Source organism: Triticum urartu, chromosome 5A (genome assembly GCF_056163025.1).
Source record: "Triticum urartu cultivar PI428250 chromosome 5A, HENAU_Tu73, whole genome shotgun sequence".
Taxonomy (NCBI): Eukaryota; Viridiplantae; Streptophyta; class Magnoliopsida; order Poales; family Poaceae; genus Triticum; species Triticum urartu.
The window spans coordinates 498,941,866-499,230,223 of record NC_141877.1 but is presented as its reverse complement, the minus strand read 5'-3'; the positions used below and the strand labels follow the sequence as shown (position 1 = coordinate 499,230,223).

Here is a 288,358-nt window from a genome sequence, read left to right as displayed (position 1 = left end):
TGCAGGTAGGTATCCGTGCCACAGAGACAAACTGCACATGTCCCATCTCACATTCCAGTAGGCCAGCCACTCTATATCTTTGACGTGGGCACACACAAATTCGATGGCACTCATTATCGATCACGCGTGTGCGCACACACACACACATCATCCCTCTCTTTGATTCTATAGACACCTCAAGCCGATGATACCTCCACTCTCTTCTCGTGGATCGCCCCCTCTATATATATGTTATATCCAGGACTCTATTTCACACACATTGCATATGTTAAATTTTTTGATTGACCCCCCCCCCCAAAACTCTCAAGAACCCACACACTATATCTCTCTAGGTTTGTATCTCTCTCACACAACCCCACGTAGGTTTTGTACGTATACAAGAAGAGAATAGGTGCACCGTGCACGTACTCACGCTTCGTGCCCAGCCACAACCGCGCGGGTACACGGTGGAGCTCATTTCTTTACGAAATGGCAGCCCACGTGCTAATTTGAACGTCTATTGCTAGAGGGAATAATGCGTACACACATGCATGCAGTGCTTCCACCTCGGGTACACACATGCATGCACTCCGTAGTAGTGCAATACATGGAGAGAAAATTGTGGACTTGATTGTGGTTACCACGCCCTAATTAATTGAGCATTAAACCAAACGCATCTAAAGTCTCTCTGGTGGTGGAAATGCATTGAGAGAAATGCATCATAATGAAGCGCGCCCTATAAACTATGACGGAGGGTGGAGTAGTATGAAGGTGCAAAACCAAGTACGCGTACTAGTACTGTGCTTGGCTCTTCACCCCTTCGTGAAGTCGAATAATGATGGTACTCCGCATGTTGGGTACTACAGTGTATGCCTCTGACAATCTGACACCGAATGGACTGATGCATGTCCACCGAGGGTAGGTTGCATTAGTCAAAAGGCGTAAGCGAGCTTCACCTTGTCCTGCAAGCTTCTCCTCGTTCTGCGAGTTGACGGGACACACCAAAAAGTAGTGCTAGTCCATACTCCCTCCTTTCCGGTTAATATGGCTTAATCTTTTTTGCAGGTAAATGAGAGAGATTTATTCATATATAAGCATTCTTAGGACGATCAGCCAAGAAACTGGTCACTAGGAAGCCAAAAAAAGAAGTAGGGAGCGAGGTGTTTCATCAAGCCAGCTCTCAGCCACATTCAAAGTGCAGCAAGCACGGTTCGCATGAAGATGTGCCGCAAGGTTTGCTGACCTGTTTCCATGCTGAATAACAAAAAAAAAGAGGAAATATTACTGAGCGCTACTATTTGTAACAGGATATGAGCCAGAATTAAGCGAGAATTGTGGCGAGTGTTCCATGCAATCAACTTCCATTATCACATGTGAGAACCCTCGAAGAGATCCAACTGTGTTGAAGATTGCTTTATCACATTTTAAATTTATAATAAGAGTGCAGACGCTCCTCCATCCGGTTCGTAGTAGTATAGTGTAGTATGCTTCTAGCAATCTGACACCGAAGTAACTGTTGCACATCCACCTCCTGAGCGAGGGAGAGCTTGCATTAGTCAAAAGTTTCTCCTTGTCCTACGAGCCACCGCGCGCAAGCTTCTCCCGTCCTGCAACCTTCTCCTCATTCGGCAAGTTGACGGGACACATCAAAGTAATGCTAGTCCATGCTGCCTCCTCTCCGGTTAACATGGCTTAATTTCAAACGAGATAAATACACTGTCTGTCACTGTATATTTGTAAAAATACGGTCAGTGGACTTCATAATACGCACATTGCGCTCAATATATATATTTTCCGGTGTTCATACGGTCAATAGCTCACCCTGACTGAGTATGTGTGTGCATGCACGTGTAGGTTGAGCACCTGAGCGTCACCGTGTGTGTTCCGTCGTGTGCTCGGACATGCATGCATTAGGCCGTCGCGCGCGTTTTTGCGTCCATGTGTACGTGTGAATGTTGCATACACGTAGGGGGAGTATGTGTTGGGGCCATTAAGGAGCAGTCAAATCACACAGTAAGTTAGTCGGAAGAAGCAACCATCATTTCACTCTTGAATGACACGTACGCAATATAAAATGGTTGATATGGAGAGAAAAAGAAAACCACTATACTCCCTCCTTTCCAGTTTATAAGGCTCAATTCAAAATTCTCACCAACCAAGGTAGATGGTGAGTGGTGGAATACTTTTTGTAGTTTGCAAAAGCACCCAATTAATGCTCTTGTTTTCCTCAAAAAAGTATGTTTACCAATGCATTAATTGCAATGCATGCATGCATAAATTACATGCATTGGTCAATTTTCTCTTAGTACTTGCATGCAATGATTTAATGCACCTTGGAATCTGAAGATGTGATGGAAAACAACCAAATTGAGCCTTATGAAATGGAAAGACTAAAATTTTGAGATAAGCTCTATAAACCGGAAAGGAGGGAGTATATACACTAGCAGGGTGCGTGTGAGAGACGGGTAAGGAGGTGAATGACGCGTGGCCCCAGGGGGTAGCTGGCCCACCTATCATACAGCTAAAGGCAGGTGCAGTAGAGGGCCAAGGAGTAGTACGAAATCCTACGCACCTACGCACGCTAACCAAGGGCTGAGTGATCACTCGAATCGCAAGATCAGTTGACTAGAAGCTACGCTAGACCCATGGAGGAGATGAGCGCGAGCATCAGCCGGCTGTGCCAGATGGTCCACGACGCCGCCTGCGGCCCGGCAGGTAGTATTACTTGAGGCCTCCAAGGCGAGGGGCCGCTTGGACGATAGCTTCGCATCCTTGTTCGACGAGGTCCTCGTCGGTTTCCTCGACAAGTTCACCGTCGTCAAGAAGCTTGCGGACGACTTTGACGTAAGCCTCCAGCCGATACGCCCAGGCTCTACGATGCCCGCCACCCTCAATGGCCACGATGGTAACAACCACTTCGACACACTGGTGGCCCTGCGACTACCCGCCGTCGCGTCGGAGAATGTCCACCTTGAGGTCGCGCTCGCCGCGCAACGCCTGGCGCAGCAAGACACCATCGACATAATCACCCACGTCTACGCGCAAATCGTCCACAAGGACTAGTACATGAAGAGGAGGACGATAGGATGCTGGCCTTCTTGGAGCGCAGGGCAACCTTGGACGGCATTGTTCAAAAGCACGTTGAGCTCGCCGCCAACGCCACTGCTCCTCGCACGTCGGATGGTGACCCGGCGCACTAGGGCGTGAGGATGTCATTGAACGTTGATGGATCCGTATGTAGTTTTATCCTTCTGTCAAATCCATGTAGTAGTGTATGATACTACATTAATTATCTTACCATTCGCATCAACTTCATAATTTTCGTACGTACTCCATGCATGAACGGCGCCAGAAGCAAACTTCTCATTACTCTAGGCAAAATCGTTATTTTCTATCTATCGGTCACGCCATGGAGCAGAACCAAATTTTACAAGTTACGAGTTCAAAAGGAAAAGCCTGCCATGTTCGTGTCGCACCCCCACACGGTTGGTCCGGCACGCCGCTCAAGCGAGAATGCATGCGGTGTTGCATTTTCACTTACAAGTGGGACCGTAGTTGAGCAAACCGACTATCGGCAAACCCCACCCTGCCCACCGCGCGATGGCTGAGAAAAGAGGATAGGAGGGAGAAGATATGGCTATAGCACAGACTCCAAGAAAATTGGTGTCGGATGGGACTCGTGTGGGTGTCGTCTGTCGTACTGCTAGATGCCTATATCAAGCCTATATCAAGGTACGTAGAACAAATTTCCTGCAGTTCGTGCTCAGCCCTCCTCTATCTCTCTTCTCAGCCAGCCAGCGGACGCGCGGAGCCCATCGTCTGTTTGCTCACATGCGGCCCCACATGTCAGTGAAAACGCAAGAGGACCCACTGAACTTGCACATCTTTCACCTCGACGTGCTGGTGATGAAAAACAAATCCAATAAAGATCTTCGGTGGCCGCTTTTGGAGTTACTCAAGAGTAGTGAGATTCTATTTATAGTTTAACCCAAGATGCACATCCCGTGGCTTCAACTACCACTCTATTTTCTTTGGTGACACGACCTGGATGCTGGATGTCCCACGTGTCGGCAAATGGAGGAAGAACCTGACCAAATCTTTGGTTCTGCTCTCGAATTGGACTAGTTGTGCTAAATTAAAATTTTATTGTGTACTCCCTCCGTTCCAAAATACTTGACTTCCATTTGTCAAAAAATGGATGTACCTATATACTAAGACATGTCTAGATACATATATATTTTGCCAAATAGAAGGCATGTAGTATTGCGCAACGGAGGGAGTAGAATGGATGCAAGTTTTTGTATTGGGAAGAAGAGTACATCCATATATTGATAGACCGCAATTTAGTAGATGTTCTATCACTTTTAGCTAGTATAGAATAGAGGCTAGACATGTGAATAGATACGAGGAAGCAACGTCTACTTCTTTACACTCGAAGAAGAAAGAATGCATCAAGAAGGCACTAATCCAACTTACTACAGGAGTAGTCAAAATTATCGTTGGAGTTCGTGCAAAACGGAGGTCCGTTTGGGGTCGTGCGTTGGAGTTGGCCTTACAAGTGGGACTGCAGTTAAGGAAACCGACTATCGGCAAACCCCCACCTCGCCCGTCGTGCAATGGTTGAAGTTAGAGAAACGACGAGGTTGAAGAGATTGCTCTAGCACGGACTCCAAGAAATAATATGGTGTCAGATGGATGTTGTGGTGGTGGCGTGTGCCGTACTCCTAGACGTGAATGCTTGTTCTGGCCCATGCCACCCTACTACTCCTACTACTTACTCCTACTATATACTATACTACTAGTATATCGAGGATTCCAGGTGCTGGTTACGTACAACGAACACATTAACATATGGCTACAGTAAAAACACCCGCCCGACGCGCGAAGCATGTGAAGCTAGTACAAATAGTGTACTACTATTGTTGATTGGCCTCATCCGATAACCTGTTGCAATGCACGTACAATTATGTATTCGGAAAATATTTTTTTGCCTCGTCGCACCACTCACTCAGAGAAGCGACTCGAAAGCCATTCATAAATTTAGTAAGTTTATCACAGGCATATCATTTTATTACATAGTACAATAGGTCATCAACACACATCGACAATAAGGATACATTATAAATACTAAAGTTTTCACCACACGACAAATAACAAGCCATGAAATGAACTTCAACTCAACCATTCCGCGGCGTTGGAAACGCTTGCTTTGAACCACAAGTGATTCTCTGGGACGGGCCATCCGTTGTCGATCTGGAGACCAACACAGGACTGATCATCCAGGCTGAATTGGCCTACTATATCAGTACCAGGGTAGGGAACCACCCAAATGTCCGAGGTATAGACACAGTTGCTTCTCATAAATGTGTCAACAGCAGTTGGATCGCCTTTCACCATCATCGGATAGTTTTGTCCATGGAAGAGCGAGTTTTCTCCAAGACTATCAATTCTGTGCCAGGGAGAAGGAGTTGGTGCTAGCACCCTAGTATCCATCCCGAATACCATGCAACGGGTGTTGGAATAGGTCCGGAGAGTGCGACCATGGGAGACTACACCTGCTTCCTTAGCAGTAACATCATCAGTGGGCTGTATACACACAAGAAGAGGTGATCCATCGGAATTAGTTGCCAGGCGCCACAGAGTATATCTGCGCTGCTCGTCCTCATGCTCGTGATCATCACCATCGTCATCTCCCCCTTGGTTATAAAAATCTTCAAGTATAGGTGGTGGGATGTTCATAGGACCTTGGAAACACAAGAAGAAGGTTAATTAGTAAAGGGAAACTTGCTAACCCGCATGCATGTGTTTGAAACAATTATAATTATGATGGAAGACAAACGTACCGAAACAACGAGGATGCCATGCAAAAATAGTGCCACGAGTGGTGGCAGCAAACACAAGGCCCTCGTATTCAATTGCATCATAGTACTCATCCATGTATAGAAACTGATTTTTGAGCAATATCCATCGAGTGAAACCATCAAGGATGGCAACAAGCCTGTCAAAGATAGCAACAACATCATAGTTTTTGTAATTCCAAGAGTGGTTGGGAACTCAACAAATTGCTATCTTCCGTAGACGACAGTTACCATGATCATATTTGAACGTGCGTACATTGCCAGTGTGCTCAACGTCTGGGCAATGTGCTGAGATTTTTGGAAGTGGAACCCGGTGACGAGTGTACACATTCACAAGTTCCCACTCGCAGTTGGACCCAATGTAAACAACCCAATCTCCATTTGCGCCCGCCCAAGCCTTGCCCTCAAGCGATGGCATCTTAACATCACACGTATCATTATCAAGTGGCATCAACTTGCACAGGGCGAGGCCTCCGTCGTGCCGGCGCCAGTCATCAGGGTCACGGCGAAGAAGATAGGCGAGAACAAACCACTCCTTGACCCTTGGGTTCCTTGCAATGATGTTATTAGTTGAGTCGAGAATGGGCTGGAACGAACCTGCCATGCTAGCCGAGGTGATGACATCACATCGATCAATGAGTTCCTCCACCACGTCATCTTTGAGATCGTGGCAAGAATAACAAGGTCGTTTCCGGCCTGTTCCCTCCATGGAGAAGACGATCGAACAATGGCAGAAGAAAGGGTGAAGGGCTGAAGGAAAACGGAGGAGGGAGAGGAAGAGCGTGCGATAGCAGTTCCAAATCGAGAGGGAAAGGCGAAGAGTTGGTGGATGGTTGCGAGTTTGCCACGGTTCACGAAGAGGCGCCCCGGCCTACACGTCCATTCGGAAATACTCCTACTACTCGCCGTCTTCTCACTGATATGTTGGAACGGGACCACATGTCAATGAAACATGGTGTGTAATTTCTCGTGCAAAATGTGATCTGGCCACGTTGGCCCGAGGTGCCGCATTAGTTATTGACCTTTATTTTTTTAATGGCGTGCCGATCAGTTTTAAAGAACGACTAACTGGTACTGTACGCAGAGAAAATATAAACTACTCTAGCACTCCCCCACCTCCAGTACTAGTAGTATAAAAAAGATATATATATATATATATATATAGGCTGGAGCTTCAGCGCTTTCTTGCTAAGGGCTTCCCACTTGCTTCTCACACTACCACCCTCTCTCCAGATCTAAAAAAGACGGCCCCACTCTCCCTCCTCACCGGTGGTCACAGATCCACCGGGGAAGAGAAGGACGTGCAGCGTTGACGCACTCGTCGTCGGCGAATGAGGTCACGCACTGACGACAAGGCCGTCCTCTCAGACATAGCGCCCGCGCGGGATGGCCTCCGTCCCCAAGCTCGCTGCCGTAGTGTGTGCGGAGGATGACGACCACGAGCGAAGCCACTTCCCGCCGACCCTCAGGTATGCTACCTCTTTTCAAGCCATAACCTTGTTCTATTGCCCCATCTGCTACGTCGTTGCATGTGGATCTTTTTGCACTCCACCATCTTCCCAATTTGCTATCCTCTACTTTGCTGGCCACGCAGACGAAAACCATAATTTGCACTATTAAAGGAAACCCTACTTCGTGCAGACTAATCCATGTCTGGGTTGAATAAGGAAAGGAAGGGAGACTGTACTGTCCAAGAGAGTAGACATCAAACCCGCATCTTGGTTGAAAAGGGGAAAATCAGTAGCTAAGGAACGAGTCTCGTGTCTCTTGGTTGAAGAAGGGTAGAAAGGCATGACAACGCAATAGAGAATGACCAGGTCGATCGGTTTGTTGTCCTCGCATAGGAAAAAGGTGGCTAAAGAGAATAAAAATGGGACCGTAATCCACATATGCTGCCTGGATATTTGTTGCTCTGGGCAACCATACCTCCCTCACCACTCTGCGTCCGTGGAGGTACATCGTACTGGTGCCTCCCATGGTCTTATTGCCACTTTTTTTGCTGTTAGTATAACGCCAGCAGTCAAGTCAAGAAATGCTACTGCTAAAGTGATGCCACATTTAACTAATGCTGCTCTCAGTCTAATGCCACCCATAAATTTAAGCAATGCCATTTAATGTCACTGGATTATTTCAGGGTTAGCTGTTGATTGTGGATGTATTAAAGATTTTTCAGCTATAAGGCATTCTAATGCTGTTACACAACCAGTATACCAACGATGAAACTTGTTACTCCCGTCAGATTTTTGCACTGTTAATGCCTATAGATTACATACCTCACTTTCATGAGATAAGTTAATTTTTTTGTAAAGTGTCACCAAATGCCAAGGCGCTGATGTCATTTTATTTTGGTTAAACTACACAGACAATTATGAAGACAAGAGGAAAGGTCAAGAGTGGGCAGCTCCTCCTCCGGTTGTTCTCTTGAGGAGGTTTGTATGTTTGTCTCTAATGCCTGTCGACTACATACCTGACATCATGATGTAATGTTAAGTCATTTCCTTTTGTACAGTGTCACTGAATTGTCAAGGCGGTGATGGAATTTTATTTTAGTAGAACTCCACAAAATTTGCTTAAAAGAAGAGGAAAGGTCAGGAATGGCTCACTTTTCCAGAAAAAACTATGTATGCCTTCCTCACATCAGCCGCTGTTGCTTTATTTATTTCTTCAAACAGGTGGTTAGAAACAGTTTTGCTACCTTTTCCCATTAAGAAATTGGAATGCTTATATATGTGAGTCTATGCTTCAACTAGTGCCACTTTTAGAGTAATCACACTTTCAATATCTATGCAAACAGGGATGCTCGATTTTAGTGGAACTGCACAAAAAGTCCAACTGGTTCAACATTAGGAGCATGTTTTTTCCCAACCTTTATATCCAATTGGTGGCACTATGAGCTGTTCATTACGAAGGTACATGGTTTGCTACTATCTTGCTACTCTTTTTGTACTGTCATTAGATAGTAATAATAGTGGTTTGCATGTGAATTTATTGGCAGGGTGGACATACATTGGAGGTGCAGGACATGATTCAATGATTGGATGCCCAATTTTGGTTGTATCGATTTCACCTCTTCCATCACTGCGAACATAGATATCCTTGGTCTGATGAAGAATAGGCGCTATATTTCTGCTCTGAACCAGCAAATCAATTCAGTATGAAATTGTCCAGGGCAAAACATAACTGTATCAGATTGTCCAGTGCAGAACATGACAGATGCTAAGCGGAAGAGACATGTTTAAACCGAAAATACAAGGTGTGGTATATGTTTACTAGCTGCTTGATATTTGTGCAGACAGAGATGTCTGCCCGTTGCTATTTGGCAAACCAACAAAGTGCCCGCAATTTTGGTTGAACTGCACAAGAGAATAGTATAGTCATTGCATGCAGTGCCATTTGAAAATAGACACAGAAAGATTGGATAGTCACTTCATGGACTGCAGAAAAGTAGTACTGTACTATTTATTGGCCAACACTAGGTGCTTCATTTCTTTGGTCTGATTATACAATGGACATCATTTGGCCAAAGTTAAAGTTTGTATTCCAAAAATAGTCTCGCAGTGTGATCGAGGGAAGACCAAATCATATTGCAGTGCATGTTCCTCCATCACGTCTTGTTCATTCTCATGGTTCCAGATGTTGGTGAAACCACTTATGTTTGCAAGAGGAATTGTAGACTTCACAAAAAAATTTGTGTATCAGTCTATATTGAATGTTGGCCAATAGAAGCATCCATGTTAGTAGGAAGAACAGATGTTTTTTCTAGATCTTTGCTTTTGGAGCTACATATTTGTATATGATCTGTGATTCATTGAGATGCATTGACATGTTGATCTTATGTATGGGAATCGTACTAGTTAGTTTTACTTGCGATGCAAGATTCGAAGTGGCTGATGTTTGCTTTTGGAGCTACATATTTGTATATGATCTGTGAATCATTGAGATGCATTAACAGTTACTTATTTCTATTCACTCAGTGTTTACAAGTTACTGATCGATCACAAGCTAGCCTACAAATGCGCTCTTGGCAGTTTTATTTGCGACGCAAGATGCGAAGTGGCAGTTTTTTGAATAAAAATGCCTACCTCTGAAGAAACTGACAAGCTCGTACGCAAGCAAGTGCCTCCTTATTTCAAGCCAATAGAAAAAATGGCTCCTCCTAGTGGATTTCTGACATCTGGGTCCCATGCCATTGTCAACATAGTCAATAAACGAGAGAATTGCACAACGAGCGGCTGACACCAGGGACCCAGCAGCTCGCCCAGTTATTTTTGTTTTGGGTTAATTTGATAAATGCCACTCCAAATCTGGTGTATCCGAGAAATGCCACTGCAATTTCCAAACTTTGAAAAATGCCATTTCATGCCATTTCTAGTGGCATTTTTCGAAGTCTGGAGTGGCGTTTTTCAAAGTTTGCAAACTGCAGTGGCGTTTTTCAAAGTTTGCAAAAATTGCAGTGGCATTTTTCATAGTTTGGAAATTGCAGTGGCATTTTTATGAATCGCCATAATTGGAGTGGCATTTATCTAATTTTTTTTGAGACGGAAGCAGGGTGTCAACTGGGCTGTGCGGGACACTCTGGCCTGTCTAGACAGCCTTTTCTTTTATGTTTAGCACAGACCATCCCAGTAGTTTTTTTCCTTTCTGAAAATGGCTAGCCCAGTTTTTTTGTGATTTGTCAAGTAAGTCGCTTTATCAGGCCTGTTGGGCTGCAAATCTTTCAAGACGAGGAGAGCTTCATTCGGCTGGCCGAGAAAATGGCCTATCAGTAATGAGAAATGGGTTGTACATTTTTAAAACACATCAAACCGGCAATTATTTTCAAATATCTTTTTTTCATTTCGAGATTTTAAATTGCATTGAATTTTATGCGTGGACAATTTATTGGATTTTATATTGATATACATTTATTTTTAAAATCAGTTTGAATGTGACTCGAAATTTCGGGATTAAAAACAGTTCAGACCGCACCAACATATGCAAAATTTCGTATAATTTTTTAACCGTGAGCACAATATGGGCTGTAATGCTAACATAAAGAATATGGGCTCCAAAAAACCCGTAAGAATTAGCAAATGGGCTGTAAATTATTTGAAATAATGGCAAATGGGCTGTAAGCTGTTTGCCACAGATTTGAGGCTTTCCACAGATGGCATGTATACTGTTGGATGTCCATCCAACGGCCGTCGTGCTTCTTCAATCTCTGCTCTTCCTGCTCCAGCCGCTCAAACAAGCGCCGGCGGGACTGCCTGCTCCCTCCTCCCCACGGCCGACTGTGCTGCCGTGCAGGCCTCACTGCCCCACCGTACTCCCATCGCTGGCCCAGCCATCCCTCTACTCACCCACACCTGCTATTATTCTCCGGCGACGGCAGACGAACTAGTAAACCCTCGTATAGTCGTACTCCCCTCCGCATGGGAAACAAAAACAACGGCCGAGTCTTCCCTGCCCCCGTGTCGTTCCCTTCCTAGGCCTCGCCATCGTCCACCGCCCTGGTGCTCTCGGCATGGCGTGGTCTGCGTGGTTAACGACCGACATGCATCTGAAGTGGACTGTACATGGAGAGGCTGACAGCTGGGTCCACGGACGCACGCAAGGAAATGCCTCCTTATTATGCGCAAAATAATGATTTCCTCCACCTGACATCTGGGACCCACCGAAACAGCCTCTGTATTTCACGAAGAAAATGTTACCGCCGCTGACAGCTCAGACCCACCAGCTATATCTTCGCACGCAAGGAAGTGCCTCATTATTACGCACAAAAACTGAATACTCCCACTGCTAGCTAGGACCCAGTATAGTGGGTCTACTAAGTTGACGGGGACGAAGGGCTTTGTAAACTTAGTCAATATGCACGATTCTAGCTCGACTGACCGTACGATGTCCATCCAACGACCGTAGTGCTTCTTCAACCTCTGGTCTTCTTGCTCCAGCCGCCCAAACCAGCGCCGGTCCTGCCGCCTGCTCCTGCCTCCCGTGGCCGGCTCTGCTGTCGCGGAGGCCTCACCGCCCCCATACTACTCCCACCACTGGCCAGGCCATCCCTCCACTCCACTCACCCACACCCCTTGTTATTCTGCGGCGACGGCAGCGCAGCCGAACCAGTGAACCCTCGCACTCCTCTCCGTGTGGGCATCCACTGCCGCGTCTTCCCCGGCTCCGCGTCGTCCCCTTCCTAGGCCTCGCCGTCGTCCACCGCCGTGGTGCTGTCGGCGCGCCGTGGTCAATGTGGTCAACGGACGAATTCCATCGGAAGAATACTGTACGTGGAGAGGCTGACAGCTGGGTCCACGGTAGCCGCAAGGAATTGCCTCCTTAATACGCGGAAAATAATTATTCCTCCACCTGACAGCAGAGACCCACCGGACGTGCCACCGGTATTTTGCGAAAAAAATTGTTTCCCCCTGACTGCTGGGACCCACCGTACGGGCCACCGTATTTCACAAAAAAAACGTTCCCCCCGCTGTCAGCTCGGACCCACCGGAACTGCCTCCTTATTACGCACAAAAATATGAATACTCCCCCGGCTAGCTGGGACCCACCTTGCTGGGAGGCTGACTTGTGGGCCTACTAAGTTGACGGAGATGGAGGGCTTTGTAAACTTAGTCAATATGCACGATTCTAGCTCCAGTGACTGTACGATGTCCATCCAACGGCCGTAGTGCTTCTTCAACCTCTGGTCTTCTTGCTCCAGCCGCCCAAACCAGCGCTGGTCGTGCCTCGTGCTCCTACCCCCCGTGGCCGGCTGCGATGCGGCGGAGGCCTCACCGCCCCCTACTACTCCCACCGCTGTCCAGGCCATCCCTCTACTCACCCACACCCCCTGTTATTCTGCTGCGACGACAGCCTCACACCGCAGCGAACCAATGAACCCTCGTACTCCTCTACGCGTGGGCATCCACTGCCGCGTCTTCCCCGGCTCCACGTCGTCCCCTTCCTAGACCTCGCCGTCGTCCACCGCCCTGGTGCTCTCGGGGCGGTGTGGTCAACGTGGTCAAGGAACGACTTCCATCGGACGTGAACAGTATGTGGAGAGGCTGACAGCTGGATCCACGACCACAGCAAGGAAGTGCCTCTTTATTACATGCAAAATAATTATTCCTCCACCTGACAGCGGGGACCCACCGGACGGGCCACCGTATTTCGCACCCCTGACTGCTGGGACCCACCAGCTACATCTTCGCAGGCAAGGAAGTGCCTGACAGTCGGGACCCACCTGGTCGAAGCGTACGTAGCGTTGTCATTCTGCTCGCGAAACGTGTACGTACATATATACTGGTGGATGTAGAGGCGCGCACGTGTCGTAGTAGAGGCGCGCACGTAGCATGTACACGTACGAACAGCGGCCAGGTTGCAAGAAAGAAAATATGGCCACGTATGTGTACATACGGGCGGGGTCTCGAACGCCTACTCGCGCATACGTACGGCGAGGGCTCGTGTACATGGCTGGGTCGGAACGGAGAAACAGCGTCATTGTTTTGTTCATGGGTCGGAACGGAATGCGTGGTCATGTTCATTAGGAGGGCTTGGACGGAAGAGGCGATGGAAACGAGGCCTGGCGTACCGCACAACGGAGGAAATGGACCTCCTACGGTCAAAACGGGGGTCCTGTTGATCGAGAGGGGTGTGGCGTACCGCAAAACGGAGGAAACAGACCTCCTACGGTGGAAACAGGGGTCCTGTTGATCGGGAGGGGTGTGGCGTACCGCAAAACGGAGGTAACAGACCTCCTACGGTCGAAACGGGGGTCCTGTTGATTGGGAGGGGTGTGGCGTACCGCAAAATGGAGGAAACAGACTTGTGTTGGAGCGCTACGGTCGAAACGGGGGTCCTGTTCATCGGGAGGGGTGTGGCGTACCGCAAAACGGGACTCCACGAGATACTGTTCATCTCCACTGTCGACCCCCTCCAGCCTCCACGAGCTACTGTTCATCCACCGTCGACCTCCTCCAGCATCCACGGGCTCCTGTTCATCCAGCCTCCACCGCGCGCTACTCCACCGGCTACTGTTCAACCACCCCTCCACCGTCTACTGTTCATCCAGCCCTCCACACCACGGGGTCCTATTCAACCACCCCTCCACGGGCACCCCTCCACCGTCTATTGTTCATCCTGCCCTCCACACCACGGGGTCCTGTTCATCCACCCCTCCACGGGCACCCCTCCACCGTCTACTGTTCATCCAGCCCTCCACCACACCACGGGGTCCTGTTCATCCAGAGGCAACACCACCGCTCACTGTTCATCCAACCCCCACCCCCCCCCCCCCCCGCAACGCTCACTGTTCATCCCATCGATCGGCTTTAGTTAGCAGCGGTAGCCAAGGAATCGCTCAATTGGGTTCAGTTAATAGCCATCGATCGATCGCTCGGGTTCAGTAACGCGTAGCCTGAAGTGCAATCGCTCGGGTTCAGTTAGAGCCCAACGCCCCGCTCGGGTTCAGTTAGAGCCAATGCCTCGCACACACACACACGTACGTGTACGAGAGAAACGCGCATCGCTCGGCCCCCGACCTCCCACCGTAACCGGGAACTCCCCGAAATTTTCATCCCCCTCGCTTCTACCACGGTTTTTTCCGTCATGGATGGCCCAAAGAATGTCATGCAGCTGCGTCTCCGGCCCGCCCAGGATGAAAAGCCCATTTTCTTGCATGATTTTTTGTCATAGAAGTAGGAGCCCACCACATCTATGATGATACCGGGTTTTGTCAGAATTACCATCATAGGAGTGTCATATGTATGACAGAAAAAAATTTCGTTCGGCCCAAAATGTCACAGATCTGTCTTTTTTTGTAGTGGATCCAGTGTTAGTGTTATGCCTCTCTCTTTATATCGTAGACTTGATTTGAATAAGTTGACACCTACTGAAATATCTTTGCAAATGGCTGATAAATCAACTGCTATACCTATCGGTATTTGTGAGGATGTGCCTGTTGTGGTTGCAAACGTTACTATTTTAACGGACTTTGTTATTCTTGATATTCCCAAGGACGATAGTATGTCGATTATCCTTGGAAGACCCTTCTTGAATACTGCAGGGGTTGTTATTGAATGCAACAAAGGCAATGTCACTTTTCATGTTAATGGTAATGAGCATACGCTACACTTTCCGAGGAAACAACCTCAAGTCCACAGTATCAATTCTATTGGAAAAATTTCAACACTCACTATTGGAGGTTTTGAATTTCCTCTTCCTACTATCAAGAAGAAATATGATATTCTTATTGTTGGGGATGTCACTAGTAGAAAACGGGCCATTAGCACCGGTTTGTAAGGGCCTTTAGTGCCGGTTATGGAACCGGCACTAACGTTTCGGCACTAAAGCCCCCCCCCCTTAGTACCGGTTCAGCACGAACCGGTGCTAAAGGGGAACCACGTGGCACGAGCCAGCTCCGGGGGCCGGGAGCCCTTTAGTACCGGTTGGTAACACCAACCGATACTAAATGGTTGTGGGTTTTTGTTTTATTTTGTATTTTTCAATTAAATTTGTGTTATCAATTTAATTTAGGATTGTTTTACGTTATAATAAGTTGTAGTCGTCATCATCATCATCATCGTCGCATATTAATAAATAAATAAACTCTAGCTAGCTAAAAATCATCATAGTCGTCTAATTACCACTATTTAATCATCATAGTCATTACTGCGCTAGCTATCTAATCATCATCAACGCTGGCTAGCTTAAAGAGGAAACATTCACTTTGTAACAGAAGCAAAGATATCATCAAGTTCAACATAATCGTCACCAAGATCGAAGTTCAGGACACGGACATGAGACAAGTACTAATTAAGAGCATGAACTAGTAGCTACTGATCCTGCTGCTCCCTCTCAGGTAGAATAGCATAGAACATGTATAGCTCTCCTGATTCATCATAGTGGAGCATGCAGATGAATCTGTCTCCTAATCTTGGGTTGCGCTTCACCTTACTGCCCCCTAGTACTTCTCTGCGATCATTAAAATTTTTGCTCCAATCTTTCACTATTAAGCATTCTTCGCTTTCAGAAATCCTGAATGCACTCATGTGCAATGTAGGAAATCTTGGTCGTAAGCTAACCCTTGACATGCGACCTTTTGTCTCGATCCACTAAGGCACAACTTTCATCGGAAGTCCCTGTTGAACAACATCGTATAGTAATTAATATACTAAGCAATGAAAGTTTAGCTTCAAAAATAATGTATGCAAAAGATGCACTAATTAAGGACAAATATTTAAAATCTTACCATCTTTTGATTATAGATGTGACCGTAGTTCAATACGATCACCATTGGTCGCACGTTTTGAGTACTAACATTTCTAGGTTTAGGAAAAAAATTGTCTTGACAGTATTAAGATCCTCAAGCCATGAAACATAATGACTTATCTCCTCGCAGTTTAGTTGAGCCCCGAGGCAGTAGTAGGTCCTGTCTACCAAGTGCCGGACATGTTTGCTTGAACCGAAATAAGCTAACAATACAAATTAGTTGTCAACTATTTTTGAATAAACTGTATGAAAAAGACATAAACATATGCATGCATGGTTGAGAAAAACTCACCAAATGGTAGAACTGGAGGCGTTTGCACATCGACCCAGATGTCTATATTACCTTCAATATCATCTTCCGGACGAATATCAAAGGTGATAACCATATCAGGCTCAAATGCATAAGCCTTGCATAGTGCTTGCCAAGTTTTGCATTCAAAATGGGTGTATGTGTCTCCATTATATAATTTGACGTTGAAAGTATACCCATGCTCCGTCTTCAAGTAAACTCTCTTTACCTCCATATCATCTATAGCACTAAAACCTATCTTATCCAAGACAAAAATTCTTGCATGGCAGGGGATGCGCTAGTAGAATAGTGAAAATTTAAAATTATAAGTTGAAGCAAATGAAGCATAAGTTTTGCATTCAAATAATAATTGACAAAGTGACTTACTGTATCAACTTCGAATGTCTCATCCATCTTGATGCTGAAGCGCCTACCATCAACAAGGAAATTTTGGTCGCACAGGCCGCGCTGGTCTTCACAGTGTTCGCACAAAATAAAATCTTTTTCGTCGTCAGATGACATTTCCTATGTTCATATAGGTGAAACATTAAACACCTATATCTAGCCAAATATATACTCATCTAACATTTGACATTAATATATCTAATTATATATTCAATTGACATTACTATATATTTAACTTATCTATCTAATTCATCTAACATTCAACATTAATCTAACATTTATATAAACTCAAAATATATAAAAAATTAAATAAACAGAAAAACTCATTGACAAATAATATTTTAATTAGATCATCAAATCTCATATACCTAAATTTTTCTTACTAAAATAAACTAGTTATATTAATTATTCAACTAGTTCTAATCTCATATACCTAAATTTTCTTACTAAAAATAAACTAGTTATATTAATTATTCCACTAGTTCTACTCTCATATACCTAAATTTTCTTACTAAAAATAAACTAGTTATATTAATTATTCAACTAGTTCTAATCTCTAGTTCGACAATTTTTCTATCTAGCTAGCTAATTCATCTAACATTCGACATTAATCTAACATTCGATCATCTAATTAACTTTTCTAAAAAACAGAAAATAAGTAAAAAAATATGTGTGTGTGTATGTGTGTGTGTATGCATGTGTGTGTGTGTATACGTATATGTGTGTACGTATGTGTGTATGTGTGTGTACGCGTGTGTGTGTGGTATATGTGTGTGTGTGTGTGTGCGGCCCCGTACGCCGCCGCCCCGTACAAACGAGCGGGGGCGCCGGCGTACGGGGCAGGGGCGCCGGTGTGTGTGTGTGTGTATGTATGTGTGTGTATGTGTGTGCGGGAGCGAGAGAGAGACGTACGGCCGCGGCGATGGCGACGGACGGCGGCGGCGTTCGGGGCGGCAGCGCGAGACGACAACGACGACGGGCGGCGGCGGGGACAGCGACGATGACGACGGGCGACGGGCGGCGACGACGGGATCGAGCGGCGCGCGCGGCGGAGGTTGGAGACGAAGTGGGGATGAAACTAAAATTTTCGTAAGAGCTATATATATAGGATGGGCCTGTAGTACCGGTTGGTGGCTCCAACCGGTACTAGAGGCCTATTTTCGCCAGGCCAAGCGGCGGGAAACGAAGGCTTTTAGTACCGGTTGGAGCCACCAACCGGTACTAAAGGGGGGGCCTTTAGTACCGGTTGGAGCCACCAACCGGTACTAAAGGCCTTGCGCTGCCACCCCAAAGTTTAGTCCCACCTCGCCCGGCGAAGGGCAGCCGCACTGGTTTATAAACCCAACCGCGGCTACCTCTTCGAACTCCTCTATATAGCAGGCTTCTGGGGCTAATTAATTATGCCACGCTGCCCTGTGAGTCTGCTGGCCCTTCTGGGCCTGCATTTGCACACCCTAGGTCTGGTAGACCCACAGGTCAGTGTGCCAACAAATTTGTTATATAGTTTTTTCTTTTCTGCATTACTTATTTTCTTTTATTTATTTTTGAGTAGTTTTTATATAGTTTTTTCTTTTCTGCATTATTTATTTTCTTCTATTTATTTTTGAGTAATTTTTTTGTATAGATTTTTTATTTTCTGCATTATTTATTTTTGTATAGTCCGAAACCCTGATACTCGGAAAGAGTTTGTCCAATTTGTACACGAAGTGCGTCCAGTTTTTGCCGTGACCCTCTCTACTCTTTCGCGCATGCTATGCGGGTGATATGATGATACCATGCCAAGTTTCAACATTTTCAGGATTCATTTTGTAGTGATTTTCAATTTCAAGGTCATTTAGCTCTCTAAACAATTAGGTAAATGACCGAAAAACAAAAAATGATGTCAGAACATCTTGGAAATTGATGACGCCGCTTTAAATGCTGCATACTGAACACAAAAGAAGTCCAAAGTTTAAATAAGTTATTAAAATAAAAAATAGGTGCAATGCTGGTTAATTTGCTTCAAGCCATTCGGAATAGTGTAGACTGCACTGCACATAGCTCAGTGCAATCTATGCTATTCCACAAGGCTTGAAGCTAATCAACATGTAGGTGAGCATTGCAACTCTTCGTCATTGTTTGTGCACTCACGGCTTATAAACCGCTCATACTGCCTCTCTCTTGGCGAAGATCACAAGATAGTTTGGTTAAATTGCATTACTTGTATAAGTCCAGTTAACATGGATGCTTATGATGCAAGAGCAACAGCAAAAGTGAAAATTTGGCACAAATAGGTAGTTGTGTAACTAAAATAGGTAGGAGGAGAGATAGCTCTTATGTCACCAAAAAGAAGTTGTATCAAACCTTTTATGTCGGATCTAGAACAAACCAATCGGTATCGCCATCATACAGCCCAACCGTGGCTCGTGATGCATATATATGCATATCAAATGCACGGTTGGACGTATGATGGCGAATCCGAATGATTTGTATTCAGTCGATGAACTGGTAGATGTATGCAGTCGATGAACTGGTAGATGTATGTAGTCGATGAACTGAAAGACTTATGCAGGGAAGGCGAGAGGTGGGCTAGCTATATATAGGGTCATCTGGCTCACAAAGTGATTGTGGTAGTTTCGATCCAACGACTCACATGAGCTAGGAAGAAACACACCCTTGATCCAACGACTCGCAAGAGCTAGAAAGAAACACACGATCCGTGTGATTCTTCCTGATTGGTGGGATCGATGCACATTAGTACCCACTCCGGACTCCGAAACCCTGATACTCGGAAAGAGTTTGTCCAGTTTGTACACGAAGTGCGTCCAGTTTTTGCCGTGACCCTCTCTACTCTTTCACGCATGCTATGCGGGTGATATGATGATACCATGCCAAGTTTCAACATTTTCAAGATTCATTTTGTAGAGATTTTCAATTTCACGGTCATTTAGCTCTCTAAACAATTAGGTAAATGACCGAAAAACAACAAATGATGTCAGAACATGTTGGAAATTGATGACGTCGCTTTAAATGCTGCATACTGAACACAAAAGAAGTCCGGAGTTTAAATAAGTTATTAAAAATAAAAAAGAGGTGCAATGCTGGTTAATTTGCTTCAAGCCATTCGGAATAGTATAGATTGCACTAAGCCACTGCAAATAGCTCAGTGCAATCTATGCTATTCCGCAAGGGTTGAAGCTAATCAACATGTAGGTGAGCATTGCAACTCTTCGTCATTGTCTGTGCACTCACGGCTTATAAACCACTCATACTGCCTCTCTCTTGGCGAGGTGGGACTAAAAACAGCTTGCCGTAACCTCATTAGTACCGGTTCGTGGTACGAACCGGCACTAAATGGTGATGGTGGGGCCATAGCCTGACCGCAGGCTGACACAGCCTCTTTAGTACCGGTTCGTGGCATGAACCGGTACTAAAGGTTCGCCACGAACCGGTACTATTTATCGCCGCCACGAACCGGCACTAATGTACACATTAGTGCCGGCTCTAATTCAAACCGGCACTAATGTGCTTCACGTTTAACCCTTTTTCTACTAGTGTGGTCATATCCCCGTTGAGGTAACCTAGTGTTATTCGAAATTTCTCCGGTTTCGTGTTATTCAAAATGAGTTTGTTAACAAGACCTGATCAACCTTGTTTGTGGATTCCTTTTGATGAGCATGAGATGGATGAAGTTAGAAAGCACAACATTCTATACCCTCCTTATACTTTTTGTTATTTATATTAAATAAAGTAAAAATAGTATTTTCTGTCTGTTTTTCTGAATTATCCTTGCAATAAAAAATACCCCAAAAATAAAAGTTCTCCAAATGTCCTGAAAATTTAATATGATTTTTTCCAGAATATTTAATAATTATTGGCATCGATAACACACCAGGGGGACCCACCATGTGCCCACGAGGGTGGGGGGCGCGCCCACCCCCCGTAGGCGTGCCCCCTGCCTCGTGGACCCCACATGGGTCCCCTCCACTTATCCTTGCACCCACACACTTCTACTTGCTCCAGAAAAAATCATCCACCAGCTCAAACCTGAGTTCTTGCTCATCTTGCTGCCATTTTCGATCTCCTTGCTCAAAGCTCCATTCACAAAACTGCTTTGGGGGATTGTTCTTCGGTATGTGACACCTCCAATGGTCCAATTAGTTTTTGTTCTAGTGCTTTATTTATTGCAAAAAAATTCTGCTTAGGTGACCCTGTTCATGAGATTGCATGTCAAATTTATGTGGTCAAAAGTAGTTTTAATGCATGATATAGCATCTAGACACTTGTAGGAGTAGTTGCTATCAATCTTGTTGAGCTTGGTTCACTTTTGTTTTAAGTTACTAAAAATTTCAGAAATTTTTCAGAGGAAGAAATATGTTTAGGAAAATGTACCAAGGTGGTTCCTCAAGGAAGCAAGGACCGAGGCCCGTGATACGCGAGTCGGACCATGAACTACCAAGAGAAGCTCAAGTGCGGCCTTGTGAGTGGCCGTCAGAAAATTTCATGGTTCAGGCAGGAATTAAGGAGGAATTTGAAGTGTATGTGCGTAATGCTGAACTTGAGGGCTTCGTGGTAGATAAGTGCCCTCGGTACTACTACCTCACTGATTCCTTTGTGAGAAGATTTAAATTTACATCATCAGGCAATTCTCAAACTGCCCTGTTTGATCTTTATGATAAATCTTATACCATGGACTTAGAATATTTTAATACTGCTTGTAAACTTCCACAGTGGGGTAATGTTAGTGAATCTTGCAAATCTGAATATAAAGATTTTCTTGCTAGTATCACTGTGGGGGAAATTAGAGAAATAACACAAGCTACCATAGGGAGCATTCATTTTCCTGCCATACATTATTTTGCTCTCTTTATAGGTAGATGCATCAATTGTAAGGATGAAGCATTACACATGTGTGTTCCCGACCTAAGTGTTCTCAAGAGTGCTGTATTAGGAGATAGACAATATAACATGGGGGCCATTGTTACACGTAGGTTGCATAATAATAGTATTAATGGAGATTTCTTCAGTGGAATTTATGCAACCCGTTTAGCTGATTTTCTTGAGATACCCATACGCGGAGATGATATTTAGGTGCCTCCTGCTTATTTAGATTCTAATGCTATGTTTCGCCATCAGTTTGTTGAGAGGAACGATCAGTCCCTCCAATACTGACTAATCTTTGACAGATGATGCACCTATCACATCGCTCTCCCTGCTCCTACTTTCTCTGACTTTCAGGCAAAAAGGAGATATGTTATAACCAGGGAGGAGGCGAACGAGTATGAGAGGAGGACATAGGCAGCTCACCTCCAAGCTGCAGCTCTTCAGGCAGTAGATGATGCATCTCAGTATGACCCCAGCTTCAAATTCGGATATCCACCAGGCCATCCATGGGCATAGACCAACTTAGGACAAAAGCCTAAGCTTGGGGGAGTACGTATCTCTCACTGACCTTACATTCATGTTCACGCACTCATGCCAATTGTCGGTGCTCATACTTTTTCATTGTATCATCCATGCTAGTTTATTTTCTTTTTAAGCTTTCTTCTTGTGCGTTTGAAAAACCCTTAAGAAAAACCAAAAAAATTAGTTGTAGCTTTTAGCTAGTTTACTTTTCATGCATGTAGTAGTAGTAATTCAAAAGAAAAACCAAAAAGATTTCTCGTTCTTCTTCTACTTGTTGGGAGCTTCCCCGTGTAAATAGTTTTGTTCCTTTCTTTCCTTTGGGGAGTCGAGAGGAGAAGACCACGATGAAAATGTTGAATGGATCTTATATGCATTATTGTTGATCTAACAAAGAGCCCATATTACCTTGTCTTCTCCCTTGAATTGGATGCTTGCAGATTCCATCTTAGTCCAATGCACGTGCACTATTATTATTATCCACACTATTCGGTCGTGCAAGTGAAAGGCAATAATGACGATATATGATGAACTGATTGAGATGAGGAAAGCTGGTATGAACTCGACCTCTCTTGTTTTTGTAAATATGATTAGTCCATCATTCTTGATTCAGCCTATTATGAATGAAATATGTTTGCAATGACAATTAGAGATTATAGTTGCTTATGCCATGCTTAATTTTATAGGAGTTTATAATGGTTTACCTTGTGTGCCAACATGCTATTAAAATGGTTGCGATGTGGTGTGATAGGGTGGTATCCTCCTTTGAACGATTCGAGTGGCTTGACTTGGCACATGTTCACGCATGTAGTTGAAACAAAATCAACATAGCCTCTATGATATTTATGTTCATGGTGAATTATATCCTACTCATGCTTGCATTCGGTGTTGATTAATTTTAATGCATGTTCATGACTGTTATCGCTCTCTAGCTGGTCGCTTCCCAGTCTCTTTCTAGCCTTCACTTGTACTAAGCGGGAATACTGCTTGTGCATCCAAATCCATAAACCCCAAAGTTATTTCATATGAGTCCACCATACCTTCCTATATACATTATCTAGCTGTCGTTCCAAATAAATTTGTATGTTCCAAACTCTAAACCATCAAATAAACATTCTATTTTGTATGCTCGAATAGCTAATGTATCAACTAGGGTTGTCTGTAACCTCCATGCTAGATGGGTTATTCTCAAGAGGAGTGGACTCCGCTCCTCACTCACGAGAAAATGGTTGGTCACCAGGATGCCCAGTCTCATGCTCAAGTCAAATCAAAATAATTGCAAACAAAACTCCCCCAGGATTGTTGTTAGTTGGAGGCACCCGTTGTTTTGGGCAAGCCATGGATTGATGCTTCTTGGTGGTGGGGGAGTATAAACTTTACCATTCTGTTTGGGAACTGATGACCCACAAGTGTAGGGGATCTATCGTATCCTTTTCGATAAGTAAGAGTGTCGAAACCAACGAGGAGTAGAAGGAAATGATAAGCAGTTTTCAGTAAGGTATTCTCTACAAGCACTGAAATTATCAGTAACAGATAGTTTTGTGATAACGTAATTTGTAACGAGTAGCAAGTAATAAAAGTAAATAAGGTGCAGCAAGAGGGCCCAATCCTTTTTTAGCAAAGGACAAGCCTGGACAAACTCTTATATGAAGTAAAGCGCTCCCGAGGACACATGGGAATTATCGTCAAGCTAGTTTCCATCATGTTCATATGATTCGCGTTCGATACTTTGATAATTTGATATGTGGGTGGACTGGTGCTTGGGTACTGTCCTTACTTGGACAAGCATCCCACTTATAATTAACCCCCATTGCAAGCATCCGCAACTACAACAGAAGTATTAAGGTAAACCTAACCATAGCATGAAACATATGGACCCAAATCAGCCCCTTACGAAGCAACACATAAACTAGGGTTTAAGCTTCTATCACTCTAGCAACCCATAATCTACTTATTACTTCGCAATGCCTCCCTCTAGGCCCAAACAATAGTGAAGTGTCATGTAGTCGACGTTCACATAACACTACTAGAGGGATGACAACATACATCTCATCAAACTATCAAACGAATACCAAATTCACATGACTACATATAGCAAGACTTCTCCCATGTCCTCAGGAACAAACGTAACTACTCACAAAGCATATTCATGTTCATAATCAGAGGGGTATTAATATTCATAATGGATCTGAACATATGATCTTCCACCAAGTAAACCAACTAGCATCAACTACAAGGAGTAATCAACACTACTATCAACCCACAGGTACCAATATAAGGTTTGGATACAAAGATTGGATACAAGAGATGAACTAGGGTTTGAGATGAGATGGTGCTGGTGAAGATGTTGATAGAGATGGATCCCCTCCCGATGAGAGGATCGTTGGTGATGACGATGGTGATGATTTCCCCCTCCCGGAGGGAAGTTTCCTCGGTAGAATAGCTCCGCCGGAGCTCTAGATTGGTTCCGCCAAGGTTTCACCTCGTGGCGGCGGAGTTTCGTCCCATGAGCTTGCTTATGATTTTTTCTCGGACGAAAGACCTCATAGAGCAGAAGATGGGCATCAGAGGGCCACTAGGGGGCCCACGAGGCAGAGGGGCGCCCCCCACCCTCGTGGCTAGGGTGTGGGCCCCCTCTGGCGGATTCTTTCTCCAGTATTTTTTATTAATTCCAAAACTGACTTCCGTGAATTTTTCAGGACTTCTGGAGCTGTGCAGAATAGGTCTCTAATATTTCCTCCTTTTCCAGCCCAGAATTCCAGCTGCCAGCATTCTCCCTCTTCATGTAAACCTTGTAAAATAAGAGAGAATAGGCATAAGTATTGTGACATAATGTGTAATAACATCCCATAATGCAATAAATATCGATATAAAAGCATGATGCAAAATGGACGTATCAACTCCCCCAAGCTTAGACCTCTCTTGTCCTTAAGAGAAAGCCGAAATGGAAAAATATGTCCACATGTTTGGAGATAAAGGTGTCGATAAAATAAAATACGGACATGAGATCATCATGATCATTCTTAGAACAGAAACACACACACACACACACACACACACATATATATATATATTGTCATATGATCTCTTATGCTAAAGTAATAATTCAATGACAAACTCTAATCTCAGTCATTGAGGCAATTGCAATTTATCATAACATAGGAAAGAGTCAACATAAGAGCTTTTCATCAAGTCCACATACTCAACTATCATTTAGTCTTTCACAATTGCTAACACTCACGCAATACTTATGGGTATGGAGTTTTAATCGGACACAGAGAAAGATAGGGGCTTATAGTGTTGCCTCCCAACTTTTTACCTCAAGGGTAATGTCAACAGTAATAGTTCATGCAAACCCACATCCAATTAGCCATATATATCAGGATCTTTCCCAACACATTGTGCTTGCCAAAGGATAAAATTTAAAAAGGAAAGGTGAAGATCACCATGACTCTTATATCAGGTACAGGATAAAAGTAAAAGATAGGCCCTTCGCAGAGGGAAGCAGAGGTTGTCATGCGCTTTTATGGTTGGATGCACAAAATCTTAATGCAAAAGTACGTCACTTTATATTGCCACTTGTGATATGGACCTTTATTATGAAGTCCGTCGCTGTTACTTCTTCCACATCACAAGATGGTATAAAGCTTATTTTCCCCACATTAATAGATCATACATATTTAGAGAGTAATTTTTATTGCGTGCACCGATGACAACTTACTTGATGGATCTTAATCAATCCATAGGTAGGTATGGTGGACTCTCATGGCAAAACTGGGTTTAGGGATATTTGGAAGCACAAGTAGGATCTCTACTTGGTGCAAACAAATTGGCTAGCATGGGAGGGAAAGGCAAGCTCAACGTGTTGGACGATCCATGACAATATAATTTATCTCAGATGTAAGAAAACATAACCCATTACGCTGTCTTCCTTGTCCAACGTCAACTCTTTAGCATATCATACTTTTATGAGTGGTCACAATTATAAAAGGTGTCCAAGATAGTATATTTATATGTGAAAACCTCTCTTTCTTTATTAGTTCCTATTAATTGCAACAATGACCAAAACTATGTTTGTCAACTCTCAACAACTTTTATTCATCATACTCTTTATATGTGAGCTTATTACTCTCCATAAGATCCCTATGATCCATTTATTTCTTTTTATTCTTTCTCTTTTTATTTCCGCAAGATCATGGCAAAATAATCAGGCCCATGACTCAACACTAATCTTTATTATATATAGCTCACGGACTCGATTACATAGAAGGATCATAAAGCAAAACTCACAACTAGATCATACTAAAACTTTATTCTACTAGATCAAGATATTATCAAAAGGATCGAACTAAGAAAAACGGTAAAGATAAAAGGTGTGATGGTGATACGATACCGGGGCACTCCCCAAGCTTGGCAGTTTCCAAGGGGAGTGCCCATACCCATGTGTTTATGTTTCCTTCCTCGGAGGTGGTGATGAAGGAGTTTTTGATGATGTAGGATTTTCATCCATCTTCCAAGGCATAGGCTGACCATCATAGAAGGATGATCGAGTCTCTGGGATCCTCAAATCTGCAGCCAAACTCATCCTCTTGAATCTATATTCATACTCACAGTTTTGGTTTTGCAGGTCATACATCTGGGCTTGGAGGTGCTCGATTTTCTCGTGAATCTTGAAGATGGCCTCCCCAATGTCCTTGGTGTCTAGCTTGTGGTTGTTGGTGAACTCCGTGATCATTATGTGATTGGAGTCGAGTCCACGCTCCACCATCTCCTGACACTTGAAAACTTGTTGCTCCAATGCCTCGAGCCTTGTCTCCGTGCTTTCGGTCCTCCTTGGTCCCTCAACATCGCGATGTGCAACAACCCCTCATGCATCTCAATGGTTTGAGGGTGTTGTAGCACCTCCGCGAGGTAGGGGTTGATGACCTTCTCGAAGAACTTGTCCTTGGGGGCACTTGAAGACGACATGGCGACCTAGATCTGTCAGAAAAACAGCTTGAAACAAAGACAGGAGATATTTGCGTGATACGGTGGTCAAAACCTTCGGGAGATTATATAGTGAATTTTTATCGACCAAAAGAAGTATCGTGCAAGAAAACGGAGTCCGTAGAGCGCACGAGGTGCCCACGAGGCAGGTGGCGCCCAGGGGGTAGGGCCCGCCCTCCACCCTCGTGGAAGCCTCGTGTCCTTTTTGGTATGCTTCTTATTTTCCTATTTTCTTAAATATTACAAAACGGAGAAAAATGCCATTAGAACTTTTTTGGAGTCGGTTTACTTACCGTACCACATACCTATTCCTTTTCGAAGTCTGAAACATTCTGGAAAGTGTCACTTATGTATTCCTCCGGGGTTACGGTTTCAATAACATTGGTTTCAACATTTATAGGATTACCTGAGATATAATGTTTGATTCTTTGACCGTTCACCACCTTCGGATTTGTGCCTTCAAAGTTGTTGATTTTTATGGCACCGGAACGATAGACCTCCTCAATGACGTAAGGACCTTCCCATTTAGAGAAGTTTGCCTGCAAAAAATCTTAAACGAGAGTTGTATAGCAATACATAATCACCTACATTAAACTCACATTTTTGTATTCTTTTATCATGCCATCTTTTAACTTTTTATTTAAACAGCTTGGCATTTTCATAGGCCTGAGTTCTCCATTCATCAAGTGAGCTAATGTCAAATAACCTCTTCTCACCGGCAAGTTTGAAGTCATAGTTGAGCTCTTTAATGGCCCAATATGCCTTATGTTCTAATTTGAGATGTAAGTGACATGCTTTTACATAAACCATTTTATATGGAGACATACCCATAGGATTTTTATTTGAAGTTCTATAAGCCCATAATGCATCATCAAGTTTCTTGGACCAATTCTTTCTAGATATATTAACAGTATTTTGCAAAATTAATTTAAGCTCTCTATTGCTAAGTTCTACTTGACCACTAGACTATGGATGATATGGAGATGCAATCCTATGATTAACATCATACTTAGCAAGCATTTTACGAAAGGTACCATGAATAAAATGTGAACCACCATCAGTCATTAAGTATCTAGGGACTCCAAACCTCGGAAAAATAACATCTTTAAGCATCTTAATAGAGGTGTTATGATCAGCACTACTAGTTGGAATAACTTCTACCCACTTAGTAACGTAATGAACGAGAACTAAAATATGTGTATACCCATTAGAGGAAGGAAAAGGTCCCATATAATCAAAGCCCCAAACATCAAATGGTTCAATAACAAGTGAATAATTCATAGGCATTTCTTGACGTCTACTAATCTTTACCTAATAATAAAGCAAATTGATTTTCTTTCGTCCGTCATGGCGTTTTTCAGAAAATTCCCTCTATTTCAGAGAATTCAACCCGCAGTCTTGTTTTAAGTTAAAACGAATTGTTATTTTCGTATTTTACACAAAAGTCCCTGTCTTTTCTTGAAATCAACCCGCCGTCCGAATTTAAGTCACACCCGAACCGTTATTTTAAATTTTTTGAAACCCCCTGATGTTTTAGGTAATTCATCCGCGGATCATATTTAAGTCAAACAAATGCTTTTTAAAATCATCCATATCTATTAAACCGTAACTCCGATTTGAACATGTTATATATGAAATTTGATTAGAAAAATATGTAGAATATGAATATGAGATTATTTTTACCTGTTAAGTATTTTTAAATATTATTTTGGAATATATTTGAGTCAAACCAAATGATTTTCTAAATTATCTGTATCTTTTAAACCGTAACTTCGATTTTAACATATTATATATGAAATTTTATTAGAAAAATGTGTGGAATCTAAATATGATGTTAATTTTACCTGTTAAATATTTTTAAAATATTGTTATGGAAGCAAACTTAAAATTTATAGCGCAAGATCCATTTTTTTCATACCGGCGGCGATCCAGATTGCAAATAAACACCCCACTATAACCATATAGGGAAAAGAAAACATCGATAAATACACATGCATACCTCTGAAAAATGTCGCAGGGGAAAACAACAGATTTCTCATCGCAAGAGTGAGAGAGAGAGGGAGAGGGAGAGGGGGAGGGAGGAGAGAGGGAGAGAGAGAAGCCTTAGGATTAACCATATTCAACACACGTTTGTTGTTGTTTTGTGTGAACATTGAGGCCATCGCCGGCGAGGGTGAGAAGGAGGATAAGTGGCAACACTAATATGATGCCTCGAAAAAATAAAGGAGATGGACCTATTGTGGTCTTGAGTGATGGTTGTTGAGTTAAGAGCGTGTGTTATGTTTTCTCTCCCGTTGCAACGCACGGGCTCTTTTGCTAGTATTACCAATTATTTGACATTCATCACAAGACAAAACAAACTTACGCGCATCCTTGAAGAGAGTAGGCCAATAAAAACCGGATTGCAATACCTTATGTGTAGTTCTATCTCCAGCATGCTGTCCTCCATAAGCTTTGAAGTGACACTTGCGTAGGATATGTTCATCTTCATGCTCGGGTACACAATGTCTAATAACACCATCTACTCCTTTATAAAGATGAGGTTCATCCCAGAAGTAATGTCTTAATTCATAGAAAAACTTTTTCTTTTGCTGGTATGTGAAACTAGGTGGTATAAATTTAGCAACAATCTAATTAGCATAATCAGCATACCATGGAGCAGTACGAGAAGCATTTATGACAGCTAATTGTTCATCAGGAAAGCTATCATCAATAGGTAGTGGGTCATCAAGAACATTCTCTAACCTAGACAAGTTGTCTGCAACGGGATTCTCAGCTCCCTTTCTATCAATAATATGCAAATCAAATTCTTGTAGCAGGAGAACCCATCTAATAAGTCTTGGTTTAGCATCTTTCTTTTCCATAACATATTTAATAGCAGCATGATCAGTGTGAATAGTTACTTTAGAATCAACAATATAAGGTCTGAACTTATCACGAGAAAATACAACTGCTAAGAATTCCTTTTCAGTAGTAGCATAATTTCTCTAGGCATTGTCTAGAGTTTTACTAGCATATTAAATAACATTTAATTTTTTATCAACTCTTTGTCCTGGAACAGCACCTACAACATAGTCATTAGCATCACACATTATTTCAAAGGGTAAATTCCAATCAGGTGGTTGAACAATAGGTGCAGAAATCAAGGCTTTCTTAAGCATTTGAAATGCTTCTACACAATCATCATCAAAGACAAAAGGAATATCTTTTTTGTAATAGGTTAGTCAGAGGCCGAGAAATTTTTGAGAAGTCCTTAATGAACCTCGTATAAAAACGGCATGACCAAGGAAACTTATTATACCTTTGATGTCCTTGGGACATGGCATCTTTTCAATAGCATCAACTTTAGCTTTGTCAACTTCAATACCTCTTTCAGAAATTTTATGCCCCAAGACAATACCTTCATTAACCATAAAGTGGCACTTCTCCCAATTCAAGACAAGGTTAGTTTCTTCACATCTCTACAAAACTCGATCAAGGTTGCTCAAGCAATCATCAAAAGAGGATCTATAAACAAAGAAATCATCCATGAAAACTTCACAAATCCTTTCACAAAAGTCAGAGAATATAGCCATCATGCATCTTTGAAAAGTAGGAGGTGCATTACATAGACCAAAAGGCATACGTCTATAAGCAAAGGTACCGAAAGGGCAAGTAAAAGTAGTCCTTTCTTGATCATCAGCTGACACGCGTATTTCAGAGAAACCAGAGTAACCATCTAGAAAGCAAAAATGTGTATGTTTGGATAATATTTCTAGCATTTGATCAATGAAAGGCAAAGGGTAATGATCTTTTTTAGTAGCTTTATTTAATTTTCGGAAATCAATCACAATCCTATAACCTGTAATAATTCTTTGCGGAATCAATTCATCTTTATCATTAGGAATGACAGTAATACCTCCCTTATTACGGAAACAATGGACATGACTTACCCACTGACTATCAGCAATGGGATAAATTATACCTGCTTCAAGGAGCTTTAATATTTCCTTTCATACCACTTCTTTCATCTTAGGATTTAGCCGTCGTTGGTGATCAATAACTGGTTTGGCGTCTTTATCCAATTTTATTTTGTGTTGACGTAGAGTGGGACTAATGCCCTTAAGATCATCAAGAGTATATCCAATAGCAGCACAATGCTTCTTCAGAGTTATCAATAATTTTTCTTCTTCATGCTCTGAAAGGTTAGCACTAATAATAACATGATATATCTTCTTTTCATCAAGATAAGCATATTTTAGAGTATTAGGCAATGGTTTAAGCTCAAAGACGGGATCACCCTTAGGTGGAGGAGGATCCCCTAGGATTTCAACAGGCAAGTTGTGTTTCAGAATAGGACCCTATTTAAATAATACTTCATCTATTTCCCTTCTTTCATTCATAAACAAATCATTTTCATGGAATAAAAATATTGTTCTAAAGGATCAGTAGGAGGCACGGCAATAGAAGCAAGACCAATAATTTCATCTTTACTAGGCAATTCCTCATCACGGGGTTGTCTACTAAATTTAGCAAAATTAAACTCATGAAACATATCCCCTAAACCAACAGAAACTGTATCCTTATTGCAGTCTATCTTAGCATTAACAGTATTCAAGAAGGGTCTACCAAATATAATGGGACAAAAGTCATCTTGTGGGGAACCAAGAACAATAAAATCAGTAGGATATTTAATTTTCCCACACAAGACTTCAACATCTCTAACAATCCCAACTGGTGAAATAGTATCTCTATTGGCAAGCTTAATTGTGACATCAATCTCTTCTATCTCAGCAGGTGCAATATCATGCATAATTTCTTTGTATAAGGAATGAGGTATTGCACTTGCACTAGCACCCATATCACATAAGTCATGCTAACAATGATCTCCTATTTTAACGGAAATAACAGGTGAGGGAGTCCTGGATTAGGGGGTCTCCGGACAGCCGGACTATATCCTTTGGCTGGACTATTGGACTATGAAGATACAAGATTGAAGACTTCGTCCCATGTCCGGATGGGACTCTCCTTGGCGTGGAAGGCAAGCTTGGTAATACAGATATGTAGATCTCCTCTCTTGTAACCGACTTTGTGTAACCCTAGCACCCTCCGGTGTCTATATAAACCGGAGGGTTTAGTCCGTAGGACAAGATACAGTCATACCATAGGCTAGCTTCTAGGGTTTAGCCTCTACGATCTCGTGGTAGATCAACTCTTGTAATACTCATATCATCAAGATCAATCAAGCGGGACGTAGGGTATTACCTCCATCAAGAGGGCCCGTACCTGGGTAAACATCGTGTCCCTGCTTCATGTTACCATCCGCCTTAGACGCACAGTTCGGTACCCCCTACCCGAGATCCGCCCGCTCGGCCGCTGCGCCGACGATGACTTCTCGGGTCATCGAAAAAAGCCTCCACATCGGGTCGAAATTCACCGAGCAGATGGATCCAATGGAGCTCTCCTCTTTCAACGAGCTCTTGGATCGCATCGCCGCTCTGGGAGTCGCTACGGACTACGATCAGATTGGGCTTAAACCCGACCAAAGGGAGATTAATTAACTCTCCGCCAGTCACCCATCAGATAGCGGTGGTGGAGGAGCAATGTGGCGATTCTCCCTCTATCCTGAGGACGAACTATGTCCGGATTCCCGAGCTCTCCGAGCTGGATACCCGCCCACGGGAGGACATTTCCCTAACCCTGAACCTAGAATCAGGCTGCATACCGAACCTGCGGGACAACATCCCGGAACCCGAACTTCCAAGATCGGAAACTCCCCCGCCTCGGGGTCTCAGATTGGGTCAAGGTCTGGACTTAAATCCACCCATCCACCCAGATACAAATGATCTTTCCCACATTAGGCAAGAGCCCCAAGAGATAGTACATCACTATTGGGCCAGATTACTCCTTGTAATGAACAAGCTCAAGGAATGTCGCGAGGAAGACGCAATTTCATTCTTTTGCAACAATTGCATGGACAAGGGAATCCTCAACGCCATAAGTCGCCATGACATAGAACACTTCGCTGACTTGGCGGCCATAGTATGGAAGTACTGTGCGATGGAAAGCGCCTGGAAAACCCAAACAAAATTTTGGGATAATCCGGCTCTAACAAGACCCCCAGTCCGAACTAAAAGGGTGCACTCTCATAAGTCGCCCGACTCAATTACAAAGAAGCAAAATCCCACTACAGGGTGTGGAACCGTATTGGAGGGATGGCTTAACGGGCCCTGCAAAATTCATAGTATAGCGGATACCATACCAACACACAGCCTTAGAGCATGTTGGGTATTCCGGCAGGTGGCCAAGAGCGGTGAGGATCTCCTCATCCAAAACACCTCGGAGCACCATCCCGTGGGTAACAATATAGTATTGACAGTCTTCGAGACCTTCACCTCAAATAATAGGCGTAAGTGAGCACTCCGTAGCCTTGCCGAAGTCTTCCACGTGGCAGCAATAACTCCATGGAGCGACACGGCTATCACCTTCAACGCCAGTGACGAACCTAAATTCCGGACAGCCCGAGCACCAGCCGCCTTGGTCCTCAGTCCAATTGTGGATGGCTTTCGGCTCACTAAAGTCCTCATGGACGGCGGCAGCGGACTAAACCTCATTTCTGAGGATGCTCTTCAAAAAATGGAAATAGACAGAAACCGTATTAAGCAAAGCAGCACGACCTTCCAAGGAATCATCCCTAGTCGGGAGGCACGTTGTGCTGGGAAAATCACACTAGATGTGGTATTTGGCACTCCGGAGAATTACAGGTCCGAAGAAATTACATTCCAAGTGGCCCCATTCAGTAGTGGATACCACACCCTTCTAGGGCGGGAGGCATTCACGATTTTCCAAGCCATAACCCATTACGGGTACATGAAGCTCAAAATGCCCGGGCCCAATGGAATCATCGCTCTAGCTAGTGATCCGGACATAGCACTCGGCGCCGAGAACAAAACAGCCGCACTGGCCCTCAAGGCATTATCTGAAGCCCTTGTGGTGGAGGAATTAACGATGCTGCGCTCCAAAGTGGACAGGGATGACGTGATACTAGACAAAAGATCCAAGTCCACCTCTTTTAAACCAGTGGATGAAATAGTCAAATTCCAAGTCCATCCAACGGACCCCACAAAAACGGCATCCATCGGGGCATAGTTAAACCCCGCTGTAGACGCCACACTACGGGAGTTCCTGCGCGAGAATTGGGACATATTCGCCTGGCATCCTTCAGACATGCCAGGAATCCCACGCAGGCTGGCCGAGCATAGCCTTAACATTCTAAAGGGATTCAAGCCGGTCAAGCAGACTCTTTGGTGTTTCTCCGAACCTAAGCGACAAGCCATGGGAGAGGAGCTAGCCAAGTTACTGGAGGCCGGATTCATTAGAGAAATAAAGCATCCGGACTAGCTAGCAAACCTGGTGATGGTACCAAAGAAGGACAAATCCTGGTGCCTATGAGTCGACTTCAAGGACCTTAATAAGGCTTGCCCAAAGGATCCCATCCCCCTACATTGCATCGCTCAAATTATCGACGCTACCACAGGACACGACTCATTGTGCTTCCTCGACACATACTCCGGTTACCACCAAATTAAGATGGCGGAGTCCGATCAAGCTACAACGGCATTTATCACTCCATACGACCCCTTCTATTTTAACACAATGCCCTTCGGGCTTAAAAACACCGGCGCAACATTTCAGCGCATGATTCAGACATGTCCGGAAAAGCAAATCGGCAAAACAGTGGAGGCATATGTCGACGATGTGGTCGTTAAAACTAGACACGTCAACTCCTTAATAGATGACTTGAGGCTCACGTTCGACAATCTCCGAACATACGACATTAAGCTCAATCCGGAAAAATGCGTTTTCGGCATACCCGTCGGAAAGCTCCTGGGCTTTATCGTCTCCAGTAGAGGAATTGAAGCAAATCCGGCTAAGATCCGGGCTCTGTCACAGTTGGCTATCCCAACTGACCTCAAGCAAATCCAGAAGTTAACTGGATTTGTGGCGGCCTTAAGCCGCTTTATCTCCCGATTAGGAGAAAAGGCGCTCCCCCTCTATCGCTATCTTCGGCGCACCGAACACTTCGAGTGGACGGATGCAGCCACAGCCGGATTGGAAGAAATAAAAGCCATCTTGGCCACCAACCCAATATTGGCCGCGCCAGATGTCGGCGAACCAATGTTGTTACATATAGCGGCAACTCACCAAGTTGTAAGCGCAGTGCTCGTCGTCGAACGAGAAATGGACGAACATAAATTCCCCCTTCAAAAGCTGGTATATTATGTATCCACTGTCCTCACTCCATGCAAATCACGATACCCACATTATCAAAAGATAGCATACGCGGTATTCATGGCATCCCGGAAATTATGACACTACTTTCAAGAGTGTTCAATTATGGTGGCCTCAGAAGTACCACTCAATGACATAATAAACAAGCGTGATGCCACAGGCCGGATTGCCAAATGGGCTATCGAGCTCCTCCCGTTCGACATAACATATAGACCACGGCGATCCATTAAGTCACAAGTACTGGCCGATTTCGTCGCCGAATGGACAGAAGCCGAACTCCCTAAAGAGTACAGCGCATACTCCAATTGGATCATGCACTTCGACGGCTCTAAAATGCTGGCTGGTCTGGGGGCTGGCGTTGTTGTGACGTCCCCCACTAGAGATACAGTGCAATACGTACTCCAAATACTATACACAGACTCCAATAACGTAGCCGAATATGAGGCCCTATTACACGGTCTCCGGATGGCAGTTTCCATGGGCATACAACGCCTGGATGTGCGTGGGGACTCGAACCTCGCAGTATCTCAAATAAATAGAGACTTCAATGCCAAGGATCCGAAAATGGCGGCATATCGCAATGCCGTCCACAAAATGTCAGCCCGATTCAAGGGGCTTGAATTCCACAATGTGGCTCGGGAAAACAATCAGGCGGCGGATATCCTCACCCGTATCGGCGCTAAGCGCGACCCTGTCTCACCTAACATCTTCCTGGAAAAACTGTTTAAGCCATCCGTGGTATGGGAAGGGGACACCGGTAACAATAGTCCGGACCTGGCCACAACATCAGATACCGAACACTCTGATACAATCGGAGGCTCTGCCATTGAAATAACACCTTCAGCCCACGTGATAATGGTCGTCATCGCCCCGTGGACAGAACCATTCCTGGCCTATACCTAACCAGACAGGAACTACCCAAGGACCAAAATGAGGCACGCTGCATAGTGCGGCGATCTAAAGCCTACAAGGTCCACGAGGGAGAGCTTTATAAGAAAAGCACTACCGGAGTCCTTCAAAGGTGCATCTCTGAAGATGAAGGGCTGAAGATTTTGGCAGAAATCCATGCTGGACTCGGCAGCCATCATGCCGCAGCCTGGGCGCTTGTAAGCAAGGCCTTCTGTACAGGTTTCTATTGGCCAACGGCCCGAGCAGATGCACAACATCTGGTCCAACATTGCGTCGGTTGCCAGCTTTTTGCAAACCAAAGCCATATGCCGCCTACCACTCTCCAAACAATCCCCATTACTTGGCCCGTTGCGGTCTGGGGGCTTGATATGGTCGGACACCTTAAAGGGGGAACCCATAAGAAAAAATACTTACTGATCATGGTGGATAAATTCACCAAATGGATAGAAGCCAAACCTGTCAAAATGGCTGAATCCGGACCGGTGATAGACTTCATAGCTGGGGCTGTACACCATTATGGCATCCCTCACAGCATCATCACTGACAACGACACAAACTTTTGAGCCGACGAGGTGAAACTTTGGTGCAGCAAAATGGGCATCAAGCTCAATTATGCTTATGTCTATCACCCGCAAACTAACAGTCAAGTCGAGCGAGCAAATGCTCTTATCATGAGCGGCATCAAACCCAGATTAGTGCGGTCCTTAAAGGAATCAAACATGCACTGGGTAGAGGAGCTCGACTCCGTACTATGGGGGTTGCGGACCACGCCGAATCGCACTACCGGATACACACCGTTTTTATGGTGTACGGCGCAGAGGCGGTTCTACCTTGCGACATAATCCATGACTCACCTCGAGTGCGCATGTATGAAGAAAAAGAGGCCGAGCTCGATCGGCAGGATAGTTTGGACGCCCTGGAGGAGGAGCGCGATGTGGCAAAAGCATGTTCCGCATTCTATCAGCAACAGGCTCGAAGGTATCAAAGCAGAGAAGTACGGGCCAAAACATATAACGTTGGCGAACTAGTTCTATGCATGCCAGAGAAGAAAAAGAACAAGCTCAAGCCCAAATGGGAATGTCCCTTCATTATTGACCAGGTTCTGACCGGTGGAGCGTACCTTCTGCAGGATGCATCGGATAATAGACTCGAGCCAAACCCATGGAACACAGCCAGACACCGAAGATTCTACACCTAGTGCCGGTCTCTATGTTCGTCTCCTTACCTCCGTCAATTTTTTGCATATCAATTATCTGTCTTTTCTCTCTTTCTCTCTTTTTATTCTCCTTATTGCCTTAAAAGGCCAAACTTGTGTCTTGGTTACACAATCTTGACGCGCTAACCGCGCTCATTATACCTGGGGGCTTCTTATACAGAAGCTTAATATAACTATTTTTCTAGGCTTTATGCCCCGCACATGTGTTATTATTCCACATGTACCTTTTTCACCATTATATGCATTGATATGACTTAAGTTTTGGCCAAACTAGGTTGCCTGGCTCTTGTATTTATGCCCTACGTTCCCGTTAATTCGGTTAGGGCATAAGGGGAGCACCTCTGCGATTATTACTGCCGGGTCAGCCGGATGTGTACCTCAGACTTGGTGAAGCCAAAAGCTAGCGTTCTTAAGGGAATATTTGGTCGGCGAACAAAAGATGATTGTTATTTATTTTCCATATATGCCCCCAGATTTTTTTCCTGCGTCTCCGCTCGCAGTCCGGACATGCACTTTAGGGCATGCGTACCCAGGGAAAGGAACCCCTAACGGAACTATTCTCCCTGGAAGATGTTTCTTACTATCCATGTAATATAACATATCTAGTTGGGTACTTGTCTGTTCAAGCACTTATGACCCCTACGCCTAGTTTCCATGCATCCCCGGTTTTTTACATAACCGAGAGGGTATTCGGATACACTCCGGACTATCGGGTCCAAAGGTCGAAGCGAAAAGGTCTGCCATGACAAATGATTTACAATCCGGCTAGGGACATTATATATGTCACTTGAAGTACACAGTCACTAAGACTGATTAAATTCTTCTTCTATACCATCCAACAGGCTGTCTAGCCTACAATCCTATTGGGAATACTTTGCGGCTAATTCTACTTGGTCATACACCAAACTGACGGGGATCTCTTTCCCATCGGGCCCCATAGGTCCGACCTCGGCCATGTGGTTTTGGTCAGCTTTGGTATACCGCGTCTTCACCATAGCCCAGGCTTCCCTTGCACCTTGTGGGCAGGCCGATATCTTCCATAACCGGAAGCGCCTCCGCACTCCCTTGAGCTTCGCTATAAGCTCCCCCATGCCTCCTGGCAGGGACGCGGATGGCCACAAGGCTTAGGCAATTCCCTGCATCACCTGCCGAACTTGTTCGTGCAGTTGTGAGAGCTCTGGTAGAAGATCACCTGCAGACCTGGGCATCTCCTCCGCGGGACGACCCGTCAGCATACCTGCAGACATAACTCTGTTAGCCGGTTTCTTCGCCGAACTCCTTCCAAAGTTCGTTCAAAGAACTTACTGAAAATGCCGCGTCGAAGCCGCTTATTCTCCATCACCGAGTTCGCAAGCTGGGCTCGGACATCTTTTAGTTCCATGCCCAGCTGGATATTGGCGTCCTGGAGATTATTTTTCTCCTACCTGACTCGCGTAAGCACGCGCTTGCCAGCATTTAGCTATCGATCAGCACGTTCCGCATTCTCCGGGACGGCCTCCGGATTCACTCCGGGGTCATCTAAAAGATCTATTGTTAGTTTTGCATGCATGCTGCATACTATATGCTACCTGTATTCTTTGCAATGGAAACAAGTGTTACCAGTAGGGCCCTTCTCGGACTCCTTCAACGCGGCAATAGCGGCCCCTAGCTGGGCCTTGCACTCTTCCAGCTCTTTAGACAATTGGGAATTCTTCTCTGTGAGAACCTGCACAAATAATGATCCTTAAATCAGTTGCGTCAACTGATACAAGTCTCAGGGGCTACTGATATATATATATATATATATATATAATCGTCAGATTTTCTTACCCGTATATCCCTTACATACTGGTCCGTGGTTCTGGCTAGACCATTTTGAACAGCACGGATGTACGCGTCTCCTGAGTTGAAGGCATCAAACGCCTCTTGGGAGAAACAAGCGTCATGGAGTACGGCCCGGCAACGCCTGTGATTCATGGCGCTCTCCACTTCGGAATTAGTAGCGGATAGTCTGTTCGCATCCTCTGTAGGAGGAGCATTCGGCGTTCGCCCCGTGTTAGCTTCCACCTCTATGTCCGGCCCTGGAGCCTGACTGGTGGAGGCGTGATCAGCAACCTCTCCGGACATATTCCGGCGAGCATTTTTTCTACTAGGAAACATGGACGTCATTATATTTTAAGAAAGACGACAACCACAAAGCAATGTTTTTTATCATACCTCTGCGACGGCGTCTCAGTCCTGACCGCCTTCCTTTTTGGCCTACCCGGCTTCGGTGCCCCTTGTCGGCGAGTCACTGCGGGTTCGGCATGGCGTCCCAAAGGTCTTCCCTGTAAAACACCATATGTGTACGGTAGGTGAAGTGCATAAAAGGGGATCCTTCTCGGAAGTTGGGACTCTAGTTTTTTCTTACATGCGATGCAGGGAGTAGCCCAGGATAGTCGGCCATGATGGCCACCATGGCGTCATCGCAGCTCAATTGATAGAATGTCCTGTCTATCAGCTCCACAAATATGTCCAGATCCTCTTCGAGTCTAGGATTGAGGGCCCGGTCAGGGTCCTCCGGTTGTGGAGGTGGGATGTTGACCTCTCTTACAGCTTTTCGCAGTTCCTGCCGTGAAACGGCAAGGTGAGTATTTATGATGAAGAATGCAGGAAGGTTGGGAGTAAGGAGTGACAGCTCACCCAGCTTGGAGGGTTGTACATGGAGAATCCATCCCGTGGCTTAATACGGATGAACCCCTCTTCCTCTCCCTTGAACAACTCAGACAGAATTTTTGCTAGAGCAGCAGCGGAGTCCGGTCCCTTACGCCCGCAGCGGGTGGCATCATCTTCCTTGTTGAAGCACCACAGGGGGTGCCCTTGATATTGAAGTGGGTGCACCCCCCGCATTATGCATATTGACATAACCTCGATTATTGTCAATCCTGATTGAGCCAACACTTTAATCCGGTCCATCAGGTAAAGGACTTCTCCGTTGTCTTCCTCCTGGGGGCTCCGTGGGCGCCAGCTTCGGCGTTTCTTCAGAGGAGCATTGTTGAACTTGGGAAGACCCCTCCAAATAGGATCTGGAAGGGGGACGTCATCCATGTAAAACCACTCCGAAGGCCGGTCTTCGGACGTCTTCTTCGGGGTACCGGACAGGTAGCCGGTCCCAGCGATGCGCCATATTTCGGCTCCACACACTTGATATAGTGACCCCTCCTGTGTACGGGGCACAAGGCAGAATAGCCTCTTCCACAGCTCGAAATGAGCCTCGCAGCCCGGAAACAGCTCAGAAAGGGCAACATAACCAGCAATGTGTAATATGGAAGCGGGGGTGAAATTATGCAACTAGAGGCCGTAAAACTCCAGGAGCCCACGGAGGAATGGGTGGATTGGAAATCCAAGTCCCCTTAGTAAATAAGGGACAAGGCATACTCGCTCCCCCTTGGAGGGATTGGGGAAGCTCTCCGCTTGCTCCCCGCCATAATAGGTGGCGAGCCCGGCTCGAACGGGGACCATATATGCTGGAGGAAAAATCCCTGGGTCTGCAACTCTACTAATTGGCTGTGCGGGACGAAACACTTCTCCCAGTCACCAGGCTTAGGGCTATGGGAGCGGGCGGAGGATCTGCGATGGCCGGCCATGTGGGAATGGATTTTTCCGAGCGCGCTCCGATGGATACTCATTGTGGGAGGATGATGTGGTTTGGATCTAAGAATCCCCGTCCCTTTAATAGACAGTTTATTTACATGGCTAGGGTGGCGAATGTAAAAATGCCCTGGCTCCTCGCATTCGCTCAACACGTGGAAGATAGCCCTTATTGGGCGCAGAAGCCAAGAAGTGCAACATTTATGGGGAGTCGGACACTACTCAGCAGATATTCAGAATTTGGAGAAGAACCAGCCTTGCAATGCCGAAGACAATCTGCGCGCTGGACTCATCGTCATTGAAGCCTGGTTCGGAGGCTACTGAGGGAGTCCTGGATTAGGGGGTCTCCGGACAGCCGGACTATATCCTTTGACCGAGCTGTTGGACTGTGAAGATACAAGATTGAAGACTTCGCCCCGTGTCCGGATGGGACTCTCCTTGGCGTGGAAGGCAAGCTTAGTAATACGGATATGTAGATCTCCTCCCATGTAACCGACTTTGTGTAACCCTAGCCCCCTCCGGTGTCTATATAAACTGGAGGGTTTAGTCCGTAGGACAAGATACAATCATACCATAGGCTAGCTTCTAGGGTTTGGCCTCTACGATCTCGTGGTAGATCAAATCTTGTAATACTCATATCATGAAGATCAATCAAGCAGGACGTAGGGTATTACCTCCATCAAGAGGGCCCGAACCTGGGTAAACATCGTGTCCCCTGCCTCCTGTTACGATCCGCCTTAGATGCACAGTTTGGGACCCCCTACCCGACATCCGCCGGTTTGGACACCGACAACAGGCATGCCTACAACAGGTCTATGTTTATTTTTAGCATCAGGTCTAGCAATTCTAGCAGCTTCGTTGGAGAAGTAAATAACATGCCCATCAATATTATCGGCCAAGAGATATTTAACCATAGCTATTTTAGGTTCAACTTTAATTTGCTCAGGGGGTTTAGGTGTCTTAATGTTACTTTTGTTGACTACAGTTGAAGCTTTAGCATGATCCTTTATTCTAACAGGGAAAGGTGGCTTCTCGATATAAGCAGCTGGATCAATAGGATCATCATAAATGATAGTCTTTTCTTCAACTTTAATAGGTGCAACTACTTTTACTTCAGTGGGAGGATTATATTTAAACCACTTCTCCTTTGGGAGATCAACATGAGTAAGAAAGGATTCACAGAAAGAATCTACTATCTCAGAGTCAAGTCCATATTTAGTGCTAAATTCACGGAAAGCATCGGTATCCATAAAAGATTTAACATAATCACACTTAGGTGTTATACCTGACTCCTTACCTTCGTCGAGGTCCTAATCTTCAGACTTGTGTTTAATTCCTTCCAATAAATCCCATTTGAAGTCAATAGTCTTCATCATAAAAGATACAGTACAAGAAGTATCCAGCATGGAGCGATTACTGAGAGAAAGCCGAGCATAAAAATTTTGAATAATCATTTCTCTTGAGAGCTCATGATTGGGGCATGAATATAACATTGACTTAAGCCTCCCCCAAGCTTGAGCGATGCTTTCTCCTTCGCGAGGCCAAAAATTATATATATAATTACGATCACGATGAACAAGATGCATAGGATAAAACTTTTGATGAAATTCCAGTTTCAATCACTTGTAGTCCCATGATCCCATATCATCACATAGCCTATACCATGTCAATGCCTCTCCCTTCAAAGATAAAGGGAAGACCTTATTCTTGATAACATCATCGGGCATACCTGCAAGCTTAAATAATCCGCAAGCTTCATCCACATAGATTAGGTGCAAATCGGGATGTAATGTTCCATCACCTGTGAAAGGATTAGCTAGAAGTTTCTCTATCATAGCCGAAGGAATTTCAAGGTAAAAATTTTCAGTAGGTTCAGTAGGTTGAGGAGCAACTCTTTGCTCTACTGGTCAGGGTAAAGATACCCCGAACAAGCCCCTCAAAGGATTATGTTCCATAGTAACAAGTGACAGTAAATTTCAGCACACTATATAAATTTTTCCTTACCAAATTCCACCTACCAAAGGCGCTTCACTCCCTGGCAACGGCACCAAAGAGTCTTGATGACCCACAAGTATAGGGGATCTATAGTAGCCTTTTCGATAAGTAAGAGTGTCGAACCCAACGAGGAGCAGAAGGAAATGATAAGCAGTTTTCAGTAAGGTATTCTCTACAAGCACTTAAATTATCGGTAACAGATAGTTTTGTGATAAGGTAATTTGTAACGAGTAGAAAGTAATAAAAGTAAACAAGGTGCAGCAGGAGGGCCCAATCCTTTTCGTAGCAAACGACAAGCCTGGACAAACTCTTATATGAAGTAAAGTACTCCCGAGGACACATGGGAATTATCGTCAAGCTAGTTTTCATCATGTTCATATGATTCGCGTTCGGTACTTTGATAATTTGATATGTGGGTGGACCGGTGCTTGGGTACTGTCCTTACTTGGACAAGCATCCCACTTATGATTAACCCCCATTGCAAGCATCCGCAACTACAACAGAAGTATTAAGGTAAAGCTAACCATAGCATGAAACATATGGATCCAAATCAGCCCCTTACGAAGCAACGCATAAACTAGGGTTTAAGCTTCTTTCACTCTAGCAACCCATCATCTACTTATTACTTCCCAATACCTCCCTCTAGGCCCAAACAATGGTGAAGTGTCATGTAGTCGACGTTCACATAACACCACTAGAGGGATGACAACATACATCTCATCAAAATATCGAACGAATACCAAATTCACATGACTACTTATAGCAAGACTTCTCCCATGTCCTCAGGAACAAACATAACTACTCACAAAGCATATTCATGTTCACAATCAGAGGGGTATTAATATGCATAATGGATCTGAACATATGATCTTCCACCAAGTAAAACAACTAGCATCAACTACAAGGAGTAATCAACACTACTAGCAACCCACAGGTACCAATATGAGGTTTGGATACAAAGATTGGATACAAGAGATGAACTTTCGTTTGAGATGAGATGGTGCTGGTGAAAATGTTGATGGAGATTGACCCACTCCCGATGAGAGTATCGTTGGTGATGACGATGGTGATGATTTCCCCCTCCCGGTGGGAAGTTTCCCCGACAGAACAGCTCCCTCGGAGACCTATGTTGGTTCCGCCAAGGTTCCGCCTCGTGGCGGCGGAGTTTCATCCCATGAGCTTGCTTATGATTTTTTTCTCGGATGAAAGACCTCATATAGCAGAAGATGGGCATCAGAGGGCCACCAGGGGGCCCACGAAGCAGGGGGCGCGCCCAGGGGGGTAGGGCGTTCCCCCACCCTCGTGGCCAGAGTGTGGGCCCCCTCTGGTGGATTATTTCTCCAGTTTTGTTTATTAATTCCAAAAATGACTTCCGTGAAGTTTCAGGACTTTTGGAGCTGTGCAGAATAGGTCTCTAATATTTGCTCCTTTTCCAGCGCAGAATTCCTGCTATCGGCATTCTCCTCTTCATGTAAACCTTGTAAAATAAGAGAGAATAGGCATAAGTACTGTGACATAATGTGTAATAACAGCCCATAATACAATAAATATCGATATAAAAGCATGATGCAAAATGGACGTATCAGGAACCGCCTATAATGTGTGTAGCCTGGAAGATATCGAGATCTGTCGGTTGTTATGTTGACAATGAAAGTATATCGCTCAAAATATTATTCATCTCTTTTTCAAAATCGAGCTCTCGTACCTCTACAAATCCCTGCTTCCCTCTGGGAAGGGCCTATCCATTTACTTTTATGTTGAGTCATGATCCTCTTATTAAAAAGCACCAGTTGGGGAGCAGCATTGTCATTTGCATGTATTATCGTTAGTTTACATTGAGTATGACTTGACTGGATCTCTTTTACCATGAATTACAATGTCTAGTTAGTCCTTGATCTTTAAAGGTGCTCTGCATTTATGTTTTGCAGTCTCAGAAAGGGCTAGCGAGATACCATCTTGTTATATCATATTATGATTGTTTTGAGAAAGTGTTGTCATCCAAGATTTATTATTATTGCTCGCTAGTTGATTATGCCATTGATATGAGTAAACATGAGACCTAAATGTTATTGTGAATATGGTTAGTTCATAATCTTTGCTGAAAACTTGAATGTTGGCTTTACATATTTATAACAACAAGAGCAAATAGAGTTTGTAAAAGTTTTTCTTTATCACTTTCAGTTTATCAACTTAATTGCTTGAGGACAAGCAAAGGTTTAAGCTTGGGGGAGTTGATACGTCTCTGTCGTATCTACTTTTACAAACACCTTTGCCCTTGTTTTGGACTCTAACTTGCATGATTTCAATGGAACTAACCCTGACAGACGATGTTTTCAGCAGAATTGCCATAGTGTTATTTTTGTGCAGAAATAAAAGTTCTCAGAATGACCAGAAAATTTACGGAGATTATTGTTGGAATATATAAAAATACTGGCGAAAGAACACCCTGTCCACGAGGGTGGGGGCGCGCCCCCCTGCCTCGTGGGCCCCCTGGTGCTCGTCCAACCTCAACTCCAGCTCTATATATTCATATTCGAGGAGAAAAAAAATCAGAGAGAAGGTATCATCGCGTTTTACGATACATAGCAGCCGCCAAGCCCTAATCTCTCTTGGGAAGGCTGATCTGGAGTCTGTTCGGGGCTCCGGAGAGGGGAATCCATCACCATCGTCATCATCAACCTTCCTCCATCACCAATTTCATGATGCTCACCGTCGTGCGTGAGTAATTCCATCGTAGGCTTGCTGGACGGTGATGGGTTGGATGAGATTTTTCATGTAATCAAGTTAGTTTTGTTAGGGTTTGATCCCTAGTATCCACTATGTTCTGAGATTGATGTTGCTATGACTTTGCTATGCTTAATGCTTGTCACTAGGGCCCGAGTGCCATGATTTCAGATCTGAACCTATTATGTTTTCATGAATATATGTGAGTTCTTGATCCTATCTTGCAAGTCTATAGTCACCTATTATGTGTTATGATCCGTTAACCCCGAAGTGACAATAGTCGGGATACTTACCGGTGATGACCATAGTTTTAGGAGTTCATGTATTCACTATGTGTTAATGCTTTGGTCTGGTACTCTATTAAAAGCAGGCCTTAATATCCCTTAGTTTCCAAAAGGACCCCGCTGCCACGGGAGGGTAGGACAAAATATGTCATGCAAGTTCTTTTCCATAAGCACGTATGACTATATTCAGAATACATGCCTACATTACATTGATGAACTGGAGCTACTTCTGTGTCACCCTATGTTATAACTATTGCATGATTGATCGCATCCGACAAAATTATCCATCACTGATCCATTGCCTATGAGCTTTTCATATATTGTTCTTCGCTTATTTAATTTTCCGTTGCTACTGTTACAATCACTATAAAACCAAAAATATTACTTTTGCTACCGTTACCACTACTATCATATTACTTTGCTACTAAACACTTTGCTGCAGATATTAAGTTTCCAGGTGTGGTTGAATTGACAACTCAGGTGCTAATACTTGAGAATATTCTTTGGCTCCCCGTGTGTCGAATCAATAAATTTGGGTTGAATACTCTACCCTCGAAAAATGTTGTGATCTCCTATACTTGTGGGTTATTATGTATCATTATTTTCTCACCTTCATAGATGATTTGAGCAGATATGGGTATATCTACTTAATGAAACATAAGTCTGAAACATTTGAAAACTTCAAAGAATTTCAGAGTGAAGTGGAAAATCATTGTAACAAGAAAATCAAGTTTCTACGATCTGATCGTGGAGGTGAATATTTTAGTTATGAGTTTGGACTTCATTTGAAACAATGCGGAATAGTTTCGCAACTCAACCCACCTGGAACACCACAACATAATGGTGTGTCCGAACGTCGTAACCGCACTTTATTAGATATGGTGCGATCTATGATGTCTCTCACTGAATTACCGCTATCGTTTTGGGGTTATGGTTTAGAGACGGATGCATTCACGTTAAATAGGCCACCATCTAAATCTATTGAGATGGCACCTTATGAACTATGGTTTGGCAAGAAACCCAAGTTGTCGTTTCTTAAAGTTTGGGGCTGCGATGCTCATGTGAAGAAGCTTCAACCTGATAAACTTGAACCCAAATCGGAGAAATGTGTCTTCATAGGATACCCAAAGGAGACTGTTGGGTACACCTTCTATCACAGATCCGAAGGCAAGATATTCGTTGCTAAGAATGGATCCTTTCTAGAGAAGGAGTTTCTCTCAAAAGAAGTGAGTGGGAGGAAAGTAGAACTTGATGAGGTAATTGTACCTTCTGCCTTATTGGAAAGTAGTTCATCACTAAAATCAGTTCCAGTGATTCCTACACCAGTAAGTGCGGAAGCTAATGATGATGGTCATGAAACTTCTGATCAAGTTACTACCGAACCATGTAGGTCAACCAGAGTAAGATCTGCACTAGAGTGGTATGGTAATCCTGTTCCGGAAGTCATGTTACTTGACCATGACGAACCTACGAACTATGAGGAAGCGATGATGAGCCCAGATTCCGCAAAATGGCTTGAGGCCATGAAATCTGAGATGGGATCCATGTATGAAAACAAAGTGTTGACTTTGGTTGACTTGCCCGATGATCGGCAGGCCATAGAGAATAAATGGATCTTCAAGAAGAAGACTGACGCTGATGGTAATATTACTGTCTACAAAGCTCGACTTGTTGCAAAAGGTTTTCGACAAGTTCAAGGAGTTGACCATGATGAGACCTTCTCACCCGTAGAGATGCTTAAGTCCGTCCAAATCATGTTAGCAATTGCCGCATTTTATGATTATGAAATTTGGCAAATGGATGTCAAAACTGCATTCCTTAATGGTTACCTTAAAGAAGAGTTGTATATGATGCAACCAGAAGGTTTTGTCGATCCAAAAGAAGCTAGCAAAGTGTGCAAGCTCCAGCGATCCATTTATGGACTGGTGCAAGCCTCTCAGAGTTTGAATATACGCTTTGATAGCGTGATCAAAGCATATGGTTTTATACAGACTTTTGGAGAAGCATGTATTTACAAGAAAGTGAGTGGGAGCTCCGTAGCATTTCTGATATTATATGTAGTTGACATATTATTGATCGGAAATGATATTGAATTTTTGAATAGCATAAAAGGATACTTGAATAAGAATTTTTCAATGAAAGACCTCGGTGAAGCTGCTTATATATTGGGCATCAAGATCTATAGAGATAGATCAAGACGCTTAATTGGACTTTCACAAAGCACATACCTTGATAAAGTTTCGAAGAAGTTCAAAATGGATCAGGTAAAGAAAGGGTTCTTTCCTATATTACAAGGTGTGAAGTTGAGTCAGACTCAATGCCCAACCACTACAGAAGATAGAGAGAAAATGAAAGGTGTTCCCTATGGTTCAGCCATAGGCTCTATCATGTATGCAATACTGTGTACCAGACCTGATGTGTGCCTTGCTATCAGTTTAGCAAGGAGGTACCAACGTAATCCAGGAGTGGATCACTAGACAGCGGTCAAGAACACGTATCCTAAAATACTTGAAAAGGACTAAGGATATGTTTCTCGTATATGGAGGTGACAAAGAGCTCGTTGTAAACAGTTACGTCGATGCAAGCTTTGACACTGATCTAGATGACTCTAAGTCACAAACTAGATAAGTATTTTTATTAAATGGTGGAGCTGTCAGTTGGTGCAGTTCCAAGGAGAGCGTCGTGGCAGGATCTACGTGTTAAGCGGAATACATAGCTGCTTCGGAAGCAGCAAATGAAGGAGTCTGTATGAAGGAGTTCATATCTGATCTAGGTTTCATACCTAGCGCATCGGGTCCAATGAAAATCTTTTGTGGCAATACTGGTGCAATTGCCATGGCAAAGGAATCCAGATTTCACAAGAGAACTAAGCACATCAAGAGACACTTCAATTCCATCCGTGATCAAGTTAAGGAGGGAGACATAGAGATTTGCAAAATACATACGGATCTAAATGTTGCAGACCCGTTGACTAAGCCTCCCTCACGAGCAAAACATGATCAGCACCAAGACTCCATGGGTGTAAGAATCATTATAATGTAATCTAGATTATTGACTCTAGTGCAAGTGGGAGACTGAAGGAAATATGCCCTAGAGGCAATAATAAATTTGTTATTTATATTTCCTTATATCATGATAAATGTTTATTATTCATGCCAGAATTGTATTAACCGGAAACTTAGTACATGTGTGAATACATAGACAAACAGAGTGTCACTAGTTTGCCTCTACTTGACTAGCTCATTGAATCAATGATGGTTATGTTTCCTAACCATAGACATGATGTGATTGACTTGACCCATCCGTTAGCTTAGCACGATGGTTGTTTAGTTTGCTGCTATTGCTTTCTCCATAACTTATACATGTTCCTATGACTACGAGATCATGCAACTCCCGAATACCGGAGGAACACTTGTGTGCTACCAAATGTCACAACGTAACTGGGTGATTATAAAGGTGCTCTACAGGTGTCTCCGATGGTGATTCTTGAGTTGGCATAGATCAAGATTAGGATTTGTCACTTCGATTGTCGGAGAGGTATCTCTGGGCCCTCTCGGTAATGTACATCACTATAAGCCTTGCAGGCAATGTAGCTAATGAGTTAGTTACGAGATGTAGCATTATGGAACGAGTAAAGAGACTTGCCGATAACAAGATTGAACTAGGTATTGAGATACCAACGATCGAATCTTGGGCAAGTAACATACCGATGACAAAGGGAACAACGTATGTTGTTATGCGGTTTGACCGATAAAGACCTTCGTAGAATATGTAGGAGCCAATATGAGCATCCAGGTTCCGTTATTGGTTATTGACCGGAGACGTATCTCGGTCATGTCTACATAGTTCTCGAACCAGTAGGGTCTGCATGCTTAACGTTCGATGATGATCGGTATTATGAGTTTATGTGTTTTGATGTACCGAAAATAGTTTGGAGTCCCGGATATGATCACGGACATGACGAAGAGTCTCGAAATGGTCGAGACATAAAGATTGATGTATTGGACGGCAATATTCGGACATCGGAAGTGTTTCGGCTAATTTTAGAGAAAACCGGAGTGTCGGAGGGGTTACCAGAACCCCCCGGGGAAGTATTGGGCCTTAGTGGGCCTTAGGGGAGAGAGAGGGCAGAAGCCCAGGAGGTGCCCCCTCAAGGGGAGTCCGAATAGGACTAGGGGAGGGGGCGCGGCCCCTCTTTCCCTCTCCCTCTCCCTCTCTTTCCTTCCCCCTTCCCCCTTCCTAGCAGGACTAGGAAAGGATGAATCCAACTGCTACTAGGAGGAGGATTCCTCCTCTCCTTGGGCGCCACTAGGGCCGGCCGGCCTCCGCCCTTGCTCCTTTATATACAGGGGCAGGGGCACCCTAGAACACACAAGTTGATTGTTCCAAGCTGTGTGCGGTGCCCCCCTCCACCATATTCCACCTTGGTCATATCGTTGCAGTGATTAGACGAAGCCCTGCGCCGGTAACTTCATCATCACCGTCATCACGCCGTCATGCTGACGAAGCTATCCCTCGAAGCTTTACTAGATTGTGAGTTCGTGGGACATCACCGAGCCGAACGTGTGCAGATCGCGGAGGTGTCGTACGTTTGGTACTAGGATCGGTCGATCGTGAAGACGTACGACTACATCAACCGCGTTGTCGTAACACTTCCACTTACGGTCTATGAGGGTACATGGACAACACTCTCCCCTCTCATTGCTATGCATCACCATGATCTTGCGTGTGCATAGGATTTTTTTTGAAATTACTACGTTTCACAACAGAAGGATCTATGAAAATATAACCTCTATGTGAATATGGACCAAGATAAACCATTACGTTGTCTTCCTTGTCCAACATCAACAATTTTGGCATATAATATTTTGATGGGGACTCACAATCACAAAATATTTCCAAGATAGTGTATTTGTTTGTGAAAGTTCTCTCCCTTATACTAATTATTCGTGAATTGCTTCTATGACCGATATTGTGATTGTCAAGCCTCAAAATATTTCACTTTCTAAACCCAATGTGAAGCTACCACTAGGCATGATATGATTTACTCATAGGATATAAGTGAAGCACAAGAGTAAATGACATAGAAAAGAGCTTCGTTGACGGGATGTGAATGCCGCTTACTTAGCCTCCTTGGCAACTATTTGAGGACTATATTTTATTTAAAACTTTCAGATCTAAGTATTTTATTAAATCAGCAGGCAAAATGAAAATAAAATGGAATTCCAAGAATAGCAGTCATCATGTGAAGAAGCAAAAACTTAGGCTCAACTGAAACTAATCGATAATTGTTGAAGAAGAAAGGTGGGATGCCTACCGGGGCATCCCCAAGCTTAGATGCTTGAGACTTCTTGAAATATTATCTTGGGATGCCTTGGGAATTACCAAGCTTGAGCTTTTGTGTCTCCATAATTCCTCTCATATTACGGTTTTCCGAAATCTCAAAAGCTTCGTCCACACAAAACTCAACAAGAACTCGTGAGATAAGTTAGTATAAACTAATGCAAAAACCTTATCATTCTGTACTATTGAAAATCACTAAAATTATTATTCAACATTGCATACTAAATGCCTCTTCATATTTAATACTCCTATCATCAAATAGAATCATTAAACAAGCAAACATGTGCAAACAATGCAAACATAACAACAATCTCCCAAAACAGTATAGTCTGTAAAGAATGCAAGAGTATTAATACTTATTCAACTACAAACATTATGAAATTCTACCACACTATAGAAAATTTATCAGATCTTATTATGCAAAAAATCAACATTTTATCACATTCTGACTTTCCTCGGGAATTTTTGCAACATCAATAAACTTTCTGTTTTCAAACAGCAACATGTATACTTGCAAGATAAGCATAGCAAAGTCTATCAATGCCACTTTTATTGAAATAAAAGATGCAAAACACTATTATAAATAAAATAAATAAAATTCTAACAAAATTAAATGAAGCTCCAAGTAAAACTCATATAATTTGACGAATGGAAACATAGCTCCATGTGAGGTTACCGGTAATGTTGAAGACGAAAGAGGGGATGCCTTCCGGGGCATCCCCAAGCTTAGTTGCTTGGATCTTACTTGAATATTACCCTGGGGTTACTTGGGAATATCCAAGCTTAGGGTCTTGTCACTCCTTATTCTCCCCATATCAATATCTCACCCAAAACTTGAAAACTTCAATCACACAAAACTTAACGGAACTTCGTGAGATAGGTTAGTATGATAAAGAGCAAACCATTTCACTTTGGTACTGTAAAAGACAAGATTCATAATTGTTTTCAGACAATTCTTACTGTAGCATATCATTTACACAATTTATATTGAGCAATATAAGCCATAGAAACAAGAAAGCAAGAAAACTATGCATTGGAAACAGAATCTGTCAAAAACAGAACAGTCTGTAATGATCTGGATAACTACCATACTTACGCTAATCTAAAAATTATGAAAAAACTATGACCACGTGAGAAATTTTTATATTAAACTTCTGAAAAAAGAATCAACTCAATAACACTCTTCTGTTAAAAATGAGACCTATTTTCATGAGCGCAAAAGTTTTTGTTTTTCAGCAAAGTCAAATCAACTATCACCCAACATGATCCCAAAGGCTTTACTTGGCACTTTATTGAAACAAAAGCTATAAAACATGATCAATACAGTTGAATAATCATGTGAACATGCAAAAACAGTAGGTGAAAGTGTTGGGTTGCCTCCCAGCAAGCGCTTCTATTTAATGCCTTTTAAGCTAGGCATGATGATTTCAATGATGCTCGCATAAAAGGTAAGAATTGAAACATAACAAGAGCATCATGAATCACATGGCAAACACATTTAAGCCTAACATACTTCCTATGCATAGGGATTTTATGAGCAAACAAATTATGGGGGCAAGAATCAACTAGCATAGGAAGGTAAGAATCATGTGTCAGCAGGATCTTCTGCGCTCCCTATAGCTACTGTCCCACGTACACGTCTACAAAAGGGGTAATTAAACCTGTTAATTACAAACAACTTGTGAAGTTTGGTTTGGCATGTTCCACAGGTGAACCTAGCACTCCTGAGGAGGCATTCAGCGATACACGGTGGAAGAAGGCCATGGAAGAAGAATACATGGCACTCCGCAAAAATCAAACATGGCATTTGGTTCCCCCATGGCGAGGTAAAAATTTGATTGATTGCAAATGGGGTTTCATAATAAAGAGAAAATATGATGGAACCATAGATCGCTACAAGGCCAGACTTGTTGCAAAGGACTTTCAATAACGGTATGGCATAGACTATGAGGACACCTTTAGTCCCGTTGTTAAAGCTGCCACTATTCGCCTTGTATTGTCTATTGCTGTTTCCAGGGGATGGTGCCTTAGACAGCTAGATGTACAGAACGCGTTCCTCCATGGTGTTCTAGAAGAGGAAGTATATATGAAGAAACCTCCTGGGTTTGAAAGTAAAAGCAAACCATCCTATGTATGCAAGCTTGACAAAGCTCTATATGGACTGAAACAGGCTCCCAGGGCGTGGTACTCATGACTGAGTTAGAAACTGCAGGCACTTGGTTTTCTTCCTTCAAATTCTGACACATCCTTGTTCATTTACAATAAGTCAAATACCTCCATATTTTTTCTTATTTACATTAATGATATCATTGTCACAAGTTCATATGATGAAGCTGTGTCAGGTCTGCTAAAGGATTTGAGTGCTGAGTTTTCTCTTAAGGGTCTAGGAGATCTACACTTCTTTCTAGGAATTGAAATAAAAAGACATGGACACCGTCTTCATCTCTCTCAGGAAAAGTATGCTACTAATCTGGTAAGGAGTTAGGTTGCAAGGATGTAAGCCTTCACCAACACCACTATCTAGCACAGAAAAACTGTCACTCACTAAGGGAAAACCCTTGAGTACCAGATACAAAAGCTTAGTGGGAGCTTATGTCTACTACGCAACTTTATTCTTGTAGACACGTGTTGGGCCTCCAAGCGCAGAGTTTTGTAGGACTTCAGCAATTTTCCCTCAAGTGGATGATCTAAGGTTTATCAATCCATGAGAGGTGTAGGATGAAGATGGTCTCTCTCAAACGACCCTGCAACCAAATACAAGCAATCTCTTGTGTCCCCAACAGACCCAATACAATGGCAAATTGTATAGGTGCACTAGTTCGACGAAGAGATGGTGATAAAAGTGTAATATGGATGGTATATATTGGTTTTTGTAATCTGAAATTATAAAAACAGCAAGGTCACTAATAGTAAAAGGGCACAAAAACGGTGTTGCAATGCTTAAAAATGAGGCCTAGGGTCCGTACTTTCGTGAGTGCAATTTCTCAACAGTGCTAATTTAGTTGGATCATATGATTATCCCTCAAAGTGTAATAAAGAATCACTCCCGAGTTCCTATTAGCAGAGAACAAAAGATAGATATTGTTTGTACGGTACGAGACTACCTCAAAGCTATTCTTCCCGTTTGATCTATCCTAGAGTTCTTACTAGAATAACACCAAAGCAAATTCATATTCATAATACTCAATCTACACAAGGAATTACAAAGAGACCCCAAAGTTTCTACTGGAGAAAAACATGCATCAACCCCTATGCATAGATTGCCCCAATATCACCGCGGGAATCTGCGAGTTGAATGCCATAACATATGTCATGTGAATCAATAAGATACCCCAATTGTCACCTCAGTAGTCATACCACAAGACATATATCATGTGTTCTCATCTCTGAATATTCAATCCGACAAGACAAAACTTCAAAGGGTAAAGATTCAATTCTTCATAATAAGAGTATAGAGGGTAGAAACATAATATGATCTGACTATATTAACAAATCCCATGATATCAATCATGAGAGAGAGAGATTAAACACATAGCTACTGGTACAAACCCACAGCCCCGAGGGTGGACTACTCCCTCCTCATCGTGGTGGCTGCCGGGATGATGAAGATGGCCACCGAAGATGATTCCCCCCTCAAGAAGGGTGTCGGAATGGGTCTAGATTGGTTTTCGGTGGCTACGGAGCCCTGCGGCGGCGGAACTTTTGATCTAGGTTAACCCTGAGGGGTTTTGGAATATTTGGGAATTTATAGTGCAAATAAGGGGTATCAGAGGCCACCGATGTGGGCACAACCCACCTGGGCGCGCCATGTGGGCCTGGCGCACCCTGATGGGTTGTGCCCCCCTCGGGGCACCCCCAGGTGCTGCTCTGGCCCATTGGGTTCCTTTTGATCCATAAAAATCCACAAAAAGGTTTCGCGGTGTTTGAACTCCATTTGATATTGATTTTCTGCGGCGTAAAAAAAAGCAAAAACACCAACTGGCACTGGGCACTCGGTCAATAGGTTAGTCCCAAAAAATGATATAAAGTTGCTATAAAATTATTTTAAAACACCCAAGAATGATGAAATATCAGCATGAATACTTCATAAATTATAGATACGTTGGAGAAGTATCAGAGCTCTTCAGTACTTAACTTCAACAAGGCCTGACATTTCCTTTGTTGTTAACAAAGTATGTCAGTTTCTTCACGCTCCTACCACAACTCATTGGACTGCTGCCAAGCGCATAGTGAGATATGTAAAAGATACTATGAACCTTGGTCATACCTTCAGCAAGTCCTCTTCAACTCTTGTTAGTGCTTTTTATGATTCTGACTGGGCAGGATGTCCAGATGGCAGAAGCTCCACTGGTGGTTTTGCTATATTCTTTGGCCCAAATTTAATATCTTGGTGTGCAAAGAAACAAGCCATAGTGTCACGATCAAGTATAGAAGCTGAGTATAAAGTGTCATGGGAACGATTCCGACAATAAAAAGGGATAGGGTAAAGGAGCATGATCTATCGAGATGCAAATGGGTGACACGGTGGTTTTAGCGAGTTCGGGCCTCTCACGGTGGAGATAACAACCCTACGTCTCGTGCTCCGGAGAGGCTTTGTTTTATCTGAGTATGTATCCGGAGATTACAATGTGTGTGAGAGAGAGAGGAACAGATCGCCATGCCTGAGCTAAGTCCTTAGACTAGTGACGAGAGAGAGAGAGAGAGAGAGCTAGGAGGAGAAGAATGAGGGCATGTCCAAAGTCTAGTGGTGGCGTGGCTTATATAGAGTGCGCTACCCCTTCACCTCCTATGTTACAAAGTGGGGCATTGATGTCATAACGTCAGATGATGCTTCGACTGCCTTGTCGACTGTTGGTCTTCGCATATCCGAGTGAGCCATAAACTGTCGTTCAAGTGAACCATACGACCGAGTGGTTAACTGTCTTCCGAGTGGGAAGTTCGTCAATATGTCCGAGTGGAGAGTATGTGTGTATGAGATTTATCTGGACCCACATGATGTGTGGACCCCATGCTTTATGATATTTTGACCCTTCGTAGGCCTACCTGTTATGTGTGTCCCCAACATTAGCCCCCGAATCGGTTTTGATTTTGCAGAACGAGTTTGTGAAAGACACAATTTGGCCGGAGTGATTACAGAAATACTCAATACCCGTCATTGTGCTTTCAGACAACCAAGGTTTGAACAAAATCTCAATTGATTCTGGCACTGCGCTTGCCGACTGATATGGAGTAAGTGCCTGTGAGGAGTAACTTGGTGATGTTCGTTCATCTCTCTGAAGAGGTTAACTCATGATCACAGTATGGGTGTGTCATTAAATTCGGACAACAAGATTGACACATGGACTACTCTCTTGGAGAGATGCCATTCTTATCCCGGAGGAACATCAATATGAGTCGGTTCTATATCCAAACTTGTGAGTTTCACGCTTTGAGTCCTAGAAGAAGAAGGCTCAAAACAGGTCCATGGAGGAGCATTAAACTCACCTTATAGGACTTTTTGTTCTTAGACGATGGGAGTCTTGAAACTTGTTTTTTTGTTGTTCGTCACTCCGACTGGTCAGGCCATACCGAGTGGAGATTACTCCAGTGGGGGCACGTTGAGTTCACCCACTGGGTGTAGTCCCCGAGACCGCCGTCGACTGCGGGCAGTCGTCGGGGGTCTGACTGAACTTGTTTGTTCCTCCTCGACTCAGAAGTCGAGTAGTACTTGAGCGAGCTAGAGCTAGTCTTGATCGAGCAAAATGTTTCTTTCTGAGTTCACTTCTAGTGGGGGCACGCTGAGTGCACCCACTAGGTGTAGTCCCTGAGCCTCTGTCGGACAAGACGAGTTGGGCAGAGGGTTTAAGTCTCCTGGTAAACCTCCATGCAGTCGGCACGGCAAATATCTTTTAGCCTAAAATTGAGTCAATCGGATGGATCTTCAGGCACTTGGCATGGTAAATAACCTCAGCCTGGACCTGATTCAGTCGGACTGATCTTCATGTACTTGGCACGGTAAATAAATTCAACCTGGAACTGGATCAATCAAGCGAATCTTTGTGCACTTGGCACGACGAACGAATTTGGCCTTGAAACTGCCGGCTGTAGAAAAAAGCTGGACACTCCAGCGAGTACTCCTTACATTAACCGTTAGCTTTTGCATGAAAGGGGTATTTGTAAGAGTACATTGTATCCGTAGAGGAGCTTCTTTTTCACCCTTTTGCATGAAAGGGGTATTTGTCCGAGTGGATGTGCTTCCCGACTGATCAGGGTATGTTGACTGCAAGGAAAAACTTGGTGGCACTCGTATGTCTCCCGGAGGAGATAGACTAGTGGTCTGACGTGGACGTGCCATGAAACCCGAGTGACGAGTGCTAGTGTGTGGGCTAACTCTCCGAAGAGAGGGCACTCATTATCCCGGGGGAACACCCGCACATGCCATCTCTGAGTCCAAGTTTGTGAAACTGATGCCTTGGAGCCTAGAATAAGGGTCAAGTGTATCCATACAAGAGTGTTGTTTTCAGCCTTTTGCAGTCCTGAAGATGACTCCAGGTAATGATTTGGGCGATCATCTAAGTGGATGGTGCTACCCTTACAGATCTTCGGTGGACCAAGCATGTATGGTCAGAAAAATATTCCTGATGTGATCAACAGGTTGATCAAATGGGCATAACCCTTGAAGGCGGCATGGCCAACGGCTGTGCGCAGCCCCCGAGTGATGCTCGAAAGAGGTAAGCTTGCTATAGTAGTGCGATATGAGATTTGATCATATGAGTAACTTAGTCGTTCCTGTGTTGGGGGTGTAGTGGTGAAGACATGTCCAATTGATGGTGACACTTGGGGCGGCTGAGGGGAGAGGATGTGTACAACCGAGTGACGATGTGCGGGGCGGCCAAGTGGTGAACACGTGCACAACCGAGTGGCGACACGCAGGGCGGCCGAGTGATGAAGATGTGCACAACCGAGTGGCGACGCTCGGGGCGGCTGATACGTCTCCAACGAATCTATAATTTTTGATTGTTCCATGGTATTATATTATCTATTTTGGATGTTAATGGGCTTATTTATACACTTGTATATTATTTTTGGGACTAACCTACTAACCCAAGGCCGAGTGCAAATTGTTGTTTTTGCCTATTTTAGTGTTTCGCAAAAAAGGAATATCAAACGGAATCCAAACGGAATGAAACCTTTGGGAGAGTTATTTTTGGAACAAACTTGATCCAGGGGACTTGGAGTAGACGTCAAGAAATCAACAAGGAGCCCACGAGGCAGGGAGGCGCGCCCCCACCCTCTCGGGCCCCTCGTAGCTCCACCAACCTACTTCTTCCTCCTATATATTTCCATATACCCCGAAAACATCCAGGAGCACCACGAAACCCTATTTCCACCGCCGCAACCTTCTGTACCCAAGAGATCCCATCTTGGGGCCTTTTCCGAAGTTCCGCCGCAGGGGCAATCGATCACGGAGGGCTTCTACATCAACACCATAGCCTCTCCAATGATGTGTGAGTAGTTTACCATAGACCTTCGGGTCCATAGTTATTACCTAGATGGCTTCTTCTCTCTCTTTGGATCTCAATACAATGTTCTCCTCGATCTTCTTGGAGATCTATTTGATGTAACTCTTTTTGCGGTGTGTTTGTCGAGATTCGATGAATTGTGGGTTTATGATCAAGTTTATCTATGAACAATATTTGATTCTTCTCTGCAATCTTTTATGTATGATTGGTTATCTTTGCAAGTCTCTTCGAATTATCAGTTTGGTTTGGCCTACTAGATTTATCTTTCTTTCAATGGGAGAAGTGGTTGACTTTGGGTTCAATCTTGCGGTGTCCTTTCCCAGTGACAGCAGGGGCAGCAAGGCACGTATTGTATTGTTGCCATCGAGGATAAAAAGATGGGGTTTATATCATATTTCTTGAGTTTATCCCTCTACATCATGTCATCTTGCCTAATGTGTTACTCTGTTCTTATGAACTTAATACTCAAGATGCATGCTAGATAGCGGTCGATGTGTGGAGTAATAGTAGTAGATGCAGGCACTACTAGAAAAAGGGCTATAGATGAATTTGACACTAATGGCGCACCAGACATGTGGTGCGCCACTACTATATACTAATGGCGCACCATGTGTTGGTGTGCCATTAGTGTCCAAATACTAATGGCGCACCACATACACGGTGCGCCATTAGTAACAAGATTTTTTTTTAAACTAGTAATGGCGCCCCAGGGGATAGTGCGCCATTACTAGTTAAACTAGTAATGGCGCACCACATCCACAGTGCGCCGTTAGTAAAAAAATTCAATTTTTTTTCATTTTTTTTTCAAAACTAGTAATGGCGCACCAGGGGATAGTGCGCCATTACTAGTTAAACTAGTAATGACGCACCACATCCACAGTGCGCCACTAGTAATTTTTTTCATTTTTTTCAATTTTTTTTATATTTTTTGAAAACTAGTAATGGCGCACCGTGGGAGTGGTGCGCCATTACTAGTTCAACTAGTAATGGCGGACTACTCCCATGATGCGCCATTACTAACTTGGCCCAAAATTTCCCTCGCATGCACCCCCCCCTCCCGTGGACCGCCTTTTCAGTTTAAAAAAATAAAAGAAAATGATGAAAATGTTAAAAAAAATAAAAGAAAATAAGTTTCCCATGTGATATGTGGTCTAGTTGTTGGGAAAATTTACAAATATGAATTTCGACTTTATTTGCAAAATCTCTCTGGAATTTGTAAAATGGGCATAACTTTTGCATACGAACTCGGATTAAAAAGTTTTCTATATGAAAAATCATGTACTCGAAAAGTTACATCCAAATTTAACAAAGGGAACCCCGTTAAACATTTTCAAAATCCTCAAAAACCTAACAGAAAAAAAGTTACGGGGCTTTTAAGATCTAGAGGCAAAAAATTCAAAAAAAAATTCAAACTTACTAGTGGCGCACCGTATGCTAGGTGCGCCACTAGTAACAGAAAAAAATTAGTTTCAATTTTTTTTCAGGTAATTTTTTTCAAAATATGATACATAATATGAACGGAAGTTTGAAATATTTTTTTAAAATTTCATCACACTAATGAACACGAACAAAGTCCTAAACATCAACAAGGTTTAATAGGATTGATATGATAGATATATCAACAAGTGCCTGTGAAGTGAGCTGGTGCTGGGGTTGGATAGAACTCTGAAGTTAAGCGTGCTTAGGCTGGAGTAGTGTGAGGATGGGTGACCTTTCGGGAAGTTCGACAACGGAGTGCGATTTGACTTGAGATTAAGCATATTGACCTCAGATTAAGCCATAGTGACCCGAGATTAAGAAAAAAATAAAAAAATTGAAAAAAATTATTACTAATGGCGCACTTGGCGCACTACAGGTGCGCCATTAGTATCTGGTATACTAATGGCACATCAGTAGTGGTGTGGTACTAGTGGTGCACCAGTAGTGCGCCATTAGTAGGCAAAACTGGTGCGCCACTAGTAGGCCTTTTCCTAGTAGTGAGAATCGTTTCGGTCTACTTGTCGCGGACGTGATGCCTATATACATGATCATGCCTAGATATTCTCATAATTATGCACTTTTCTATCAATTGCTCGACAGTAATTTGATCACCCACCGTAATACTTATGCTATCTTGAGAGAAGCCACTAGTGAAACCTATGACCCCCAGGTCTATCTTTTATCATATAAGTTTCCAATCTATTTTATTTTGCAATCTTTATTTTCCTATCAATATCATAAAAATACCAAAAATATTTATCTTATTATTATTATCTCTATCAGATCTCACTCTCGTAAGTGACCGTGAAGGGATTGACAACCCCTTTTATTGTGTTGGTTGCGAGGTTCTTTTTTGTTTGTGTAGGTACGAGGGACTTGTGTGTAGTCTCCTACTGGATTGATACCTTGGTTGTCAAAAATTGAGGGAAATACTTACGCTACTTTGCTGCATCACCCTTTCCTCTTCAAGGGAAAACCAACGCAGTGCTCAAGACGTAGCAAGAAGGATTTCTGGCGCCGTTGCCAGGGAGGTTGCGCCAAGTCAAGTCAAGATTTGATCTCCCTTCCATAAGCCATTTCTGGCGCCGTTGCCGGGGAGATCTACTCACAAGTCAGGACATACCAAGTACCTATCATAAACTCTTATCCTTCTCATTACATTATTTGCCATTTGCCTCTCGTTTTCCTCTCCCCCACATCACCCTTGCTGTTTTATTCGCCCTCTTTTTCCGTCCGCCTCTTTTTTTACTTGTTTCTTGTGTGCTTGTATGTTGGATTGTTTGCCGCAATGGCTTTACCAAAAATTGTTGATCTTCACCTTAAAAGGATGGAAGAAATTGAATACAACGTTAGAAGTTTTATGTCCTTGCAATTTTAGCATAATAATTTCTTCAGAAACGAGCTTAAAGAACAAAAAAGTTTTATGGGGTACATGAATAAAGAGCTTGATGATATGTCTAAAGAATTTTATGGTCTGAAATGTCAGTTCGCTCATCTTGAAAGTGATTGATGTGTCTCCTATTTTATTGCCCAAAATTCGGATAAGCAGGCCACCTTTGTTAATAAGACGGCCGCCAAACCGGAAGAACTAGATGATAATAAGGATGAAGATCTAAAAGTGATTGATGTGTCTCCTATTAAATCTTTGTTTTGCAATATGAATCTTGATAATGATGGGACTGGAGATGAGTCAACTTCAGTTAAAAGGCGTCCCAATGATTCAAAAAATTTAGATCTTGATGCAAAAATTGGTAAAAGTGGGATTGGAGAGGTCAAAACTTTACATAGCAATGAACCCACTATTTTGGATTTCAAGGAATTTAATTGTGATAGTTGCTCTTTGATAGATTGTATTTCCTTGTTGCAATCCGTGCTAAATTCTCTGCATGCTTATAGTCAAAATAAAGCTTTTACCAAACATATCATTGATGCTTTAATGCAATCTTATGAAGAAAAGCTTGAATTAGAAGTTTCTAGCCCTAGAAAACTTCATTATGAGTGGGAACCTACTATTAAAATTAAAATTAAATATCATGAATGCTATGCTTTATGCGATTTGGGTGCTAGTGTTTCCACGATTCCAAAAACTTTGTGTGATGTGTTAGGTTTCCGTGAATTTGATGATTGTTCTTTAAATTTGCATCTTGCGGATTCCACTTTTAAGAAACCTATGGGAAGGATTAATGATGTTCTTATTGCTGAAAATAGGAATTATGTGCCCGTAGATTTCATTGTTCTTGATATTGATTGCAATCCTACATGTCCCATTATTCTTGGTAGACCTTTCCTTAGAACGATTGGTGCAATTATTGATATGAAAGAAGGGAATATTAGATTCCAATTTCCATTAAGGAAAGGCATGGATCACTTTCCTAGAAATTAAATTAAATTATGAATCTATTATTAGAGCCACTTATGAATTGCATACCGAAGATGATAATACCTAGATCTATTCTTGCTTTTATGCCTAGCTAGGGGCGTTAAATGAGAGCGCTTGTTGGGAGGCAACCCAATTTTATTTTTGTTACTTGCTTTTTAGTTCTGTTTAGTAATAAATAATTCATCAAGCCTCTGTTCATCTGTGGTTTTATGCTTTTAATTACTGTTTGTGCCAAGAAGAACCTTTGGGAAGACTTGGGGAAAGTCTTTGCGATCTTGGTGTAAAAAACAGAAACTTTAGCGCTCACAAGATTTGCTGCCATTTTTTACTAAGAGTGCAATTAGGTTGATTATTTCTTAATATGATTAATAGATAAATTTCTCATGTCCAGAAATTTATTTCAGAATTTTTGGGGTTACAGAAATATTCGAAACCTACAGATTACTACAGACTGTTCTGTTTTTGACAGATTCTATTTTTCGTGTGTTGTTTGCTTATTTTGATGAATCTATGCCTAGTATCGGAGGGTATGAACCATAGAGAAGGTGGAATACAGTAGGTTTGACACCAATATAAATAAATAATGAGTTCATTACAGTACCTTAAGTGGTGATTTTTTTTCTTATACTAACGGAGCTCATGAGATTTTCTGTTGTGAAGTTTTCAAGTTTTGGGTGAAGATTTGATGGATTATGGAATAAGGAGTGGCAAGAGCCTAAGATTGGGGATTCCCAAGGCACCCCAAGGTAAAATTCAAGGACAAACAAAAGCCTAAGCTTGGGGATGCCCCAGAAGGCATCCCCTCTTTCGTCTTCTTCCATCGGTAACTTTACTTGAGGCTATATTTTTATTCACCACATGATGTGTGTTTTGCTTGGAGCGTCTTGTATGATTTGAGTCTTTTCTTTTTATTTTTCCACAATCATCCTTTCTGTACACACCTTTTGGGAGAGACACACATGAATTGGGATTTATTAGAATACTTTGTGTGCTTCACTTATATCTTTTGAGCTAGATAATTTTGCTCTAGTGCTTCACTTATATTAGATGGTTTTGTTTTATAGAAATTATTGATCTCTCATGCTTCACTTATATTATTTTGAGAGTCTTTTAGAACAGCATGGTAATTTTCTTTGGTTATAAAATTAGTCCTAATATTATAGGCATCCAAGATGGGTATAATAAAAACTATCATAAAAAGTGCATTGGATACTATGAGAAGTTTGATACTTGATGATTGTTTTGAGATATGAAGATGGTGATATTAGAGTCATGATAGTTGCGTCATTGTGAATTTGAGAAATACTTGTTCTAAATTTTGTGATTCCCGTAGCATGCATCGTTGTGAACCGTTATATGATGAAGTCGGAGCATGATTTATTTATTGATTGTCTTCCTTATGAGTGGCGATGGGGGACGAGCGGTGGTCTTTTCATACCAATCTATCCCCCTAGGAGCATGCGTGTAGTACTTTGTTTCAATAACTAATAAATTTTTGCAATAAGTTTGTGAGTTCTTTATGACTAATGGTGAGTCCATGGATTATACGCACTCTCACCCTTCCACCATTGCTAGCCTCTCTAGTACCGCGCAACTTTCGCCGGTACCATAAACCCACCATATACCTTCCTCAAAACAACCACCATACCTACCTACTATGGCATTTCTATAGCCATTCCGATATATACTGCCATGCAACTTTCCATCGTTCCATTTATTATGACACGCTTCATCATTGTCATATTGCTTTGCATGATCATGTAGTTGACATCGTACTTGTGGAAAGCCACCTTTATAATTATTTCATACATGTCACTCATGAGTCATTGCACATCCCGGTACACCGCCGGAGGCATTCAAGTAGAGTCATATTTTGTTCTAAGAATTGAGTTGTAATTTTTGAGTTGTAAGTAAATAAAGTGTGATGATCATCATTATTAGAGCATTGTCCCATGTGAGGAAAGGATGATGGAGACTATGATTCCCCCACAAGTCGGGATGAGACTCCAGACGAAAAATAAATAAATAAAAGAAAGAAAAAAAAGAGGCCATAAAAAAAGAGGACATGCCCAAATAAAAAAATGAGAGAAAAAGAGAGAAGGGACAATGTTACTATCCTTTTACCACACTTGTGCTCTTCAAAGTAGCACCATGATCTTCATGATAGAGAATCTCCTATGTTGTCACTTTCATATACTAGTGGGAATTTTACATTATAGAACTCGGCTTGTATATTCCAATGATGGGCTTCCTCAAAATGCCCTAGGTCTTCGTGAGCAAGCAAGTTGAATGCACACCCACTTAGTTTCTTTTGTTGAGATTTCATACACTTATAGCTCTAGTGCATCTGTTGCATGGCAATCCCTACTGACTCACATTGATATCTATTGATGGTTATCTCCATAGCCCGTTGATACGCCTAGTTAATGAGAGACTATCTTCTCCTTTTTTGTCTTCTCCACAACCACCATTCTATTCCACCTATAGTGCTATGCCCATGGCTCACGCTCATATATTGTGTGAAGATTGAAAAAGTTTGAGAACATCAAAAGTATGAAACAATTGCTTGGCTTGTCATCGGGGTTGTGAATGATTTAAATATTTTGTGTGGTGAAGATAGAGCATAGCCAGACTATATGATTTTGTAGGGATAACTTTCTTTGTCCATGTTATTTTGAGAAGACATAATTGCTTAGTTAGTATGCTTGAAGTATTCTTATTTTTATGTCAATATTAAACTTTTGTCTTGAATCTTTCGAATCTGAACATTCATGCCACAATAAAGAAAATTACATATAGAATTATGCTAGGTAGCATTCCGCATCAAAAATTCTGTTTTTATCATTTACCTACTCGAGGACAAGCAGGAATTAAGCTTGGGGATGCTTGATACGTGATAACCCACAAGTATAGGGGATCACAAAATTTTTCGATAAGTAAGAGTGTCGAACCCAACAAGGAGCTAAAGGCAGAACAAATATTCCCTCAAGTTCTATCGAACTCCGATACAACTCTACGCATGCTTGACGTTCGCTTTACCTAGAACAAGTATGAAACTAGAAGTACTTTGTAGGTGTTGTTGCATAGGTTTGCAAGGTAATAAAGAGCGTGTAAATAAAAGCTAGGGGCTGTTTAGATAAAGACACAACTAAATTAGTTTTAGTAAAGAGTGTTCTGTTACGAGAAAGTTATTTGTCCCTAGGCAATCGATAATTAGACCGGTAATCATTATTGCAATTTTATATATGAGAGAGACATAAGCTAACATACTTTCTCTACTTGGATCATATGCACTTATGATTGGAACTCTAGAAAGCATCCGCAACTACTAAAGATCATTAAGGTAAAACCCAACCATAGCATTAAAGCATCAAGACCTCTTTATCCCATATGCAATAACCCCCTTACTCGGGTTTGTGTTTCAGTCACTCACGCAACCCACTATAAGAAAATCATGAACATATTGCAACACCCTACAGTGGGGATCCCTCACACTTGCGCGACACAGAGAGCACCATAGGACAGCACCAATAATAAAACATGCAACTCAAACCAATCACGGTCATCAAATAACCCATAGGACAAAACAGATCTACTCAAACATCATAGGATAGACATACATCATTGGGAAATAATATATAGCGTTGAGCACCATGTTTAAGTAGAGATTACAGCGGGTAAGAGAGAGGTTACACCGCTGCATAGAGAGGGGAAGAGTTGGTGATGATGGCGGTGAATTTGTTGGTGAAGATTGCGGTGATGATGATGGCCCCCGGTGGCACTCCGGTGCCACCGGAAGCGAGGGGGAAAGTGCCCCCATCCTTCTTCTTCTTCCTTGACCTCCTCCCTAGATGGGAGAAGGGTTTCCCCTCTGGTCCATGGCCTCCATGGCGTGGGAGGGGCGAGAGCACCTCCGAGATTGGATCTGTCTCTCTGTCTCTCTCTGTTTCTGCATTCTCAGATTCTTCCCTTTCACCGTTTCTTATATTCCCGGAGATCCGTAACTCCAATTGGGCTGAAATTTTAACACGATCTCTATCCGGATATTGGCTTTCTTGTGGCGAAAGAAGGGCATCAACTGTTTTACGGGGTGGCCACGAGGGTCAGGGGCGCGCCCCCTGCCTCATGGGCCCCTCGAGGATCGTCTCGTGTGAATTTTTCTTCCCAAAAATCATATATATTCCAAAAAAATCTCCGTCAGTTTATAACCCGTTTGAACTCCGTTTGATATGGATATTCTGCGAAACAAAAAAAATGCAACAAACAGGAACTGGCACTGGGCATTGGATCAATCTGTTTGTCCCAAGAATAGTATAAGAAGTTGCCAAAAGTATATAAAAGTTATAGAATATTGGCATGGAACAATCAAAAAATATAGATACGACGGAGACGTATCAGCATCCCCAAGCTTAATTCCTGCTTGTCCTCGAGTAGGTAAATGATAAAAAAGATAATTTTTGATGTGGAATGCTACCTAGCATAATCTTGATCACATATGTAATCATGGCATGAATATTAAGATACGAGTGATTCAAAGCAATAGTCTATCATTTGACATAAAAACAATAATACTTCAAGCCCACTAATAAAGCAATCATGTCTCTTCAAAATAACAAGGCCAAAGAAAGTTATCCCTACAAAATCATATAGTCTGGCTATGCTCCATCTTCACCACATAAAATATTCACATCATGCACAACCCCGACGACAAGCCAAGCAATTGTTTCATACTTTTGACGTTCTCTAACCTTTTCAACTTTCACGCAATACATGAGCGTGAGCCATGGACATAGCACTATAGGTGGAAGAGAATGCTGGTTGTGGGGAAGACAAAAAAGTAGAAGATAGTCTCACATCAACTAGGCGTATCAACGGGCTATGGAGATGCCCATCAATAGATATCAATGTGAGTGAGTAAGGATTGCCATGCAACGGGTGCACTAGAGCTATAAGTGTATGAAAGCTCAAACTGAAACTAAGTGGGTGTGCATCCAACTTGCTTGCTCATGAAGACCTCGGGCGTTTGAGGAAGCCCATTATCGGAATATACAAGCCAAGTTCTATAATGAAAATTCCCACTAGTATATGAAAGTGATAACTCAAGAGTCTCTCTATATGAAGAACATGGTGCTACATTGAAGCACAAGTGTGGTAAAAGGATAGTAACATTGCCCCTTCTCTCTTTTTCTCTCATTTTTTTGTTTGTTTTGTTTGTTTTTTTTGTTTTTTTGGTGGGCTTCTTTAGCCTCTATTTTTATTTGGGCTTCCTTGGCCTCTTTTATTTATTTTTAAAGTCCGGAGTCTCATCCCGACTTGTGGGGGAATCATAGTCTCCATCATCCTTTCCTCACTGGGGCAATGCTCTAAAAATGATGATCATCACACTTTTATTCACTTACAACTCAATATTACAACTCGATATCTAGAACAAAGATATGACTCTATGTGAATGCCTCCGGCAGTGTACCGGGATGTGCAATGATCTAGCATAGCAATGACATCAAAAAACGGTCAATCCATGAAAACATCATGCTAGCTATCTTACGATCATGCAAAAAATATGACAATGAATGCTCAAGTCATGTATATGATGATGATGGAAGTTGCATGGAAATATATCTCGGAATGGCTATGGAAATGCCATGATAGGCAGGTATGGTGGCTGTTGTGAGGAAGGTATATGGTGGGTTTAAGGTACCGGCGAAAGTTGTGCGATACTAGAGAGGCTAGCAATGGTGGAAGGGTGAGAGTGCGTATAATCCATGGACTCAACATTAGTCATGAAGAACTCACATACTTATTGCAAAAATCTATTATTCATCGAAACAAAGTACTACGCGCATGCTCCTAGGGGGATAGATTGGTAGGAAAAGACCATCGCTCGTCCCCGGCCGCCACTCATAAGGAAGACAATCAATAAATAAATCATGCTCTGACTTCATCACATAACGGTTCACCATACGTGCATGCTACGGGAATCACAAACCTCAACAGAAGTATTTCTACTAATCCACAACTACCCACTAGCATGACTCTAATATCACCATATTTATATCGCAAAACTATTGCAAGGAATCAAACATATCATATTCAGTGATCTACAAGTTTTATGTAGGATTTTATGACTAACCATGTGAATGACCAATTCCTGTCAACTCTCTAAATAGATATAAGTGAAGAAAGAGAGTTTAATTCTTTCTACAAAAGATATGCCCATGCTCTAACAAATATAAGTGAAGCAAAACAGCATTCTACAAATGGCGGTTTTCTATATAAAGAGAAACAGGCAATCCAAACTTCAAATGATATAAGCGAAGCACATGAAGAATTCTATAAAGACATACTCAAAAGATATAAGTGAAGTGCAATGAGCATTCTATATATCAAACAAGGACTATCTCATACCAGCATGGTGCATAAAAGAAAAATGAAACTAAATGGAAAAGACGCTCCAAGATTGCACATATCACATGAACGAAACGAATCCGAGAACATACCGATACTTGTTGAAGAAAGAGGGGATGCCTTCTGGGGCATCCCCAGGCTTAGACGCTTTAGTATCCTTGAATATTTAGTTGGGGTGCCTCGGGAATCCCCAAGCTTGAGCTCTTGTCTCTCTTCCTTCTTCTCACATCAAGACCTTCTCGATCATCGAACACTTCATCCACACAAAACTTCAACAGAAAACTCGGTAAGACCCGTTAGTATAATAAAGCAAATCACTACTCTAATTACTGTTGCAAACCAATTCATATTTTTTTTGCATTGTGTCTACTGTAAAATAACTTTTCCATGGCTTAATCCACTGATATAAATTCATAGTTTCATCAAAACAAGCAAACTATGCATCAAAAACAGAATCTGTCTAAAACAGAACAGTCTGTAATAATTAGAACATTCACCATAATTCTGATACTTCAAAAATTCTTACAAAATTAGGAAAAATAAAACATTTGTATATAAATACAGTGCAAAAAGAATCAGAACCATTTCACTTTCCAGCTAAAAATGTAAAATCGCTCACTACAGCCAAAGTTTCTGTCCTGCACCGTACAAACCATCAAGCAAATGTAAACATCCTAAAGGCAAACCTTGGCACATTATTTTTATAATACAATGGAATTATACAAGGGGATAATTATTTTTGTTGGAAATTTTATGTAATCAAGATTCACAAAGTTGCCGTGAGCATGAACAAAGTTCAAGGAGTTCTCCCACTTCAACAATGCTTGTCTTTCTCACTTTCACTTTCCTTTTTGAAAAAGTTTTAGGTTCCCCTCTTTATTTTTGTTGTTTTTAAACTATATGAAAGAACTCAACAGAAATAAATGACTCTTTAAAACTTCCGAGTTGTCTCCCTGGCAGCGCTTTCTTTAAAGCCATTAAGCTAGGCATATAGTGCTCAAGTAATGAATCCACCTGGATCCCAAGGTATATCAAAGCCAATTTTAATTAACATTGATTTGTAATTTAGTAGTGAGCACAAAGTAATATATATATCATGTAACAACGAAGTCTAACTCTCTTCCTATGCATCGGCATGTCTTAACAGAACAATTCATGCACACATAGTAAAGGCCAATGCATAGCATAAGCAGTTTCTTGCAATTTTATCATATTGGAAACATAGAGAGGTGGAGATATAGTTCCTCTCTCATAATAATTGCATGTAGGTGCAGCAAGAACATGCATATTATATTCATCAAAATCATCATGTGCAACGGTAAAAGTCAACCCATCAATATAATCCTTAATAAGTGCAAACTTCTCCGATATAGTGTAGTCGGGAGAATTCAAAAAGATAATAGGACTATCGTGTGTGGGTGCAATAGCAACAATTTCATGTTTAGCATAAGGAACTATAGCAAGTTCATCTCCATAAGCATAATTCATATTGGCATCTTAGCCACAAGCATAGCAAGCATCATCAAAAAGGGATATTTCAAGAGAATCAACGGGATCATAACAATCATCATAGCAATCATCCTTCGGTAAGCACAAAGCGAAATTAAACAATGTATGAGTTGAAGAGTTACTCTCATTAGAAGGTGGGCACAGGTAGCTAATACGCTCTTCCTCCTTTTGTTCTTCGCTCTCCTCCTCATCTTTTTCATCCAATGATCTCACAGTTTCATCAATTTCTTCCTCCATAGACTCCTGCAAAATATTAGGCTCTTCTTGGACAGTGGGGTAGTCCTCAATATATAGTTCAACATAGGCATTAGAAGCATAATTATCATAGCAATATTTAAGTATGTCAAAAAATTTAGATTTGTAAAGAGTAGCATCATATGTTTCAATCAAATAAGCAATTTCATAAGCACCCTTAAAAGCAACAAATTCTTCAATTTGTTGAACATCATAGTAACTATACACACCCTTAGCATACAAAGATACGATTCCATTATCACTAAACTCACATTGAAAGGGAAGGTGTTTCTTAGGGTTTTCAGAACAACAAGTAATATCATATATTTCGCATAAATTCCAAGCATAGCATTGCAAATGATGAATTTGACCCAGTAAAATTTTCCCTTTTTCAGATATTCGGTGTCGTACATAACAAGCATGCTCATCTAAAGATTTGCCCTCAACTAAGCTAGTTGGGGTTTCAGCACGAGCACATAGGGATCGAAGATGATCCAAGTAATAAGCTTCAGCAGTGTGATAGATTTTGAGTGGTTCTTCAACCATTGGTTTAGTAGGTACAACTATTTTTTTTTGGTATTTTGCATTTCCTACCCATAACTAAAGATAGAAAACAACTAAGAACAGCAAATAAAAATTACTTAGTGATAAAGCAAACAAGCACACACGAGAATATTCACCCCACACTATTGCTCCCCGGCAATGGCGCCAGAAAAAGGTCTTGATAACCCACAAGTATAGGGGATCGCAACAGTTTTCGATAAGTAAGAGTGTCGAACCCAATGAGGAGCTAAAGGCAGAACAAATATTCCCTCAAATTCTATCGACCACCGATACAACTCTGCGCATGCTTGACGTTCGCTTTACCTAGAACAAGTATGAAACTAGAAGTACTTTGTAGGTGTTGTTGGATAGGTTTGCAAGGTAATAAAGAGCACGTAAATAAAAGCTAGGAGCTGTTTAGGTAAAGACACAACTAAATTAGTTTTAGAAAAGAGTGTTTTGTTACGAGAAAGTTATTTGTCCCTAGGAAATCGATAACTAGACCAGTAATCATTATTTTAACTTCATATGAGGGAGAGGCATAAGCTAACATACTTTCTCTACTTGGATCATATGCACTTATGATTGGAACTCTAGCAAGCATCCGCAACTACTAAAGATCATTAAGGTAAAACCCAACCATAACATTAAAGCATCATGTCCTCTTTATCCCATACGCAATAAGCCCCTTACTCGGGTTTGTGTTTCAGTCACTCACGCAACCCACTATAAGTGAATCATGAACGTATTGCAACACCCTACAGCGGGGATCCCTCACGCTTGCGCGACACGAAGAGCACCATAGGACGGCACCAATAATAAAACATGCAACTCAAACCAATCACGATCATCAAATAATCCATAGGACAAAACGGATCTACTCAAACATCATAGGATAGCCATACATCATTGGGAAATAATATATAGCGTTGAGCACCATGTTTAAGTAGAGATTACAGCGGGCAAGAGAGAGGTTACACCGCTGCATAGAGGGGGGAGAGTTGGTGATGATGGCGATGAAGTTGTTGGTGAAGATTGCGGTGATGATGATGGCCCCCGGTGGCACTCCGGTGCCACCGGAAGCGAGGGGGAGAGAGCCCCCCTCCTTATTCTTCCTTGACCTCCTCACTAGATGGGAGAAGGGTTTCCCCTCTGGTCCATGGCCTCCATGGCGTGGGAGGGGCGAGAGCCCCTCCGAGATTGGATTTGTCTCTCTGTCTCTCTCTGTTTTTGCGTTCTCAGATTCTTCCCTTTCACCGTTTGTTATATTCCCGGAGATCCGTAACTCCGATTCGGCTGAAATTTTAACACGATCTCTATCCGGATATTGGTTTCTTGCGGCGAAAGAAGGGCACCAACCGCCTTACGGGGTCACCACGCGGGTCAGGGGCGCGTCCCCTGCCTCGTGGGCCCCTCGAGCATCGTCTCGCGTGGATTTTTCTTCCCAAAATTCATATATGTTCCAAAAAAATCTCCGTCTTTTTATCCCGTTTGGACTCCGTTTGATGTGGATATTCTGCGAAACAAAAAAAAACATGTAACAAACAGGAACTGGCACTGGTCCCTAGATCAATATGTTAGTCCCAAAAATAGTGTAAAAAGTTGCCAAAAGTATATAAAAGTTGTAGAATATTGGCATGGAACAATCAAAAATCATATATACGACGGAGACGTATCAATACGTCTCCAACATATCAATATTTTTTTATTGTTCCATGCTATTATATTATCTGTTTTGGATGTGAATTGGCTTATTTATTCACTTTTATATTATTTTTGGGACTAACCTACTAACCCAAGGCCCAGCGCAAATTGCTGTTTTTTGCCTATTTCTGTGTTTCGGGAATATCAAACGGAATGAAACCTTCGGGAGAGATATTTTTGGAACAAACGTGATCCAGGGGACTTGGAGTAGACGTCAAGAAATCAACGAGGAGGCCACGAGGCAGGGAGGCGCGCTTGCCCCCCTGGGCGCGCCCCCATCCTCATCGGCCCCTCGTAGCTCCACCGACCTACTTCTTCCTCCTATATATGTCCATATACCCCGAAAACATCCAGGAGCACCACGAAACCCTATTTCCACCGCCGCAACCTTCTGTACCCAAGAAATCCCATCTTGGGGCCTTTTCCAGAGCTCCGCCGGAGGGGGAATCGATCACGGAGGGCTTCTACATCAACACCATAGCCTCTCCGATTTGTGTGAGTAGTTTACCACATACCTTCGGGTCTATAGTTATTAGCTAGATGGCTTGTTCTCTCTCTTTGGATCTCAATACAATGTTCTCCTCGATCTCCTTGGAGATCTATTCAATGTAACTCTTTTTGCGGTGTGTTTGTCGAGATCCGATGAATTGTGGGTTTATGATCAAGTTTATCTGTGAACAATATTTGATTCTTCCCTGAAATCTTTATGTATGATTGCTTATCTTTGCAAGTCTCTTCAAATTATCAGTTTGGTTTGGCCTACTAGATTGATCTTTCTTGTAATGGGAGAAGTGCTTAGCTTTGGGTTCAATCTTGCGGTGTCCTTTCCAAGTGACAGCAGGGGCAGCAAGGCACGTATTGTAGTGTTGCCATCGAGGATAAAAAGATGGGGTTTATATCATATTGCTTGAGTTTATCCATCTACATCATGTCATCTTCCCTAATGCGTTACTCTGTTCTTATGAACTTAATACTCTAGATGCATGCTGGATAGCGGTTGATGTGTGGAGTAATAGTAGTAGATGCGGAATCATTTCGTTCTACTTGTCGTGGGCGTGATGCCTATATACATGATCATGCCTAGATATTCTCATAATTATGCACTTTTCCATCAATTGCTCGACAGTAATTTGTTCACCCACCGTAATACTTATGCTACCTTGAGAGAAGCCACTAGTGAAACCTATGGCCCCTGGATCTATCTTTTATCATATAAGTTTCCAATCTATTTTACTTTGCAATCTTTATTTTCCTATCTATATCATAAAAATACCAAAAATATTTATCTTATTATTATTATCTCTATCAGATCTCACTCTCGTAAGTGACCGTGAAGGGATTGACAACCCCTTTATTGCGTTGGTTGTGAGGTTCTTATTTGTTTGTGTAGGTACGAGGGACTTGCGTGTAGTCTCCTACTGAATTGATACCTTGGTTCTGAAAAACTGAGGGAAATACTTTTGCTACTTTGCTGCATCACCCTTTCCTCTTCAAGGGAAAACCAACGCAGTGCTCAAGAGGTAGTAGCAGCCGAGTGAAGGACTACGTGTCCAACCAAGTGGCAAAAATGGTCCTCGAAGGAGTTAGCCAGATGCTTTCAAAACTGATGCAGTGACAAGGTCGGTGTAGTGTGGCTGCGACGCAACAAGACCAGCACGGCAACTGAGTGTGAGTAGGAATGAAGATGGCGCGTAGAGTGTTTGGGTGATTATGAAACTTGTCAAAGTGGCGGATCTAGTGCACTTGTTCAAGTGAAGGGTCTGATTGGTGATAAAGTACTCGGCCACTCAGGTGAGTGTCATTCCAAATGAGCTGCAGCCCCCAAGTGCGGCGTAGCCCCCGAGCGTACTATAGGCTTCGACAACAGACATGCCGGAATACGAGAAATATAGTTTTGAATGGATAATTTGTAACTCATCGAGTCATACTCGGTTAAAGATGAGGAGAAGCTTCCGGGTGATGCTCGAAAGAGGCAAACTCGCAAAGGAGTGAAGTGTGCAGTTTAATTATAAAAGGGACTTATCAGTCTCATGCGTGACGAGGTCTATGTTATTCATATGATGAAGAGGATTCCTCTGAGGGGTCGGTCGGATGTGTTTGAAGTCAACAGAGCGACAAGGTCGGTGTTGTGGAGCGCTAGGACCGGTCTGGTGACCGAGTCTGAGCAGCGACGAAGTTGACGCATAGGGCCGTCGAGTGATTTGGTAACTTGTGTAAAAAATGGCACAAGCCAACTGAGGGAGTCCTGGATAAGGGGGTCTCCGGACAGCCGGGCTATCTCCATTGGCCGGACTATTAGACTATGAAGATACAAGATTGAAGACTTTGTCTCATGTTCGGATGGGACTCTACTTGGTGTGGAAGGCTAGCTAGGCAACACGGATATGGATATCTCACCCTTTGTAACCGATCTTGTGTAACCCTAACCCTCTCCGATGTATATATAAACCGAAGGGTTTTAGTCCGTAGGACAACAACCATAACTACAATCATACCATAGGCTAGCTTCTAGGGTTTAGCCTCTCTGATCTCGTGGTAGATCTACTCTTGTACTACCCATATCATCAATATTAATCAAGAAGGACATAGGGTTTTACCTCAATCAAGAGGGCCCGAACCTGGGTAAAACATCGTGTCCCCTGCCTCCTGTTACCATCCGGCCTAGACGCACAGTTCGGGACCCCCTACCCGAGATCCGCCGGTTTTGACACCGACATTGGTGCTTTCATTGAGAGTTCCTCTGTGTCGTCGCCATTAGGCTTGATGGCTCCTACTATCATCGATAGCGATGCATTCCAGGGTGAGACTTTTCTCCCCGGACAGATCTTCGTATTCGGCGGCTTTGCATTGCGGGCTAATTCGCTTCGCCATTTGGAGCAGATTGAAAGCTACACCCCTGGCCGTCAGGTCAGATTTGGAAGTTTGAACTACACGGCCGACATCCTCGGAGACTTGATCTTCGACGGATTCGAGCCACAGCCGGGCGCGCCGCACTGTCGCGATGGGTATGACCTAGCTCTATCGGCGAACAGTACCCCTGAGAGGGTGCCCGCATCCGCTCCGACCCATAGCTCGGAGCCAACTGCGCCAATCGAGGACGGGTGGTTAGACACCACCTCAGGGGCTGCAGTCTCAACGGTGATCAAGCCGAACACCAGCCTAAACCTCTGCGCAGCCCGTGACTCCAAGGTGCCGCACTCTTTTCCGAACTCCGAACCATCCGCGCCCCTGCCAATCGAATCCGATTGGGCGCCGATCATGGAATTCACTGCCGTGGATATCTTTCAGCACTCGCCCTTCGGCGACATTCTGAATTCACTAAGGTCTCTCTCTTTGTCAGGAGAGCCCTGGCCAGATTATGGCCAACAGGATTGGGATGCGAACGACGAAGAAATTCGACGCCCACCCAACACCCACTTCGTAGCCATTGTCGATGATTTAACCGACATGCTCGACTTCGACTCCGAAGACATCGACGGTATGGACGACGATGTAGGAGACGAACATGAACCAGCACCTATAGGGCATTGGAAAGCCACCTCATCATATGACATATACATGGTGGATACACCCAAAGAAGGCAATGGTGACGGGATAGCGGAGGATGACCCCTCCAAGAAGCAACCCAAACGCCGATGACAGCGGCGTCGCTCTAAGTCCCGCCAAAGCAAAAGTGGTGATACTAGCACAGGAGATAATAACACTTCGGATAGTGCTGAAGAAAACAACAAACCACTCCAGCAAGATTTAGAGCAGGAGGATGGAGGAGCCAGCTCTCCTGAGAGAGCGGTAGATGGAGAGGAGGAGGATGACAATCACATGCCCCCCTTCGAAGACGAGGCAAGCCTCGGCGACGATGAATTCGCCGTACCAGAGGATCCCATCGCACAAGAGTGCTTCAAGCGCCAGCTTATGGCCACGGCAAATAGCCTGAAGAAAAAGCAGCAGCAGCTTCAAGCTGATCAAGATCTGCTAGCTGACAAATGGACTGAAGTCCTCGCGGCCGAGGAATATAAACTCGAGCGCCCCTCCAAGAGTTACCCAAGGCGCAGGTTACTACCCCGACTGGAGGAAGAAGCGTATGATACGGCTGATCGGCCACCTCGTGGCCGCGATAGAGAGGCATTCCAGCCAAAAGCTCAGCCTCCACCCCAATGCCATTCAAATAAAAAGGCATGGGGAGATATGCCAGACCTGCGAGACATATTGGAGGACAAGGCAAAGCATTCAAGATCGATCTACGGATCATGAGGGCGCACCACTCTGCGAGACGACAGAAGTCAAACCGGATATAATGAAAGCAAATCCGGCGGGCCGAACACAGCGGGCAAGACCCATTCGAGCTGCGTCGCAATATAGTCCAATACAGAGGCGCCGCACACCCCTTATGCTTCACAGACGAAGTAATGGAACATCAATTCCCAAAAGGTTTCAAACCTGTAAATATTGAATCATACGAAGGAACAACAGATCCCGCGGTATGGATTGAGGACTTCCTCCTCCATATCCACATGGCCCGCGGTGATGACTTACATGCCATCAAATACCTCCCACTAAAGCTCAAAGGACCAGCGCGGCATTGGCTTAACAGCTTGCCAGCGGACTCCATTAGCTGTTGGGAAGATCTGGAAGCCGCATTCTTCGACAACTTTCAGGGCACTTATGTGCGACCACCAGACGCCGATGATTTGAGCCACATAATTTAGCAGCCAGAAGAGTCGGCCAGGCAATTCTGGACTCGGTTCCTTACAAAGAAAAATCAAATCGTCGACTGTCCGGATGCGGAGGCCTTAGCGGCTTTCAAACACAACATCCGAGACGAGTGGCTAGCCCGGCACCTTGGTCAGGAAAAGCCGAAATCAATGGCAGCTCTCACGACGCTCATGACCTGCTTTTGTGCGGGAGAAGACAGCTGGCTGGCTCGCAGTAATAACATATCAAAGAACCATGGTACCTCAGATACCAAGGACGGCAATAGCAGGTCACGTCACAACAAGCATAAGCGCCGCATTAACAGTGAAAATACTGAGGATACGGCAGTCAATGCCGGATTCAAAGGCTCTAAACCCGGACAGCAGAAAAAGCCATTCAAACAAAGTAGGCCGGGTCCGTCCAGCTTAGACCGTATACTCGATCGCTCATGTCAAATACACGGCACCCCAGACAAGCCAGCCAATCACACAAACAGGGATTGTTGGGTGTTCAAGCAGGCTGGCAAGTTAATTGCCGAAAACAAGGACAAGGGGCCACATAGCGATGACGAGGAGGAGCCCCGGCAGCCGCACACTGGAGGACAGAAGAGGTTTCCCCCGCAAGTGCGGACCGTGAACATGATATACGCAACCCACATCCCCAAGAGGGAGCAGAAGCGTGCGCTAAGGGACGTATATGCGTTGGAGCTAGTCGCCCCAAAGTTCAACCCTTGGTCCTCCTGTCCGATCACCTTCGATCACAGGGACCACCCCACTAGTATCCGTCATGGCGGATTCGCCGCAATAGTCCTAGACCCAATCATCGACGGATTTCACCTCACTCGAGTCCTTATGGACGGCGGCAGCAGCCTGAACCTGCTTTATTAGGACACAGTGCGCAAAATGGGTATAGACCCCTCAAGCATCAAACCCACAAAAACGACCTTTAAGGGCGTCATTCCAGGTGTAGAGGCCCATTGCATAGGCTCAATTAAACTGGAAGTGGTCTTCGGATCCCTGGATAACTTCCGAAGCGAAGATTTAATCTTCGATATAGTCCCGTTCCGCAGTGGTTATCACGCCCTGCTCGGGCGAACCACATTTGCTAGATTCAATGCAGTACCGCATTATGCATACCTCAATCTCAAGATGCCAGGACCTCACGGAGTTATTATAGTCAATGGAAACACATAGCGCTCTCTCCGAACAGAGGAGCACACCGCAGCCCTCGCAGCAGAAACGCAAAGCAGCCTCTCAAGGCAATCAACCAGTTCGGGGCTTCATATCCCGGACACCTTCAAGCGCGCTCGGGGCAATTGGCAAATAGACCGCCTGGCGCGATCTGAGCTCACGTAGCAATACGGCGGCCACCCCAATCCCAGCCCAGCGGCGAAACTCGTGCCGCGTGTACATAATTACACATTAAAAATACCATGGGCACATGTGGGGAGGGGGGCACAACTACGGTACGCCCCAAGACGCGGCCTAAACCGCACTAGTGGCTTCCCGTTCGGTTTTTTTTCTTTTTCTTTTAGGACCTTAATATCTAGAAACACTGTCCGGCAGCACTATTGCCGAACACATGATGCAGCAACCAAGGAGGCAAAAAGCTACGTTATACCACGGAATTCCCAGGTTGATTATAGTAACGAGTGAAATATTCAATTTAATATCATTCCTCAGCTAGCCCTTGGAAGGGACATAGTCCTACTCTTTGCTTATCGCACTATCTGTATCACTCTGCTTTAACGCAATTTTTTAATAGACAATGCATGACATTAGGACTATTATTGCATTCTTGTTATATATGTATCTATGTGTTCATTAATGACGCCTTGCAACCGTACACTATGGTACGGCCAATACACCAGGGGCTTACGTACCCCACAATACGGTGTGAAAAGTCCGAACACTTTCAGAAGTGCAGCACCCCAAACTTATAGCATTATATGCATCAGCTGCGAATCATGTCTTTGGTCAAATGTTGGGTTTGCCCGGCTCCTATGTTTTGGTACCTTACGTTCCGCTCTATCGGCTAAGGTAGCGCTAGGAGAACTACTGCGATTGTGCCCCGGTTCTACCGGGCTTAGCACCTCAGTAGAGAAAGCTAAAACTGGCTGTCATGATAAGGCGAGACGGGTCGCTGTTCAGCGAGGTTTTTTGAGTCCATAAAGACTTATGCCGCTTAGGGCGAGGGGCCGACCCTGTCCGGCTTACAGGCGTGTATCGCGCCCCGAATTCGGCCTTCCGAATACCAGAGGCTTCGCCGAAATTTAAAATTATAGAATTCTATGGCTAAGTGAGAGTGATAAAGCATTATTAGTCATGTTGCCTTGTTCATTGTGCTGAGCACCTCCCTCGAAGGACCCAAATATGGGAACAAGAGTGCTCAGGTTTATCCCGAACACCCCAGCACTCGTGGCATGGGGGCAGAAGCCGAGGACTAGCCATCTCTCAGATTGGTTAAACGGCCAAACAGAAGGTAATATTTTAAATTCACACAAGCATTGCATAGCGCATATGAAACCAGTTTTCATCATACAGGATCACATGAGCAAGTCTCATTCAAATATTAGATCTTTTGAACACTCGTCCGCTATGAGACGGGAACCCGACAGAACACCCTCGTAGTACATCTCGGGGTGGCAGTGCTCCTTGCCCTCTGGCGGCCCCTCCTTGATCAGCTTCACGGCGTCTAGCTTGACCCACTGCAATTTCACGCGGGCGAAAGCCCGGCGTGCACCTTTAATGCAGACAGATCGCTTGACGACCTCAAGCCGTAGGCATGCATCCATGAGCCGCCTCACCAGGCCGAAGAAGCTGTTCAGAAGGGCGTCGCCAGGCCACAACCGGACAATAAAGCTCTTCATGGCATGATCAGCCACCTTATGTAGCTCGACCATCTGCTTCAGCTGGTCGCTCATGGGCACCGGATGTTCGGCCTCAGCATACTGAGACCAGAACAACTTCTCCGTTGAGCTTCCGTCCTCGACCTGGTAAAATTGTGCGGCATCGGACACACTGCGGGGCAAATCTGCGAATGCTCCTGACGAGCTCCGGATCCGGGTAAGGAATCGGTAATTTACTTTTACATGCTTGCTTTGCATATAGAAAGGCTTACCTGCCGCTATCTTCTTCATCACATCAATCTCTTGGAGGTCCTTTTGGGCTTCGGCCCTGGCACTTTTTACACTCTCAAGGGCTGCAGCAAGCTCAGACTCCCGCGTCTTTGAGTCAAGCTCCAACGCCTCGTGCTTCTCCACAAGAGCCTGGAGCTCTTGCTGCACCTCGCCCACCCGAGCCGCGTGCTTCTCTCGCTCGGTGCGCTCGTTGGCCGCTTTATCTTCGGCCTTGGTTAGCGCTTGCTTCAAGGTCGCCACCTCGGTCGTGGCCCCTGGCAAACATACAATGATCCTGTCATTTTGCAACCGCGTCCTTTTTTATATATACATTTCTATAGAGAGGGTATTACTTACCCTTGTTCTCCTCGAGCTGCCTCTTGGCAAGGCCGAGCTCTTTCCTGGACCCCTCGAGGTCCTGCTTCAGTACGGCGACCTCCGCAGTCAGTGCGGCGGACGCCGGCAGCGAAGCCTGCATACGCATATTGACATACTTATATTAGACTCCTCGATATTATTTGATCCTCTGTTCGGCTTTTCTTTGTGAACACTGAACAAAGCATCAGGGGCTACTGTCTATGCGGTAATATTTCTACTACATTTTAAAAAACTTACCTCAAAGCCTGTTAGAAGGCTGGCACAGGCTTCAGTCAATCCGCTCTTGGCAGACTGAATCTTCTGGATCACCGCACTCATGATAGTGCGGTGCTCCTCATCGATGGAAGTGCTGCGAAGCACTTCCAGCAGATTGTCCGGTGCCTCTGGATTGATAGAAGTCACCGGCACAGGCGTCTTGCCCCTCTTAGAAGGAGGCCGCCTGGCCGAGCCCGGAACCGCTGGAGGGTCCGGCGCGGTGTTCGGCTGAGGGCCGAACTCGGAGCTCTCCGGGGCCCCGTCCCTACGACTCCCGGACTCCGGAAGGTCGCCTTGAGGCGCCTCCAGGACTGTTTCCCCTCGACCCAGTGCCTCTTGAGACAGCACCTTGGCGTCGACAGCAGGATGAGGGGAGGTGACGGTCGGGACTGGATCGCTATCCATGTCCGACAAGCCCAGGGAGTCGTCCGATGATACATCGATACTGGCTCGTGGCGAACTGCATAATTGCGTTCGGCGTTAGGGAAAGCAGTGCGACAAAGGAATCCTATGAGTTACTCTGGTATCCGAATACTTACGATCTCCCCGAGGGCTTGACCCTGGGAAACCACTCGTCTTCGCCTTCGTCGGCGGCGGTGGAACTGTCCGGAAGGAGAGTCCTTCCCTTCTTGGACCCTCCGGCCTCCCCGGTTGGGGCGGCCTTCCTTTTCTTGCCTCCCCCAGTTGGTGGGGGAGCATCTTCTTCTTCTTCTTACTCGTCTTCGGGGGAAGAGTGCGCCGCAGAGTCATCGGACGGTGAGTCCGACGACGCCTGGCGTCGGGAACTCTTTCGAGTTCCCTTGGCCTTCTTGGTCTTCTCTGGGACCGTATAAGGGGCCGGAGTCAACATCTTCGCCAGAAGAGGGTCTACGGGGCCTTCAGGCAAAGGAGCCGGACAGTCGATCTGTCCGGCCATCTTCTGCCAGTCCTGTCAAAGGTACGGGAGTTTAGATCCCACATAGAGTCAATCTATATGAAAAAATAAGTATCCTGTGAAAGGTAAAGCAGCTTACCGCACTGGCTTGGCGCTTCGTGCTGAATCTGCGATCCTCCGTAATATGGGGGGGACCTCGGCACTTTTGAACAGCACCCTCTAGGCGTCTTCATGAGTCGTGTCGAAGAGCCTGTTCAGAGTTCGGTGCTGCGCCGGATTGAACTCCCACAAGTTGAACTCCCGTTGTTGGCACGGGAGTATCCGGCGGATGAGCATAACTTGGACTATGTTGACAAGCTTGAGCTTCTTGTCCACTATGTTTTGAATACATGTTTGGAGTCCGGTCAGCTCTTTCGAACTACCCCAGGACAGGCCCTTCTCTTTCCGGGAGGTGAGCCGCATGGGGATGCCAGATCGGAACTCGGGGGCCGCTGCCCATGCAGCGTCGCGCGGCTCGGTGATATAGAACTACCCCAATTTCCACCCCTTTATGGTTTCCACAAAGGAGCCCTCGAGCCATGTTATGTTGGGCATCTTGCCGACCATGGCGCCTCCGCACTCCGCCTGGTGGCCGCCCACCACCTTCGGCTTGACATTGAAGGTCTTCAGCCATAAGCCGAAGTGGGGCTTGATGCGGAGTAAGGCCTCGCACATGACGATAAACGCCGAGATGTTGAGGACGAAGTTCGCGGCCAGATCATGGAAATCCAGGCCATAATAGAACATGAGCCCCCAGACGAATGGATGGAGAGGGAATCCCAGTCCATGGAGGAAATGGGTGAGGAATACTACCCTCTCATGGGGCCTGGGGGTGGGGATGAGCTGCCCCTCATCTGGGAGCCGGTGCGCGATGTCATCAGGCAGGTATTCGGCTCTCCTCAGTTTCTTGATGTCTCCCTCCATGACGGAGGAGACCATCCACTTGCCTCCCACTCCAGACATGATTGGAGAAGGTCGAGGTGGGAAGTGCGGACTTGGGCGCTAGAGCTCGGGTGTGCGAAAACGGATGGGTAAGGGAGAAAGAAGGCATGGATAGAAAGGTGAATCATTATCCCTTTATATGGGTGGATGAAACTAAGCGTCCCCACTTGCTTGGTAAAACTCTCTTATCCCCCAAGTGCCGCAATTGATGGCGCGGTTGGGTTACCCACGCCCGTATTGATGAGAATCCCGTAATAAGGGGACACGATCTCTTCTTTGACAAGACGTGTCGAAAAACTGCCTCGCGTTATGTGTGGGGCTGGTTAAAAGAAACGGTTCGAATAATCACCGGGCCATGACGTAACGTCATACTGCCAAAACAAGCCAGCAAATTAGATCTGCGAAAATATCATTCTCTCTACGGTGGAATGTGGAACTTATTTTGCAGGGTCGGACACTATCCTCGTATTCAAATTCTCCTGTGATGTATTCGGAGAAGGAACCCGCCTTGCAATGCCGAAGACAATACTACGCGTCGGACTCATCGTCATTGAAGCCTGTTTCAGAGGCTACTGAGGGAGTCCTAGATAAGGGGGTCTCCGGACAGCCGGAGTATCTCCACTGGCCAGACTGTTAGACTATGAAGATACAAGATTGACGACTTCGTCTCGTGTCCGGATGGGACTCTACTTGGTGTGGAAGGCAAGCTAGGCAATACAGATATGGATATCTCCCCCTTTGTAACCGACCTTGTTTAACCCTAACCCTCTCCGGTGTCTATATAAATTGAAGGGTTTTAGTCCGTAGGACAACAACCATAACATACAATCATACCATAGGCTAGCTTCTAGGGTGTAGCCTCTCTGATCTCGTGGTAGATCTACTCTTGTACTACCCATATCATCAATATTAATCAAGCAGGACGTAGGGTTTTACCTCCATCAAGAGGGCCCAAACCTGGGTAAAACATCGTGCCCCCTGCCTCCTATTACCATCCGGCCTAGACGCACAGTTCGGGACCCCCTACCCAAGATCCGCTGGTTTTGACAGCGACACCAACGAAATAATTTCTCGAGGAAATTTGATGTCTGCTGAAATGATTTTTGTAAATAACACCCATAGACACCCACTAGGAGTGCAAGGGGCTTGCTGATTCAAAACAATGAAGGATCTAGTCGAACTTGATGAAGTGAAGGATCTAGTCGAACTTGATGAGGTGAAGGATCCAACTGGACATGTTGGAGTGCCCGTTCAAATAAAATGGAGGTGCAATGTTCTGACTGAGTTGCAGCCCTCGAGGACCGATGCAAACTCGAAATGAAGAACACATGACTGTAACATCCCAAATTTTCAATTTGGAATGTTATACATAGGTCATCATATGCATATCATAGTTTATTTGCATCTTGTTTGCGATCCTAGAAATCCTAAGCAACTCAAGGACCCACGGAGAGAATTGGGGATTTCACTATTTTCATATTTGAATTTTTCTCAAATGGGAAAAGAGATCACTTTTGTTTTCATATTTTTCTCTCCGAAATATTTTCATATTTCAAACGGAGAGAATTCGGACTCGTCGCCGCCTGCCCCCTCCAGCAAGCCACCGCCCCGAGGCCTTTATATAGCCAGTCGCCGCCTCCTCCCTCCGATCCCTAGTCAACCCCGCCGCTGTAGCCGCACCGCCGCCGCTAACTGTCGCCGCGCCACCGTCGCCTGCCCGCGCCACGCCGCCGCTGCTGCTCGCTGCCATGCGCCGCCACTCCATCGCGTCACCGCGCCGCCGCCGCCCGCTGTCGTCGCCGCCGTTCGTGTCACAGCCCCAGTTCAGGCCTTGCCTGCCTTTGAAGTAGCCTCCATGCATCATGTCTAAATTCTATTAATTTTGAAATGGGGACTAATAAACCCTAGCAACAAGTGAAATACAACTAGGGTAAAATTAAATCTTTTCCATCTACCCAAAATGGCTTTTAGAAAAGTTCATCAATTTTGGAATGGGTGAAAACTTCTTCCAAAAATGATGCACACATTTCTAGGACATTTCTGGATTTTGGAGTTAATTCATACGTATTTGCATTTGGACAATTAAATGCTATATAATATATTAAATGTCCAAATAATTCTGAACTTAAGTGAGGGCTGTTGGAAATATTCCATACAGAGCCCACAATTATTTTCAGGGTTTTAGAAAATGCCTTAGCATTTTAATTAAGTCAAAACAATTACAGAAAAATAGAAAACAGAAATTAAATAAAAGAGAGAGAGAGAGAGAGAGAGAAGGAACAAACCTGGGCCTCCCCTATGCTAGGCCCAGCCACCTGGCCGGCCCACCGAGGGCAGGGGCGTCTTCTTCCTCCTGCCAGAAGGCAGAGGAGAAGACAGCCACGGCGCCACGGCGTGCCACGCCGGCAGCTGCCTGCCTGGCTGCCCCCTCGTCACCCTGGACTCCCTCTGCGATGCCACTCTACCCCCCTGGACCCGCTTGACGCTCTCGCTCTCTCCCTGTCTCGCTCTCTCTCCCAAAGCTGAGCGGAGCCATCGCCGCCGCTCGTCGTTGCCATGTCCACCGCCTCCCCCTCGCTTCCTCGACCAGTCCAGGCGCTCCGCCACATCGTCCCCGACCTCTCCGCCATGTCAAGCAAGCCGGGACGCACCGCAGCACCGCCATCGCAGTCTTCTTCAACCTCGGTCCTCTGAGATCGCCGGCGACCGTGCGCCCGCTCCGTTGCTTCCCCGAGCTCCCCAAGACCACCGCTGCACTCCCCGTGAGCTTCTCCTTCGATCCCCACTTCCCCCCTGCTCGTTTGCGCCGTGTAGTCGCCGCCCTCTTCGAGCCCGAGAGCATCTCACCGCCGGCCATGGAGTAACCGTGGCCACACCCACGCAAGCTCGCAACCGAGCACTTCACCGCACTCGCTGTGTCCCCAAGAGCCCGCAACACCCCTCCGCACCTCCTGCTGTGCCTCCTAGCGATGACCCCGAGCTCGCCCGAGCTACGGCAGCCGCCAACATCGTCGTCGGTGTCTTTTCCGGCCACCCCAGGCCCGGCTACTGCCACCAGGCGACGCGCTGCAACGCCAGCTACCCGTAGAGACCAACCGCGGCTCAAACCGTGGCCTGTACGTGAAACCCGAGCAACTCCGGCGAGTTGCCGCCATGGTTTTGGTCGCTGCCGACTGAACTCCGGTGACTCCGACGTGGCACACTTAGTTAACACTAATGACGCCATTAGCTAGTCACTGTGCCACTGACGAATGGGCCCCACGCGCTAATTAACCCCAGGATTTATTCCCTGTTTAACTTAGACTAAACCACTGGGCCCACACGTAAGGTTGACTTTGCTGACGTGGCCTTTGACCGGTCCCACCTGTCATTGACTCGAGCCAGCACTGTGTCACTGACCAGTAGGCCCCACTGGTCAGGTTTGACCTGGCCAGCCACAGTTGACCTGATGACGTCACTCTTACGTCATGCTGATGCAGTAAAACCATTTCTGCATTTTAAATAAATCTAAATGATTTATTTATTTTCAGAAAATATGCAAAACTTTGAAAAATCATAGAAAATAATCTATATCTCAGATTGAAAAGATTTATATATGAAAAATTATCAGAAAAATCCAAAGAATCTGAATCTGGCATTTTCATGCATGTTGGAACAACTTAAAGTTGCTGTTTAGGACAATCCAATTAAATGGCATTTAAGAAATCACATATGGAGTTTGAATTTGAACTTAGGGTTCAAACCAACCCCACTTAACCTGTTGCTAGTTGCATTAGCTGAAAACACAGCATATTGACATGTCATGATCATGCATCATATTGTGCATTGCATTGATTGTGTTCTTTCTGTGTTTGCCGGTGTTTGTCCCCTCTCGATAGACATTGTACCGACGCTGTGATCGTTGACACTGATGAAGACCCAATGATATCTTCAGAAGTGCCAGGCAAGCAAAACCCCCTTGTTCATTCCGATACAATCCCACTCTCTCACTCCTGCTCTCTTTTACTGCATTAGGACAACACGATTCCTCTGTTACTTGTTGCGGTAGTTGAACCCCTTATCCTCTGCATGACCTGTCATTGCCACAGTAAATAGATGAAACTCACTAGCATGAGTAGGAGTTGTTTGAGCCTTGATGTGCCTACTCATTCATATTTGTTTGTCATTCCCGCTACTGCTTAGAGTTGAGTCAAGTCTGATTCATCGGGAACGAATCAGAGGTGTGTGAACATGTCCTACTGTTGAGAGCTAAATGTGTGAACACGATTTGGTAAAGGTAGCGGTGAGAGGCCATGTAGGAGTACATGGTGGGTTGTCCCATTGGAGCCGTCCTTAGGAACTGAGTTCTGTGTTTGTGATCCATGAAACAGTTACTACCACACATTGGGCCCGAAACCAATGGACCCTCTCGGCTTCTTAATCACCCTAGTACTCTGTCCAGGAGTTGCAACAAGTTTCTGGTGTTTGTAGGTTATGTGTTGGCGGCCGTGCGTACCGCTGACCCTAGGGGTGGGCTATGTTGCGGTAGATACACCATGGCACGGTGTACCGGGCGCCCGTTTGGTGTCTCGGGAACCTTGTTCACATCGTTCGGGGCCGTATGTGGAAACCTCGGCCGGACTCCCTGCGGATGGAACCTGGATAGGCGATAAACCTGGACTAGAGACTTAGGTGTTTAGGTAGGCCATGGCCGACACCCTCGTTGGGCTTCCGCTTGAAGGTTGTCGAGTACATGTCGTGTAAACGACGGTAAGTGGTGGGAGCGTGTGTGAAGAAGTACACCCCTGCAGGGTTATCATTATCTATTCGAATAGCCGGATTCCTCCGATATGGAAACTTGGACCCCTTGCATAGTTCATAGACGAGTGAAAGTGGATACTCTAAAACTCGCAAGATAAGTGTGAGTGCTATGGATGGCCTTCTCGTAGGGAGACGGGAGCGGATCCATAGTGGTGTATTGTTTGGTGAATATGTGGACTCGTGTGCGCCACCTCAAAAGAGTTGCTTGCAGTCGTAGTTTAGGTTAGCCACTGAGTCAAAGCTGGCTTGCTGCATTTAAACTCCACCACCCCCCTTGTTGATACCGATGCATATGTAGCTAGTTCTGATGTAAGTCTTGCTGGGTACATTTGTACTCACGTTTGCCTATTTTATGTTTTGCAGACAGACGTCAGTCTCGCTAGTAGTTCCGCGTGGACTTCGACGTTTAGCTTGATACCTCAGCTACGATCTTGTGCCCTTGGCAGGATCTGGTAGATAGTCAGGCTTCTCAGCCTTCTTCATTTGTAGTTGTCTGTACTCAGACAAGTTAAGCTTCCGCTTGTGCTTGTTGCTTGTATGCTCTGTATGTTGGGTCATAAGACCCATGTTTGTAATATCTTGCTCCTCGGAGCCTAATGAATAAATACTTTGAGTCGTAGAGTTATGTTGTGATGCCATGTTGTATTTACACATATCGAGCATATTGTGTGTATGATTGAAATGCTTGGTATGTGTGGGATCCGACAATCTAGTTGTTTATCCTTGGCAGCCTCTCTTATGGGGAAATGTAGTCCAGTGCTTCCTTGAGCCATAGTAGTCGGCTACAACCCGGTTCACCGGAGTCCTGCTAGCCCAGCACTACTGCTCAGATCACTTCGTTCCTGTGTCTGTCCCTTCGGGGAAATGTCACGCGGTGACATCCGGAGTCCTGTTAGCCCAACGCTACAGCCTGGATTCACACGCTGCTGACCGACATGCTTGATGTGATTCATGTATGCCTGTCCCCATAGGTTAGTGCCGCTTTGGGTTCACGACTAGCCATGTCGGCCCGGGTTCTCTGTCATATGGATGCTAGCGACATTATCATATACGTGAGCCAAAAGGCGCAAATGATCCAAGGCCATGGTAAGGCGACACCCGTGGGAATACCGTGCGTGAGGCCGCAAAGTGATATGAGGTGTTACCGGCTAGATCGATGTGACTTGGAATCGGGGTCCTCACAGCGTTGGTATCAGAGCCTGACTGCCTGTAGGATTACCAAGCCAAGCCAGTCGAAGTCGTGTCTAGAAATGCTTTAGTTATGTAAGGGAATTGATTGTGGAAGGGAACGTAAGGCTCTTTTTACTCCTTATATCTTATGCCCTTCTGATCTGAGTCATCCTCTTCTCTTCTACGGGGATTAAGAACTAGGCCTTCTCATCTATCTATCAGGATGACGTGTTACTAATCCATAGACTTATAGAATTGATAGTTTCAAGCCTCAGTTCCGTTCCTACTACCTCCATATGTTGTCAGTTGATCTCGGAACCTTGATATTGTTGTTGAGTGGCTATGCCACCATTTTTGCAGGTTGTCTCAAATCTTTTTGAGCATTTACAACTTTTATGCTGTCCAAGTCATTCCAGGTTTCTAAATAGTCTGATGCATTTGCAAACCCCTTCCTCCTGTTCCTGATGTCCATTTGGGCTAGATTAATCACACTAACCGGTCAGTTGAGGTACTCTATTGCCTCGACATATATGCTGGAGCTATTACTATGACCCTAGGTGTTTTAGGGAGTCACCTAGTGATCTAGCCATGTTTTGTATCCCCAGTGTGTGATTCTGGCCATTATTCTGAAAAGCATCCCGTGATGCCATTTAGTTAGTAGGTATTCTACTACTGGGTTTTGAACCCGAGATTCACCCTACTTACCTCATGTTGATAGTGTTGCTAGTTCCTTTAGGATATTAGTAACCTTTGCATTAGTCCTCGAGGTCTGTGGTATATCCTTCTTCCAAATACTATGAACCGCCTATGGCAGAAGTTCTTTGAACCATAAGATCACAACCAGAGTGCTCTTGATGAGTTCTCCATTCTTCATTGTGAATCTGCCAGTCCTACCATTCTGCATGGGTTGTCCAGAAGAAATGTTGAGCTATGCTCGACATACTAATCTATGCATCCACAACTCAGAAAATTATATGTTCCTCGAGTTGTTCCTCTTCAGTTGTATTCCGACCATCTTCTATCAGTTCATAGCCAAGAGTATGTGTGCATTTGTGTTCATCGATGCCTACAATTCTTGTGGTCCGTCAAGCCATTCTATTCCAGAATGACTAGGAGAAACAAACTCCAGTACCTCGTCCACTTCTAGGATTGGGTCAAAGTAGTTGTATTCCACAGATCAAATGCCAATTTAGTTTTTGTTCTATTCTACCTTGGGGTATTACCATCTTTATATCAGGAATGTCATGGGAATTGCACCACCTTTTATAAATTGTTGACGCAGTAATATTTCTTGCCATCATTGTTCGTTCCTCAGCTCCGTGTTATTATAACCGGAATGCCGACAAGTAAACCATGATGTGTGAAAGCAATATTCCTAGCAACTCCGTTGCTTGGTAGTTAATGGACAATACTCTCATTCTTAGCGTGCTGGTAATTAAATCATGATTCTAAGATTGACGTGCTACCTAGTCCATATTTATGGGTGCACTCATCGACCAATGAGTTAGGACTGTGATAATCCCTCGCTCCTTGATCATATCGTCTTGCCCTGAAAAGCAAGATTGTTCTCGAGCTTAATAACATATCGGTGGTTCGTGATTTTCCGAATATCTTCTCGGAGGTATCACCAGGCTGTCACCTGATCGCTATGTTGAGCTCGTGATCAAGTTGGTTTCTTGTAGCCACCCTCTTCTCCAGGAATATATGTTGGATACCCTGAGCTAGTTGGTTAAGCTAGACAACAACTTGGAGAGTTGGAAGATGAAAACTTGTCCGAATTAGTTCATCACTAAGGGATATCCTTGTGTGTGTGTGTGTTGAAGAAAGATGATATCTTCATCGACTGATCCCCGTGATCAGCTGTTGAATCTATTATCTTGTACAAACCTTGATTTGAGTGTGGGCTATCGTCAAATCAAATCAGAACCAACGATGTTCGTAATGTTGTCTTACTTGCGGTTGTCCCTCGAGCACACACCATTATATCTTTGGTCTGACCAATACTATCACATTGTTCACATAGTGGTGGAAGTCCAGTGATATGGAGATTCCGATGAGTTGCTGTTAAGCCCATCAGCAGCATTTTGTCTCCCCCATGATTCACGTTGAACATTACACTAGTGTTGGAAACTTTATAAGCATTGCCCTCATGTCCCGATCATGAAGCATATGTCCGGTTGAAAGATGTGACTTCCTCTAATTCATGTGCATCTGATGTAAGTTGCCGCCGTGAATTCGAGAAAGTTTGTTTTTGCTTCCTCTGGAATCATCCCAAGTCAGTCATGCATGTGCGAAGTATTCTATGGTCTGATAGACTGATCATCTACATTCTATACGTATCCCTAGCACACCAAGCCACTGATTGATTTGTTCAAGGAGAAGAAGTTTCTTCTTAAGAGTTAGACCTACGCAAGGACTTCGATATCCTCGTTGATGGTTCCCCCTGAACTCGGTCGTGTTTCATTTTAAGACTACCAGGTGACCATGCTTGTCTAGGACAACGTGTTCACATGCTTGTAGCAGAATCGGCTCATGTTTTGGAGCTTACTACCGTAGTTCATTCCCCCGAGAATCTCGCAACGTCGTCTCGTCGATTTGTGTTGCGAACCTTCAATTTCCTTTCTAGACACGATGAGTCTGGAATATCCTGACACCAACCAGATCTGAATCTCAGGCAGATATGATGGTTGGAGCATTTTCCAAGAACTATAATATTGGTTTCTCAATAACCGGTAAAGTGGATGTCGTGGCCAACACATCCAGCCGGAAGATCTATTATTATAGTATCTCGATTGAAGAAAGTTGGCCACCTTCCCATGAGGATTTCGTAGGATTTACCTCCGTAGTTAATCCTTATGGATTCTTGTGCCACTGGTAGAAAAAGGGCCTATAGTCCCGGTTCGTAAGGGCCTTTAGTCCCGGTTCCTGAACCGGGACTAAAGTGTCGGTACTAATACCTCCCTCCTTTAGTCCCGGTTCAATCCAGAACCGGGACTAAAGGCCCTCCACGTGGGCAGTGCGTAGAGCCCAGGCAGGAGACCCTTTGGTCCCAGTTGGTGGCACCAACCGGGACCAATAGGCATCCACGCGTCAACATTTCTGTGGCTGGGGTTTTTGTTTTTTTTTGAAGGGGGGGGGTTGGGGGTTTTGGGGGGTTAATTTAGGTGTTTCATATATTGTGTTAGCTAGCTATAATTAATAGAGAGAAGTGTCCTCTCTTATGTCCGTGCTTGGTCGACGCTACGTACTATACATACGTATATAGAGAGGACTAGACACGCTAGCTAGCTAGTAAGCAAACGAAGGAAACAGAAGATCGTCATGAACATATATGCATACAGAGAGAAGTGATATCGACCACCTCTCCTTCTCCGAGAGATTGGTCGAACAACAAGTTATCGTATATCTATCTAACACTACCGGCTACATATATACAATAATTATCTCTTACAAATATAATCATACGGACTCAGGGTCCACATAGAATTCTCCGTCTTCAGGGATCACGTGGTCAAGAAAGAATGCCGCCAATTCCTCTTGAATTGCTTGCATGCGAGCTGGTGCTAGGAGTTCATCCCGCTTCCGAAACATCTAATTTGAAGGAGGTCAATACATATATATATATGCATGAATGAAACTCAACACAAATGATGGTAATAAAATAAAATTGTGAATGTTGTTATTTACGTACTTCATATTGTTCGTTAGAGTACCCGCCCCGCTCACAGGTCGTGTGGCGGATGGACTCGCAGATGTAGTATCCACAGAAATCATTCCCTTGTTCCTACCACAACCACTTTACAAGAAATAGGGGTCAATCAAACTGATAAGCAAGAATGCTAAATGGTATTGATGAAACTAGCACTTGAATCACTAGGAGATGCGCGGAACATGCTACTATAGTACTTACTTTCGGGTGTCTAAATTCCAGCTCCTTCGGCAGTCCCGGAACTGTTTTGGTGAATTTTCTCCAAACCCTGCCGGACAAAGAAAACAATTACTTGATATCAGGAAATGAACAAAGTTGCTGATATGGTGGATAATGATAGATTTAACTTACTTCTTGCGGATTTCAGTCATGTCCGCATACTCCTGGGGATCTTTTCGTTTAGAGTCCAAGACGGTTACTACTCCCTGCTCAAGCTTAATCTCTAGGAGAATATAGTGGAAACTGCACACACATGCATAACTCATGAATTACATTACTATAACCTTGATTAATATATAAGGGAAACCGAATACGCACAAGACAGTAACACTCACCTGAAGTTGTAAGGAAAGAGTATTATATCTTTGTTTTGATTTATTATGAACGATCGTAGCAAGTTGGCCTCGGTAGCTGCGGCATGAAGTTTAACGTGAGTTGCATCTATGAGATATGTGTTAATGAACCCAATATCACCGACTTGTCTTTTTTTCAATTCAGCGATCTTCAATCTGCATAATATAGTGAGGATGATTATAAATACATGCAACGAAAGAGCTAAGCTATATAGAGAAACTTAATGACAGAAGTAGTACTACTTAGAGACAGTAGCAGACGACCGTTGTTTTATCGAGGGCCAATTGATTGAAAAACTGATAGAACTCCTCAGATGGAACAGGCAACAGATCAATTCCAACGAGGTCATGCTCCTTTTTAACTTTCACATACAAAGTACTCCTCCCCCCAGAGTCTCTGCAGATTTTCAAGTACCAATCATGCAATCTTCGCATCATCGTTGATAGAGATCTTTCATCTTTGACGAGAGGCTTCCCGTACTCGTATCTTTGTATCTGCACGTCCATGGGTTCATAATGTACTTCGTCGGGCAGGTAATCTGCAAGATTGCTATAACCGGACACCATCCTCAGATCATTAGCGACGTTGTGGCTAGGCACCTTGAGCGGGGGGCACGATTGCTTCGCTTGTTCGCCGAGCTGGGCAATTTGTTTCCCAGCTCGTCGTTCTTTCAGCCTTTGATCACTGACAGTACTTCCCGACCGCTCTGCTTCGGCAAATTCCTTTCCAATAATGCGGTCATAGTTTCCTTTCGGCGGAGACTTCGGTGGTTTTGTCAGGGCAGCCAGAGTGCGCTTCACTTTCACCCGATCTACCTTCTCCTCCGGAGGTGGATGTTTCTTTGCTTTCACCCCTTCAAAGAATTTCCTCACTTCTTCTCGCGCGATCTCGGTGTTCTCCTCCTGGGTCCTCTCATATGGTAACTTCTCTGGAGTCTTCAGAGAAGGACCGAATCTGTATGTCCTCCCGCCTATGGTTGTACTGCTAGACGCCGACCGAGCAGATGGAGCGGTTGTCTTCTTTACTTGCTTAAGAGGCGGAGGAGAAGGACTATGATGCGCCGGAGCAGCTGGAGTGGCGGCAGGTCTCTTCCGCCCTTGCTGACGAGGCGGAGAAGGAGGAGGCTGGCTGCTCGGGCGCGTCGGCGCAGGCGGAGAAGGAGGCGGAGTGCCGCCACGCGCCGGAGAAGGAGCCGGCCGAGGGCCCTGATCGTCACTCGCCGGAGGAGGAGGCAGTGGAGGCGGAGTGCCCTGACTTGCCGGAGGAGGAGGAGGCGGAGGCGTCCAGTTCAGAAGGTTGATGAGCTCCTTCCGCCATAGGCATGGAGTCTTCAGAGCAGACCCCAGCCGAGTCTCCCCTTCACCGGTAGGGTGGTCAAGCTGGAGGTCCTCAAATCCCTCCGTTATATCATGCACCATCACCCTAGCATATCCTTCTGGAATCGGCCGGCAGTGAAAAGTTGCACCGGGTTCAGTAGGATAAACAGAGCCAACAGCCGCCTTGACCTTCAAATTCATCCATTGCATCATAAGGTGGCAATTTTGAGACTCCGTTATAGCATCCACGGGATAGCTGGCAGGAGTCGTCAAGGCATGCTCCGGCTGAAGCAGCTCGGTGGAAGCCACGCTGCTTCTGCGCTGAGATGGCGGGGTAGCTTCGGGGGAGGCTTCGGCAGTACGTTTGCTGCGATTTGCTTCTCGTTCCTCTATCGCGTCTACCCTTGCTTGCAGCACCTGCATTTGGGTCTGCTGCACTTTTTTCCTCCTCTCATGGGATTTGTAAGCACCTACGTCCGGAAACCCAACCTTCCACGGAACGGAGCCTGGCGTGCCTCGTGTCCGTCCAGGGTGCTCAGGATTCCCGAGGGCCATTGTGAGCTCGTCGTTCTCTCTATCTGGAAAGAACGTCCCTTCCTGCGCTGCTTCGATATACTGCTTAAGCTTACTGACTGGTATGTCCATTTGATCGTTCGTCCAAATGCACTTCCCTGTTACAGGGTCCAGGGTTCTGCCAGCCCCGAAGAACCAAGTCTGGCAACGGTTTGGCCAGTTAATTGTCTCTGGTTCGATCCCTTTATGAACCAGATCATTCTCAGTCTTGGACCACTTAGGCCAGGCTACGAGGTAGCCACCTGACCCCGTGCGATGGTGAAGCTTCTTCTTCGCAGCATTTTGCTTGTTTGTCGCCGACATCTTCTGACTCTTTTCCGATGTCTTGTGGGCCACAAATGCGGGCCAGTGATCTCTGATCTTCTCATATCTTCCCTTGAATTCTGGTGTCTCATTATTTTCGACAAACTTATTCAGCTCTTTCTTCCACCTCCTGAATAGTTCTGCCATCCTCTTCAGAGCAAAAGACTTGATTAATTTCTCTTTAACTGGGTTCTCTGGATTATCCCCAGGCGGTAGGGTGAAATTTGACTTCAGCTTAGTCCAAAGATCATTTTTCTGCATATCACTGACATAAGACACCTCAGGGTCTTCTATAGCCGGCTTAAACCATTGCTGGATGCTTATCAGGATCTTGTCCCTAACCAGAACCCCGCACTGAGCAACAAATGCGCTCTTTGTCCGAAAGGGGTTCAATAGGTTGGCCGTCGGGCGCGATTGCTATGATCTCAAACTTTTCATCCGAGCTCAACTTTTTCTTCGGGCCTCGTCTCTTTACCGAAGTTGTGCTCGATCCGGAGGGCTAGAAAAAAGAACAAAGACTTAATTAATATGTGTACATACCAAAACAATGAATGCATCAATCAGCTAGTCAGCACAGGCTTAACTAATATATATACCTGGCCGGACTCGGTTCGGTCACCGGAGCCGTAATCACGGTCTCCTTCTTGCACCGGCATTGGGTCACCGGAGCCGTCCTCATGTTCTTCTTCTTGCACCGGCATTAGGTCACCGTAGCCAGCTTGTTCACCCTCTCCTTCCAGACCATCGGTTTCGTTGAGAAACAACGAGATGGCATCACTTCCTTTTGCGATTATGTCCCTCAACAACGCTTCTTTTGTTGCTTCGTCTAGGGCGGTGTCCATAGTTTCTACAAATATTTACAACATGGCAATTATTATTCAAACATGACAGATGGATATATTAGTGCCAAACGTAGAACTAGCTACCTAATCATAGTAAGCTATCGGGAGGGGGTATATATCGACAACGACGACACTACATCTATGTCCCTCGACGACCCTCGTTCCCGATAAAAAAAAGAGGAAGAAGAAGAAAAAAAGAGGAGAAGAAAGAATAGAGGAGAAGAACCCTCAAACCCTCGAACCCTCGACGACCCTGGAACCCTCGACCCCTAGACGACCCTCTTCTTCCTCTCATGTTCGAGAGGATCGCCGAGGGGTCGGGAGGTTGCCTAGTGTCAAAGGATTCAACAAAACCATGTCTTCAACATTAGGCGAAAGTAACATGTGCATGATGGTACGAAGCTCTTCAAAGTTGTTCTGGAATGGAGTCCCAGATAGGATAATTCGCTTTTTGGTACAAAGTTCAGAAAGAGCCTTCTGAATATCGCAATTTGGAAGGCCTTTGCTGAATTCGTACCAAAAGGCAGATTATTCTATCCGGGACTCCATTCCAGAACAACTTTGCAGAACTTCATACCAACATGCCCCGGTTACTTCCGGCTAATGATGAAGGCATGGATTTCTTCAATACTTTGACACTAGGAAACCTCTCTCGACCCCTCGGCGATCCTCGACCCCTCGAACCCTCGACGACCCTGGAACCCTCGACCCCTAGACGACCCTTTTCTTCCTCTCATGTTCCAGAGGATCCCCGAGGGGTCGGGAGGTTGCCTAGTGTCAAAGGATTCAACAAAACCATGTCTTCAACATTAGGTGAAAGTAACATGTGCATGATGGTACGAACCTCTTCAAAGTTGTTCTGGAACGGAGTCCCAAATAGGATAATTCGCTTTTTGGTACGAAGTTCAGAAAGAGCCTTCCGAATATCGCTATTTGGAAGGCCTTTGCTGAATTCGTACCAAAAGGCGGATTATTCTATCCGGGACTCCATTCCAGAACAACTTTGTAGAACTTCGTACCAACATGCCCTGGTTACTTCCGGCTAATGATGAAGGCATGGATTTCTTCAATACTTTGACACTAGGAAACCTCTCTCGACCCCTCGGCGATCCTCGACCCCTCGAACCCTCGACGACCCTGGAACCCTCGACCCCTAGACGACCCTGCTGGAACCCTCGACCCTCGACCCTATAGAACCCTCGAACCCTCGACCCTGAAACCCTCGACCCTTGACCCCTTAATGACCCTCGACCCTCTACCCTAGTTCCCGACCCTCGACCCCTCGACGATCCTCGACACCCTCGTTCCCGATAAAAATTAAGAAGAAGAAGAAGAAGAAAATAGAGGAGAAGAAGAAAGGAATAGCTAGAGGAGAAGATCGAAGAAAAAAAGAAGAAAAAAAAAGAGGAGAAGAAGAAAGGAATAGTGGAGAAGAAGAGAAAATAGAATATATTCTATTTTCTCTTCTTCTCCACTATTCCTTTCTTCTTCTCCTCTTCTTTTTCTTCTTTTTTCTTCTTCTTATTTATTTCTCCTCTTCTTTTCCTCTCCTCTTCTTCTTTCTTTCCTCTTCTTATTTTCTTCTTTCCTATCCTTCTTTTTCTAAAATTGTAACTTCTGCATATATAAAACTTTTCTAAAATTGTAACTTTCTATATGGAACTTTCCTATCGGGAGGGGGAGAAGATCGAAGAAAAAAAAGAAGAAAAAAAAGAGGAGAAGAAGAAAAAATAGAAAAGAATTTCTATTTTTTCTTCTTCTCCTCTATTCCATTCTTCTTCTCCTCTTCCTTTTCTTCCTCTCCTCGTCTTCTCCTTCTTCTTCTCCTTCTTTCTCTACTTATTTTCCTTTTCCTTATTTTACTTTTTCCTCTCCACTAACATAAAATGCACTAACCTAAAATGCAACAAACATAAAATGCACTAAAGAGGCTCAACTAACCTAAAATCAGTAATAAAATGCACTAACCTAAAATAAATATCTACTAACAACTTAAAAAAATTAATACATATATGAAAAAATGCATATATGAAAAAAAAACATCATCATATCATCAACAGAAAAAAAACATCATCATATCATCAACAGAAAAAAAACATCATCATATCATCAACATCATCATATCATCAACCTAAAGGGCGCCGGCGCAGGGCGGCGACGGGCTCGGGGCGGCGACGGGGCAGGGCGACGGCGGCGGGCTCGGGGCGGCCACGGGCTCGGGGCGACGGCGGCGGGCTCGGGGCGGCCACGGGCTCGGGGCGACGGCGGCGGGCGCGGGGCGACGACGGGCTCTGGGCGACGGCGTGTGGCGACGACGGGCTCGGGGCGGCTACGGGGCGGGGCAACGGCGGCAGGCGCGGGGCGATGGCGCGGGGCGACGGCGGGGCGGGGCGACAGCAGCGGGCGCGGGGCGACGGCGCGGTGCGACGACGGGCTCGGGGCGGCGACGACGACGACGAATGGCCTGGGGGCGTCGGGGCGAATGGGAGGCGGTTGGCCAAAATTTCACAAGTGTTGGCTTATATAGCCAGAGCAATGGTCCCGGTTCGTGCTACGAACCGGGACTAATGCTCCCTTTAGTCCCGGTTGGTGTGACGAACCGGGACCAAAGGCCAATTTTCAGCAGCCGAAAGGGCGGGAAGCGAAGGCCATTGGTCCCGGTTGGTGGCACCAACTGGGACTAAAGGGGGGCAATGGTCACGGTTGGTGCCACGAACCGGGACCAATGCCCCCTTTAGTCCCGGTTGATGCCACCAACCGGGACCACTGGCCTTGTGCTGCCCCGCGCCCAAAAGTTTAGTCCCACATCGCTAGCTGAAGGGCGCCGACACTGGTTTATAAGCGCTGGTGTGCCTCCCCATTCGAGCTCCTCTCTAATGCAGGCTTTCGGGCCTAAACTTCCTACTGCCTGTGGGCCTATTGGGCCTTCTGCGGGCCTAAATCCTGGCCCATGTAGGGTTTCTAGTCGTATTTAGGCTGTGGAGGCCCAGTAGGAGGCATTTTTTTGGTTTTTTTTATTTCTACATTTTTTTGTTTTTTTATTTTTTTTATTTCTACTTACAACTAAATACTTACAGTTTTTTAGTGATTTCTTTTTGCTTTTAGGTCCCAAAAATTATAAACTTTCTGTTAGTGCCATTAGTTTTAAATTTTGTATAGTTTAAATTTGAATTTTTAAAAATTTGTGTGAATCACTTGTTTATGAATAACTTTACTGTAAAAATAGAAATTTTTTTCTATTTATTTTTTATTTCTACTTACAACTAAATACTTACAGTTTTTTAGTGATTTCTTTTTGCTTTTAGGTCACAAAAATTATAAACTTTCTGTTAGTGCCATTAGTTTTAAATTTTGAATAGTTTAAATTTGAATTTTTAATAATTTGTGTGAATCACTAGTTTATGAATAACTTTACTATAAAAATAGAATTTTTTTCTATTTTTTTTATTTATACTTACAACTAAATACTTATAGTTTTTTAGTGATTTCTTTTTAATTTTAGGTCACAAAAATTATAAACTTTCTGTTAGTGCCATTAGTTTTAAATTTTAAATAGTTTAAATTTGAATTTTTAAAAATTTGTGTGAATCACTAGTTTATGAATAATAGTTGTAGGTCACAAAAATTATATTCTTCTTTGCTATTTATTTTTTTTCTTCTTTGCTATTTATTTTTTATTTATACTTACAATTAAATACTTATAGTTTGATTTTAGGTCACAAAAATTATATTCTTTTTGCTATTGAAGAATATTATAGTTTTATTTTAGTTGATCATAACATAATATTTTAATTGATTGTTTTTATTTTCATAAAAGTTTTGTAGTTCATTCTGTTTGCTATTAATTCATTCTTTCAGCTAAATGACTCTGAAATTGGAAAGCATTTCAAAATGAACTCTGAAAAGGTTGAAAGTTGGCATGGTATCATCATTTCACCCACATAGCATGTTCCACAAAGTAGAGAGGGTTACGACAAAAACTTGATGCACTTCGTGTACAAAATGGACAATCACTTTTGAAGTATCAAGTTTTCGAACCATAAGACATGAAAGCATTTCAAATGAACTCTGAAAAAGTTGAAAGTTGGGATGGTATCATAATATCACCCACATAGCATGTGCATGTACAAAACGGACAATGGTAGCATGTTCGTCTGTTACAAATTTGGCATGGTATCATCATAATAGTTGCGGGAGAAAGTCTTCACTTTTTCTTAGCTTGTGTCATTTGCTTATTGCGCCGTAACCATGGATAATCTTTATTGTTTATCAGGATGCTTGGGTCAGCCTTGACATTGAAGGGAGGAATTTCATGAAACTTTTCATAATCTTCAGACATGTCTGTCTTGCCATCCACTCCCAGGATGTCCCTTTTTCCTAAAAGAACTATGTGGCGCTTTGGCTCATCGTATGATGTATTCGCTTCCTTATCTTTTCTTTTTCTCGGTTTGGTAGACATGTCCTTCACATAGATAACCTGTGCCACGTCATTGGCTAGGACGAACGATTCGTCAGTGTACCCAAGATTTTTCAGATCCACTGTTGTCATTCCGTACTATGGGTCTACCTGTACCCCGCCGCCTAACAGATTGACCCACTTGCACTTAAACAAAGGGACCTTAAAATCAGGTCCGTAGTCAAGTTCCCATATGTCCACTATGTAAACATAATATGTGTCCTTTCCGCTCTCGATTGCTACATCACAGCGGACACCGCTGTTTTGGTTGGTGCTCTTTTGGTCTTGGGCGATCGTGTAAAATGTATTCCCATTTATCTCGTATCCTTTGTAAGTCAATACAGTCAAAGATGGTCCCCTGGACAACAAGTACAACTCATCACAAACAGTGTTGTCACCTCTGAGATGTGTTTCCAACCAACTGCTGAAAGTCCTGATATGTTCACATGTAATCCAGTCGTCGCATTGCTCCAGGTGTTTGGAGCGCAGACTGTTCTTGTGTTCATTGACATACGGGGTCACCAAGGTAGAGTTCTGTAGAACTGTGTAGTGTGCTTGAGACCAAGAATATCCGTCCCTGCATATTATTGAGTCTCTTCCAAGAGTGCCTTTTCCAGTCAGTCTCCCCTCATACCGCGATTTAGGGAGACCTATCTTGTTAAGGCCAGGAATGAAGTCAACACCAAACCCGATAACATCCTCTGTTTGATGGCCCATGGAGATGCTTCCTTCTGGCCTAGCGCGGTTACGGACATATTTCTTTAGGACTCCCATGAACCTCACAAAGGGGAACATATTGTGTAGAAATACGGGCCCCAGGATGACAATCTCGTCGACTAGATGAACTAGGACATGCGTCATGATATTGAAGAAGGATGGTGGGAACACCAGCTCGAAACTGACAAGGCATTGCGCCACATCACTCCTTAGCCTTGGTACGATTTCTGGATCGATCACCTTCTGAGAGATTGCATTGAGGAATGCACATAGCTTCACAATAGCTAATTGGACGTTTTCCGGTAGAAGCCCCCTCAATGCAACCGGAAGCAGTTGCGTCATAATCACGTGGCAGTCATGAGACTTTAGGTTCTGAAACTTTTTCTCTGGCATATTTATTATTCCCTTTATATTCGACGAGAAGCCAGTCATGACCTTCATACTGAGCAGGCATTCAAAGAAGATTTCTTTCTCTTCTTTCGTAAGAGCGTAGCTGGCAGGACCTTTATACTGCTTCGAAGGCATGCCGTCTTTTTCGTGCAAACGTTGTAGGTCCTCCCGTGCCTCAGGTGTATCTTTTGTCTTCCCATACACACCCAAGAAGCCTAGCAGGTTCACGCAAAGGTTCTTCGTCACGTGCATCACGTCGATTGAGGAGCGGACCTCTAGGTCTTTCCAGTAGGGTAGGTCCCAAAATATAGATTTCTTCTTCCACATAGGTGCGTGTCCCTCAGCGTCATTCGGAATAGCTAGTCCACCAGGACCCTTTCCAAAGATTACGTAGTGTAAATCATTGACCATAGCAAGCACGTGATCACCGGTGCGCATGGCGGGCTTCTTCCGGTGATCTGCCTCGCCTTTGAAATGCTTGCCTTTCTTTCGACATTGATGGTTGGTCGGAAGAAATCGACGATGGCCCAGGTACACATTCTTCCTGCATTTGTCCAGGTATATACTTTCAGTGTCATCTAAACAGTGCGTGCATGCGTGGTATCCTTTGTTTGTCTGTCCTGAAAGGTTACTGAGAGCGGGCCAATCGTTGATGGTCATGAACAGCAACGCCTTAAGATTAAATTCCTCCTGTCTGTGCTTATCCCACATACGTACACCGTTTCCATTCCACAGGTGTAAAAGTTCTTCAACTAATGGCCTTAGGTACACATCAATTTCGTTGCCGGGTTGCTTAGGTCCTTGGATGAGAACTGGCATCATAATGAACTTCCGCTTCATGCACATCCAAGGAGGAAGGTTATACATACATAGAGTCACGGGCCAGGTGCTGTGATTGCTGCTCTGCTCCCCGAAAGGATTAATGCCATCCGCGCTTAAAGCAAACCATACATTCCTTGGGTCCTTTGCAAACTCATCCCAGTACTTTCTCTCGATTTTTCTCCACCGCGACCCGTCAGCGGGTGCTCTCAACTTCCCATCTTTCTTTCGGTTCTCACTGTGCCATCGCATCAACTTGGCATGCTCTTCGGTTCTGAACAGACGTTTCAACCGTGGTATTATAGGAGCATACCACATAACCTTCGCAGGAACCCTCTTCCTGAGGGGCTCGCCGTCAACATCACCAGGGTCATCTCGTCTGATCTTATACCGCAATGCACCGCATACCGGGCATGCATTCAGATCCTTGTATGCACCGCGGTAGAGGATGCAGTCATTAGGGCATGCATGTATCTTCTCCACCTCCAATCCTAGAGGGCATACGACCTTCTTTGCTGCGTATGTACTGTCGGGCAATTCGTTATCCTTTGGAAGCTTCTTCTTCAATATTTTCAGTAGCTTCTCAAATCCTTTGTCAGCCACAGCATTCTCTGCCTTCCACTGCAGCAATTCCAGTACGGTACCGAGCTTTGTGTTGCCATCTTCGCAATTGGGGTATAACCCTTTTTTTTGATCCTCTAACATGCGATCGAACTTCAGCTTCTCCTTTTGACTAATGCATTGCGTCCTTGCATCGACAATGACCCGGTGGAGATCATCACCATCGGGCACATCGTCTGGTTCCTCTTGATCTTCAGCAGCTTCACCCGTGGCAGCATCATTGGGCACATCGTCTGGTTCCTCTTGATCTTCACCAGCTCCCCCCGTTGCAGCATCACCATATTCAGGGGGCACATAGTTGTCATCGTACTCTTCTTCTTCTCCATCTTCCATCATAACCCCTATTTCTCCGTGCCTCGTCCAAACATTATAGTGTGGCATGAAACCCTTGTAAAGCAGGTGGGAGTGAAGGATTTTCCGGTTAGAGTAAGACCTCATATTCCCACATTCAGTGCATGGACAACACATAAAACCATTCTGCTTGTTTGCCTTAGCCGCATCGAGAAACTCATGCACGCCCTTAATGTACTCGCGGGTGTGTCTGTCACCGTACATCCATTGTCGGTTCATCTGCGTGCATTATATATAATTAAGTGTCCAAATTAATAGAAGTTCATCATCACATTAAAACCAAAGTGCATACATAGTTCTCATCTAACAACATATAGCTCTCCAGAGCATCTAATTAATTAAACCATACATTGAAACTATGTAAAACATTTCAATGCGAAAACAAATGCGATCATAATCGCAACCAAGGTAACAATTGATCCAACGGCATAATGATACCAAGCCTCGGTATGGATGGCATATTTTCTAATCTTTCTAATCTTCAAGCGCATTGCATCCATCTTGATCTTGTGATCATCGACGACATCCGCAACATGCAACTCCAATATCATCTTCTCCTCCTCAATTTTTTTTATTTTTTCCTTCAACAAATTGTTTTCTTCTTCAACTAAATTTAACCTCTCGACAATAGGGTCGGTTGGCATTTCTGATTCACATACATCCTAGATAAATAAAATCTATGTCACGTTGGTCGGCATAATTTTCATAAACAATAAATGAACCAATAGTTATAAAGATAATATACATACCAAATCCGAATCATAGACAGGACGAGGGCCGATGGGGGCGGATGCCAAAACCATCGCACTATGTAAGAAAATGATACAAGTATCTATCTAAACATACAAGTAAGAATATTTTTCCTTTCAGAAAGAAGATAAGAACAAGAGGCTCACCACGGTGGTGTCGGTGATGAGATCGGCGCGGGTGATCGACGGCGGTGAAGACGGGGACGGGGCATGATGGACCGCTAAATCTAAACAAATCTCGAGGAAAATGGAGCTTGGAGGTCGAGCTTCGAGAGGAGAAAGCTTAAGTAGTGTGGCTCGGGCATTCCATTGAACACCTCATGTGCATAGGAGGTGAGCTAGAGCACCACAAAGCCCTCTCCCCCTCGGCCAGAAAAAACAGAGCACTGTGCTCTGCTCTTGCGCGAGGGGGTATATATAGGCACCTCATTGGTCCCGGTTGACGACATGAACCCGGACTAAAGGGAAGCCTTTGGTCCCGGTTCAAGCCACCAACCGGGACCAATGGTGGTGAGCCAGGAGCGAGGCCCATTGGTCCCGGTTCGTCCCACCAACCGGGACCAAAAGGTTCAGACGAACCGGGACCAATGGCCCACGTGGCCCGGCCGGCCCCCTGGGCTCACGAACCGGGACCAATGCCCACATTGGTCCCGGTTCTAGACTGAACCGGGACTAATGGGCTAAGCCGGCCTGGACCATAGCCCTGTTTTCTACTAGTGTGCTCCCGAAGTCCGACCTTTCACTTGATGTCCTTGATACCAAACCATATCAATAAATGAGTTATCCTAGCACATCAAGGAGAACATTAGAAGCGGAGTGCTAAATGTCTCTCGGTCGATTATCCAGATTTTGTTTCCTTGGCCTCGCTAAGGTGAAATCTGAGAAAGTGTTATCTTCCTTTGCATCGGCATCATCCATCACCATTCATCATGGTGGTATGTTGTGTTGCCAGGATCCTTGACACGGATATTGGTAAAACCTTGACGAATATGGAGATACTCAAGTTCTTGAGAGCACATGCAAGCACCAGGTTTTACCGTTGGCGTTAACTGGGATTTTCCTCCAGTTTCCTCGGTTAGGTTATAACCTTTTCAAACAGTGGACTCACTCTTGACTGTTGAGCTCTTCCCCGGTTACCAGAATCATTCCCAACATTTGCATTTTGTTCCCAGCTTGCACCTCAATAGTTGTTGTTCAGGATCATCTTCAAAAGTGGACTTACCATGGGTCCCATCCATTTCCGATGATAAGCAAAAATCATCCATTGCGTTGTCTTCAACAAGATAGTCCACATCATCCATCCTAGTCGGAGTATGCCATTCTTTCAAACCCCTTCCAACGATCGATTGTGATTACCTCAGGCTGGTATAAAGAGTTTCAATGATCTTTGTATCAAAAGTAATTCTTTTTGCCACTTAAGGGAATATTTCTGCGAGTCACCTTCCTTAAGATGTGTCGCTATGGTATCATGGCAACCCAACCCCTCGCTACGTTGACACCGTTCACCACCCTCCTAGGTGTGGGAATTCCGCTACTTACTTAAACCTTGTCATATGCTCATTTCCATCATTCTTGATGTGTGTATTGTGTCTCATCTCGACAGATGTCGCTATGTCTCGTTCTGTGAGTTGATCGTCGGTTGCTCGATCTTCAAGAAGATCGATTCTTTGAGAGTTTCTTTTCTTCTCGTCATCGCGTGGATGAAGATCTCAAAGGCAAGGATGTCAGAGTCAACGTATGCAACAAATCAACAACCCTGAGAGGTGCAACCTGGATCGTGAAGATTATGTTAGTTTGTGTTCCCCTTTCATCTTACCCTACACCTGAATCTCGGGGCGAGATTCTTGTTTAGTGGGGGTGAGCTGTCACAGCCCCAGTTCAGGCCTTGCCTGCCTTTGCATTAGCCTCCATGCATCATGTCTAAATTCCACTAATTTTGAAATGGGGACTGATAAACCCTAGCAGCAAGTGAAATACAACTAGAGTCAAATTAAATCTTTTCCATCTACCCAAAATGGCTTTTAGAAAAGTTCATCAATTTTGGAATGGGTGAAAACTTCTTCCAAAAATGATGCACACATTTCTAGGACATTTCTGGATTTTGGAGTTAATTCATACGTATTTGCATTTGGACAATTAAATGCTATATAATATATTAAATGTCCAAATAATTCTGAACTTAAGTGAGGGCTGTTGGAAATATTCCATACAGAGCCCACAATTATTTTCAGGGTTTTAGAAAATGCCTTAGCATTTTAATTAAGTCAAAACAATTACAGAAAAATAGAAAACAGAAACTAAATAAAAGAGAGAGAGAGAGAGAAGGAACTAACCTGGGCCTCCCCTGTGCTAGGTCCAGCCACCTGGCAGCCCAGCCACCTGGCCGGCCCACCGAGGGCAGGGGCGTCTTCTTCCTCCTGCCAAAAGGCAGAGGAGAAGACAGCCATGGCGCCGCGGCGTGCCACGCCGGCAGCTGCCTGCCTGGCTGCCCCCTCGTCGCCCTGGACTCCGTCTGCGATGCCATGCTACCCCCCTGGACCCCCTTGATGCTCTCGCTCTCTCCCTGTCTCGCTCTCTCTCCCAAAGCCGAGTGGAGCCATCGCCGCCGCTCGTCGTTGCCGTGTCCACCGCCTCCCCCTCGTTTCCTCGACCAGTCCAGGCGCTCCGCCACATCGTCCCCGACCTCTCCGCCAAGTCAAGCAAGCCGGGACGCACCGCAGCACCGCCATCACCGTCTTCTTCAACCTCGGTCCGCCGAGATCGCCGGCGACCGTGCGCCCGCTCCATTGCTTCCCCGAGCTCCCCAAGACCACCGCTGCACTCCCCATGAGCTTCTCCTTCGATCCCCACTTCCCCCCTGCTCGTTTGCGCCGTGTAGTCGCCGCCCTCTTCGAGCCCGAGAGCATCTCGCCGCCGGCCATGGCGTAGCCGTGGCCACACCCGCGCAAGCTCGCAACCGAGCACTTCACCACACTCGCTGTGTCCCCAGGAGCCCGCAGCACCCCTCCGCACCTCCTGCTGTGCCTCCTAGCGACGACCCCGAGCTCGCCCGAGCTCCGGCAGCCGCCAACGTCGTCGTCGGCGTCTTTTCCGGCCACCCCAGGCCCGGCTACTCCCACCAGGCGACGCGCTGCAACGCCAGCTACCCGTAGAGACCAACTGCGGCTCAAACCGCGGCCTGTACGCGAAAGCCGAGCAACTCCGGCGAGTTGCCGCCACGGTTTTGGTCGCCGCCGGCTGAACTCCGGTGACTCCGACGTGGCACACTTAGTTAACACTAATGACGCCATTAGCTAATCACTCTGCCACTGACGGATGGGCCCCACGCGCTAATTAACCCCAGGATTTATTCCCTGTTTAACTTAGACTAAACCACCGGGCCCACACGTCAGGTTGACTTTGCTGATGTGGCCTTTGACCGGTCCCACCTGTCATTGACTCGAGCCAGCACTGTGTCACTGACCAGTAGGCCCCACTGGTCAGGTTTGACCTGGCCAGCCACAGTTGACCTGATGACGTCACTCTTACATCATGCTGACGCAGTAAAACCTTTTCTGCATTTTAAATAAATCTAAATCATTTATTTATTTTCAGAAAATATCCAAAACTTTGAAAAATCATAGAAAATAATCTATAACTCAGATTGAAAAGATTTAGATATGAAAAATTATCAGAAAAATCCAAAGAATCTGAATATGGCATTTTCATGCATGTTGGAACAACTTAAAGTTGTTGTTTAGGACAATCCAATTAAATGGCATTTAAGAAATCACATATGGAGTTTGAATTTGAACTTAGGGTTCAAACCAGCCCCATTTAACCTGTTGCTAGTTGCATTAGCTGAAAACATAGCATATTGACATGTCATGATCATGCATCATATTGTGCATTGCATTGATTGTGTTCTTTCTGTGTTTGCCGATGGTTGTCCCCTCTCGATAGACGTTGTACCGACGATGTGATCATTGACACTGATGAAGACCCAACGATATCTTCAGAAGTGCCAGGCAAGCAAAACCCCCTTGTTCATTCCCATACAATCCCACTCTCTCACTCCTGCTCTCTTTTACTGCATTAGGACAACACGATTCCTCTGTTACTTGTTGCGGTAGTTGAACCCCTTATCCTCTACATGACCTGTCATTGCCACAGTAAATAGATGAAACCCACTAGCATGAGTAGGAGTTGTTTGAGCCCTGATGTGCCTACTCATTCATGTTTGTTTGTCATGCCCGCTACTGCTTAGAGTTGAGTCAGGTCTGATTCATCGGGAATGAATCGGAGGTGTGTGAACATGTCCTACTGTTGAGAGCTAAATGTGTGAACACGATTTGGTAAAGGTAGCGGTGAGACGCCATGTAGTAGTACATGGTGGGTTGTCTCATTGGAGCCGTCCTAAGGAACTGAGTTCTGTGTTTGTGATCCATGAAATAGTTACTACCACACATTGGGCCCGAAACCAATGGACCCTCTCGGCTTCTTAATCACCCTAGTACTCTGTCTAGGAGTTGCAACTAGTTTCTGGTGTTTGTAGGTTATGTGTTGGCGGTCGTGCATAGCGCTGACCCTTGGGGTGGGCTATGTTGCGGTAGATACACCGTGGCACGGTGTACCGGGTGCCCGTTTGGTGTCTTGGGAACCCTGTTCACATCGTTCGGGGCCGTATGTGGAAACCTCGGCCGGACTCCCTGCAGATGGAACCTGGATAGGCGATAAACCTAGACTAGACACTTAGGTGTCTAGGTAGGCCGTGGCCGACACCCTCGTTGGGCTTCCGCTTGAAGGTTGCCGAGTACATGTCGGGTAAACGATGGTAAGTGGTGGGAGCGTGTGTGAAGAAGTACACCCCTGCAGGGTTATCATTATCTATTCGAATAGCTGGATTCCTCGGATATGGAAACTTGGACCCCTTGCATAGTTCATAGACGAGTGAAAGTGGATACTCTAAAACTCGCAAGATAAGTGTGAGTGCTATGGATGGCCTTCTCGTAGGGAGACGGGAGTGGATCCATAGTGGTGTATTGATTGGTGAATATGTGGACTCGTGTGCGCCACCTCAAAAGAGTTGCTTGCAGTCGTAGTTCAGGTTAGCCACTGAGTCAAAGCTGGCTTGCTGCAGTTAAACTCCACCACCCCCCCTTGTTGATACCGATGCATATGTAGCTAGTTCTGATGTAAGTCTTGCTGGGTACATTTGTACTCACGTTTGCCTATTTTATGTTTTGCAGAGAGATGTCAGTCTCGCTAGTAGTTCCGCGTGGACTTCGACGTTTAGCTTGATACCTCAGCTACGATCTTGTGCCCTTGGTAGGATCTGGTAGATAGTCAGGCTTCCCAGCCTTCTTCATTTGTAGTTGTCTGTACTCAGACAAGTTAAGCTTCCGCATGTGCTTGTTGCTTGTATGCTCTGTATGTTGGGTCATAAGACCCATGTTTGTAATATCTCGCTCCTCGGAGCCTAATGAATAAATACTTTGAGTCGTAGAGTTATGTTGTGGTGCCATGTTGTATTTACACATATCAAGCATATTGTGTGTATGATTGAAATGCTTGGTATGTGTGGGATCTAACAATCTAGTTGTTTATCCTTGGCAGCCTCTCTTATGGGGAAATGTAGTCCAGTGCTTCCTTGAGCCATAGTAGTCCGCTACAGCCCGGTTCACCAGAGTCCTGCTAGCCCAGCACTACTACTCAGATCACTTGACTGGCCGGCATGTGTTTCACTTCGTTCCTGTGTCTGTCCCATCGGGGAAATGTCAAGCGGTGACATCCGGAGTCCTGTTAGCCCAGCGCTACAGCCCGGATTCACATGCTGCTGACCGACATGCTCGATGTGATTCATGTATGCCTGTCCCCATAGGTTAGTGCCGCTTTGGGTTCACGACTACCCATGTCGGCCCGGGTTCTCTGTCATATGGATGCTAGCGACATTATCATATACGTGAGCCAAAAGGCGCAAACGGTCCCGGGCCATGGTAAGGCGACACCCGTGGGAATACCGTGCGTGAGGCCGCAAAGTGATATGAGGTGTTACCGGCTAGATCAATGTGACTTGGAATCGGGGTCCTGACAGTTCGGATCCGCGCCTCCGCCGCCCGGTTTATTTCCGGTTCCCGTCGGTTTATTTCAGTAAACCCTAGATCTAGGTCGGTTTTTTATATAGCCGGTTTTGTCGGTTTTCCACCGGTTTGATCTGTTTTTCTCGGTTTAGATCTATTCCGCAAATGTTTGTTTATTTAGATCTAATAACGAACGAATTCGTTCGTTAGCCTCTGATAGCGGACGTTCGTCCGATAGATTTTTTTGTTTTATTTTCGGCCAAGAACCTATCCACGATTACTTTTATCGCAGATTAGCCCCTGATCTTCAAACCCTCGTAACTTTTCAACCGTTTGTCCAAATCCAGTGAAACCAACGCCAAAATCTTCGTCTCGAAGCCCTCTTTCCAGTTAGTCAACTTGAACATGGTTTGGACAAATTAAAATTTGGCTGCAGATTTGAATTCGAAGTTCTTTCGATCGTAGTTTTTGTTCCATAGCTCCGATTCGATTGATTCCTTTTGCAAATCGAAGCTCTTCAGTTGAACTTTCAGTTTGGATCTGTTTATTTGAGTTTTACCCTTGCATGCACGCTTGATTGCTTATGTATGCTATTGTTTGATTGCGATAGAATTTCTAGAGTGCGAAGCGTGCTACTACGAGTCTCTAGGGTTTGCAGATCGTCAGCAAGGCAAGTAACACTTTGATCATACTTATTCATTACCTAGTTTTTATGCATTAGTTCCAATCCTCAAACATTGCATGAGTAGGATCTCTTAACATGTGGGTATTGGGAAGTAGATGATGAGGTAGAACCTATTGCCCTTTTTTATTAAACCCTAGGAGTTACTTCTACGTTATGCCAGATATGAGATTGGTTGAGTGTATCAATGATAGATATGAGAATTGTTAATTAAGGGTTAACTTAAGGTGGCTACTTAAATACACATCTGGGTGGATTGGTTGCGGGCACCTGGAGAATCCAGTGTTGTCCTAGGATACCCCGGAGTACCCGTTTGATCATCCTATGGTTCGCCACCCAGGCTCAAAGGGATCATAAGATTATTCATGCTAGAAACTTCCATGTGTAGCCACAAGCCATTATGGGCTCTGGCATAGTTGAGTATGTTGCGTGACCTCTTTCAGTGGTAGGCTAGGGAAAGTCGGTGTAACTGTCTACCCAGAGTAAAGAGTTAATGCTTCTGAAAGATTGTGTGTCGGTCATCCGTTTCTCAAACACCATGTAGTGCGAGAAATCCAATGGAGGAGATCGAGTCTTGTGGGTAAAAGTGTGCAAACCTCTGCAGAGTGTACAAACTAATCATGGTTAGCTATGTCCCCGGTTATGGACATCTTGAGTATCTGTTTCTTGAATTATCATGTTGAGCTCATCACTCTAAATTAATTTGATGGGTTAATTAATACTGCTTAGTTGGGATTGAGTTGGAGGAACCTTCCCACTGTTTATCAACTACCATGATAGTTAAAAAAATATTCCTTTGTTGTAGGGAAAATTGGCTTTTCGCAAAAACATTATAACCGTAGAGTCTCCACCAGCCAAATATGCATATAGTTATAGTTGTTACTTATTCATTCCTCTACAGTGTTATATTGCCAGCATATTCCATGTGCTGACCCATTTTTGGGTTGCAACGTATTATGTTGCAGACTTTTCAGGCGAAGAGTAAGGTGCGCTAGGTCGTTATCGTGCACTCAACTATGTCGTTGGAGTTGATGGACTCACTTTATCTTCCAAGCCTTTCGCTGTTATCATATTTAGATGGCCTTAAGCCATATTTTTGCATTAAGTACTCTTTTATGTGTTATTCAATGTAATAAGTGTGTGATTGCAACTCTGTTATAAATCCTTCAAGTATTGTGTGTGTCAGCATTACCGATCCAAGGATGACACTTATGCACAGAGATTCAACCGTTTGAGGTTGGATCGCTACAAAATGGTATTAGAGCACACATTGATTGTAGTACACGACCACTAAAATAAGCCATAGGTCACTCTTCTTTACTCATTTCTGACTCCTCTCCATTTTCCACTCTATAGATGGCGGACCCAAGGAACAAGTTTGCTCAACCGGATGAAGATACACCATTTCGACGACACTGGAAGGAAGTCACTAGGTACCTGAACATTGGAATACCAACCTTCACTGGGACCTACGCCGCCACTTTACCAGAAGAGGAGCGTTGGATGATACGAGTTCAAGTTCCAGGAAGGACCTTCACGCCAGTTACTGAGCCCATAGAGTTTTCCTTTGATGCACCAACCTGGAGTCTAGGTAAGAGCATGGCAGCTCACATCGCCATGGGATGCATCGACGAAGTTTATCACAAGGATCTTAAGGACACCATCTACCAGATATGTGGGCACCGAGATGAACAATGGGAGATGATCAGCAACAGGAGGGATAGATCCATTGCAGCCTTCATCCAGGAGTTAAACCAGCACATTCGACGCCAGGAGAACCAAATGTGCGCAAGCATGATAGATCTGAAGAAGTTGATGACTAGGAACATGGAGCTTGAAGAGGAACTCAAGTCAACACGCGATGGATATGAGGAGGAAATCGCAATACTAGTAGAAAAGAATGACGACTTGAGAAGGAAGCTAGGAGTCTTCATGGGAGACCCCGCGCCAGGAGGAGATGACGACCATCCCAAGGACTACATCGTCATCGACGACACCATCTCCGACCCCGACAATAGGGATGATGATTACGAAGACGAAGCTGGAGCGAATATCATGGAGTCTTCCACTGATCAAAATTTCTAGATGACCACCATATTATTAGTAGTATTTCCCCCATGTATATAGTACTAGTCCGAGTATTTTGTAATGGTAGCTAGATCGATTGTATGCCCTTGTTTCAATTGAGTGGTGTGAGATGGATGTGTTTGTCTCATGTGCATATGGGTAGTGCTTTCTATTTATACCTCATTTCTATTCTAATCTCTCCCCTCTAAACCCACCAGATGCCTCCGAGACGTGACCCCGGATTTGTCTTCCCACCGGAGGTCACATAGTTGATCCAACAGCAGAATGCCTTGATGCAGCTGCTAGTCCAGAACCAAGGCAACAACAACAACAATAACAAAAACCCACCGCCACCACCTCTAGTGGACAACTTAGCCCGATTTCTGAGGCTGAATCCGCCGGTGTTTTCCAGTAGCACCGAGCCGATTGTTGTTGATGACTGGCTACGTAGGATTGGAAGGGAGTTGACCACCGCAGGTTGCACAGATGCTGAGAAGGTGAGTTTTGCCACACACCAATTGGATGGACCCACTGCCTCATGGTGGGAGAATTACACATCCACTTTTTCCATAGCCAATGTCACTTGCGATCAGTTGCAGCAAGCATTTCGCACATCCCATGTCTCTACAGGCACAATGAATATGAAGAAGCGTGAGTTTCGCAACTTACGCCAGGGCAACCATACTGTGGGGCAGTACGTGGATGAGTTTAGCAAGTTAGCCCGCTATGCCCCAGACGATGTGGCCACGGATGCCGCCAAGCAAGAGAAGTTTATGGAAGGACTGAATGATGAGATGAGTATGCAGTTGATGGTGGCAACATTCACTAACTACCATGAGTTGGTAGACTAGGCCCTGATGATTGAAAACAAACAGCGGCAGATAGAGAGCCGCAAAAGGAAGTATGGACAGGGGAAGTACAATTCTAGAGCTCAACAGAAGCCTCGCTTTACCCCTAACTCCGGAGGTTACACACATAACCATGGAGGCCATACTCACAATGGAGGAAGTACGCATAATCATAGTGGCCCAAGGATTGGGAATGAAAATGGAGGAAGCAGCAGCCAGAACCGTTCCACCCCAGCAACGCCCACCAAGAAGGATCTAAGTCACATTACTTATTTCAAGTGTGGGAAGACTGGACACTATGCCACCAAGTGTTCTGAAGCAAAGAATTGAAATGGAAATGGAAGCTCTGGGAAGAAGCCCAACCCTTTCAACAGGGGACAAGTGAACCACGTTAACGTGGAGGAGGTTGAAGAGCAGCCGGATGCAGTTATAGGTAAGTTTTTGGTTAAGTCATTTACTGCAATCGTTCTTTTCCATACTAGTGCATCGCATTCATACATTTCAAGGGGATTTGTGGATAAGTATAAGTTGCCCACCAAAGTTCTTAGGACACATGTCGTGGTTTTGTCAGGGCAGATGTCCTCGTGAAAAGACTTAGTCATGGAGCCATCGCTACGGGTTAACTTAAAGGGGTTAAAGCGGATAAAGGACACAAGAGTTTATATTGGTTCGGCCCCTTATGGTGAAGGTAAAATCCTAATCCAGTGGTGATGGAATTGCTAGGGTTTCGATGACCAGGGAGCGAATCCGCTTTGCCTGGCTCTCGAATTGTTGTATGTTGTCCCTACATCGCCGTCGGGCCATCCCTTTATATACACAGGTTGACGCCCGGCGGTATACGGAATCCTGAGGCCGGTTCATAAATGTATACGGCTCGGTTTCTACTTTTCCTTGTCGTACAACATAAGTTACATATAATATGGCGGTTTACATCTACGGGCCCTAATCGCCTCTGGGTCCTAGGCCTTCATGTTATATCTCCATAAAGCGCCATCTCTTTTATCTTCGTGGGCTTCAAACATGACTAACTCCTTGTGAACATAACCCGGCCCCTCATGGACGGTTTATACTTAATAATAATATCCCCAACATTAGGCCCCAGATTGATTTGAACTTGTTCATGTCAATCTTCAACATTTAGAAAAATTCCTCCTTTTGTACCTTCGCATAGATCTTGTAAACCGCCGTGATGTCATCCTCCAGATTTGTAGTAAACCGTCGTGACGTCACATGTTCATTAAAGCCGAAGATACCCTTTATTAATGAGCATCCCATAGTCGAGGCGACAACCTTGTTATATATCCATTTTTTGGGCTTCTCGATTCCCGCGCCTGTCGCTTATCTCTTTGCCTTATAAATAGGGCTGATGGATCCCTTTCTTTTTCCTCCCATTGCCTCTTCATCTCTTCTTCCACCTCGCGACGCCTCTGCACCCAAGCGCCACCGCCGTCATTGAGCTTCGCCTCTGCCTCTCCATCGGCCGCTGCATCAACCTGATCGCACTAGAAAAAACGCGGCACACCTCCGCTGCTTCAACAACTTCGGTAAGTCTTTCCCTCTTTCCTCCGTAGATCCACTTAGGGTTCAGACGAGTTCATGGTGTTCTTCTCCTGTTCTTCTCTTGTTCTTCGCCAGTTCATACACAGCAGACCTCAACTTTGATGCGTTCCGTGCGGTAGCTATAGCAGTCCTTTATCTTGGCTATCAAACCATGCCTTTTATATATAAAAACCGATCTGGACTTTTGCGAACTGCTCCAGAACCAACTTTTTAGGTCTAAATATTTTTCTTTTTCCTGACTTGTGGTAGATCCAAAATGCTAATGTGAACTTGTGAAACCTGTTTTTCCTGACTTATACATTTTTTTGCCTCAGATCAGTACCTTGCTCATCCGCGTAGGCGGTTTGTCTTTTTAGAAGATAATCTGTCATATGCCATTAGTCCCCTTGTAAACCGCCCGTCGCTTTACCATTTATAACAGTATTAGCCTCTGGTTTAATAATATTATATGCTTGAATTCCTTTTTCTTAACCTGTTGCGCTTTATGCTTTGTCAATCATGAATCGTAAACCGACATTAATCTTTTCCAGCTCTTCACTTGCAATGGCCAAACAATTTTATGCCTGTAACTGGGTCCCTTCCCGGGTTACTGAGGAACAACTGGATGGATGCGTCAGAATTGGCACCTTACCGAAGCGGAGTGAAACCCAGTGGCGAGTTCCCGGTCCAGAAAACCCTCCTACCCCAGAGATGGCGAAGTAGTAGTGTTTGTTGATCACATGAGTCGTGGCTTTAAACCGCCCGGGTCCAAGTTCTTCCGTGATGTGCTTGCCAATTTCCAGATCCATCCTCAAGACATTGGACCAAACTCTGTGTCTAATGTTTGCGACTTTCAAGTATTTTGTGAAGCATACCTGCAAGAGGAGCCAACTGTTGAGCTATTCCGGGACTTTTTCTATTTGAACCGCCATACTGAGTTTGTAGACGGGCCGAACACCGAACTGGGCGGCGTTTCAATTCAGAAGAGAAAAGATGTTAGTTTCCCTCATGCCAAACTCCATAGCCATCCTAAAGACTGGAACCAGACTTGGTTTTATTGTAAAGATACCTCCCCTGATGATGAGAATCCTCTGCCGAGTTACCGTCCTCACCGGCTTACCAACACACATCCATTTCCGCAACGGTTCACTACCAAAGAGCGGGCTACATATGCTCCACAGCTCTCCAAGCTCAGAGCCTTTATGGCCAATGGTCTAACATGAGTTCATTTTGTCACTGCTGGATTTCATGGAATATATTGCCTTTAAGTCGTGAAGTATACTGGTGACTCAAAAGACTCTCAACATCATATTGATATTCAGCTGACAGAAGCTGAAGTTACTAAAGCTGTGAAGAAGATATTGAATGAATCGGAGGCTGTCTATAGCAGGACCGGGTTAAGTCCCTACTACACTTTGAATAAACTGCCAGCTGTAAGCATTGCCTCACTCCTGCTTGTACTTAACATGTGTAATCTCCTATAACTTCTGTCAATTCTTTTAACAGGCGATGACCCATTTTGGAAGAAACCTCAAGAAAAAACGGTGAAGGCCCCTAGACCTAAGACAAAGGCGGTCAAGAGGACTGCCAAGAAGAAGGCGGTTGAATCCACCGGGCTGAATCTCGATGAAAACTTTTATAATCCAGACTCAGAGGTAGAACTTGACTATGTTGGTTTGCTTTTCATACACCTCATTGACAATGATTATTATCAGGATGACGCTGAAGGCAGTCAGGCTAATGACACTACAAAAAAATACACTTCTGTGACGATACATGTTTGTCACAGTAGGTCCCGTTTTCTGTCATGCATGTACATCCATGAAAAATTTATGATAGAATCAAGATAGTCATACATGTGCTGTCGTAGAAGTGTTCCATGACATTACCAAAATTATCATCACGGAAGTGTCCATTTCCATGGCGATAAATCGCGCGTCACAGAAGTGCTTTTGTCAAGGGTGACCGACACGTGGCATCCACCGTAACGGAACGCCGTTAAGCTATCGGGTCGGGTTTTGGATCCGATAACCCATTAACAACCCCGACCAATGGGGATTTTCCACGTGTAAAATCATCATTGGCTGGAGGAAACACGTGTCGGCTCATCGCTAGGACAGGTGTCATCCACTCATTGGACAGAAGGCGCCTATGATACGTCGACACGTGGCACGGCCCAACAGAGGCCCATTCCTGTGAAAAGGCCGGCCCATTTGACTTGGTCAAAACGTGGCGGGCCGGCCCATGGAAAGCCTGTTAACGGCCTGTTCGCATATAGCCCATTTACAGCCCGCTAACCCAAGGCCCGTTTTGCCCTATTCGAATTAGGCCCAATGGCATCATCTGGGCCATCCAATATGATTCCAGCCCGTTTTCACTTCTGGCCCATGTATGGCCCATGACGTCCTTCGGCCCATATGAGGCCCTATGTAACTCTTGGCCTATTAACGGCCCGTGGTGAAACTGGCCCGTAATGAACAGTGTATCACTTTACACCCATTAACGGCCCATGGTGAAATTGGCCCGTAAAGAACAGTGTATCACTTTATACCCATTAACGGCCCATTATTTCGTTGGGCCGTTTCCCGCCCATGTTATCTTTCGGCCTTCTCAGAGCCCATTTATTCTTGGGCTATTTTTCAGCATTCTTTTACTTACGGCCCATTACTGTCATTTTCTACTTGTGGGCCAAATTCAGCCCGTGGTTACAGTTGGCCCGTTTGTGGTCCGTTAATACGTTGGGTCGTTTTCATAGCATCATCAAATACGGCCTATTAACGATGGCCCGTTATGGTCGGCCCATGAACGGACAATTCCAACTCTAGCCCGTTTACAGCCAGAATGCGGTCTGTTTGGCCCATGTTTGGCCAATCGATCATACGGCCCGTATAAGGCCCATTGATGATACGGCCCATAGAAGGCCCATTGTTTCTACGTCCCGTAGAAGGCCCGTTGTTTCTATGGCCCGTAGAAGGCCCACTGTTTATACGGCCCGTAGAGGGCTCACTGTTTCTACGGCCCGTAGGAGGCCCAGTGTCACTACAGTAAATATTAGCCCATGGTTATTGTGGCCTAGTTTTAAAAAATAGGTTATTGCAGCCACTAGCAAACCGCAGAAAAAGAACTGCACTGACTACAAGCAAACAAATAAACAAGACAACAAGGAAATAAATAAGAAAGCAACTTACACTAGGCTATCACGGCTAATACACATATTACATCCACTGGGCATCAAAGTTTGCCACCAGTGCAAATATAGGGAACACAGCGGCATATAAACGCTGCGGAAAAACAAGTCCTGAACTGAAACCACTTCAGAAGAGCTCAAGAAACAATATCCTGGGTACCCATAATGCTGGCAAGATGCTTAGCAAGCTTATTAACTTTCTCTTGTTTGGCGCTTAAGTCCTCCAGCGCTTGCTGTTGCACCAGAAAGTATGCATCTAAATTCTGCAGGGACTTCCTCAGTCCTTCGGCTTCCTGTCGCATAAAATCTGATCGATGTCTTTCAACTTGAAGTTGAGACTCAAGAAGCCGAACTGATTCAGGCAACGAGTTTGAAGAGCTGGTGCGAGCAGTGGTAGCCAGTAACTCGAACACTACATTAAGACAGGACTTTGGGGTTGTTTCAGTCTCTTCAATATAGTTTTTATCAGCTTTCCTGGAGACTAACAGGGATGTCTCACTATCTTGAACCTTATCTGCATTACTTCCTTTACCATTGCATAACAGGGTACTCTTCTCCAATATTTTATCTGCATTCTAAAAGAGAAACAAACAAACACATCTCGGGTTTACAATGTAGTATATGAAACTCATTTTTGTAAGCCAGTTCAGTAGTAAGGTGGACAGGATAACAGCATGAAACAAACATATATCTATGTAGTATGGTCACTCTATGGTCTATATCATTCTAGTTTATGTTGCCAAATCAAGATAGATACAGTTCGAATCATATCTATTTAAGCAAAGAAACATAGCAGAATATAAGTGTGGGAAACTACACAGCAATAAAAACACTTGTAATGTGCATGGCATGAGAACATAATTGTTTATTCAATTGAAACTGAAATCAACATAGAGCAAGTTACAACAGCAAACAGCCAAACACGTTGAAGAAACAGGTTTAAAACATACCTGTTGCGCCATTGGAGTTTCAATTGCATCCTTCAAATTTGAAATTAGTTGGTATCAGTAAATACAGTGATGCAAGAGCAAAGTAGTATGAACCATAGCTACGGAACCTGACCTGAGAACAATTATTCTTCTGCTTTAAGCGTTGACTTCGGGTTCGGAGTGGTGGTCCTCGTGATTTGGGCACTGCAGTTGCCTTACTAACTACTCATGTTTGGGTGCTCTGTGGTGGAGACGGTGTTGTGTCAATGGGAACTGGGTGTCTATCTGCTGGGGTTGGGGTTAGAAGGGGTGTAGCTGGTTCTCTGTCCAACTGGGTAGAGGTACAATCTGCATGAGTGTGGGTTATTTGTGGTGGGGCTGATTATTGGGCAATTACAACCGTGGTTCTATCTGCATCGACAGGTAGCACGATCTTTTCTGAAGACCGTGTTTTTACTCCCACAGATACTGCCATCACACGCTCCAATTGAAATGGCTAATAAACAATAAAAGTAATTGAATGTACAGACATTGTAAGATAGACAAGTGCAATGGATAGTAGGGAAGAAAACAGGGCATGAAATAATTCACATTTATGTTGTCTAAGCAAACAGAATAGTAGGACATAATTTCACATATATGATGGCTAATTAAACAGGATAGCATGACACAATTTCACTTGTATGATGGCTAACTAAACAGGATAGAATGACATACTTCAAAATATGATGACTATGTAAACAGGACGACATGATATAACTATACGATGTGTCTATTAAAGTGGTTGGCATGCCATAAATCACAAACATGTCATCGATGGAAACATGATGGCATGATATAATTCATGGATAGGATGACATAATTTAAAATATGATGACTATGTAAATAGGATGAGATGATATAACTATATTATCTCTTTAGAAAATGGATTGGCATGCCATAATTCAGATACATGATGTCTATGTAAACATCATGGCATGACATAATTCAAATATATGATTTATATAGTAAGGAAGTGAGCAGAGGGCAATCACATATATGATGTGTCAACTAAGGAGATGGCATTCAATATTGTGTATATGATGTAAAAACTAAGCATCGCAATACAGCATATGCATTATATGAGTAATATAACCCTGCCAAGTTTGAGCATACACCTCAGGGGAATAATAGGACTGGTCATCTGCCTCTGAATCGTCCTCTAAAGAGCTATCTGTAACCAACAAGATTTCTTCTTCAGCAGGTAGCATTGTCTGCTCTGAAGACCTTGTTTTCACTCCAGATTTCTCCATCACCAATTCAAATGGCTGATGCACAGGAAGAGCAGTTGAATATATAAACATTGTCAACAAAAGCAATGAGAAATACAAAAAAAGGTGGCATGATATAATTCACATATATGATGCTTGCCTAAACAGCATGGCATTGCATAATTCACATACATAGTGCCTTGCAACAAGATAACATTGCATAATTCACATATATAATGTCTTGCAACAAGATGGTATTGCATAATTCACATATATGGTAATTAGACACTAAACAGGTGGCATTCACATAGAGCATGTCTAAACTAAGAAAATGACATAGCAATGCAAGATACCATACGCATGATATGAGCACATTAACCCTGCCAAGTTAGGGCATGCACCTTGGGGGGGGGGGGAATATGACTGGTCATCTGTCTCTGAATCCTCCTCTGAGGAGCTATCGGTAACCAGCAAGACATGCGCTTCATCAGATAGCATTGTCTGCTCTGAAGACCTTGTTTCCACTCCAGATTTCTCCATGACCGTGCCAAATGGCTGATGCACAGGAAGAGTAATTGAATGTACTAAAACTGTTGACAAATTTAACATGTAATAAAAATGATGGCATGATATAATTCACATATAAGATGACTGGTTAACCAGGGTGGCATTGCAAAATTCACATATATGATGCCTGGCTAGACAAGATGGCATTGCATGATTCACATATACGATAATGAAACTAAACAGATGGCATTGACACAGAGCATGTCTAAACTAAGAAGATGACATCTTTAATGTATACAGTAAGCAATGCAAGGCACCATATGCATGATATTACCAACATCAGCATGCCAAGTTAGAGCGAAGACCTCATGGGGTAAATTGGAGTGGTATTCTCCTTCTGAATCCCCCTCAGAACAATTATCTTCCTCTTGATTACGATCCGAAATGGGTGGAGGGGGCTGCCTTTGTGCCCACCATGGAACGACGTCTGCATGAAATTTTATTGCCATGCAAGGCTCATCTCTTTTGCTCTACATGATCAGTTCCATTGTGTACAATAACTGGCATGCATAGGAATAAAAAATAGTGAGATTATGTAAGGAGTGCATGCACAAATCCAGAGTGATGGTAGCAAACTATGGATAGACCCAAAACCAATGATAGTAGGTAGATAATAGATTTAGTTAAAAAATACAGATAATGGCTCCTTTAATGTTTGTTTGCACCCAACATGAAACTCACAGTAGACACCAGAGATTAACTAGATAGTAGACAGATAGTACTGATTGCTGCCCCAATATGTACCCCACAACCATTTAAAAACTCAAGTTTCAGCATTAGTTTGGACCTGACTCGGAGTCTAATAGGTGAACACGACGATAATGTAGCTTGTCATCATATTAAGCGACACATAACTTAAGCAGACACGGAAGAGTGTGACCTCTCTTGCGGACCCGTGTAGTCCTCAAGGTCATCTGCTCAGTTGATGATGGTAATGCAGTTGCCATGGCTGCCGGCGGCGGGGAAGAAGATCTGAGGCGGCGAAAGACAGTCTAGAGAGCGGATCCCTGCTGTGGTGAACCCTTCCGTCGTTGGAGCAGCTGAGCTGGGGTGGAACATAGCGCCGCAGTAGCAGGACAAACCACACAAGGTTTTCTTTGACACATATCTGTAACAGAAGTAGTTGAGTAAGGGCTTGTTTGAATTTGAGGATTCTAACAATGCAGGGATAGGAAATAGATAGGAATGCACGTGCAAAATAGAGAATTTAAAAACACAGGATTTCTGACAATCTGGGTGTTTGATTCACAACAATTGCAAGATCACAGGATGCAAAAAAGCATGGTGAGATTAAGTCAATCCACAAGAAAATGTACGGTTATAATGCTATTATGCTACTATCTCTTAGTCTTGTGCTTGATGAATAAGAATATGAAAAGGAGGAGAAGTGGAAATTAGAATTCCTATGGTTTTTCTTTCAAGGAGACACTAAAGGAACAAATCCTATAGTTTTCCTTTGCTCCATTCCTTTGCACCAATTCATGAAAAGTAGTACCATAGGGAACTTTCCAATTCCGATGTTTTTCATTCACTTTTCCTTTCAAGAACTAGCGGTTCTAGTAGGCGGGCTTGAGCAAGGAAAATCCTACACTGAAAAAATGTTTTTGTGCTACTTCTATTACTTTGGACCAGGCCACTGCCATACTAGCTCAACTCCCAGGCCCATCGACAAATGCACAGCTCAGACGCGCAGAGATAAATAATGATGGCGTTCAAGAGAGTCCATCACAGATAGCTAAGTTGCCTGGTACCTCACTACTTGTCATATAGTAGGATAAAATAATCGTATTTCCCATTACTACGAGTGCTCAGTGGATAATAGATATAACATGTAGAGTAAAAAGAGATGCAACAAGTGTACGACCTCTTTGGCGAAGCCATGTCGATCTCAGCGTGATTGGGTTGGCCGGTGAGGACGCTCCGGCTGACTTGGCTGTCGGAGGAGGGGAAGAAGATCTTAGACGTCTGGAGATGGAGCCCGAGGTACTGCTCCGCTGTGATGGAGGGTTTCGTCGTTGGAGCAGCTCCGGTGAGTTGTACGATGCCGAGACTGAAGCAGGACAAGAGAGACAACGAACAACGTTAACCTGAGTGGAATTCTAGTAGCATCTCCAATACATGATGTAAAATACATAACCACAAAGTGCTAGATGTAAAATACATCAGCCGTTCATCTCTGAACTTAACTGTCGAAACTGAATTTAACTGTCAAAACTGAACATAACTGTCGAAACTGAACTTAACTCTCGAAACTGAATTTTGCTGTCGAAACTGAATTTTGCTGTCGACACTGAACGCACTAGCAAGGTGAGGCTACACGTCGGTCGACTGACTTTTTCATCTCTAGTCAGTCGATTTTGCAGCGGTTGGATACGAAATCAAGGGCCTGCGGTTCATCTTCAACATCCACCCCCTGAGCCGCCAGCCACCACCGGCCAATCAGCAGTCCCGCGCGCGCCCGCGGCCGGCGGTGCGCCACCCCGCCCACCCCAAAAACACTCCCGACCATCGATCCGCCGTCGCCCCGGCCAGCCCTCAAGCCCCCCCCCCCCCGTGCCGAGCTTTTTCTCCGGTGATCCCCACGCCACCGCCACGCCACCGCCCCGTCACCGCCAGCGACCACCGCCCCCATCCTGAACACTAAGATAGATAGTGGGGTACCTCTCCGGCGAGCCCCCCTCCCCGCTGCGGCTGGTTCTTCCTTCACCCCGGCGAGCCCCCCCCACCCCCTGAAAACCGACTGACCCAAAAGTCGATTCAGTCGACTGAAGTGTAGCTAAATCGGAGCAGCATCGCAAGCAAGAGCAAGAGAGAGAGAGCAGCAGCGCGGGAAAGAGCAATAGCAAGAGCAAACTAGGCAGAGGACCGAGAGCAAGAGCAGGGCAGCAGCGCGAGCGAGAGATAAAGCAGTAGCAGCTCCTACTGACGTGGACGTCGCCGCCGAGGGAGCGACGCCGTGGAGGAAGTGGGCGGCGACGCCGCCGTGGATGGAGTCGCGCCGTGTTGGCTTGGGACCAAGCGCCGGCAGCACCGTGAGATCGAATCAAGAAGAAAATGCGGCGATTAGTGTACAACCTCTTTGGTGGCGCCGATTAGGCTGCATCTTCATCCGAGGAAACGGTGATGATGATGTTCTTGCGGTGGTGCAGGTGAAGACGGCAGTGTGGGAATGGAGGTGGCGCGAAAGACGAGGGGAACGTCGGGGCAGCTCCTTGGAGGTGGAGGATGGGGTGGCTGAGCCGGTAGGACGATGAGATCGACGACGGATCCTCATCCGGTATGGTGGATGAGGGACGTCGAGGTGTTTCTATGGACGACGTCGTCGGGGAAGAGGCTCCGGCTGGGTGGCGGACGGAGCAGGGTGTGGGGTTTCGTCGCGGGTTTTCGCGGCCTCGGTGTACGAATGGGTGGGCGGATGGGATGGCAGTGGGGAACCATGGCTTAGAGACGCACTTGCCCGAAATGTGGGGTAAGTTACGAAAGTACCCCCATCGGTTTGAGGCGGTTCTTTCGGTTCAGGGGTACCACGGGCATTTCGCGTGCTGGGATTTCCCAGGAGGTCGGAGTTTTCGCGCGCGTTGTAATTTCAGAATAGCAAGGCGCGGGTTGAGATGGAGGGACTTGTCGGAGCACAACGAGACAAAGATATATCTTAAATTTTTCAGGCTAACAAGGCGCGGGTTGAAGAGGCAGGAGTTTCGTAGCACGATAGACAGAGATGCTAGCTTGAATTTTTGGCATAACAAGGCCCGGCTTGAAATTTAGGAAGAACAAGCTTAACGTGTACCCAAAAAAATAGACAATTTGCACCTCAACACGCACAACACACACACAAACACCATTTAGACTAGAGTAAGGTACACGTGCATTGCACGCATGAGATTTGGCAACCAAATTATGAATAAATACCACATTATAGCATGCAAGCTTTGAGTCATATATGCATGATGTAGATGTTCGTTTAATTCTTATAGTTCATTTGATTCAAAATCATCTAGTTTTCATAAGAAAGCTCATCTATTTTAAGATTCATGGAATTGTGCATCGTAAGACATAAAGTAAAAACAAATAATGGCAAATCATGTAGAAAAACATTTGGGCAATTCTGATACGGAAGATTCTAGAACAAATAAGAAGTGCTTGTGTTTTGATGTTTGTGCATTATGCTTAAGTTCAACCATGGAGTCTTCTAGATTATACATGTGGCACTGGTGGAATCTAGATGATATCCATCGGCCAGTAGTGCTCAAATTTGCCATCTTTGGACCATCGGATTCGCCTCATCCAACCACCATATTTCAAAGTTAAAGTTACCCGCACACAATATAAAAAAATATAAAAAATATATAGATATGTGATGCGAAAGCCGCACATCATCTCCAATTAGAATAGTGTGTCCTGCACGGATGCGACGTGGCCAAATGATGTTTGCCATCGGTATCTCAAATTCAAATCAGTCTGACACTACTAGGGAAAACCTTATACACAGAAATTTAGCAGTGGCGTGTGGCAAAAACATGCGCTAGTGCTAAGTAGCACTAGCGCGCGTGCGAAAACCGCGCTACAGATACAATAGTAGCAGTAGCGCGTGCACATGAAAAAGTGCTATGACTAATATTCCCATTGCCAAAATGATAGGCTACGCATAGCAGTAGCGGTCTTGAGAGAAGCACGCTACCGCTAGGACATAAGTAGCAGCGCGTTTCGCACGGAGAGCGCTACTGCTAATGGAAATAAAATGAAATGAAAAACAAATGGAAAAGTAAATGAAAACGAAATAAATAGAAAAAGAAGAAAGGAAAAAATAAAATGTAGAGCAAAATAAATGAAAAAGCAAAAAAGGGAGAAAGGCGTAGCAGTAGCGTTTGTTCGTAAGAGGCGCTATAGCTAACGTAGCTGCAGCGCATTTCCTAGACCCCCGCTGTATAAACAGAAAAGGAAATAAGAAATATGAAGGGAATTACATAGCTATAGCAGTAGCGCGTTTTGTGAAAATCGCTATAGCTAACTTAGCTATAGCACATTTCGCAAAAAGCGCTACCGCTAAGTTTGACTTAACCAAAAAACCGTTTCGCCCCGGCCACCACTTCTCCCCCAAATCCCTCTACCCACCTCGCCGCCGTCTGCCCGATTCGCCGTCGCCCCACTTCACCACCGTCTCCTTCCGACGTTGACTCCCCCCGAGCCACCAGAGCCGTGCGTCGTCGACGCCACCGGAGCCGCAGTCGACGCCACTGGATCCTCCCTCGCCACAATTGCCTCCCTCGCCGTCACCGGAGACGCCCCTGCCTCCCTCGCCACCACCCGAGCCATCCTCTGTAAGCCCCCACCCCTCCTCTCTCTCTCTCTAAATTAGTTAGGTTAATTTAGTTAGGAAAACAATTTAGTTAGGTTAATTAATTTAGGAAAAGAATTTAGATAGGGCTTTGACAGAGACGCCCCTGCCTCCCTCGCCGTAGGAAAAAATTGTATATGCTTAACTAGGGCAGTAGGGTTAGGGTTGTAGTGTTTAATTACAAATGTTAGGAAAGTAAGGTATAACTAGATGTTAACTAGGGTGGTAGGATTTAGTTTATAGAAAAAAATCAATATAAAAATATAAATTTCTATTAGTGTTGCCAGTCTAGTAGGTTCCTAATATTTAGTGAATTTTTATTAGGAAAAAAATTTAGGACATAATTTGAGTTCTAGGTTCATAATTTGAGTTCTAGGGTTCATCCATCTATATTTGGTTTTTGAATTGAATTTCAGAGAGCATGAGATTTTTGCATATTTTCTTGAAGTGTCAAACACTAGGAGATGCAAATTTGAAGTGGTCATGATATATGAAAAATCCTCAGCTGTGTTTGCTCATTGATCATAATGGACATTGAAGTGGTTCGATTGTGCCCAAGTGGCCTTTTGTTGTTTCCAGGGAATGAAGCCGAGTGGCCTATGTTTTACTGGAATATTGATTCATTTCCGTTCCGGCAAAATTTAGGTTCTCGATTTGTCCACTTTTTAGCAAAGGTCATGTCGAAATTTTCCATGAATTTCGGCATGACTTGTGCTACAAACTAGGACATATCGAGTGCCCGGGAAGGAGTCAATGTTCCTACAAAACAATAGGCCTTTTTTATGTCATTATTCATTTTTTTAGGTCTAGAATTAATTGACTAGATTTAATCGTAGGAAACATGGCTAGCAACAATGAAGGACAGGGTTCTGGTGATTGCGACGACGTCTACCGGGTGACAGACAATTTTTTTAGCCTTGCCGACACGCAGACCGGTGCTGAGACTAAGACCGACACTGAGACTCAGACCGGCATTGAGACCAGCACTGAGACTGAGACCGGCGCTGCCTCGGGGAGCGGAGCCGGTGTAGAACCGAAAGCAAAGAGGCAACGGCCTCCTAACAAACTCAGGACTACTAGACTTGTGGTCACGGAGGTGGACGACGACAATTTTGAGCCAAAGGCGCCCGAGGAAGCGCATCGATGCTACGGCAATCAAATAGGCTGCATCGTATGGACAACCGCCACCATCAACGATGAGAAACTACAGAAGATAAAAATATGAGGAGCTCCCTCCTAAAGAAGTTTCACCAGATATTCTTGTTCCCAGGCCGGAATGAGAAGGATTATGAAGATCTAGATGAGGACCCGACAATGAAGAAGATAAACAAACACTCCATGACCAAGTTTAGCGACGCGTTGGCCGCCTGGAAAAATCGAGTGAAAGCAAAGATCATCGACAAGAAGGAACCCTACTCCGAGATTGTAAAGGATAATCCTACAATCACGGAAGAGCTATTTCAAATATTCAAGGAGGCTTGCGAGGCCGAAGTTGCCAAAAAAAGTCTCATTACATGAAGGGGCTTCAAGAGAGGAACATTGGGAGCCACCACCTTGGGAGCCGTGGTTACGGCGGAAACAGGTCCAAATGGGCCAAGGAGGACGCGGAAGTCGCGAGTCTGGGCATCCCAGACCCCTTGGCGGATTTCACCGTCCCGCAGGAGCATGACGTCCTCAGGGCCCGGCATCATTGGGACCCAGTGAAGAAGGTTTACGAGACAAAACCGGTCATTGCGGAGTTCATGAGACTGCTGGTAATTTTAGTTTCTGATCAATTCGATTGCACATGTTAGTCATATTTGTAAACGATCCTTGTGCCTTTTGCAGAGAGAGCAGCACCAGATTGCGACCGAAAGCGACTCGTTGTCTGAGGCATTGGCGAGGCCCAAGTGGGACACTCCATTCAACCAGGCGTTGAACATATTGAAATGACAACCGGTGGATACTCGACCGTCGTATGGAGGCGTGCACGGTGTCGGAGATGGCGCCACATGGAAGAAGTACTACCATGAGACCATGGATGAGAGAAAGGAAAGACGGAGGTTAACTGAAGAGAACATCGACAAGAAGGTTGAGATTGCGGTTGAGAAGAAATCATCTCAGACAGTCGCAACAGCGGTAGCTACCGCAAAATAGGTGGTTGCAGATTTGTCTACTTCCTTGGTGACGGGCGTTTTCACTTTGACAAGGCAAAATCCAGAAAAAAATGCAAACGACTTTCCCCTTGCTGACTTCTTGGGGAGCAGCTCAACTAGCGTTGCACTAGCACCTGCTCCCATACCTGCTCCCGCACCGGCTCCCGCATCAGCTCCCGCACCAGACGTGCTCGGTGGTGCTTCGTCTTTGGCTGAGCTCGACACCCTCACTGTATCTGTCACACCGGCCCCCTTCAATATAAATGTATAATCTCCCGTTTTCGTTGCCTTTTGGATATCTCACATCGCAGACTTTTCTTTGCAGGCCGACAAAACCCCGTGCACTATCGGCGACCAGAAGGTGGACGTGGGGAAGGCGACAATAATGGACCTGAAGGAACCATTGTTCCACAGCCGGCCGATCCCCCGAACGTCTTCAAGGTTTCCATGGCCAGTGTCAAACCGGGCCACGAGAATTTGCCTCCTCCAATACTAGTGGGGGATGACGACGAGACACCACGGCAGCTTGGTGATTGTTGCAATAATGGGTGGGTCCTGTTGTGGCCAAAGAGTCTGCTTCGTCTGGAGGCGGTTGGGAGCACACCCACGAGCACGCAGCCTCAGCAAGGTATGAACATCAAGACCCCACCTACCCAATTAGCGTCGGGTGTCGGGTTGGGTGATAGCGGACGAGGTAAGGAGGAGGCTCCATTGGTCGCTGATGACGTCGCCATGGATGAGGATGTAACGCCCTCGATGCGGCTATATCTCCTACGTGTCGGAGCACGACTTAGAGGCATAACCGCGTAGAAAGCAATGTTGCAAATAAGGTAATCTTCACAACAACCCATGTAAATAGATAATAAGGGGAAAGGTACATAGTTGGCTTACACTCGCCACGTCACATAAAGTACATAAATAGCATTACAATCATCCAATCACTCATGGTCCGACTACGGTACCAAAATAAAAGATCAACCACAACATGCGACATGGTCCCGATCGCCCCAACTGGGCACCACTATTGATCATCAGAGAAAGACACATAGTAACGACGGGAGGCTTCATCGAACTCCCACTTGAGTTCAAGCGCATCATCTGGAACGGAGTCATCGGGCCCTGCATCTGGTTTGGAAGTATTCTGTGAGTCATGGGGACTCAGCAATCTCACACCCTCGCGATCAAGACTATTTAAGCTTATAGGTAAGGCAAGGTAATATGTGGAGCTGCAGCAAGCGACAAGCATATTTGGTGGCTAACCTGTTCACAAAAGAGAGTGAGAAGAGAAGGCAAAGCACGAACGAAGAACTAAAGAACAACCTACGGCAAACATTACTCCAACACCGTGTTCACTTCCCGGAATCCGCCGAGAAGAGACCATCACGATTACACACACAGTTGATTCATTTTAATTAAGTTAAGGTTCAAGTTATCTACAACTGGACATTAACAAATTCCCATCTGCACATAACCGCGGGCACGGCTTTTGAAAGTTGAAATCCCTACAGGGGAGTCCCAACTTAGCCCATCACAAGCTCTCACGGTCAACGAAGGATAAACCTTCTCCCGAGACATTCCGATCAGACTCGGTATCCTGGTTCTACAAGACAACTTCGACAAAGATAAAACAAATCCAGCAACACCGCCCGAATGTGCCGACAAATACCGATAGGAGCTGCACATATCTCATTCTCAGGGCACACTCAGATGAGCCAGACGTCGGGTAGGCCGGCCCAGAGTTGCCCCTGGTAGCCCCGGACATCGCTCAGTTGGACCAACACTTAGAGAAGCACTGGCCCGAGGGGGTTAAAATAAAGATGACCCTTGAGTCCGCGAAACCCAAGGGAAAAAGGCTAGGTGGCAAATGGTAAAACCAATGTTGGGCATTGCTGGAAGAGTTTTATTCAAGGCGAACTGTCAAGGGGTTCCCATTATCACCCAACCGTGTAAGGAACGCAAAATCCGGGAACATAACACCGATATGACGGAAACTAGGGCGGCAAGAGTGGAACAAAACACTAGGCAAAAGGCCGAGCCTTTCACCCTTTACCAAGTATATAGATGCATTAATATAACAAGATAATATAGTGATATCCCAACAAATAAACAATGTTCCAACAAGGAACGATCTCCAATCTTCACCTGCAACTAGCAACGCTATAAGAGGGGCTGAGCAAAGCGGTAACATAGCCAATCAATGGTTTGCTAGGACATGGAGGGTTAGAGGGTTGACATGGAAATTTGGGAGGCAAGATAAGCAAGTGGTAGGCATCGTAGCATAGGCATAGCAAAAGAGCGAGCATCTAGCAAGCAAAGATAGAAGTGATTTCAAGGGTATGATAATCTTGCCTGCAAAGTTGTCAGAGTTGACTTGATCCTCGTAAGCAAACTCAACGGGCTCCTCGTTAGCGAACTCGTCTCCCAGCTCTACCAAAACAAGACAAGCAAGCAAAAGGAATACAATCAACCACGTGCAAAGCTCAAACAACATGATGCAAACATGGTATGCTATGCGGGATGCGATATGTGATGCATATGCAAGATTTGACAAGGAATGATTGGACCTGGCCTCAACTTGGAAATCCAAGAGTGCCACTGGAAAAGTGAGGTGATTTTGGTTGAAATCGATATAAAGATCACCGGAATCAGATGCACGGTTTGGAAATGGCAAGCAAAACAAATATGGCACCGGTCCACAATAAACAACAAGTAGCCATCTAAATGCATCAAGATTATTATGCTACAACACTCAAACATGGCAACAAAATACATGGCAAGGATCCACTCATAATGCTTGACAAAAGATGAACACTGAGCTACGGCCAATTCATCCACTAACAGGTTCTAACAAGCATGGCAAAAGTGCAATTGGTAAACAGGTTTCAGACTTAGTGAAATTAATATAAGTCTGAAATTTCAGATCAGGTAGAACACTTTAGAGCATGAAAACTATATGCTACAGGAACTTAACATGGCAAAGCAAGGCATGACATGGAGATACTCAAAGAGCTTAACAAAAGTCCCTTAGTGACCTTGAGCCAAAAGGGATCAGAAAATACAATTGCAAGCATGTGAACATGGCAAAAACATAATCAGATCTCAGGCTTAGTGAAAAACTGGAACATGCAAATATGTTAACGAGTAGGCATGTTTACGAGCTCGATGCACTCACTACAGAGCAAGGCATGACAAACTAAGAATACCCCCATCAAGAATACACATTGTATAAGCTAGACATGGCAAGAACAACAAGATAGCATGCACGATCAACGACAACATCCTCGGCAAAATCGCTAACAAGTAGACAATCTGCCAGGAATTACGAAATAGCAAAAGTAGAGCTCGATTGACTCAAGCTAGGGTGCTCCATAATTGCAAACAAAGACATGGATGGATAGAGCACCACAATATTAACAAATCATCCTTACTGATCATCCTCAAAAGAGGCACGGATCACTAGGAAACAACATGAACATATGGCATATTGACAAAAACAGATCAAGGACTTAGAGAAATTCTAAGTCCCTGAAATCAGCGTTAACGAATGCACTACTTTGCAAGCTTGTGCTAGTCACCACACACATCACAAAAATACATGGTAAGCACCTCTGTAAAGATGGCATGGCATATAACAAAACACATGTAGAGCTTAGGAGCATATCATGCACACATTAATCATGGCAAAAATCACAAACACCTATTTGGTGCAGCAGATCTGACAATTAACTCAAATAGCTCTCTTCCAACAGAATTTCGGGCATCAAGATGAGCTCAAATGAAAATGATGCAATGAGATGAAATGATATACTCTCTGAGGCGAACATTTTGATATCCTACACACCCAAAACGGAGCTACGGATGCGGAGTTACGATGCCATGAACATGGCATAAAAATACTGCTGAAAAATGACTTAGAAATATCTCGGGGTCAACCCTAGGTCTTGACCCGATCCAGATCTGGCGCACGCAAAACAAGGATCGCCGGGGCTTTGCCGAAGTTCGTCGGGGAGGTGGCGGTGATGCGCTCCCGGGCCGGTCTCGCCGGATCCGGCCGGCGGGAGCCGGAGTGGCGGCGGAGGAGGCGCGGCGTGCCGGCAATTGGCGGCGGCAGGGCGTGTCGGACGGGAGCTCGCCGGTGCCGGAGCTGATGGCGGAGAGCGGCGGCTGGCTCGGGCGAGGAAGGAGGCGCGGGGCGGCGCCTGGATGGGCCGCGGGGGCCTCCCGCGGGCTCGGGCGAGCCGGCGCGGTCGGCGGTGATGTGGGCGCCCGCCCGGGACACGTGGCACGATCGGGTTGGCTGGGGCGCGGCGGCGGACGTGTCCGGCGCGTCCGGACGTTGTCCGGCGCGTGGACAGGAAGGGGATCTAGGGTTTCGGGGAAGAAGACCCGTGAATTTCGGAAGGGGTACTTTAAATAGGCATAGGGGGAGCTAGGAGAGTCCAAATGAGGTGCAGTTTTCGGCCGCGCGATCGTGATCGAACGCTCTAGATGATGGAGAGGGTTTTGGTGGGTTTTGGGCCAAATTGGAGGGGTTTTGGGCTGCAACACACACGAGGCCTTCTCGGTCCCTTGGTTAACCGTTGGAGTATCAAACGAAGTCCAAATGGTATGAAACTTGACAGGCGATCTACCGGTAGTAAACCAAGGCCGCTTGGCAAGTCTCGGTCCAATCCAGAAATGTTTAACCCGCACACACGAAAAGAAGGTAGAAAGGACCACCGGAGGAGATAGGAGCGCCGGAATGCAAAACGGACAACGGGGAAAATGCTCGGATGCATGAGACGAACACGTATGCAAATGCAATGCACATGATGACATGATATGAGATGCATGACAAAGACAACAACACACAGAGACAAAACCCGAACCCGAGGAAATAAAATAACTTTGCGCCGGAAACGGCAAGAGTTGGTGTACATATAAGGTAAATTATATCCGGGGTGTTACAGAGGATGAGGACGACGATGGCGCTGAACAGTATGTCTATACTGGTGCCTCCTCAGGCTTTGAGCGTCATGAGTCGGTGCCTGAATTGCCGTCTCAACGTATTATGGACGACTTTCCAGTAGTAAGAAGTCTAGGAAGAGAGCGAGGAAAGGCAAAAAAGCTGATTCTATGATCCAGCCGCCTCAGCAGCCTCGGCTTCAGGACCGTATAGATATCCCCGATGCGGATAAATGGCATATCCCCGGTCAACCAATCCTACCCGCAACAACGCTACGGGTCAGATTCGGCGATCTAAGGAGACTTCATGACGATGTGCTGCGGGTAGAGAATGGCCTCATCGCCTTGAAAGATCCAGGATACCCACTCTACGTGGTTAACGTTCCGTGGCAAATGTCGTACATTGACAGCTTCCCCGTGGATAAGTTCTTCCTCCGATTCGATTACATATTCGACATGTTTCACGTGAAGAAGCTGGATTTTACGTTTCTCCACCTTTATGCCTTGCACATGAACTACATCATCGGGGTTGAGCAGATATCTCATATTTGTGTCGCTGACCCGTACTACATGCACGAGGGCTTCTTGGGAGTCTGCGCAAAGCAACGTGAATACGCGAGGGATTACATCGTCAATTTCATGCTCGCCAATAAGGACAAGGAGGCAATTCTCGTGCCTTATCATCCCGTGTAAGTCATCCGCGCTGCTATCCTTCCTTCGATTTCAATCATTCATTTGCACGGTGGAGGCTAATTAATTTGAGGTGTACTTATTTTGCGCACCGGCGGGCGCGCCGTCCTCATCATCCTCTACCCCCGATTCTCCCACGCTCTTTACTTGGACTCGTCGAAGAACATTCACAAAAAGGATTACACCCACATCAAGGGTTCTCGACAGTGCTATGTTTTACTACCAAGCAAGGGGTGGAGAGGTCAGGGACAAGCAGAGAAGGGGTGGCAGGGCCGCCTTCGGCCATAAGACCGACTTCTGCTGCATCCAGCAACTGAACGATTCTCTTAATGATGGATTCTATGTCCTACACCACATGCTGGAGTATAGACGGGATCACCAGAACCTTCGCATGTCACCTAGATCTGGCGATGCCCATATTCTGCAATGGGCAAAGGACATAGGAGATATCGAGGATCATCGACTTCGAGCTGAGTTCTATAACATCCAGCGTGAACTTGCCCAAATCATCATGAAGGAGGTTGTCGGCAAAACAGGGATGTTCTACATAGAAGGACAAATGTCGCGGGAAGACGTCCGAACATGGATAGCCTCTCAGCGTCTCGACATGAAGCCTTTCACTAAGCTCAAGGACTATTTCCCTGACTTGGATGGATGGAACGACATGTTGGAGTGATTGTCGATATATGACAATGTGTCCGTTTAGTCCATACTTTCTGTATGACAAAAACTTGAGTTATGCACGGTGAAACTTTATTTGTGATGTAATTAAACTGTCCTCCTCCTCGACTAGCAAAAATGACTCTAGTTAGGGCATTTTGAGGTACGATGAACTTTGTTATTTATGCTTATGATATGTTGTTTCTATTTTTTGCCAAGTCTGTCTCTTTCTGTTGCTCAACTATATATGTTGCATATCATCGACTCATGTGACGATGCAGGTGCATAGATCATAGATGGCGAAGAAGTGCTACGCCAGGAGTATATATACGGCAAGTGGCCGGAGTGTCAAGCCCAGGTGTACCGGTTTCCGGTTTCCGAGCGACAGGCAGTTGTTAGTTTAGGTTCACGCTAATGCGAGAGAGGGATACGAACTCATGTACTCAAAGTGATAGCTCTTCTCACGTATATCATTGTTTAGATGGATGGTGATGTATTTGAAAGTAATCGAGACTTGTATCGCTATTTTCGAGATGATGACGAGAGACCACTTTGTGTTGGATGATGATTATGATGATGACATGATTTGATGAGACTAATTGTATGTATATGCTATGATTACATTTGTATGTGTATGATATGCTAAAGATTATTGTATAAAGCCTATTCAAATACAAAATAAATACAAAACAAATATGTAGGGAAAAAACTAATAAACTAGTAGTAGCGAGGGGGAAAATTTAGCAGTAGCGCCGCCTTACCAGTAGCACTTCCCAGTAAACAGAGCTATAGAAAATATCAGTAGCGCCCTTTTCTAAAGAGCGCTATAGCTATTCATGTATAGCAGTAGTGTGGGACAATAGGCGCTAGTGCTATACGTTAGTTGTAGCGCCTTATTAGTAGCGCCGGTCCCCGCGCTACTGAGAGGCCCAAAACCCGCGCTGCTGAGAGGCCCAAAACCCGTGCTGCTGCTAGGCCCAAAACCTTGTTCAATGTGTATACATTACAACATGCTCGTTTCCAAACCACACCGCGCAGATCTCCGTTATATTCATGCATGCATGGGTTTCAAACATCAGGATCTCTTATTCAAATATTTGAATTCAACTTTACATTGATTATGACCTCACCTATTCTTTTAGACCCACACAGTAGTCTTCTCTTTATAATTGTACCACTAAATTTCTCTCATGCATGCATGCACACACACTACCAGTCGGCATTATCCATCGCATGCATGCAATCTTTTTCTTCAGGTCGGTCTCCCATGAAGGCACACACCCACACACATCCCCCTCTCCATCATATCGGGCATTCTTTATCTCTCACGCGTGCATGCGCAACGATCGATGTTCCTCTATGTATGTGTGTATATAGCTAGGTCTTCCATAGTTTTCTACATAAACCGATCAATCGATATATCCAGTGAGGTCTCACCCTCTTTCCCATGTCCACATCGATCAATCTATACCTCTCTATATAGGATTAACATATATAGCTAATACACCCACATTAATTATATATCCAACGTCCCCTTCTCATCATCCATGCCTTCCGCTTCATCTCTCAGACGCGTGCACAATGGCGAAGATAGGGGGCAGTAAGGGCCCTGCCCCCCTCCCCCCTAACATCACTATATATCGAGGCTAATAAGAATGTGATCATTAGAAAATTGCTGCTAAAAATGGTTTAAGTTCATGAATTGACCCTCCCCGTAAAGGATTAGCAATGCTTGGCCCCCTAGCTCATTTATTTTTCATGGCTCCGCCACTGCGCGCAACAGCGCACGTGTTCGCCCCCTCTCTCTAAATATCGATCTCGCACTTGTGCATTCCTTCATAGTCTCCCTCCACTCGGCCCCTCGCACCATCTTCTAGCCCCCCACCGGATTTTTCCACATGTACAGTCTAGCAGACTCCATGGTTGAACTTAAGCATAATGCACAAACCTCAAAACAACAGTGGTTCTCTTTTGTTCTAGAATCTTCCGTATCATAACTGCCCAAAGTTTTTTTCTAGTTGAATTGCCATTATTTGTTTTTACTTTATGCTTTACAACGCACAATTCCATGAATCATAAAATAGATTAAGGGCTTCTTTGATTCAAAGGATTCTCAAAGGAATTTTGGAGGATTCTAATCATTAGAAATTTTTCCTATCTTGGTTGTTTGATTTGTAGGATTGTAAACCATAGGAATTTTTTCATATGATTCATTTGCACTAGATTTCATAGGAAACATCCCATCCACTCAAACCTCTTTGAATGAATTCTGCGTTTTTCTATGCACAATCAAACACTCGTACAATCCTGTAGGATTCAAGACGACATTCCACTATAATCCCATGTTTTTCCTATTCCCGTGTTCTTAGCTTTTTTATAAAAACTAATTGATTTTGAATGAGATGAACTATAAGAATTAAACGAAGGGCTACATCAGGCATATATGACTCAGAGCTTACTTGCTATAGTGTGGTATTTATTCATAATTTGGTTGCAAAATCTGATGCGTGCAATGCACGTGTACCTTACTAGTACTTCGAGTATGTGCAAAACACGTAAATTAGAAAACCAATGGCACGCTACACAGTGTCTCTCTTACAGTTCATGAAGCCACATGGCACATGTGGAGGCATTGTCGCGACCTCCTTGCGTGGATTCATCACAGTGACGTGCTACTGGATAAACCACAGTCCAGCGCGCAGTGTTGTCTTCGGCATTGCAAGGCGGGTTCCTCCTCCAGATATACCACAGAAGAGTTCAAATAAAGGATAGTGTCCGACCCTGCAAAATAAGTTCCACATACCACCGTAGAGAGAATAATATTTCCACAAATCTAATCTGCTGACATGTTTAGGCAACATGACATCATGCCATTGCTCGGCGATTATTCGAACCGTCTTTCTTTAACTAGCCCCGCACATAACGCGAGGCAGTTTCTTGACACGTCTTGTCAAAGCAGAGATCGTGTTCCCCTTATTACGGGATTCTCATCAATACGGGCATGGGTAACCCAACCATGCCTAGGACTCCTAGATTTTAGGCAAGTCCCAAACGGCTATGGGCAGGACGCTTGATATTCACCCTCTTTATAAAGGGACAAGGCTTTTACTTTTTTTCCTCCCGTGCTCAATCGAATCCTTCCCTCGCCTCGAGTTCTAACACCCAAAGCCTAGGTCAGGTGCTTCGGATCTCCAATCATGTCTGGATCCAGCCTCCAGGGCCGATGGATGCCCTCCAGCACGGAAGAGGATATCAAGAAGTTGAGGGAGGCAAGATACCTGACCGCCGAAGTCTCACATCGGCTGCCCGCCCGAGGGCAGGTCGTCCCTACTCCTGAACCCAACAAAGACGTCGTGTTCATCTCCCACTTCCTCCGAGGTCTAAGCCTCACTCTAGATCCCTTCGTAAGGGGCTTGATGTTTTATTACGGGCTTGATTTCCATGATCTAGCCCCGGATTCCTTTCTCCACATCTCAGCATTTATTGTCGTATGTGAGGCCTTCCCCTGCATTACCCCTCACTTCGGCTTGTGGCTCAAGACCTTTGATGTGAAGCCGAAGACGATCGAGGGGTAGTATGCAGCGTGCGGAGGCGCATTAATAAGCAAGATTGCAGGACTTCCGTGGCCAAAAGGGTCCTTTCCATAGGTGTCCGGATTATGGCAACGGGAGTGGTTCTACATCACTTCTCCTAGAAGTGCCAAGTGGGTAGCTTCCCCCGCTTTTCACTCGGGCCCTCCACCACAACTGATGTCATGGATCAGCAGGGGGCTGAGCTGGGGTCCAGCCAAGGATGTGCCCATATTGCAGAGCCGCATCCGAGATCTCTTCGAGGGAGATTTTAGTTTGGTTATGGTAGTGCAAGTCATGCTGGTTCGTCGAGTCCAGCCATGCAAACGCCGGCCCCTCCACTTGTGGGAATTCAACCCAGAAGGACCGCGTGCTACTCAGAATTTCCTCAGCCTGACACATGAGGAGATGGATAAAACATTCTTTGGACCTCAAATACAGTGTCCGGATACTACCGAGGACGTGGGCCTGAGCAGCAATCGTACCGCCGACCAAGTAAGTAATCCTCTAGCCGAACACACCACCTTTCATTTATCATGACGTCATTCTGAGAAATCGCTCTTCGACCAGGACTGGCTAACAAAGGCAAAGATGATTCGGTGTTCGGCCCCCCTTCCTGAGGGTTTGTACAATCCAGTACTGGAAAAGATGCTCAAGCTAGCACCTTGCCCGGAGCCCTCAAAGGAAGATAAAGGGGAGAATAATGAGGGCAAAAGCGGGCCCCCATCGCTACCACTTCCAACTGAGGGAATGAGCACCTCCGTGAAGGAGGATAACCCAGGGGAAGATTCTGACCTTCTCTCGCTCTGCGGAAGGAAGAGGACTACCTCTGAGGATCCGGAAACCAAGGCTTCCAAACGGGAGAAGAAGTATCCAACAGAGGGTCCTGCCTTGGGGGGTGCTCTTGCCGCACAAAGTCCGAGCGGGGATCAGCCCTTTAACGAGCCGTATGTGATCAAAAAAACCTTAATAGTAAAGATATTCTACCTTACTCCTGAGGAAAATAACCAAAGCATTTATCTTGCAGTTCGGATCTTAGCCCTTCTCAACAGAGCTCGTCTTCAGGGGACCTTCTTCCGGAGATGATGGAGAGAGAAACACCTCCTCCAGACTCCCCCGCTCAAGAAGCAGGCGACCTTGAAGTGTCATCATGGAGGACCTCTCCGGATCCTGTGAGGCCAGAAGATAATCCTATAGTCACCCGAAGTCCCCAGCATCCAGCTCTTGATGAGAGCAAACAAAGGAGTCCGGCGCCGTCTGGTCTGCGGTCGGACACACTGAGGGATCTTCTAAAGCGAGCGACCATCTCAGAAGAACGCCGTACGTTGATGGGTACGGTGATGGAAAGAATTTCATCTGCCGAAAGCGGGTTGCATGACGCCTTTATGAGTCTACTAACGGACTTTGAGGTACATAAAATGATATACATTTGTGATAGTACCGCACATTTTTAGGTGTGCCCTATGTAGATAGTAGCCCCTGAGACTCTGGTTGTTGCTGAGAGCGGCGGCAAACAGAGGATCGTAGTCCAATGTAATAACCAGACTACTTTTATGTGCAGGTGGTGGAAGCTCCGGTGGCTAGCCGGACTGATGAGTTTGCCGAACTAAAGAGGCAACTGGATGCGGCGGATGCCGACATCGAGCTTGTTAACAAGCGGCTTGACGAGGCATAGGGTAAGTGATGTTTTCTGGTGAATGTCACAGAGTAAGAGCAGCGTGATGCCAGTATCTTTAATATGTGTTGACTGCAGATGGGGCTGCCACCATGGAGACCCTTCGGGCGGAACTTGCCCGAGCCAGAGAACAAGCAAGGAGTAGTAATGCGGCCGTTTTGAAGGCGGCCGAAGAGTTAAGAGCCAAGAAGGCCGTGCATGGCGCTAGCAAAGAGAAGATGGCCAAGATGGCTATAAAGTTAAAAGACAGTGCCGACCGTTGCCAGTTCCTTGAAGAAGAAAACCGAGCGAAGGCGACGGACCTTGAAAAGGCCGCGATGGCGACCAAAGACACCCGCTCTGCCATGAGAGCGAAGAAGGAGGAGCTTCGTGAAGCCGGTGATATTGTGGCTGGGAAGCCCTTTTTTCTGCGGAGGAAGATCGGCGATCCGCAGTATGCCCCTCTAGATCGGCTATGGAGTTCGGTGGACGCATATCTGGATTTGACGACGAGTGCTGTCGATGCGGCCCAATACTTCCGAGGTCAAACACATCGTGAAGTGGACAAGATATTCTGGTCGCAGTTTAATGTTCCAGAGCGTCCACTTCCACTAACTGATCAGCTTGCCGAATGGGCCGAACTCAATAGATTGTCCGGACTTGCCATGAGGTCTGTCGTAGATCATCTGTGGCCGGAGAAGCCGAAGCCGAACAACTATTTCAGCTTAGTGCAGCAGTTCCTTGGTGTGGTGCCGCGCATCAATGCGATGAAGAGGTCGGCGTGCCTAGAAGGCTCGCGGATGGCCCTTGCCTGTGTCAAAGCATACTGGGCGGAGATGGATGCTACCACTATTGCGGCACAGGGTTCGGCCATAGGCCGAGTGGCTGCCGAGCACTATTTTGAAGAAGTTCTTGAGTGTGCTCGTTTGATAGAGGCCCAGTGCTCGAAGAATATTATGTTTGAGTGACATGTATTCCCATTGTAAAAACAATGTTTTATTGAATTTATCAAGGCTGTTTTTATACTTGTTCCTGAAAGTATTATGATGCCTCCTGTGCGGCCGTTTATGTATACATGTATATAACCTGAAAGATTGCAGTCGTCGGATTCAGCCCCTACACATATAATGCGGGGGTGTTTGCAGAAGACGTGTATTCACACTTAATCCAACGTCTTGGTCCTAATAAGGAGGTGATAGCGCAGCGAACTAGGCAACCGGACTATAATGCTTTAACACTTTCACTTAGCCATAGGAGTTTTGTAAGTGCATCTAGTGCCACCCCTAGTTGGTTTTGGAGTATTGACGACAAACCTAGCTGAGGGACTAATGTGTTTGTGAGAATTGCAGGAAAACACAGGTAGAAGTCCCTCATTGATTCGGTTTTACTACCAGAGATGACCCCTAAAAATGTACGAAGACATTGAAGACAATGGTGGTTTATGAAGATATTCATATTGAAGACAATGACATGAGAAGACTCCCTATGAAGCTTTTGGAACTCGAAGACCTAGATCCTTCGTAGTTTTATTTCATTCATGTTGTGTCATAGGAACCACCGTACTGTTAAGTGGGGTCGAAGAGAACCAGTCAGAATGACTGAAGTGATGCCTAATTCAAATCCTATGTCTTCGAGCGAAGACTTTGAGAGAAAATCTTGTCCAGAGTCACACAAGTCAGCTTTACTTGTAGCCCAAGTAAAGTTGCCGTGTGAGTTCAAAATTCGACCGTTGGTACACGTGTCAGTTCCTTAGTGACCCAGGGTCATTTCGGACAAATCAGGTCGGGTTGCCAAGTGGCTATAAATAGTCCACCCCCCGCAACCATAAACGGTTGGCTGCTCAGATTTCAGTACACGGCTTTTGTCGTTTGAGAGCAACCCACCTCGAAGCCTTTGAAAGAAAAATTCCCAATGAGGAGAAAAGCCCTAACCACCCAGAGCCAGAGTAAATTGGGCATCACTTAAGTCTTCGTGTCTGTGTGATTTGAAGACTTATTACACTTGAGGACTGTGCATCCTCCAGACGGTTAGGCGTCGCGTTCTGAGCATCCAAGAGAAATTGTGGATTGTCAGTGAACGAAGTCTGTGAAGGTTTGGGAGTCTACCTTGAAGACTTACCTGAGTGACTGGGCGAGGTCTGTGTGACCTTAGCTCAAGGAGAAAACGGTGAGGACTGGGTGTCTTGGACTAAGTGTCCTTGACTGGGTGTCCGGGACTGTGTGTCCTTTGGTTTAAATACCTAGCCGCTCCAACCAGACGTATAGTTGTCACAGCAACTGGAACTGGTCCAACAAATCATTGTCTTCAACGCGTCACTGGTTTCATCTTCACTTCCTTTCACTTACAGTTATTCATTGTGAAGCCATTGCATGCTTGCTTTATCTTTTGTCTTCACAACATGAATGTATGATCTGTTCGGCTTCATAACTTCTTCCTACCTGATCCTTATTACACTGAAGCTGTTTGTCATTGCGCTTTCACTCTATTGAACACATGACCATGGCTGGCCTAGTGTAATCTAACTTCCGCTGCATAGTAATAGGCATGATCTTCACTGTTTGTCTTCACAACTCTCACGTTTTGAAGACTTTCATAAAAATCGCCTATTCACCCCCCCTCTAGTCGATATAACGCACTTTCAATTGGTATCAGAGCAAGGTGCTCCCTTGTTCTGTGATTCGGTTTAACCACCTGGAGTTTTAGCTATGTCGACTGCAGGGATAATCAAAGTCTCCGCTGCTTGTCCCATCTTCGATGGAACTGAATATCCCTACTAGAAGAATAAGATGCGCATGCATCTTGAAGCCATTGACGTCGACCTATGATATGTCGTTGAAAACGGCGTTCCCAAGGCTGGAGAAGGTGTCACTGCTGCTGATGTCAAGAAGTTCGTTCAATTGGACTCTACTGCCAAGAATATCATCTGTGGTCATCTGACCAAAGGACAGTATGGCCGTGTGAGTGCCTTGAAGACATCCAAACTGGTCTGGGATTGGCTCTCCAAAGTTAATGAAGGCATATCAACCCAGAGAGATCAAAGAATCAGTGTCCTTCGCAATCTCTTCAACCGCTTCAAACGAAATGACAATGAGAATGTCCAGCACACCTTTGATCGGCTCACTGACATCACAAATGAGCTTCAAGCCCTCAGCGCTACTGAGATCACCAAACATGAAATCGTCAAGACGCTGCTGAGATCACTTGATAGTTCGTTTGACATTCTGGCCCTGATATTCAAGAACGTCCTGATTTCAAGACACTCGATCCGTCTGACATACTTGAGAGGCTCAACACACATGAGTTTCAGCTTTCTGAGAAAAGAGATATCTACGGTCCAAACTATGGGCGAACTCGTGCCTTGAAGGCAAAAGCTGTCTCCTCATCTGAAGAAGAATCTGACTGCAGTTCTGATGATCCTGAAGACATTGGAAGAGAACTTGCAATGCTAGTGAAGAAGTTTCAAAAATTCACCAAGAAGAAAGGCTTCAGAAAATCTTCACGATCAAGCTCAAGGAATGATGAAGCTTCTGCTCATGACTACAAGAACAAAACATGTCACAAGTGCAAGAAAACTGGGCACTTCATCTCTGAGTGTCCACAGTGGGACTATGAGAACAGAAGGAAGAAGAAGAGCAAGGAATATGATTCTGACGACAAGAAGAAGAAGAAACACTCAAAGTCTTATTCCAAGTCTTCATCAAAGTCTTCATCACACAAGAAGAGCTCATCTGGCAAGGCGCGTGCGTTTGTAGGCAAGGAGATGGATTCAGAGGAGGAATCCGCATCTGAGGAGGCAGAGGTGGAATCTGAGGAGGAGTCTGATTCTGGCACTGTGAGTCTGGCTACAGCATACGTCGCCAAGTCTATCTTCAACACTGAAGTCAATAATTGCATCACCGACACCGACGCAAATGACAAGAACGACTCCACTCCTACCTACTACTTCATGGCACGCGGTGCCAAGGTAAACACACGCACCACTCGCTATGAAACATCCAGTGACGATGACTCTGAATGTGATTCAAAACCTAGCTACAAAACACTTGCTAAAATTGCAACTGAACAACAGAAAGCTATGGAACATATTCAAAAACTGTTAGACAGAAGCAATGATCTCTTGGGTGCTGAAATGACTCGATCTGAATCCTTAATTGAAGACATAAAAAACCTTCACATTAAGTATCAGGAACTTGAAGATCGTCATGATACTCTCTCAACAACTCATGAAAAGCTTTCCTATGACTATCTTCAAAGGAAGCAAGAACTCGAGAAATTGAGGGTGGCTCATGAAGATCTTCAAAAGGAAAACGAGTCACTTCGCGCCGAACAGATCAGTCCCGCTCAGGAAGGATTTGAACCACCATGTCTTAAATGCATTGAGCGTAATAATGCTAATTCTGTTGCTGAATGTTCCACTGCTACTACTGTTCCAATATCTTCAACTGTTGATGTGGCAACTAACCCCTCTGCTGAGGATACCACTGCTATTACTGATGAGAATGCTAGGTTGAAGACATTGCTTGAAACAGGGATGTACAAAAGTCTGAAAGGGCATCAAACATTATGTGATGTCCTTAAGAAGCAGATTCTGAACCGAAACCCTAGGAAAGAGGGTGTTGGGTTCGTGAGGAAAATCAATGCAGATGGCTCTTACTGGAAACCTGAGCAGTACCCCAAAACTACATGGGTTGCTGCAAAGGAACTTTTAGTAGATCCATCCAATTTATCTGGCTTCACTTGTGCTAACCCAATTATCATTGATGAATCCTTTGATGCAAACTATAAACTGTTTTAGAATCAGAATGGTGAAGTGTTTGCCAGGTACATTGGTACTAACTGCAGGAATGGACCGGCTATGAAGAAGATCTGGGTTCCGAAAACATGTCTGGAAAATCTTCCTGTGAATGTCTTCATGACACCTCACTTGAAGAAGACAAACCTCGGTCCAAAGGCTTCATACAGACAGAGGACTCACCTGAGTCACACTAACGCAAATGTTTTGCAGCGAAACCATACTCAGGCATATGAATGTGAGAGCGGTTCATCGAACCGTCATATTCATATGACCAAAAATTATTCTGCTTATTCTTATGAGTACTATTGTCCACCTGCAAGACTGTTTGCTAAGGCTTCAAAGCCAAAATTCTCAGATGCTGCACTTAGACTTATTGCTTCTAAGCCACCCTTGAAGATGTGGGTGGTTAAGAAGGCTTAACTCTCTTTTGCAGGGAAAGGTCTCCAGCAGAAAACCAAAATCTTCTGACGCTATTGCTGGGGACCTTAAAAATCTTGTAGGGCGCAAGATAAACTGCCCAAATGGCATCATTATGTACTTCGTTCCTGAATCGCATGCTACTCTCCCCATTAGTCCTAATCTGGATCTAAGTTTTCATAACCCACTGGTTCGTCAAATGTTTATGCTTCACAACACTCTTCGTGAAGCCTATCCCCCTAACTGCACTGTAGGGTACGATACCAGCGACTTCAAAGTCTTCAGAATGGATTATTGACAGTGGGTGTACAAATCACATGACTGGCAGAAGAAGCCTTCTTATGGACTCAACTTTACGTCCATCCGACAAGAGCCACATTACATTCGCTGACACTGGTAAAAGTAAGGTATTGGGTCTAGGTAGAGTTGCAATCTCAAAGGATCAACACATGGATAAAGTCATGCTTGTTGAATCCCTTGGCTTCAACTTAATGTCTGTCTCAATGCTTTGCGATTTTAATATGATTGTAATGTTTGGCAAATATCGCTGCCTGGTGCTAATGGAATCTAACAAATCTCTAGTGTTTGAAGGGTATAGGAAAGGTGATTTGTATGTGGTAGATTTCTCAGCAGGACCACAACTTGTAGTATGTCTTCTTGCAAAAGCTTCAGAATGCTGGCTTTGGCATCGAAGGCTTGGGCATGCTGGCATGAGGAACCTCCACACCCTTGCGAAGAAAAAGCACATCATAGGCATCGAAGGCGTCAAGTTCAAGAAAGATCACTTATGCGGTGCCTGTGAAGCAGGGAAGATGACAAGGGCAAAACATCCTTCGAAGACAATCATGACCACTACTCAACCTTTCGAACTGCTTCACATGGATCTTTTCGGTCCCACTCACTACTCAAATTTTACTACTTCTGCATGCCTCTATGGCTTCGTAATTGTTGATGATTATTCTAGATATACTTGGGTGCACATAATCCTTTACAAGACTGAAGTGCAGGATGTCTTTAGACGCTTCGCAAATCGAGCTATGAACAATTTTGGCGCCAAGATAAAGCACATCAGAAGTGACAATGGCACTGAATTCAAGAATACTGGCCATGATACATATCTGGATACTTTGGGCATCACACATGAATTCTCAGCTCCATACACGCCACAGCAGAATGGCATCGTCGAACGCAAGAACAGAACACTCATTGAGATGGCCAGAACAATGCTAGATGAATACAAGACTCCAAGAAAATTCTGGACTGAAGCCATTGATACTGCATGCCATACAATCAATCGTGTTTATCTTCACAAGCTTCTGAACAAGACATCCTATGAACTCCTAACTGGCAAGAAGCCAAATGTCAGTTATTTCAGAGTATTTGGCGCAAAATGCTGGATCAAGGACCCACACCACACCTCAAAGTTTGCACCAAAAGCACATGAAGGCTTCATGCTTGGATATGGAAGGATTCGCACTCCTACAGAGTCTTCAATCTCTTCCACTACAAAGTGGTTGAAACAGTGGATGTGCGATTTGATGAAACCAATGGATCACAAAAAGAGCAATTGCCAAATGTGCTAGATGAAGTTCCAACAAATGAATCAATCAAGCTTATGGGAACTGGAGAAATTGTACCTTCTGAAGCTCAACCTGAAGAAGAACTTATCATCTCAGCACCTGATCCACATGAAGACAATGCTCAGCCTGAAGATATACCTTCAAATGACCACATAGATCAGCAAGAGCAAAGTCTTCGCCCCACACACCCTCGTGTTGCAAATGAAGTACAAATTGACAAAATACTGGACAACATCAATGCACCTGGTCCACTCACTCGTTCAAAGGCAACTCAGCTAACAAACTTCTATGAGCATTTCGCATTCGTCTCAATATCAGAACCCAAGAAAGTTGAAGAAGCCTTCATGGAACCTGAATGGATTCAAGCTATGCAAGAGAGCTTCAACAGTTTGAGCTGAATAATGTATGGGAACTGGTTAAGCGTCCTGATCCATGGAAGCACAACATAATAGGCACCAAATGGATATACCGCAACAAGCAAGATGAGCATGGTCAAGTTGTCAGAAACAAAGCTCGTCTAGTTGCTCAAGGATATACTCAAGTGGAGGGCATTGACTTCGATGAAACATTTGCTCCTGTGGCTAGGCTTGAAGCCATACGCATACTGCTGGCCTATGCAAATCATCATAACATACGTCTCTATCAGATGGATGTGAAAAGTGCCTTTCTCAATGGCAAGATTGAAGAAGCAGTGTATGTTGCACAACCACCTGGCTTTGAAAATCCAAAACATCCTGATATGGTATACAAGCTCAACAAGGCACTGTATGGCCTCAAACAAGCCCCTAGGGCCTGGTATGATACACTCAAGTACTTTCTGAAAAGCAAAGGCTTCATACCTGGTTCCCTGGATCCCACTCTTTTCACGAAGACATATGATGGAGAACTGTTTGTGTGCCAAATATATGTGGATGACATTATCTTCGGCTGCACCAATCAGAAGTATAGTGAAGAGTTTGGATATATGATGCAAGAGCAATATCAGATGTCCATGATGGGTGAGCTGAAGTTCTTTCTCGGCCTTCAAATACGGCAACAACGCAACGGCATCTTCATATCTCAAGAGAAATATCTTAAAGAGTACCTGAAGAAGTTCGGTATGCAAGACTGCAAAGGCTTCACAACACCAATGCCAGCCAAGCATCATCTGGGTCCCGACGACAATGGTAAAGAGTTCGATCAAAAGGTATACCGCTCCATGATTGGGTCTTTGCTTTATTTATGTGCATCTAGGCCAGATATCATGCTTAGTGTTTGCATGTGTGCTCGATTTCAAGCGACACCAAAGGAGTCGCATCACTTAGCTGTGAAGCGAATTCTTCGATATTTGGCTCACACCCCAACTCTAGGATTATGGTATCCAAAGGGCTCAGAGTTTGATTTAGTTGGATTTTCGGATGCTGATTATGCTGGTGACAAAGTTGATCGTAAGTCTACATCAGGCACATGTCACTTTCTGGGACGATCACTTGTATGTTGGTCTTCAAAGAAGCAGAACTGTGTATCACTCTCCACTGCTGAATCTGAATACATTGCTGCTGGATCTTGCTGTGCTCAGCTTCTGTGGGTGAAGCAAACACTCAAGGATTATGGCATTCATCTGAAGCAAGTGCCACTTTACTGCGACAACGAAAGCGCCATCAAGATTGCCAACAACCCAGTTCAGCACTCGAAGACAAAGCACATTGAAATTCGTCATCACTTTCTCAGAGATCATGTTGTGAAGGAAGACATTGATATCATACACGTCAACACTGAAGAGCAATTGGCAGATATCTTCACAAAGCCCTTGGATGAGAAGAGATTTTGCAAGTTACGGTGTGAGCTAAATATCTTGGAATCCTCAAATGTCATGTGATCAGGCACACATCCTAACACTTAAGCATATTGATGACTTAGATGTGCAACACACGAAGTAGCGTATATCTTCAAACAATGAAGACATACATTCTAAGTGTGAATACATTAATGTGGAATTTGACTTCGGAGCGGCACGATAATTGTGCGCCGTGTCTGGGTCTAATACTTCCTATACGGTGGGTAACGCCACCACCAAACGTTCTATTTTGAAGTATTTCACTCATGGCATTACCTCGCAATGTCTTCACATTTGGTTTGGCTTCATTCTCAATATGTCTTCATGATTATCTTCACCGCGTTGATTATATGGATACATATGTACTGATGTTCTGTCCTCTACAGCATTCACTTATAGCTATGTCTTCTTGGTTGAATCTTTTTGAACTAAGTGAATGTGATCGGACCCTAATCTCTCTATGCTTTCTATCTCAAACTCTATCTCTCCAAGTCATATGCATTCTGTTGAAACTGTCGAATGTCTTCACTGTGTCCTTGTCAGCCGAAGACATTGAGACAACCATAAAAGTCCGTTTTTAATGCTCATTCCTCCACATAAGATCCGGAGAAGCAGGAACGACCGTCCGACAATTTAGGCGTGCGTGGGACATGGAACAAATCCCAATCTTCCTCTAACTGGCCACGCGTGCCTCAAATGCGAACCGCCAGGGGTACCTGCGTAATAGCGCAGTGCCGCCTCTATCCCTATAAATACACGATTCACTGCGGTCATTATCTCCTTCTTCCACCCTCGCACGAACCCTAGCGCCACCGCTAGCACTCGACGACGCCGGTGACGAAGCGCTTCACTGCCGCAACCTCTCCGACGCCGTTTTCGCGCCGACAGCGGACATCGCTCTCTCCGCCGTCGCCGTAGGTGTCTTCTGTTGCCAAGTTAGGGCACGGAGGATCGAACTGCTCGACCTCAACTCTCACTTTGTCTAGCAGTTCCAAGTGTGGTAAATAAAACCTCTTTTTACAGCCTCTTTTGATCCTACAGTTCAGTCACTTTCTGCCATAAGAAGTTTCTCTTCACACCAGTTAAATCTCTCGCTGCATCTTATAACATGCCTAGTATATTCACTTGTGCTTCATAAAGTAGTTAGACTCCTCACTTGTACTGATCTATGGGTTCGTACAAATCTGGAACCAACTTCTTATCTATAAGTGAATGTCTTCGCATAATGAGGTCAATGTCTTCTAAACCGATTTATCTTCAAAATCTTCTGAGAATGCATATGGCCTCTTCCCCTTCCCTCGCACCTTAATGCTGTCACAGGTACATGTCCGTGGGAGAATCCTTTGGTTCTCATAGTCTGCATCACATCAACTCGCCTGAAGCCAGTTCTTGCAAAAGGAAGCCTTTGAAGCCTTTGAACATCTTGAAGCCTTCCAAGTTATTCATGGCTTCAGAAACAACAGCAAGGAAGGGAGGCAGACAGCGACGTGGTGAAACGTCCAAAGATCTGCCTGATGAATTGGCAGAGATGTACAAAACTGATCCTAAAGAAAGCTATGGTCAGCGCAAGACACGAATCCAATGGATTCGAAGATATTGGGCAGAGCAATGGTTCCACTACCGCTTCGTCACTCAGGAATATGCGGAGAAGTGCGCCATCAAGAGACCGTGGGGAGATGTATTATACAAAAATCTCGTACCCAGGTCCAGAGACGAAGCCATTGCTCAAGGCTTCTATCCATGCATGGTGAGAGGACCACAGCCAGCTGAGGCACACCCGTCATCACTTCTCTGGTGCCGCGATGATAATCTCTTCAAGCGCAACTTTCAGTTTGCACAACAGTCAGCGAAGATAAACAAGAAGAAATTTGGGCTTGACTTCAACCCTGGTCCCTCCTCACCAAGGGCAGATGGCACACGCAACGCCGATCCCAATATCATCGGGCCGTATGCAAATCTTGCAGGCCTCATCACTCGCATCCTAGTCCAAGGGACTGCTGTGAATGACCCTCTAGCAGATACTGAGTCAGATGACGCCCCTGCTGCTCCGAAGCCAAAGCAGAAGAAGCCAAAAGCTCCAAAATCTTCAAAGCCAGCCGCTTCTCCCAAGATCGCAAGAGTGAAGCCTTTAGCAACTGCACCTCCTGAAGCCAGTGTGCAGTCAGAAGGCTTATCACGAGTGTCCAAGCCCCAAGAAGCCAAGAAGCCTCAGCCACACACAGGCAAAGAGCTCACAGCTGCTGACATTCTGCGCTGCGAAGCCATTGATCTCTCAAGCGATGAAGATCTTGGAGATGATGCTCTTGAGCAGCTCATCAAGAGCAAGGAGGAGGCTGAAATCTTCAACAATCTGCCTCTGTTTGATGTCGCCATCATCCACAACTTCATCGATGAATGGTTTGACACACCAGACATAAGCTTCAATGATCTGCAGCTACCCATAGGCCTCAGCGTTGCCTTTCAAGGTGCAATTGCTTCAGAACTTGCAATAGCCCAGCAAATTGTAGAACTGAAGCAGAAAATTGATCATGAAAAGGCTCAGTTCAAGAAGCACGTGGCCAAGCTCAGTGTGCAAGAAGTGAAAAACTTCAAGATCATGTTGCACGAGCTGAAAGAGAACTTCCTGAAGACGAGTGCCGAAGCTCAAGGCTCGCGAGAACGCATGAAGACTTTGGCTGATCGCTGCGTGCAAGCCTACAATGAGGCAGAAAAGCGCAAGGCACTTGGGCGTCCCGGCATTGACCCCAGGATGGCCGCGAAGAAGAAAAAGAAGGCGGCTGTGCCCGAACCTGAAGCGCCAAGGTCAAAACCTGATGCTCCGATTGTCTTCCCCGCTGCAACGACTGGCTCGAAGCCAAAGAGTCGATCAACCGCCTCACAGCACAAGAAGGCACGGACTGCAGAGGCTAAAGCTAAGAAGAGAAAACATTCTGAAGCCTCTCCTTCTGAACCCATCATCAAGAAGCGCAAGACCAAGAAATCTCGGGCTGCTCCCACAGAGCCCCTGATAGTTGAACCACTCTGCGTCCGCTATCCTGACGCAGACCGTCAGTTGACAGTGCATGAGCCTGCTTACATAGAGGCTCCGCACGCTGAAGACATTCCAGCAGCCAACCCCAATGCTGCTGAAGACATTGGTCCCCAAGACAATGTGCAAGGTGATGCAGCCCTTCCTCAGCTTGAGACAAGTGAACAGATCAGTATTGGTCGACCATTGACGCCAATCACACAAAATGCGTCGTGGGCAGATCGCCCACAGGAGGAAGATGAGCCCCAACCCACTGCAACTCCACCAGCGCCTACACTCCATAGGCTTCGCAAAGGGCCAAGGGCTCAGGCTGCTGAAGACATTCCGGCTGCATCAGCCGAAGAGCAAGCAGAAATACCACAAGCTCCAACTCCCCCGTACCAACAAGAAGCAGTTCTCAAGGAGAACGTGCCTGAAGCTGAAAATGTTGAGGCTGCCACAAACAACGCCGAAGCAAATGTGGAGCCCTCCCCAACAACAGCTTCAGAAGACACTGAAGCTACTGCTCCTGAACATTCTGTGCCTGAGTCTGCTGCCGGACCACAATTCAACTATCATATTGCGCACAGGCCCCAGGTCTAGAAGCCGATCCCACGACTACCAAGGTTCCCAGGTCCTGCATCAGCTCCTGGTTCCTTCAACATCAACGGCTTCAGGGCAGATAACATGTTTTTCGACCGCTCCAAGAACCCTTATTCAAGGGAACGGATTGTATCAGATAGGTTCTGGAGCCATCAACAGCGCAGCTATTATTCATGCATCCTTTACAACCAAGGCTGCATCTTTCCTCACAAGCGCCTTGAGGTTGAAGCTGTTGCTGGTCTGCCTGGTCTGGAAGAAGCACTGGATTGCTTCAAGCAAGTGGGTTTGCTGCCATTTATCACTGATGAAGAGCACTGGAACGAAGAGCTTCTGCTCCAGTTCTATGCCACTGTGCATATCAAAGGCTATAACAGAGATCCGAAGACATGGATTCTGGAGTGGATGACAGGCAATATCCATCATGAAGCCAATGCTTTCGACCTAATTGAGCTTACCGGCCTTCCCACTCCTGGCAAATTCTTTGCAGAAGGGTGCCAACTCCATGCTGAAGCAATTGAGAGCATATTTCAGCGTCCTGAGCTAGATATGAGTCAGATGCTCTCAATGATGAAGCCATTTCCTCCAAATGCACCCTATCCAACTAGGTTCTTCGTTGAAGACTTAGAGTACCTGCCCAGAACAATATATCACATCATACGGCGGACTCTCTGGCCAGTCAAGGGACACTCTCGATATGCAATGATTGGTGGTGCAATGAAGACTCTCATCTTCTGCATTCTTCACGGCAAATGCTTCAATACACAGGATCTCTTCATCCGTCAATTTGCAGCGTCTGCTTCAGAACTGTTTGGATTAAAGTTTTATGCTCCTTGGGTTATAAGGCTGATCAAGCTTCACTCTGTAATCTCCTATCAACCCTCAGCCCGCAATCATAGGATATTTTTGCCAGATGTGGACACATCTGCTGAAGCAATATATCCAGAGCCGGCCAAGCAACCACTAAGTCTTCAGAATGCAGAACACCAGAGCTTCACTCAAAATATTGAAGGTGTTGAAGCTCTCTCCCGAGTATATCCAATGGCTGGCACCACACGTGCCCCTGCATCAACTGAAGCCACCAACAGCACAGCTGCAAAGAGACCCAAGAAGCGCGCTCGTGCACTCAATGGCAGAGAGCTTCTTGTGGCTCTTCACCAAAAGCAAGATAGGCATCATGACTGGCTCAAAAGGCAGATGAGAAGCATCATGCAAGACGTCAATCGCATCAGAAATCTGGCAACCAAGAATGCATTTGTCACACACGAGACCTGTCGCCGCACTTGGAAGGGCCTCACTATGATGTGCCCTGAAGCTGAACTGCATGAGGATGGCTTCACAGAGCACTTCAAATTTGACTCCACGCCTCCAATAAGAGCGGTGATGCGCAGCACACCATCACTTGAAGAGTCAGAGTTCTCTTCTTCTGCTGCCACCGTGTCTGCCCGGATTATTGAAGAAGAAGACGACGCGACATCATCTCCACCTGCTTCAACGCGCGTCAAATCTGCACCAAGCTCGTCTGCACCTCCGCCAAACAACTCCACCGACCCTGCTGCGCCTGGGAACGCGTAGAAACCTCTATGTCTTCAAACCTTTTTGGTCATCACTGACAAAAGGGGGAGAAGCATATGATGGTTATAGTCTTCAAGCGGGTCACTATGGGCGGGTGCCTTCATATTTTGCTACATTTTGCTTCGTGCTTACAACTCCCGTTTTTTTTGCTACATTTGCTTCATTGAGTTGTAACACTTAGCCTTGATGGTCGTCTGCTACCTATTTGTCACTCCGATTTGCGAAGATAAATTCCGCACTCATCTCATTCTGCAGACGTCCATTATGCATGTCATTATCTTCATATACTTTCACATGCATAGTGGATTGTCATAAGTTGAAGTGGATCTCCACAAGTACAACCTGTCATGTGCATTTGCATTCAAGAAGCAAATTACTTATATGCACATCTTCAGGGGGAGCCCTTGCAACTTATGAAGACAATTCTTTTACAATTTCACAAATTATGTTTCCCGTAGAAAACTTCAACTAGTTTGTCATCAATCACCAAAAAGGGGGAGATTGTAAGTGCATCTAGTGCCACCCCTAGTTGGTTTTGGAGTATTGACGACAAACCTAGCTGAGGGACTAATGTGTTTGTGAGAATTGCAGGAAAACACAGGTAGAAGTCCCTCATTGATTCGGTTTTACTACCAGAGATGACCCCTAAAAATGTACGAAGACATTGAAGACAATGGTGGTTTATGAAGATATTCATATTGAAGACAATGACATGAGAAGACTCCCTATGAAGCTTTTGGAACTCGAAGACCTAGATCCTTCGTAGTTTTATTTCATTCATGTTGTGTCATAGGAACCACCGTACTGTTAAGTGGGGTCGAAGAGAACCAGTCAGAATGACTGAAGTGATGCCTAATTCAAATCCTATGTCTTCGAGCGAAGACTTTGAGAGAAAATCTTGTCCAGAGTCACACAAGTCAGCTTTACTTGTAGCCCAAGTAAAGTTGCCGTGTGAGTTCAAAATTCGACCGTTGGTACACGTGTCAGTTCCTTAGTGACCCAGGGTCATTTCGGACAAATCAGGTCGGGTTGCCAAGTGGCTATAAATAGTCCACCCCCCGCAACCATAAACGGTTGGCTGCTCAGATTTCAGTACACGGCTTTTGTCGTTTGAGAGCAACCCACCTCGAAGCCTTTGAAAGAAAAATTCCCAATGAGGAGAAAAGCCCTAACCACCCAGAGCCAGAGTAAATTGGGCATCACTTAAGTCTTCGTGTCTGTGTGATTTGAAGACTTATTACACTTGAGGACTGTGCATCCTCCAGACGGTTAGGCGTCGCGTTCTGAGCATCCAAGAGAAATTGTGGATTGTCAGTGAACGAAGTCTGTGAAGGTTTGGGAGTCTACCTTGAAGACTTACCTGAGTGACTGGGCGAGGTCTGTGTGACCTTAGCTCAAGGAGAAAACGGTGAGGACTGGGTGTCTTGGACTAAGTGTCCTTGACTGGGTGTCCGGGACTGTGTGTCCTTTGGTTTAAATACCTAGCCGCTCCAACCAGACGTACAGTTGTCACAGCAACTGGAACTGGTCCAACAAATCATTGTCTTCAACGCGTCACTGGTTTCATCTTCACTTCCTTTCACTTACAGTTATTCATTGTGAAGCCATTGCATGCTTGCTTTATCTTTTGTCTTCACAACATGAATGTATGATCTGTTCGGCTTCATAACTTCTTCCTACCTGATCCTTATTACACTGAAGCTGTTTGTCATTGCGCTTTCACTCTATTGAACACATGACCATGGCTGGCCTAGTGTAATCTAACTTCCGCTGCATAGTAATAGGCATGATCTTCACTGTTTGTCTTCACAACTCTCACGTTTTGAAGACTTTCATAAAAATCGCCTATTCACCCCCCCTCTAGTCGATATAACGCACTTTCAATTGGTATCAGAGCAAGGTGCTCCCTTGTTCTGTGATTCGGTTTAACCACCTGGAGTTTTAGCTATGTCGACTGCAGGGATAATCAAAGTCTCCGCTGCTTGTCCCGTCTTTGATGGAACTGAATATCCCTACTAGAAGAATAAGATGCGCATGCATCTTGAAGCCATTGACGTCGACCTATGATATGTCGTTGAAAACGGCGTTCCCAAGGCTGGAGAAGGTGTCACTGCTGCTGATGTCAAGAAGTTCGTTCAATTGGACTCTACTGCCAAGAATATCATCTGTGGTCATCTGACCAAAGGACAGTATGGCCGTGTGAGTGCCTTGAAGACATCCAAACTGGTCTGGGATTGGCTCTCCAAAGTTAATGAAGGCATATCAACCCAGAGAGATCAAAGAATCAGTGTCCTTCGCAATCTCTTCAACCGCTTCAAACGAAATGACAATGAGAATGTCCAGCACACCTTTGATCGGCTCACTGACATCACAAATGAGCTTCAAGCCCTCAGCGCTACTGAGATCACCAAACATGAAATCGTCAAGACGCTGCTGAGATCACTTGATAGTTCGTTTGACATTCTGGCCCTGATGATTCAAGAACGTCCTGATTTCAAGACACTCGATCCGTCTGACATACTTGAGAGGCTCAACACACATGAGTTTCAGCTTTCTGAGAAAAGAGATATCTACGGTCCAAACTATGGGCGAACTCGTGCCTTGAAGGCAAAAGCTGTCTCCTCATCTGAAGAAGAATCTGACTGCAGTTCTGATGATCCTGAAGACATTGGAAGAGAACTTGCAATGCTAGTGAAGAAGTTTCAAAAATTCACCAAGAAGAAAGGCTTCAGAAAATCTTCACGATCAAGCTCAAGGAATGATGAAGCTTCTGCTCATGACTACAAGAACAAAACATGTCACAAGTGCAAGAAAACTGGGCACTTCATCTCTGAGTGTCCACAGTGGGACTATGAGAACAGAAGGAAGAAGAAGAGCAAGGAATATGATTCTGACGACAAGAAGAAGAAGAAACACTCAAAGTCTTCTTCCAAGTCTTCATCAAAGTCTTCATCACACAAGAAGAGCTCATCTGGCAAGGCGCGTGCGTTTGTAGGCAAGGAGATGGATTCAGAGGAGGAATCCGCATCTGAGGAGGCAGAGGTGGAATCTGAGGAGGAGTCTGATTCTGGCACTGTGAGTCTGGCTACAGCATACGTCGCCAAGTCTATCTTCAACACTCCGGATACTTGCTGAGTAATCCTGATGGTCGAAGGTGATCGATTGAGACGGCCAGTGGCAGAACTCCGCGGTGATAGGCCCTTGGGCATGTTTATCTGGGAGTGCCGCTTTGCTTCTCCCCTTTATCATGTGTAACACGTTTACTGTTTTGACTTCTGGTGGAAATTTCTTCTGTTCCCCAGTGTTTTGCTTGCGAGGCTCATCCTCGTCTTCGCTTGGTGTATCCTGCCCCTTATGTTCGGTGTTGAGCTTGCCGAACTAATTGAAGACCCAACATTCTCTGTGGGTATGATGTGCAGGTTTATCTGGGGAGCTATGGATCTGACATATTTGGTCCAGAATTTTGTTTAACCTGGACAATTCATCTCTGGCGCCTTTAGGGGGCGGCTTTTGCTGACCTGGCCGAGAGCTTCTAAATCCGGCGTTTACCGCCGTGCTCTTCGGGTTGTCTTCTTTATTCCGGCATTTATTATTTTTGTTGCGTCGTGATTTCCCGTTTGCTTCTCTAACTTTGGATGTACTTGGGTTGCTGGTGCTGCATCGGGCTAGCCATCTGTCCTCGCCCGCGCAAAAGCGGGTCATGAGGCTTGTTAATGCTGCCATTGTTCTCGGCTTTTCTTGGCCGAGGTGTCTGGCAATCCATTCGTCTCGGACGGTGTGCCTAAAGGCTGCCAAGGCTTCGGTGTCCGGACAGTTGACTATTTGGTTCTTTTTAGTAAGAAACATATTCCAAAGCTTTTGGGCTGATTCTCTGGGATGTTGGGTTATATGACTCAAATCGTTCGCATCCGGAGGTCGGACATAAGTCCCTTGAAAATTCGCCCGAAAAGCGTCTTCGAGCTCTTCCCAGCTTCCAATGGAGCTTTCGGGGAGGCTTTTTAGCCAGTGCCGAGCTGGCCCTTTGAGCTTGAGGGGTAAGTACTTGATGGCATGGAGATCATCTCCTCGAGCCATATGGATATGGAGGATATAGTCCTCAATCCAGACCCCCAGGGTTTGTTGTTCCGTTGTATGCCTCTATGTTTACGGGTTTGAATCCCTCTGGAAATTCATGGTCCAGCACCTCATCGGTGAAACATAGGGGGGGTGTGGCACCCCTGTATCTGGGTGTACCGTGGTGTTCGGATGTTTGTTGTGTTGCATCATATGCCGGAGCGCGCTTGCGTGATCCATAAATGGATAAGGTTACGCCGTCCTTTTGATGCGAGCCCTCGCGTGAATCATGTATTGGTTCATGTGCGGCGTTGTTCGCCGCTCTATGTTGGCCGTGAGGTCATCTATCCGGCCGGATGGTTATTTTAATTTTTGGTTGCGGGGGATCTAAGGCCTCCTCATCGAATTCAGGTAGCAACTTCCGCTTCGGGTAGCTCTTAGTGTGGCGGTTACCGCCGTACTTCGCCGCTGTGTTGAGTACTTTACTCCATCTGATTTTGAGTGTCTCTTGCGCAGCCTTGAGCCTTTGCTTCTACTTTTTTAGACTCCTCGTAGTGGCAACAAGCCTTTGATGGGCATTCTGTTGTCCCGGGTGTCTGTCCGGTGTGATGTCGTCCGAATTATTATCTTTGACCGAGTCGGGTTGTTTCGTTTGATTCTCCGTGTTGCCGTGGTCCGGCAATTGTTCACCCTGCTCTAACGCTGGGTCTATATGATCGTTGTTTCTGCCGAGGCGGGATTTGGGGCGGCTCTTACGCCGCCGCTTTGACTGCTTCTTGAGGGGACAACCCTTCGTTGCGTCCTTCCGTTCGTCGTCGTTTTCTTTTGGTGTGTCCACCATGTATACGTCATGTGATGAACAGGGCAGTGGTTCCTATTCGTCTCCTGCATCATCGTCCATACCGTCGATGTTTTTGGAGTCGACAATGGCTACTAAGTGGGTGGTGGGTGGGCGGCAAATTTCTTCGTCATCCGCATCCCAATCCTGCCGGACATAGTTCGGCCAGGATCATCCTGACAAGGAGAGAGACCTTAATGAGTTCAGTACGTCGCCGAAGGGCGAGTGCTGAAAAATATCTGCGGAGGTAAACTCCATGATCGGCGCCTAATCGGATTCAATAGGAACGGGCGCAGGCGCTTCGGAGTCTGTGGCCGGAGAAGGATCCGGCAGTTTGACAACACGGCTCTCGTGAAGGGTAAGGTCGATATTCGGCTCGATCGCCGCTGAGGATACGGCCTCCGTGACGGGGTCTATCCACCCGTCCATGGATGTCGCAACTAGCTCCGAATTGAGGCTCGGAGCGGCTGCCAGTGCGATCTCCTGAATACGGTCCGATGGCAGAGCTAAATCGTACCCATCGTGACCGCGTGGCACACAAGGCCGGGGCTCGAATCCGTTGAAGATCAAGTCTCCGCGGGCATCGGCCGTGCAATTTAAGCTTCCAAACCTGACCTGGTGGCCAGGGGCATAACTTTCGATCTGCTCTAGATGGCCAAGTGAGTTGGCCCGAAGTGCGAAGCCGCCGAACACAAAGATCTGTCCGGGGAGAAAAGTCTCACCCTAGACTGCATCGCTATCGATGATCGTAGGAGCCACCAAGTCTAACGGCGACGACACAGAGGAACTCTCAATGAAAGCACCAATGTCGGTGTCAAAACCGGCGGATCTCGAGTAGGGGGTCCCGAACTATGTGTCTAAGGTGGATGGTAACAGGAGGCAGGGGACACGATGTTTTACCCAGGTTCGGGCCCTCTTGATGGAGGTAAAACCCTATGTCCTACTTGATTTATTCTTGATGATATGGGTGTTACAAGAGTTGATCTACCACAAGATCGGAGAGGCTAAACCCTAAAAGCTAGCCTATGGTATGATTGTATGTTGTCCTACGGACTAAAACCCTCCTGTTTATATAGACACCGGAGGGGCTAGGGTTACACAGGGTCGGTTACAAAGGAGGCGATATCCATATCCGTACTGCCTAGCTGGCCTTCCACGCCAAGTAGAGTCCCATCCGGACACGAGACGAAGTCTTCAATCGTGTATCTCCATAGCCCTATAGTCCGGCCAAAGGATAGAGTCCGGCTGTCCGGAGACCCCCTAATCTCGGACTCCCTCAGGTACCCCTACTAAAATGTGGATTAGACAAGCTAGGCAGTACGGATATGGATATCTCCTCCTTTGTAACCTACCTTGTGTAACCCTAGCCCCCTCCGGTGTCTATATAAACCGGAGGGTTTTAGTCCGTAGGACAACATACAATCATACCATAGGCTAGCTTTTAGGGTTTAGCCTCTCCGATCTCGTGGTAGATCAACTCTTGTAATACCCATATCATCAAGAATAAATCAAGCAGGACGTAGGGTTTTACCTCCATCAAGAGGGCCCGAACCTGGGTAAAACATCGTGTCCCCTGCCTCCTGTTACCATCCGCCTTAGACGCACAGTTCGGCACCCCCTACCCGAGATCTGCCGGTTTTGACACCGACATTGGTGCTTTCATTGAGAGTTCCTCTATGCCGTCGCTATTAGGCTTGATGGCTCCTACGATCATCGATAGTGATGCAGTCCAGGGTGAGACTTTTCTCCTCGGACAGATCTTTGTGTTCGGCGGCTTCACACTGCGGGCCAACTCACTTGGCCATCTAGAGTAGATCGAAAAGTTACGCCCCTGGCCACCAGGTCAGTTTTGGAAGCTTAAATTACATGACCAATGCCTGCGGTGACTTGATCTTCGACGGATTCGAGCCTCGGCCTTGTGTGCCACGCGGTCACGATGGGTACGATTTAGCTCTGCCGTCGGACCGTATTCAGGAGATCGCACTGGCAGCCGCTCCGAGCCTCAATTCAGAGCTAGTTGCGCCGTCCATGGACGGGTGGATAGACCCCGTCACGGAGGCCGTATCCTCAGCGGCGATCGAGCCGAATATCGACCTTACCCTTCACAAGAGCTGTGTTGTCAAACTGCCGGATCCTTCTCCGGCCACAGACTCCGAACCGCCTGCGCCCGTTCCTATTGAATTTGATTGGGCGTCGATCGTGGAGTTTACCTCCATGGATATTTTTCAGCACTCGCCCTTCGGCGACGTACTGAACTCATTAAGGTCTCTCTCCTTGTCAGGAGGATCCTGGCCGAACTATGTCCGGCAGGTTTGGGATGCGGATGACGAAGAAATTCGCCGCCCACCCACCACCCACTTAGTAGCCACTGTCGACGATTTAACCGACATGCTTGACTTCGACTCCGAAAACATCAACGATATGGACGACTATGCAGGAGATGAAACGGAACCACTGCCCTGTTCATCACATGACGTATACATGGTGGATACACCAAAAGAAAAAGATGAAGAACGGAAGGACGCAATGAAGGGTTGTCCCCTCGAGAAGCAGTCAAAGCGGCAGCGTAAGCGCCGCCCCAAATCCCGCCTCGGCAGAAATAACGATCATATAGACCCAGCGTTAGAGCAGGGTGAACAATCGCCGGACCACGGAAACACGGAGAATCAAACGAAACAACCCGACTCTGTCAAAGATAATAATCTGGACGACATCACACCAGACAGACACCTGGGGCAACAGAATGCCCATCAAAGGCTTGTTGCCACCGCGAGGAGTCTAAAAAAGCAGAAGCAAAGGCTCAAGGTTGTGGAAGACACACTCAAAATCAGATGGAGTAAAGTACTCAACACAGCGGCGAAGTACGGCGGTAACCTACACACAAAGAGCTACCCGAAGCGGGAACTGCTGACGTCTTGGCATGTGGCCAGGCCAGAACAAGGCACGTACCTGGACACCAGGGGCTTCTTACAAAGGGCACTGTTTAGGCCCGGTTTACACCATAAAGACCGAATACCTTAGGGAGTGTTCGGCGTCGCGAGTTTGGCCTTATATGCATCATCTCTGAATCATGTCTTTGGCCAAATGTTGGGTTTGCCCGGCTCCTGTGTTTTGCTGCCTTACGTTCCGCTCTATCGGCTAAGGCGGCACCAAGAGAACTACTGCGAATGTGCCCTAGTTCATCCGAACGAGCACCTCAGTAGAGAAAGCCGAAAACTGACTGTCATGATATAGCGCGAGACTAGTCAACCACTCGATGACCTATCGAAATCTTAGAATTCCTCCGCCTTAACGAATGGCCATTTCCCGGCCAGGCATGTACGCATCCCGAACTCGGGTGAGTGTGGAGCCACCAGGGGCTATATAGTAGCCCCACTGTCAAACTCCTCTAGCTAAGTGAAAGTGTTAAAGCATTATAGTCCGGTTGCCTAGTCCTCTATTCTATCACCTCCTTATTAGGACCAAGACGTTGGATTAAGTGTAAATACGCATCTTCTGCGAACACCCTCGCATTATATGCATGGGGGCTGAAGCTGACGATTGCAATCTTTCAGGTTATATACATGTATACATAAACGGACGCACAGGAGGTATCATAATACTTTCGGGCACAAGTATAAAAACAGCCTTGATAAATTCAATAAAGCATTGTTTTTACAATGGGAATACATGTCACTCAAACATAATATTCTTCGAGTACTGGGCCTCTATCAAACGAGCACCCTCAAGAACTTCTTCAAAATAGTGCTCGGCAGCCACTCGGCCTATGGCCGAACCCTGCGCCGCAACAGTGGTAGCATCCATCTCCGCCCAGTATGCTTTGACACGGGCAAGGACCATCCGCGAGCCTTCTAGGCACGCCGACCTCTTCATCGCATTGATGCACGGCACCGCACCAAGGAACTGCTGCACTAAGCTGAAATAGCTATTCGGCTTCGGCTTCTTCGGCCACAGATGATCTATGACGGACCTCATGGCAAGTCCGGACAATCTATTGAGTTCGGCCCATTCGGCAAGCTGATCAGTTAGTGGAAGCGGACGCTCTGGAACGTTAAACTGCGACCAGAATAGCTTGTCCACTTCATGATCTGTTTAATCTTGGAAGTATTCGGCCGCATCGACAGCACTCGCCGTCAAATCCAGATATGCGTCCGCCGAACTCCACAGCCGATCCAGAGGGGCATACCGCGGATCTCCAAACTTCCTCCGCAGCAAAAAGGGCTTCCCAGCCACAATATCACCGGCTTCATGAAGCTCCTCCTTCTTCGCTCTCATGGCAGAGTGGGTGTCTTTGGTCGCCATCGCAGCCTTTTCGAGGTCCGTCGCCTTCGCTCGGTTTTCTTCTTCAAGGAACTGGCAACGGTCGGCAGTGTCTTTTAACTTTACAGCCATCTTGGCCATCTTCTCTTTGCTCTCGCAATGCGCGGCCTTCTCGGCTCTTAACTCCTCGGCCGCCTTCAAAACGGCCGCATTACTACTCCTTGCTTGTTCTCTGGCTCGGGCAAGTTCTGCCCGAAGGGTCTCCACGGTGGCAGACCCATCTGCAGTCAACACATATTAAAGATACTGGCATCACGCTGCTCTTACTCTGTGACATTCACAAGAAAACATCACTTACCCTGTGCCTCGTCAAGCCGCTTGTTAACAAGCTCGATGTCGGCATCCGCCGCATCCAGTTGCCGCTTCTGTTCGGCAAACTCATCAGTCCGGCTAGCTACCGGAGCTTCCACCACCTGCACATAAAAGCAGTCTGGTTATTACATTGGACTACGATCCTCTGTTTGCCGCCGCTCTCGGCAACAACTAGAGTCTCAGGGCCTACTATCTACATAGGGCACACCTAAAAATGTGCGGTACTATCACAAATGTATATCATTTTATGTACCTCAAAGTCCGTTAGTAGACTCATAAAGGTGTCATGCAACCCGCTTTCGGCGGATGAAATCCTTTCCATCACCGTACCCATCAACGTACGGTGTTCTTCCGGGATGGTCGCTCGCTTTAGCAGATCCCTCAGTGTGTCTCACCGCATACCAGGCGGCGCCGGACTCCTTTGTTTGCTCTCATCAAGAGCTGGATGTTGGGGACTTCGGGTGACTATAGGATTATCTTCTGGCCTCACCGGATCCGGAGAAGCCCTCCGTGATGACACTTCAAGGTCGCCCACTTCTTGAGTGGGGGAGTCCAGAGGAGGCGTTTCGCTCTCCATCATCTCCGGAAGAAGGTCCCCTGAAGACGAGCTCTGTTGAGAAGGGCTAAGATCCGAACTGCAAGATAAACGCTTCGGTTATTTTCCTCGGGAGTAAGGTAGAATATCTTTACTATTAAGTATCTTCTTGATCACTTACTTCTCGTTAGAGGGCGGATCCCCGCGCGGACTTTGTGCGGCAAGAGCACCCCCCAAGGCAGGACCCTCTGTTGGATACTTCTTCTCCCATTTGGAAGCCTTGGTTTCTGGATCCTCAGAGGCAATCCTCTTGCTTCCCCGGAGTGAGAGAAGGTCAGAATCTTCCCCTTGGTTATCCTCCTTCACGGAGGCGCTCATTCCCTCGGTTGAAAGTGGTAGCGATAGGGGCCCGCTTTTGCCCTCATTATTCCCCCCCTTTATCTTCCTTTGAGGGCTCCGGGTACGGTGCTAGCTTGAGCATCTTTTCCAGTACCGGATTGTCCAAACCCTCAGGAAGGGGGGCCGAACACCGAATCATCTTTGCCTTTGTTAGCCAGTCCTGGTCGAAGAGCGATTTCTCGGAATGACGCCATGATAAATGAAAGGCGGTGTGTTCAGCTAGAGGATTACTTACTTGGTCGCTGGTACGATTGTTGCTCATGCCCACGTCCTCGGTAGTATCCGGACACTCTATTTGAGGTCTGAAGAATGTTTTATACATCTCCTCATGCGTCAGGCCGAGGAAATTCTGAATAGCACACGGTCCTTCTGGGTTGAATTCCCACAAGCGGAGGGGCCGGCGTTTGCATGGATGGACTCGACGAACCAGCATGACTTGCACTACCATAACCAAACTAAAATCTCCCTCGAAGAAATCTTGGATGCGGCTCTGCAATATGGCCACATCCTTGGCTGGACCCCAGCTCAGCCCCCTGCTGATCCATGACATCAGTTGTGGTGGAGGGCCCGAGCGAAAAGCGGGGGAAGCTACCCACTAGGCACTTCTGGGAGCGGTGATGTAGAACCACTCCCGTTGCCATAATCCGGACACCTCTGGAAAGGACCCTTTTGGCCACGAAGCTCCTGCAATCTAGCTTATTAATGTGCCTCCGCACGCTGCATACTGCCCCTCGACCGTCTTCGGCTTCACATCAAAGGTCTTGAGCCACAGGCCAAAGTGAGGGGTAATGCGGAGGAAGGCCTCACATACAACAATAAATGCCGAGATGTGGAGAAATGAATCCGGGGCTAGATCGTGGAAATCAAGCCTATAATAGAACATCAAGCCCCTTACGAAGGGATCCAGAGTGAGGCCTAGTCGTTGGAGGAAGTGGGAGATGAACACGACATCTTCGTTGGGTTCAGGAGTAGGGACGACCTGCCCTCGGGCGGGCAGCCGATGTGAGACTTCGGCGGTTAGGTATCTTGCCTCCCTCAACTTCTTGATATCCTCTCCCGTGACGGAGGAGGGCATCCACCGGCGCTGGAGGCCGGATCCGAACATGATTGGACATCCGAAGCACCTGACCTAGGCTTTGGGTGTTAGAACTCGAGGCGACGGAAGGATTCGATTGAGCACGGGAGGAAAAAAGTAAAAGCCTTGTCCCTTTATAAAGAGGGTGAATATCAAGCGTCCTCGCCGTGGCCGTTTGGGACTTGCCTAAAATCTAGGAGTCCTAGGCACGGTTGGGTTACCCACGCCTGTATTGATGAGAATCCCGTAATAAGGGGAACACGATCTCTGCTTTGACACCACATGTCAAGAAACTGCCTCATGTTATGTGCGGGGCTAGTTAAAGAAAAACGGTTCGAATAATCGCCGACCCATGGCATGATGTCATGTTTCCTAAACGTGTGAGCAGATTAGATTTGTGGAAATATTATTCTCTCTACGGTGGTATGTGGAACTAATTTTGCATGGCCGGACACTATCCTTTATTTGAACTCTTCTTTGGTATATCCGGAGGAGGAACCCGCCTTGCAATGCTGAAGACAACACTACGCGCTGGACTCGTCGTCATTGAAGCCTGGTTCAGGCGCTACTGAGGGAGTCCGGGATTAGGGGGTCTCCGGACAGCCGGACTCTATCCTTTGGCTGGACTGTTGGACTATGAAGATACAAGCTTGAAGACTTCGTCTCGTGTCCGGATGGGACTCTACTTGGCGTGGAAGGCAAGCTAGGCAGTACGGATATGGATATCTCCTCCTTTGTAACCAACCTTGTGTAACCCTTGCCCCCTCCGGTGTCTATATAAACCGGAGGGTTTTAATACGTAGGACAACATACAATCATACCATAGGCTAGCTTTTAAGGTTTAGCCTCTCTGATCTCGTGGTAGATCAACTCTTGTAATACCCATATCATCAAGAATAAATCAAGCAGGACATAGGGTTTTACCTCCATCAAGAGGGCCCGAACCTGGGGAAAACATCGTGTCCCCTGCCTCCTGTTACCATTCGCCTTAGACGCACAGTTCGGGACCCCCTACCCGAGATCCGCCGGTTTTGACACCGACAGTACCCCTGACTAAAAAAATTTTAGCCCCTCTTTAGTCAGGGGTGCTTGGAACTTTAGCCTCTTAAAGAGACTATTTTTAGTCAGACTAAAATAAGTCCCTTGGATCCAAGCACCCTCTAAGCATCCTAGAATTCTTTGACAAAACTAAGCACCCTGAAATTCTTTGACAACTAAACTGCTGGCTATATGATGTTGGCCATATATATTGTACGTATATAATGTGAAGAAACGAGTGGTAGTACTATACCAACTAAAAGATGAAATGTAAGAAATACTAGTATGTACGTACTGAAGAGTTAAAGTAACGAGAAGAAACATAACATAGTTCTGCTGGGGGCTCAGCACAACACACCCCTCAAATTAAATTAAGCACACCTGAAATTAAACTTTGCAACTATTCCGGTAGACACTGTATTAGAACCACCATGAGCAACGACACTGCCACCTTACTCAGAGTCCTCGTCCACGTCCTCGACTTCGTCCTTGTCCCTCTTCCGCTTGGCTGATACTTCTTTGCTTGAACCGCACACTTGGCTGTTGCTCTTCATCCAACCCTTTTAGATATTGAAGCAAAGGTAGCCATCCATTGCAGCGTAGTGGATGTGGTCTATATCTAGTACATTCCGCTGCCATGCATGACGATGAAACATGTATGGAGGTTTCTCCAGTGTACCGTACGAAGGATGAACCATGGCTCCTGCCAGGGTCAGCATTGAAGGCTGATGAGAGGACACCAGCCGATTCTTCTGGAGGTCGAAGGGGTTGCCTACAACAAGACCTATCCGACGCAGGACATCCCTGTCATTCTTAAAGTCTACAGTAACGAATTTCACTGTTTTGTCCTTGAGGAAGTTCTTAAAATCCTGGCACTCAACGTGGGCATGGCATATGTGGTAGACCAAGCAAATGTTATGTATGCAAACCTGGATCACGGCGGGCTTCTTCCTCTCTTCGTCCTTTAGATCCTTCTCTGGTCCCAGGACTGTGGTGTACTCAACATCTAGACCAGTGACCCACTCATCATCTGAGTTTTCGAACATGCGTCTGAAGCGAGAAAGGCATCTTTTCACCTCGCGGAAGAACGGGTGTAGATGACGTCGAACTCATCGCCGGTGATGGTTCTAACCTTGTACTCACTGCCGATCATGGAGATTTGGGATGCCATGGATCTGGGAGGAGGGTTAGGATTAGTGGAGCTGCCATAATGTGAATGGACAGGATGACTAGGAGCGAACCGCCGTAGTATTGAAGGACGTGCGGGGACGAGTAGGAGCGAACTGCCAGCGTGCGAACGACAGGGTAGTGGCTTTCCATTCTCCCATGATACGGTCTTCCGAGAGCCCTTAGATCTGAGATCGAATGGTTGCATGGCGTGATTCTAGACCTATGGGTGAATATCCTATCCTGGAGGGTTATTCTGTAAATTTTCAGCAACTTAGCATGCGACCGTTTGATCTCAGATCCAAAGGCTGCCAGCAGCCCGTATCATGGTCGCGCCTACCACGACCGTCGCGTCGCTCGCGCGGTCGCGCCCTTGGAGATTTAACACGGTGCGTTAGGCTATCTGATGTTGGCATGTCATACATAGTCATCACTTAGTCACTCATACTACAACAAGGTTGGCTATAAGTGTATTTATTTTACTCCTCTCTATCTCTTTCTTCGTACTCCCTCCATCCCATAATATAAGAATGTTTTTGACACTAGTGTAGTGCCAAAAACGTTCTTATATTATGGGACACAGGTCGTGGCAATCGAGCCCGACGAAACCCTCTACGTCCTGTTCGACTGGCTCCATAGAGACTGCATCCGAGTGCGACAGCAGCGACCTAGCGGCGGAAGTTTTGATGGTCAATGGACCACGCAGTCCTCCTGGCTTCACCCGTGAAGACGGAGGCGATGGGGGCGGCGATCCATCGCGTATTCATGAAGAGTACCGCCCGAACCCCTCTCTTCGCAGCGGAGAGAAGAACTTCACCGCCGGAACATGGATGCGCTTCACACTGCTATCGTTGGAGAAACCCCCGAGGCCCTGGCCTTGGAGGAGGCGCGCCTGGCCAACTTGGCTGAGCACACTCGACTGGAGAATCTCCAGCGCGCACTCGACGAGCGTGCTCGACAGCGTGCTCCCGAATCTAGTCGACGTCAACTTTTTTCGCCTCTGACTCAGGTATACCGAACTCCAATCCAGAATCTCGCAACTGCAGCCCGGATAGCGGAGTCGATCCAACCTTCCCAGTCAGAAGATGGTCGAGGTCTGGTGCAGATCCGGGCCTTGCTCCGTGCGGTGGGAGAGCAAAATACAGCAGATCCGTGGTTGCAGACACAGTTCAGTTGGCTCATAGCCCAAGATCACCTCTGAGGCGTGAGGGACGTGGAGATCGACGAGATCAGTACAGAAACCGTGAGCAGTATGATCACCGAGTCGATCACGATGATCGGCGTCGAGTGCCTACGCCTCCCCCCAACGAGTGGGTCGTACGTGCCTCGGCAACATGATGACAGGCGCCCTCACAGTATGGGGCGAGGGATTCCAGTCGACCCCAGAGAACCAGGCTTTGATGCGAGATCCATTCTCGTTCAGGGCTTGGTCAACAGAAACAGGGCTCACCGAGAAGGTCATGACAGAGATCTACCAACCAGCAGCAGGGTGCATGCCTCAGGCCCGGAGTGCTTTAGCAGAGCCATCAGGGCTGCAGTGATTCCCCCCAACTTCAGGTTGGCGACTGGAGTCAGTAAGTTCGCTGGTGAGTCCAAGCCGGACACTTGGCTTGAAGACTACCGAGTGGCTGTCCAGATTGGTGGTGGCAATGATGAAGTGGCCACGAAGCACCTTCCTCTGATGTTGGAGGGCTTGGCTAGAGCATGGCTGAATCAGTTAGCACCTAGTAGTATTTATACTTGGGAAGATCTTGCCCAAGTATTTGTCAGAACATTCGAAGGTACTTGCAAACGGCCGGCAGGGTTGGCCGAATTACAGTGTTGCGTTCAGAAATCGAATGAGACTTTGAGGGATTATATCCAAAGATGGATCACATTGCACCACATGGTGGAGAATGTGTCTGATCATCAGGCAATTTGTGCCTTTAAAGAAGGCATCAAGCATCGGGAGTTGAATCTGAAATTCAGTCGGACAGGAGATATGACTCTGACTCGGATGATGGAAATTGCCACCAAGTATGCCAACTGTGAAGAAGAAGACCGACTCCGGAGTGGCAAGCATAAAACAGTCACCCATGAAACCGGAGGAGGAAACTCCAGTCGGAAATAGAACCACAAAGCCGAGCCAGCCGCTTCTGGTGAAGCCTTAGCCGTGACTCAAGGAAAGTTCAAGGGGAAGCCCAAAGGGTCGTGGAACCCCAAGAAAGTAAAAGATCAAGATGGAAATGATGTGCTGGATTTGCCATTCCACATCCAGACCAAAAAAGATGAAGAGGGTAATTTCATTTACCCGAAGCATACCACTCGGCAGTGTCGACTCCTAATCCAACAATTCCGAGAGAAACAGCCCAAGGAAAAGGAGAAAGAAGCTGACAAGGTTGAGGATGAGGAAGAGGATGATGATGGTTATCCCCACGTGAATTCCACTCTGATGATTTTCGCTGAGGTTGAGAGTAAAAGTCGATTGAAAGTCATCAATAGAGAAGTGAACATGGTGGCTCCGGTGACACCCAGTTATTTTAAGTGGTCCCAGCCTACCATTACATTCGACCAGTCCGATCACCCAGCGCACATAGCCACCTCTGGGAGGCAAGCGTTGGTGGTCGACCCAGTATTCGAAGGCACCCGACTGACTAAGGTTCTGATGGATGGTGGCAGTGGCCTGAATATACTCTATGCAGAGACGTTGAAAGGAATGGGCATTCCGATGTCCAGACTCAGTGAAAGTAATATGAGTTTCCATGGGGTCATTCCTGGCAAAAAGGATGCATCACTCGGCCAGATTGCTCTCGACGTGGTTTTCGGTGATTCCAAGAATTACCGCAAAGAAAAGTTTACATATGAAGTTGTGGATTTCCAAAGTGCTCATCATGCTATTCTGGGCAGGCCAGCTTATGCACGTTTTATGGCTCGACCATGTTACGTGTACCTCAAATTGAAGATGCCTGGTCCCAAAGGGGTGATCACTATCACTGGTAGTCGGAAGAAGGCGGAAGAGTGCTTCCAGAAGGGCTGAAAGATCGCCGATGCATAGATGGCCGTAGTAGAATTGCAAGAATACCAAAAAAGTGCAGATCCGAGTGATTTGTTGCGAGCCAAGAAGCCAGCCAAGGATTCAGCATTCCAGTCGTCTGGCGAAACAAAATCGATTCACATTCACCCGACGGATCCCAATGCTGCTCTGACTCGCATTTCAACAAGACTCGAGTGCAAATAGGAAGAAGCGCTCACCTAGTTCCTCCGTGAGAACTAGGACATCTTTGCATGGAAACCTTCAGACATGCCAGGTGTTCCCAGGGGACTGGCTGAGCATCGTTTGCGAGTCGACCCAAAAGTGAAACCAGTCAAAGAACATCTTCGACGGTCCATCGTACAGAAGAGGAAGGCAATCGGTGAAGAGGTGGCTCGGCTTTTGGCAGCTGAGTTTATCCATGAGATTTACCACTCCTAGTGGTTAGCCAATGTTGTCATGGTCCCAAAGAAGGATGACTCACTTCTCATGTGCATCGACTTCAAACATATCAATCGGGCCTGCCCGAAAGATCACTTTCCTCTCCCTCGCATCGACCAGATAGTCGACTCGACTGCGGGGTGCGAGTGTTTGTCCTTTTTGGACGCCTACTCCGGGTACCACCAGATCCGTCTGTACGGACCCGGCGACATAAAAACATCTTTCATCACCCCATTTGGGTGCTTCTGTTATGTCACTATGTCATTCGGCTTGAAGAACGCAGGAGCCACATTCATGCGGATGATTCAGAAGTGCCTGCTCACTCAGATCAGTCAGAATGTGGAAGCATACATGGATGACATTGTGGTCAAGTCATGTAAAGGTTCCAACCTACTGGATGACCTTGCTGAAACCTTTGCCAACCTCAGAAGGTATGATATCAAGCTTAATCTATCAAAGTGCATGTTTGTAGTTCCAGGCTGAAAATACTCAGTTTTCTCGTTTCCGAACGAAGGATCGATGCTAACCCAGAGAAAGTGGGTGCTATACTCCGGATGAAACGCCCTGTGCATGTGCATGATCTCTAGAAGCTTACTGGTTGTTTGGCCGCCCTAAGTCGATTCATTTCTCGCCTCAGTGAAAAGGCACTGCCGCTTTACCGACTGATGAAGAAATCAGATAAGTTCGAGTGGACTCCTGAAGCTGATGCAGCCTTTGAAGAGCTAAAAGCCCTGCTTTCCACCCAGCCGGTGCTTGCTGCCCCAATCAGCAAAGAGCCTTTATTGCTTTATATAGAAGCCACTGGACAAGTCGTCAGTGCAGTACTTACGGTCGAGCGGGAAGAAGAGGGAAAAGCTCCGGTTTATTATATTTCTGAAGTCCTGACTCCGTCAAAGCAGAGATATCCACACTATCAGAAGCTTGTTTATGGTATTTACATGACCACGAAGAAGGTTGCACACTATTTCTTTGATCACTCTATTACAGTCGTCAGCGACGCTCCATTGTCAGAGATTCTGCACAACAGAGACGCAACAGGTCGAGTGGCAAAATGGGCGATTGAACTCCTTCCCTTAGATATCAAGTTTGAGGCAAAGAAAGCTATCAAGTCCCAAGCAGTGGCAGATTTCCTCGCCGAGTGGATCGAACAGCAATTGCCGACTCAAGTTCACTCGGAGCACTGCACCATGTTCTTTGATGGATCCAAAATGTTGAATGGTTCTGGTGCTAGGGTAGTACTGGTTTCCCCCCGAGGAGACAAGCTCAGATACGTCCTCCAGATTCACTTCGATTCCTCCAATAATGAAGCAGAATATGAAGCACTCCTATATGGGTTACGTATGGCCATTTCATTCGGTGTCTGTCGCCTCATGGTTTACGGCGACTCAGATTTGGTGGTCAATCATGTGATGAAAGAATGGGACGTTAGAAGCCCAGTTATGACTGGTTACTGCAATGCGGTGAGGAAGTTGGAAAAGAAGTTTGAGGGGTTAGAGCTCCATCACATACCCCGTCTGAAAAATCAAGCAGCCGATGACTTGGCAAAGATAGGTTCCAAGAGAGAAGCCATTCCCAGAAATGTGTTTTTGGAACATATTCACACACCGACAGTTCAGGAAGATCCTTTTACTGAAGAGCCCCCGCAGCCCAAGAGCGCCACACATCCGACTGAAGTCGAGGTCCCAGCCGTGGTCGGCCTAATCATGGAGGTTCTGCTCATTACTCCCGACTGGACAGTGATGTACATTGCATACATCCTTAGGAAGGAACTCCCAGAGGACGAAGAAGAGGCTCGATAGATCGTCCGTCGATCCAAGGCCTTTACTGTGATAAGAGGACAACTGTTCAGGGAAAGCGTGACTGGAGTCGGTCAGAGATGCATAACGCCAGAAGAAGGTCGAATGATCCTCAATGATATCCACTCGGGACCTGTGGTCACCATGCGTCCTCTCGGGCCATCGTGGCTAAAGCATACCGAGCCGGATTCTATTGGCCACGAGCAAATGAAATGGCAAAAGATATAGTCGATAGACGTGAAGGCTGCCAGTTTTACTCTGACATGTCTCACTAGCCAGCATCAGCCCTGAAGACCATTCCTCTCGTCTGGCCCTTTGCTGTTTGAGGATTGGATATGGTTGGACCACTGGGGCTGGTAGGAGCGGCTTCACTCATGTGCTCGTAGCAGTCGACAAGTTTACCAAATGGATCGAAGCTAAACCTATCAAGAATCTTGAAGCCAGCACTGCTGTCAGTTTTATCAGGGAATTGACATTCAGATATGGAGTTCCACACAGCATCATCACTGACAACGGGTTGAACTTCGATTCTGATGAGTTTAGAGCTTTTTGCGCTTCTCAAGGCACATGAGTCGACTATGCTTCAGTCGCTCACCCGCAGTCGAACGGACAAGCAAAAAGAGTGAATGGCCTAATTCTCAAAGGACTGAAACCCCGACTGATGCGTGATCTCAAACACACAGCAGGTGCTTGGGTCGATGAACTTCCATCAGTTCTTTGGGGTTTAAGGAGAACTACCAATCGGTCGACGGGACGAACTCCCTTCTTTTGGGTCTATGGAGCCGAAGCTGTTCTGCCAAGTGACCTTCTACACAACGCACCCCGAGTCGAGCTCTTCTCCGAAGAGGAAGTAGAGCAGGCCCGGCAAGATTCAGTCGATCTCTTAGAGGAGGAAAGAGAGATGGCCTTGATCCGGTCGACCATTTATCAGCAAGACTTGCGTCGATTCCAAGCCAGAAATGTGAGGGGTCGAACCTTTCAAGAGGGAGACCTGGTTCTTCGAGTGGATCAACAGAAACCACACAAGCTCTCCCCGGCTTGGGAAGGCCCCTTCATCATCACCAAAGTTCTCCATAATGGATCATACCATCTTTACAGCGTTGAGCATCAGAAGGACGAGCCACGGGCTTGGAACGCGGAGCTGCTTCGCCCCTTTTATACTTAAGCACTCGTTCGAATAAAATGTAATAAGAAGTACCTTTGTAATTTGTTCGTCAAAGACAAGAGCTTTTCAGTCTTCTCGCATGATTGTTGTTGTTTTTATTTACCTCCGAAATCCCCCAGTGGATGGGCTTAGCCGCGAATCTGTTTCGCCTAAGTTCAAAAGAAAATCCTACCGAGTGATGAGCAAGCCTCTCACTCGGGAGGCTTAGCTGCGAATCTGTTTCGCCTAAGCTCGAAAGAAAATCCTATCGAGTGATGAGCAAGCCTATTACTCGGGAGGCTTAGCCGCGAATCCGTTTCTCCTAAGCTCGAAAGAAAATCCTACCGAGTGGAGAGCAATCCTCTCACTCGGGGGCTTAGCTGCAGTCTAGTACTCGCCTAAGTTTATAAAATCCTACCGAGTGGAGAGCAATCCTCTCACTCGGAGGCTTAGCTGCAGTCTAGTACTCGCCTAAGTTTATAAAATCCTACCGAGTGGAGAGCAATCCTCCCACTCGGGGGCTTAGCTGCAGTCCAGTACTCGCCTGACTTTATAAAATCCTACCGAGTGGAGAGCAATCCTCCCACTCGGGGGCTTAGCTGCAGTCTAGTACTCACCTAAGTTTATAAAATCCTATCGAGTGGAGAGCAATCCTCCCCCTCGGGGGCTTAGCTGCAGTCCAGTACTCGCCTAAGTTTATAAAATCCTACCAAGTGGAGAGCAATCCTTCCACTCGGGGGCTTAGCTGCAGTCCAGTACTCACCTAAGTTTACAAAATCCTACCGAGTGGAGAGCAATCCTCCCACTCGAGGGCTTAGCTGCAGTCTAGTACTCGCCTAAGTTTATAAAATCCTACCGAGTGGAGAGCAATCCTCCCCCTCAGGGGCTTAGCTGCAGTCCAGTACTCGCCTAAGTTTATAAAATCCTACCAAGTGGAGAGAAATCCTTCCACTCGGGGGCTTAGCTGCAGTCCAGTACTCGCCTAAGTTTACAAAATCCTACCGAGTGGAGAGCAATCCTCCCACTCGAGGGCTTAGCTGCAGTCGAGTACTTGCCTAAGTTTGTAAAATCCTACCGAGGGGTGAGCAATCCTCTCACTCGGGGGCTTAGCTGCAGTCCAGTACTCGCCTAAGTTTATAAAATCCTACTGAGTGGAGAGCAATCCTCTCACTCGAGGGCTTAGCTGCAGTCTAGTACTCGCCTAAGTTTATAAAATCCTACCGAGTGGAGAGCAATCCTCTCACTCGGGAGGCTTAGCTGATGTCCGGTACTCACCTAAGTTTATAAAATCCTACCGAGTGGAGAGCAATCCTCTCACTCAGGGGCTTAGCTGCAGTCCAGTACTCGCCTAAGTTTGTAAAATCCTACTGAGTGGTGAGCAATCCTCCCACTCGGGGCTTAGCTGCAGTCCAGCACTTGTCTAAGTTTATAAATTCCTTTTCCGCAAGGGTGATGAGGTGCAGGTCGACCGCGACACTCTTCTCCGAGCTATGCCACAAATACAACATACGCTCCATCCTTATCCGCAAGGACGACGACGCGGAGGTCGGCCGTGACCCTCTTCTCCGAGTTACGCCACAAATACAACGTATGCTCCATCCTTGTCCGCAAGGATGACGAAGCGCAGGTCGACCGCAACCTTCTCCTCCGAGCTACGCCACACATACAACGGAGCAGATCTCAAAAGCAGTCGCAAGTATACTCAAAAGCAATTCAGATAAATCCTAAAGTTCCAAGAAGCAAATGAAAAGTATTCGAGCATCAAGCCTGAAGGAGTTTAACGGTTACAGCAATCACTTGGCATTCCGAGGCAAATTTAAGACGGATTCAAATCTCATAAGTTTGTTCACTCGGCAGGAGGAGAGCTGGCAGTTTCGACGAATTCGTCCAAGTCGATCCCATCCGCGATCCGAGTGGCAGCAGCGATGAAAGTCTCCATAAAGGACTGGAAGTCATGCCTTTTGGTGTTGGCGACCTTGATCGCCGCCAGCTTGTCTTCACGGGCTTCCTTGCAGTGGACTCGTACCAAGGACAATGCCACGTTAGCACCACACCGGGCGGAGGACTTCTTCCATTCTTGCACTCGATCGGGGATCTCGTCGAGTCGAGCCATCAGAGATTCTAGGTCATTTTGAAGCGTTGCCCTTGGCCAGAGCGATGAGTCGACTCGTGAGACTGCCACCTTCAGACGCGCGAGGTAACTCGTGACGCTGGCGACATGAGACTCCAGTCGGAGCACGTTCATGGCAGTTTCATCGCAAACTGGAGAAGCGATAGGGTCCAGACCCGTCTCGTCCCTTCCGGTTTCCTCGTCAAAGTCTTGACAGAATTCCGCAGTCAAAAAATTAGTGAGTCGACCAGACAGGATTCGTTTGCAAGCATAAATACAGTTGGTTTAAAAGAATTACCTTCCAGCATAAGATAGAGCTTCTTGGCAAGAGTTCTCAGATAAGCTTCCGTGTCATTCCTCTTGTGGACTGCAGACTCCAGCTTTTCATTCAAGACAATTTTATCCTTCTTCAGACGACTCACTTCTCGGTTAGACTCATTGAGACAGGACTTCAGCTTGTTCACCTCCCCTTCCAACGCTCCGACTAAAGCCAGCTTCTGGTCTGCTAGGGCAGTCTTATCCTGGGCTTCCTTCTGCGCAGCTGTGAGGTCCGAGTCCTTTTTCTCCAAAGCCAAATTCATTTTCTCTGCAAAAGAAGCAATTGGATCAAATGAAAGATCGAAGAAATAGTTTAAAATACGATCGACATGAACAGTCGACAGGCAGTTACCTTCCATACCAGCAGCTTCATCTTGAGCTTTCTTCAGATTCTGTTGGGCCAGCTCCAAGTCGAGGTTGAGTTGCCTCTGCTTCTCCTCAAGTTTAGCAAACTTGGAAATGAGAGTACAAGATTTATGCAAGAGGCAAAAGGCGTGTCAATCGACAAGATCAAAGGTTATTTACTTTCGAGTGAATAAAACTTAAAGAGTTCACTTAGACCCCAGCCGACCACACGCAGTCGACTGCGGTCTCGGGGACTACACCCAGCGGGTGCACTTGGCGTGCTCCCGCTGATTTAGACCCAACTCGACCGGTCCGCCCGGGTCAAGTAAAAGAAAAAACTATTCAGACCCCAATCGACTGCCAGCAGTCGACCGTGGTCTCGGGGACTACACCTAGTGGGTGCACTTGACGTGCCCCCACTGGTTCGGATCTCATTCGACTGGTCCGCCCGGGTCGAGTGGGAGAAAAGAAAGGAAAAAGAACTCAGACCCCAGTAGACTGCCAGCAGTCGACTGCAGTCTCGGGGACTACACCCAGTGGGTGCACTTAGCGTGCCCCCACCGGTTCAGATCCTACACGCCCAGACCGAGTGGAAGAGCGCAAATACCAAAGACAACAAAACACCCAGTGGGTGTACAGATTTAACGTAAACAACAGGAGATTGTATGGAAGAAAATATTTCGGGTAGCATATATCCTGATAGAACAAGGTCAGTCGAAAGTTTACTTACCTAGACATTGGCCCGGAGAGCGGCGCTGGCGTCGTAAGCAGCCTGGCTATTCTCGTGCACCGTCTTCATCCGCTCCATCATCACGTTAGCCTGATGGATGGCTTCCGCAGCCGCATCCGACTTGTTTTCCGGAACAGGGTAGCTGGCGAAGAAGAGGGCAGACAACCCAGGTGCAGCAGCTTGGAGCTCCTGGGCGTGAGATTGGACGACTGAAGGAGACACCGGTACAGTCGGCGGTGTAGGGCGCTCACTCGACAAGGGTACAGCGAAGGTTACAGAGGCCCCGCCCGCATCTTTAGATTGACAGACGGTTGGTGTTGTCGTTGGTCCCTGCTGAGACGCCTTACCAGCCGCTACCTTTTTGTTCTTTCTGGGCCTAGGAGCCACATCTTCATCGTCTTCTGGGAGATCGATGACGTTGGGTGGAGCTGCAGACAAGTTCAGTCGACCCCAAGTGAACCGCTAGAATTCAATCGACCGAGTAATGAAGAACAAGATCATAAGAGTTTTTACCTGGGTTGGAGGTAACCGCGTCTTCCATCTCCTCGTCTCGGTACTAGTAGGAAGAGGTTCCTGATGTAGCAGCACTGCAAATGTCCGCACTCAGTCGGTTACGTTCTGTTGCTCGAGTCGACGAAAAGAATAGGTCAGATGATTACCCGGAGATGGTGGGGATGGTCACTTTGATTCTGGGCAAAGCCTTCGGTGGTTTGGAGGAGGTGGCCTTCGATGCTTTTGACGTAGGAGGCGGCACAACCTTGAGGTGCTTCGGAGCCTTCTCAATTGGCACTGGGGAAGACGTCCGGGGGCGCTTCGAAGATTGCCCAGTCGGCGTGGTCGCCAGGACCGGGGTGCTCGTCGGGTCGTGAGCATGCTTGGATCTCCTCTCTCTGAGAGGAGGCGAGTTGAGCTCTTCATCATCACTCGAGTCATCGCTCTCCTCGTCCTCCTCTGGATCCGAGTGCCACTCGCCACTCTCGCCCCCGCTCGCTCCTTCCTTGATGTCTTGCTCCTGCACTCCATTGGGCGTCGAGTACATATCAATGAGAGCCTGAAAGGACAACGAGCAAAAGAAATACGGTCGACCATCAACAAGGTGTCACACAGTGAATCGAGAGGATACTTGGAAAAGCAGAATCATACCTGTTCCGGCTGGCGCGAGTTGTCGGATGGAATCACCCTCCTAGACCCCCAGGAATTGTCTTCGTTGCCGGTGATTCCCCTCAACCACTTCTCCATCGTGTCTTCACTGACGTCCTCCGGGTGGATCCGAGTGGAGTCCTCGAGTCCCAAGTACATCCAGATCGGATGGTCACGGACCTGAAGCGGTTGGATGCATCTACTGAGAAAGACCTCCAGCAAGTCCATCCCAGTCACCCCATCGCGGACAAGCTGGACGACCCGCTCGACCAACGCCTTTACCTGCGCCTTCTCTTCTAGGATCACCCTCAAGGAGGAGGTGTTCTCCACTTGAGCCAAGGAAAAGGGGGGAAGTCCAGTCGACTGACCCGGGGTCGGCTGGTCCTTACAGTAAAACCAAGTCGACATCCAGCCCCGGACCGAGTCGAGAAGGATCATCGCTGGGAAGGTACTCTTGTTCCTCATCTGGATCCCAAGGCCCCCGCATGTCTGGATCACGTGCATCCTCTCATCACTCGGGTTGGCCTTCTTGACCGACTGGGAGCGGTAGGTGAATCTGTGTTTGAAGAGACCCCAGTGCGGTCGACAACCCAAGAAATCTTCGCACATTGACACAAACGCAGCCAGATAAACTATGGTGTTTGGAGTGAAGTGGTGGATTTGAGCCCCGAAGAAGTTCAAAAAGCCACGAAAGAAAGGATGAGGAGGCAAAGAAAACCCGCGGTCGACGTGAGTAGCGAGGAGAACGCACTCACCCTCCCGCGGCTGCGGCTCGGTCTCATTCCCCGGGAGCCGCGCTGATTCGTGGGGGATCAGTCCCCCCTCCCCAGGTCATCGAGGTCGTCCTGGCTGATCGTCTAGCAGATCCAGTCGCCTTGGATCCAGCCCGGCGGCAGGCCGGATCTTGACGAGGATCCGCCCCGGCTAGTCCTCTTACCCTTGGCATTCGCGGCCGCCTTCTTCACGTGCTCCAACGCCACCGTCTTCTCTTTTCCCATGGTGGCGGATTGAGTCTGAGCGAGGAGAATGAGGGCGCATTGTTCAAAGGCCCGGTCCGGTGTCTTTTATAAGGTCATTCCCGAGTGAGTGACTTGTAGGCCCAGGCGATCTAAACAAATCCCGCAACAGTCGCATGCGCAATACGTGGCGAAAAAGGTGGCACGGGGATCGAGGTGACCTGCCTAATCCGCCCCGATTACCACGGCCTCGCCTGTCCGGCGCGCTTCCCAAAATTTGAATCCCGCGAAATCCGCGGGGGAGCAGAGCAACTTCTCAGACGGAAAACATCCTCCACATCGTCATTCGAAGCTCTACCGTGAAAGTTCACTTGACAAAAACTAAGAATGGACCAAGGCGACTGAAAAAGAAGTTGATGTTATCCCCTCAGTTCATTGATCCAGAGCAAGATATACTCGTAACGCGAAGAATGAGTCGGAAGTGATCTCAACTCCTTCCTCACTCAAACCCTGATCCATTCGGGGGCTAATGATGAAGCTATGTACCTAGGGTAGGGTCATGGGTCTGATCAAGATACCCTCCCCAAGGACATCTCTTAAAGAACCAAAAGCAGTCGAAGAAATATCATCGTCCACTCGACCATAAAGCCATGTTCCACTCGACAGTCTTGAAGACACTCGACCATACGAACAACCACTCGACTACCAGAAGACTAAGAGCCACTCACTCTGCAACGGTCGGGATTTAAGTCATAACTTTAATGGTCATTTATGTACTTTTATTACAGGCGTTACCAGTAACATCTCTACCTTTATGTACCTTAAACCCTTTGTAACTGAGGGCGGAAGGGATCTGGCAAACTCTATATAAGCCACCCCCCTCCTCAGGGACAAGGGTTCGCACCCCTTGTAACTCACACGCGTATAATCCAGTCAACCGCCTCCGGGCTCCGAGACGTAGGGCTGTTACTTCCTCCGAGAAGGGCCTGAACTCGTAAAACTCGCGTGTACAACTCCTCCATAGCTAGGATCTTGCCTCTACATTCCTACCCCCCATTGTACTGTCAGACCTAGAACCACGACACGGGGCATCCGAGTGCTGAGGAGGTGACTGTTGGGGAACGTAGTATTTCAAAAAAAATCCTACGATCACGCAAGATCTATCTAGGAGAAGCATAGCAACGAGCGGGGAGAGTGTCCACATACCCTCATAGACCAAAAGCGGAAGTGTTTAGTAACGCGGTTGATGTAGTCGAACATCTTCACGATCCAACCGATCAAGTACCGAACGCACGGCACCTCCGCGATTTGCACACGTTCAGCTCGGTAATGTCCCTCGTATTCCTGATCTAGCTGAGGTCGAGGGTGAGTTCCGTCAGCACGACGGCGTGTTGACGGTGATGATGAAGTTACCGACGCAGGGCTTCGCCTAAGAACTACGAAAATATGACCGAGGTGTAAAATTGTGGAGGGGGCACTGCACACGACTAAAGATCAACTTATGTGTCTATGGGGTGCCCCCCTCCCTCGTATATAAAGGAGGGGAGGAGGAGGAGGGCTGGCCACAAGGGGCGCGCCCAAAAGTCTGTATAAAACCATATGCTTTGATCACACTATCAAAGCGTATATTCCAACTCCTAGATGCTTGTAGAAGTCCATAAATGGATCGCTGGAGCTTGCACACTTTGTTAGCACTTTTTGGATCGACAAAACCTTCTGGTTGCATCATATACAATTCTTCTTTAAGATATCCATTAAGGAATGCAGTTTTGACATCCATTTGCCAGATTTCATAATCATAAAATGCCGCAATTACTAACATGATTAGGATGGACTTAAGCATCACTACGGGTGAGAAGGTCTCATCGTAGTCAACTCCTTAAACTTGTTGAAAACCTTTCGCAACAAGTCGAGCTTTGTAGACAGTAACATTACCGTCAGTGTCAGTCTTCTTCTTAAAGATCCATTTATTCTCTATGGCTTGCCGATCATCGGGCAAGTCATCCAAAGTCCACACTTTGTTTTCATACATGGATCCCATCTTAGATTTAATGGCCTCAAGCCATTTCGCGGAATCTGGTCTCATCATCACTTCCTCATAGTTCGTAGGTTCGTCACGGTCGAGTAACATGACTTCCAGAACAGGATTACCGTACCATTCTAGTGCGGATCTTACTCTGGTTGACTTACGAGGTTCGATAGTAACTTGATAAGAAGTTTAATGATCATCATTAGCTTCCTCACTAATTGGTGTAGGAATCACTGCAACTAATTTCTGTGATGAACTACTTTCCAATAAGGCAGCAAGTACAGTTACCTCATCAAGTTCTACTTTCCTCCCACTCACTTCTTTTGAGAGAAACTCCTCTAGAAAGAATCCATTCTTAGCAACGAATATCTTGCCTTCGGATCTGTGATAGAAGGTGTACCCAAGAGTTTCTTTTGGGTATCCTATGAAGACACATTTCTCCGATTTGGGTTCGAGCTTATTAGGTTGAAGCTTTTTCACATAAGCATCGCAGCCCCAAACTTTAAGAAACGACAACTTGGGTTTCTTGCCAAACCACAGTTCATATGGTGTCGCCTCAACGGATTTAGAGGGTGCTCTATTTAACGTGAATGCAGCCGTCTCTAAAGCATAACCCCAAAACGATAGCAATAAATCAGTAAGAGACATCATAGATCGCACCATATCTAATAAAGTGCGGTTACAATGTTCGAACAAACCATTACGCTGTGGTGTTTCGAGTGGCATGAGCTGCAAAACTATTCATCATTGTTTCAAATGAAGACCAAACTCGTAACTTGAATATTCTCCGCCACGATCAGATTGTACAAACTTTATTTTCTTGTTATGATGATTTTCCACTTCACTCTGAAGTTCTTTGAACTTTTCAAATGTTTCAGACTTATGTTTCATCAAGTAGATATACCCATATCTGCTCAAATCATCTATGAAGGTTAGAAAATAATGATACCCGTCACGAGCATCAACACTCATCGAACCGCATACATCAGTATGTATTATTTCCAACAAGTCTGTTGCTCGCTCCATTGTTCCGGAGAACGGAGTCTTAGTCATCTTGCCCATGAGGCATGGTTCGCAAGCATCAAGTGATTCCAAAAGCCCATCATCATGGAGTTTCTTCATGCGCTTTACACCAATATGACCCAAACGGCAGTGCCACAAATAAGTTGCACTATCATTATTAAACTTATATCTTTTGGCTTCAATACTATGAATATGTGTAGCACTACTATCGAGATTCAATAAAAATAGACCACTCATCAAGGTTGCATGACCATAAAAGATATTACTCATATAAATAGAACAACCATTATTCTCCGATTTAAATGAATAACCGTCTCGCATCAAACAAGATCCAAATACAATGTTCACGCTTAACGCTGGCACCAAAAAATAATTATTCAGGTCTAAAACTAATCCCGAAGGTAGATGTAGAGGTAGCATGCCGACGGCAATCACATCGACTTTGGAACCATTTTCCACGCGCATTGTCACCCCATCCTTAGCCAATCTTCGCTTAATCCGTAGCCCCTGTTTCGAGTTGCAAATATTAGCAATAGAACCAGCATCAAATACCCAGGTGCTACAGCGAGCATTAGTAAGGTACACATCAATAACATGTATATCAAATATACCTTTCACTTTGCCATCCTTCTTATCCGCCAAATACTTGGGGCAATTCTGCTTCCAGTGGCCAATCCCTTTGAAGTAGAAGCACTCAGTATCAGGCTTAGGTCCAGACTTGGGCTTCTTACTTGAGCAACAACTTGCTTGCCGTTCTTCTTGAAGTTCCCCTTCTTCCCTTTGCCCTTCTTCTTGAAACTAGTGGTCTTGTTGACCATCAACACTTGATGCTCCTTCTTTATTTCTACCTCTGCGGCCTTAAGCATTGTGAAGATCTCAGGAATTGTCTTATCCATCCCTTGCATATTATAGTTCCTCACAAAGCTTCTATAGCTTGGTGGAAGTGATTGAAGAACTCTGTCAATGACACTATCATCAGGAAGATTAACTCACAGTTGAATCAAGTGGTTGTGGTACCCAGACATTCTGAGTATGTCCACTGACAGAACTATTCTCCTCCATCTTGCAGCTGTAGAACTTATTGGAGAGTTCATATCTTTAAATCCGAGCATTTGCTTGAAATATTAACTTCAACTCCTGGAACATCTCATCTGCTCCATGACGTTCGAAACGTCATTGAAGTCCCGGTTCTAAGCTGTAAAGCATGGCACACTGAACTATTGAGTAGTCATCAGCTTTGCTCTGCCAGGCGTTCTTAACGTCATCAGTAGCATCTACAGTAGGCCTAGCACCTAGTGGTGCTTCTAGGACATAATTCTTCTATGCAGCAATGAGGATAATCATCAAGTTACGGACCCAATCCGTGTATTTGCTACCATCATCTTTCAACTTAGCTTTATCTAGGAACGCACTAAAATTCAAAGGAACAGTATTACGGGCCATTAATCTACAACAACATAGACATGCAAAATACTATCAGGTACTAAGTTCATGATAAATTAAAGTTCAATTAATCATATTACTTAAGAACTCCCACTTAGATAGACATCCCTCTAATCATTTAAGTGATCATGTGATCCAGATCAACTAAACCATGTCCAATCATCACGTGAGATGGAGTAGATTTCAATGGTGAACATCACTATGTTGATCATATCTACTATATGATTCACGCTCGACCATTCGGTCTCAGTGTTCCGAGGCCATATCTGCATATGCTAAGCTCGTCAAGTTTAACTCGAGTATTCTGCATGGGCAAAACTGTCTTGCACCCGTTGTATGTGAACGTAGAGTTTATCACACCCGATCATCATGTCGTGTCTCAGCACGACAAACTATAGCAATGGTGCATACTCAGGGAGAACACTTATACCTTGAAATTTAGTGAGAGATCATCTTATAATGCTACTGCCGTACTAAGCAAAATAAGATGCATAAAGGATAAACATCACATGCAATCAATATAAGTGATATGATATGGCCATCATCATCTTGTGCCTTTGATCTCCATCTCCAAAGCACCGTCATGATCACCATCGTCACCGGCTTGACATTGATAACCCACAAGTATAGAGGATCACAACAGTTTTCGAGGGTGAGTATTTAATCCAAATTTATAGATTTGACACAAGGGGAGCCGAAGAATATTTGAAGGTATTAGCAGCTGAGTTGTCAATTCAACCACACCTGGAGATTAATTATCTACAGCAATATGATCAGTAGCAAAGTAGTTTGATAGTTTTGATAGTAGTGACAGTAGCAACAATAACAGTAACAGTGATAGCAGTAATTTTGTAGCAAGTGTAACAGTGATGATAGCAATAGTAACGCAGCAAGATCAATAAGGATAAATTCGTAGGCATTGGATCGGTGACTTGTTGGATGATATTCATCATGAGACAGTTATAACCTAGGGTGATATGGCACTAGCTCTAGTTCATCGATATAATGTAGGCATGTATTCCGTAAATAGTCATACGTGCTTTATTAAAAGAACTTGCATGACATCTTTTTTCCTACCCTCCCGTGGCAGCGGGGTCCATATTGGAAACTAAGGGATATTAAGGCCTCTTTTTAATAGAGAACCGGAACAAAGCATTAACACATAGTGAATGCATGAACTCCTAGAACTACAGTCATCACCGAGAGTGGGCCCGGTTGTTGTCACTCCGGGGTTGTCGGATCATAACACATAGTAGGTGACTATGACTTGCAAGATCGGATCTAAAACATGGATATAATGATGAATTCATAAACGGTTCAGATCTGAAATCGTGGCACCCGGGCCCAAAGTGACAAGCATTAAGCATAGCAAAGTCATAGCAACATCAATCTAAGAACATAGTGGATACTAGGTATCAGGCGCTAACACTAACTCGATTACATGATGAATCTCATCCAACTCCTCACCGACCAGCGAGCCTACAAAGGAATTACTCACTCCTGGTGGGGAGCATCATGGAATTAGCGATGGAGAAGGGTTAGTGATGACGAAGAACGAAGATCCCCCTCTCCGGAGCCCAAAACAGACTCCAGATCTGCCCTCCCGAGGAAGAACAGGGCTTGGCGGTGGCTCCGTCTCGTGGATCATGATAATTCTTTCTCCCTTATTTTTTCTAGATAAATGTGAATTTATAGTATCAAGGGGGTCATCAGCGGGGCCACCAGGTGGGTACAACCCACCTGGGCATGCCAGGACAGGGGTCGCGCCCTGGTGGGTTGTGCCCACCTAGGGGGGCCTCTCTGGCAAGTCTTGGCTCCAGAAAGTCTCTTTATAGATATAAAAAATCCTCAAAAAGTTTCATTCCATTCCGAGAACTTTTATTTCTGCACAAAAACAACACCATGGTAGTTCTGCTGAAAACAGCGTTAGTCCGGAGTTAGTTTCATTAAAATCATGCAAATTAGAGTCCAAAACAAGAGGAAAAGCGTGAGAAAAAGTAGATACATTGGAGACGTATCAACTCCCCCAAGCTTAAACCTTTGCTTGTCCTCAAGCAATTCAGTTGATAAACTAAAAGTGAGAAAGAAAAACTTTTACAAACTCTTTTGCTCTTGTTTGCATCAATAAGCTTAAACAACACCCAAGTTTTCAGCCAACATTATAACTAACCATGTCAACAATAACATTTAAAGATTATAATGACTCATATCAATAACACAATCAGCTAGCGAGCAATATAAGATATCTCGAACAGCAACACATTGTCAAAACAATCATGATATAATATGACAATAATGGTATCTCGCTAGCCCTTTATGAGACCGCAAAACATAAATGCAGAGCACCTCCGAAGTTCAAGCAGCGACTAAGCATTGTAATTCATGGTAGAAAAGATCTAGTCATGATGCACCCAACATTAGCTATACACAATGCATAAATCATGGCTGCTATGATTTACTCAGTTTCTAGTGCTTGTTTATTAGAAGGTGGTGACACAATATAAAAGTAAATAGAAAGTGATTTGCAGAGGGAAGCAGTGATTTGCAGAGGTGTCAAAGCTCAATTTTTAAAATAGAGATAAATGGTATTTTGAGACATGCACCCTTCTCATTCACTTCACGACCATCAGTTATCAACATCTTCCATGCTAAGCACGCTAGTGGAGGTCCCCAAGCGAAAAGTAAAGGTTTTGACTCCATTGGGAGTTTTTGTTTGATTATTCAAGAGATGAACTCTTTTTTTGTATTTTGCAGTTTGGGACTGGGAATTCCTATTACCGCCCATTTCCTCGTGTGATGGTGAGTGAATAAACACTCGACCTGAGGATAACATGCTTAGCACCAAAGATATTGACCACCTCCTGTTGTTCCATGAACGATCCAGGTACACAAACGGATAAGTTTTTAGAAGTTTTTAGAGGTGGCACATGCAAATTTACTTAGGACGGTAGGGTAATACCATGTATAAGTAGGTATGGTTGTCGGTGTACAAAAAGAGGGGTACACTTTTTGTACCCCTATAACTGTGCACGGGCAGTCTGAGCCACGGGCACCACCACACTAAGCAAGGCAAGGGAGGTGAGCCAAGGTAAGGCAGAAGCTCAGGAAAAGTAGAACGAGGCCAAGACCAAGGCCACAAAGAGCAAAGGGGATGAAGCGGACCCCCCCCCCCCGGCAAGGTCCTTGCCGGGAGGCGGTTTTAGCAAACCCGGCAAGACCCTTGCCGTGGCAGCTCGCCCCACACCTACGGAGTGAGTCACCCTTGAGTCCACTGCCCCCATGGGGCAAGGATTCGGGAGACGTCCCCGTGGTGGCATACAGATCTTTGTGAAGACATTCAAGATCAGATACACCCTTTAGAAGATGATGATCCTTGGCGGGATCCCAGCCAAGGAGGACCACAAGGCCCCCGGCAAGAGCCTTGCCGGGGATGACAGCAGGCGCCACGGCAAGACCCTTGCCGGGGCCCCGGCAAGGCCCTTGCTAAGAACACCCATAGGGCCACCATCAGGCCCTCGCCAGTCAAACCTCCACCGCCGTTCGCATGCAGCTGCCGACCCAACCAGCTAGGCAGGCACCTGCGTGGCGGCATGCGGATCTTCGTGGAGACCCACCGATGCGCCACCTCAGCTGCCTGCCTGCCTACATGGCACCGCGGGCGCCGCTGTCCAGGGCGCGTGTCGACACGAGAGGGAGCGGCGACGGACAAGACAGGGCTTTCCCCCGTCCCCGATAAAGCAAGGACACCTGGGCAAGACGCATTAAATGCGCCTTGTCATGTAATGCAAAGGATAAACCCACATCACTGTACCCTTTCCACCTCATGTGTGCCACTGTGGCAACCCCTTTCCTATGAAAGGAGGCCCGAGGCGACCAGGAGGACGATTCGGCTTTTTGGAGCTCCTCACGCCCCATAGCTAGCTCAAGAACACAGATATACAATCCACCAAAGCAGGAGTAGGGTTTTACGCATCCTCGCAGCCCGAACCTAGATAAACGAACCGTGTGCTATCTGTTTGATCTTCTCTTCTCACGACCCTGCACCCTGCAACCGTAGTAGGGATTCTTGTGATCCCATAGGTGTCATTCCCACCGACATCTTTGGCACGCCAGGTAGGGGCACAGTTGTGAGAATCGGCTCTAGCAGTTAGCCTGGCACTCCTTCATCTTCGTGACCCTTGAAGAAGAAAGGAGGCCAGAAGATCGACACTCGAGCGATCGCAAACAGAAGCTAAGTTGCACTGAACCCTTATTTGTGCTACCCTTCTTATTTGAGGTTATCCCCCCCCCCCGGAGATATTTGCTTTGTATGGGAAACCTGCACGCCAGAGGGCTCTACCACGATCGGCAACGCCCTTGCCCTATTTCGAGTTCGCTCAACAGCTCAAGCAGCTCCGTCAAGAATGGTAGAGTAGCCTTCCGCGATCAGCAACGCCCCCGATTCTGACTCGAGTCAAGCTCGACAGTTCGAGCGGCCGCGTTCAGAATGGAAAGGTGGCTCGTCCGGCAGCACGCGTACCCGGCTGGCCATAGGGATCCGTCCCCAAAACGCTGCTAGGAACTTCCGCGCCGGCAAGCCTTCCCGATCGACGTAGGGCACGCATACAAAGAGGAATTGAACAGGGAAATAACATGCATGAAAATTAAGAGTACTTCAAAGTTATATTACATCACATCATAGCTGCGGTTCTAACTAAAGATAAAATTTGTCTTGGTCGGGAACCCGCAGCGGCGAAGAAGAATGGGATGCCTAATCCCGGCGTTGGCCTTCCACCCTCTTGATTTCGTCGATGCAGTCGGTGATGGGCTTGATGCGCTCCTTGAGCACCGTGAGGTCAGCACCATCCGGCCTTGGTCACGACCCTCCGGCAAAGTTGCCGGGCCTCCTCGGCCAGCGTGGCCGTCCTGTTGGAGTGAAGATAAGCCAAGGCTCCGAGGATGCCCTCGAAGAACAGGGTTAACTTGGTGTTGACGGTCCCGCTGTTCTCAGGGGCGTACCTCACGTTTGGCATCCCCATGGTGGCCAACTGCAAGGTGACCCTGCCGGCGACCTCCTCCAGACGGCTGATCCATCTGTTCTCGCCCGCCACATAATCCTGGTGGGAGGCGGCCTTGTTCGCCCGCAGCTGCTTCTCCTCCTCCAGGCTCCTGGTCAAGGTCTCCTCCCGAGCCCTGCTCTCCAACAGCATCTTCTCCAGATCCCCCAGCTTCAGCTTGAGGTCTATGATGGAGTTTTGCGCTTCGGAGAGCTCCCCAGCCCTGCTGATGACCGCTCCTTGCGCCTCCACCAAGGCGCTGTTGAGCGTGCTCTTCTCGTTGGACAGCTTGAGGGCCTGCTCCTTCAGCTCGTCCTGCGCCACCTCCAACTCCCTTACCTTGCCGGCATGGGCCAGAGCCTGGGCATCGAGTGCCTCCTTGTGCCTCTGCTCCAGCTCGTGAGTCTGCCGCGCGACAAGGGCCACGAGCTCCTCATCCTTGCCACGGAGCGCTGCGGGAAGCTTCGCCTCACGTGCGATGAGGTCCTCTTCCTGGGAATCCAGTGCGGCTTGATGCTGGTTCCGGACGGCCTCGGCCGCGGCAGCCAAGTTCGCCGCCTGTTCCTGGGCCTTCTCGATGTCAGCCATCTTCATGGTGAGCTCGACATTGCGCTTGGCCAATACCTCCTGAAGGGCCCTCTGCTCCTCGCGAGTCTGGTGGAACCAGGTCTGCGTCTCAGCAACGCGCGCCTTGAAATCCACCTCCGCCTGGTACACCGTTTCCATGCTGGACTTAACCTTGTCCAGACGGACACGATAGAGCGCCTGGAGTTTTCGGAAGTTGGCCCCCATAGCGCGGAAAAGCTGCTCTTCCGGAGAACCGTCACCGCCAACGCCCGGCTCACCGACAACCTCAAGCCCGGTGGCGGCAAGCACCTCGCCATCAAAGACTTCCCCTTCGGCGGGCGCCCGGCTTGACGCCCCTGGGAGGTGGACGAAGAGATCGTCGCCCACCTTCAGATATCTGCCGAGGCCCGAGGTTGAGGAGGAGGGAGGCTTGTCACCCACCACCTCTTCCTCGGCGGAGGCCTTGCCAGCCTCACCGGCAGGTCCACCGCTGGCGCCCTCGGCAGAAGCCTCGCCGGTTGCCTTGGCGGCCCCCGCAGCGGCGTCCCCGGCGGCACCCTTGGCGGCTTCATCGGCGGCAGCCTCGTCAGCATCTTTGGCGGCCTCCTCGGCGGTAATCCTGCTGGCCTCCGCCGCGGCCTCCTCAGCAATATCCCCGAAAACAGTGTCCATGTCCTCCATGTCTGTTGAAGGAGGGCCTGGGCAGCAACGGGAGCAATGAAGCCAAGAAAAGAATAAGGGAAAAACATAGATGAAGGACAGGCGACTCACCAGTGCCAGGCTGTGGAGCAGAAGTCCCCTCTCCGCCAGCATTTGGCGCCGTGGCAGAGCCACCAGCGCCCAAGTTCCCCTCTTCCTCCATGGGTATGGGCACCGTTCCTGATGCCCTTGCCGGGGATGCCCCCTGCTGCGGCGTAATCGATGGGGGTGGTGTGTTAGGAGTAGCCCTCTGTGGCTCCTCCTACTGCCACTCCCCTCCTGCAAACCCGGCAAGGTCAGCATCATAGCATCGAGCGCCTACCACATGTCAAGTAAGAAGAGGGTGACGAACTTACGCTGGGGGCTGCGCCGGGGGCTGCTGTCCGGGCTGCTCAGCACCACCAGTGGTGTCGTTGAAGCCTCAGCCGGGGGCTGGCTGCTCGCCGAGGTCCTCGCTCTCTTCACCCTCTGGGCCAACGTCTCTGTCTCCCTACGGAAGCAAAAATGGATCAAGACAAGAGACCCAATTCGAGGAAATGGAAATGACAGTAAGGAACGGAGAACTTACTCGTCATCCGTCTCCTCCTCTTCCACCAGTTTCCTTTTCCTCTCCGAGCTGAGAGGCCCGAGATCAAAAGGGAACTCCACATCATCATCCGAGTCGACGCCTACCGGAGGAGGCGAAGGAGGCGGCAGGGTTTGTGCGCGCCCGGATGAGGAAGGGGTTGTCGCCTTCTTCTTCTCAGCGGCCCTCATCAGCCTCTTCGCTGCCGTGGCCCTCGTGTGGTGCCCGGACCCCTCCAGGGTCAATTGAGGCCGCGTAGCCCTGCCGGGCCGGACCGGCTCGCCGGAGCCAGACCGCCGCAGGACTCGCCCTCTTCCCTTGGCTAGTGTCGAGCCCACCACCACGCCCTCCTCCGACAACGACTCGTCGGCCGTGTCCTCAACAAGCAGAGCTCCGGTGTCGGTGCTGCTGGCCTCCTCGGTGGCCACCGCCCACCGGGTGAGCTCCTCTTCCTCCGCCGCCGTTGCGGCCTTGTCCTCCACGCCCCCGGTGCTGCCGGCCTCCATGGCAAGCTGTGCCTCCCTCGCCCTAGTGGCGATGTAGTCCATCTCTACCTAGGTGGTGTCCATGATAAGCCACCGCTCGGCATCGGCATTGACCCACACCTCGATCAGGGTGTCGAAGAATTGCTGGACCTCCTCGTCCTTTGACTCCTCCTAGCTCGGGACAGGGCCGTCCGCATTACAGTCCGACATCATGGCGATGATCTCGGACCGACGCGAATTGTTTCATAACGGGACCACCCCCGCTGGCAGCTTGAAAATGGCCCCTTGAGGGCCTTGCCAACCTTTGCGGCAGCCCTCGCGGCCTTGCCGGTCCGCTCGACCACGCCATCGCGACCCACATCAAGCTGGAAAAGCCGCTGGCAGAAGTGGGCATGCGCCAACACTATGAAGTTGTGATCGAGGCCGGGGCGGAGTCGCATAATGTCAGTCGGGTTCATAAAGATCCAAGCTGGTCTCCCCTTGCTGTCCAACGGGGCGATCCAGCGGCGAATGAAGTTCGCCCCGATCATCTCAAGGGTGAGCCCGGCCTGGGTGAGCCGGAGAATCCTGGTGGTGGCGACGGTGAGCCTCCCATCGGCGGCGTCGACATCGCTCCAATCGCTACCACGGACCAGCGGCACTCGGCGGACCTTGCAGAATTTCGGCAGGTTTTCATCTTCAATCCAGCACCACCAGCCACGCCATTCCTCCCACCTCTCCTTCACGGCACTATCTGGGTACACCCCCTTGGATCTTGGGATCCAGGTGACGCAACCGGAGACGGCTCCTCCCGGCTGGATTCGAGGGAAGAAGTAATGGCGGAAGAGCGCCGTGTTGGGTTGCACCCCGGCAAAGCCTTCGCAAAGATGCGCGAAGAAAGGCATGCACACCACGGCATTCGGAGTAAAATCCAAGAGGCGAAAGCCGAAGGTGCGCATAACGTCGCAGAAGAAATCGGAGAAAGGGGGGCATAACCCGCAAGAAAAGTAAGCAACGAAGAAGGGGTAACGATTTGGGGTAGGATCAGCGCAAGCAGCAGGAATGACGCGCGTCGTCGGGTGTCCCGAATCCTCTCCCCCCATCTTCACTCCCAATAGGGGCTTGAAGGAGGCCTAGAGCTCTTGAACATCAACCGTCGAGGGGAAGAAGAAGGCGGATTTCGTCCGGTCCCCCGACAGGGCGCTCTCCGGCGGCTCCACCGTCCCGGCGCCCTTAGCCACCTCCTTGCCCTTGGCGAATTTGGGAGCCATGGCGACCAAGAAGTTCGGAGGGCTGAGGAAGGGGGATGGTGAAGCAATGATGGTGGGCGACGGCGGAAGCTTAGGAAGGAAGAGAGGGAACGGTGGCTCTGAGATTGGAAAAGGCACGAGGAAAGAGGAGAAAGTGAGCAGCGCGCCCGCGGTTATTCCTTTCTTATGGGGGAAAAAAACGGGCCGCCTCCTTTCACATTAACTGTGATGTGACGCATGCCCGCGGGAAGCAACCCCCACGCATGCCGCCCACGTCACACACGCCTCCCCACACCGCGCCACGCGCGGGAAGCGTGGGAAGCACAGCGCGCGAAGAAACATACCACGGTAAAAACCGCCCTGCCTACCCGCGCACCGTTTTTAGGCCTAGCCCAACGACGCGATTGCGCTTACGTGTGGCCCAGGCCCGGGGGCTCCTGTCGGTGTACAAAAAGAGGGGTACACTTTTTGTACCCCTATAACTGTGCACGGGCAGTCTGAGCCATGGGCAGCACCACACTGAGCAAGGCAGGGGAGGTGAGCCAAGGTAAGGCCGAAGCTCAGGAGAAGCAGAACGATGCCAAGACCAAGACCACAAAGAGCAAAGGGGACGAAGCGGACCCCCCCCCCCCCGGCAAGATCCTTGCTGGGAGGCGTTTTAGCAAACCCGGAAAGACCCTTGCCATGGCAGCTCGCCCCACACCTACGGAGTGAGTCACCCTTGAGTCCACTGCCCCCATGGGGCAAGGATTCGGGAGACGTCCCCGTGGTGGCATACAGATCTTTGTGAAGACATTCAAGATCAGATACACCCTTTAGAAGATGATGATCCTTGGCGGGATCCCAGCCAAGGAGGACCACAAGGCCCCCGGCAAGAGCCTTGCCGGGGATGACAGCAGGCGCCACGGCAAGACCCTTGCTGGGGCCTCGGCAAGGCCCTTGCCAAGAACACCCGTAGGGCCACCATCAGGCCCACGCCAGTCAAACCTCCACCACCGTTCGCATGCAGCTGCCGACCAACCCAGCTGGGCAGGCACCTACGTGGCGGCATGCAGATCTTCATGCAGACCCATCGCTGCACCTCCTCAGCTGCTTGCCTGCCTACATGGCACCGCGGGCGCCGCTGGCCAGGGCGCGTGTCGAAATGAGAGGGAGCGGCGACGGACGAGGCGGGGCTTTCCCCTTCCTCGATAAAGCAAGGACACCTGGGAAAGACGCATTAAATGCACCTTGTCATGTAATGCAAGGGATAAACCCACATCACTGTACCCTTTCCACCTCCTGTGTGCCACTGTGGCAACCCCTTTCCTATAAAAGGAGGCCCGAGGCGACCAGGAGGAGGATTCGGCTTTTTGGAGCTCCTCACGCCCCATAGCTAGCTCAAGAACATGAATATACAATCCACCAAAGCAGGAGTAGGGTTTTACACATCCTTGCGGCCCGAACCTGGATAAACGAACCGTGTGCTATCTGTTTGATCCGCTCTTCTCACGACCCCGCGCCCCGCAACCGTAGTAGGGATTCTTGTGATCCCATAGGTGTCGTTCCCACCGACAATGGTGGACTCATCTGGAATAACTTTTGGGTTCAAGGTTTTGATGTACAAGCAGAATTCTCACTTAGTGCAGGCGAAGGCTAGAAATTTAAGATTGGGAAGCGGCCAGCTAGAGAGCAACAACGATCATAACAAGGCATTATGCATAAGTAACATTGGACACTAGCATGAGTAGGATATGAACACCATGAACATAAACATTATAGAGGCTATGTTGGTTTTGATTCAACTACATGCATGAACATGTACCAAGTCAAGCCACTCGAGGATTCAGAGGAGGATAGCATATCATCATACTACATCACAATCGTTTTAACGCAATGTTGATATCCAAGATAAATCATTATTGACTCCCAGCAACTTATGCATAGCATGAGAAACTATAATCCCTAATTGTCATTGCAAACATGTTTAATCATAATGGGTTGAATCATGGGCACTAGGTTAAACATATTTACACAACAAGAACAAGTCGAGTTCATACCAGTTTCTCTTTGCCACGGCCAGCTCATCGAATATCGTCATTATTGCCTTTCACTTGCACGACTATTGGGGATATAACTATTAGGTATGACCCGCCCAGGAGGGGCCAGGTTATACCTATGGCGATTCATGAAGCCCAAGACAGCTCTGGAAGATGGCGGTTTAGTTAAGGGCCCAAGACCCAAAGGTGACTCAAGGCCCATAGAGATAAATCGCCATATGTACATAACTTGCATTGTAAGGCAGGAATAGTCAGAGACCGAGCCGAACACTGTTTATGAGCCGGTCGGGATTCTATGAGCCACCGGGGGCAGCCTCTTTATATAAAGGGACGACCCGGCGGCGGTTCAGGGCAAGTAAGATCAGATCGAAAGCTAGGTCAAGCGGATTCACTCCCTAGTAATCGAAACATAAGCAATACCACCTCGAACTGGATTAGGCTTTTACCTTCACCGCAAGGGGCCGAACCCGTATAACCCTCGTGTCCTTTGTCCCGTTTAACCCCTTTAAGCTTCCTAGTTGCGATGGCTCCACGATTAAGTCCTTCCACTAGGACAACTGCCGTGACAATTCCACAACAGTTGGCGCCCACCATGGGACCTACGCACAGTGGATTTGAGTTCTTGAAGGGCAGCTTCGAAGGGCTCAAGGGATACGTTGTGGGCCGGATGACCAAGATTCATCGCGGCAAGCTCTACATCGACGACGCAGGTTGGGGCCCCGATGCCGGCTCAATTGAGTATGGGTACCGGGTCCCCTTCGGCAGAATTCACGTCTTCATCAGCCAGATCCGCGAGCCGGGCCCTGAGCTGGACATCTGCACCGACATCGTCGAGACAGCTCAGCGTGCGAGACCCGCCCGGACTCAGCTCGCCATGAAGTGTGCCTTCGTGGGATGCATCCATGGAGGAGAATTTTCTGAAGGATCTGTGTCTGGCGGTGAGATGGTCGTCTATTCTGATGGTGAGTCGTCCACAGGTGAGACGGATTCATTGTATCAATTGCAAGATGGTGGGCATGGGGGCTGTTCCAACGCCAGCAGTATTCTGGACCCCTTTGAGCCACCTAGCAGGGCAGGGATCTTCATGACTGGCACGCAACCCATTCAAAACTCTACGGCTGCAGCAGCGATAACTTCCGGGTCAACAGCGGCCGGGACAGGAGGCCCTGCGTGCCCTCCGGCTCGGGTACTGATGGATCTCATGGATAGGATGACAGCCCTATTAACTGTTGTGGTTAACCCGGCGGATCAGGCTCCACATGATACAGAAGTGGCATGGTTACGAGAGGAGGTAGCACAAGCCAAGGAAAACCTGGCAGCGGAGGACATCAGGATGGCCGCAGAGCGGGCGGCTTTGGATGCTTGGGCTCAGTGTTGGAAATATGCCCTAGAGGCAATAATAAAAGGATTATTATTATATTTCCTTGTTCATGATAATTGTCTTTTATTCATGCTATAATTGTGTTATCCGGAAATCGTAATACATGTGTGAATACATAGACACCAACATGCCCCTAGTAAGCCTCTAGTTGACTAGCTCGTTGATCAATAGATAGTCATTGTTTCCTGGCTATGGACATTGGATGTCATTGATAACGAGATCACATCATTAGGAGAATGATGTGATGGACAAGACCCAATCCTAAACATAGCACAAGATCGTATAGTTCGTTTGCTAGAGTTTTTCCAATGTCAAGTATCTTTTCCTTAGACCATGAGATCGTGTAACTCCCGGATGCCGTAGGAGTGCTTTGGGTGTACCAAACGCCACAACGTAACTGGGTGACTATAAAGGTATACTACAGGTATCTCCGGAAGTGTCTGTTGGGTTGACACGGATCAAGACTGGGATTTGTCACTCCGTATAACGGAGAGGTATCTCTGGGCCCACTCGGTAATGCATCATCATAATGAGCTCAAAGTGACCAAGTGTTTGGTCACGGGATCATGCATTACGGTAAGAGTAAAGTGACTTGCCGGTAACGAGATTGAACGAGGTATTGGGATACCGACGATCAAATCTCGGGCAAGTAACGTACCGATTGACAAAGGGAATTGTATACGGGGTTGCTTGAATCCTCGACATCGTGGTTCATCCGATGAGATAATCGAGGAGCATGTGGGAGCCAACATGGGTATCCAGATCCCGCTGTTGGTTATTGACCGGAGAGCCATCTCGGTCATGTCTACATGTCTCCCGAACCCGTAGGGTCTACACACTTAGGTTCGGTGACGCTAGGGTTGTAGAGATATGAATATGCAGTAACCCGAAAGTTGTTCGCAGTCCCGGATGAGATCCCGGACGTCACGAGGAGTTCCCGAATGGTCCGGAGGTGAAGAATTATATATAGGAAGTGCAGTTTCGGCCATCGGGAGAGTTTCGGGGGTCACCGGTATTGTACCGGGACCACCGGAAGGGTCCCGGGGGTCCACCGGGTGGGGCCACCCATCTCGGAGGGCCCCATGGGCTAAAGTGGGGAGGGGAACCAGCCCATAGTGGGCTGGTGTGCCCCCCTTGGCCCATCCCATGCACCTAGGGTTGGGAACCCTAGGGTGGGGGGGCGCCCCACCTGGCTTGGGGGGCACTCCACCCCTTGGCCGCCGCCCCCACCTAGGAGATCCCATCTCCTAGGGCCGGCGCACCCCCTAGGGGGCCTATATAAAGGGGGGAGGGAGGGGCAGCCTCACCCTTGAGTCTTGGTGCCTCCCTCTCCCCTGCTACACCTCTCCCTCTCGCAGTAGAACGGCGAAGCCCTGCTGCGGTGACCCCTGCATCCACCACCACGCCATCGTGCTGCTGGATCTTCATCAACCTCTCCTCCTCCCTTGTTGGATCAAGGAGGAGACGTCATGCTGACCGTACGTGTGTTGAACACGGAGGTGCCGTCCGTTCGGCGCTAGGATCTCCGGTGATTTGGATCACGTCGAGTACGACTTCCTCATCCCCGTTCTTTGAACGCTTCCGCGCGTGATCTACAAAGGTATGTAGATGCAATCCGATCACTCATTGCTAGATGAACTCATAGATGGATCTTGGTGAAACCGTAGGAAAATTTTTGTTTTCTGCAACGTTCCCCAACAGTGGCATCATGAGCCAGGTTTATGCGTAGTTCTCTTTGCACAAGTAGAACACAATTTGTTGTGGGCGTAGATGTTGTCAACTTTCTTGCCGCTACTAGTCTTATTTTGCTTCAACAGTATTGTGGGATGAAGCGGCCCGGACCAACCTTACACGTATGCTTACGTGAGACTGGTTCCACCGACTGACATGCACTAGTTGCATAAGGTGGCTGGCGGGTGTCTGTCTCTCCCACTTTAGTTGGAGCGCATTCGATGAAAAGGGTCCTTATGAAGGGTAAATAGAAGTTGATAAATCACGTTGTGGCTTTCACGTAGGTAAGAAAACGTTCTTGCTAGAACCCTAATTCAGCCACGTAAAACTTGCAACAACAATTAGAGGACGTCTAACTTGTTTTTGCAGCAAGTGGTTTGTGATATGATATGGCCAAAGTTGTGATGAATGATGAATGATCTATATGTGATGTATGAGATGTTCATGCTATTCTAATAGGAATCACGACTTGCATGTCGATGAGTATGACAACCGGCAGGAGCCATAGGAGTTGTCTTTATTCTTTTATATGACCTGCGTGTCATTGAGAAACGCCATGTAAATTACTTTACTTTATTGCTAAACGCGTTAGCCATAGTAGTAGAAGTAATAGTTGGCGAGCAACTTCATGGAGACACGATGATGGAGATCATGATGATGGAGATCATGGTGTCAAGCCGGTGACAAGATGATCATGGAGCCCCAAGATGGAGATCAAAGGAGCTATGTGATATTGGCCATATCATGTCACTATTATTATTTGATTGCATGTGATGTTTATCATGTTTTTGCATCTTGTTTACTTAGCACGACGGTAGTAAATAAGATGATCCCTCATAATAATTTCAAGAAAGTGTTCCCCCTAACTGTGCACCGTTGCGACAGTTCATTGTTTCGAAGCACCATGTGATGATCGGGTGTGATAGATTCCAACGTTCACATACAATGGGTGTAAGACAGATTTACACACGCAAACACTTAGGTTGACTTGACGAGCCTAGCATGTACAGACATGGCCTCGGAACACAGAAGACCGAAAGGTCGAGCATGAGTCGTATAGAAGATACGATCAACATGAAGATGTTCACTGATGTTGACTAGTCCATCTCACGTGATGATCGAACACGGCCTAGTTAACTCGGATCATGTTATACTTAGATGACTGGAGGGATGTCTATCTGAGTGGGAGTTCATTGAATAATTTGATTTAGATGAACTTAATTATCATGAAATTAGTCTAAAATCTTTACAACATGTATTGTAGATCAAATGGCCAACGTTGTCCTCAACTTCAACGCGTTCCTAGAGAAAACCAAGCTGAAAGACGATGGAAGCAACTATACGGACTGGGTCCGGAACCTGAGGATCATCCTCATAGCTGCCAAGAAAGATTATGTCCTACAAGCACCGCTAGGTGAAGCACCTGCTCTCCCTGCAGAACAAGACGTTATGAACGCTTGGTAGACACGTACCGATGATTACTCCCTTGTTCAGTGCGGCATGCTTTACAGCTTAGAGCCGGGGCTCCAAAAGCGTTTTGAGAGACACGGAGCATATGAGATGTTTGAAGAGCTGAAAATGGTTTTTCAAGCTCATGCCCGGGTCGAGAGATATGAAGTCTTCGACAAGTTCTTTAGCTGTAAGATGGAGGAAAACAGTTCTGTCAGTGAGCACATACTCACTATGTCTGGGTTACATAACCGATTGACTCAGCTGGGAGTTAATCTCCCAGATGACGCGGTCATTGACAGAATCCTTCAGTCGCTTCCACCGAGCTACAAGAGCTTTGTGATGAACTTCAATATGCAGGGGATGGAAAAGACCATTCCTGAAGTATTTGCAATGCTGAAATCAGCAGAGGTAGGAGTCAAAAAGGAACATCAAGTGTTGATGGTGAATAAAACCACTAAGTTCAAGAAAGGCAAGGGTAAGAAGAACTTCAAGGAGGACGGCAAGGGAGTTGTCGCGCCCGGCAAGCAAGCTGCCAGGAAGAAGCCAAAGAATGGACCCAAGCCTGAGACTGAGTGTTTTTATTGCAAGGGAAGTGGTCACTGGAAGCGGAACTGCCCCAAATACTTAGCGGACAAGAAGGCCGACATCACGAAAGGTATATGTGATATACATGTAATTGATGTGTACCTTACCAGTACTCGTAGTAGCTCCTGGGTATTTCATACCGGTGCGGTTGCTCACATTTGTAACTCAAAGCAGGAGCTGCGGAATAAGCGGAGACTGGCGAAGGATGAGGTGACGATGCGCGTCGGGAATGGTTCCAAGGTCGATGTGATCGTCGTCGGCACGCTACCTCTACATTTACCTACGGGATTAGTTTTAAACCTCAATAATTGTTATTTAGTGCCAGCTTTGAGCATGAACATTGTATCAGGATCTCGTTTAATTCGAGATGGATACTCATTTAAATCCGAGAATAATGGTTCTTCTATTTATATGAGAGATATGTTTTATGGTCATGCTCCGATAGTGAATGGTTTATTCTTAATGAATCCCGAGCGTAATGCTACACATATTCATAGTGTGAGTACCAAAAGATATAAGGTTGATAATGATAGTCCCACATACTTGTGGCACTGCCGCCTTGGTCACATAGGTGTCAAACGCATGAAGAAGCTCCATGCAGATGGACTTTTAGAGTCTCTTGATTACGAATCATTTGACATGTGCGAACCATGCCTCATGGGTAAAATGACCAAGACTCCATTCTCAAGAACAATGGAGCGAGCAACCAACTTATTGGAAATCATACATACTGATGTGTGCGGTCCAATGAGTGTTGAGGCTCGTGGTGGCTATCGTTATGTTCTCACCCTCACTGATGACTTGAGTAGATATGGGTATGTCTATTTAATGAAACACAAGTCTGAGACCTTTGAAAAGTTCAAGGAATTTCAGAGTGAGCTTGAGAATCAACGTGACAGGAAAATCAAGTTCTTGCGATCAAATCGTGGAGGAGAATACTTGAGTCACGAATTTGGCACACACTTAATAAAATGTGGAATAGTTTCACAACTCACGCCGCCTGGAACACCTCAGCGTATTGGTGTGTCCGAACGTCATAATCGCACTCTATTAGATATGGTGCGATCTATGATGTCTCTTACCGATTTACCGCTATAATTTTGGGGCTATGCTTTAGAGACGGCCGCATTCACTTTAAATAGGGCACCGTCGAAATCCGTTGAGACGACACCGTATGAATTATGGTTTGGGAAGAAACCTAAGCTGTCGTTTTCTAAAAGTTTGGGGATGCGATGCTTATGTCAAGAAACTTCAACCTGAAAAGCTTGAACCCAAGTCGGAAAAATGCGTCTTCATAGGATACCCTAAAGAAACTATTGTGTATACCTTCTACCTCAGATCCGAAGGCAAGATCTTTGTTGCCAAGAATGGATCCTTTCTAGAGAAAGAGTTTCTCTCGAAAGAAGTAAGTGGGAGGAAAGTAGAACTTGATGAAGTATTACCTCTTGAACCAGAAAATGGTGCAACTCAAGAAAATGTTCCTGAGGTGCCTACACCGACTAGAGAGGAAGTCAATGATGATGATCATGAAACTTCAGATCAAGTTGCTACTGAACTTCGTAGGTCCACAAGGACACGTTCCGCACCAGAGTGGTACGGCAACCCTGTCTTGGAAATCATGTTGTTAGACAACGGTGAACCTTCGAACTATGAAGAAGCGATGGCGGGCCCAGATTCCAACAAATGGCTTGAAGCCATGCAATCCGAGATAGGATCCATGTATGAAAACAAAGTATGTACTTTGACAGACTTGCCCGATGATCGGAGAGCGATAGAAAACAAATGGATCTTTAAGAAAAAGACGGACGCGGATGGTAATGTTACCATCTATAAAGCTTGACTTGTCGCTAAGGGTTATCGGCAAGTTCAAGGGGTTGACTATGATGAGACTTTCTCACCGATAGCGAAGCTGAAGTCCGTCCAAATCATGTTAGCAATTGTCGCATTCTATGATTATGAGATATGGCAAATGGACGTCAAAACGGCATTCCTTAATGGTTTCCTTAAGGAAGAATTGTATATGATGCAGCCGGAAGGTTGTGTCAATCCTAAGAATGCTGACAAGGTGTGCAAGCTCCAACGCTCGATTTATGGGCTGGTGCAAGCATCTTGGAGTTGGAACATTTGCTTTGATGAGATGATCAAAGCGTTTGGGTTTATGCAGACTTATGGAGAAGCCTGCGTTTACAAGAAAGTGAGTGGGAGCTCTGTAGCATTTCTCATATTATCTGTAGATGACATACTTTTAATGGGAAATGATATAGAACTTTTGGACAGCATTAAGGCCTACTTGAATAAGAGTTTTTCAATGAAGGACCTTGGAGAAGCTGCTTATATATTAGGCATCAGGATCTATAGAGATAGATCAAGACGCCTCATAGGTCTTTCACAAAGCACATACCTTGATAAGATATTGAAGAAGTTCAATACGGATCAGTCTAAGAAGGGGTTCTTGCCTGTGTTGCAAGGTGTGAAATTGAGCTCAGCTCAATGTCCGACCACGGCAGAAGATATAGAAGAGATGAGTGTCATCCCCTATTGCTCAGCCATAGGTTCTATTATGTGTGCTATGCTATGTACCAGACCTGATGTAAACCTTGCCGTAAGTTTGGTAGGTAGGTACCAAAGTAATCCTGGCAAGGAACACTGGACAGCGGTCAAGAATATCCTGAAGTACCTGAAAAGGACTAAGGAAATGTTTCTCGTTTATGGAGGTGACGAAGAGCTCGTCGTAAAGGGTTACGTCGACGCTAGCTTCGACACAGATCTGGATGACTCTAAGTCACAAACCGGATACGTGTATATTTTGAATGGTGGGGCAGTAAGCTGGTGCAGTTGCAAGTAGAGCGTCGTGGCGGGATCTACATGTGAAGCGGAGTGCATGGCAGCCTCGGAGGCAGCGCATGAAGCAATTTGGGTGAGGAGTTCATCACCGACCTAGGAGTCATACCCAATGCGTCGGGGCCGATCAAACTCTTCTGTGACAACACCGGAGCTATTGCACTTGCCAAGGAGCCCAGGTTTCACAAGAAGACCAGGCACATCAAGCGTCGCTTCAACTCCATTCGTGAAAATGTTCAAGATGGAGACATAGATATTTGTAAAGTACATATGGACCTGAATGTAGCAGATCCGTTGACTAAACCTCTCCCTTGAGTAAAACATGATCAACACTAGAATTCCATGGGTGTTCGATTCATCACAATGTAACTAGATTATTGACTCTAGTGCAAGTGGGAGACTGTTGGAAATATGCCCTAGAGGCAATAATAAAAGGATTATTATTATATTTCCTTGTTCATGATAATTGTCTTTTATTCATGCTATAATTGTGTTATCCGGAAATCGTAATACATGTGTGAATACATAGACACCAACATGTCCCTCGTAAGCCTCTAGTTGACTTGCTCGTTGATCAACAGATAGTCATGGTTTCCTGGCTATGGACATTGGATGTCATTGATAACGAGATCACATCATTAGGAGAATGATGTGATGGACAAGACCCAATCCTAAACATAGCACAAGATCGTATAGTTCGTTTGCTAGAGTTTTTCCAATGTCAAGTATCTTTTCCTTAGACCATGAGATCGTGTAACTCCCGGATGCCGTAGGAGTGCTTTGGGTGTACCAAACGTCACAACGTAACTGGGTGACTATAAAGGTATACTACGGGTATCTCTGAAAGTGTCTGTTGGGTTGACATGGATCAAGACTAGTATTTGTCACTCCGTATAACGGAGAGGTATCTCTGGGCCCACTCGGTAATGCATCATCATAATGAGCTCAAAGTGACCAAGTGTCTGGTCACGGGATCATGCATTACGGTACGAGTAAAGTGACTTGCCGGTAACGAGATTGAACGAGGTGTTGGGATACCGACGATCGAATCTCGGGCAAGTAACGTACCGATTGACAAAGGGAATTGTATACGGGGTTGCTTGAATCCTCGACATCGTGGTTCATCCGATGAGATCATCGAGGAGCATGTGGGAGCCAACATGGGTATCCAGATCCCGCTGTTGGTTATTGACCGGAGAGCCGTCTCGGTCATGTCTACATGTCTCCCGAACCCGTAGGGTCTACAAACTTAAGGTTCGATGACGCTAGGGTTGAAGAGATATGAATATGCAGTAACCCGAAAGTTGTTCGGAGTCCCGAATGAGATCCCGGACGTCACGAGGAGTTCCGGGATGGTCCGGAGGTGAAGAATTATATATAGGAAGTGCAGTTTCGGCCATCGGGAGAGTTTCGGGGGTCACCGGTATTGTACCGGGACCACCGGAAGGGTCCCGGGGGTCCACCGGGTGGGCCAACCATCCCAGAGGGCCCCATGGGCTAAAGTGGGGAGGGGAACCAGCCCATAGTGGGCTGGTGCGCCCCCTTGGCCCAACCCATGCGCCTAGGGTTGGGAACCCTAGGGTGGGGGGCGCCCCACCTGGCTTGGGGGGCACTCCATGTTGGAAATATGCCCTAGAGGCAATAATAAAAGGATTATTATTATATTTCCTTGTTCATGATAATTGTATATTATTCATGCTATAATTTTATTATCTGGAAATCGTAATACATGTGTGAATACATAGACCACAATGTGTCCCTAGTGAGCCTCTAGTTGACTAGCTCGTTGATCAACAGATAGTCATGGTTTCCTGGCTATGGATATGGGGATGTCATTGATAACGGGATCACATCATTAGGAGAATTATGAGATGGACAAGACCCAATCATAAACATAGCACAAGATCGTATAGTTTGTTTGCTAGAGTTTTTCCAATGTCAAGTATCTTTTCCTTAGACCATGAGATCGTGTAACTCCCGGATACCGTAGGAGTGCTTTGGGTGTACCAAACGTCACAACGTAACTTGGTGACTATAAAGGTATACTGCGGGTATCTCCGAAAGTGTCTGTTGGGTTGACACGGATCAAGACTGGGATTTGTCACTCCGTATGACGGAGAGGTATCTCTGGGCCCACTCGGTAATGCATAATCACAATGAGCTCAAAGTGACCAAGTGTCTGGTCACGGGATCATGCATTACGGTACGAGTAAAGTGACTTGCCGGTAACGAAATTGAACAAGGTATTGGGATACCGACGATCGAATCTCGGGCAAGTAACGCACCGGTTGACAAAGGGAATTGTATACGGGGTTGCTTGAATCCTCGACATCATGGTTCATCCGATGAGATCATCGAGGAGCATGTGGGAGCCAACATGGGTATCCAGATCCCGCTGTTGGTTATTGACCGGAGAGCCATCTCGGTCATGTCTACATGTCTCCCGAACCCGTAGGGTCTAGACACTTAAGGTTCGGTGACGCTAGGGTTGTAGAGATATGAATATGCAGTAACCTGAAAGTTGTTCGGAGTCCCGGATGAGATCCTGGACATCACGAGGAGTTCCGGAATGGTCCGGATCACGTCGAGTATGACTTCCTCATCCCCGTTCTTTGAACGCTTCCGCGCGTGATCTACAAAGGTATGTAGATGCAATCCGATCACTCATTGCTAGATGAACTCATAGATGGATCTTGGTGAAACCGTAGAAAAATTTTTGTTTTCTGCAACGTTCCCCAACAGTGGCATCATGAGCTAGGTCTATGCGTAGTTCTCTTTGCACGAGTAGAACACAATTTGTTGTGGGCGTAGATGTTGTCAACTTTCTTGCCGCTACTAGTCTTATTTTGCTTCAGCGGTATTGTGGGATGAAGCGGCCCGGACCGACCTTACACGTACGCTTACGTGAGACTGGTTCCACCGACTGACATGCCCTAGTTGCATAAGGTGGCTAGCGGGTGTCTGTCTCTCCCACTTTAGTTGGAGCGTATTCGATGAAAAGGGTCCTTATGAAGGGTAAATAGAAGTTGAGAAATCACGTTGTGGCTTTCACGTAGGTAAGAAAACGTTCTTGCTAGAACCCTTTTGCAGCCACGTAAAACCTGCAACAACAATTAGAGGACGTCTAACTTGTTTTTGCAGCAAGTGCTTTTTGATGTGATATGGCCAAAGTTGTGATGAATGATGAATGATATATGTGTGATGAAGGAAATTTGCCCTAGAGGCAATAATAAAGTTATTATTTATTTCCTTATATCATGATAAATGTTTATTATTCATGCTAGAATTGTATTAACCGGAAACATAATACATGTGTGAATACATAGACAAAAAGTGTGTCACTAGTATGCCTCTACTTGACTAGCTCATTAATCAAAGATGGTTATGTTTCCTAACCATGAACAAAGAGTTGTTATTTGATTAACGAGGTCACATCATTAGTTGAATGATCTGATTGACATGACCCATTCCATTAGCTTAGCACCCGATTGTTTAGTATGTTGCTATTGCTTTCTTCATGACTTATACATGTTCCTATAACTATGAGATTATGCAACTCCCGTTTACCGGAGGAACACTTTGTGTACTACCAAACGTCACAACGTAACTGGGTGATTATAAAGGAGTACTACAGGTGTCTCCAAAGGTACATGTTGGGTTGGCGTATTTCGAGATTAGGTTTTGTCACTCCGATTGTCGGAGAGGTATCTCTGGGGCCCACTCGGTAATACACATCACATAAGCCTTGCAAGCATTGTAACTAAGATGTTAGTTGTGAGATGATGTATTACGAACGAGTAAAGAGACTTGCCGGTAACGAGATTGAACTAGGTATTGGATACCGACGATCGAATCTCGGGCAAGTAACATACCGATGACAAAGGGAACAACGTATGTTGTTATGCGGTCTGACCGATAAAGATCTTCGTAGAATATGTAGGAGCCAATATGGGCATCCAGGTCCCGCTATTGGTTATTGACCGGAGACGTGTCTCGGTCATGTCTACATTGTTCTCGAACCCGTAGGGTCCGCACGCTTAAGGTTACGATGACAGTTATATTATGAGTTTTTGCATTTTGATGTACCGAAGGTTGTTCGGAGTCCCGGATGTGATCATGGACATGACGAGGAGTCTCGAAATGGTCGAGACGTAAAGATTGATATATTGGAAGCCTATGTTTGGATATCGGAAGTGTTCCGGGTGAAATCGGGATTTTACTGGAGTACCGGGAGGTTACCGGAACCCCCCCCCCCCCGGGAGCCATATGGGCCTTAATGGGCTTTAGTGGAAAGGAGAAAGGAGCAGCCCAAGGTGGCTGCGCACCTCCCCCCTCCCCTAGTCCTATTAGGACTAGGAGAAGGTGGCCGGCCCCCCTCTCCCTCTTTCCCCCTCGGGGAATCCTAGTCCAACTAGGATTGGGGGGGGGGAGTCCTACTCCCGGAAGGAGTAGGACTCCTCCTGCGCCCTCCTCCTGGCCGGCGCCCCCCTCCCCCTTGGCTCCTTTATATACTGAGGTAGAGGCACCCCAGAAACACACAAGTTGATCCACGTGATCTATTCCTTAGCCGTGTGCGGTGCCCCCAGCCACCATAGTCCTTGATAATACTGTAGCGGAGTTTAGGCAAAGCCCTGCTGCTGTAGTACATCAAGATCATCACCACGCCGTCGTGCTGACGGAACTCTTCCCCGACACTTTGCTGGATCGGAGTCCGGGGATCGTCATCGAGCTGAACGTGTGCTCGAACTCGGAGGTGCCGTAGTTTCGGTGCTTGATCGGTTGGATCGTGAAGACGTACGACTACTTCCTCTACGTTACGTCAACGCTTCCGCAGTCGGTCTGTGTGGGTACGTAGACAACACTCTCCCCTCTCGTTGCTATGCATCACATGATCTTGCGTGTGCGTAGTAAAATTTTTGAAATTACTACGAAACCCAACAGTGGCATCCGAGCCTAGGTTATTTATGTTGATGCTATATGCACGAGTAGAACACAAGTGAGTTGTGGGCGATATAAGTCATACTGCCTACCAGCATGTCATACTTTGTTTTGGCAGTATTGTTGGACGAGACGACCCGGACCAACCTTACGCGTACGCTTACGCGAGACCGGTTCCCCCGACGTGCTTTGCACACAGGTGGCTTGCGGGCGACTGTCTCTCCAACTTTAGTTGAACCAAGTATGGCTACGCCCGGTCCTTGCGAAGGTTAAAACGGAGTCTATTTGACAAACTATCGTTGTGGTTTTGATGCGTAGGTGAGATTGGTTCTTACTTAAGCCCGTAGCAGCCACGTAAAACTTGCAACAACAAAGTAGAGGACGTCTAACTTGTTTTTGCAGGGCATGTTGTGATGTGATATGGTCAAGGCATGATGCTGAATTTTATTGTATGAGATGATCATGTTTTGTAACCGAGTTATCGGCAACTGGCAGGAGCCATATAGTTGTCGCTTTATTGTATTCAATGAAATCGCGATGTAATGCTTTACTTTATTACTAAGCGGTAGTGATAGTCGTGGAAGCATAAGATTGGAGAGACGACAACGATGCTACGATGGAGATCAAGGTGTCGCGCCGGTGACGATGGTGATCATAACGGTGCTTCGGAGATGGAGATCACAAGCACAAGATGATGATGGCCATATCATATCACTTATATTGATTGCATGTGATGTTTATCCTTTTATGCATCTTATCTTGCTTTGATTGACGGTAGCATTATAAGATGATCTCTCACTAAATTATCAAGATGTGTTCTCCCTGAGTATGCACCGTTGCCAAAGTTCGTCGTGCCCAGACACCACGTGATGGTCGGGTGTGATAAGCTCTACGTCCATCTACAACGGGTGCAAGCCAGTTTTGCACACGCAGAATACTCAGGTTAAACTTGACGAGCCTAGCATATGCAGATATGGCCTCGGAACACGGAGACCGAAAGGTCGAGCATGAATCATATAGTAGATATGATCAACATAACGATGTTCACCATTGAAAACTACTCCATCTCACGTGATGATCGGTTATGGTTTAGTTGATTTGGATCACGTAATCACTTAGAAGATTAGAGGGATGTCTATCTAAGTGGGAGTTCTTAAGTAATTTGATTAATTGAACTTAAACTTATCATGAACTTAGTACCTGATAGTATCTTGCTTGTTTATGTTGATTGTAGATAGATGGCTCGTGCTGTTGTTCCGTTGAATTTTAATGCGTTCCTTGAGAAAGCAAAGTTGAAAGATGATGGTAGCAATTACACGGATGGGTCCATAACTTGAGGATTATCCTCATTGTTGCACAGAAGAATTACGTCCTGGAAGCACCGTTGGGTGCCAGGCCTGCTGCTGGAGCAACACCAGATGTTATGAACGTCTGGCAGAGCAAAGCTGATGACTACTCGATAGTTCAGTGTGCCATGCTTTACGGCTTAGAATCGGGACTTCAACGACATTTTGAACTTCATGGAGCATATGAGATGTTCCAGGAGTTGAATTTAATATTTCAAGCAAATGCCCAGATTGAGAGATATGAAGTCTCCAATAAGTTCTATAGATGCAAGATGGAGGAGAACAGTTCTGTCAGTGAGCATATACTCAAAATGTCTGGGTATAATAATCACTTGATTCAGATGGGAGTTAATCTTCCAGATGATTGCGTCATTAACAGAATTCTCCAATCACTGCCACCAAGCTACAAGAGCTTCGTAATGAACTATAATATGCAAGGGATGAACAAGACTATTCCCGAGCTCTTCGCGATGCTGAAAGCTGCGGAGGTAGAAATCAAGAAGGAGCATCAAGTGTTAATGGTTAACAAAACCACTAGTTTCAAGAAAAAGGGCAAAGGGAAGAAGAAGGGGAACTTCAAGAAGAACGGCAAACAAGTTGCTGCTCAGGAGAAGAAACCCAAGTCTGGACCTAATCCTGAAACTGAGTGCTTCTACTGCAAGCAGACTGGTCACTGGAAGCGGAACTGCCCCAAGTATTTGGCGGATAAGAAGGATGGCAAGGTGATCAAAGGTATATGTGATATACATGTTATTGATGTGTACCTTACTAGAGCTCGCAGTAGCACCTGGGTATTTGATACTGGTTCTGTTGCTAATATTTGCAACTCGAAACAGGGACTACGGAATAAGCGGGCACTGGCAAAGGACGAGGTAACGATGTGCGTGGGAAACGGTTCAAAAGTCGATGTGATCGCGGTCGGCACGCTACCTCTACATCTACCTTCGGGATTAATATTAGACCTAAATAATTGTTATTTGGTGCCACCGTTGAGCATGAACATTATATCTGGATCTTGTTTAATGCGAGATGGTTATTCATTTAAATCAGAGAATAATGGTTGTTCTATTTGTATGAGTAATATCTTTTATGGTCATGCACCTTTGAAGAGTGGTCTATTTTTGATGAATCTCGATAGTAGTGATACACATATTCATAATGTTGAAGCCAAAAGATGCAGAGTTGATAATGAAAGTGCAACTTATTTGTGGCACTGTCGTTTAGGTCATATCGGTGTAAAGCGCATGAAGAAACTCCATACTGATGGACTTTTGGAACCACTTGATTATGAATCACTTGGTACTTGCGAACCGTGCCTCATGGGCAAGATGACTAAAACACCGTTCTCCGGTACTATGGAGAGAGCAACAGATTTGTTGGAAATCATACATACCGATGTATGTGGTCCGATGAATATTGAGGCTCGTGGTGGATATCGTTATTTTCTCACCTTCACAGATGACTTAAGCAGATATGGATATATCAACGTAATGAAACATAAGTCTGAAACATTTGAAAAGTTCAAAGAATTTCAGAGTGAAGTGGAAAATCATCGTAACAAGAAAATAAAGTTTCTACGATCTGATCGTGGAGGAGAATATTTGAGTTACGAGTTTGGTGTACATTTGAAAAATTGTGGAATAGTTTCGCAACTCACGCCACCCGGAACACCACAGCGTAATGGTGTGTCCGAACGTCGTAATCGTACTTTACTAGATATGGTGCGATCTATGATGTCTCTTACTGATTTACCGCTATCGTTTTGGGGTTATGCTTTAGAGACGGCCGCATTCACGTTAAATAGGGCACCATCAAAATCCATTGAGACGACGCCTTATGAACTGTGGTTTGGCAAGAAACCAAAGTTGTTGTTTCTTAAAGTTTGGGGCTGCGATGCTTATGTGAAAAAGCTTCAACCTGATAAGCTCGAACCCAAATTGGAGAAATGTGTCTTCATAGGATACCCAAAGGAGACTATTGGGTACACCTTCTATCACAGATCCGAAGGCAAGACATTCGTTGCTAAGAATGGATCCTTTCTAGAGAAGAAGTTTCTCTCGAAAGAAGTGAGTGGGAGGAAAGTAGAACTTGACGAGGTAACTATACCTGCTCCCTTATTGGAAAATAGTACATCACAGAAAACTGTTTCTGCGACATCTATACCAATTAGTGAGGAAGCTAATGATGTTGATCATGAAACTTCAGGTCAAGATACTACTGAACCTCGTAGATCGACCAGAGCGAGGTCCGCACCAGAGTGGTATGGTAATCCTGTTCTGGAAGTCATGCTACTAGATCATGATGAACCTACGAACTATGAAGAAGTGATGGTGAGCCCAGATTCCGCAAAGTGGCTTGAAGCCATGAAATCTGAGATGGGATCCATGTATGAGAACAAAGTATGGACTTTGGTTGACTTGCCCGATGATCGGCAAGCGATTGAGAATAAATGGATCTTCAAGAAGAAGACTGACGCTGATGGTAATGTTACTGTCTACAAGGCCCGACTTGTCGCAAAAGGTTTTCGACAAGTTCAAGGGGTTGACTACGATGAGACCTTCTCACCCTTAGCGATGCTTAAGTCTGTCCGAATCATGTTAGCAATTGCCACATTTTATGATTATGAAATTTGGTAGATGGATGTCAAAACTGCATTCCTGAATGGATTTCTGGAAGAAGAGTTGTATATGATGCAACCGGAAGGTTTTGTCGATCCAAAGGGAGCTAACAAAGTGTGCAAGCTCCAGCGATCCATTTATGGACTGGTGCAAGCCTCTCGGAGTTGGAATAAACGCTTTGATAGTGTGATCAAAGCATTTGGTTTTATACAGACTTTCGGAGAAGCCGGTATTTACAAGAAAGTGAGTGGGAGCTCTGTAGCATTTCTGATATTATATGTGGATGACATATTGCTGATTGGAAATGATATAGAATTTCTGGATAGCATAAAGGGATACTTGAATAAGAGTTTTTCAATGAAAGACCTCGGTGAAGCTGCTTACATATTAGGCATTAAGATCTATAGAGATAGATCAAGACGCTTAATTGGACTTTCACAAAGCACATACCTTGACAAGATTTTGAAGAAGTTCAAAATGGATCAAGCAAAGAAAGGGTTCTTGCCTGTGTTACAAGGTGTGAAGTTGAGTCAGACTCAATGCCCGACCACTGCAGAAGATAGAGAGAAAATGAAAGATGTTCCCTATGCTTCAGCCATAGGCTCTATCATGTATGCAATGCTGTGTACCAGACCTGATGTGTGCCTTGCTATAAGTTTAGCAGGGAGGTACCAAAGTAATCCAGGAGTGGATCACTGGACAGCGGTCAAGAACATCCTGAAATACCTGAAAAGGACTAAGGATATGTTTCTCGTATATGCAGGTGACAAAGAGCTCACCGTAAAAGGTTACGTTGATGCAAGCTTTGACACTGATCCGGACGATTCTAAATCGCAAACCGGATACGTGTTTACATTAAACGGTGGAGCTGTCAGTTGGTGCAGTTCTAAACAAAGCGTCGTAGCGGGATCTACATGTGAAGCGGAGTACATAGCTGCTTCGAAAGCAGCAAATGAAGGAGTCTGGATGAAGGAGTTCATATCCGATCTAGGTGTCATACCTAGTGCATCGGGACCAATGAAAATCTTTTGTGACAATACTGGTGCAATTGCCTTGGCAAAGGAATCCAGATTTCACAAAAGGACCAAGCACATCAAGAGACGCTTCAATTCCATCCAGGATCTAGTCCATGTGGGAGACATAGAGATTTGCAAGATACATACGGATCTGAATGTTGCAGACCCGTTGACTAAGCCTCTTCCACGAGCAAAACATGATCAGCACCAAAGCTCCATGGGTGTTAGAATCATTATAGTGTAATCTAGATTATTGACTCTAGTGCAAGTGGGAGACTGAAGGAAATATGCCCTAGAGGCAATAATAAAGTTATTATTTATTTCCTTATATCATGATAAATGTTTATTATTCATGCTAGAATTGTATTAACCGGAAACATAATACATGTGTGAATACATAGACAAAAAGAGTGTCACTAGTATGCCTCTACTTGACTAGCTTGTTAATCAAAGATGGTTATGTTTCCTAACCATGAACAAAGGGTTGTTATTTGATTAACGAGGTCACATCATTAGTTGAATGATCTGATTGACATGACCCATTCCATTAGCTTAGCACCCGATCGTTTAGTATGTTGCTATTGCTTTCTTCATGACTTATACATGTTCCTATAACTATGAGATTATGCAACTCCCGTTTACCGGAGGAACACTTTGTGTACTACCAAACGTCACAACGTAACTGGGTGATTATAAAGGAGTACTACAGGTGTCTCCAAACGTACATGTTGGGTTGGCGTATTTCGAGATTAGGTTTTGTCACTCCGATTGTCGGAGAGGTATCTCTGGGGCCCACTCGGTAATACACATCACATAAGCCTTGCAAGCATTGTAACTAAGATGTTAGTTGTGAGATGATGTATTACGAACGAGTAAAGAGACTTGCCGGTAACGAGATTGAACTAGGTATTGGATACCGACGATCGAATCTCGGGCAAGTAACATACCGATGACAAAGGGAACAACGTATGTTGTTATGCGGTCTGACCGATAAAGACCTTCGTAGAATATGTAGGAGCCAATATGGGCATCCAGGTCCCGCTATTGGTTATTGACCGGAGACGTGTCTCGGTCATGTCTACTTTGTTCTCGAACCCGTAGGGTCCGCACGCTTAAGGTTACGATGACAGTTATATTATGAGTTTATGCATTTTGATGTACCGAAGGTTGTTCGATTGATATATTGGAAGCCTATGTTTGGATATCGGAAGTGTTCCGGGTGAAATCGGGATTTTACCGGAGTACCGGGAGGTTACCGGAACCCCCCCCCCCCCCCGGGAGCCATATGGGCCTTAATGGGCTTTAGTGGAAAGGAGAAAGGGGCAGCCCAAGGTGGCTGCGCACCTCCCCCCTCCCCTAGTCCTATTAGGACTAGGAGAAGGTGGCCGGCCCCCCTCTCCCCCTTTCCCCCTCGGGGAATCCTAGTCCAACTAGGATTGGGGGGGAGTCCTACTCCCGAAAGGAGTAGGACTCCTCCTGCGCCCTCCTCCTGGCCGGCGCCCCCCTCCCCCTTGGCTCCTTTATATACTGAGGAAGAGGCACCCCAGAAACACACAAGTTGATCCACGTGATCTATTCCTTAGCCGTGTGCGGTGCCCCCAGCCACCATAGTCCTCGATAATACTGTAGCGGAGTTTAGGCGAAGCCCTGCTGCCGTAGTACATCAAGATCGTCACCACGCCGTCGTGCTGACGGAACTCTTCCCCGACACTTTGCTGGATCGGAGTCCGGGGATCGTCATCGAGCTGAACGTGTGCTCGAACTCGGAGGTGCCGTAGTTTCGGTGCTTGATCGGTTGGATCGTGAAGACGTACGACTACTTCCTCTACGTTGCGTCAACGCTTCCGCAGTCGGTCTGCGTGGGTACGTAGACAACACTCTCCCCTCTCGTTGCTATGCATCACATGATCTTGCGTGTGCGTAGGAATTTTTTTGAAATTACTACGAAACCCAACATGTGATGTATGAGATCATGTTCTTGTAATAGGAATCACGACTTGCATGTCGATGAGTATGACAACCGGCAGGAGCCACAGGAGTTGTCTTTATTTTTTGTATGACATGTGTGTCATTGAGAAACACCATGTAAATTACTTTACTTTATTGCTAAACGTGTTAGCCATAGTAGTAGAAGTAATAGTTGGCGAGAAACTTCATGGAGACACGATGATGGAGATCATGATGATGGAGATCATGATGATGGAGATCATGGTGTCATGCCGGTGACAATATGATCATGGAGCCCGAAGATGGAGATCAAAGGAGCTATGTGATATTGGCCATATCATGTCACTATTATTTTTTGATTGCATGTGATGTTTATCATTTTTTGCACCTTGTTTACTTAGAACGACGGTAGTAAATAAGATGATCCCTCATAATAATTTCAAGAAAGTGTTTCCCCTAACTGTGCACCGTTGCAACAGTTCGTTGTTTCGAAGCACCACGTGATGATCGGGTGTGATAGATTCCAACATTCACATACAACGGGTGTAAGACAGATTTACACATGCAAACACTTAGGTTGACTTGACGAGCCTAGCATGTACAGACATGGCCTCAGAACACAGAAGACCGAAAGGTCGAGCATGAGTCGTATAGAAGATACGATCAACATGAAGATGTTCACCGATGTTGACTAGTCCGTCTCACGTGATGATCGGACACGGCCTAGTTAACTTGGATCATGTTATACTTAGATGACGGGAGGGATGTCTATCTGAGTGGGAGTTCATTATATAATTTGATTATATGAACTTAATTATCATGAACTTAGTCTAAAATCTTTACAATATGTCTTGTAGATCAAATGGCCCACGTTGTCCTAAACTTCAACGCGTTCCTAGAGAAAACCAAGCTGAAAGACGATGGGAGCAATTATACGGACTGGGTCCGGAACCTGAAGATCATCCTCATAGCTGCCAAGAAAGATTATGTCCTAGAAGCACCGCTAGGTGACGCACCCATCCCACAGAACCAAGACGTTATGAATGCTTGGCAGACACGTGCTGATGACTACTCCCTCGTTCAGTGCGGCATGCTTTACAGCTTAGAACCGGGGCTCCAAAAGCGTTTTGAGAGACACGGAGCATATGAGATGTTCGAAGAGCTGAAAATGGTTTTTCAAGCTCATGCCCGGGTCGAGAGATATGAAGTCTCCGACAAGTTCTTCAGCTGTAAGATGGAGGAAAATAGTTCTGTCAGTGAGCACATACTCACTATGTCTAGATTACATAACCGCTTAACTCAGCTGGGAGTTAATCTCCCGGATGACGCGGTCATTGACAGAATCCTTCAGTCGCTTCCACCGAGCTACAAGAGCTTTGTGATGAACTTCAATATGCAGGGGATGGAAAAGACCATTCCTGAAGTATTTGCAATGCTGAAATCAGCACAGGTAGAAGTCAAAAAGGAACATCAAGTGTTGATGGTCAATAAAACCACCAAGTTCAAGAAAGGCAAGGGTAAAAAGAACTTCAAGAAGGACGGCAAGGGAGTTGCCGCGCCCGGTAAGCAAGCTGCCGGGAAGAAGCCAAAGAATGGACCCAAGCCCGAGACTGAGTGCTTTTATTGCAAGGGAAGTGGTCACTGGAAGCGGAACTGCCCCAAATACTTAGCGGACAAGAAGGCCGGCAACACAAAAGGTATATGTGATATACATGTAATTGATGTGTACCTTACCAGTATTCGTAGTAGCTCCTGGGTATTTGATACCGGTGCGGTTGCTCACATTTGTAACTCAAAGCAGGAGCTGCGGAATAAACGGAGACTGGCGAAGAACGAGGTGACGATGCGCGTCGGGAATGGTTCCAAGGTCGATGTGATCGCCGTCGGCACGCTACCTCTACATTTACCCACGGGATTAGTTTTAAACCTCAATAATTGTTATTTAGTACCAGCTTTGAGCATGAACATTGTATCAGGATCTCGTTTAATTCGAGATGGCTACTCATTTAAATCCGAGAATAATGGTTGTTCTATTTACATGAGAGATATGTTTTATGGTCACGCTCCTATGGTGAATGGTTTATTCTTAATGAATCTCGAGCGTAATGCTACACATATTCATAGTGTGAATACCAAAAGATGTAAGGTTGATAATGATAGTCCCACATACTTGTGGCACTGCCGCCTTGGTCACATAGGTGTCAAACGCATGAAGAAGCTCCATGCAGATGGACTTTTAGAGTCTCTTGATTACGAATCATTTGACACATGCGAACCATGCCTCATGGGTAAGATGACCAAGACTCCGTTCTCAGGAACAATGGAGCAAGCAACCAACCTATTGGAAATCATACATACTGATGTGTGCGGTCCAATGAGTGTTGAGGCTCGTGGTGGCTATCGTTATGTTCTCACCCTCACTGATGACTTGAGTAGATATGGGTATGTCTACTTAATGAAACAAAAGTCTGAAACCTTTGAAAAGTTCAAGGAATTTCAGAGTGAGGTTGAAAATCAACGTGACAGAAAAATCAAGTTTTTGTGATCAGATCGTGGAGGAGAATACTTGAGTCATGAATTTGGCACACACTTTAGAGAATACTTTCACAACTCACGCCGCCTGGAACACCTTAGCGTAATGGTGTGTCCGAATGTCGTAATCGCACTCTATTGGATATGGTGCGATCTATGATGTCTCTTACCGATTTACCGCTGTCATTTTGGGGCTATGCTTTAGAGACTGCCGCATTCACTTTAAATAGGGCTCCATCGAAATCCGTTGAGACGACACCGTATGAATTATGGTTTGGGAAGAAGCCTAAGCTGTCGTTTCTAAAAGTTTGGGGATGCGATGCTTATGTCAAGAAACTTCAACCTGAAAAGCTCGAACCCAAGTCGGAAAAATGCGTCTTCATAGGATACCCTAAAGAAACTATTGGGTATACCTTCTACCTCAGATCCGAAGGCAAGATCTTTCTTGCCAAGAATGGATCCTTTCTAGAGAAAGAGTTTCTCTCGAAGGAAGTAAGTGGGAGGAAAGTAGAGCTTGATGAAGTACTGCCTCTTGAAGCAGAGAGTAGCGCAGCTCAGGAAAATGTTCCTGTGGTGCCTGCACCAATTAGAGAGAAAGTTAATGATGATGATCAAGATATTTCTGATCAAGCTCCTACTGAACTTCGAAGGTCCACAAGGACACGTTCCGCACCAGAGTGGTACGGCAACCCTGTCTTGGAAATCATGTTGTTAGACAGCGGTGAACCTTCGAACTATGAAGAAGCGATGGCGGGCCCGGATTCTGACAAATGGCTGGAAGCCATGAAATCCGAGATAGGATCCATGTATGAAAACGAAGTATGGACTTTGACTGACTTGCCCGATGATCGGCGAGCCATAGAAAATAAATGGATCTTTCAGAAGAAGGCAGACGCGGATGGTAATGTGACCATCTATAAAGCTAGGCTTGTCGCTAAGGGTTATCGACAAGTTCAAGGGGTTGACTACGATGAGACATTCTCTCCTGTGGCAAAGCTGAAGTCCGTCCGAATCATGTTAGCAATTGCCGCATACTATGATTATGAGATATGGAAATGGATGTGAAAACGGCATTCCTTAACGGTTATCTTAAGGAAGAACTGTATATGATGCAGCCGGAAGGTTTTGTCGATCCTAAGAATGCTGACAAGGTGTGCAAGCTCCAACGCTCGATTTATTGGCTGGTGCAAGCAGCTCGGAGTTGGAGCATTCGCTTTGATGAGATGATCAAAGCGTTTGGGTTTATGCAGACTTATGGAGAAGCCTGCGTTTACAAGAAAGTGAGTGGGAGCTCTGTAGCATTTCTCATATTATCTGTAGATGACATACTTTTAATGGGAAATGATATAGAACTTTTGGACAGCATTAAGGCCTACTTGAATAAGAGTTTTTCAATGAAGGACCTTGGAGAAGCTGCTTATATATTAGGCATCAAGATCTATAGAGATAGATCAAGACGCCTTGTAGGTCTTTCAAAAAGCACATACCTTGATAAGATATTGAAGAAGTTCAATACGGATCAGTCTAAGAAGGGGTTCTTGCCTGTGTTGGAAGGTGTGAAATTGAGCTCAGCTCAATGTCCGACCACGGCAGAAGATATAGAAGAGATGAGTGTCATCCCCTATGCCTCAGCCATAGGTTCTATTATGTATGCCATGCTATGTACCAGACCTGATGTAATCCTTGCTGTAAGTTTGGTAGGTAGGTACCAAAGTAATCCCGGCAAGGAACACTGGACAGCGGTCAAGAATATCCTGAAGTACCTGAAAAGGACTAAGGAAATCTTTCTCGTTTATGGAGGTGACGAAGAGCTCGTCGTAAAGGGTTACGTCGACGCTAGCTTCGACACAGATCTGGATGACTCTAAGTCACAAACCGGATACGTGTATATTTTGAATGGTGGGGCAGTCAGCTGGTGCAGGTGCAAGCAAAGCGTTGTGGCGGGATCTACATGTGAAGCGGAGTACATGGCAGCCTCGGAGGCAGCACACGAAGCAGTCTGGGTGAAGGAGTTCATTACCGACCTAGGAGTCATACCCAATGCGTCGGGCCCGATGACTCTCTTCTGTGACAACACTGGAGCTATTGCTCTTGCCAAGGAGCCCACGTTTCACAGGAAGACCAGGCATATCAAGCGTCGCTTCAACTCCATTCGTGAAAGTGTTCAAAATGGAGACATAGAGATTTGTAAAGTACATACGGACCTGAATGTAGCAGATCCTTGACTAAACCTCTCCCTAGAGCAAAACATGATCAACACCAGAATTCCATGGGTGTTCGATTCATCACAATGTAACTAGATTATTGACTCTAGTGCAAGTGGGAGACTATTGGAAATATGCCCTAGAGGCAATAATAAAAGGATTATTATTATATTTCCTTGTTCATGATAATTGTCTATTATTCATGCTAAAATTTTATTATCCGGAAATCGTAATACATGTGTGAATACATAGACCACAATGTGTCCCTAGTGAGCCTCTAGTTGACTAGCTCGTTGATCAACAGATAGTCATGGTTTCCTGGCTATGGACATGGGGATGTCATTGATAACGGGATCACATCATTAGGAGAATGATGTGATGGACAAGACCCAATCCTAAACATAGCACAAGATCGTATAGTTTGTTTGCTAGAGTTTTTCCAATGTCAAGTATCTTTTCCTTAGACCATGAGATCGTGTAACTCCCGGATACCGTAGGAGTGCTTTGGGTGTACCAAACGTCACAACGTAACTTGGTGACTATAAAGGTATACTGCGGGTATCTCCGAAAGTGTCTGTTGGGTTGACACGGATCAAGACTGGGATTTGTCACTCCGTATGATGGAGAGGTATCTCTGGGCCCACTCGGTAATGCATCATCACAATGAGCTCAAAGTGACCAAGTGTCTGGTCACGGGATCATGCATTACGGTACGAGTAAAGTGACTTGCCGGTAACAAAATTGAACAAGGTATTGGGATACCGACGATCGAATCTCGGGCAAGTAACGTACCGATTGACAAAGGGAATTGTATACGGGGTTGCATGAATCCTCGACATCGTGGTTCATCCGATGAGATCATCGAGGAGCATGTGGGAGCCAACATGGGTATCCAGATCCCGCTGTTGGTTATTGACCGGAGAGCCGTCTCGGTCATGTCTACATGTCTCCCGAACCCGTAGGGTCTACACACTTAAGGTTCGGTGACGCTAGGGTTGTAGAGATATGAATATGCAGTAACCCGAAAGTTGTTCGCAGTCCCGGATGAGATCCTAGATATCACGAGGAGTTCCGGAATGGTCCGGAGGTGAAGAATTATATATAGGAAGTGCAGTTTCGGCCATCGGGAGAGTTTCGGGGGTCACCGGTATTGTACAGGGACCACCGGAAGGGTCCCGGGGATCCACCGGGTGGGGCCACCCATCCCGAAGGGCCCCATGGGCCAAAGTGGGGAGGGGAACCATCCCATAGTGGGCTGGTGCGCCCCCCTTGGCCCACCCCATGCGCCTAGGGTTGGGAACCCTAGGGTGGGGGGCGCCCCACCTGGCTTGGGGGGCACTCCACCCCTTGGTCGCCGCCCTCCTAGGAGATCCCATCTCCTAGGGCCGGCGCACCCCCTAGGGGGCCTATATAAAGGGAGGGGAGGGAGGGGGCAGGGGGACCCTTGAGTCTTGGCGCCTCCCTCTCCCCTGCAACACCTCTCCCTCTCATAGTAGAACGGTGAAGCCCTGCTGCGGTGACCCCTGCATCCACCACCACGCCGTCGTGCTGCTGGATCTTCATCAACCTCTCCTTCCCCCTTGCTGGATCAAGAAGGAGGAGACGTCACGCTGACCGTACGTGTGTTGAACGCGGAGGTGCCGTCCGTTCGGCACTAGGATCTCCGGTGATTTGGATCACGTCGAGTACGACTTCCTCATCCCCGTTCTTTGAATGCTTCCACGCGTGATCTACAAAGGTATGTAGATGCAATCCGATCACTCATTGCTAGATGAACTCATAGATGGATCTTGGTGAAACCGTAGAAAAAATTTTGTTTTCTGCAACGTTCCCCAACACTCCACCCCTTGGCCGCCCCCCCCCCTAGGATATCCCATCTCCTAGGGCCGGCGCACCCCCTAGGGGGGCTATATAAAGGGGGGGAGGGAGGGGCAGCCGCACCCTTGAGTCTTGGCGCCTCCCTCTCCCCTGCTACACCTCTCCCTCTCACAGTAGAACGGCGAAGCCCTGCTGCGGTGACCCCTGCATCCACCACCACGCTGTCGTGCTGCTGGATCTTCATCAACCTCTCCTCCTCCCTTGCTGGATCAAGAAGGAGGAGACATCACGCTGACCGTACGTGTGTGGAACACGGAGCTGCCGTCCGTTCGACGCTAGGATCTCCGGTGATTTGGATCACGTCGAGTACGACTTCCTCATCCCCGTTCTTTGAACGGTTCCGCGCGTGATCTACAAAGGTATGTAGATGCAATCCGATCACTCATTGCTAGATGAACTCATAGATGGATCTTGGTGAAACCGTAGGAAAAAACAATTTCTGCAACGTTCCCCAACACTCAGCAGATTCAATCAGAGGCTTTCCAGCTTACGATGGATTTGAACGCATCAAACGAGGTCATGAGGAGAAGGCACCAGAAAACTCAATCCCGTCTGCCTCTGACTTATGATCCTATAAACCTCTTCTGCACACCTGGTGCAGGCCCTAGCAACCCGCCGGAGGTAAACCGGGTTGCAACACCCAGGGCAGGAACACCGGTTCAACCACGGGTGGTGCAACCTCCTCGTATGAATACTTCTTCACCTCATTATGTACCAACACCACCAGGTCATTATTTCAACACTTTGGAAAACTTGATCGCTGCGGCGGCATGATTGGCGGCTCTCCTGACGGAGGGAGACTCTTCGATGGCAATTAAAAACGAAGGGTCAGAGAACTTCTTCAGACGGCTCTGGCCAGCAGGAGGCATATTCTTATAGCTGAGACAGGATTCATTCGACCCCTCGCCCAAGCCGGAGCCCGAGTTATAGCAGGCATATAGATTCAGCAGTTGTTTCAAGCAACGCCCGGCGCCGTGACCAATCGTGCGGGCATGAACCGGTGCGTGACAGAGCTCCTAACTTGGTTGACCAGGACAGGATTTGCCAAGAGGTTGAGCAGGCGGCTCAACAGGCAGCTGAGTAGGAAGCTCAGCGGGAGGCTTACCAGTCTTTTCCGGTTTATCCGACGACTTCTCTTGAAGCAGGCGTCACCACGAGGACTGGACGTGTCCCTTGCATGGTGCCGGCACTGCGTAATGAACGTTTGCCTAAGGATTTCAAGGGACCTCAAAAGGTGCCTAATTACAAGGCCAATTTACAGCCCGGGGCGTGGATTGAAAGTTATGAGATGGCCATGGAACTACTAGAGGTCAGTGACGCTGCAATGGCCAAGTACTTCACCATGATGTTGGACGGGACGGACCACACTTGGTTAAAGGGGATGCCGCCTAATTCCATTAGTTCATGGGCAGAGTTAAAGGCCCGGTTTATTCAGAACTTCAAAGACACGTTCAAGTAGCCCATGTCAATTGTGGATTTGACTAATTGCAAGCAAGAGGAAGGTGAGTCCATGACCCATTGGGTGCGCCAGGTCAAAGCCATAATACATTCATCGGATAAGATGGATGCCAACTCTGCAGTCTTAATGTTGGAGAAAAATTGCCGTTTTACGCCTCTGAAACAGAAGCTGGGGCAGCTCAAGCACGGTTGTAATGACATGGGCCAGATAATGGCAGCTCTAGTCAAGTACGCCGACTCTGATAGTACCAAGGATCCCGATTCTGACATTGAGAAGACAGGAAAGGGAAAGAAGAACGGCAATGCCAAGGGTCATCAGCATAACCCGGCAAATCAAGGAGGTAATAATAAGCATAAGGCTGACGGTAGCTTGGAGTTTGTGGCTAACACCAATGCATAGGGCAACAATCAACGATGTAAGGGGAGGCCACCTCCTCGGTCTGGTAGGTCAGGTCCCACTCTTGAACAGCTGTTAAATGAGCCATGTCCAAGGCACGGTACTCAGCAGAAACCTGCCATTCACCTATGGAATGACTGTACGATCATGAAGGCTTTCAAGAATTCTAACATGTTCAATGGCAATCATGGGTCGGGCGGTGGCTCAGGTGGCGGCGGTTTTCATGGCCCGGGCGGCGGTTCAAATTCCAACTTTCAAGGCTCTCAAGGAAATCAAGGTGGTTATAATCAGCAATCTGGCCAGGGAGGTCAACAGCAGTCTGGATATTAGAGCAATCCAAAGCAGTTGAATAGTGGACAGTATCATGTGTTCACCACCAGTTTGTGCAGACGGGGCCAGAAGCTTCATAAGAGGGTTGTAAATGTTGTTGATCCGGCAGTCCCTCGTTATTTAAGATGGTCTGAGCAGCCTATTCTGTGGAGTAGGGAAGATCATCCTCCCCGAGTTGACAATCCAGGTCACCTGGCCTTGGTGGTGGTGCCTCAGGTTGGTGGATATAAATTCACTAAGGTACTCGTGGACAGAGGCAGTAGCATCAACATCCTCTATTATGAGGCTTTTCGTCGCATGGGGTTGACTAACAAAAATCTTAAGACGTCCAACATTGTTTTACATGGAGTGGTGCCTAGTAAGTCGGCGTACCCGATGGGTAAGATTGAACTGGAAGTAGCCTTTTGATATGAGCATGATTCTAGGGCCGAGAAGTTAACTTTTGAGGTGGTCAAAATCAAGAGCCCGTATCACGCCCTGTTTGGACGACCGGCTTATGCCAAGTTTATGGCACGGCTGTGTTATGTTTAATTGCAGCTTAAATGCCAGGTCATAAGGGCACCATCACAGTGCATGGGAGTCAGAAGATAGCCTTGGAATGTGAGGAAGGCGATGCTGCTTACGCTGAATCTGTTTGTGCAACAGAAGAGTTGAAGTTCTACAAGGACAATGTTGACCCGGCGGACATGACGTCTTTGAAAAAGCCGACTACAGAACATGAGCCAGTGCTGAAGTTTAAATCGGCTGATGACACCAAGCTTGTCAATTTTGTTCCAGGTGACTCATCTAAGAAGTTCAGTATCAATGCTAATCTGGATCCCAAATAGGAAAGCGTGCTCATCAAGTTCATCTGTGAGAACCGGGACATATTTGCATGGAAACCTTCTGACATGCCGGGTGTACCGAGATAACTTGCTGAGCACACTCTCAATATTGATCCAAAATTTAAGCCGGTCAAGCAGTTTCTTCGGTGGTTCAATGAGGAGAGGCACAAGGCCATTGGTGAGGAAGTGGCCCGGCTCTTGGCGGCCGGGTTCATTATTGAGGTTTTTCATCCATATTGGATGGCTAACCCGGTGCTCGTGCTTAAAAACAATGGTACCTGGCATATGTGTGTGGATTAAACGGACTTAAAAAGGCTTGTCCGGCTGATCCATTCGCTCTCCCTCGTATTGATCTAACCCGGAGAAGATCAAAGCAATCACATCTTTGGCTAAGCCGGCGTGCATCAATGATGTTCAGCATTTGGTGGGTCGTATTGCTGCTTTAAGCTGATTCATAAGCCGGTTAGGTCAGAAGGTCATACCGCTGTATCAAATGATGAAGAAGACAGACGATTTTGTCTGGAGTGATGCTGCTAACGCCGCCTTTGAAGATATAAAGATACAGCTCGCTGAGCCGCCGGTCCTTGCTGCTCCTATTGATAAGGAGCCATTATTGTTATATGTGGCTGCTAACACATGTGTTGTCAGTGTGGCCATGGTAGTAGAGCGCAAGGAGGATGGTAAGGAATATCCGGTTCAACGGCTGGTTTGCTACGTTAGTGAGCTGCTTATTGAGTCCAAACAGAGATATCCACATTGGAAGAAATTTGTTTATGGGGTGTTCGTGGCGATCTGGAAGCTTAAGCACTATTTTCAGGGTCATCCCATCACTATGGTTAGTTCTGCTCCTTTAGGAGATATCATTCAAAATAGAGAAGCCACAGGACGAGTTGCCAAGTGGGCCATTGAACTTGGGCCTCATGGCTTAAAGTATGTGCCACACACTTCTATCAAGTTTCAAGCACTAGTGGACTTTATCAACAATTGGACAGAGTTGCAGATGTCTGAAGAGAAGCCGGACAACACCTATTGGACTATTCATTTTGATAGGTCTAGGGAATTAGAGGGCTTGGGGGCTGGAGTTGTTTTAGCTTCCCCTCGAGGTGACAAATTTTGTTATGTGCTACGGTTGATGTTTCCATGTACTAACAATGCAGCTGAGTATGAGACTTTGCTCCATGATCTTCGAATGGCTAAGGAGATGAGCTTGAGCTGGGTAAGGTGCTTTGGCGACTCAGATTTGGTGGCTCAGCAAGTATCAGGCAAGTGGGATTCCAAAGATCCTCTCATGGCGGCTTATCGCCGTGAGGTTGATGCCATTGTTGGACACTTCAAGGGTTACCAAGTGGAACACATTGATCACAGAAAGAATGAAGCGGCCGATGCTTTAAGCCGGCTGGGGTCTCAGCGTAAGCCGGTGCCACCTAACACTTTCTTAGATGTTCTGCATAACCCTTCTATCAAGTTGCCTACGGAGGAAGACTTGGTTGTTCCAGACCCGGAAGCACAATTGATGGAAGCTCTTCACGTCATCCCAAATTGGACAGTGCCATATTTGGCTTATATGACCCGGGGCGAGTTGCCTGAGGATGAAACCTTGGCTAGACAGATAACCTGGCGGTCTAAATCAATGACAATTGCCAATGGTGAGTTGCATCATCGCAGTGTTACAGAGGCGTTTCAACGATGTGTCTCTCCTGAGGAAGGTCAAGAAATTCTTCGTGAAATTCATGAAGGAGAATGTGGCCATCAAGCCTGTTCAAAGTCCCTTGTAGACAATGCCTCCCGCCATGGTTTTTACTAGCTAACGGCTCACGCTGATGCGGAGGATCTGGTCAGTAGGTGTGATGATTGTCAGAAATTCTCACGACGAGCACACATGCCGGCTCAAGAATTGTGGATGATTCCAATTGCTTGGACATTTGCAGTCTGGGGGCTAGACATGGTTGGACCTTTCAAAAGATCCAAAGATAAAAAGACACACCTTCTGGTGGCAGTTGACAAATTCACAAAGTGGATTGAGGTAGAGCTGGTTAGTAAGTGTGATGTCGCCACGGTGGTTCAATTTATGAAAAAGGTGATCTTTCGTTTTGGTTTTCCACACAGCATTATAACTGATAATGGCACTAATCTGTCCAAGGGTGCTATGGAGGAATTTTGCCAACGTGAGCATATCCGGCTTGATGTTTCATCAGTAGCTCACCCCCAATCCAATGGTCAAGCTGAAAGTGTCAATCAGGAAATATTGAAAGGTCTCAAACCCCGGCTTATGGTTCCTTTACAACGGACGCCTGGTTGTTGGGTGGAGGAGTTACCCTCTGTGATATGGAGTATCAATACTACCCCCAACAGGTCTACGGGTTATACGCCTTTCTTCATGGTTTACGGAGCAGAGGAAGTCCTACCTAGTGACATCTGTCATGACTCGCCCCGCGTGGTGGCTTATGTTGAGACTGATAAAGAACAAGCCTGTCAAGATGCACTTGACCTGTTAGATGAAAAGCATGACTTAGCAGTAGCTCGCTCGGCGATTTACCAACAGGACATGCATCGTTATCATAGCCGCCGAGTTAAGTCCAGAACCTTTCAAGAAGGTGACTTGGTGCTCCAGCTCATCCAGGATCAAACTGATGCACACAAGTTATCCCCACCTTGGGAAGGTCCTTTTGTGGTCAGCGGGAACTTGAACAATGGGTCATACTACCTTATTGATATTCGAGAGCACAAAGACTCACGTAAGTCGGAGGAAGAGACCCACCGGCCGTGGAATATCGCTCATCTTCGGCCTTACTATACTTGAGCCACCGGCTCTCATGATGTACATATTTTGACGGTGTATATATTATGATAAGTAATAAAGCAAGACCTCTGTCCTTTTCATCCTCAATAATCATATGTCTTCATCATTATAATTTCAAAATGACCAATTGGGGGTTGATTGTGTTCAAATCCAGCTTAACCCTTTGGTCTGGCTCATGATCATATTCGAATCTAGCCGTTAAACCATATGATCATTTGGGAGCTTCCTGTTCAAACATAGGTTGTATTCAAACCAAAGAGAACATAGCTGTCGGTACCCTCTTGATTGGCACAATGCCAAACTCACTAGGGGGCTTCTTGATCGTATTTGAATCATAGCTCAACCCCTTTTGGGTCCGACTTTGATCATATTTGAATTAGAGTTGTTAAAAAATTATCAGTGTCATTTGGGGGCTTCCTGTTCAAACATAGGTCGTATTCAAACCAAAGAGAACATAGTTGTCGGTACCCTCTTGATCGGCGCAACGCCAAAGCCACTAGGGGCTACATGATCGTATTTGAATCCTAGCTTAACACCTTTGTTCCCGTTTACTGATTGTATTCGAATTAGAAGCCTCCAAATTTTTCTTTTTACTTAGCTTACTTTTTTGAAAAACAATCTTTGTTTTTTATTCTGCGGCTTTTCATCTAGATCTAAGTATAAGTATGGTTTCAATTTAACCCGGCTTGGTTTTTTGACAATAAATCGCCAGTGTATGACAATCATCATACATATGAAAGTGTTGGCTTCTAAAATATTGGGTTATCACCCTTACTGTTCGGGTCACATGAACCGGCAGTTCAAATTCAAAATCATAGGTATGATATTGCCGTTGTGTTTCAAAGTTAAAATTCATAACAAGCTTATTTGTGTCTCTTCTTTCAATGTTAATGGTCGTATGTAAGATATTATGACCCACCCTGTGGTAAGACACCAATATAATTCAATATCATAGGAATGATATATTTCATGTTGATTATTCTTGCATCCAGCCTTAATTATACAGTTATGTTGGTTTCCATGGTTGTGTATTGGGCGTTATGACCCGTCCGGCGATAAACCGCCAGAACAATTTTTATATATTGCATGCAGGAACAGATTCGACACTACTGATATTGTAAGGGATGTAAAGCATATCTTCACATGACGGACAAAAGTGTTGTACGCAGCATAATATGCACGATGGCATAAGCATAACATGAAATTTTAAGCTAGCCTATTACAAGGCGCTTGGAGCACAAAAGGATAATACTGTTTTTACTCTCACACATAGCAGATGATAAACTTGAGCCGGTTCATGAATCCTGGCAGGGTTGACTGGATGGTTGCGACTCATCCCTTGCTGGTTCGTCCTCCTCCACCGTTTGGAAATTGGGTTTGGACCAATCAAAGCCATGAAGGGCGACGAACTCAGCCTCATCATCAATCAGACCAGACGGGTCAATTTCAGGGGCGAAAGTGTGCTGCCGAATCGGCAGGATTAAGTCCGTCACTTTATATGAAGGAGTGGCCATCTTCTTATTTTCTGCATCAAAACCCGGCTGATACTTGGTGAGATTGGTTTCTTCAGCAATGATGGTGGCATCAGGACGAATCTCTTTCACACAGGCAGCAAAGTCTTCTTGGTTGAAGGGACTTCCATCTTCCTTAAAGCTGGGGTACCCCCTGGCTACGTCTGCCCGGTCTAACTCCAGTACCCAGGCTTTGGAGCGGCTCAAAGCAGTTACGGCTCCGGCTCTCGCACAAGAACGCTTGACTTCCTGAAACCTGGAGGGTAAGATGGACAGCTTCCTCAAGACATCACTCAATAAGTTTGGTCCTTGGTTCACTGGGGAGATAATGGCAAGAGCCCGTTGAGCTCTAGTATACAATTGCTCCACAAGAGTGTAAACCTCCTTGAGCTTTATCATACTATCTTGACTCAGATTGCTACTCCGGGGACCTGTGAAGTTTTCCCAATGAGTTAAGTAGGCGGCTTACATTATGGTGACAAATATAGACTTTGAGTAAGTAATAAGGTGATTTACCGAAGATTGCAGAAACCATCTGAGACACACAGTTCTTTAAACCAGTGAGTTCAGCGATAACCTCTTTAAGAGCCGCCTCAGTCGTTTCAGCATGCTACGTCAGGGCAGTCTTCTCATCGGCCCAAGCCTTTTTCTCTGCACTAAATCTGGTCTTCAGTTTCTCTGCTTCAGACACACTCAATTGGATTTTGGATTCAGTTTTCTTTGTTTCAGTCTCCTGAGTCGACAGCCGGGTCTGGGCTTCAGACAATTGGGATTCCAGTTCTACGGTTGCAGCCTGTATATAGAATAAGGTTGTTTAGTTTCATGGCGGATTATAAAAGCAAGTCCCAAGTGCTTTGCAAGCAATAACACTTGGCACTTGGGGCTAATGTCTGTCAGTGCAATTTCATTGTCAAAGGAATTGGATTTTTTCCAGAAGTCCCAAGTGTTTTGCAAGCAAGACCACTTGGCACTTGGGGGCTAATGCATTTTGCTGTTTTTCCTACCAAAGGAAAGCCGGATATGTTATTGATAGCCTCAGCTGGCTCATAAGGATATCTGGTCAAAGTATTTGTCTCTTACATATTGGCTAGTAGGACCGGCTCATACTGATTAAACCGGCCCTTGGGGACTACACATGCAAATTGAAAAACTATCAGCATACGATTTGGTTGTAAGCCGGGAATCGAAAGGAGTCTAAGCCAAAAGCTTATAAGTCTATTAAAATTCTATAGATCATTCACTCTTATCATACTCTGCAGACTTGGGGGCTGCCAGGGTACATAACTTATATAAACCAGAGAACATACCTCATATTTTTGGTACATTTGTTTGACCATTTCAATCTCTGAATCACGGCTCAAATTGACTTGGCTAAGATAGCTAGATAGTACTTCACCAATACTCAGATGAGCGTAGTGGGAGACATCAAACCTCACTTTTTGCCTCTCCATGACTTCTTGCTTTGTGGAGTGTCTTGCTAGCACAGTCGGATTACCCGGTTCAACGAATCTGGTACCAGTGATTAAAACATCATTGCCATAAGTCTCTGGCGGGTTAGCTAAGCTTGATGGTTCAGCAGTGGATGGATTAAGAATAGTTTCATCAACAGACGGCTCAGGAAGATTTGATTGAGTGTTGATAGCAGGGTCTTCCGGTGCTTTAGTTTGTTCCGGGGCAAGAGTCGGCTACACCAGTTCAGCGGCTTTTGGATCCTCAACCGGTTTGGCCATTTTTGCTTTCTTGGGCTTTGCTTGACCACTAAGAAGAATTTGATGAGTCAGTATAACGATACAGGCATAAAGGTGCAGAAGAAGCATAATTATCTTTACCTGGGGCGGTCTTAAAAGCCGGCAGCTGAGTTTGTGAGAATCACCACAGGAGGAATGAGCAATCTCCTGCAAAGTGGAATTATAGTTGAGTGACTTATAAAAGTGACTCATTCATCAGAGTTAAGATTTAAAAGTGCCTCATTTTGGCGTTTCCGAGGGGTTTTAGGTAAGCCGGAGGGTAACTCATCGTCTCCACTAGTCCGGGTCTGACGGCGGCTCTCATGTTGCTGTTGTTCCAAAAGAAAATAAGGATCTAAATAAGCCAAGGGGTGTGAAAACCTTACTTTCCGGGTTACCCGCCGAAGTTTCTGCCTTGGTAAAGGTTTTGAGTCAGAGGAATAATAGTTACCTCTTCTACAACTGCCTGGCTGGCCCCCGTGTCCTCCTGATAATAGTCAGTGTCAATAAGGTTGCTAAAAAGCAGGCCAAGAGAGTCAAGGGCTACCTCCGACTCAGATATGTCATCCAACTTGAATAATTCAGAAGCAGTTGTTTTCTTCTTAGATTTTCTGGCACTTTTCTTAGCGGCTATTGCAGCGGCTCTAGCTTTTTTGGCAGCCTCATGATCGTATTTGGCCTTCCAAAAGTCAGATTTATCCTGTAGAAAAATAGCATGTTGAAACTCATGCAAATACTTAACTGCTGAGGAAAAAGGAGTCAAGAGGATTTACCTCTGGTGCCGGGTTAAGCTTATAGAAAGGATTCAAACCTACTTTGTTGCAGTCTTCATATTTGCTGTTGACGAGGGTGGTCGCCATTTCAATAATGGCTTCTTTGGTCAGACGTAGGGAGCTATGACCTGATGGATCGTCTGTTCCTCCAGTATAATTGCACATCAAGTCAGATCGACGGCTCAGAGGGATGATCCGCCATGCGATCCAATAGCGGATCTAGTCAACTCCAGTTAAGCCATTTCCCAGAAAGGCTTGAACCCTTTTGATTGTTGGGACAAGTTTCTTGCGTTCAGCGGCAGAAAGTTTATCAAGGAGTAAATATTTAGCGTTAAGACGCTCAGCGCGATAACCCAGCATTGGTTTTTCATCAGCCGGCGACCTGTATTTGCAATAGAACCAAGTTTGGTTCCAGTCCTTGGGATGGCTTGGCAATACTACTGGAGGAAAGACAGCATCCCGTCTGCACTGAATCGAAATCCCACCAAATTCCAAGTTAGGACCATTGGTGTACTCATTCTGGTGGTTCAAATAGAAGTATTCTCTGAAGAGTTCAACAATAGGTTCTTCTTGAAGATAAACCTCGCAGAAAACTTGGAAGTTACAGATGTTCGATATGGAATTGGGTCTTGTGTATGAAGCTTGAAAAAATGCAGAACAACTCTAAAGAATTTTGAGCCGGGCGGCGAAAAGCCCCGGTTCATATGATCAGTGAAGACGATGATTTCACCACCCTTTGGCTGAGGTTTTTCTTCGGCCGGGTTAGGGGCGCGGTAAGACATGACGCTCTTCTCTAGTAAGTATCCGACAGGGACAAAATCCTTTAGAGTATCCTCAGTGACTGTGGAAGTGAACCAATTGCAAACTGTCGTCGTCTTCGGTGGCATGGCGAAAGGACAATCTAAAAGGAAGTAATTTGCTGGCTCAAATTAATTGGTGGAATTACAAGCTAATGATTGTAGTACAGATGTATAATGGCGGCTTAAATAAGGGCTAATGGTATATGAGAAAAAATAAGCCGGCATGGTAAGCCGCCATGAGTAAAGATATTCAAGATTTGCCAGCAATGAAAAGTTGGCTAAGTACTAAGATAAACAAGTTTCATAGGCTGCAGCTATTATTTTGGATCAAAGGTTGTTCAGGAAAGGAAAAATAAATCTAGACCTAAAAATCACTACAGATGAGTTCATGAGCTTGCACAAGATTTTTCTTCCAGAAAAGGGGATCTACTGATATCAAAAGTAGAAATAAAACGACTACCGCATTGGTTTAATGCCGTTTTCAGATCAAAGAAGCTCGCGGTACAGCCTGGAAGATGAACTATCACAAACTACAAAGAACACAGAGAAGCTCGCAAACCCTAGTGCGGATCTAAGGTATGAGAAGCCAGAAACTTACATCTACAGATCTGCTGCGGAGGGTCACTGCCGTTATCTGGGTTAACTCAGGTTGATGCAGCGGCTGAGATTGAGGAAGACGAGGTGCTCTGTGGTGGCGGTGGAGCTCGAGCAGCAGAGGAGTTGCGAGAGAAAGAAGGAAGAAGGAGAAAAATGGGGATGGTTTTTGGATCCTATTTATAAGGAGACAGGGAACAGGGAGGTGCGAAATACGAAGAGGCCAAAAATGTGGTCATCTAGCTACCAGGACGCCTTGATTCTCGGGATAATCATTAAGATAAAGATCTGTTGAGATATGTAGATGAAGTGTGAAGTAATGGCAGATAACGTCATGGCGGGTTATCGCAAAATCCTGGAGATGAGGTCATGGCGGGTTACAAATTTTCTCACAATAAAGAACAGAATATTTCCTATAAGTGTTGAAGATTGACATGAACCAGTTAATCAATCTAGGGCCTAATGTTGGGGATATAACTATTAGGTATGACCTGCCCAGGAGGTGCCGGGTTATACCTATGGCGATTCATGAAGCCCAAGACAGCTCTAGAAGATGGCGATTTAGTTAAGGGCCCAAGACCCAAAGGTGACTCAAGGCCCGTAGAGATAAACCGACATATGTACATAACTTGCATTGTAAGGCATGAATAGTTAGAGACCGAGCCGGACACTGTTTATAAGCCGGCCGGGATACTATTAGCCGCCGGGGGCAGCCTCTATATATAAAGGGACGACCCGGCAGCGGTTCAGGGCAAGTAAGATCAGATCGAAAGCTAGGTCAAGCGGATTCGCTCTCTAGTAATCGAAACATAAGCAATACCACCTTGAACTGGATTAGGATTTTACCCTCGTGTCCTTTGTCCCATTTAACCCCTTTAAGCTTCCTAATTGTGATGGCTCCACGATTAAGTCCTTCCACTAGGACAACTGCCGTGATAATTCCACGATAACGACCAAATGATATGAAAATAATAATAGTGCAAGAATGCCATGGACTAAGCTGGAATCTGCAAAACATTTTATTCAACAGGAGAAGACAAGGTAAATTGGGCTCTTTATTAGTTCAACAGTTATTCATATGAGAGCCACTCAACATTTTCATCGTGGTCTTCTCCTTGGTAAGACTCGAATAAAAAGAAAAGAAATTCACAGAAACACACTAAAATATTTTTTGGAGTTTTTGGTTTTCTTCAACTAGTAAATAAAAGCAAAAACGAGAAAAACTATTTACACGGGAAAGCTCCCAACAAGCAAAAGAAGAACAAGGAAATCTTTTTGGATTTTCTTTTCGGTACTACTAATAAGCATGCATGGAAAGTAAATTACTACAACTAATTTTTTGGTTTTTCTAAAGTTTTTCAAACACACAAGAAGAAAGCAAGAAAAATAAATCTAAGCGTGGATGATACAATGAAAAAGTGTGAACACCGACAGATAGAATGATATGCGAGCATGAATATAATGTCGGTGAGAAACACGTACTCCCCCAAGCTTAGGCTTTTGGCCTAAGTTGGTAATCGATCAGTAGCTTGGAGGGTAGTAGGGGTCATGAGGAGCAGGCATCCACTCATCCCACTACTGAGGAGCGGGGCATCCACAGATCCGGTGCCTGTGCAGCCTCTGTAGCAGCTTGAGCGTTCCAGAAGACGAGGATGTCTGCAGGCATAATCTGGTATCCGCTCCTGGCAACATAATCAAACAAAGCAGGTGTAGGCAAGGGGATAACATCACGAGTGTCAACGTTATAGACCAGGTTATAAGGAGTGGCAAGATCAGGACGATCATGTGCAAGAAAGTGATGGTGATCCATGGATGCACGGTCTACGTAAACTGTGGTAAGAGGGACATCATGGAGGCGTATCTCAACCTCGAAGTGAGACGCCAAACGAGTAGCAAAAATCCCACCATGTATTTTACCCTAAGAGTTATTAAGATGGAAGCGACGAGCCAGAATAGCTCCCAAGCTATAAGTGTTGTCGCCCTCTACTGCACGACGTAAAACAGCAAGGTCTGGTGAACTAAATGCACCCACCTTCTCCCTAGCAAGCAAGCATTTGGTAATGAAATATGCAAAGTAATGAACAACAGGAAAATGTAAGCCACCGGCAGTGATGGCTAACACTCTCCTCTCATCACCCACTGTCAAAGGGCGACAGAAATCCTCAAACTCAGCCGGCCTAGTGAGGGAGTCCTGGACTAAGGGGTCCCCGAGCGTCCGGCCTGTTAGCCATGGGCCGGACAGATGGGCTGTGAAGATACGAAGACCGAAGATTGCACTCGTGTCCGGATGGGACTCTCCTTGGCGTGGAAGGCAAGCTTGGCGATCAAATAAGTAGATTCGTTTCTCTGTAACCGACCTTGTGTAACCCTAGATCCCTCCTGTGTCCATATAAAACGGAGGGCTAGGTCCGTAGATAGGCCGGATCCTCATAATCATAGCCAGACTAGACTCTTAGGGTTTAGTCATTACGATCTCGTGGTAGATCAACTCTTGTAATACTCATATTCATCAAGATCAATCAAGAAGGACATAGGGTATTACATCCATAGAGAGGGCCCGAACCTGGGTAAAACATTGTGTCCCCCGCCTCCTGTTACCATCGATCCTAGACGCACAGTTCAGGACCCCCTACCCGAGATCCGTCGGTTTTGACACCGACATTGGTGCTTTCATTGAGAGTCCCACTGTGACGTCGACGACAGGATCCATGGCTCGCCTTGTTCTCAAGGACAATATCACCGCCGGAGGAGCACTGGCCCTAGGCCAAACCCTCCGGCTAGGTGGCTTTACCATGACCGCCCGTTCGGTTGTTAAGCCGACGATGACCTCCCGGGTCATCGAAAATCCCCTTCGTATCGACTCCGAACACTCCAAGCAGATGGATCCAGCGGAGCTTTTGTCTTTAAACGAGCTCCTGGATCGCATCGCCGCCCTGGGGGTCGCCACAGACTACGGTCGAATTGGGCTTAAACCCGATCAGAGAGAAATCAAATCTCCACTGATCACCCACCAGATAGCGATAGTCGAGGAGCGATATGACAACTCTTCCTCCATACTAAAGACGGACTATGTCCAGATCTCCGGCTTCGAAGAGCCGGACACCCACCTGCGAGGAGATGCATCCTGCCCTCCGAACATAGAATCGGACGACGGGCCTAAGAAATTAGTGGATATCCCGGAGCCCGATCTATTAAGTTCGGAATTACTTCATACTCTGGATCCAAAATTGGGTCAGGGTTCAGATTTAAAACCAACCACCCACCCACCCAAATATAAGCGCTCTCATGAGCATACAACAACAGTCTCAGGAAATGGTCCACCACTTCTGGGCCAGATTCCTTCTTGTCAAAGACAATATTAAAGATTGCCGCGACGAGGAAGCGATCTCAGCGTTCTGCAACAATTGCACGGACAAAGGAATCCTCAACAAAGCCACCGTTCATAATTCTTTCATACATGTCACTCTTGATTCGTTGCATATCCCGGTACACCGCCGGAGGCATTCATATAGAGTCATATTTTGTTCTAAGTATCAAGTTGTAATCCTTCTTGCTACGTCTTGAGCTTGCGTTGGTTTTCCCCGAAGAGGAAGGGATGATGCAGAAAAGTAGCATAAGTATTTCCCTCAGTTTTTGAGAACCAAGGTATTAATCCAGTAGGAGGCCACGCTCAAGTCCCTCGTACCTGCACAAAACGATAGCTACTCGCAACCAACGCAATTAGGGGTTGTCAATCCCTTCATGGTCACTTAGGAGAGTGACATCTGATAGATATAATATTATTGGTATTTTTGATATAAAGATGCAAAGTAAAAAAGTAAAGGCAAAGTAAAAAAGCAAAGCAAGATTAAAGTGATGGAGATTGATATGATGAGAATAGACCCGGGGGCCATAGGTTTCACTAGTGGCTTCTCTCAAGAGCATAAGTATTCTACGGTGGGTGAACAAATTAATGTTGAGCAATTGACAGAATTGAGCATAGTTATGAGAATATCTAGGCATGATCATGTATATAGGCATCACGTCCGTGACAAGTAGACCGAAATGATTCTGCATCTACTACTATTACTCCACTCATCGACCGCTATCCAGCATGCATCTAGAGTATTAAGTTAAAAACAGAGCAACGCCTTAAGCAAGATGACATGATGTAGAGGGATAAATTCATGCAATATGAAATAAACCCCATCTTATTATCCTCGATGGCAACGATGCAATATGTGCCTTGCTGCCCCTTCTGTCACTGGGAAAGGACACTGCAAGATCGAACCCAAAGCTAAGCACTTCTCCCATGGAAGAACTACCAATCTAGTTGGCCAAAGCAAACGGATAATTCGAAGAGACTTGCAAAGATAACCAATCATACATAAAAGAATTCAGAGAAGATTCAAATATTATTCATAGATAGACTTGATCATAAACCCACAATTCATCGATCTCAACAAACACACCGCAAAAAGAAGATTACATCGAATAGATCTCCACGAGACAGGGGGAGAACTTTGTATTGAGATTCAAAGAGAGAGAAGAAGCCATCTAGCTACTAACTATGGACCCGGAGGTCTAAGGTAAACTACTCACACTTCATCGGAGGGGCTATGATGATGTAGAAGCCCTCTGTGATGACGGCCCTCTTCCGACGGAGCTCTGGAACAGGCCCCAAGATGGGATCTCGTGGATACAGAAAGTTGCGGTGGTGGAATTAGGTTTTTGGCTCCTGTTCTGATCGTTTGGGGGTACGTGTGTATATATAGGAGGAAGGATTGCGTCGGTGAAGCACCGAGGGGCCCACGAGGCAGGGGGGCACGCCCCCACCCTCGTGACCTCCTCTTTGACTCCTTGGAGTAGGGTCCAAGTCTCCTGGATCACGTTCGGTGAGAAAATCATGTTCCCGAAGATTTTATTCCGTTTGGACTCCGTTTCATATTCTATTTCTCCGAAACACTGAAATAGGCAAAAAAATAGCAATTTTGGGATGGGCCTCCGGTTAATAGGTTAGTCCCAAAAATAATATAAAAGTGGAAAATAAAGCCCAATATAGTCCAAAACAGTAGATAATATAGCATGGATCGATCAAAAATTATAGATACGTTGGAGACGTATCAAGAGCTCTATAAGAAAAGCACTACCGGAGTCCTTCAAAGATGTATCTCCGAGGAGGAGGGGCGCCAGCTCCTGGCAGAGATTCATGCCGGTCTCGACGGGCACTACGCCGTAGCTCGGGCCCTTGTTAGCAAGGCCTTCCGTACAGTGTTTTATTGGCCGACGGCCCGAGCAGATGCACAGGACCTTGTCCAACATTGCGTCGGATGCCAACTCTTCGCCAACCAAAGCCATATGCCCCCCACTGCCCTACAAACAATCCCCATCACTTGGCCTTTCGCGGTCTGGGGACTGGATATGGTTGGACCCCTTAAAGGAGGAAGCCATAAGAAAAAATATCTGCTGGTCATGGTGGATAAATTCACTAAGTGGATAGAGGCCAAACCAGTAAAAACGACCGAGTCTGGGACGATGATAGAATTCATATCCGGCGTCGTACACCGTTATGGTGTTCCACACAGCATCATCACTGATAACGGCTCCAACTTCACAGACGACAAAGTGAAAACCAGGTGCGCTAATCTGGGCATCAAGCTCGATTACGCCTCTGTCTATCATCCGCAGACAAATGGTCAAGTCGAATGAGCTAATGGTCTTATTATGAGCGGCATCAAGCCTAGACTAGTACAGTCTTTGAAGAAATCAGACACACACTGCGTTGATGAGCTGGACTCCGTACTCTGGGGGCTGCGGACCACGCCCAATCGCACTACCAGATACACACCTTTTTTCATGGTGTACGGTGCAGAGGTTGTGCTACCCTGCGACACTATACATGACTCACCTCAGGTGTGTGTGTACGAAGAGAGAGAGGCCGAGCTCGATCGGCGGGACAGCCTAGATGCCCTGGAGGAGGAGCATGACGTTCCAAAAGCCTGTTCCGCATTCTATCAATAACAGGCCCGCAGATATCAAAGCAGAGAAGTACGGGCCAAGACTTATAACGTTGGCGTACTTGTTCTACGTTTGCCGGAGAAGAAAAATGAAAAACTCAAGCCCAAATGGGAGGGTCCCTTCATCATTGACAAAGTTCTCACCGGAGGAGCGTACCGCATGCATGATGCGTCAGATAATCGCCTCGAGCCGAACCCCTGGAACGCGGCCAGACTCCAAAGATTCTATGCCTAAGCGAGGTACTCTTTCTTCGTCTCCTTCTCCCTGCTGTTTCCATAATACATTTTTTCGTCTTTCTCTCCCTTTTCGTTTTTTCTATTTAGCCTTAAAGCTTTCTCGCGGTTAGACCGTGCACCCCTAATGCACACATGTGCTTCCAAATATGTACGTCCATTATACCTGGGGGCTTCTTGTATAGAAGCTTGCTATTATTATCCGAGCATCAAGCCCATCACATATGTGTTTTTCCCATATGTACCTTTTCTTCACCATATGCTCTGATTTTGTTTTTTGCTGCATGCATTTTCTGGTTTATGTGGTTTTATTTTATATAAAAAAATTGGTGGAGGATCTCCCTTTATGGTTTTTGATTGATTTTCCCTAGCTTTTGCCAAATTTTTCGGGAAGGAGCGCTTTTTGCGAGAAGCACAGTTGTGCTTCCAGAAAAGGGGAAAGTACATAGTTGTGCTTCCGGAAGCGCAACATGTCCTTTCACAAGAAGCACAATTTAGTATAATTGTGCTTCTCAAGAAAAGGAAAAAGAACACAACCATGCTTTCGGGTTCCAATTTTTTTGGTTTCGTATTTTTGGGCATTCTTTGTTTTTTATTTCTAGTTTTTTCATGAAAAAGGTTTGTCGAAACCTATTACCATGAGATCTAGTTTCAAAGATCTCGACGCGAGGAATCCAACCATAAAAATGGTTCATAAATTGTACGCATGGTTCCAGAGATAAAACATTTTGAAAAAACGAATCTACGAAAAAGGGGAAAAACTGTCAGGTTGTGACAAGTGATGAACATGCAATTTTTCCTTGTCAACACCTGAGAAGGTGGAAGTGACCTTTGCAAAGGTGCCCATTAACACTAATTTCGGTTATATGTTCGATTTTCTTTATTGGCAGGCCATGGGGGATGAGGTTTTACATGGTTCATCAACATATAAGCGCCCCACTATGGGCCAAGTCCAGCAGCGCAAGGCGTGCTCGTTCCAGTGTACTCCCTCCGTTCCAAATTACTCATCGTGGTCCATTCCAAATTACTCGTCGTTGTCCGTTCCAAATTACTCGTCCAACCATGACGAGTAATTTGGAACGGAGGGAGTACAAGATAGGTGCTCAGAAACAAATGTATGTATGATCTGCAATGGGGCTGGGGACACTTGGAAACACTCCCTTATAGATTGTCACATGGCAAAGTGTGTTCGAGGCATTGTGGATGAGGAGCTAGTCCGCCTTATGGTAACAATCAAAATTGATGATGCTCGTCTTTGGTTGGTCGAACTTCAGGGATCAGTTAGTAAAGAACGGTTCATCAAAGCCAGAGTAACACTGGTTAATATGGTGGGTTCGAAAAAAGGCATACACGAACAACAATATCAATCGCCGCATTCAACCCTGTGTTTCATCAACAATTATATTTCTAACTTGGAGCTTGTTCCGGTGAAGCAAAAGTTAGTGCACCCGCCTTGGCAGGATCTGATCATGCAGCGCAGGAAGAAGTGGATGGCACCACAAGCTGGTTGGGCACAGGTTGTTGAGTATATGTGTTGTGCATATTTGTGTATTGGGTCCACCTCCTAGTTACCTTGTATAGTTGAGGTCGTGGCCTACTCCTGTACATCATATATATGTGTGTTTGCAACTGAGAAATACAACACGTAATTCCCACATCATACATGGTATCAGTTTTTTAGGTTTTCTTCTTGCTTCCGCCGCAGCCGCCGCCGCTCGTGTGCCTCCCTCACCGCTAGCCGCGCGCCTCTCGCGCTGCTCGCCGCCTCCCGATCGTGCTCGCTGGCCGCCTCTCGCTCGCGCCAGGACACCTCCCCGCTAGCCGCCAAACAACGTCAGCCACCAAACAACGCCAGCCATTGATCGCGCCGATCACGCCTACACACTTCCCCGCTAGCCGCCAACCACCGACCGTGCATGCACACTTTCTCGCTAGCTACCAACAAATCAATCGCAGAGCCTGTTGATCGCTAACCCAGCTCGCTAGCACACATCGCCGCCCACGTTCGCTAGCTCCGAGCCGCTCCACCTAGCAGCCCCCGCCGCTTCGTGTCGTAGCCGTCCTTTTCCTCTCAGTTTTCGCCGCAGCAACCGTGCCGTCTCGCCCTCGCGATGTCGTCCGTCACCTCCTCCGCGTCCACCAACTCCAACCCGTTCGCCGACACCAACCCTCCTGATGTGAACATCCTCGGCAACCTGAACATCTTCGAGCGGGTGTCGGTTCATCTCTCCTAGGCGGACTCCTCCTACTACGCATGGAAGACGTATTTTTCCCTCGTGTTTCGGGAGTATCACCTTATCGACCACGTGGACGGCACCGTCGACTCCAGCCTCGTCCCCGAGTTCCATGACTGGTCCACCGTCGACACCACGATCATCCGCTGGTTTTTCCTCACCATCTCGCCTGACGTCTTCCAGACGGTCATGGCGGATGATGACGATGCCTGCACCGTGTGGACCAAGCTGAACGGGCTCTTCACCGACAACCAGCTCCAGCATTGCGTTTTTTTGTAGCAAGAGTTTTTTGGGTGTCACCAGGACAACACCTCCGTCGACAACTATTGTCGCCGCCTGAAAACTCTAGATGACAAGCTCCGTGATATTGGCGCGAAGATCGATGATGACCTCCTCCTCAACACGCTCACCGTCGGGCTCAACGAGGACTTCGACAACGCCGCAGCGAACCTTGGCCTCATCCCCAACCCGTCCTTCGCCAAGTTTGTTGTGTACCTCCGCTTGGAGGAGCGGCGGATGAAGCAGGTGAAGGAGCGGGCCATCCACACTGCTCTCGATGCCGGCACCACCCGCGGCGCCTCCAGCCGCCCCGGCCGCGCCCCCTCCGCAGCGCCATATGGCGCCGTCCCTGGCGCCGCTGCCATACCCGGCGACCTAGCAGTCAGGGCTGCTCCCGCAGCACTATGGGCCGCCTGCCCCTCCCGCCGAACGGCGCCGCGGGGGTCAGCGCGGTGGGGGCCGCCACGGTGGTCAGCAGCAGCAACCGCAGGGTGCCGGCCAGCCTCGTCAGCAGCAGCAGCAATTCTAGGAGCCCCCTCCGTGGGCCTCCGGCTACAACCTGTGGACCGGTGTCCTTCATGCCTACACCATGCCGGTTCCATGGGCTCCTACACCGACCCTTCTTGTGCCACGCCCACCGGCGCATCAGGCATACTACGCGGCTCCGCAGCCGCACGGAGGATACCCACTGTCGCAGCTAAGCGACGCCTACGGTCTCCCTACGACCCCGCCGCCACCCTCGCCGGCCCTGCCACCGGCTCCTTGGGATCCGGCGCTCCTCGCCACGCTGCACACTGCGCCTACGCCGAACAACTACACTGGAGGCGGTGATTGGTACATGGACACCGGGGCTATGGTTCACATGTTTTCTCATCCTTGTAATCTTGCCTCCTTCACTCCCATCACCACCGACCGCCGCATCATTGTCGGCGACGGTTCCACCCTCCCTATCACACATCTCGGGCACACTTCTTTTCCTTCTAATTCCATGCCTATTACTTTGTCTAACATACTTGTCTCACCTCATCCTATTAAGAACCTTGTTTATGTTCGTTGTTTAACCCGTGAAAATCATGTTACTGTTGAATTTGACGAGCTTGGTTTCAAGGACGCTCGAACCAGGATGGTACTTCATCGATGTGACAGCCTCGACGAGCTCTATCCGGTGCATCCGCCGTCCACCTCCACCACTGCACCAGTTGCTCTCTCCGTCGGCGTTGATCTCTGGCACGCTCGTTTGGGTCATCCCAACCCCGTCACACTTCATCATATTCTTAGGAGTTTCAGTTTCAGTTGTAATAAGATAGAGGATCACACCTATCATGCCTGTTGTGTCGGCAAACATGTTCGCCTCCCGTTTAATAACTCCACCACCATAGCTTCTTTTCCTTTTCAGTTGATTCATAGCGATGTGTGGACCTCTCCGGTTCCTAGTAATTCGGGATATTTATATTATCTGGTTATCCTTGATGATTATTCTCACTATGTGTGGACATTTCCTTTACGACGAAAGTCGGACGCACTCTCCACTTTGACGGCTTTTTACTCCTATGTCAGCATACAGTTTGGGCGTCCCATTCTTGATCTTTAGACTGACAATGGAAAAGAGTTCGACAACCTTGCTTTCCGCACTTTTCTGTCGCACCATGGCACAGTTTTTTGTCTCACATGCCCGTATACTTCACAGCAGAACGGTCGAGCCGAACGCGTCCTTCGCACTCTGAACGACTGCGTTCGCACGCTCCTGTTCCATGCTAATGTGCTTCCTCGTTTCTGGCCGGACGCACTCGCTACTGCTTCACTTCTCCTTAACATTCACCCTTGCCGCCCACGGTGGAACTATGCACCTCACCATCTTCTCTTCGGTACGCCCCCATCTTATGATGGCTTGCGTATTTTCGGGTGCCTTTGCTATCCTAGCACTGCCGACTCTGCTCCTCACAAACTCGCACCTTGTTCTATCGCTTGCATTTTCATCGGCTACCCCTCTAACTCCAAGGAATATCGGTGCTACGATCCCGTCTCCCATCGTGTCTTCACTTCCACTACTAGAGAAAACCTTACTAGTGGCGCTGGTTTTTTACACAGCAGTAGCGCGGGGACCCGCGCTACTGCTAGGGCGCTACAGCTATTATTTAGCAGTAGCGTGTTTCTAAACAAGCGTTGTAGCTAAAATACTTAGTAGTAGCGCCTCTTTCTCTACCAATGCTACTACTATGATCACATAGTAGTAGCGCCCTATTTTCTTCCCGCGCTACAACTAGGTAAATAGAAATTAAAAATAAGAAAGAGTCGGAGGCAATATTCATGGAAATCAAGACAAGTCCAGTGCAAATAAACTAAGTTCACAGAACCATCTCACAAGCATTAACGACAAATACCACATTTAATATAACCACACAATCTCACAAACTCATATATAGTAGTCAACAATGCATGGATAGATCATAGTTGATAAGTCTACTAGGTAGTCATACTAGCATATATATGGTTCAGCATCCACACGCATGCATGGATAGATCTCACAAGCATATGTAGTTCTAGATGATATCGATGACGACCATCATCCTCAAGCTTGGGCGGTGGGTGTTCCTGATAGTAATTAGGATTGCCTGTCCAACATGAAGATTCTTGCCCACAAGGAATCTCTTCCACCCAACCGAGTTGAAGTGTGTGGGACCGTCCATGTCCACGTCGTACGCACAAGTGGTGATGGAGCCCCTCGCGGTAAGGCGTATTCCAGCAGAGCCTTCTTCATCAGGTTTGATACCAAAACTCTCTGATAGGCTCTTTGGCAATTTCTGAATAAGAAAAACATATCAGTTAATAAGTAGCCTCACACATTCTACACTATCAAAAGACAGTACTACATTTCTACACTAAGTATAACAATAAAGCATATATATCATTGGATTCACTAAGCATATAAGATTCACTAAGCATATATATCATCGGATTCCCTAACATATAGATCAACGGATTTACTGAGCATATAAGATTCACTAAGCATATAAGATTCACTAAGCATATATATCATCGGACTCTACACTAAGTATAACAATAAAGCATATCATCAAATTACTACAGTAAATGCAACATACCATGATATGCCGATCAACCATGGTACTTGTCAGGCGGGTCACGAGTGGCACCCCGATGAAGTCAACACGTGGCGGAATGATGTCCCATAGGTTGCACACCTCCTCTTCGCTCAACCTCATTCTTTGAGCAACGATGGCTTCACCAAGTGGGTCATCATCATCCTCATCATCCTCATCATCTTCATCATCTTCACCATCTTCTGCTTTGTTGACATAAATCACGGCCAACTTGGGTCTTTCTGCTCTAAAGGAGAAGCTGATCAACTCACCACCGGTGATACGCATGTGGGCGATGAAACGGACCCATCCATCTCCTCCCACCTGCGTCATATTTCGTCCTTTCTCGGCCTCCATAGTGTAGGGGCCCCCAGGAGCCTCAAAGGTCATAGAGTCTCCGGTCAGCTTGTTGAATTCTGACCTCACATTGCATGGGACGATCTGTGTGCAAAAGGCAAAATGATATATACATGATGCATTAATGCCAATAACACTAAAAACAAAATAGTGGTTACTAGTTTCATATAATTTATTACCGCCGCATGAAGAAAACTCGACTGGTAGTAGATGCCGAACAGCGTGCCAGTTGCAAGGCTGCTGGTGCACCTTGACTTGCACCATCGGCATGGTGGTGGTGGTGGTGGTGGCGTCATTTCCTTAAAGGAATATGATTAGAGGATTAAAGATCCAAAATTAAATATAAAGTTTTCAATACACACATCAGGTTTTGAATAATATACACATCATAGAGAATACACATGAGGTTCACATGGCAAGCAAAATAACAACTAAATTGTAGTTCAGTTCAGACAATAACCTAATAGAGATCATGTAACCCAAACAGACCCTAATAACCCAAACAGAGCCTAATATAGAATTCACAAGTGGGTGAAAATGTAGCCAACATTTTCTACTACAAAATATAAGCACCAGACTAAGAGGTAATACAAGGGAAGAACAATCGCACATAGAGACAAAAGATAGCATCAACCTATCCTAATTAACACAGCAAAGTCAGTTTTCTCATTCAAGAAAACAGAGACATGAGATAGATCAATTAGCATTTTTTCGAAACGGGTGTTAGCATATATTCAAATGCGCACCATAACAACTTGACAATTTGAGCATCACCACATACAGACACTCTCTTCAACCTGAAAGAGTATCGAATCAAGCATTGATTTTTCCATGAAACCACATAACAGTGAGGGCTTCTTGGTCATATCTTTATATGCATCAACAAGGAAGCTAGTGGATCAAATTCACACATAGGGTAGCTCATCACGAGGATACAAACATTTAGACCTTTAAGAAGAACTGGCACAATCAACATCATTCAGATGAAAGGAGGAGCATTCACGACATAACCCTAGTGTCAGGAAAGAACCCCTCTCTAAACCCTACAACACTAGGCACAGCCGCCGCCACTGCTCCAGGGACAGCAGCCAAGAATTGAAACCCAAGTTTCAATTATATTTGCTAAACTGCTAATCAAGAATTGAAACCCAAGTTTCGGTGAGCAACAAAAAGCCTCTACTTGTCTCACCTAACCCCTCTCTCTCTACTCTCTCCCCAATCACGCGAGGAAACAAGCCTAGAACACGTCGCATCGAAGCACGGAGTCACTATGTAATCCCTAAATCCCTTTCCCCACGCAAAATCCCAAAACATGGCGAGCCTCCGCGGCGAATCGATTGGAGCCTAGCTAGTGGTGGCGCGCGCAGGGAGGAGGAGATCGAGGGGGACTTACAGGGCTGGAGCGTCGGAGGAGGCGAGAGGCGACCACGCGTGGTGGCGGCGCACGGCGTCGTCGACGGGGGTAAGGCAGCCGGGGAGGAACCCTAACCGCGGCGGCGGCGGCGGAGGGGATCGATTGTGAGAGTGAGGGGGTGCGGGGGGGCGCTCGGGCAGGTTTTCTTTTCCCCTAGTAGTAGCGCTGGGTAGAGAACAGCGCTACTACTAAGCCCACTAGTTGTAGCGCCCGTTCGAAACAAACGCTACAGGTAAGTGGGCTACCGTTTTTGCCCTGCAGCCCATGTAACAGCAGCGCGGCCCAAGCTAACAAACGCTGCTGTTATTTAACAGTAGTAGCGTGTTTTCTACCCAGCGCTACTGGTAAATACCAATAGTGTTGGGTCAAAAACAGGCGCTACTGGTAAACTTCTACCTATAAGCATTTTCCTAGTAGTGTTCCCGGCATGTTTACTTTGATGAGCATGTGTTTCCGTTTCAGCAGGTACCCCCGGCTGTTCCTCCCGCCACCGGTGATGTGGGCTCCTTGATGCTTGTCCCTGGGCACTCGCGCGCCTCTCTTGGCCCGCCCCCTGGCTTTGAGGTGCGCCCCTCGCTTGCGGCGCCTCCTACAGCCGCGACGTTGGCGCCCCGGCTTTCCCCCCCCCCCCAGCGCCCCCCTCGGTGCCCCCGGCACCCCCGGTGTCAGTGCCTCCCCGGCACATGTGGCTGGTCCGGTCACCCGCACCCGTATGGACGTCCTTCGGCCGAGCTCGCGCTACGCCTCGGATGACTACATCCATGCGGCGTCCACCTCTGAGCCGTCGCCGTTGCCATCCTCCATTCGAGCCGCTCTTCGTGACCCGCTCTGGATGGCTGCGATGCAAGAGGAGTTTGATGCCCTGTTGCTGTAGGATCGAAAGTATGTCTAGAGGGGGGGTGATTAGACTACTTGACCAAATAAAAACTTAACCTTTTCCCAATTTTAGTTCTTGGCAGATTTTAGCTAATTTAGGACAAGTCAAGAAATCATCACATAATTCAAGCAAGCATGCAAAGAGTATATAGGCAGCGGAAAGTAAAGCATGCAACTTGCAAGAATGTAAAGGGAAGGGTTTGGAGAATTCAAACGCTATTGGAGACACGGATGTTTTTCCCGTGGTTCGGATAGGTGGTGCTATCCTACATCCACGTTGATGGAGACTTCAACCCACGAAGGGTAACGGTTGCGCGAGTCCACACAGGGCTCCACCCAAGGGTAACGGTTGCGCGAGTCCACAAAGGGCTCCACCCACGAAGGGTCCATGAAGAAGCAACCACCCACAAAGGGTCCACGAAGAAGCAACCTTGTCTATCCCACCATGGCCATCGCCCACACAGGACTTGCCTCACTAGCGGTAGATCTTCACGAAGTAGGAGATCTCCTTGCCCTTATAAACTCCTTGGTTCAACTCCACAATCTTGTCGGAGGCTCCCAAGTGACACCTAGCCAATCTAGGAGACACCACTCTCCAAGAAGTAACAAATGGTGTGTAGGTAATGAACTCCTTGCTCTTGTGCTTCAAATGATAGTCTACCCAACACTCAACTCTCTCTCATGGGATTTGGATTTGGTGGAAAGAAGATTTGAGTGGAAAGCAACTTGGGAAGGCTAGAGATCAAGATTCATATGGTAGGAATGGAATATCTTGGTCTCAACACATGAGTAGGTGGTTCTCTCTCAGAACATATGAGTTGGAATGGTGTGCGTGTTCTGATGGCTCTCTCCTCGAATGAGAAGAAGGTGGAGGGGTATATATAGCCTCCACACAAAATCCAACCGTTACACAGTTTTCCAATCTCGGTGGGACCGAATCAATAAACTCGGTCGGACCGAAAATGTAAACCTAGTGACCGTTAGAGATTTTCGGTGGGACTGACATGCAACTCGGTAGGACCGATATGGTTAGGGTTTGGGCATAACGTAATCTCGGCGAGACCGATTACACAAACTCGGTGAGACCGAATTTGGTAATTAGCTAACCAGAGAGTTGGTCAGGCAAACTCGGTGGGACCGATTTGCTCTTTCGGTGAGACCGAGTGGAACTCGGTGAAACCAAAAAGTTACAAAGGGGAAACACTGAGTTTACATTGCAATATCGGCGGGACCGATTCGCTCTTTCGGTGAGACCGAAAAGTTACGAAAGGGAAACAGAGAGTTTGCAACCCCATCTCGGTGAGACCGAGATCCTTATCGGTAGGACCGAATTGCTAGGGTTTTGGCAGTGGCTAATGACAAGTGAAACTCGGTGGCGCCGGATAGGAAGAATCGGTAAGACCGAGTTTGGCTTAGGGTTTAGGTCATATGTGGATATGGGAAAGTAGTTGAGGGTTTTGGAGCATATCACTAAGCACATGAAGCAAGAGGCTCATTAAGCAACACCTCATCCCTCCTTGATAGTATTGGCTTTTCCTAAAGACTCAATGTGATCTTGGATCACTAAAATATAAAATGAAGAGTCTTGAGCTTTTTGAGCTTGAGCCAATCCTTTGTCCTTAGCATTTTGAGGGTTCCACTTTCACATCCATGCCATGCCAATCATTGAGCTTTCCTGAAATAATCATCTTGGAATAGCATTAGCTCAATGAGCTATATGGTGTTATGAATTACCAAAACCACCTAGGGATAGTTGCACTTTCAATCTCCCCCTTTTTGGTAATTGATGACAACATATAGATCAAAGCTTCGACAAATGATAATAAGCAAGAAATATATCGTCGCTTTGAGAAGTATGTGATAAGTAAGAGCTCCCCCTAAATTTGTGCATATTTAAAATTTGCTTTGGACTGCAAATGCACAAAGATTTAGAGTCATGGGTTACTCTTCCATGTCACATACATCTTCGTGAAGCGCTTAAAATGATAAGAATGAAATACATGCACTCATCACCAAGAATAGTGAATGATCACACAAGATAGATAGTATAATAGCAATAAGCAAGCATTAAGTGTAGCTTATGATCAAACACATGATCATCAATGTCTCACAAGTAATGATGTAGTATCTCAAGCACTCAAAAGCAAACAAGTTTGAAAAACCACCAAATAAAGCAAGAGAGAAAAGCAACACTCTCTCTCTCTCGAAGCCTATGATCTATACATCTTCTCCCCCTTTGGCAACAAGTTACCAAAAAGTTCCTAGAAAATGCATAGTGCTAGATCGACGCTCAGGCTTGATCTTCTGGTGGTGGTGGAGTCCGGATCACTCCAAGGACGAAGGCTTCGGTAGATGCTGAAGTAGACGCTGGAGTTGGAGCTGAAGTAGATGCTGGAGCTGGTGGAACGGAGGCTGTAGCTGGTGCTGAAATGGTGGCTCTTGTGTCAGCAACTGGCATGGCAGATGACCTCGGGCCTCTTGGCACTCTGGCAAAGGCATGAGTGGTAGTCCTGCCTCTCCTCTCCTGCATGTCCTCCTGGAGCTGCTCCACTGCAGACTGAACTTCCGTTACTTTGACATCCAAGTCATAGAACTTCTGTTCCATGATTCTCTCTAGGATCTGCTGATTCTTAGTGAGGGTGGCCAGACTTTTCTCAATCCTCAGCATGGATGCAATCAAGTAACCAAGCTGCTCTTGTTTGGTCTTCAAGAAGTACTCAGATGCCTCCTCTTGAGTAGGCATCTTGGCAGCTTTCTCCTTCCTCGCCTTCTCCTTCTTCGCGTATGCTTGGGCAGATGATGGCTCGTTCTCAGTCATGACAACTTGATTGTCCTCAAAATCTGGACGGATGGGCAGGTGTTCCTTGTCCAATAGATATATGCCCATGCCCATCTTGGAGTTGATGAGCTCCTGAATTTGAGGAGCATATCCGCAGCTCCTCTTCTGATCTGCTGCAGTCCTCTTGATTGTTTCCACTATGAGGCTCATCACCTTGAACTTCTGAGGCACATCAAACACATGTAGTAAGTTGATAGCATGGCCTCTGATCATCTTGTGATCACCTGACTTGGGCAATAAGGTGTGCCTCAAGATCCAATTGATAGTCGGGAGCCCTGACAGAAGGTAATGTACTGAGCCAAACTTGAAGGTATCAAGTGCTTCATTTGGGATCTCCTTGTACATATTTGACATTGAGTTGTGGTCCATCTTCTTCTTGGCATAGATATCCAAGTCATCAACTTGCTCCTCTGGGGCATTAATCAACTTTGCCCATTCCTCAACAGTGGATTGGTACCTTGTACCCTCAGACATCCATGTGATCCTCCCATCTGGATAAAAGTGTGCCGTGGAGTAGAACTGCATGATAAGCTCCTCGTTCCACTTTGTGAGCTTCTGCCCAACAAAGTCAGCTACTCCACAAGCTATGAAGCTGTCTTGCACTCCAGGATAGTGCTCCTCATTGTCCTTAATGTAGGTCCAGTCGACCCATCTCATGTCACAGACAATTGGCTTCTTATCTAGCAAAACAGTCTCATAGAAATCCTGCTGCTCCTTGGTGTGAAACCTGTAGTCAACTGTTGTCCTTCTCCTTGAAGCATACGGGTCTGCTTCTCTCCACTTCCTCAGCCCTGAATCTCTCCTGAGCTTCATATCCTCAGCCACAGGATGAGCATCGTTGTGGTCTGGGATCTTGGGCTTTAGCTTTCTCAGAACATTCTCTTCTTCTTCTTCAGCAACAGTCTCAGGCACTGGGGCCTTGTTCTTCTCAGCTGCAGGAATGCTCCTTGTATTTCTCTTAGGCTTTGGCTTTGGAGCTGGCTTGGCCTTGGAAGCAGCTCCCCCTGATTTTATGGCATCTCCCATTAGCTTGGGTGCCTTGGGCGCTGGTGCAGCTACCTCTTCTTCCTCTTCCTCTTCCATGATGGAAGCTTTGCCAAGCACTCTAGCCACAGTCTTCTTCACCCTTTCCTTTCTTTTCTTGCCCTCAGCTGCAACTGGCTCTATGGGCTTCTCAGTTGACATTCTGGCCTTTGACATTGGTTGCCTACCTGCTGGCCTTTTGATTTTCAGGCCTGGCTTAGTGCCTTGAGCTGGCTCAACTCTCTTGGAAGTGGCCTCTTTCTCTGCCACATAGTCCTCATCTTCAGAGTCTGAAGTTCTCTTCTTCCTCTGTCTCGTGGCAGCCTTTGGAAAATTGCTAGGAGTGCTCCTGCTGCCTTCATCAGAAGAACTTGAGGGACTAGTGCCCTCACTCATGTGCACCTGCTGCTCTGACATGTTTTGGCTATCACTTTGATCAGACATGCTACAAACTGACTGCTGACCCTGTGAATAGTTTATAGAGGAGATAGAGTGGATGAGCATCACAAAATGCAGAGATTTTTGCAAAAGAATGATCCAAAAACTTAGTTTTAGTTTCCCACTGAAATCATCTCGGATCTACCGATTTTCAAACTCGGTGATACCGAAGCAGTTTTGGAACCTAAACTAGTGAACTCGGTAGGACCAAGTCACAGTTCGGTGGCACCGAGACTGCTAGGGTTTCACTGAGTTCAAAAATCGGTCACACCGATAAGCAATTCTCGGTCAGACCGAGTCTCACTTGTGCAATGGCATAAGCCAAATCGGTGGGACCGAGTTTTTCAACTCGGTGGGTCCGAGATGGTTTCGGCAGAAACCTAACCCTAAAATTTTCGAATCAAAGCTAATCTATGGGCGCATTGACTGGATAGGAGTGTTTCAATCGTGGCAAGAATCATGAAGAACACAATGTGCTAGGAATTGGACGGGGAATAGCACTGTGATCAAGTCCATACCCTAGTTCGGCAGAGACTTGCTACGGCGGCAACGGTGGGGCAGAATTCCCGTTGACGGAGACGGAGACCAGCGACTGGAGGCGAGAAGACGATCCGGAGACCACGAGGGCAGAGCAGGCTATCGCGCGGGCGAAGGGGTTCGAAGAAATTTCCAAAATTTTGCCCGTGACTATATATAGCCCGACCCTGTCGGTGTGACCGAGTGGAACAACTCGGTGGCACCGAGATTCATAACTGCAAGCAGTTACTGAAACTCGGTGTGACCGAAATGTTCAAATCGGTTGCACCGAGATCGAAAACCTAGATCAACTTAATGATCTCGGTAGGACCGAAAGTGGGGTATCGGTCAGACCGAGAATCATAAAGAGGTTTTGGAAGTTTAAGTCTATGACGAATCGGGGACTCCGAGCGCTCCTCACACAGAGTGGTTCGAATCTGACTTGAACAAATTTTGTGATGCAGCATGAATAGAGTTTGAGATGAGAAAAGCATAGATAGCTAGAGGAGGTTCTTAGGCATTCTCGTCCATCCACTTGGCAAAAGAAGATAAAACCAAACAATCAAAACAACAAGTGGATGTCCTTGAATGAGTAAAATATGCAACCAGCATGCTCACACAATAAGATGGCAAATGAAATATGTGGCAAGGCATGCACAACCAATTCTAGCATCTATCAAGCAATTTGCGATGACAAGGTCATCTATATATGAGTATATTGACTTAGGAGTCAAGTGAGAACACTTGATCATAGGTCATACTCATCATTTAAGCTCAAGTGGGGTTACCACTTTTACATAAAGCATTGTTTTGTTCACATCTTTAGAGTTGCTTTAGCTCAAGTCTTAGAGTAAAGCTCCCCCTAGATGTGATATCCCCCCTAAGAGGGATGAACTAACCTTGGGTTTTGTCGATGATGACTTCATGTAGATGTTGAAGATGTGGATGCTCAATGTTGATGTAGATCTCTTGGAGCTATCCATTTGAGTGAATTGCACTTTCAATACCTACATGGGTTAGTCCCACAAGGAACCAACAAGGATATCCATAGACATAGAGTGATGCACACAAAGATGATGTCCATGAAAACTTTTATTACCTTGTCCCTTGTCTTACCAACAAGAGGGTTTGTGACTCCTTGAACTAGTGCAAGATGTGGAAGTTGATTGCACTTGTTCTTGCCAAAATGATAAGAGTGAAGTATGTTGGCGGAGTCACCCTCAAGAACTCTCTAGTTCTTCTTATTTTGGATCCACACCATCTTGATGGGAATCCTTGGAGTTGTAGTCGTACTTGATGAAGTGGAACTTGAAGTAGTCTTGGGAATCCACTTGACTAAGGTCTTTGGAGCTTCTTCAAATGCATCAATTTCCTCTTGAAGCTTGTCCTTGCCTTGTGGTGGAAGATCATCTTGAGCTTGTGTCCCCTTGAGAGAAGTATAATTCTCTTGTTGAGGGACAAACTTTATCTTGGGGTATTGATCTTCTTCCCACTCAACTCCATTGGCATTGAACTTTCGTTCAAAACCAATACCTTGATTCTTCCGGTGCATTCCTTGCTTGCGCACAATTTCCTCGAATTGCCTACTCCCAGCAAGGCTTTTGTACACTCCTTTCTCTATAATTCCCTTCAATAAACTATTTTCTTGCTCAAGTGTAACTTGGCTAAGAGAATCATTAGTGGAATCAAGAGAGCTACTAGAAGTAACAATATTGGATTTAGCATGATCATTGTTACTACTAGAGGAAGAATCTTTCTTGTTCTTGTTACTAGACTTGACTTGAGGCATGTAAGTGGATAAGAGTAAACGCTTGGCAATGTAAGAAGAACTTTTCTTGCGGAGATCATCATTGATTGCCTTTAAGAACTCATGCTCTTGCTCAAGATTGAGCTTTTCAAAGCGTAATTTCTCATGAGCTCTTAAAAGTTCTCGATGATCTTCGAAGATAGTTTCATGAGCTAACTTAAGAGTGTTTAGTTCTTTAGTTAGAACCTCAATCTTCTCCTTATCATTGTCATTCGTTTTATCTTGATTAGGATGATTAATTGGTCTTTCATCATAATATTCATCACTAGAGTTGTCACCAAGCAAATCATCACCTAACAAGTCATCTTCATCACTATTGAAATCAACATACTCAGGTTGTGTTACCTTAGGACCTTTGGCCATGAAGCATCTTCCAATTCCTTCATTTGGTGAGTCAAATATGTCGTAGGAGTTGGTTGACACAAGTGCTAGACCGGCAACACCTTCATCTTGAGTATCTTCGGAGTCGGAGTGATAACTTCTCTCGGAGTGGCTGTCGGAGTCAGAGCCGGATACCCATTCACCAACATGAGCTTGATGTCTTCGTCTTGTTTAGATCCTTGATGATTTTTCCTTTCTTTCCGAATCCTTGCTTCTCCGTGAGTATCTTCGTTCATAACGATCATCTCTACTCCTTCTCTCTCTTGGTGGTGATCCTTTGCTTCTTCTTTTTGGAGAATCTTCTCTTCTCTTGTAGGGAGCCGTACACTCATTGGAGTAGTGTCCGAGTCTTCCACAATTGTAGCAGTTTCACTCTCGACTAGAAGATCTTTTGTCATTGTAGGACCTTGACTTGGAGCTTCTATCTTTGCTTCTACTCTTGTAGAACTTGTTGAAGTTCTTCACCATTAAGCTCAATTCTTCATTGAAGTCTTGTTTCTTACTTGATGATGTAGGGGCTTCACATGAGGATTTATAGGCACCACTTGATTTGTTGTGAAGTTCCTCTTTATCCTTAAGTGACATCTCATGAGCAACAATTCTTCCAATCACCTCCGTTGGCTTGAGATCTTTGTAATTGGGCATCATTTGGATCAATGTGCACACGGTATCATATTTTCCATCCAAGGCTCTTAGAATCTTCTTGATGATGAATTTATCGGTCATCTCTTCACTTCCTAAGCCAGCAATCTCATTTGTGATGAGAGCAAGCCTAGAGTACATTTCAGCGACACCTTCACCATCCTTCATCTTGAACTTGTCAAGTTGGCTTTGAAGCACATCCAACTTGGATTCCTTGACGGAGTCGGTACCTTCGTGCATATCAATCAAAGTGTCCCAAATTTCCTGTGCATTCTCAAGGCGGCTGATTTTGTTGAATTCTTCGGGGCACAATCCGTTGAAGAGAATATCAAAAGCTTGAGCATTGTATTGCAACATCTTCAACTCATCCGCGGTAGCTTCACGGTTTGGTTCTCTCCCATCAAAGAAGTCACCTTGCAAACCAACACACACAATAGCCCAAACTGCGGGGTTATGTCCAAGAATATGCATTTTCATTTTATGCTTCCAACTAGCAAAATTAGTACCATCAAAGTAAGGACCTCTACGGTGATAATTTCCCTCGCTAGACGCCATACTCTCCTAGGTTGTGAAACCAAGACTATGACCACCAAAAGCTATGGAGATCAAAGCAAATGGAGACCAAAGCTCTGATACCACTTGTAGGATCGAAAGTATGTCTAGAGGGGGGGTGATTAGACTACTTGACCAAATAAAAACTTAACCTTTTCCCAATTTTAGTTCTTGGCAGATTTTAGCTAATTTAGGACAAGTCAAGCAATCATCACATAATTCAAGCAAGCATGCAAAGAGTATATAGGCAGCGGAAAGTAAAGCATGCAACTTGCAAGAATGTAAAGGGAAGGGTTTGGAGAATTCAAACGCTATTGGAGACACGGATGTTTTTCCCGTGGTTCAGATAGGTGGTGCTATCCTACATCCACGTTGATGGAGACTTCAACCCACGAAGGGTAACGGTTGCGCGAGTCCACACAGGGCTCCACCCAAGGGTAACAGTTGCGCGAGTCCACACAGGGCTCCACCCACGAAGGGTCCACAAAGAAGCAACCACCCACAAAGGGTCCACGAAGAAGCAACCTTGTCTATCCCACCATGGCCATCGCCCACACAGGACTTGCCTCACTAGCGGTAGATCTTCACGAAGTAGGCGATCTCCTTGCCCTTATAAACTCCTTGGTTCAACTCCACAATCTTGTCGGAGGCTCCCAAGTGACACCTAGCCAATCTAGGAGACACCACTCCCCAAGAAGTAACAAATGGTGTGTAGGTAATGAACTCCTTGCTCTTGTGCTTCAAATGATAGTCTCCCCAACACTCAACTCTCTCTCATGGGATTTGGATTTGGTGGAAAGAATATTTGAGTGGAAAGCAACTTGGGAAGGCTAGAGATCAAGATTCATATGGTAGGAATGGAATATCTTGGTCTCAACACATGAGTAGGTGGTTCTCTCTCAGAACATATGAGTTGGAATGGTGTGCGTGTTCTGATGGCTCTCTCCTCGAATGAGAAGAAGGTGGAGGGGTATATATAGCCTCCACACAAAATCCAACCGTTACACAGTTTTCCAATCTCGGTGGGACCGAATCAATAAACTCGGTCGAACCGAAAATGTAAACCTAGTGACCGTTAGAGATTTTCGGTGGGACTGACATGCAACTCGGTAGGACCGATATGGTTAGGGTTTGGGCATAACGTAATCTCGGTGAGACCGATTACACAAACTCAGTGAGACCGAATTTGGTAATTAGCTAACCAGAGAGTTGGTCAGGCAAACTCGGTGGGACCGATTTGCTCTTTCGGTGAGACCGAGTGGAACTCGGTGAAACCGAAAAGTTACAAAGGGGAAACACTAAGTTTACATTGCAATCCCGGTGGGACTGATTCGCTCTTTCGGTGAGACCGAAAATTTACGAAAGGGAAACAGAGAGTTTGCAACCCCATCTCGGTGAGACCGAGATCCTTATCGGTGGGACCGAATTGCTAGGGTTTTGGCAGTGGCTAATGACAAGTGAAACTCGGTGGCGCCGGATAGGAAGAATCGGTAAGACCGAGTTTGGCTTAGGGTTTAGGTCATATGTGGATATGGGAAAGTACTTGAGGGTTTTGGAGCATATCACTAAGCACATGAAGCAAGAGGCTCATTAAGCAACACCTCATCCCTCCTTGATAGTATTGGCTTTTCCTAAAGACTCAATGTGATCTTGGATCACTAAAATATAAAATGAAGAGTCTTGAGCTTTTTGAGCTTGAGCCAATCCTTTGTCCTTAGCATTTTGAGGGTTCCACTTTCACATCCATGCCATGCCAATCATTGAGCTTTCCTGAAATAATCATCTTGGAATAGCATTAGCTCAATGAGCTATATGGTGTTATGAATTACCAAAACCACCTAGGGATAGTTGCACTTTCAGTTGCGCAATCGGACGTGGCAGCTTGTTCCCCGTCCCCGGCACGCCAACGTGATTACCGGGAAGTGGGTTTCAAACACAAGCTCCGTCCTGATGGTACCCTTGATCGCTACAAAGCACGCTGGGTTGTTCGTGGCTTCCGACAGCGTGCTGGCATCGACTTCACCGACACCTTCGCTCCGGTCGTCAAGCCCGACACGATACGCACGGTTCTCCACCTTGCGGTCTCCCGTGCTTGGACGGTTTACCAGATGGATGTCTTGAACGCCTTCCTCCATGGTCACCTTGAGGAGCAGGTCTTCTGCCAGCAGCCCACTGGGTTTGTTTGACCCAGTGCTTCCCGACCACGTGTGCCTTCTTTCGCGGTCCTTGTACGGACTCAAGCAGGCTCCGCTCGCTTGGTACCAGCGCATCGCCGCGTTTCTCCACCAGCTTGGGTTCCGCTCTACCCGCTCGGACGCCTCGCTCTTCGTCTATCATCAGGGCTCTGACATGGCCTACTTGCTACTTTATGTCGACGACATCATCCTGACGGCATGTACGGCTGGCCTCCTCAGTCAGCTCACGGCTCATCTTCGCGCTGAGTTCACCATCAAGGACTTGGGTCCTTTGCACTACTTCCTCGGTGTCGAGGTGGTGCACCGTCCGGATGGCTTCTTCCTTCATCAGCGGAAGTACGCTCAAGAGCTCCTGGAGCACGCCGGCATGCCTAACTGCAAGCCTGCCGCTACACCTATTGATACGAAGGCCAAGCTTTCCGCCACAGATGGTTCTCCTGTTTCGGATGATGCTTTCTACCGGTCTCTCATTGGTGCTCTCCAGTACCTCCCTCTGACTCGACCGGAGATCCAATATACCATGCAGCAGGTGTGTCTTCATATGCATGCTCCTCGACACGTTCACTAGGCTGCCATCAAGCGGATTCTCCGCTATATCTGTGGCACTATGGATCTTGGCGTCACGCTTCATGCCTCCGCCAACACCGCCCTCACCGCCTACTCTGATGCAGACTGGGCGGGCCGCCCTGACACTCGTCGCTCCACTTCGGGCTATTGTTTCTACCTTGGACCCTCACTTATCTTGTGGTCGTCCAAGCGGCAGCCTACGGTCTCTCGTTCCAGTGCTGAGGCTGAGTATCGTGCGGTGGCCAACACTGTCGCTGAGTGTTCGTGGCTTCGCCAGCTGCTTCAGGAGCTCTCTTGCCCTGTTGACCGTGCCACGGTGGTCTACTGCGACAACATCTCGGCAGTCTACCTCTCCGCTAACCCGGTGCATCATCGACGGACCAAGCATATTGAGTTGGATATTCATTTTGTTCGGGAACAGGTGGCCCTTGGCCATATTCGTGTTTTACACGTTCCTACTTCCCAACAATTTGCAGATATCATGACCAAGGGCTTGCCTACGATGTCATTTGAGGAGTTCCGGTCCAGTCTTTGCGTCAGTCATGGTGCCGCTTCGACTGCGGGGGGGTGTTGAGTATATGTGTTGTGCATATTTGTGTATTGGGTCCACCTCCTAGTTACCTTGTATAGTTGAGGTCGTGGCCTAGTCCTGTACATCATATATACGTGTGTTTGCACCTGAGGAATACAACACGTAATTCCCACATCATACACAGGTGAATGTTGACGCGACGCTAGCTCATCAACATGCTAGAGGAGCAATTGTTGTGGTATGTCGTGATTACACTGGACTTCTCCTTGGTGCTTCAGCTGTGGTGATTGATGATCTAACTAAACCAAAGTTGCTTGAAGCCATGGCATGCATGTAGCAAAGGTCTGTCTTTGGCGCTCGATTTAAATCTTCAAAAGGTCCAGATTGCAACCAATTGTGTTGCTACTCTCAGGCACAAGCAAAATGGTTGTGGAGGAGATCAAGACGAAGATGTAGGTGTTCACATTCTCGGAGCTAGTCCACGAGAACCGCGGATTTAATCATGAAGCGCATATGCTCGCTAAAGTTGCTACTAGTTTAGCCTGTGGACGCCATCTTTGTCTCACAAGAACCCCATATATTATTTGTATTCCTATAATTGTCGATTTGAATAAAGCAGCTTTCAGCCATAAAAAAGCTACGTTAGCGCAGAGTTCTTTTCCCTTTTTTCACATTCTTTTAGTATCACTAATGTATTTTTAGAAATGTTCTAGAAAACATAGTTGGATAATATACTCATCAAGTTTTCATGCATTTTTATTGTTCACATAAATAAAGGTTTTGAAAAGTGGTCCATATTTAGAAAAGTATCTATCTAAATAAAAAGTGCTCGCAAATGTTTATTTAAACACGATGCATATTTTATAATAATAAGAATTTTCTTAAAGTACCAGTCGAACCGGTCTGAAACATGACAGATGAACATTTTTTTAATTCGCAAAGAACATATTTTGAAATGCACAATGAATGTTTGTAAACTACATGGTGACCATTTTCTAAATATGTGATGAAACACTTTTCTAAAATGCATGATGACTAACTTGGAAAATACACGATGACCTTTGTAGAAGTTCTGAAAAGGAATTTTTCTGTGTTTTTTTCTTTCGGTTCTATGTTTTATGTAGAACCGGTTTTCCATATGTCATGAACATGTTTTCCAATATTATGCAAAACGAAGATTTATATTTTCAAGAACATCTTTTCTAAAAGTATGAACATTTTTAAATACACATCGACATATCTTTGTTTACGGCTTGCTGATTTTTTCCTTTCGTTTCCTTTCCAATTCTTTATTTATTTTTCTTAGTTTTGATTTTCAAATTCATGAAATTTGTAGCTCACAGAGTTTTTGTGTACGAATATTATTTTTGTAGTATATTATTAAAAAAATTGGAAAATTGCATGAAGCAAGTTATATATTTTGATGAACATTTTTATATGCACATCGACAAATTTTGAAGTACCAGCTAAACTTTTTTTGCTAAATATTTTTAAATAAACTTTGCCATATTCTTCATAATACACATGGAATATTTTATGAATACATGTTTGAACATTTTTTACTTTTTTCATGATATTTAAACATATCGACATATTTGTGTATTACGAACAATCTTTTAAATGATACAAACATTTCTTTATTTCGTAACATTTTTACATCAAAAAGTAAAATAAAGTTACGTCATGGACATTTTTCTAAATGTGCTAAAAAATTATAAATGTAATGACCATTTTTTGACTGGTAAGTTATGATTTTTTTTAAAAAAGTGCGTGAATAAAATTTTAAATTACATGGAAATTTCATAACAACGTCATGAATAATATTTTCGTAGGTATGAAAACTTTTTAATCGTTACAAACCTTATCTTCTGAATGGTGTGCAATTTTTCTTTATTGCGTGAACAAATTTTGACATTTCATGGTCATTTTTAATGTGTAGTAACATTTTGAAAACACGGGAAACTATTTTTTTCATATAGTAAATATTTCAGAAATATAAATACAGTAATAAGAAAACAAGAAGCCTCCTCCTCCTTCAAGAAAGAAAGTTAGGGTCCGTGCCTCTTGCCGGCGCCGGCGCAGGTCTGCCTCGTCTTCGGTGGCCCTAGGGCCATGGAGGCGCGGTGGATTCTGGCAAGGGCCGGCGGGAGGACTTTGTTTTTAGTCGTTTTTTTCAATCTTGTTAGGGTTTGTTTCCTATTCAGGAAGGCGAGACGGCGGCGGCTCTTTGAAGATGCAAGAAAGGTCTCCCCGCGTAGCCCCCGTTTCGGCGGTGTGTATAGCATCGTTGGTGGGCGTGTGAAGGTGTGTCTCCGGCAGATCTATCTTTGGTGAATTTGCTCGGATCTCGTCGTTATTCGTCTACGTTCGTGTGTTTTCGATTTGGATCCTTTCGATCTACATTATTTTTCATCGGCAGTGGTTACTATTCTGGGGTGCTGGTCCTATGAGGCCTTAGCACGACGACTTCCCGACTGTCTACTACAATAATTTGTGCCCGGCTCCAGTGATGGAGGGGCGATGACGGCGGCGTGCCTTCGGCTCGCTTCGGTGCTTGTAGTCATCGCTAAATGGTCTATGAATCTGGATGTATTTTTTATTTCTGATGTTCGTTATACTGTCATGATTAAAGATAAATAGATTGGAAATTTTTCGACAAAAAAATAAAAAAACAAAAATAAACTTCAAAATGGGACATGCACGTGTAGTGGATGCGTGGCAGAAAAGAACGCGCGCCCTAGCAAGAAAGCACCGAGCAAGGCGCTCGTTCCTGTACTGGGCCTGCCCATTGAGAGACGCATGTAGTCGCCAGACATACTGATTCATAATTATAATTGGCTAAAAAAATGTTGATAATTATGAGACTGTGATCTTGGAGAGTGATTGCGCAGCTATTCAAATGTCGTTATATCATCAAAGTCTGGAACATGATTCATGCCGGTCTTGGCGGGCACCACACCATAGCTCGGACCCTTATTAGCAAGGCCTTCCGTATAGTGTTTTATTGACTGACGGCCCGAGCAGATGCATAGGACTTTGTCCAACGTTGCGTCGGATGCCAACTCTTCGCCAACCAAAGCCATATGCCCCCCACTGTCCTACAAACAATCCCCATCACTTTGCCTTTCGCAGTCTGGGGACTGGATATGGTTGGACCCCTTAAAGGATGAAGCCATAAGAAAAAATATTTGCTGGTCATGGTGGATAAATTCACTAAGTGGATAGAGGCCAAACCAGTTAAAATGGCCGAGTCCGAGCCGGTGATAGAATTCATATCCGGCGTCATACATCATTATGGTGTTCCACACAGCATCATCACTGATAACGGCTCCAACTTCACAGCCGATGAAGTGAAAACCTGGTGCGCTAATCTGGGCATCAAGCTCGATTACGCCTCTGTCTATCATTCGCAGACAAATGGTCAAGTCGAACGAGCTAATGGTCTTATTATGAGCGGCATCAAGCCTAGACTAGTATGGTCTTTGAAGGAATCATACACACACTGGGTTGAGGAGCTGGACTCCGTACTCTGGGGCCTGCGGACCACGCCCAATCGCACTACCAATACACTTTTTTCATGGTGTACGGCGCAGAGGTTGTGCTACCCTGCGACATTATAGATGAATCACCTCGGATGCGCATGTACGAAGAGAGAGAGGCCGAGCTCGATCGGCAGGACAGCCTAGATGCCCTGGAGGAGGAACGTGACGTTGCAAAAGCTCGTTCCGCATTCTATCAACAATAGGCCTGCAGATATTAAAGCAGAGAAGTACGGGCCAAGACTTATAACGTTGGCGAACTCGTTCTACGCTTGCCGGAGAAGAAAAAGGACAAACTCAAGCCCAAATGGGAGGTCCCTTCATCATTGACAAAGTTCTCATCGGAGGAGCATACCGCCTGCGTGATGCGTCAGATAATCGCCTCGAGCCAAACCCCTGGAACGCGGCCAGACTCCGAAGATTCTATGCCTAAGCATCGTACTCTTTGTTCGTCTCCTTCTCTCTGTTGTTTCCATAATGCATTTTTTCGTCTTTCTCTCCCTTTTTGTTTTTCTATTTATCCTTAAAGCTTTCGTGCGGTTAGACCGCGCACCCTGGACGCACACATATGCTTCCAAATATGTATGTCCACTATACCTGGGGCCTTCTTGTACAGAAGCTTGCTATTATTATCCGAGCATCAAGCTCATCAGATATGCATTTTTCCATATGTACATTTTCTTCGTCATTATATGCATCGATATGACTTAAGTTTTGGCCACGCTGGGTTGCCTGGCTCCTGTGCTTATGCCCTACATTCCCGTTAGTTTGCCTAGGGCATAAATGGAGCACCTATGCGATTGTTACTGCCGGGTCATCCGGATGTGTACCTCATACTGGGTGAAGCCGAAAGCTAGCGTTCTTTGGGAATATTCGGTCGGTGGATTAAAGATGTTTCTTGCATTCGCTCCATTGCAAACCACCAGAAGACATATATATACTGCGATTTTTTCAATCACAGTTCGGGCATGCACTGTAACGCACGCACACCCAGGGAATGGAACCCTTAACGAAACTATTCTCTCTGGAAGATGTTTCTTACAACTTAAATGTAATATAACATAACTAGCCAAATACAACTTGTCTGTTCAAGCAACGATGACCCCTACGCTTGGTTTCCATGCATTCCCCGGTCTATTCGGCCGCACGGGTATTCGGAAACACTCCGCACCTTCGGGTCCCGAGCTTGAAGCGAAAAGGTCTGCCATGACAATCGTTTTACAATTCAGCTAGAATTTACATATGCCAAGGAAAGTACATAGTCATTTAGACTCATAAATTTCCTCCTCTATACCATCCAACAGGCTATCTAACTTACAATCCTGTTGGGAATATTTGGCAGCTACTGCTACTTGGTCATATACCAAATTAACGGGCACTTCCTTCCCATCTGACCCTAAAGGTCCGACCCGGGCCATGTGATTCGGATCAAGTTTGGTATACCGTGTTTTCACCATGGCCTAGGCCTCTCGCGCACCCTTCTGGCAGGCCGATATTTTCCATAATCGGATATGTCGCCGCGCTCCCTTGAATAGCTCTACAAGCTCCGCCATACTTCCTGGAGGGGAGGCGGATGGCCATAAGGCCTTAGCAACACTTTGCATTGTCTGCCGAGCTTGCTCGTGCATTTGCGACAGCCCCTGCAGCAGATCATCCGACAATCCGGACATCTCCTCTTCAGGATGGCCTGTCAGCATACCTGCAAACATAACTTTATCAGTACCTTTCATCTCCGAACTATTATAAGGTAAGTTCGGTCACATAGTAAATATGCCGCCCCGCAGCCTTTTATTCTCCTTCACGGAGTCGGCCAATTGGGCCCGCACATCTTTTAGTTCCTCGCCTAGTTGGATGTTGGAATCCTGGAGTTTGTTTTTTCTCCTCCCTGACTCGGGTCAGAACGCGCTCGCCGGTGGCATGTAGTTTTTTCGCCTCTTTCTCGCCCGTTTGAGCGGCCTTCAGTTTCTCTTCCAGTTGGTCTGGCGACCCTGTTATGAGACAAGCAACAGTATCAACACAGCTGGCATATAATCATTGTTTCTTGATGGAGGGAAACATTACCAGGAGACGCCTTCTTGGATTTCTCCAGTTCGGCACGGGCAGCAGTTAGCTGCGCCTGACACTTTCCTAGCTCCTGGGCTAGTAGGTCATTCTTCTCCGTAAGAACCTGGTTATACAAAGATACTTAAATCAGTTGTACCAACTGCTTCAAGTATCGGGGGCTACTGGCATATGGTTATCATATTCGGATAAAGTAAACTTACCCGCACATCTTTTAAATGCTGCTTTGTGGCTCTGTTAAGCCCATCTCGAGCAGCTTGGATGTATGCATCAGCCGAGCTGAAGGTGTTAAATGCCTCTTTCGGAAAGTCGGGGTCTTGTAAAACGCCCCTGCGGCGTTGATGATTCATGGCGCTCTCCACTTCCGAGTTAGTGACGGATACATCATCTGAATCCTCGGCTGGAGGACAGTGCGGCGTTACCCCCGCATCATCCCTTGTCTTTACGGCAGGATCTGGATCCTGGCTGTGGGAAGTATGACCGACCGGACCCCCGGATATAGTCCGGCACACCTTTTTCCTGATACAGGATAAACAGAAAGGTCAGAGTCGGATATGACTGTCAAGGTGCATATGTGTGAATCCATACCTCTTTGATGAGGGCTCGGCCATAACTTCGTTTGCCTTCCTCTCCGAAGGCTTGCCCGTTGTGGGGGGCGCTCTCTTCAGAGATGCCCCTGGGGCAGCATGGCGCGCCGAACGCCTCCCCTTTTGAGCACAGGACAGTGCGGTGGGTGAGGAAGAATGAGATAACTCTCTTGGACAAAGTATCTCCGGATTACTTACATGCGAAGCGGGAAGGAGACCAGGGTAATCGGCGATGATGGGTACATACGTACCGTCATAGCTCATCTGATAGAATATTCCATCCTCGAGCTCCACAAATATGTCCGAATCTTTCTTATATCCGGGGTCAAGGTCCCAGTTGTGATTCTCCGGCTGAGGGGCAGGGTCATGGATCCCCTCGACAGCCTTTCGTCATTCCTGTTATAAGCAGATAAGATACTGCTTGTCAAGAATGATTCAGGGACAGGAGTAAAATAGTGGAGTCGGAGCTTACCCAGCTAGGAGGATTATACATGGAAAATCTGTCTCGATATTAGAGACGGGTGAACTCCTCCTTCTCCCCTTTATACAGTTCGGCCAATATTTTGGCCAGAGCGGTGGGGGTCTTTGGGCCCTTCCCACCATAGCGTGAGGCTTCGTCTTCCCTGTTATAATGCCACATGGGTAACCCTCTATACTGGAGTGGCTGGACCCCCCGTGCTATGGAGATCGCCATTACCTCGACTATTGACAATCCAAACTGGGCAAGCATCTTAATCTTACCCAGCAGCAGGCTGATCTCGGCACTATCCTCTTCCTCGAGGCTCTGAGGACGCCAGCTATGGCGTTTCTTCAACGGAGCACTTGAAAACTCGGGAGGGCCCATACGGACGGGGTCGGGTAGAGCAACGTCGTCAATGTAAAACCATTCAGAAGGCCACTCTTCGGAAGCTTTCTTCGGCGTGACGGACATGTATCCGGTCCCGGCGATGCGCCACACTTCGGCTCCTCCCACTTCAAAAATTGACCCACCTTGATTACGAGGGACGAGGCAGAACAGTCTTCTCCATAAATCAAAATGGGCCTCGCAGCCCAGGAATAGCTCGCATAGAGCGACATAACCCACAATATGAAGGATAGAGGCGAGAGTGAGACTGTGCAGTTGGAGGCCGTAATACTCTAGCAGGCCTCGGAGGAAGGGATGGATCGGAAATCCGACACCTCTTAACAAGAAGGGGACGAAGCATACTCGTTCTCCCCCGAACGGATTGGGGAAGTTCTCCGCTTGAGCCCCGCCCTTGAAGGACGTCATCCCTGCTCGTATGGGGACCAAATCCGCAGGGGCACGAAAGCCCTGTGTTTCCAGCTTCACCAGCTGTATGTGAGAAACTGAACATCTCTCCCAATCCCCCTTTTCGGAATTGTGAGGACGAAAGGAAGAGCTGGGAGCGCTAGCCATGTTGGGGTGGTTCTGCTCCACAAACTCTAAGGGTTTCTTCTGTGATATTTGGAGGGGATCTGAGATCTATTCTCTTTAAATAGACACCTTTCTGGTACAGTCAGGGTGGTATATGCAAAAATACCCTGACCTCTCGCATTCGCTCGACACGTGGAAACTGAAGTTATCGATGCGCAGAAGCCGAGGGGCACAACATTAAATGGAAGGCTGAACACACTACTTGGAAGTCATCGGTGGAGGAACCCGCCTTGCAATGTCGAAGACAATCTATGCACCGAACACCTCGTCATTGAAGACTAGTTTGGGGGCTACTGAGGGAGTCCTGGACTAAGGGGTCCTCGGGCATCCGACCTGTTAGCCATGGGCCGGACTGATGGGCTGTGAAGATATGAAGACCGAAGATTGCACCCGTGTCCGGATGGGACTCTTCTTGGCGTGGAAGGCAACCTTGGCGATCAAATAAGTAGATTTCTTTCTCTGTAACCGACCTTGTGTAACCCTAGATCCCTCCCGTGTCCATATAAACCAAAGGGCTATGTCCGTAGATATATAGGTTGGATCCTCATAATCATAGCCAGACTAGACTCTTAGGGTTTAGTCATTATGATCTCGTGGTAGATCAACTCTTGTAATACTCATATTCATCAAGATCAATCAAGCAGGACGTAGGGTATTATCTCCATAAAGAGGGCCCGAACCTGGGTAAAACATTGTGTCCCCCTCTCCTGTTACCATCGATCCTAGACGCACAGTTAGGGACCCCCTACCCGAGATCCGCCGGTTTTGACACCGACACCTAGGCTCAGCCAATCTCCCATCAGATGGGATCATGCATATGTCACAAAATTCAGTAAGTGGTATCTAGTGATTTTCAGCATATAAATCAAAGCTCACTTCAGGAGGATTGTTTCTAGGCAAGAATGTAAAGTTTTGAACAAAGGCATTTGTGAGGATTTGGTGCTAGTCACACTCATCTGCTATGAAGTCGGTGAGACCGGCGTTGGCAATGAATTGCATGAACTCCTCATGAATTCCAACTTCTTGTAGGAACGGGATGTCCGGCCATTCGGACGGCCGTACCTCCGCCAACCTCCGAAGGTTGAGATCATTGTCCGTAGACTCCCCAATAACACCCTTGGAGTTCTTCTTAGAACCAAATTTCCTCAAGATATTCATGTCCGCATACAATTTTTCCTATGAACAAAAATCTGAATTTTTAATTCACAAAATTTTTCCAACAAAACTTCACAAAACCAATAGCAACTACTCATATGGATACATAGAGGCCATAGCAAGCATTCAACTACTTAGAACACTAAGAATTGAACATGCAAGCACATCTACAGCAGCACCAAGAGTAGCTATTTATTCAAAGTATAAACCACTAAAACAAAAATTAATTGGACAAATGGTGGAGTCACATACCAAGCAACAAATCCCCAAAACAGTTTCGGAAATGGAGCTTCGAGCAAAGAGATCGAAAATGGCAGCAAAATGAGCTAGAACTCGGGAGAGAAAGCAATGGGAATTTTTTTTCTGGTGAGGAGTGACAATGTGGGATGAAGAGGTAAGTGAGGGGGCCCACGTGGGGACCACAACCCCCCACAGCGCACCAGGGGGTGCTGGCGCGCCCTGGTGGGTTGTGCCCACCAGGTGCCCCCCCCTCTAGTTATTTTTGCACCAAAAATTCTTAAATATTCAAGAAAAAATCATATAAAATTTTCAGGGCATTCTGAGAACTTTCATTTTTGGGTCATTTTTTATTGCACGGGAAATTCAGAAAACAAACAAAACATGGCATTTTATTTTATTTAACTAATAAAAATAGAGAATAAAAAGTAGGGACAGAAAGTAGTACTTACTAAATTCATCAACTTCATATCGTTAAAAAATGATTCATTCATAAGGTTGATCAAGTCTTATTAACAACCACTTTCGATTAGCATGAAACCAAAGAAATTCCGTAAATCACTAAGTTACCTCAATGGGGATTTGTATTTCCCCAACAATAAGCATTTCATATTTCTTTTTCACAGTAGGTAGAGGTATTTGAAAACTTCCAATAGTGATTGTCGGAGATTTTTCAATAACATTAATACCATTCACTTGGAATTGTTTCTTCTGAAAGTGCACCGTATGCTCATTACCATTGATATGAAAAGTGACCTTGCTTTTATTACAATCAATAAATGTCCGTGCAGTATTCAAGAAGGGTCTACCAAGGATAATCGACATGTTGTCGTCCTCGGGCATATCAAGTATAACAAAGTCAGTCAAAATAGTAACATTAGCAACAACAACAGGCACATCCTCACAGATACCGATAGGTATGGCAGTTGATTTGTCAGTCATTTGCAAAGATATTTCAGTAGGTGTGAGTTTATTCAAGTCAAGTCTTTTGTATAAAGAGAAAGGTATAACACTAACACCAGCTCCTAAATCACACAAAGCAGTTTTCACATAATTATTTTTAATAGAGCAAGGTATAGTTGGTATTCCCGGATCTCCATGTTTTTTAGGTACTCCATCTTTGAAAGTGTAATTAGCAAGCATAGTGGAGATTTCAGCTTCCGGTATTTTTCTCTTATTTGTGATGATGTCTTTCATATACTTTGCATAAGGAGGCATTTTCAAGATATCAGTCAAGCGAGTACGCAAAAAGACTGGCCTCAGCATTTCAGCAAAGCGTTCAAACTCTTCATCATCATTCTTTTTAGTTGACTTGGCTGGAAAAGGCATAGGTTTTTGAACCCACGGTTCTCTTTCTTTACTGTGTTTCCTAGCCACAAAGTCTCTTTTATCATATCTTTTATTTTTAGGTTGTGGGTTATCAAGATCAACAGGTGGTTCTATATCAACATCATTATCTAGTTCTTTTTCATTGTTTGGTTGAGTGTCTTCGTGAACATCAACATTATCTTTTTATTTATCACTAGGTGGATGTTCATTACCAGATTGAGTTTTAGCATCAGAGATAGAAGTTTCATTTTCATTATCAGGAGGTTTTTCTATTTCAGGTTCACTAGAAGCATGCAAAGTCCTATCATTTTTCTTTTTCCTTTTCCTTTTAGAAGGACTAGGTGCACTAGTGTTGTTTCTTTGTGAATCTTGTATAATTCTTTTAGGGTGTCCCTCAGGATAAAGTGGTTCCTAAGTCATTTTACCTCCTCTAGTTGCAACTCTAATAGCGAAGTCATTCATATTATGATTCATTTCATCAAGTAATTCTCTTTGTGATTTAGCAACTTGTTCTAGTTGAGTTTGAACCATAGAAGCATGTTTTCCAACACCTCTAACATCATTTGAAATTCTAAATAACAAGTCACTCAAGTGAGCAATCATATCAGAATTGTATTTCAGTTGTTTCATAACATTTGCATTGAAGTGATCTTGTTTTCTAATGTAGTTTTCAAACTCATAAAGGCATTGACTAGGATGCATATTGTGAGGGTTGTCATTTTCATTGAACTTCATAAGAGAATTTACCTCTACCACCTTAGGAAGTGGTGGTGTATTAAGCCCATGTATCTCTTCAATAGGAGGTAAATTTTTAACATCCTCAGCTTTAATACCTTTTTCCTTCATAGATTTCTTTGCCTCTTGCATATCTTCAGGACTGAGATATAATAAACCCCTCTTATTCGGAGTGGGTTTAGGCGGTGGTTCAGGAATGGTCCAATCATCATAATTTTTCAATATGTTATTCAATAATTCTTCAGCCTGAGCAACAGTTCGTTCCCTGAAAACACAACCGACACAACTATCTAGGAAATCCCTAGAAGTATTGGTTAGTCCATTATAGAAGATATCAAGCATTTCATTTTTCTTAAGAAGATGATCAGGCAAAGCATGAAGTAACTGGCAAAGCCTCCCCCAAGCTTGTGGGAGACTCTCTTCTTTAGTTTGCACAAAGTTAAATATTTCCTGTAAGACAGCTTGTTTCATATGAGTAGGAAAATATTTTTCAGAGAAATAATGAATCATATCCTGGGGACTGCGCACACAACCAGGAGCAAGAGTATTGTACCAAGCTTTAGCATCACCCTTTAATGAGAAAGGAAATAATTTGAGAATAAAGTAATAACGGGTTTTCTCATCATCAGTAAAAAGGGTAGCTATATCATTTAACTTAGTGAGATGTGCCACAACAATTTCAGTTTCATAACCATGGAAAGGATCAGGTTCAACCAAAGTAATTAAATTAACTCTGGGTCGACAGAGAGTTCATAATCCTTATCAGCAATACAGATAGGTGAAGTAGCAAACTTAGGATCACATTTCATTCTAGCATTCAGAGATTTTTCCTTATACTTGCATAGTAATTTCTCTAGATCATCTCTATCCTTACAAGCAAGAATATCTCTAGTTGCTTCTTCACTCATAACATAACCTTCCGTTACCTTAGGCAATTCATATCTAGGAGGGCTAGTTCTAGCAGGTGTTTCAGGAGTTTCAGTTTCAAGTTCATCATCAGATTCAACAACATCATGTTGCATAACTCTAGCAATTTGTTTATCAAGAAAATCACCAAGCGGCACATCATCATCATTAAGCAAGGTACTAGCATCATTCATAGTGGAAGTAGCATCATCAATAATGATACGTCCATTTTGCATCATGCTTTTATATCGATATTTATTGCATTATGGGTTGTTATTTCACATTATGTCACAATAATTATGGTCATTCTCTCTTATTTTACAAGGTTTACATAAGGAGGGAGAATGCCGGCAGCTGGAATTCTGGGCTGCAAAAGGAGCAAATATTAGAGACCTATTCTACACAACTCCAAAAGTCCTGAAACTCCACGGAATACCTTATAATAAATAATGAAAAATCATCGCCAAAGATGAAGACCAGGGGGCCCACACCCTGTCCACAAGGGTGGGGGCGCCCCCCCCCTAGGGCGTGCCCCCTACCTTGTGGGCCCCCTGGTGGCTCTCCGATGACCATCTTCTCCTATATGAAGTCTTTCGTCGAGAAAAAAATCAGAAGCAACCTTTCGGGACGAAACTCCGCCGCCACGAGGCAGAACCTTGGTGGAACCAATCTAGGGCTCCGGCAGAGCTGTTCTGCCGGGGTAACTTCCCTCCCGGAGGGGAAAATCATCGCCATCGTCATCACCACCGCTCCTCTCATCGGGAGAGGGCAATCTCCATCAACATCTTCATCAGCACCATCTCATCTCAAAACCCTAGTTCATCTCTTGTATCCAATTCTTGTCTCCAAGTCCGGGATTGGTGCTAGTAGGTTGCTAGTAGTGTTAATTACTCCTTGTAGTTGATGCTAGTTGGTTTAATTGGTGGAAGATCATATGTTCAGATCCTTTATGCATATTATTACCCCTTTGATTATGAACATGAATATGCTTTGTGAGTAGTTATGTTTGTTCCTGAGGACAAGGGAGAAGTCTTGCTATTAGTAGTCATGTGAATTTGGTATCCGTTCGATATTTTGATGAGGTATATATTGTCTAGCCTCTAGTGGTGTTATGTGAACGTCGACTACATAACACTTCACCATTATTTGGGCCTAGAGGAAGGCATTGGGAAGTAATAAGTAGATTATGGGTTGCTAGAGTGAAAGAAGCTTAAACCCTAGTTTATGCGTTGCTTCGTAAGGGGCTGATTTGGATCCATATGTTTCATGCTACGGTTAGGTTTACCTTGATACTTTTGTTGTAGTTGCGGGTGCTTGCAATAGAGGTTAATCATAAGTGGGATGCTTGTTCAAGTAAGAACAGCACCCAAGCACCGGTCCACCCACATGTCAAATTATCAAAGTACCGAACGTGAATCATATGAACGTGATGAAAACTAGCTTGACGATATTCCCATGTGTCCTCGGGAGCGATTTTCCTTATATAAGAGTTTGTCCAGGCTTTTACTTTGCTACAAAAAGGATTGGGCCACCTTGCTGCACTTTATTTACTTTTGTTACTTGTTGCTCGTTACAAATTATCTTATCACAAAACTATCTATTACCACTTATTTCAGTACTTGCAGAGAATACCTTGTTGAAAACCGCTTATCATTTCCTTCTGCTCCTCGTTGGGTTCGACACTCTTACTTATCGAAAGTACTACGATAGATCCCCTATACTTGTGGGTCATCAAGACTCTTTTCTGGCGCTGTTGCCGGGGAGTGAAGCGCCTTTGGTAGGTGGAAATTGGTAAGGAAAAATTTATATAGTGTGCTGAAATTTACTATCACTTGTTACTATGGAAAGTAATCCTCTGAGGGGCTTGTTCGGGGTATCTTCACCTCGACCAGTAGAGCAAAGAGTTGCTCCTCAACCTACTGAACCTATTGAAAATGAAATTCCTTATGAGTATCCTTCGGGTATGATAGAAAAACTGCTAGCTAATCCTTTTACAGGAGATGGAACAAAGCATCCTGATGAACACCTAATATATGTGGATGAAGTTTGTGGATTATTTAAGCTTGCAGGTATACCCGATGATGTTGCTAAGAAGAAGGTCTTCCCTTTATCTTTGAAGGGAGATGCATTGATATGGTATAGGCTATGTGATGATACGAGATCATGGAACTATAGAAGATTGAAATTGGAATTTCATCAAAAGTATTACCCTATGCATCTTGTTCATCATGATCGTAATTATATATATAATTTTTGGCCTTGCAAAGGAGAAAGCATCGCTCAAGCTTGGGGGAGGCTTAAATCAATGTTATATTCATGCCCCAATCATGAGCTCCCAAGAGAAACAATTCTTCAAAATTTGTATGCTTGGCTTTCTGAAAACAATCGCACCATGCTCGATACTTCTTGTGCTGGCTCTTTTATGATGAAGACTATTGGATTTAGATGGGATTTATTGGATAGAATTAAACGCAACTCTGAAGATTGGGGTCTCAACAAAGGTAAGGAGTCAGGTATGACACCTAAGTTTGATTGTGTTAAATCTTTTATGGATACCGATATTTTTCGTAAGTTTAGCACTAAATATGGACTTGATTCTGAGATAGTAGCTTCTTTCTGTGAATCTTTTGCTACTTATGTTGATCTCCCTAAGGAGAAGTGGTTTAAATATCATCCTCCCATAGAAGTAAAAGTAGCTGCACCTATTAAAGTTGAAGAAAAGACCGTCACTTATAATGATCCTATTGTTCCTACTTGTTATGTTGAGAAACCACCTTTCCCTGTTAGGATAAAGGATCATGCTAAAGCTTCAACTGTGGTTCGTAAAAGCAATATTAAAACATATACACCTCCTGAGCAAGTTAAAGTAGAACCTAATATTGCTATTGTTAAAGATCTCTTGTCTGATAATATTGATGGGCATGTTATTCAGTTCTGCGGTGAAACTGCTAGAATTGCTAAACCTTGTGCTAAAGATAAAAATAGACATGTGGTAGGCGTGCCTGTTATTTTTGTTAAAATAGGAGATCATTGTTATCATGGCTTATGTGATATGGGTGCTAGTGCTAGTGCAATACCTATTGACTTATACAAAGAAATTATGCATGACATTGCACCTGTTGAGTTAGAAGAAATTGATGTTACTATTAAACTTGCTAATAGAGATACTATTTCACCAATGGGAATTGTTAGAGATGTTGAAGTCTTGTGTGGGAAAACTAAATATCCTGCTAATTTTCTTGTTCTTGGTTCCCCACAAGATAGCTTTTGTCCCATTATATTTGGTAGACCCTTCTTAAATATTGTTAATGCTACCATAGATTGCACAAGGGATGTTGTTACTGTCGGCTTAGATGATATGACTCATGATTTTAATTTCTCTAAATTTAGTAAACAAAATCATGAAGAAGAATTCCCTAGTATGGATGAAATTATTGGTCTTGCTTCTATTGTCGTACCTCCTAGCGATCCTGTCGGAGTAAATGACCACGGGTAGCCTAGCCGGCTCCCCCTGGCCCTTCTGAAAAAATTACGAGCCGATTCGGCCCTCAAGAATCCAAGACGTGGGGCCGCCTTCCCCTTGCCGGCTGTCTCCCAGGCCGACTATCAGAGAGCGGCCCGACTTTAGCCCTCATGGAGAAAGCCGTGGGAGGGCCGGCTCCAAGAAGCTGGCCGCGAGAAGGCCGACTCCAAGAAGCCGGCTCCCACAAAGAGGTCAGGATCGTACCCTCGAAGTCTGCATCCACGTAACGGCGATGTGACGGGGCGTGGCTACAGTAAAGCCTGCCACCCCCGAATCCCAGTGCACGCCTGGCACAGTGCGCCGTACGGGTGGCTATGACCCGTCCGGCGCGGCACTGTTTCCATGTTGACCCTGACGTCATCCACGACGGGCTGCCAGCACGGCTCACGGGCGGTGGGCCCCTTCGGGCAGAGAGACACCCGAAGGCGGCCAGGCCTCCCCCAGTCGGCCCAAGACAGAGCCGGCTCCCCACAGCCGGCTTGCCACCTCCCTCAAAGGAGACGCCCCATTAAGGAGAGAAGACGCGGTGAGGCTACAGCGATCCCCCGCCGGGCGGCGGCGCTGTAGCCACGCTCACCCTAGCGAAGCCCTCGTCACCAGGTCGAGGCAACAGTAACCAGCCACCGACAAGGCCCTGGACAGTGGGACCTGCCTGTCGACCAAGGAGCCGGCAGCCGGCGGGCCCCAGCAGCCGGCGCAGAAGCCGACGAGTGTAGACACAGACGGTTGGGCCCCATGCCCAGCCGGATTACCATTGTACCCCCGGGGGGTAGGCCTATATAAACCCCCCGGGACACCCATGCAAAGGGTTGATCCCTGCTAGTTTTAGACACCACATAGGGAGGAGAAGAGAGCGAGCCGTGCCCTTCTTCTTCCTCTCACCAAACAGCTCAAGGAGCATCGTGTAGCTACTTGTTCATCTAGTGATCATGCGGAGACCCCGCAGAGCAGCAGTAGGGGTGTTATATCCACGGAGAGCCTCGAAGCTGGGTAAGATTCGCCGGCGTGCATGTCTTCGCCTCATCCCGTTTCTAGGCACCGGCGACATCTTACTGGCTCCCACAATGATAAGCCACCCGTTGGCATATGTCGCACCTACCACCCGACAGATCCTTTAGAACAATATTTGCTAGACCATGAGAATGATATGTTTATGAATGAAAGAAGGGAAATAGATGAAGTATTCTTTAAACAGGAACCTATTCTGAAACACAATTTGCCTGTTGAAATCCTAGGGGATCCCCCTCCACCTAAGGGTGATCCCGTGTTTGAGATTAAGCCATTGCCTGATAATCTTAAATATGCTTATCTTGATGAAAAGAAGATATATCCTGTTATTATTAGTGCTAACCTTTCCGAGCATGAAGAAGAAAGATTATTGAAAACTCTGAAGAAGCACCGTGCTGCTATTGGATATACTCTTGATGATCTTAAGGGCATTAGTCCCACTCTATGTCAACATAAAATAAATTTGGAAGCAGATGCCAAATCAGTTCATGATCCTCAACGACGTCTGAATCCTAAAATGAAAGAAGTGGTAAGAAAAGAAATACTAAAGCTTCTGGAGGCAGGTATAATTTATCCCGTTGCTGATAGTCAGTGGATAAGTCATGTTCATTGTGTCCCTAAGAAGGGAGGTATTACTGTTGTTCCTAATGATAAAGATGAATTGATTCCACAAAGAATTATTACAGGTTATAGGATGGTAATTTATTTCCGCAAATTAAATAAGGCTACTAAGAAAGATCATCACCCCTTACCTTTTATCGATCAAATTCTAGAAAGATTATGCAAACATACACATTACTGCTTTCTAGACGGTTATTCTGGTTTCTCTCAAATACCTATGTCGGCTAAAGATCAATCAAAGACTACTTTTACATGCCCTTTTGGTACTTTTTCTTATACACGTATGCCTTTTGGTTTATGTAATGCACCTGCTACCTTTCAAAGATGCATGATGGCTATATTCTCTGACTTTTGTGAAAAAATTTGTGAGGTTTTCATGGACGACTTTTCCGTCTATGGATCTTCTTTTGATGATTGCTTGAGCAATCTTGATTGAATTTTGCAGAGATGTGAAGAAACTAATCTTGTCTTGAATTGGGAAAAGTGCCACTTTATGGTTAATGAAGGTATTGTCTTGGGGCATAAAGTTTCTGAAAGAGGTATTGAAGTTGATAAAGCCAAGGTTGATGCTATTGAAAATATTCCATGTCCCAAGGACATCAAAGGTATAAGAAGTTTCCTTGGTCACGCCAGATTTTATAGGAGGTTCATTAAGGACTTCTCAAAAATTTCTCGGCCTCTGACTAATTTATTACAAAAAGATATACCATTTGTCTTCGATGATGATTGTGTAGAAGCATTTGAAATAATTAAGAAAGCATTAGTCTTTGCACCTATTGTTCAGCCACCTAATTGGAATTTACCCTTTGAAATTATGTGTGATGCTAGCGATTATGTTGTAGATGTTGTTCTAGGGCAAAGAGTTGATAAGAAATTAAATGTTATCCATTATGCTAGTAAGACTCTAGACAATGCTCAAATAAATTATGCTACTACTAAAAAAGAACTTTTAGCAGTTGTATTTGCTTGTGATAAGTTCAGACCTTATATTGTTGATTCTAAAGTAACTATCCACACTGATCATGCTGCTATTAAATATCTTATGGAGAAGAAAGATGCTAAACCTAGACTTATTAGATGGGTTCTCTTGCTACAAGAATTTGATTTGCGTATTGTTGATAGAAAAGGAGCTGAGAACCCCGTTGCAGACAACTTATCTAGGTTAGCGAATGTTTTGATGACCCACTACCTATTGATGATAGCTTTCCTGATGAACAATTAAATGTCATAAGTACTTCTCGTAGTAATCCTTGGTATGTTGATTATGCTAATTACATAGTTGCTAAATTTATACCACCTAGCTTCACATACCAACAAAAGAAAAAGTTCTTCTATGATTTGAGACATTACTTTTGGGATGACACACATCTTTATAAAGAAGGAGTAGATGGTGTTATTAGACGTTGTGTAGCTAAGCATGAACAGGAACATATCCTACGCAAGTGCCACTCCGAAACTTATGGAGGACACCATGCGGGAGATAGAACTGCACATAAGGTATTGCAATCCGATTTTTATTGGCCAACTCTCTTCAAGGATGCCCGTAAGTTTGTCCTATCTTGTGATGAATGTCAAAGAATTGGTGATATTAGTAGACGTCAAGAAATGCCTATGAATTATTCACTTGTTATTGAACCATTTGATGTTTGGGGCTTTGATTATATGGGACCTTTTCCTGCCTCTAATGGATATATACATATTTTAGTTGCTGTTGATTACGTTACTAAGTGGGTAGAAGCTATTCCAACTAGTAGTGTTGATCATAACACTTCTATTAAAATGCTTAAAGAAGTTATTTTTCTGAGGTTTGGAGTCCCTAGATATTTAATGACTGATGGTGGTTCACATTTTATTCATGGTGCTTTCCGTAAAATGCTTGCTAAATATGACGTCAATCATAGAATTGCATCTCCGTATCACCCATAGTCTAGTGGTCAAGTAGAATTGAGTAATAGAGAACTTAAATTAATTTTGCAAAAGATTGTCAATAGGTCTAGAAAGAATTGGTCCAAGAAACTTGATGATGCATTATGGGCCTATAGAACTGCATATAAAAATCCTATGGGTATGTCTCCGTATAAAATGGTATATGGAAAAGCATGTCACTTACCTCTTAAACTAGAACATAAGGCATATTGAGCTATTAAAGAGCTCAACTATGATTTCAAACTTGCCGGTGAAAAGAGGTTATTTGATATTAGCTCACTTGATGAATGGAGAACCCAAGCTTATGAAAATGCCAAGTTGTTTAAAGAAAAGGTTAAAAGATGGCATGACAAAAGGATACAAAAGCGTGAGTTTAATGTAGGTGACTATGTATTGCTATACAACTCTTGTTTAAGAATTTTTGCAGGGAAACTTCTCTCTAAATGGGAAAGGCCCTATGTTATCGAGGAGGTCTATCGTTCCGGTGCCATAAAAATCAACAACTTCGAAGGCACAAATCCGAAGGTGGTAAACGGTCAAAGAATCAAACATTATATCTCAGGTAATCCCATAAATGCTGAAACCAATATTATTGAAACCGTAACCTCGGAGGAATACATAAGGGACACTTTCCAGAATGTTTCAGACTCTTAAAAGGAATAGGTATGTGGTACGGTAAGTAAACCGACTCCAAAACAATTTTTAAGGCAATATTTCTCCGTTTTGGAATATTTAGAAAAATAGAAAATTAAGTAGCAGTCCGGGAAGGACACGAGGGTGGAGGGCGCGCCCCCTACCTCGTGAGCACCTCGTGTGCTTTCCGGACTCCGTTTTCTTGCACGATACGTATTTTGGTCAGTAAAAAATTCACTATATATTCTCCCGAAGGTTTTGACTCCTGTATCACGCAAATATCCTCTGTTCTTGTTTTGGGTTGTTCTCTGTCAGGGTTGTCAAGGCCAGGCATCATGTCGTCCCCTTCCTCCAACAACAGTGACAAAGATGCCTGGCTAATGAAGATAGAGCTGAAGAGGGAAGAACCCATGGAGATCAACAAGAATGAAATGATCAAGAAGGCCACGGAGAACCAAGCTCCGGCAACAGAAGAAATCCTCCAACTTGATTACAACCTTCTTAACCCAACTGAGATCGAAGCTTTCCAGATGATTGAGTTAACTCGTATTCAAAACAAGTATCTCACAAGTGAAAATATTTTGTTGAAGGAGCATATCTTAGCACTCAAGGGCATTATTCGCAAGCTAGAGGACCTCTTACGCTCGATGTGCGATAATCCATCACCACCTTCTTCACCAACCAAGGAGATATAATAACATGGGTATGGGCACTCCCCTTGGCAACTGCCAAGCTTTGGGGAGGTGCCCCGGTATCGTATCACAATCACAACTCCTATCTTTACCATTTTCTTTAGTTCGATCCTATTAGTAGTATTTTGATCTAGTAGAATAAAGTTTATGGCATGATCTAGTTTTGAGTTTTCCCTTATGATCTCTCTACATAATCGAGTCTGTGAGCTATATAATAAATATTAGTGTTGATTCAAGGGCTTGATTTTCTTGCTATGATCTTGGGTGAATAAAATAAAAGAGAAAAAGAATAAGAAGAAACAAAAGTTCATATCGATCTTATTGATAGTAATGACTTCACATAGAAAGAGTGTGACGATTAAAAGTTGTTGGGAGTTGGCAGGCATAGCTTTGGTCATCGTTGCAATTAATAGGAAGTAATAAGGAAAGAGAGGTTTCACATATAAATATATTATTATTGACATCTTTTATGATTGGGAGCACTCATCAAAATATGACATGCTAAAGAGTTGATGTTGGACAAGGAAGACAATGTAATGGGTTATGTTTCCTTATATCTGAGATAAAGTATGTTGTCATGGATCATCCAACATGTTGAGCTTGCCTTTCCCCCTCATGCTAGCCAAATTCTCAGCACCAAGTAGAGATACTACTTGTGCTTCCAAATACCCTTAAACCAGTTTTGCCATGAGAGTCCACCATATCTACCTATGGATTGAATAAGATCCTTCAAGTAAGTTGTCATCGGTGCAAAGCAATAAAAATTGCTCTAAATATGTATGATTAGTGTGGGAGAAATGAGCTTTATACGATCTTGTGATGTGGAAATAATAAAAGCGATGGACTGCATAATAAAGGTTCATATCACAAGGGGCAATATAAAGTGACATTCTTTCGCATTGAGATTTTGTGCATCCAACCATAAAAGCGCATGGCAATCTCTGCTTCCCTCTGCGAAGGGCCTATCTTTTATTATTATCTTCTACCTTATGCAAGAGTCATGGTGATCTTCACCTTTCCTTTTTACATTTTATCCTTTGGCAAGCACAGTGTGTTCGAAAGATCCTGATAGATATATCTAATTGGATGTAGGGGGCATGAGTTACTATTGTTGACATTACCCTCGAGGTAAAAGGTTGTGGGGCGAAACTATAAGTCCCTATCTTTCTCTGTGTCCAATTAAAACTCCGTAACCACAAGTATTGTGTGAGTGTTAGCAACTATGAAGGACTACATGATAGTTGAGTATGTGGACTTGCTTTTTAGCTCTGACATAGACTCTTTCTGATGTTATGATAAATTGCAATTACTTCAATGACTGAGGTTATAGTTTGTTGGTTCTCAATAAGGTTTCTGATTCATACTTTTGCATTGTGAATAGATCATCACTTGAACATAAGTAATCATATGACAATGTCTATATATGTTGCTGCTATGAGAATAATCATGATGCCTTCATGTCCGTATTTTATTTTTATCGACGCCTCTACCTCTAAACATGGGGACATATTTATTGTTACCAGCTTTCGCTTGAGGACAAGCGAGGTCTAAGCTTGGGGAGTTGATACGTCCATTTTGCATCATGCTTTTATATCGATATTTATTGCATTATGGGCTGTTATTTCACATTATGTCACAATACTTATGGCTATTCTCTATTATTTTACAAGGTTTACATAAGGAGGGAGAATGCCGGCAGCTGGAATTCTGGGCTGGAAAAGGAGCAAATATTAGAGACCTATTCTGCACAACTCCAAAAGTTTTGAAACTCCACGGAATACCTTATAATAAATAATGAAAAATCCTCGCCAAATATGAAGACTAGGGGTCCCACACCCTGTCCACGAGGGTGGGGACGCCCCCCCCCCCTAGGGCAAGCCCCCCTACCTCGTGGGCCCCCTGGTGGCTCTCCGATGACCATCTTCTCCAATATGAAGTCTTTCGTCGAGAAAAAAATCAGAAGCAACCTTTCAGGACGAAACTCCGCCGCCACGAGGCGGAACCTTGGCGGAACCAATCTAGGGCTCCGGCAGAGCTGTTCTGCCGGGGAAACTTCCCTCCCGGAGGGGGAAATCACCGTCATCGTCATCACCAACGCTCCTCTCATCGGGAGAGGGCAATCTCCATCAACATCTTCATCAGCACCATCTCATCTCAAAACCCTAGTTCATCTCTTGTATCCAATTCTTGTCTCCAAGTCTGAGATTGGTGCTAGTATGTTGCTAGTAGTGTTAATTACTCCTTGTAGTTGATGCTAGTTGGTTTAATTGGTGGAAGATCATATGTTCAGATCCTTTATGCATATTATTACCCCTCTGATTATGAACATGAATATGCTTTGTGAGTAGTTACGTTTGTTCCTGAGGACAAGGGAGAAGTCTTGCTATTAGTAGTCATGTAATTTGGTATTCGTTCGATATTTTGATGAGATGTATGTTGTCTAGCCTCTAGTGGTGTTATGTGAACGTCGAGTACATAACACTTCACCATTATTTGGGCCTAGAGGAAGGCATTAGGAAGTAATAAGTAGATGATGGGTTGCTTGAGTGACAGAAGCTTAAACCCTAGTTTATGCGTTGCTTCGTAAGGGGCTGATTTGGATCCATATGTTTCATGCTATGGTTAGGTTTACCTTAATACTTTTGTTGTAATTGCGGATGCTTGCAATAGAGGTTAATCATAAGTGGGATGCTTGTTCAAGTAAGAACAGCACCCAAGCACCGGTCCACCCACATGTCAAATTATCAAAGTACCGAACGCGAATCATATGAACGTGATGAAAACTAGCTTGACGATATTCCCATGTGTCCTCGGGAGTGCTTTTCCTTATATAAGAGTTTGTCCAGGCTTGTCCTTTGCTACAAAAAGGATTGGGCCACCTTGCTGCACTTTATTTACTTTTGTTACTTGTTGCTCGTTACAAATTATCTTATCACAAAACTATTTGTTACCACTTATTTCAGTACTTGCAGAGAATACCTTGCTGAAAACCGCTTATCATTTCCTTCTGCTCCTCGTTGGGTTCGACACTCTTACTTGTCGAAAGGACTATGATAGATCCCCTATACTTTTGGGTCATCAAATAACTTGCAACATATCAGAATTAATAGCATGTGGTGGTGTTGCAAATTTACTCATAACAGAAGGTGAATCTAAAGCAGAACTGGATGGCAGTTCCTAACCTCCCCTCATCTTTAAGGGATAAATCTTAGTCTTTGGATCCTTCAGATTCTTCATAGTGATAATATGATAATAATCCCAAGTGACTCAACAAATATAGCTATGCTCGCCGGCAACGCACCAGAAAAAGGTCTTGGTAACCCACAAGTATAGGGGATCGCAACATTTTTCGAGAGTAAGTATTTAACCCAAATTTATAGATTCGACACAAGTGGAGCCAAAGAATATTTGAAGGTATTAGTAGCTGAGTTGTCAATTCAACCACGCCTAGATATTAATTATCTGCAGCAATATGAGTAGCAAAGTAGTTTGATAGTTTTGATAGTAGTGACAGTAGCAACAGTAACAGTAACAGTGATAGCAGTAATTTTGTAGCAAGTCTAATAGTGATGATAGCAATAGTAACGCAGCAAGATCAATAAGGATAAATTCGTAGGCATTGGATCAGTGACTTGTTGGATGATATTCATCATGACACAGTTATAACCTAGGGCGACACGTCACTAGCTCCAGTTCATCGATATAATATAGGCATGTATTCCGTAAATAGTCATACGTGCTTTGTTAAAAGAACTTGCATGACATCTTTTGTCCTACCCTCCCGTGGCAGCGGGGTCCATATTGGAAACTAAGGGATATTAAGGCATCCTTTTAATAGAGAACCGTAACAAAGCATTAACACATAGTGAATACATGAACTCCTCAAACTACGGTCATCACCGAGAGTGGGCCCGGTTGTTGTCACTCCGGGGTTGTCGGACCATAACACATAGTAGGTGACTATAACTTGCAAGATCGGATCTAAAACATGGATATAATGATGAATTCATGAACGGTTCAGATCTGAAATCATGGCACCCGGGCCCAAAGTGACAAGCACTAAGCATAGCAAAGTCATAGCAACATCAATCTAAGAACATAGTGGATACTAGGGATCAGGCCCTAACAAAACTAACTCGATTACATGATGAATCTCATCCAACTCCTCGCCGACCAGAGAGCCTACGAAGGAATTACTCACTCCCGGTGGGGAGCATCATGGAATTGGCAATGGAGAAGGGTTGGTGATGACGAAGAACGAATATCCCCCTCTCCGGAGCCCAAAACGGACTCCAGATCTGCCCTCTCGAGGAAGAACAGGTCTTGGCGGTGGCTCCATCTCGTGGATCGCGATAATTCTTTCTTCCTAATTTTTTTCTGGATAAATATGAATTTATAGTATCAGGGGGGTCATCAGCGGGGCCACCAGGTGGGTACACCCTAGTTGCTAGTGAGTTGCACCCTAGTGGGTTGTGCCCACCCAGGGGCCCCTCTCTAGCAGGTCTTGACTCCAGAAATTCTCTTTATTGATATAAAAAAATCCTCAAAAAGTTTGGTTCCATTCGGAGAACTTTTATTTCTGCACAAAAACAACACCATGGTAGTTATGCTGAAAACAACGTCAGTACGGGGTTAGTTTCATTCAAATCATGCAAATTAGAGTCCAAAACAAGAGGAAAAGCATGAGAAAAGTAGATACATTGGAGACATATTAGACACATTGATCTCCATCGAAGCATCGTTGTCGTCTTGCCAACTATTGCGTCTACGACAATCGCTACCGCTTAGTGATAAAGTAAAGCAATTACATGGCGATTGCATTTCATACAATAAAACGACAACCATATGGCTCCTACCAGCTGCCGATAACTATTACAAAACATGATCAACTCATACAACAATTTATATATCATCACGTCTTGACCATATCACATCATAGCAAGCCTTGCAAAAACAAGTCAGGCGTCATCTACTTTATCATTGCAAGTTTTACGTGGCTGCTACGGGCTTCTAGCAACAACCGTTCTTACCTACGCATCAAAACCAAAACAATTTTTCGTCAAGTGTGTTGTTTTAACCTTCAACAAGGACCGGGCATAGTCACACTCAATTCAACTAAAGCTGGAGAAACAGACACCCACTAGCCACCTATGTGCGAAGCACGTCGGTAGAACCGGTCTCATGAACGCGTACATGTAATGTCGGTCTGGGCCGCTTCATCCAACAATACCGACGAATCAAAGTATGACATGATGGTAAGCAGTATGACTATTATCGCCCACAACTCTTTGTGTTCTACTCATGCATATAACATCTACGCATAGACCTGGCTCTGATACCACTGTTGGGGAACATAGTATTTCAAACATTTTCCTACGATCATGCAAGATCTATCTAGGAGAAGCATAGCAACGAGCGGGGAGAGTGTGTCCACGTACCCTCGTAGACCGAAAGCTAAAGCGTTTAGTAACGCGGTTGATGTAGTCGAATGTCTTCACGATCCAACCGATCAAGTAGCGAACGCATGGCACCTCCGCGATCTGCACACGTTCATCTCGGTGATGCCCCTCGTACTCTTGATCCAGCTGAGGCCGAGGGTGAGATCCGTCAGCACGACGGCGTGTTGACGGTGATGATGAAGTTACCGACACAGGGCTTCGCCTAAGCACTACGACAATATGACCGAGGTGTAAAGCTGTGGAGGGGGCACCGCACATGGCTAAAGATCAACTTGTGTGTCCATGGGGTGCCCCCCTTCTCCGTATATAAAGGAGGGGGGAGGAGGAAGGTCGGCCACAAGGGGCGCGCCCAAGGTGGGGATTCCTACTCCTAGTAGGAGTTGGTTTCCCCCTTTCCAAGTCCAAGTAGGAGAAGAAGGAAGGAGGGGAAAAAGAGAAGGAAAGGGGGGCCGGCCCCCCTAGCCCTAGTCCAATTCGGTTTGGGCTAGGGGGGTGCACGCCACACCTTGGCCTGCCTCCTCTCTTCCACCACTAGGCCCATGAGGCCCAATAGCTTCCCGGGGGGTTCCGGTAACCCCCAGTACTCCGAAACTTATCCGAAATGACCCGAACCATTCCGGTGTCCGAATGTAGGCTTACAATATATGAATCTTTATGTCTCGACCATTTCGAGACTCCTCGTCATGTCCGTGATCTCATCTGGGACTCCGAACAACCTTCGATACATCAAATCACATAAACTCATAATACGAATCGTCATCAAATGTTAAGCGTGCGGACCCTACGGGTTCGAGAACTATGTAGACATGACTGAGACACATCTCTAGTCAATATCCAATAGCGGAAACTGGATGCTCATATTGGCTCCTACATATTCTACGAAGATCTTTATCGGTCAAACCGCACAACAATATACGTTGTTCCCTTTTGTTGGGTTTCGTAGTAATTTCAAAAATTTTCCTACGCACACGCAAGATCATGTGATGCATAGCAACAAGGGGAAGAGTGTTGTCTACGTACCCAACGCAGACCGACTGCGGAAGCGATGACACGACGTAGAGGAAGTAGTCGTACGTCTTCACGATCCAACCGATCAAGCACCGAAACTACGGCACCTCCGAGTTCGAGCACACGTTCAGCTCGATGACGATCCCCAGACTCCGATCCAGCAAAGTGTCGGGGAAGAGTTTCGTCAGCACGACGGCGTGGTGACGATCTTGATGAACTACAGCAGCAGGGCTTCGCCTAAACTCCGCTACAGTATTATCGAGCTATATGGTGGTAGGGGCACCGCGCACGGCTAAGGAATAGATCACGTGGATCAACTTGTGTGTCTAGAGGTGCCCCCTGCCTCCGTATATAAAGGAGCCAAGGGGGAGGGCTGGCCGGCCAAGGAGAGGAGGCGCAGGAGAGTCCTACTCCCTCTGGGAGTAGGATTCCTCCCCCCAATCCTAGTCCAACTAGGATTCCTCGGAGGGGAAGTGAGAGAGGGGGGCCGGCCACCTTCTCCTAGTCCTAATAGGACTAGGGGAGGGGGAAGTGGCGCAGCCACCTTGGGCTGGCCCTTTCTCCTTTCCACTAAGGCCCATGAAGGCCCATATGGCTCCCGGGGGGTTCCGGTAACCCTCCCGGTACTCCGGTAAAATCCCGATTTCACCCGGAACACTTCCGATGTCCAAACATAGGCTTCCAATATATCAATCTTTACGTCTTGACCATTTCGAGACTCCTTGTCATGTCCGTGATCACATCCGGGACTCCGAACAACCTTCGGTACATCAAAATGTATAAACTCATAATATAACTGTCATCGTAACCTTAAGCGTGCGGACCCTACGGGTTCGAGAACAATGTAGACATGACCGAGACATGTCTCCGGTCAATAACCAATAGCGGGACCTGGATGCCCATATTGGCTCCTACATATTCTATGAAGATCTTTATCGGTCAGACCGCATAACAACATACGTTGTTCCCTTTGTCATCGGTATGTTACTTGCCCGAGATTTGATCGTCGGTATCCAATACCTAGTTCAATCTCGTTACCGGCAAGTCTCTTTACTCATTCTGTAATACATCATCTCACAACTAACATATTAGTTGTAATGCTTGCAAGGCTTATGTGATGTGTATTACCGAGAGGGCCCAGAGATACCTCTCCGACAATCGGAGTGACAAATCCTAATCTCGAAATACGCCAACCCAACATCTACCTTTGGAGACACCTGTAATGCTCCTTTATAATCACCCAGTTACGTTGTGACGTTTGGTAGCACCCAAAGTGTTCCTCCGGTAAACGGGAGTTGCATAATCTCATAGTCATAGGAACATGTATAAGTCATGAAGAAAGCAATAGCAACATACTAAACGATCGGGTGCTAAGCTAATGGAATGGGTCATGTCAATCAGATCATTCGACTAATGATGTGACCTCGTTAATCAAACAACTCATTGTTCATGGTTAGGAAACATAACCATCTTTGATTAACGAGCTAGTCAAGTAGAGGCATACTAGTGACACTTTGTTTGTCTATGTATTCACACATGTATTATGTTTCCGGTTAATACAATTCTAGCATGAATAATAAACATTTATCATGATTATAAGGAAATAAATAATAACTTTATTATTGCCTCTAGGGCATATTTCCTTCAGTCTCCCACTTGCACTAGAGTCAATAATCTAGATTACACTGTAATGATTCTAACACCCATGGAGCCTTGGTGCTGATCATGTTTTGCTCGTGGAAGAGGCTTAGTCAACGGGTCTGCAATATTCAGATCCGTATGTATCTTGCAAATCTCTATGTCTCCCACCTGGACTAGATCCCGGATGGAATTGAAGCGTCTCTTGATGTGTTTGGTCCTTTTGTGAAATCTGGATTCCTTTGCCAAGGAAATTGCACCAGTATTGCCACAAAAGATTTTCATTGGACCCGATGCACTAGGTATGACACCTAGATCGGATATGAACTCCTTCATCCAGACTCCTTCGTTCGCTGCTTCCGAAACAGCTATGTACTCCGCTTCACATGTAGATCCCGCTACGACGCTTTGTTTAGAACTGCACCAACTGACAGCTCCACCGTTTAATGTAAACACGTATCCGGTTTGTGATTTAGAATCGTCCGGATCAGTGTCAAAGCTTGCATCAACGTAACCTTTTACGG

General features: G+C 45.8%; 1 protein-coding gene across 1 annotated transcript; it reads right to left on the bottom strand.

Moving 5' to 3' along the window:
• Nucleotides 1-244,645: 244,645 nt before the first annotated feature.
• LOC147972261 (uncharacterized) lies at nucleotides 244,646-245,536 on the bottom strand. Its single transcript, XM_087523008.1, has 2 exons — nucleotides 245,207-245,536; nucleotides 244,646-244,906 (listed from the first exon to the last, which is right to left on the bottom strand). Exons 1-2 carry the CDS (start codon nucleotides 245,534-245,536, stop codon nucleotides 244,646-244,648), a joined length of 591 nt encoding a protein of 196 aa, XP_087379134.1.
• Nucleotides 245,537-288,358: the final 42,822 nt, after the last annotated feature.

Coding starts and splice junctions, on each gene's coding strand:
- LOC147972261 (XM_087523008.1), bottom strand. CDS start 245,536: ATGACGCAGGTGGGAGGAGATGGATGGGTCCGTTTCATCGCCCACATG. Junction 244,907..245,206: donor TGGTTGATCGGCATATCATG/GTATGTTGCATT, acceptor TTTCTTATTCAG/AAATTGCCAAAGAGCCTATC.